Raw genomic sequence first — 288,358 nt, 5'->3', positions numbered from 1 at the left:
CGATTCCATTGATTTATTGACAATTTCCATATGTCAATCAGTGGTGAGCCATTTTAATCATATTTAAAAGGGGGCACATGCCCTTTACTCCTGTTTAGCCGGGGTAACAGTATGCAGAGTTTCAGGTCCAACAGAAACATGACACAGAAAAATGAGAAAAATCTAGGGGACCACACTGAAAATATGAATTTCCTAAAATGGGGATTTCTACTGGGGAAAATATAACATTGTTCCAGTGTTTTAAGCATCAGTATGATGGCTAACTTTCACTGGATAATTTGTATCTAGAAACACTAGCAATCACGGCCTATATAGGGGTTCCAATGTGAGGACACTCAATGAATGTTTATAGCAAATCAAGTCTGGAATTTAAAGACAATACAGTACACTATCATAGGTATCTTACCATGTATAAGTATGTTGAGCTGTCAATAATGAAGAATACTGCGTCTAATAATGTAAGGTTTGGTTAATAGTCCAGCTTAGCGACACTTAGAAAAATATACATAAGCAATGAACAATAAATAAACTGTATATGAAGAACAAAATCAACAAAATTGCTGAGCAAACAGGGATAGAACTATTTTCCGAATCTTTAAGTATTGTAAACCTATTTTGCATCATTAAGGTGGCACTGCTTCCCCTACTGTCTTTCCTGATCCTGTGAATGGGGAGACAGCCATTGGCACAGAAATAGTAGAAAAGCATGAGAAAGAAAAAGAACAAAAATGCTGACAGTCTATTTTTTGGTGAAGCTAATACCTTTGAAATGTTTGTTTATTTGAAAGTGCATTTATATTATTCCGTTTTCATGAAAATGAAATTAAGTCGGTATCTAGAAAGGCTAACTATGAAGGATGGAGCCAAGTGCTTTTTAGAAACATTTTAGGATTTGTTGTCTAAATTTGCAACAGATGATAACCGCATTACTAATCCAATATTGCAACAGTAAATATATTTGATCATGGAAACTGCAACACTAATCTTGTTTTCCACAAGAGCATAGTTAGAAATCCACAGGGGCTTTGTTAATCCGCTTCTTAAAGTAAATCGACAATTATAATGTGTGTGCATACTAAATGGCATATGGCTGCAGGCTTGATGGACCATTATTTTAGTTATTTATTTTAAAATAGCCTTTTACTCTCAGACATATTTTCTGTGGCATTCATTTACTTGTGCAGTGCAAGTCATCTGAACTTTAATTTATGGGTATTCTCTCATAATACATCTTCACATGCTGGTTTTTAAACCTATTCCAGCCTGTGCCAGATTGGGGGTGTGGCTTCTGCACTAATCTAGATGGTGGCAGACCTATGAAGCTCCATCTCTCACAGAGAATATTGAGCACAAACAAAGCTTTTCTGTTTAACTCTGGAGGCCTACTTTACCTCGGCTCTGCCTTGCAAGATACCTGACTCTCCCGGGGATCCTTTTTCTTGAATTTTGGCAGCTTACTTGTCAAAGAACCAATGTAGAGTCTCCTGGCTTCTTTGCGATCAGACGCCATTTTGTGAGGCGCTCTGCTCGCATTTCATACATAATGAACATCTCCCTTGAGGCCATGCTGGGTTCACTACAAACTATTGAGTCATTATATGATCTCGTTTCACCTGGCGATGTGCCTTTAGTCTTGTTTGCCTCTCTTTTGCAGTCTCTGAAACGTTCAAACCGGTGGACTGGTATTCTGTTCCGTGTGCAGCTGACATTTCATACCACTCCTCATTGGGGCTCAATATAAGGAAAAACATATTTGGCTCTGGATATTTCCTTTCGATGCTGTTTATCTCAGCTTTCGCTTTCTTCTGGTCAAGTGGCCTCCTTGTTTTTTATTATATCCTTATGATATGCTTATGTGCCACTTTGCCTATTGACATTCACATAGCTGACTTTGTGAATATCCTCTTTTGTTCTTCTGGTCTACCCTTGCTGAAATCCCTAGATATTTTCTCTACTGAAATATTTGTTGGTAATCCTGCTGAAGTTATGTAGAAAGACTGACATCCTTCACAAGCTAGTGTGTCATAGACCACTCTGTGTTAAGATGGCTAATGATTCTCTCATCTGAGCTAAAGTCTCTTCATCTGGTACGAAGCCAAAGACAGCTGAAAATGATCCTCTTGTTTTCTAGTAATCCAGTCTAGGACACACTTCTTGACGAGGTGTGGGATCTACAGTCCTATATGAGTGCTACCAATGAGAAGCTGCAGCAAGCTGAGGATAGATGGATTGCAATGGAATGCTAAATAGTGGACTTGGAACAATGTGTGAGTTCCTTATAGAACAAACTTAAGTATTGGCCCGCACACAACCTTAGTTAAACTCGGATATGTATGACTTTAATCCGCTTTCGGGGTGCTCCAGGGGTGACGTGTCGACCCTTTATGGTACGTCTAATATTCAATTTTCAATTGTATTTCCAATATCATTGGTTGCACCCCCCTGTATGCATTCTCTTTTGTATTCTTCTTATAGGATGTTAAATAATTCCAACACTTTTAATAACTGTTTCACTTGTTAGTTTAATGAAATCTTCATTGACATATAACTTTCTTCATTATAACTCCAATGTTTTGTTAATTCATGATTGTGAAACATTATTCATTTTCATAATGCCCCTTGATCCAATGCATTTCGAGCTGTAATCGCTCTTCATCAGGGAGCTGTTCTGTGAACAGAATTATTACATGTATATACAAATTGTTTTATAGTACATTGCTATTTTATTTACAAGCATTAAACACTCGCTTTGTCTATGAATTGCACCAAGTATTGAAAAAAGACTGTGGTTGCGTCTTTATAGTGTGAACCCTTGTTAATGGACCCATAGTTTGGTACTCAGATTTACTTTTTAAATAGTTACCCAGAATTTTACCAGCTTTATTTTGACCACCATGAAATTTAGATTTGCCCTTAAGCAAAATATGACAGGCATCAACAGTAGTGCTTTATTAAGGTTAGATTTAGTATTAATCAAATTGGGATTTTTGAGATAAGCATGTTCAAGTACTTTAATTTGTTTCAATAGAAGAGTGTACTGAGCAGTTAAACCTGTTTATGGGTAGAATAAGCTATAGTAAAAGCCCAGATGAAGCTTTGAATGCATTCCAATAATTGTAAATGGAATTATCATTAAGATTATTAAATGGAAAAATATGTTCTAAAAGCAGTGGCTTTAGTGATCATATGAGTATCTGATAGTAAAGAATTATTAATTCTCTAACTATTAGTTTTTGCCGTAATGTTGGAAATATCTAAAGAGGTCAGGATATAAACCAATTTTAAATAAAACCAAGGTTTTATTCCTTAATGCTCGCTCTCATCAACACATGTTTGCTACTACCAAATTTACATTGAGTCCCCCAGAAATTAAATATCTTGGTGTTAGGTTTTCCTCCCCTCTTTGAAAATCACTTCATCATAACTTTGCTGTGTTACAATCTAAAGTACATGCATTCATTTTGATTTGGTCTCCTTTACATCTTTCATGCTGGGAAGACTTGACAGGATTAAAGTGATGATTGAGCCCCATATACTATACACCAAATTTCATGCTAACCCTTAAAATACCTAAATATTATTTTAGACAAATTAACTCAATCTCTACAGAATTTCTATGAAATAATTCAAGTCCATGTATTGCTCCATCTAAGCCCAAATGCCTAAAATTCGAAGGGGGTGTTAGATTCCTGGATTTTAAATTGTATCACTCCTCTTTTTTCTGACAGTTTTCCACCATGAATTATGCCTTTTAATGATCAACCCATACAAATGTGGATGACATTTTGAATATCAATTATTACATTATTTTTCCTTTAAGAACACCACTCTTTTAGAATGTTTCCTGTCTTCCTCCATTTGTTATAATAACTTTCTTAAAATCCATAATAGATCTTTTTTTTTAAACAATGGTAGAAGCACAGTATTATGTTTGTACACCAATTTGTGAAGGAAAATACTATTGTATCCTTTCATTACTTACACAATATCATTTACCAGACTCCTTTTGAAAGAAATATCAATTAATCTCCTCTTCAATTCAATGTTTACTCTTCAAGTACCGCATATCACATACTCATTACTACCAGTACCGGTTTTACCTCTAAATAATATCTTACATGGTTATATCTGTAAAGTTGCCCTCATTTATAAAACCTTATTATCTCCATTCTCCACTAGTGTGAAAAGTCCTTTTGAATTACTATGGGATGATGATTTGTCTATATCATTTTCTTTCCTATTTTTGTATAAATTGTGGATTAAATTATTCACTACTTCTAAAGTTGCTCATATTACACAGTAACAATTTTTTATTCATCACAGATCCGTTGTTACATCTGAAAATGTTGCTAAATGTGACTCGTCTGTCTCACTTTCGTGCTGGTTCTGTTCTAAAAACACTTGTTCTCTAGGTCACATAATTTATGACTGATACCATGCTAAGGCTGTTTGAACTTTAGTTTGGTCTAATTATGAATACATTGTCCAATGTAACATTCCGTTAGCACTGCAAAATGTTTGTTTTTGGTTCATAACCTCCTTCTGTTGATCAATCGCCTATTGACCCTCAATTGTTAGATCTTTTCATTCACTTGCTTTTAATGTAATCTTCTCATGATGGAAATACTTTACTAAACTATCTGTAGTGACATGGTGGAATTTTGTCAGTGATAAACACAGAATACATATTATCTTTTCAGCCACTTTGTATAAAAATGTTAAATCTGGTTAATATTGGCTACCCTTTGCTACTTTTCTCTCCTTGCACTTTTCACATTCTTAATTACTTTTTAAATGAAAAATGCATAATCTTATGTATTTTTCTTCTGTTGACAATTCCTTTCATATGTATTCTTTTACATAGTTATTTTTGTATCATAATTACCTTGTGAACTTCCAATAAAAATTATTCAAGAAAACAAAGGGTTATCCTACTCTGCTACCAAGTGGAACACAAAGTAGGCTGGCTAGTTATGTTGTATTTTTTATTGAGATATCGTATGTGGTGTCTATTGTGGGAGTCAGTACCGAAGAAGCTCATAACAATACACGTTGTTACACAGTACAAAAAATCCAACCCCCAGAATATACACTAACTGGCCATACAAGATAGGGAGGGGATGGGGGCTAGAATAGCGGAGGAATGACTCTTGGAGAAGAAACAACAATAAGAAAGAGACACAGATGAAACTATGAGGTACTCAACATAGAATGCATTAAGACGTGAAACTCGAGAAGGTCATTAAATAGGTTTGCAAATGTTTGCAACAGGAAGTGAGGTAGCGTACCATCTGTTCCAGTGAGTGGTGACAATAACCATTCTCATTAGGGTTAAATTGTCTAACTTCTAAAGCCACTCAAGGTATGTCTAATCACACACCAAGAAGTACAAAAGATTGATAAAGGATCACAAAACACAAGGGAGATCGCAGTCTGCCTATCCACAACACCATCAAACAGCATTCCGACATGGGATTCGTCTGTGAAGCTTTTTTTGTGTTTAAAAAGCTTTATTAAATGACAATTATTACATAAAAGATAAGATATGTGTCGGACTTGGCCCTTTTGGCAGGTTCACCCCTAAACTTTTTGCTTTTAATTGTGACCTGATACTAGTTGTTTTTGACTTCTTCGCACTTTAACACTGTGTCCCAGTGTAAAGTGCGTGCGCAGTATGAGTGCGTGTGGTGAGATTGGCCTGCCCTCCCATAGGAATGCATGGGGAATAGGTTTGTCCATGGTAGTTCCTGATGCATGGGGAGTGCATGGACGAGTTTGGTATGTGTGAACTCGTGAGATTAAATGCTGGGCAATGGTGTGCACAGATTTAATGTGACTAGTGTAGAAGTTCCACTTTTAGAAGTTGGCATCTATGTGTAGTAAATGTGAACTGACTGTCTGGCTTGTGATTGGCTGGAGCTGGCTGGTGTCCCTGGCTCCAGGAGTCAGGATGGGTCTGCCGCTGTGGTGAATGGAGAGATCTGCATGTTAATGGGAGGGAGGAGTACACCTGGGACCTGAATAGGGCTGGACCTTCCCTCCACAATGCTGGCTCCACCCCCTGTGGTGCATCTGATGTCACTAGCCTGTCCTGTGAATGAGGAGAGGGGCTGAACACAACAAAGTTCTCAAGAACCAGTTGTAACTGGTTCTCGCCCTGTCCTGCAGCCTAAGACAAAGGAAAATGTGTATAAAAAGGGTCTGTGACCCCTTGTAAAGATGTTCTCTCTTTGGATACTATCTTGAGGGGGCCTGCTGCTGATGGGCACCAGGAGGTGCCGCCACTGGGGACTGCCTCCATCCTGGAGGGCCCTGTAAGCTGGCCCCAGGGCCCATCCTTTGCCCCCCTGCCTTCCCTCCAAGACTTTCCCTAGACCTGGTACTACAGTGCCTGGGGAGTGCCATATCTTTATTGCTGGAGAAGCGCTTGACTGTGGTGCTGGGGAGTGCTTTGGTTTCCTGAGCAGCGCTTCAGATTGTGGGCAGCAGCACAAAGCTGTGATCATCTGGGCCGAGGGAATCCCCGGCGTGTAGATTCCCCCAGCACCCTCCTAATTTGCGGCACGGTGCCACCCCACTTATTTTAAATAGTTGCGAGCAGGTACCCACCCTGCATTATGGCTGTAGGTTTATTTAACCAGCGTAGGTGCTGACTCCGCAACTTGACTTTGCCTTATCGCCATAGCGGGTGCCCACCACGCTTACTATATTCTTTAAAGAGGGAGCCTATCCCTTGAGTCACCGCCGCAGCCCGGTACAGCAAGAAATCACTGCCGCGATCCCGGAAGTCAGGCAGTGGAGTGCCTGATGTGGGGCGGGACTTCCGCTGTCTGGAGGGAAGCCCTGCACCCACGGAAGTCACCAGCCGAAGCAGGAAGTGGAGGGAGCCAACCCCGCGCTCCTGCACGCAGAGAAGGGTTTCTGCGGGTGAAGCAGGAGGACGGGAGCCCACCCCGCCTCCACAAGAAGTGGCCGGAGCCTCGCCAGCTCCCCAGTAAAGTCTCGGTCCCAGAAGAGGGACCGGGCAAAGAGGAGTCTCCCCTCGCGGAAGCGCTGGTAAGTGGAAGCCGGCTGGGGGGAGCGGAAACCCAGGCACCATGCCGGTGCCTTTGTCAGAGCAGCCCCGCTTAGCAGAGGGCTGCTCCAACGAGACCAGCCACATCAGAGGGGCCCCAGAAGGCAGAGGGCCGCTCCAACATGGGGAGCAATTGTTGTATTTGGAGCCCAGGAGGCTCCCAGGGGCATTGTTGTATTTAGAGGCCACAAGTACTTGGGGCATTTTGAGGATTTAGAGCCCACAAGGCTCCAACGATTGTGGGGGCAGTGTGGCAGTTAGAGCTCATGAGGCTTCCGCACACCCAGGGGCATTGTTGTGTTCAGAGCCCACTAGGTTCCAACTTATTGCGCATTTTGTGAATTAGAGCCTGCGAGGCTCCCACTTTGTTTTGGAGGCACTGTTGTTTCTTTAGGAGCCCCAGAGGAAAGCCAGGAGGTATGCTGGTGCCAGGCTTAATTTCCCCAGATGGCCAGCACTTAGTGGGCAGCTGCCACGTTTAGACCCTAAACCCTTGCGCACTCTTCTTTTGGCTGCCTGCGCAGCTTGCCCTGACTCTGCTGGACAAAGGGCATTTGAGCCCCATGAGAGGCCAGTTGGCTTAGGGACAGTGTTCCTGTGTTGTGCCCCCCGCCTGGGGCGCACTGTGTCAGTACCTACTGTGATTCTGCGCAAGGTGATTGGTGATTTAGGTCTATGTTGATAATTGCCTAATGTGATTTATGCGTAATGTGCAATGCCTTTATGCCTGTGATACCTCTAAATGTGTTATCATACTTAGGAGGTTGTTTTGCCTAGTATAGTATATGCTAGTGAGTTTATGTTTACCTGCGTGATCTATGCCTAAGGTGATTAGTATTGCGTAGAGTGTACCTACCTTTTACCAGTGGTTACTGGTTGTGTTCTACAATTTTTTTTTGTGCTACAATTATTCTATGTTCTAGAAGTGCTATTTTTACTAAGTGCTGATTCTGACAGTGGTCCACTTGGCCCTATCATGTGTATATAATCCCCTGTAAATACTGCCCAGTGCCAGTTGGCACAATGTAATTGTGTGATTATGATCGAATATTTTTATGGTAATACAAAGGCTATTTTTATATATAACCTTGTGTGGAGTTTCTTTTTGTGGTGTACCTAGTGTGTTGCTGCTGTGTGTGTGTGTGTTGCGCAAACGCTTTACACATTGCCTCCGGGATAAGCCTAACTGCTCGTGCCAAGCTACCAAGGGGGTGAGCAGGGGTGATCTTGGCCTTTTAACTCCCTTGCCGTGACTAGAGTGTTGGTTTCTGCCTGGCTTTGGAGCAAGCCTTAGCCAACCAGAAATCCCATTTCTAACAATATGAAAAACAATATAGCTGTAATATAACTGAAGTAGAAAAATAGGCAGTAATCAAAGTAGAAAGCTGTTTTCATTTGATCAATATCACAGGGAGAAAAAAAGGAGGGGGGAAGTAAAGGGAAAGAAAAAAGGGGAAGAATAGTACATCTCTTTAATTGAAAAGTGAGAAAAGCAGATTGTAGATTAATTACAAAAGAAGCAAACATTTAAAACAAAATATCAAAGATGTAAAACCAAAGTGAAAGGAACCAAGGGGAAAATGATATATAGGAGAAGGCAGAGAAAATAATAATTCATGGAGGTTGAAAATTCTCAGAACGATTACGTACTGTAGGCATTAACATATTATTTGAATAATTGGTTAATGAAGTCCAGAATAAATCTCTATTTACATATGGCTTAACAGAGGAAGCAAATGCAGTATCTGTCTATTATCATGACAAACATTATTCTACCAGGACTTCAATGAAAGATTAGATGAGCATTTCCAGTTAGTGTGATTTGCTGGAAAGCTAAAGCCAACATCTAGTCAAATAAACCCTTTTCATGTAAAGACAACCCCAAAGATTCAAATAAACTACCTGTGAAAAGAATAATATTTGATAAAGGAGTATGTAGGTTAAAAATTACTGAGCTGTGTTTCCAAACATTTTTTCCAAAAGGAAGAGACAGGACAAGAGAATAGTAGATGCATCAAATCAGCCATTGGGGAGAGACAGGCCCAACAATCCTTATCGCTAGTATGTGTGAACTTAGCTATAGATGAGGGTGTATAGTATAATCTATGGTAGAGGAAAAACAGGGAATGAGTAGTGGGAGCAGATCCAGAGCTCTTTAGAGACCTAGCCCATAGTTTGTTCCAAATGTCTATGCTCCAGTCACAATCCAAATGCGCCTCCCAGGCAATCTCTATCTTAGATTTAGCTTGTGTAACAGCAGTAGTAAGAAGATGTTTATAAATCAAGGAGGCCTTAGGAATCACAGTTAAGACTCTGAGAAGTGGATCTACTATGGAAGTAGATTCAATAGAGAGAAGGGAGTAGAACACATCAAGGATGATTTCCATAGGAGTTTAAAATTTGTGCCAGAATTAACATGGGGAATTGAAGGTGTACCGACATTGGGGAAAATAACATGGGGACAAACCATCAAACAGACGCCTAACCCAGATGATACATTTAAGTCTCCAGGCTTTCCAAAAAAGAGGTCTAATATTAATAGTAATAAGATGATTGTACCAAAGGGGGGACTGAAGAAAATCTTCCCTAGAAGAAATTTCCAATTGACAATGAGATTTTAATAAAGAACAACTATGTTTAAACAGTGGAAGAGATGTGGTATTGACCTTTGTTGTGAAGGTGAGAACTTCTTTGACAGAAAAAGGTGCAAGTAAGGAATGTTCAATTGTGACCCAGAGAGGAGTAAAAAGGGAGACTTCAGTAAGAAACCATTTAGAAGCTAGCTGCAGACAGAAGTCATTATGGTATGATTGAAAGTCTGGAAAATTCACTCCTCCCACAGCTTTAGGTTTACGAAGTTGTAAGAGAGAAATTCTAGGTTTCTTATTGTTCCACATACATTTTGAAAGAAGGGAATCAAGTTTTTTTTAAAGTAAATGTTTGGGATGTGAATAGGAATCATAGAAAGAATATATGGTAAAATAAGAGAAATCATAATTTTAATGCAATCAAGACGCCCCCACCAAGAAAGAAAAACAGTATTCCGAGAGGAGATAAGTTTAGAGAGACGATCAAACACTTTCTTCATATTGATTTTAACAGAGTCTAATATAAAGTTATTAAACCAAATACCTAAGTATTTAATTGTAGAACTGCTCCAACGGAACCCAATAGCATCACAATGTTGTTTAAAAGAGAATTTGGTAATGGGTAGGATTTCAGTTTTGTCGGAGTTCATTTTATATCCAGAAATGAGGGAGGAGTCTGAAATTTCTTGCATAAGAGGAGGGATAGAAATTTCAGAATGGGAAATAAAGAGTGAGATGCCATCTGCATAAATAGGTAATTTCAACTGTTGATCACTATAAACAAAACCAGAGATAGAAGTATTCTGATGGATATGAGACAGAAATGGTTCAAGAGCTAAAATAAAAAAAAAGGGTGAGACAAGGCAACCTTGATGCACATCACACTGTAAATTAAAGAATTGAGAGACAAGACCATTAACTACAACAGAAGCTTTAGGATCTGAGTATAGTACTGAAACCAGAGAGATTAAGTTAGGACCGAAACCATGCTATTGAAGAGCTTTAAATAAAAAGGGCCAGTTCACTCACATCAAAAGGCTTCTCTTCATCGATGGGGACTGCGGCTAGATGATATGGAAGAGATGAGGCCTTATTCACAATGAGATTTACAAAAGGGGGTGGTGATGAACAGAGTGTCTGAATTGAGCAGACCACTCTTACCCAGTCCAAAGATTAGGGCTTGATCCATCACCGTTATTTATCTCACTGCCCCATCCCAGCTCAGAACCTGGCTATATGCAAATCAGTCTGTCCCTGGCCCAGTGCTGTCCCCGGTAGCTTGTTTCCTTCCCAGTGTAAGAATTGGCTTTTGTAGTTTGGTTTGCCCTGTTCCCATCATGCACTGGGACAGGAACAGACTAATTTGCATACAGCCAGGTTCTGAAACTGGGATGGTGCAGTGAGCTAAAAAACGGTGTTGGATCTAGCCCTGATCTCTTGACTGGGTGAGAGTATTCTGTTTAATTCAGAGACTCTGTCCCTCACCACCCCTTGTTGTAAATATTTTTGTCCACCCTAAGCGTGGAAGGGTATGCTCAGATGTGAGTCCCTTGCTCATTGCACCATCAGGATTCAAGCAAGCCGGGCCGAAGAGGCTGAAATGCCAGAAACCGGTCCCCGGTAGCTTGTTTCCTTCCCAGTGTAAGAATTGGCTTTTGTAGTTTGGTTTGCCCTGTTCCCATCATGCACTGGGACAGGAACAGACTAATTTGCATACAGCCAGGTTCTGAAACTGGGATGGTGCAGTGAGCTAAAAAACAGTGTTGGATCTAGCCCTGATCTCTTGACTGGGTGAGAGTATTCTGTTTAATTCAGAGACTCTGTCCCTCACCACCCCTTGTTGTAAATATTTTTGTCCACCCCAAGCGTGGAAGGGTATGCTCAGATGTGAGTCCCTTGCTCATTGCACCATCAGGATTCAAGCAAGCCGGGCCGAAGAGGCTGAAATGCCAGAAACCGGTCCCCGGTAGCTTGTTTCCTTCCCAGTGTAAGAATTGGCTTTTGTAGTTTGGTTTGCCCTGTTCCCATCATGCACTGGGACAGGAACAGACTAATTTGCATACAGCCAGGTTCTGAAACTGGGATGGTGCAGTGAGCTAAAAAACGGTGTTGGATCTAGCCCTGATCTCTTGACTGGGTGAGAGTATTCTGTTTAATTCAGAGACTCTGTCCCTCACCACCCCTTGTTGTAAATATTTTTGTCCACCCTAAGCGTGGAAGGGTATGCTCAGATGTGAGTCCCTTGCTCATTGCACCATCAGGATTCAAGCAAGCCGGGCCGAAGAGGCTGAAATGCCAGAAACCGGTCCCCGGTAGCTTGTTTCCTTCCCAGTGTAAGAATTGGCTTTTGTAGTTTGGTTTGCCCTGTTCCCATCATGCACTGGGACAGGAACAGACTAATTTGCATACAGCCAGGTTCTGAAACTGGGATGGTGCAGTGAGCTAAAAAACGGTGTTGGATCTAGCCCTGATCTCTTGACTGGGTGAGAGTATTCTGTTTAATTCAGAGACTCTGTCCCTCACCACCCCTTGTTGTAAATATTTTTGTCCACCCTAAGCGTGGAAGGGTATGCTCAGATGTGAGTCCCTTGCTCATTGCACCATCAGGATTCAAGCAAGCCGGGCCGAAGAGGCTGAAATGCCAGAAACCGGTCCCCGGTAGCTTGTTTCCTTCCCAGTGTAAGAATTGGCTTTTGTAGTTTGGTTTGCCCTGTTCCCATCATGCACTGGGACAGGAACAGACTAATTTGCATACAGCCAGGTTCTGAAACTGGGATGATGCAGTGAGCTAAAAAACGGTGTTGGGTCTAGCCCTGATCTCTTGACTGGGTGAGAGTATTCTGTTTAATTCAGAGACTCTGTCCCTCACCACCCCTTGTTGTAAATATTTTTGTCCACCCTAAGCGTGGAAGGGTATGCTCAGATGTGAGTCCCTTGCTCATTGCACCATCAGGATTCAAGCAAGCCGGGCCGAAGAGGCTGAAATGCCAGAAACCGGTCCCCGGTAGCTTGTTTCCTTCCCAGTGTAAGAATTGGCTTTTGTAGTTTGGTTTGCCCTGTTCCCATCATGCACTGGGACAGGAACAGACTAATTTGCATACAGCCAGGTTCTGAAACTGGGATGGTGCAGTGAGCTAAAAAACGGTGTTGGATCTAGCCCTGATCTCTTGACTGGGTGAGAGTATTCTGTTTAATTCAGAGACTCTGTCCCTCACCACCCCTTGTTGTAAATATTTTTGTCCACCCTAAGCGTGGAAGGGTATGCTCAGATGTGAGTCCCTTGCTCATTGCACCATCAGGATTCAAGCAAGCCGGGCCGAAGAGGCTGAAATGCCAGAAACCGGTCCCCGGTAGCTTGTTTCCTTCCCAGTGTAAGAATTGGCTTTTGTAGTTTGGTTTGCCCTGTTCCCATCATGCACTGGGACAGGAACAGACTAATTTGCATACAGCCAGGTTCTGAAACTGGGATGGTGCAGTGAGCTAAAAAACGTTGTTGGATCTAGCCCTGATCTCTTGACTGGGTGAGAGTATTCTGTTTAATTCAGAGACTCTGTCCCTCACCACCCCTTGTTGTAAATATTTTTGTCCACCCTAAGCGTGGAAGGGTATGCTCAGATGTGAGTCCCTTGCTCATTGCACCATCAGGATTCAAGCAAGCCGGGCCGAAGAGGCTGAAATGCCAGAAACCGGTCCCCGGTAGCTTGTTTCCTTCCCAGTGTAAGAATTGGCTTTTGTAGTTTGGTTTGCCCTGTTCCCATCATGCACTGGGACAGGAACAGACTAATTTGCATACAGCCAGGTTCTGAAACTGGGATGGTGCAGTGAGCTAAAAAACGGTGTTGGATCTAGCCCTGATCTCTTGACTGGGTGAGAGTATTCTGTTTAATTCAGAGACTCTGTCCCTCACCACCCCTTGTTGTAAATATTTTTGTCCACCCTAAGCGTGGAAGGGTATGCTCAGATGTGAGTCCCTTGCTCATTGCACCATCAGGATTCAAGCAAGCCGGGCCGAAGAGGCTGAAATGCCAGAAACCGGTCCCCGGTAGCTTGTTTCCTTCCCAGTGTAAGAATTGGCTTTTGTAGTTTGGTTTGCCCTGTTCCCATCATGCACTGGGACAGGAACAGACTAATTTGCATACAGCCAGGTTCTGAAACTGGGATGGTGCAGTGAGCTAAAAAACGGTGTTGGATCTAGCCCTGATCTCTTGACTGGGTGAGAGTATTCTGTTTAATTCAGAGACTCTGTCCCTCACCACCCCTTGTTGTAAATATTTTTGTCCACCCTAAGCGTGGAAGGGTATGCTCAGATGTGAGTCCCTTGCTCATTGCACCATCAGGATTCAAGCAAGCCGGGCCGAAGAGGCTGAAATGCCAGAAACCGGTCCCCGGTAGCTTGTTTCCTTCCCAGTGTAAGAATTGGCTTTTGTAGTTTGGTTTGCCCTGTTCCCATCATGCACTGGGACAGGAACAGACTAATTTGCATACAGCCAGGTTCTGAAACTGGGATGGTGCAGTGAGCTAAAAAACGGTGTTGGATCTAGCCCTGATCTCTTGACTGGGTGAGAGTATTCTGTTTAATTCAGAGACTCTGTCCCTCACCACCCCTTGTTGTAAATATTTTTGTCCACCCTAAGCGTGGAAGGGTATGCTCAGATGTGAGTCCCTTGCTCATTGCACCATCAGGATTCAAGCAAGCCGGGCCGAAGAGGCTGAAATGCCAGAAACCGGTCCCCGGTAGCTTGTTTCCTTCCCAGTGTAAGAATTGGCTTTTGTAGTTTGGTTTGCCCTGTTCCCATCATGCACTGGGACAGGAACAGACTAATTTGCATACAGCCAGGTTCTGAAACTGGGATGGTGCAGTGAGCTAAAAAACGGTGTTGGATCTAGCCCTGATCTCTTGACTGGGTGAGAGTATTCTGTTTAATTCAGAGACTCTGTCCCTCACCACCCCTTGTTGTAAATATTTTTGTCCACCCTAAGCGTGGAAGGGTATGCTCAGATGTGAGTCCCTTGCTCATTGCACCATCAGGATTCAAGCAAGCCGGGCCGAAGAGGCTGAAATGCCAGAAACCGGTCCCCGGTAGCTTGTTTCCTTCCCAGTGTAAGAATTGGCTTTTGTAGTTTGGTTTGCCCTGTTCCCATCATGCACTGGGACAGGAACAGACTAATTTGCATACAGCCAGGTTCTGAAACTGGGATGGTGCAGTGAGCTAAAAAACGGTGTTGGATCTAGCCCTGATCTCTTGACTGGGTGAGAGTATTCTGTTTAATTCAGAGACTCTGTCCCTCACCACCCCTTGTTGTAAATATTTTTGTCCACCCTAAGCGTGGAAGGGTATGCTCAGATGTGAGTCCCTTGCTCATTGCACCATCAGGATTCAAGCAAGCCGGGCCGAAGAGGCTGAAATGCCAGAAACCGGTCCCCGGTAGCTTGTTTCCTTCCCAGTGTAAGAATTGGCTTTTGTAGTTTGGTTTGCCCTGTTCCCATCATGCACTGGGACAGGAACAGACTAATTTGCATACAGCCAGGTTCTGAAACTGGGATGGTGCAGTGAGCTAAAAAACGGTGTTGGATCTAGCCCTGATCTCTTGACTGGGTGAGAGTATTCTGTTTAATTCAGAGACTCTGTCCCTCACCACCCCTTGTTGTAAATACTTATTCACAATGAGAGCTGTCTTATTTTAACCTGCCTTTAACAAAACCAAACGGCTTTATGACAATTAGTTTCAGTAGAAGAGGTTCGAGCAAGCAATTTGGCAAAAATGTTGTAGTCCACATTTACTAAGGAAGTAGGATGATAGTTTTTACAATGTTTGAGGCCTTGACCATCTTTATGGATTAAGCAGATTGAGACTTCTTAACAGGTACCATGTGCCTTACTGGAAGTGTGAAAGTATTGAAATAGCTGTAAGAGTTTTGGAAAAAGATTTGAAAAATGTAAATAAAATTCTAACGTAAAACCATCTGGGCCTGGAATTTTATTTTGCTTAAGAAGACTTAAGGAATGAGAAATGTCCATGATAGATAGAATATTTTCTAAAGGAGCAAAGTCCAGGTTTACCTGAGATGGTGGTGGAACATGGTTAAGATATGTATCAACAGAAAAGGAAGAGAAGAGGTCTCTGGGGTATATAGATTTTTCGGCCTGGTCACCCCCACGCTCCTGTGCCTGTGCCTGCTCCCGCAGCCCCAGCCACCCGAGGGCCGCCGAGCCCACACCAGCCTCCCGCAGCCCCAGCCACCCGAGGGCCGCCGAGCCCACACCAGCCTCCTGCAGCCCCAGCCACCCGAGGGCCGCTGAGCCCACACCAGCCTCCCGCAGCCCCAGCCACCCGAGGGCCGCCGAGCCCACACCAGCCTCCCGCAGCCCCAGCCACCCGAGGGCCGCCGAGCCCACACCAGCCTCCCGCAGCCCCAGCCACCCGAGGGCCGCCAAGCCGGCTCCAGCTTTTCCCGCCGCCCCAGCCTGTGGCCCCGCCCCCGACAGCCGATTGGCTCGCGCTCCCGCCTCCCCGCAGACCCTCCCGACCGGCTCCCTTCTTAAGGGGAGCCAGACCAAGATCCAGGGAGTGACCACTGCGCCTTCGGCCTGGTCAACCCCACGCTCCTGTGCCTGTGCCTGCTCCCGCTCCTGCAGCCCCAGCCACCTGAGGGCCGCCAAGCCCACACCAGCCTCCCGCAGCCCCAGCCACCCGAGGGCCACCGAGCCCACACCAGCCTCCCGCAGCCCCAGCCACCCGAGGGCCGCCGAGCCCACACCAGCCTCCCGCAGCCCCAGCCACCCGAGGGCCACCGAGCCCACACCAGCCTCCCGCAGCCCCAGCCACCCGAGGGCCGCCGAGCCCACACCAGCCTCCCGCAGCCCCAGCCACCCGAGGGCCGCCAAGCCGGCTCCAGCTTTTCCCGCCGCCCCAGCCCGTGGCCCCGCCCCCCCGACAGCCGATTGGCTCGCGCTCCCGCCTCCCCGCAGACCCTCCCGACCGGCTCCCTTCTTATGACGTCCCCAGAGGGACCGCGCAGCGGACGTGCGCAGTGGGAGCACCGATTGAGCGCCAAAGGTGCGCCAAAGGTAAGCCCGTCTACGCCCGTCCGCGCCTGGACCGCGCCCAGCGGCAGGACCCCTGGCCCCCGCAGATCCCAGCCCACCCACCGGACGTACGACGCCGCCACCCTCAACGCACTCAACGCCGGCCGAAGCCCAGGATGCTACCGAGCCACCCCGAGACGCACCCACGGACCCTTCTGCTGCAACTCCTGCAAGTTCACCTGCATCCGGACCTGCACCACTCCAGCAGTGCCCAAGACCTCGACGAGCAACAGCAGCAGCCACCTGAGATGCATCCTGCTCAACACCCGCTCCGTCCACAGGCACGCCATCGAGATCTGGAACCTGCTCGACACCACAGCCCCAGACGTCGCCTTCTTCACGGAAACCTGGATGAACGCCTCCTCTGCGCCTGACATCGCCATCGCCATCCCAGACGGCTACAAGATCATCCGACGGGACCGCATCAACCACACCGGAGGAGGCATCGCCATCGTCCACAGGAACTCCATCCGCATCACGACCAACACCGACGACACCCTCACAACCGCCGAGCACCTGCACTTCCAAGTCCACATCAACCCGAAGACCACCCTCAGAGGCACCCTCATCTACAGACCCCCTGGACAACGCACACAGTTCAGCGAAGACATCGCCGACTTTATCAGCCCACACGCCCTCTGCTCCGCTGACTACATCCTCCTCGGGGACCTCAACTTCCACCTGGAGAACCACAACGACCGCAACACCACCACCCTGCTGGACAACCTCGCCAACCTGGGACTCAAGCAACTGGTGACAACCCCCACCCACTACGCCGGACACACACTCGACCCCGTCTTCGCATCCAGCAAGGACATCAGCTTCAGCCATGCCACCGGACTCCACTGGACGGCCCACAGCTGCGTCCACTTCAGCTTTGCAAGGACCACGATCCACCACCACCAGCAACAGGTTTCACGCAGGAACTGGAACAAGATCACAGCCGACCAGCTCGCGTCCTCCCTGAGCATGAACCCTCCCACCAGTACAACGAACCCTAGCCAGGCGGCCACCAACCTCACGAAGTGGATCAGCGACTGCGCAGACGAGCTCGCCCCCCTGAGGACCCCGCCTAGCAGACCCGGCAGCAAGAAAGCCCCATGGTTCACCGACGAACTCAAGAGCTCCAAGTAGAACTGCCGAGCCCTCGAGAGAACCTGGCGCAGAGACCCAACTCCGGACAACATGACAGCCCTCAAGCTCGCCACCCGAAAACACCACCAACTCATCCGCGCCACCAAGAAAACTGCATTCAAGGAACGAATGGACAACAACGCACACAACAGCAAAGAACTCTTCAACATCGTCAAAGAGCTCTCCAATCCCAACGCTGGAAACAACGACATCACCCCTTCGCAAGACCTCTGCAACTCCCTCGACTCCTTCTTCCACAACAAGATCGCGGACATAGACAACAACTTCAGCACCCAACCGACGAACACCACGACCGAACCACCGCCTCCCACCACCACCCTCCGCGCCTGGAGTCCGATCAGCACCGAAGACACCGTCCGCACGATGAACCTCCATCCACTCCGGATCTCCGACCGACCCCTGCCCTCACCACGTCTTCAACAAGGCCGACGCTGTCATCGCACCCCACCTGCGGGACATCATCAACACCTCCTTCGATACCGCTACCTTCCCGGAGAGCTGGAAGCACGCCAAACTCAGCGCTCTACTCAAGAAACCATCAGCTGACCTCACCGACCTCAAGAACTACTGCCCCATCTCGCTGCTCCCGTTTCCTGCAAAAGTCATCGAGAAGACCGTCAACAAGCAGCTGGCCGCCTTCCTCGAGACGAACGGATCCCTCGACCCCTCGCAGTCTGGGTTCCGGGCAAACCACAGCACCGAGACCGCCCTGATCGCAGTCACCGATGACATCCGAGCGCTGCTCGACAACGGAGAAACAGCGGCCCTCATCCTCCTAGACCTCTCCGCGGCCTTCGACACTGTCTGCCATCATACCCTAGTACAACGCCTCAGCAACGTCGGAGTCCAGGAGAAGGCACTGGAGTGGATCATCTCCTTCCTCGCCGGAAGGACACAGAGAGTCCGCCTCCCCCCGTTCAGATCTGAAGCCACCGAAGTCATCTGCGGCGTCCCTCAAGGCTCCTCGCTCAGCCCAACCCTCTTCAACATCTACATGAGCCCACTCGCAGACATCACACGCCAGCACAACCTCAACATCATCTCCTACACCGACGACACCCAGCTGATCCTCTCCCTTACCAACGACCCCGCCACCGCCAGAGCCAACCTTCACGAAGGGATGAAAGAGGTAGCCGAATGGATGAAGAACAGCCGCCTGAAACTGAACTCGGACAAGACGGAAGTCCTCATCCTGGGATCCTCACCCTCCGCCTGGGACGACTCCTGGTGGCCCCCCGCCCTAGGCAGCGCACCCAAACCAACAGACCACGCACGAAACCTGGGCTTCATCCTGGACTCCTCCCTCTCCATGACCAGACAAGTCAACGCCGTCTCCTCGTCGTGCTTCAACATCCTGCGCATGCTACGCAAGATCTTCTGGTGGATCCCCACCGAGACCAGGAAGACGGTCACCCAGGCCCTCGTCACCAGCCGTCTGGACTACGGCAACACCCTCTACGCCGGAACCACCGCCAAACTCCAGAAGAGACTCCAGCGGATCCAGAACGCCTCAGCACGACTCATCCTGGACATCCCCCGTCGCAGCCACATCTCCGGACACCTGAGAGATCTGCACTGGCTCCCGGTCAACAAAAGAATCACCTTCTGTCTCCTCACCCACGCACACAAAGCCCTACACAGCCAAGGCCCAGGATACCTCAACAGCCGCCTCAACTTCTACGCTCCCAAACGCCAGCTTCGCTCGACCAGCCACGCCCTCGCCGCCGTCCCCCGCATCCGTAGAACCACCACAGGGAGACGGTCCTTCTCCTACCTCGCCGCCAAGACTTGGAACTCCCTCCCCACCCACCTTCGCCTGACCCAGGACCACCTCGCCTTCAGGAAGCAACTCAAGACCTGGCTGTTCGAGCAGTAACAGACCCCCCCCAGCGCCTTGAGACCCTCTGGGTAAGTAGTGCGCTATATAAATTCGATGATTGATTGATTGATTGATTGATTAAAGTATTCCAAGAATTCATTTAGGATCTCTTGGTCATTAAGGAGGAGTTTCCCATCTGATGATAGAATAGAATCTATCAAAAGCATTCTTCTTGAGATTTAAGATAGTTGGCTAGGAGCATGCCAGCCTTATTCTGTCTGCCATAATTTCTAGCACTCGTACAGAGAAGAATGGAAAAAGCATTATTGCTCGGACAAGTTCCAGTAAAGCCAATTGTGATGAGTATGTATAAAATTGATGGTCTAAAAGTTTGATATTAGCTATCAAAACTTTCTGCTGCCTAAGAAATTGTTTCTTTTTCCGGGAAACAAAGTTTATAATGAAACCCCATGCTGTAGTTTTAAAAGAGTCCCAGAGTAGTGCAGAAGAGGAGATGTATTTAAAGCACAGAATTCCTCCTCAAATGAAATAAAGGAAGAGGAAAAAAGTGGTTCTTGCAAAAGAGAGTTATTGAATCACCATCTAGAAGAGCTAGGTTGTGAGCGGAGCATTTCAAAATCAGAAATAATTGGGGCATGTTCAGAGATGACAATAGGTTAAATAGAGGAGGAAACAAGGGGGCATATTACCAAGCAATAGCGATAATTATCGCTATTGCTTGGTTAGAGACAAAAATTTACCGCAGCGCTGCGGTGATTTTTACCGCAAATAAACCTTGGTATTACCAAGGTTTAACGCAAATGCGGTAAAAATCGCCGCAAAGCATGAATATCGCTGAAAAGTCAGCGATATTCATGCATTAGCGAGCTAATGCTCTTAGCCATGTTATCCACCTCCCATTGGATAACATGGCTAAGAACTGCTCAGGGCAGGTGTTAGCTTTTGGAGATATTCCCGCTTAGCGCGAATATCTCCAAAAGTTGGTAATAGGAGATAGCGATGTTAGCGACTGTTTTCAGTCTCTAACATCTTGGCACGCCCACTTTGCATCTCATTAGTGATAAATATCACTGACATGCAAAGTGGGGCTCAAGATGGTCCCTATCTCCTACTAGATGTCGCTAACTGGTGTTAGCGGCAGCTAGGTAATAGGGAGATAATTTTATCTCCGCTTTCTTGGCTTTTAAAGCCAAAAAAGCGGAGATAAACCCCCTTGATAATATGCCCCTAGGTTTTATGTTAAAGTAGGAGAAAGAAAGATGTAACCTAATCGGGAGAGAGTGCCATGCAGGGGGGAGAAAAAACAACATTCTGTTATCGGGATTGCAGAGACTCCAAGCATCCACAAGGTTTGTCTAAAAAATTGTACTTTGAAACTCTTTGTGAGATTTATGGGGGATGAAACAGGCCTGGAATTGTTGTCACCTCCTAAAATAAAAAAGTCATCTTTATGTTGAATGCATTTTTTTGTGATAGTATGCTAAAAGAGTCATCTGGTTGAGTTGGACCATAGATATTGAAAACTGTAAGAGAAATATTGTTAATGAGCAGCTTAACTAATATCCATCTACCATCTAAATCCATTTCTTTTGAAATAACAGAACAATTCAAATGTTTATTATAATCATTATTCAAAAGTTTCATATAGTGCTGGATAGACCCAGAGGTATCAGAGTGCTGTACATGTGGTTCCACAAAAATTACATTACAAGATTAAATCAGTTCCAATTTACATCAGTTGCTAGACAAACAATAACAAGAGCATAGGAGACGAGATAATTGAGGTGTAGAGGGGAAGGGGTACGGGTAAAGGGGTGGGAGGGAGAAGCGGCAGAGAGACGAAAGGAAAGTCTGTCCAAGGTCCGTCTGGGTAGGTGACGGTCGAGGGGAAGTCCCAAAACCCATCTCCTCTATGGCTATTGGGTAGCTCCACCGGGCATTGGCCAAATAGCTTGGTCTCAGTGGAAAAAGTATTTAAAGACACGTGGAGGGCAAAATAGATGGAGTGTAGAGGGGAGGGGGCATGGAAGTAGAGAAAGGGGGGATAGGGGAAGAGACAACAAGGAGAGACAAAATGAAGTCTGCCTTACGGCCGGCTGGGTAGGTGACGACCAAGGAGGGATTCCACTGCCCATCTCCCCTATAGCTAAACCAGGCAGCTCCATCGGGCATTCAACAAAATAGTTCAGTCTCAGTACATTGAGAGAGGAGAGAAGGAGAGACAAAAATAGGGGGAGGGTGCGGTAAGGGGTGACAGGAGACGAAAGGAAGTCTGGCTAAAGACACCTGGGTAAGTGACGTCCAAGGAGGGAATCCCTGACCTGTCTCCCCTACAGCTAAACCAGGTAGCTCCATCGGACTTCACACAGAATAGCTAGATCTCAGATGGCGAGGGAAAATTCTCAGGTAAACAGTGTAGGAGCTAAGGGCCAGGACAGGGGGAGGCAGAGGTCGTTAGCAGGAAAGTGGAGAGGAGTAGAGCGAGGAGATAAACATAGTGGGGACTAGGGCCAGGACAGGTGAAGGCAGAGGTCAGTAGCAGGAAAGCGGAGAGGAGTAGACTGAGGAGGGATAGGGGGAGGGTTGTCCAGTGAAAAGTTCCCATGGATCTGGTGGGCTATAGTTGCCAGCTTACCCAATGTGCGGGTACTCAGCAGATTCTCCAGTGCCGTCTCAGGTACAGTCAGGTTCTGCATGATTTTTGATTTCCCCATTGTGCATGCTGGAGTGGTTCTTTGCGTGCTCGGTGTTGCCAGTGTCCGGGACATGCATAGGTTATCCTTGATGAAGCTGAATGGGTGCCATTTTGTGGCTAGGGGGCCTACACAGGGGTCGCATAGATGGTGGTAAAGACGATTGTGGCGCTTCGGCGTACCAGCACTAGGATTAAGAGGGAGCAGCAATTTGTTATCCCCTCTAGAGCAGCACCCGGTAAGAGGTAGGCGTGGGGCCTCGAGTCCAAGTGAACAGACGGGGCACCAATTTTACATGGTGGCCACCATTTTTAAGTCAGGCAGGAGAGCAGTGAGCTGAAACGGCATGGATTGTTATCCAGGAGGTGTCAGCGTGTGCACCCCAGCGATTCACGATGAGCACCGGCGCCAAGCAGATTTAGAGCCAGGGTTCCCACACAGTAGCCTCAGTGGTCACTGGTGTAGCTCTCTGCTCAACCCCGGTCCCACTCCTCAGGGGGCCTCAATCTGCGTCTGCACCGGGCGCCATGTTTAAGTCAGGCAGCCTCGGCGTTGATGGCGCTTCGGCGGTTCGCTACACAGAAAAGGTCAGAGCCGTGGCGTTGCGCAGCCACCTCACTGCACTGCTCCCTCCTCTGCCAGGCTGTGTGTGGTCCAGTACTCCCTCCTGTCTCCGCTTTTCTTCGTTAGCCCGATGGGGAGTCCGGGGGAGCCCGCCTGTCAATCAGGGCCCCTGGGTGCGTTGCACCCACCCAGCGCCACCGTCGGGTGCGGAGCCGTTGCTGTCTTTCACTGTGTGGTGTCCCCGGCTCACAATTGATGCCTCGGGCCGTGGGAATGCAATAAATATTCTCCAACTGCCGGTCATTTATAGCAGATAAGCTCCAGCGTTGCCATTCAACAACAGCAACAAAGAAGAGGATCAAGACAACCAAGGCTAACACCAGAGTGAGTAATCGTTGCCGGGAAAACAGACTCGCCAAGGGTAAGGTGCACGACCATGACCCAGGAAACAAGCAAGAAAGTGTAATTCTTGCCATAAACCCTCTGCTCCTCTGCTCTTTTCAGTGAAAGCGTGCTACGTGTCACCTCCTTGTTCAGTCCCAATGAGGCGGCGTCATAGCGTTGCGCATTTCTTCCCTCAGTGAGCCCTACAGCCTGCTCAGAATACCTTAACTCCAAAAACCATGTCCCTCCCACCACCTCCCCAGAATAATTACCCCATTCTTCTTTGTGGTTGTAGAAGACACCAAGACTAAACCCACCCACTGCCTTTTAAGCTTCAAAGCTTCTGTCTCTGATAAATGAGTCTCTTGCAGTAGAACTATGTCCCGATCATATATGAGGCTAGATGAGATAATATTCTCTGGCTCTTTATAGGATTAACAAACCTTTTGCATTCCGTGAAACAACCTTGAATGGGAGATGATGAGTTAAATATAAGAAACATACAATCAACATCAAACTGGAGAAAGAATAGGAGATGTGAAAAAAGAGAATTATAGAGTAATATATCAAATGCGGTTTCAAAGAGAAAGAAAGTCGAAGAAGGGAAGAAAAGAAGGGGAAGGAATAAGTAAGATAGAAAGAGAAGACAGTACATGTCATACAAAAAATGACGACTGAAAAAAGGAAACAATGACTGACTGAGAATGGTGACATACCACAAAGATGGCTTACCTAAAAAGGGGAGACAAACCATTTTGGGGCATCAAAATGGAAGGCGAGTTTATGGAATTGAATAAGAAGGAGGTCCAAACGATCTGTGATAAGGATGAGAATAAAAGACACAAAATTTACAATTATAACAGATATAATCACAAAAAAACATAACCTTCAAAAGAAGTGATTAAAGAGGGTTAAAACGAGTTGCACTGCGTCATATAAAATCAGCGAAATTTCAAAAAAAATGTCACGGTATGGAGAAAGGACCAGATGTGTCCATGGTAGTCGAGGAATGTGAATCAAGAAATTTCCGGAGCTCTGCAGGGTCCTCAAAAGTGGAAGTGTTATTTTGAAAAGTTACTTTGAATGAACATGGTTGAAACAAACCATATCGAGCTCCAATGGAACGTAAAGCAGCTAAGTTCTAGAAATTCCTTACATTATTTAGCTGTTACTGTTGAGACGCCTTGGGATATGAACACTTTAACTCCACACCATATTAATTGCTTCTTAAGTTTGGCCGCATTCAGAACAAGTAAAAGGTCTGTGAATTGCAAAAAAAAAGGATCATGCCAAGAGGTCTTGAAGGAGCAGATGGGGAAGAAAGGCGAGGGCCCAACCTATGAGCACGTTGGATATTTAGAGACGATGAAGCAGGGAGGTCCAGAAGCTTCAGAAGAAAGGAGGTGAAAAAGGTAACTGGGTTATCTCCCTTGATACCCTCAGGAAGACCATACAGGCGTAGGGTATTGTGCCTATTTCTGTTGCCAAGCTCTTCAACAGATTTATTCAAGGAACCGCCTCCCTCTCCAAAGAATTTTTTTTGTAGAAGTATCTTGAAAATCACGCACATGCTTTCAACCGTGGAAAGTCTGGAATCTAACGTAGACCATTTAGTGTCCAAAACCTGGAGGCATGAATTGGTTTCTTCTATAAATGGGCGTAAAGCATGTATTTCATCAAGAACAGTGTCTAACGATATAGGGGAAGTAGGTTTCAGCTGAGGTGGAGAGTCTTGTTTGAGTCTTTTATTAATAAAAGAGGATGAATTCAGTTTTGAAGGCACAATGGATGAAGAGCTGCTCTAGAAGAATTAGAGTGAGCCATATTAGGGGGATTACGCAAGTCATCTATAGAGGATACCAAGGGAGCAGAGTGCGTTGCAGGCAAACCAGTATTAGACTTTGTGCTCGAATGTAATAGCTGTTTAGATCAGCCTATGAAATCCAGTAATACAGTAGAAGTAACATTGAACAGATGAATATATAATAAGTACTCCTTTTGATAAGAGAAATGACAAAGGAAAAATAAAATGACCTGTGGAGTGAAAAAATACTCTTTTGAAAGTAGATGGAGCAAGATTTCAAAGATTAAGAAATATAGGACCTATAAAAACATGCGCAAAGACAGTACCTTATAGTTGAAGCATAGCTGGCAGGAAAATCAAGTCAAGAGTGAAAAAAAAAGGGCGTCCGGAAGGCAGAAGAAGGTATTGCAGGTCCAAAAGACATCCACATGATCAGTGGATGTTCTGCAGCGAGAGCCTCCCTCTGAAAGACAGAAAGTGGCGCTGGAACTGATGGAAACCCCCGACAGTCTCCTGACGTAGCGAGGAGCTCCGGGCTCAGGCGGCCATCTGAGAAGGTGCTGCGCGCACATCCCCTGATGTCTGTGAAGCTTATACAAGCTTCGGTGGCAGTTCTGCTAAATAATATTTAAACTTTGATAAAAACGCCGCCTGTATGCTTCAGTGTGATCATAAAATGTCTGACCTTTCCAGAGCATTTGTGTTTTCTTTTCCTTTTATTTATCTAACACTTAAGAGGTGCTAGTAATTTATCTATTATGAATTTATTTTTTGGCAAATAAAAACATATATAGAATCAGTTACAATACAGTGACAACATGTCATTAAAATTATTGCAAAACTGGCAGATTGATAATAATTACACCTATTATCCACATTCATTAGGTTTTATATACATTGTTTTAGTCAGTGTAGGTGGGGTTTCGAAGAAAAATGTTGAGTTTCACTCAAATATACAGGGCTCAGCATAACATGCCGCTGAGATTTTACTTCGTCCGTCACACGGAATCTGCAGTAAGTGCAATGATATCAACCGGACACTTCAGATTCTTATGAAAGACTTAAACACATCCGCAAATACTTTGTCCTCTTTTCGTGGATGTGCTTTGTTAGCAATTCAGCAGGTAGACCATTCCCTTTGTGGATATTAGGTTTTTGAAGATAAGATTCCTTCTTTGCAAGTTATTTCAGATCAGTCTTTTTTACTTAGCTCACATAGCTTACATTTCAGAAAACGTTTGAACTTAACAAGATCATTTTTCATATCTGTCACATAAATGTTAGATTCTACAAAAAAGGACAATTGCAGAGGGAAAGAAATTGAATTATCATTGACTCTTGTTTCTTCTTCAGCTTTTGTAATGGAGTAGTAATTAATGTGCCTTTATTAAAATATTCTCAGGACAATCACTTCAGTTGTGTCAATTGAATACTTTTGTCATGAAACCAAGCTGGTGCATTATATGTTAAAGGTAGGATCAATTTATCCTTTGTTAGACCTGCCAACCGGTGCTAAAGTGCATGCGTTTCTCCACTAACTATGATGACATTGATGTATACCTGAATGGCATATTTGTTGTACTGGTAAACCCCTGGTAAATAGGTAGACCATTTACGTACGGCCTGTACTCCCAATACTACTAGTAGGCCTGGGGCACTCATTGTGCCACCCACAGAAGTAGCCTTTTAGACCTGTTTCAGGCCTGCACTGCAGTGCTTGTGTGTGCAATTTTCTGCCACTTCGACTTGGTATTTAATACTACTTAGCAAGCCTTAAACTCTCCATTTCATTACATGTAAGTCACCCCTAAGGTAGGCCCTAAGTAACGATAAGGGCAGGGTGCTCTATAAGTAGAAGATAGGATATGTACCTTTATGTTTTGCTTGTTCTGGTAGTGACAAACATCCTATTTCATTTTTCACTACTGTGAGGCCTACCTCTCTCATAGGACAGCACTGGGAATTCCTTTATATACATTTAAGCTGTAATTACTGATTAGAGTGGAATAGATTTTTGATATGTTTGAAATTGTAATGTAATCCTCCTTCCTGGTGAAGTTGGATTTAACATTATTGTTTTAGAAATGCCACTTTTAAAAAGTCAACCTTTCTCTATACTTACTGCTCTTTGTGTCTGACAGCCTCCAATATACATCTAGGCTGGGTGACAGCTACACTTTGTGAATTCCCTCTAGTCAGCCACACACATGACAGATGACTCATCTTCATTTTGATAGCCTTCCTGGGCAGGAAGAAGGAAATGTGGCTTGCACATCTGAATAGGCTGTGTTCTGTCCTCACACAAAGAAATTATTTACCCCTGGGGTTTGCCTGGCAGGCAGGACTGGGTTGAAAGGGAACCATGCAAACTTCAGAGAGCTACTTTGAAGTCACCATCTACATAAAAGGCACTTTTGAGTATAAGTAATAGGTCTTTAACCTATAAAATCAGACACTTCTGGATCTTGAACTGAACCTCTGTCAGAAGGACTGCTGAGCTGCTTAAGGGACTCATCTGGACTGCTTTTCTGGAAGAAAAGTTATTGCCCTGCTGCCTACTGCTCATTGTCTCTGCTGAAAGGAGAGCTGAACTCTGTCTAATCTCCAAGTGATATCCAAAGGCTTGCTAGCTTGCTCCTGTTATCTGAAGTCTCAAGGACAAAAAATACTTCCTTCTACACGGAAGTTGCTGCTGGACTCTGATTTCTACCCTTACTTACTAAGGTGCCCCCTCCAAGCCTCGGGCTTCCAAAGTTTATTCTGCACCGGCTTTCATCACCTCCAGCTCGTGGGTGCCTCAAATCAAGATTTTAAGCTCTTCAAAACTACAACCGGGCCTGTTCACACTGGAACAGCGCCACTCGTTTGAAGGATCAGTGTGAGCTGCTATTGCATAGTGCCCTCATACAACAAGCATCGCCAACCATGAGGCCCCATCTACAGTCAACGACACCTGGTCGACCATTCACAGGATCATTACTAACGACGCAGTACTTGTTTCTGGTGACTATCTTTCATGCGAACGGGGTACTTCACTCAGCTTGAGATGGTAAAACTTCAGCTGGACCTGTTGGGAACTACATTCGACCTGCACTCTATCGAGGTGAGCCTGAACTTTGGATTTACCCTGGTCTAGCGCAACCTAAAGTAACCTTTTACTAATATTGACTTCTAAGCCAGTTTTTTTGCTTAATCTTTAAAAATTCATATCTTGACTTCTACTGATTGCTTTTTTTGTCATTTTTGTCTCATTTTGGTCAGATAAATATTCTATGTTCCAATCCTGTGTGGAGTCTTTTTGTGGTGTATTCATTGTGCTATAGTGTGTATCTGTTGCTCAAATACTTAACAAATTGCTCTTTAGATAAGCCTTACTGCTCTGTGCCAAGTTATCAGAGGGTGAGCCTAGGTTTTCTTGCAGTGTGTGTCTACCTTACCCTGTCTAGAGTGTTGGTTCCTCCTTGGCCTGGGTGTATGCCTCAGCCAAATAGGCATCCCATTTCAAATAGCCTTCTATACTAAAAGTAGAAGAGAAGTGAATCAACTGCATTGCATAACATGACATACGATAACACATATATTTTGAAAGTTCATATTCAACCCTTGGAGCAATTTGGTCCTGAATAAAAGATGCACTGTTGCCATAAACAGTTGTATCATTTTATCCACCATAGAAGAATGAAATGTAGATTGGAGCTGCCAAGATTTGAACCCTTGGCCATGAGGAAAAACCCAGGTTTCGAAGTGGATGCAATTTGTTCACCGATGGTTCACCGATTCCAGCATATTAAATTGAAATAAAGCTGTCTCACATTTAAAAGCTTTGGACTTTTTAATCTGAAAATCTTCACAGCAAGAGAAGTTGAGGCTAACTACCGAGCCATTATAGTTATATTGGTGGAATCTCTGGAGTTTAATTTCATTGAGAGAACACCAGTTTTTCTCAAGGACTTTGCAAAAGAATAGGATCTGGGGTTTAGTCAAATTGACTGTTAGACCTGGCACCATTTACACGGTTCCCTTCCATTTTTTTGCTGTTGCCTCCTGTGTTTTCGCTATGTTTTACTGGTCTAGATGCTTTGGGCACTTTGCCACTGCTGTTCAGTGCCAAAGTGCAAGTGCGTCCTATTGTAAATTGTTGCATGGATTAGTGATTCCATGATTGGTTATTTGATTCACTTGTCAGTCCCTAGTACAGTGCACCATGTGTGCACAGGGCCTGTAAATCCAATGCTGCTGGTGGGCTTGCAGCACTGATTGTGCCAGCAACAGAAGCAGCTTGTAAAACGTGGCTCAGGCCTGTCATTGCAGAGCCTGTTTGCAGTCTGGGACTGCAATGTCGACTTGGCCAGTGCACACACTTGCAAGTCCCTAAACCTTCCCTTTTCTGCATGTTAGTCACCCCTAATGTAAGCCCAATGTACCCTAGTGGGCAGGGTGCATTGCATGTGAAAGGTAGGACATGCCCTGGTGTGTGTGGCAAGTCCTGATAGTGAATTACAGCCAATTATGTTTTTCACTTTTGCAAGGCTACCTGTTCCCATAGGCCAGAATGGGCAGTTTGATTATAGCATCTTATAATCCTAACTGACCCAGGCAACAAGGTAGAAACACGGGTTTAGTATTCCTGAACTCAGAATTGTAAAATGTATCTTTTAGTGTGGGTGATTTTTACATTCTGTGTTTTAAAATACCACTTTTAGAAAATAGGTATTTTCTTGCCTGAGCATCCAGTATGCCTCTGCTAGGTATGTGTCTTACATGTCTGGTTTGTGAGTGACAGGGGAGTCAGGGCTGGGCTGAGTAAGACCTGGGTTGAATAGAGAGTAGGGGGGTACATTCCCTTCCACTGGCCCTTGCCTAAATTGAATAGAGAGTAGGGGAGGAGATTTCCTTTCAGCTACCTGTGCCAGGTCTGCTTTCAACAATGCTGTCTCCAACTCCTTCCAGGAAACTGCACCAGGGAGAACAGAACTGGTTTTGACTAAGTACAGACACTCTCTGCCTTCAGAAAACAAAGGATTTAGTAGTATAAATAGTGGGGCCCAGACACCAGAATTTTAGATCACTTCCTTGGAATCAAGACAAAGCTTTGCCAAGGAGAGAAACAAAGAAAGCTTAAGGAGGAGACTGTCCCTGCGCTGGTTACTGTTTGGGGATGGTATTCAGTGGTTACTTTTTGACAAGGAAAGGAACTTTGTGTGCACTTTATCACCTTGAGGAACATCTCCAAGGGCTTGAGGCTGAGCTTGCCTCCTGTTCTGAAGTCCCAGGGACACAAAGACTTCACCACCAGCGCCCCTTAAGTTCCTTGCTGGGAGTTCTACCTGCAGAGAGGTGCCTGCTGCTGTTTTTAGGACCTCTAGAGACTGTGTGTAGCTGGGAGCTGTAAGTGCGACGCAACAAGGAAGAAGCGTGTACCCACCGCAGCTGTTGCCGTTGCATCGCCGAAGAAGTGTGCCACCACCGCAGCTGTTTGCCGTCACATCGCCGAGGAAGCGTGTCGTAGGGCCTGTCGCGGCTCAAGAAATCACCGATTTTGTCAAAAGGCCATTGGGCATGCACGCATCATATCCAAGTTGTCGCATCGCAATAAAGACGCCATCTTGATGCATCGGATTGTCACATCGCATCAAGGCACCATCTTTTTGCATCATAAACGGGACACAGTTAGAAACAGACACATCCCCTCCTCTCTGGTAAGAAACAGACGCATCATCTCCCCTGGAGCAAGGAACTGATGCATCGCCTCCCCTGCGCCTCTTTTGTTAATATTGCGTTACGCATCCAAGGTACTTTGAGAGTGAAGTGATGCATTTACCATCTACATTTAACTAAGCTATTTCTACCATTTGAAAGTCATATTTTTGAATACTGTATTGTGGATTTTTGTTGTTTGGTCTTCTGTTAAGTCTAGATAAAGATAACTTATTTTTCTAAATCGGTGTGGTATCCATTTGAAGTGTTTTCACTGTATTACTGTATGTGTTGACAAATGCTTTACACACTACCTCTGAGATAAGCCTGTCTGCTCATGTCAAGCTACCAAGGGGGCAAGCAGGGGTTATTTTAGGACTGTATCCCCCTTTTCCATACTAGAAGCAAGGGTCCCTATTAGACCAAAGGGGCAAGTGAAAGGAAATCTAGAGAACCCCATTTCTAACATTGACCAACGTAGTATTACGATCTGTGTGAGCCTACATCTATTTTATTAATGGCTCATTGCAAGCCAATCATTGCATTGTCTAGCAGGACACTGTTGTCGGCAAAGCTGATATAGGTGACTTTTCTGAGAGCAACATTTTGGAGGGAAAGATTAGATTGCTTCCAAGTTGTCATTCAGGTCACACAGAAAGATCTGATAGTAATATACAGACCTTTCATGACACAAGGATTTTGAGGTATTGCATCCAGACAGCAACTCCAGCAGTGATCCAACTAGAAAAATCTCTCATGCCAAGAGGGTCCCATCCTATATTCATTTAAGTGGACAGCAAACAATTGATATTCTGTGTCAAGGAAATCACGTAGTTTAATTACACCTTAAGATTGGACCAAACAGGGCAGCAAATAAATCATCCAGCTATCTAAAAACCTTCAAAGGTACAGATCTGAAGCCTCTTATCGCTGTAGGACATTTGGCAACCATGTAATGTGTGCCTGAAATTTTTTAAATGTAAAGGTGTGGGCTTTGCACAATATAGTGTATTCAGTCCCTCCAGATTCTAGACCGCGTCTCTATATGCTCCCCAAGGTGCATAAGAATCTACGAGATCCCCCATGCGTCCCATTGTGACCGGGTGTGGTACCATTTATGAACCACTCGGTCAGTATATTGTCAAATTTCTCCAGCCATTCGTCCAACAATGGCCCTCATACATAAAAGACACTAATGATGTTCTTATGAAATTGCAGGAAATCAAGATTACCAATCAGATGCCTTTGTGCACAATCGACGTTAAGTCGTTGTACACATCTATCTCCCACCAATCTGGTCTGGAAGCCGTGGAATGGGCTTTGTTACAACAACCATCAATAAAGGCTGATAAAGTTTTCATATTGGAATTACTACACTTCTCCTTATACCACAGTTACTTTCAATGGTCAACTAAGTTCTTTCTGCAACAGAATGGAACTTCCATGGGATTTGCCGGGGCCCCAGCCTACGCAAACACCTTCATGGCGAAATTCGAGGCAGACTTCGTTTACAGTAACAATCTATGGAAAGAACAAGCGGTTATATATCGCAGATTCCTAGATGATATTTTTGTATTATTGTCTGGATCAAAGGAAAGTCTAGAGACAGAAATCGGAAGACTGAATCAGTGTATAGACCAAATTGAATTTACTCATACCATCAGCGACAAAGAATTACCATTTTTGGATGTCATGATTAACATTCAAGAATTAAAAGTGAGAACGAAAGTCTTCAGAAAAGAGACAGATGTAAATAATTCCTTATCATTCAACAGCTTTCATTCTCAAAACCTGAAGTATAATTTACCTGTGTCGCAGTATATGAGAATTAAGAGAATCTGTTGTAAAAAAGAGGATCTAGAGGAAAATTTGATTTTGCAACACAAAAGATACAAGGAAAGAGGATATCCGGATGATGTGTTGGACAAAGCTAAGATGAGGATACTGACGTGTAGCAGAGAAAATCTTCTGAAGCAGAAACCTAAAAAATTGAGTGAAAGACACATTTTTGTCTCTAAATTTTCTACTTCATCACAAAATCTTAAAAACATCATCAATAGATATTGGGAACTACTGCAAAATGAAACAGATTTCAATGGTATTTTTTCCAGCAAGCCTATTTTTGTTTTCACAAGATCAAAAAATTTGAAAGAGCTATTGATGACACCCATAAGACAAGCAGAAGTGAGCCACAAAGGAATGAAAAAATGCCATAATTGTGTGCATTGTTCGAATGTAATAGAAGGCAGAATTCTGCATCATCCGCGAACAGGACGAGAAATGACTTTACACTATGATGGGTCTCTCGACTCCAAGATACAACTGCCCTCCTGCTCTGGAGCTGCCCCAGTTATAGGGCTGATGTTCTTTGATGTCCGGACCCTCGCACCTGGAGGTCGGGAGGTCCGGGATGAGGGAGTCCCGACACCCAGCAGGGGGGTGGAGCCAGCGCCCGGGGAGGCGATGGCCGAGCGGTACTTGGCGGGGGAGAGCCATCGACACCTCTTTCTCCCATTGACTTGCCAAGTAGCCCGCTCACCTCCTGGGTGGATGGTGGTGCCGGGATGTCTGAGGCCTGGCTAGGCCCAGGGTTGAGGTCGATCGGGGGCCAGGCGGCCTCGTGGTGGAGTGTCCAAGATGGCGCCCCGGATGGGCACGCGGGCCAGCAGTGGATCGGGCCCACGAGGTCGATATGTTCGAAGGCAGGGGTCCCTGAGGGGACGGAGGACGTGCAATGGTGGTGTGTGGTACTTGCGTGACCGGGCTCGGGCCTGGTCGGGCCGGGGGAGAGCGGCCCTTCATGTGGCCTGTCCAACATGCGTCCCCCCCAGCTGAAGGCGGGGAGAGTTACCCATCCTCTTGGGGACTCTCCTCGTCGAGGCGGAAAAACCGGGACAGGCCATCCGCGTTGGCGTGATCTGGCCCAGGCCGGTGTGTTCAACAGTGAAGTCCATCCCTTGTAGGGAGATGGACCAACGTAGTAACTTCGGGTTTTCCCCCCGCATCTGCATCAGCCACTGCAGGGGTCGGTGGTCGGTCTGCACCCGAAAGTGTGTGCCAAAGAGGTAGGGCCGGAGCTTCTTGAGGGCCCATACCACAGCGAAGGCCTCCCTCTCTATGGTGCTCCAGCGTTGTTCTCGTGGTAGGAGTCGTCTGCTGATGAAGGCCACTGGCTGATCAAGGCCTTCGGTGTTCACTTGAGACAGGACTGCCCCAATGCCATGGTCGGAGGCATCCGTCTGGACGACGAACTCCCTGCTGTAGTCGGGGGCCTGGAGCACAGGGGCGGAACACATGGCGGCTTTCAATTGTTCGAATGCTGTTTGACAATCTGCGGTCCAGTTGACTTTCTTGGGTTGATTTTTGGACGTGAGTTCTGTGAGGGGCCCCACTATAGTACCATAGTCTTTCACAAACCTTCGGTAATAGCCCGTGAGGCCCAGGAAGACTCGTACCTCGGTCTGGGTGATGGGGGGCTGCCAGGACTGGATGGCGGCAATTTTGAGCTGCAGGGGGGCCACCAGGCCGCTTCCCACCTGGTGTCCGAGGTAGGTTACAGACCCTTGACCAATTTGACATTTGCTGGCCTTGATCGTGAGGCCAGCCCGCTGAAGGGCTTGTAGCACTGCTCGGAGGTGGTGGAGGTGCTCGGGCCAATGGTGGCTGTATACAGCGATGTCGTCTAGGTAGGCGGCGCTGAACCCTTCGAGCCCCGCCAGGACCTGATTGACGAGCCGCTGAAATGTTGCGGGAGCATTCTTCATGCCGAAGGGCATGACCTTGAAATGGTAATGGCCATCGGGGGTGGAAAAGGCAGAACGTTCTTGGGCCCGGGGTGTGAGGCCGATTTGCCAGTAGCCCGCCGTCAGGTCGAAAATACTGAGGTAGCGGGCAGCTCCCATGCGGTCAATTAGTTCATCTGCCCGGGGGATGGGATGTGCGTCTGTTCGGGTGACCGCATTCAAGCCCCGGTAGTCAACGCAGAACCGGAGTTCCGGTGTGGTGCCTGGGGCGGCCGCTTTGGGGACCAGTACTACAGGGCTGGCCCAGGGGCTGTCTGAGGGCTCGATGACCCCGAGCGTGAGCATTTTTGCTACCTCTTCCTGGACGCAGGCCCGTACCCGATCTGGCACGCGGTAGGCCCGGTGGCGGATAGGGGGGCTGTCCCCCGTGTCCACATCGTGCACACACCAGGAAGTGACACCTGGGGTGAGGGAGAACAGGCTGGCGAACTGTGACAGGAGGACTCGACACTCCTGGCGTTGCTCTCGGGTGAGGGCCTCTGAGAGTCGGACCCCATCCACGGAGCCGTCTTTCTCCCGAGTCCGTAGGAGGTCAGGGAGGGGCTCGGAGTCTTCTTCAGCCCCATTGTCTGTGGCCATCAGGAGGCTGAGTTCTGAACGCACAAAGTGGGGCTTCAGTCTGTTAGCGTGGAGGACCCGGAGGGGGTTCCGGGAAGATTCCATGTCGATGAGATAGGTGGCAGGACCCTTGCGCTCGACTACTTTGAAGGGCCCCGTCCACTTGTCTTGCAGGGCGCAGGGTTCGGTGGGGGACATCACCCATACCTGTTGCCCAGGTTCAAATTCGATGGAGGAGGCATTCCGGTCATACCACTTTTTCATGTCCTCTTGACTGGCCTCTAGGTTGGCTTTTGCCAGCTCTCTGAACCGCCGGGTCTGGTTGCGGAGGGTTAGGAGGTACCGGAAGACATCTGGTGGGTTCTTGAGAGGGGGCATCTCCCAGCCTTCCTTGACTAGGCTGAGCGGCCCCCGTACTGGGTGTCCATACAGCAGTTCAAACGGGCTGAAGCCCAGGGACTTCTGGGGGACCTCTCGATATGCGAAGAGGAGGCACGGCAGCAGCACATCCCACTGGCGACGGAGGGGCTCTTCCAACCCCCCGATCATCCCTTTGAGCGTGCGGTTGAACCGCTCAACGAGTCCGTTTCCTTGAGGGTGATAGGGGGTCGTGAATCGGTAGGTAACTCCGCACTGTTGCCAGAGGGACTTCATATATTTAGAAATAAAGTTCGTGCCTCTGTCGCTGACGACTTCTCGGGGGAAGCCCACACGGGAGAAGATCCCCATTAGAGCCCGGCCGACTACCGGGGCTGTCACAGTTCGCAGGGGAACAGCCTCGGGGTAGCGGGTGGCGTGGTCCACTAGCACCAGGATGAATCGATGGCCTTGTTTTGTACGCGGGTCCAGGGGCCCCACGATGTCGATCCCGACCCTCTCGAACGGGGTGGTGACCACGGGAAAAGGTTGCAGGGGGGCTTTTAGTTTGCGGCCGCTCTTTCCACTGGCTTGGCACGTGGGGCAAGATCGGCAATGCTGGTGTACATCGTTCCTCATTTTGGGCCAGAAGAAGTGGGTCACCAGACGACTGTAGGTTTTATCTTGACCCAGGTGTCCCGCCAGGGGGACATCGTGGGCCAGGTTTAGCAGAAAGTCTCTAAAACGGAGGGGCACCACTAGTACTCGGCTGGCCCCCAGCTCCGCGATTCTTTGCTCACTGTACAGCAGATCATTGTCCCAGTAGATCCAGTGTGTTCCGGAGGTATCCCCTGCGCTTTGGGCGAGCGCTTGCTGGCGGAGTCCCTCGAGGGAGGGACAGGTCTTCTGTTCTTGGCGAAATTGTTCTTGCGTGGGCCCCCCCCTTGAGGCCACTGGTCGAGGTTAGCGAGGTCTGGAGGTTGAGCTGGTTCTGGGGGGACGTCACGGTCGGTGGTTTCGGCCGGGGCGACCGGAGGCGGCGGCGCCGGCCATTCGGGTTCCTCTGGGCGGGGGTTGGCACGGGCGGCCATGGACCGGGTGGTGACACACGCCCAGTCCGGGACGCCTAACATCCCCAGGTGTTCTCTTCGTTCTACGGCTGCCCACGGAGAGCTTTCAAGGTCATTCCCCAGGAGGCAGTCTACGGGGGCATCGTCTCGGACCGTTACCTTCAACATGCCGGTGACCCCTCCCCATTCGAAGGGGACGCAGGCCATCCGGCACAGACTTTCCGAGTTATCGGCGGAACGTACAGGGCAGAGAATGTTTGGTAGATACTGTTCTGGGGTCACCAGGTGACAGCGGACGGCTGTTACACTGGCCCCGGTGTCACGAAGGGCTTCGGCCCGGCGTCCATTGATGCTCACCCATTGGCTGTACTTCTGGGTGTTAGCGGGTAGGGGGACCCGCGGGACCATGTCTTTCCCCCCTAAGCAGGCTAGAGCCATGGCGGCTGGCTCCCATTCTTGATGTTCCTGTTCATATTCCTCTTGTTCCTCTGAGATCTGTTCCTCCCCCAGAGCAGCAGCGGCTACTTGGCGGGGTCTTGGGCTCTGGTACTGGGGGCAGTTTGGGTCGTTTGCATAGTGGCCGACTCGTTGGCATCGATGGCACGTAACATTGGCTCGGTATCCCGGTCGCGCCGGGGTGCTGCCCCGGTTGGCCGGGGGGGTGGTGTTGGTAGCGGGGGCGACCGGGGCGTTGTCTCTTCCTCGTCCTTGGCCCCCTCCTCCTCCTCGGGGACGGTGCTGACCATTGTTGTTCCGGTTCTGTTCGTAGGACCCATTCCGGCCCACTCTGGTGATTTCCCACCGGTCAGCTTCGGCTGCGAGCTGCCGGGGATCCGTTAACTTGCTGTCGAGGAGGTGCTGGCGGAGTTCAATGAAGCAATTGTTCGACAGGTGCTCCCATACCATAAGATTGAACAGTTGTTCGTAGGTTGTGACCTTGCTTCCTTTGATCCAGCCCTCGAAGGCTCGGCTAAAGTAGTTTACATAGTCCACCCAAGTTGTACCCGGGATGCGGGTGCAGTCTCGGAACCTCTGACGGTACATCTCGGGTGTGAGGCCATAGCGAGTGAGGAGTGCAGCTTTCATATGGTCATAGGAGGTCATCTGGTGGTCCGGGAGCTGTAGCAGGGCGTCGCGGCCCTCATTGAGGAATCTCCCCCATAGACCGGCTCCCCAATCGCTTCTATCGATCCGGTGTGCAGTCATAGCGATTTCATAGGCCTTAAACCATTGCTGGATGTCGTCCTCTCGGAAGTATTCTCGAACAACATCCTTGGGGATGTGTACCTTTTTCTCTGTTGCCCCTGGGGTGTGGGGTTGCTCGGACACCCCTACTTCTTTATTCTGCTTGCGTAAGTCGATCTCAGCTAGTTTTCGCTCGTGTTCATATGCCAGTTTCTTTTCCTCGAGCTCCCTTTGTCTCTGTTTCTCCTCTCTTTCTTCTCGGAGACGCAGGTGCTCTAAGTTGATTTTTTGTTCGGCCAACTTAAGTTCAATGTCCATTTTGAGCCGGGCCATTTCCAGCTCGTGTAGTCGGGTTTTTTCTCGTTCCTGGATCTCGTCTTGCGAGAGACCCGTTCTTCGCTCTTCAGGGGCCGTGGTGGTTTTTGCTGCGATGCTTTGATCGGGGGTTCCGGCAGCCCCGGTTTCTGCCCAAGATTCTAGGGCATGCTTAAAATCGTCTTTGGTACTTAGTCCGGTGGTAGCGATACCTAGTTCGATGCAGAATTGTTTTAGTTCACGATGGCTGTACTCGTCCAATTTCTCCATCTGGAATTTCTCGGTTGCTCCGCTTTCTTTAGTTGTCATCGTGATTTCGTCGTGGGGTGAGCTACTCTCTGTACGATTATGCGGTGATTCGGATCGCGCCGCTGGCCACCAATGTTAGACGGACCGGGAGGGTCGGCCGAGGATAAGGGGAGAGGTCTCCGGGGAGAGCCGTCTCCAGCGATCGTACAGACAAGTAACTTCCCCCCCACAGACGGACACCACACAAGGGTAAAGTTCAACGAGACTTTATAGGCAATTCTTTAAGTACGATGGAATGGTACAAGGAGGTCTGGACTCAGGGGTCCCCTCGATTCTGGTCTCTGGTTTGGGAAAAGGGTAGCGGGACAGTCTTGTTACCAAAAAGGTGGAAATAGCTCTCAATCCTCGAGCTCGGCGTTCTAGATGATCGGGCCGCGGCGGAGCCAGCAGGTCCCGAGATGGACGAAGGAAACGACGGTCCGCGGCGGAGCCAGCAGGTCCCGATGAGATGATGGTTGCAAACGGTCCGCGGCCACGCCAGCAGGTCCCGACGACGATGAAGGATCGGAAGGTTACGAAGGTTGCGGCAGCGCCAGCAGGCAAGACGAAGGTGCACAAGGCAGAGCTACGGCAGCGCCAGTAGTCCGTCAAGGATGAGTTCTTCTTTGCGTCTCTCGACTCCAAGATACAACTGCCCTCCTGCTCTGGAGCTGCCCCAGTTATAGGGCTGATGTTCTTTGATGTCCGGACCCTCGCACCTGGAGGTCGGGAGGTCCGGGATGAGGGAGTCCCGACACCCAGCAGGGGGGTGGAGCCAGCGCCCGGGGAGGCGATGGCCGAGCGGTACTTGGCGGGGGAGAGCCATCGACACCTCTTTCTCCCATTGACTTGCCAAGTAGCCCGCTCACCTCCTGGGTGGATGGTGGTGCCGGGATGTCTGAGGCCTGGCTAGGCCCAGGGTTGAGGTCGATCGGGGGCCAGGCGGCCTCGTGGTGGAGTGTCCAAGATGGCGCCCCGGATGGGCGCGCGGGCCAGCAGTGGATCGGGCCCACGAGGTCGATATGTTCGAAGGCAGGGGTCCCTGAGGGGACGGAGGACGTGCAATGGTGGTGTGTGGTACTTGCGTGACCGGGCTCGGGCCTGGTCGGGCCGGGGGAGAGCGGCCCTTCATGTGGCCTGTCCAACAATTGTGTGCATTGTTCGAATGTAATAGAAGGCAGAATGCTGCATCATCCGTGAACAGGACGAGAAATGACTTTACACTATGATGGTGATTGCAATTCAAAAAATCTCATCTATTACATAAAGTGTCCCTGTGGAAAAATATACGCAGGGAAAACTGAAAGGAAATTGAAAACTAGAATATCGGAACACAAAAGCACTATTAGGAACAAAAATGTCAAAAGTAATTTGGCAAAACATTGGATTGACAATAATCATAACATATCCCAGTTCAGGTTTTCCATACTGGAGACAGTGAAAACTTACGAGGGGGTTGATCTAACCAGATCTCTCCTCCAGAGAGAGATATATTGGATCAGAATTCTTGAAACTCAAGAGCCGATGGGTCTTAATGAAAAAATAGATCTGATATGCTTTTTATGAACTTTTCGCTCTGTATCTGCTGAAGAGGTTGATACCTGTACCTTGTAAATATGTTCCAGAATTGTTAGTACGATGTATATAGTATTTCAGTCACTTGAATTGAGTTTTTCATTTCCATTTTCATTCTCCACTTTCTGATTCTGTTTCTTTACTTTCACAATTTATTCGGACTTGTCACCCAGTTTTTGATCATCAGACATTAGACATCCCTTTCCCAAGATGGCGTCCGTGATCCGACCCGAGTTCCTACCCAGTCCGTTTTCAGTGTTAGTTCTTAGTTGTGTTTGTAGGAAGTGATACGTGGAACCAGTATTGTAATCTGGGAGTTGAACAGAGGATGCTTTTTGTTTTTTGACCTTGGAGTCGTAGCGTTGAACACGCTCTTCGTAGAGTTATGATTCTTTGTGATTTCATTACATCATGACGTTTGCGATTACCTTTGAGTATTGTCTAGTCCTTTGCCAGTTGCGGACTACTGTTGATAACGAGAGTAACCGCGGTAATTGTGAACAAGGCAAGCTGTCGTTCAGTGGAGCTTCTGTGCAACGCGAGGGCGAGTCGTAGAACTAGAGTGAGTTTACCACGGAGGTAAGGGTTGAGTGAACCTTAAGTACACGCAGTTTAAATTAATGGCAACATTGGACCCGTGAGTGTTCTTATCAACTGGTAGTAAGTTCGGTTTTGTAATCTGTTTGCAGAAGATTGAACAGCCAGGGTTGTCGAGAGTGGGGCGATATTCGTGAGAAGGTTTCCCTTTAAGAACAGTTTTCAGGAAGGTAAGACGGACGCTAAGGCTCAGATCGTTGACAAGAGGTAAAAGTGGTTTATGTCTTGATGACCCTGATTGATTGTTTTCATGTTTCAGGATCAGTGAAAGTTTTCGTTTTTAGATCAGTGAGTACAGTTTTTTTCAGTTTTTTTCTGTTTAACGCACAGTGGTGGGCAATAGGGTTCTTGCTTCTTTATAACTTTTTTTTTCCTGCACTATTCTGCCATGTAGCTTGTGAAGCTTTGAAATCCTATTCATTAAACAGTTGAATAATTGAATATTACATTCAGTCCACAGGCCCCTGATGAAGAGCTCGTTGAGCTTGAAATGCATTGGGCACAAAGAAGAGTCGTCTAGAATGATGTTTCAAATTCAGTTTTGATCATGTTAAAATTGCACCAGATATATTGTGATTCAATACAATAATGGTTTGAATTGTTTTTTGCTGATGTTAATTCTATACGAGAGTTAATATTGTGAAGTAAATTTGAATGGAATTAATCGAATTGAAGAATATTGATTATTATTTTTGTTATACAAGAAATATTTGGAAAATGTAGAGTGTTGTTCTTTAGATTGAACCACATTAGCAACAGTGCACAGAGGTTAAGTGTGTTCCACACTTAAGATAGGTATCCTACGTGCAGGCACGGAGAGGACAAACGTGCCACCTTGGTAGCACGCTTAGTCTAAAATTTAAAAATCAAAAACAAAATTATAGCAAATAATAGTTTATACAGTTACACAGTTCAAATAAAAGGTGTGCTTCTCCTACCCATTAACGAATCATGTAATGTGTGCCTGAAATTTTTTTAATGTAAAGGTGTGGGCTTTGCACAATATATTGTATTCAGTCCCTCCAGATTCTAGACATTCTTCTTTTCTATTTTGGACTGTTGGAAATTGGGTTATTAGTTGTGAGGCCAGCAGTAGCGGCTCCTGGAGGGAGTGGTGCTGGTCTTGTGGGGGGGGGGGGGGTGGCGTGCTGAAACGACATCAGCGTTTCAGCGCGTGCAATGTAATGCGTTTTATTTAATTGTTTAGTTACTTATCTCTGTGTGGCCTAGGCCGTAGTTTACTAGCCCCTACCCTGCCCCTCCCACGACCCGCTTCACCCCACACCAGTCCCTCCAGGAGCCGCTACAGGTGTCTAGCACACTTAATAATCCCTCAATGGTCCTAAGTGGTCCTAAGTGGGAACCAAATGTCCCATTGTAGCACTTGACTCTCAGAGGGTAGCGAGGCGGAGCAGTCTAAGGTCTACTCAAGGGAGGTGGTGTGGACAAGTAATCACCAATCAATGGCACACAATAGTAACACTCAATAAATGATTGTTCAGTCAGTAGTTTTTTTATACACACACACACCACTAAATACTACACAGTAATTTACAAATATGCAGTGGCAGATAGAACATAACATAGGACATTGTCTAATCTCTGGTTGAACCCCTAGAGGAGTCACTCAAACATACCAAGTGAGTTTCAACAGTCATTATTTAATCACAAGATATTACTTTGGCATGAATAATGGTCATAATTGTGGGCATGAAGTATCACTAAAAAATATGAATCATCATGAAAACCTAATAAACATTTGTCAGGAAATACTTTTGGGTGTATTTGTGCATTCTTTCATATATGTGACATTAACCTGTAATGGTCAGAATAGGCCTTAGTGACAACACTGTAAATAAGGCCTGGCAAAAAGGCATTGGGGTGAGACCTTACAATCAGACCCTAGAGAGTGTAACCTAATGAGCATCGCCATATACATTTCTAAACCTTCTTGGCATTTTACAATCCAGCATAAGGCCCCCTAGAGTGCAAACTACTCCTAGCTATAGAGCGAAAGCTCCAGCTGTGGGACAGCTTGAAAATGCACCAAACAGTGGGAAATTTGATGATTCTGGCGTCCCTCCAACCTAGAGTGAGGACACAGTAGATGGCCTGGGGAGAAAGAGCATGTTGTGCTGATCAATTCAGTGGTGGTTCCAGCATCCTATGGCGACTACGAGCTGAAATGGGGCAAACATTTATTTTAAGTGAAAGGTCAAGCAAAGTATTATGATATCATGGAGCAGTGAATATTATATGAAAAGGCTCTCCCACAGAGCTGGTTAGAGCCGCAGTGCGGTTTTCCCTCATTTTCCTTTAGATGCACCCTCACAAAGAATTTTTCCGTGCTTCAGTGGGGGTGCCTGTTCCCACAGGAACACCCGAGAGATTGCCACAGATGGAATGCAGCATGGGGAGCCCACCCCCTGCTCACCTCGCCAGCTCCCTGCCCCAGCTGCATGTCTGCGTGCAACCACGGGAGCTGCCAGTCCTTCTGTGTGTCTACCCACTCCAGTGAACAGACGTGTGTAATGGTGGCTGCCTCCCATTCCTCCAGATATGGGCATGGGGAGTGGGGAGTGTGGGGCATTGGGGGGTGAGGTAGCCCGTACCCATCTTCAAGGTCTGCTTCGGGATGCCCAAAGATGGGTCCTTCGCCCTTTACACAGAATCTGTAGGGTGCTGTTGCGCTTCCCTGTTTATGAAAAATTTGGGGGTTGAGGTCCCGGCCTCCTCCCACATAAATCCACCTTCGGATGGGGTTCCCCATGTGAGTTACGAACACAGGGAGGGGCCCCGTGCATGCCCTCTCCCCTGTGTGATGGAAAGAGCCTCCTTGTGCCATCCCCCAGGGACTGGTCCACCCCAGGGGAATTTATCGGCTGATACGGCGGAGCCCCACATGCTCAGTGCGACGAAAGGTCAAAGATTGCCAAAACATTAAAATCAGATAACTTTGGCCCGTTGGGCTGATTTGCACAATCCTGTGCAGCAACAATCCTCAACTCTAGAGCAATGCTGTCCGAATAAGAAGGTCTTCATGGTTCCATGCACATGTTTTTCTTTGAGGCTTTGTTGTGCACGTCCAGGGCTTTCCCCAACTGGTCTCCAGCGGGCGTGAGGGGGCCAGCCTCACTTGGGGTGACCTATTGGTCGTGGGGTCAACTGGAAGGAGTCCTCGGTCCTGAGTGGGGATAAGGGGTTGCTCCTGCCAGTTCCCCAGGGCTGTCCCAGGATCCAACAGCACAGCATAGAAAAATCAAATGCAAGAGAAGGTCTTTCCCTTGTGAAAGGGTTTTTAAAGGGGAGAGGAAGGTTCCAGAAGACAGGCACCCCTACCCAAACCGGGGTGGGGGGGCACATCACCTCTCCATCCCTTTCCTAACCCTCCTGCACATCAGGTTAGGCCAATCCAAAATGGCATCATCCAGAAGCAACTGGTCACATCATCTTCTGGGGTCTCAGCTCCAGTCCTCACTAACTTTCACAATAGAATTTTAGAGGGTTGCCTCCGGATGTCTGTGGCACTCTCTGCCATTCAGTGGGCTTGGCCAAGCCCATCCCTGGTGCAGAGTGACAGCTGAGTGATTGAGGTAGATGATCCTTTTCCATCCATTTCCTTCTAAGATGCTGGGAGAAGTACTGCTACTTGCTCCTTTGTGTGGAGGGGGCCTTTGTTCCTGCTACCGTAGAAAATTTCATTCATGGGGACACAGCAGAGTGGCACAAGGCCTCGGCTCTGATCTTTGAACTCAAAATGACCCACCAGATGTACATTTATCATTTTAGAAGTTACAAATTAGATTTTCTTGCACAGGTTATACTCCAATTCAAGATGGCAATGGCCTCTGTAGGACAAAGGGGAAGAGAAACTACACTCTAAGGCCATTCCCTCCCTATGTGTTACATGGAATGTCACTAAAGTTAAAACAGTAAAGCACACTGACTTTCCCTAATAGTGTACATTACCCTCATGAGGCCTATCTCAGGTGAATACCTAATCCTGCAGAGTCCCCATTGCGTGCAAGGCTACCTGTTGACTTTTCTGCGCTGTGAGCAACAGTGGTCTCCCATGTGCAGTCCACGCACAATTGTTCACATGTACCCTGCCCAGTGCTTCTTATTCTTGCTACGTCGCAGTGGCCGTATCTTGAAAAAGTGGACCCTGGTAGTAAACACTTGCATACCATTTACTGCATTATCATGGGTGAGACCCCAATAGTGAGGCTAACCCACTGTAAAAAAAAAAAAATGGGTGATCAGAAAAGCAAAAAATCCAGGGGCAAACCCAGTGCAACACGGACCAAACTAGTTTAGCCACTTCATGATGTGTCAGATAAATTTTTTGTGAGTGCTGATGGGAGACTTAATGGTAGTCAATATTGGATAACCTAATCCTCCCTAACTTGATGGGTGCATGTAGTTTGAAGAGTTTGAGGTGGTGCCTGCTCCCTGCCCAGGAAAATAAATATCATTTCACACACACAGAAGGAGATCGGAGGCAACGGAAGCAATATTTGCAATTGGTTTACCAACTGGTGCTTGCTCAGGGTAGCATCCCTACCCATCCTTCTCTTGCCACCTAAGTTTGGAACCATCTATATGCAAATTCCCTTTGATCCAGCTCCTCATGGGAACAGTCCACCACGACCAGCCAGACCAAATCCTCACTGAACCGGCAGAACCTAGGACCAGTTTTGCTTTGATAACGGCTCTTCAGTCAAGCTTAGCTTAGTGCCAGTGGCACAGTGAGCACAGGACCCATATGTGTGCATACTCTTGCCACTTAGGGCAGTACAGGCTCACTGTGCTACTAGATAGATAGAAATATTCATTAATAAAACAAAGGATGAAATATTATTACAGTTAGGTATGCTTACAATATCTTATTTTACATTAAAACATCTGAGAAATTCACTGAAGAAAAAGTAACCAAAGGTTAAAGTGATGTTATAGTTAGGTAAATATGTATTTTAACACACTACATATTAATTTTAAAAAACACAGTAATTCACCACTTATAGTTAGATGAAACATAGCTCACAGCCTCGCCATACACAGTCTTGTCATCAATGATGTAATTTCAGATGTTGCATTGGTGTTGTCAATGATGACTTAAAGCATGTCATGAGAGATGTTGTATGTGACACTATAAGCAAGACATGGCAAGGGTACAAGTTACTTATGTTAAGTTTGGTCAAAATCAGTGTTTTTTTAAATTGTAAATGAAACATTGCATGACCAATTTGGCGCTCACAGTGTGGGGTTGCACACAGGTACTGCCCACTGTGTCTTAGCCCCCACGGGCAACCACTAAACCATTGTGGGCCAACCCCCATGGTCTTGCAGTGTCCCAATGCCTCCCCTTACTTTGCAGCACTACCACAAAATTAAATGGCCCTGTGCTAAGTGTCATGTAGTTGTGCAGCATTGCTGCACATTGCAAATATATCCCTGTTAATTTGACACCAGGGAGATTCTGTCTAGGAATCCCATCTCCATGGTGAAGAGTTCAAGGTACTCTGCCCACTCATTCCTTATTTTATGTGTTTTGAATGATATTAGGATGAAATCTCAGAGTGATAAATTGGCAGCTGCAACTTTCTTCACATGTTGTGGCCAGCCATCGAGATCCCATGGTTTTAGCTTGCTGTACTCCACTGTAGTTCTGGGGTGGCAATCAGCCTCTAAATAAAAATAGATTTAAAGATGAATTTAAACTACTGAATGCATGCACATAAAATCATAAATAGCATGGTTTCTCAGTAAAGATCTAGCTTCCTGCTAAATTTGGTGTAATTCTATACAGCCAGTTTGGGGAATACATGTTTTAGGACCCCTCTTTTTCTGTGAACCACTTGACGAATAACCCTGAAACTGACCATGAAGAATCTGAGGTTGAAAAACCTGTTTTGTGGAAATTTTGTGAACATTTGTCAAACAGCACAAAAGTTATCATCAAACCAACATTTTTTTTTCCACACCCGGTGACCAAACCAATACAGTTGCGTTAAATGCAGGTCTTGTAATAAAAAAAAACTAACATTTAAAAACAAAAAAAGCACTGAAATTTAGAAATAGTCTTTCATTGGTCCGGAGTCCGGAGTTTGCAGCTGACCGTCCGTTTGGGAGAGCCGTTGATGAGATTGAGCAGCAGCGGCAGCTGACTGAGGCGGCGCGGCCTCGGAGCTCGGGGGAACAATTTCCTGAGAAACCGCGAGAGACCGAGCAGCAGCAGCTGCCTGAGGCTGCGAGGTGCGGCGGTGTAGAGGTGGCGGAGCCTCAGAAGGACTGGTCGGCAGCGTGGAGTGCGGGGAGGCGCTGCCTCACTGAAGGCTCGCTGAGAAAATACCTCGGACCCCGGAGAGGGCTTTATGTGGCACTATAGTGGTGTTGTGCTGGGGCTAGCGCAAGAGTGATAGCGCGGCCGGAGCCCTCCCGGAGCCTTTAGGAGCTGCCAGACAGAATCGAGCAGTGCAGCGGGAGAGAGCCGGTATGCACCTGAGCCATTTGATGCTAAGCGGGCTCGAGTTGACCTTGCCCCAGGAGGAAGGAAAGGGGAAAGCCGAGCCCGAACAGACAAAAGAGGCCCACTAAAGCTACTAAGAGCCAGAGTGGGACAGGTAGGAAGGACTACCAGTATACCTAGAAACCCCAGAATTCCAGGAATAAAGAAGGGTGGGGAGAAGGAGCTCTAAGTGCCAGCCTCTGCCCCCCCCCCGCAGTCCCAGACGTATAAAGAATAACCAGCTGGGAATAAGGGGGAAGTGGGGGGAGGAAGGTACCTGGCTTATGTCCCTCTAAAATCCAACAACTGTCACTACTTGGACTTCCGGCCAAGAGAGTGAGCGAGAGGTAGACAGTGCTGTGTTGCGCTGCTGAGAGCGTGCTGCCTGGAAAGGTTAGGTAAATAAGTATTTATTTAAGTAAGAAGCCAAAGACATTGCAGTATGGCACCAAAAAAGACTAAAAACCTAAAAGGTCAGAAAGAGCTGGATAACACCTTTAAGGAAACAGCGCCTGAAAATGAGCTCCAGGAAGGGAGTGTGGAATCACCCAGAAACGTGCCAAAAAGGTCTACCAAAAGAAATAAAGATACAAGCGAAGTCACACAAGGTGGATTAAAGGGAGGCGCACATGTTTCCAAATCAATTAAAGACTTTGTAGGGAAGCATTTTAAAAAATTACAAACTCCTGTGACAACCCCGGATTTGAACAAAGATCTAAATAAAGAACTAGTGTATGAGCAAACGGATCTGGAGGACTGTGTAAGCTGCCGGATGTACCCTTCAGTTACCTACTGAATCAAAGTCCTATCGAGGCCATCCCGGAAACTAGATTATCCTCTTCACCTCGGATTTTCTCACTGATAGATGGTATTGATCTGCCTTGTGAAGGGATGAACTTAACCAACTTCAGAAGAGAACAGAGGAGTGACTCTGATCAGATTAGAACATCAGCAACCGTAAAGAGCATAGAGCATCATGGAATACAAGGTGCAGGACTCACAGAAAATTCAGCCTGTAGTAACACTATGGGTATAGATATATCAGCGACCGCTTCAGCGTCAATGCTAGATATAATGTTAATGCTGCAAAAAACCTTGCAAAGGCTACTGGAAGTGGCAATGTTAAATAATAACATTTTAAAAACCCATGAAGTCCAAATTCAAAATATCGTAGGGGAATTGCAAGGAATTAGGGGGCAGATGCCAACAATACTGAGGCCGGTCCAGACTCAGGACCCCCCATTGCAGGCAGAGGAGAGGGACAGTGAGGAGTCGAATGATCACCAGGAGATTTATATATCGAGACGCCCTATGTTGGCAAATAGATGGAAGGACCTATATGGATTTAGGCGATGCAATATACAAAGAGCAAAAAGAAGAATAGTACCCTTAAAAAAGAAGTCAAGAACAGTGGAAAAAATGCTGGAGGGAATCCCAAACACTGTGAAGAAAGGGAGAGAAGAATCAGTAAGCCCCACAGAAGACAGAGTTATAGCAAGAAATATGTTATGTTATGTTATGTTATTTATTCTTTTGTATAGCGCAACGGTTACTCAAAAAGAGTGTCCCGGCGCTTTAGGTAAGGAGAACTGATTCGCAATAACATAACACAATAAAAAAGAGTACAGAACAAACAGGTAAAAAAAGGGACTACTGGGAGGTCTACTGGGTGAACAACCAGGTTTTAAGACCTCTCCTAAAGCCAAGAAGACTAGTAACCCCCCGAAGTGGGAGCGGAACCGAATTCCACATCTGTGGAGCCAGCAGGCTGAAGGAACGGCCGCCCAGGAGCGCTCTCTTAACTCGAGAGACAACCGCCAGGAGCAAAGATTCTGACCTCAGAGAGCGAGCCGGCTGGTAAAAGGCCAGTCTCTTTTGGAGATGCTTTGCTCCCACAGCGTGGAGAGCCTTGTAGGCCAAAGTCAAAGCCTTAAAGGCGATCCGTTTGCGGATGGGTAGCCAGTGCAGCATCAACGATAGACCCGAGACGCTGACACGTCTGTTTAGACCATAAATGGCCCTGGCCGCCGCATTCTGCGCAACTTGAAGCCGCTGCAACAGGTACTCTGGTAGGCCCAGGTAGAGAATGTTGGCATAATCCAACCTGGAGCCTATCAGAGCCTGCACAGTCAGCCTCCTGTGCTCCTCCGACAAAAGAGGCAAAAACCTCTGCAGCATCTTTAATAGACCAAAACAGGTGCTGGTAACCCCAAGGATCTGGGCTTTCATCGTCAGCCCCTTGTCCATCTTAACCCCCAAGTTTTTAGCCATAGGGGAAGAGCCGCACGGAGGGAACATATCGATGGGCCACCAGGCCTGTCAGCTAGGCTCCGTATCGCACCCGAAAAAGAGTACCTCGGACTTATCGGAATTGCACTTGAGGCTGTTCAGTTGGAACCATGTGAACACAGCCCCAAGGCAATTCCGGATACTCTCCCCGTCAAAGTCTGCCCCTCTCTCGCAAGAAAAGAGGAGCTGGGTGTCGTCGGCATACGACACGATCCGGGCACCAAACGACTCCACCACCGCCGCCAAAGGGGTCATAAAGATGTTAAAGAGGGTCGGGCTCAAAATAGAGCCCTGAGGGACCCCGACTCCCAAAGGCGGCCTCACGGCGGTGCCAGGCGATGTCCAGACCGTTTGCCGGCGGCCAGCTAGAAAGGACGAAAACCAGCTGAGCACCGTCCCCCAAAGGCCAATCTCATAGAGTCTTGCGAGAAGGCCATCATGGGGGACGGTGTCAAAAGCCGCCGACATGTCCAACAACACCAACATGACTTTGCCCCCGGTATCCAACACCCCTTTGATAGTTTCAGAAACCTCAAGGAGCGCGGTCTCGGTGCTACGATTTGAACGGAAACCAGACTGGGAGTCATGTAAGATCTCATGGGTCTCCAAAAAGTTGGAGAGCACCAACTGAACGTGTTTCTCCAAAATTTTAACGAGAGCCGGCAACAAAGAAATCGGCCTATAGTTGGCTGGGACCTTCGGGTCGAGACCCGGTTTTTTAAGCAGCGGGATGACCATTGCCTGCTTCCAGACTGGCGGAACCACTCCCTGCCTCAACGAGAGATTCAGAAGAGGGTTCGCCAGTGGATTGATCACTTCCGCCAACTTACCCAAAAGCTTGGCTGGGCAAGGGTCAAGTGGAGACCCAGATTTCAAATTGCCCATAAGCGCTAAGGAGGCTGGGGCTGGCAAAGATGGAAACTCAGCCAATATGACGCCCTGCGAGGCCGGAGGGAACATACCGGCCTCGGATGTAAACGGCCTAACAGGTGCTCCCGATGGAAAAGAGTCCTGTATGAGTTTTATCTTGCTTGTGAAAAAACAAGCAAGGTCCGCCGCCCAGGATTCTAAGGGCACCTCTTCCGATGTAATGGTCCGAGGAGAAATAAATTCTCTGACTATGGTAAAGATCTCCTTGCTGGAGTTAGAGGCCGCTTCAATTCTCCCCGCAAGATAGGCTTTTTTTTCAAGGCGGATATCCCGGTGGTAAGCCTTAACCACAGCCTTGTAGGCCAACCTGTCCATACTATCATAGTGTGCCCGCCAGGCCCTTTCTGCCACCTTACACTGCTGCCGCTTAGCCCACAGTGCAGTGGTAAACCAATAGGAGGACAATGAGGTTCCCAAAAAATAGTGTAAGGGTAGGGGAGGTAGCAATGGTAAGGAAGGAGCAAACAAAACTAGCGCCATCAAACAAAGGAGAAGTTAAGGCGATCAATTCATGGAGTTTGCCTCAGGGGCAAACGAACATGAATAAAGTAGTAGACAGGGGAGAGACCTCGGTTAAAAGAGGAAGGGAACGGTATGGGATGGAGGAGATGCAATCCGGCACCATTCCTGTAAAGGGTGTGGATAATCTATGGCTATATCTCGAACCCGCGGAGTTAGAGAAAGGGGGAAAAAAGGTAGGAAGGTTATACCCCTAAATCGCTCCCAACTAGTATACTCCTTTGCTAAATGTCCTAGTCTGAGGGGGCTGGGATCAAAGGATTTCAAACAAGTAGGCTTTAGTAATGATATTGACGGAAAAGAATTCACTAGGGTATTATTGTACTCAAGTTTGGTAAAAACAGCAATTGTGAGGGCAGAAAATGAGATAATAAAGGAAGGTATAAGGTTGATACCTGCCAGGGAAATAGAGAAGAGGAGTCAGCAGGACAGAACCTTTTTAGCTCAACACTCAGGCTTGGGAAGAAGACAGATAAGTCTGATTTTAGGCGAGGGAAGGGCAGGAGAAAACATGAGAATGGTAGTTGAGAACCATGGGACAGGAAACCCCTGGGGTGACTGGTCTCTTAATGGCAGCCGGCCAGGCGCCCAATTTGGGCAAAATTTCATAGATGACCGTCTCAGCGATGTCGATTAGGGAGGAGGGGTGTCGCATAGCATGAACCTGTTATCCTGGAATATAAATGGGCTAGGAGGGGAGTTAAAGGTAGAAAGTATAAAGACCCTAGCCCGAGATGCTGAAATAGTAGGTCTGCAGGAAACCTGGCTATGCGACAATACCCCCGTTTTTGAAGGTTTTGTACAACTACATAAGCCAGCAAGAAGGAAAAGATTTGGTCTTCCTGCTGGGGGCATTATGACGCTTGTCTCGACTAAGATAGCAAAAAGGGTCACGACTGTAAATGCGACTTGCAAATGGTTACTGGTTAGTGATGTATCCTTGCTGGGCTCGGAAGGGTTGTATGATCACATGATAATTGTAAATGTTTATATGCAATGGGAATCAAATGAAGACTATGAGAGTGAAATGCGATGTTTTGAACATGACTTGGATATATTGCGTGAAAAGTTTGGAAACTATGCAATAATCTTAATGGGGGATTTCAATCATAAATTGAACCCCTTGAGAAATGATCAATGGTTTAAAGATCTCTTGAGCTCAAATAACATACCCCCAGCATCGTTTCCAAATTGTATAATCTCCAAACAAGACATGAAGTTGGGCAAACTTTTGGGGCAAAAAAGGACTGTTTTGCTTAAACGGCAGATGGGAAACAGACTGTCCGGCAAAGCAGACCTTTAAGTTTGGTTCCCAACTTTGTCCGATCGATTACGTATTTATGCAAGCGTGGAATTTTGACCTTATCAAGGGGTTCCAGATAACCCCTTGTGACGGTAGTGACCACAATATTTTGCAATTTTCATTAGCATGGGGACCCCCAAGCTCTAGAGAACTGGTGCTCCCTCAACAAGTAGAGTACCCTAAACGGCTGACAACAAGATTAACCGAGCCGTATATGGAAAAGTTGGCCGGATTCCAACATAAAGTGGGTTTGGAAGACGCAAGGACTAAGAAAGTGCCGTGGTTCGAGAAAAAGATAAAAGAAATGGCGCAGTGCCTTAAGGTAGACCTAAAAAGCAGGAACTCATATAACACTACTAAACAATCAAAGCAAGGCAAACAGCCAAGTTGGTTCAATGAGGAGTGTCTTAACAAGAAAAGAGAAATAAGAAGAGAAGAAAGAACCCTGAGGAAAAAATATGATCCAATAAGGCATAAAAATCTAAGTGACATGAGGAAGAATTATAAAATGTTAGTTAGAAACCTGAAGAGGGTAGTCAAAGAGAAATGCTGGGCTAACTTGCTGGAAATTATTGAATCTAAAAACTTGCGTAAGTTTTGGAATCTGATAAAGGAAGCATCCGGACAGGCTAACGGGGCTATGCCCTGTGTAGTAGAGGAAACCGCTTGGGAAGAATATCTAGGTGAGTTATATGGAACATACGCTGAAGAAGAAGGTGGGGTTGTTGGTCCTTGGACGGAGGCGGTAGTAGATTTAAAACCTTTGTTTACAACAGAAAAGGTATATTCAATTATAAGAAGTTTAAACCTAACCTGTGCTGCAGGTCCTGATAACCTGCCAGCAATTATTATAAAATCCCAGTAAGATTGGTGGGCGCAATTTTTCTCCTACATATTTCTGGCTATATTGGAGTCAGGCATGATCCCCAAAAAGTGGAGGGGAGCAGTAATCAGACCGATCCACAAGAAGGGCGACAGAAAAGCGCCCAAAAATTATAGACTTATTAATTTGCTGGATGTCGGGGAAAAGGTATTCTCCAAAATAATTTTGGGCAGTTTGAATGACTGGGCGGAGCGGTGGTCAATCGTGCCAGTGGAGCAAGGAGGCTTCAAGAAGGGGCACTCCACGATCGATCACTGCTTCGCATTGTGGGCGGTTGCGAGGAAGTCTGTGGAAAAGCAGGGGAAGTTATGCTGCTTTTTCGTAGACTTCCGCGCAGCATTCGACTTAGTAGACAGGAATTGCCTGTGGGAGTCCCTAAGAAAACTTAATATCCCCGAGGGGCTCTTGAAAATTATCCAGGAGTTACATAAACATAACTGCCGCAAGTCATTAAAGATGTAGACGGAGCCTTGACTCCTAAAATATTGATTAAGAATGGCCTAAGACAGGGATGAGTGTTAGCCCCCTTATTATTTGCAATATACCTGGCTGATCTCCCATCTATTCTAGAAGTGAGTAGAAGTGCTAGCCCCAAAATGCATGGGAAACATCTATCCTGTCTGCTGTACGCGCATGATTTGGTAATCTTTGACCAAACAGAAATTGGATTGCAAAGGAAGCTAGCTGCCTTCAATAAATATTGCTTGGCTAAACGCCTGACGGTAAATATAGATAAAACTAAAATTCTATGTTTTGGGAACAAAACCCTGAATTTTAATTGGTATCTGGGAACTACTAAACTAGAAAGTGTGAACGAATACAGATACCTCGGTATTTGGTTTGAAAAGTCTTTAAAATGGGATATCCATTTAGTAGCCCAGACTGCCAAAGCCCATACATCAGGATGCGGGCTAAGGAAATTTAGCCAAGTTTACGGGGATATGTCACATAGATCATTACTGAAAGCCGATAAGGCAATGATACCCCCACAAGTGCAGTATGGAGCCGAAGTTCTGTATTTGAGCGGGAAGAATAATTGGGACATTGAGGAGGGGAAATGTGTAAAACCGTTGATGTCACTACCCGGCTCCTCCATGATTCAGGCAATCCGCTTGGAATTAGGCGTGACCTCATGGAACATACAGGTACAAGTGGCCCTTTTAAGATTTTGGAAAAGATTGGGATCAGAGGAAGTCACAAAAGTGTAACAATGGTGTAAAGAGGAGATCTTGCACAGTGAATTAAACTGGGCCAGCAGGATCAGAATGAAAGTGTGTGCACTGTGTAAAAACTTAAATGTAAAATTAGACCAGGCGACACTGTCGGTTGAAGCCTCAAATGCGGAGCTTAGAACAGCAGGAAGAGAAATATCCAGGCAAAATGATATGATAATTTTGAAAAAGAAAGTGTCAGTCCATTATACGATAAATAGCTGGGAGAATGATACATGGTATCCCTATTTGGATACACTACCTAATGCTGGATTAAGAGCTGAGATGCTCCGATGGAGAATAGGGATTAACTGTTGGGTTTCTCTGAGAAACAGAAAATAAGAATTGGTACAACCGGATGGTAAATGCCGCTGTGGATTAGGTACCAAGTGTGATAATCTACATATCTTACTAGACTGTCAAAAATGGGTGTCTCAGCGGAAACTGTTTTTGCGACCCTTGTTTTTAAAATATGGTATAACTGAGCACCTCTTAGCAATTAACCTACTTACCGACATGCCAAATCTTGATATAGCAATCGCCATGGCAAAATATGTGAAGGCGGTAAAAAGGACTCTGTTGGATCCAAATATAGTTGGATAGAAATTGGCATGAAGTAATAGTAGGTCACGCTCTAGAAAATTGTGTCTAGGGCGGAACGCTATCCCTAAGTTAAAGCTTCACTGTATTGCTGATTACAATATGGGGTGTAGTGCTGTATGAAAATTTGTCTCTTTTAAAGTATTTGCGGAATTTTTTATACATGTTTTTAAACTATTTATTGTAATATGTATTCTGTTTGGAGACCAATGGTCTAATAAACATACTTTTACTACTACACTGAAATGTACTAGTTATACGCAACTGACCTAAGTCATAGCAGTGCCAGTTATCCTTGGGAAATGTTTCCATTCTTGGCCTGACACCACTTCAATTCTTCCAGGTGTAGTTGGACAATATTTCAGATGATAAAAACTAGATGGAATATTCCAATGCCTTGCCTCGTGGGCTTGACATGTGTCTCGCTGAAAAGGCTAAAGTTGCTTCAAAATGTGGCAGCAAAGCTTCTCACAAAACATCCTGAAGAGGCCGCAATTCACAAAAGTTAATAAGACGTTAACGACCAGTTGCATAAAGAATGCACTGGATATGATGGCCATCACACATGTCATGGACTGGCTTTTCACCAACTAAGGACTGCATCGAGAAGCCTACATCAGTCTGTCTGGCTCAGTTCTTCAATACCAACAGACATACAGACGTCAGTGTACCTGAAACATCTTACATTACACTAAAGGCAGAATTCAGAAATGTCCTTGAATGCAAGCCCATGACCCTTTGACTGATGACTTTGTACAACCTACGGACTCTGGCTGCATGACTGGCGAATGACTATAACAACATTTACAAAGCCTGGCTAAACAGAAGGCTGGGGGATGATAAGCAGCTACTTGCCATTTAGAAAGTCCTCCAGGGAGCTCGTTATCACAAACCCAGCCAATGTATTGCGGCCAGACCAGCCGCCGATGTATACTCGAATTCCTTTTACATGCACAATTAGTGATTTTATACATACAAAATCATAACACGAATATGCGATTTAAAGGGTTTTATAGTATTGTTTCAGTACCTTCTTTCCTGATGTGATATTTGGAGTGAATTCCCTTGGGAATTGTTCATGCAGCGATCAACATATGGCCAGAAATGTTTGTAGATGTGATGCATCGAGCACCATTTCCTCTAATACCTCTGCGTTCTTTAAATATACCACCGCTGCAACAGACGGGGAATTAAAAAACATAGATGCCTTCAGAGGAGTGTGTTTCCAAGAGCAACAGAAGCAAAAATAGTTTTAACATAATCACGAGGAACACCCCATTGATTGATTTTCTCTTGAGAGGCCGTTTACAAGAAATCTCATTCCGGAAGCAGGCAGCCAGAGCAATCAGTTCTCCGCTTCCAGGTACCGGCTTTTATGATCAAAGAGGCCGGTTTTGACTAAGGCCACAGTGGCTGGATGCTAATTAAAAGAAATGAGGATAATTTAGACAATGAGTCCTCAGAGTTTAACTCCATCAATTACCAGATTTATTTGACACTTATTTTGTTGCAAAACAACGTAGAGACGGCGAATTAAGACTTGGAGAATGAACAGCTGTTGTTCTGCGTGGTTATTTACTGTATTTCGAACATGTTGCCGGGTTGAGGGAAAATCCCACTGTCCATGCTCGACGCCAGCCTTCTGTACACAAAATGTCACGCGGCTCGGTGGCGCGAGGGGGATGCCTGGCACCTCAGGATTTTGGCAGACGGCTTAATGCAAGCAGCGATGCTGTCAGCTCTCCATTTGTTTCTCAAAGGACAGTCACACTTACATGCGTTCTTGTCAAATTGTTGCATTTAATTCCGGCACCAGAATGTCAGAGCTGCCATTTAAAAAAACAACAACAAAAAAGCCCACAAGAGCTTTGCAGCATGAAGGTCCCTTTTAGAGACTGTCTTTGCCGTGTCATTTATCCGTCTAGGAACAGCAATTGTGTTTCTAGGCTGTCACACGTCTTGTCACACACTTCTGGTCAGCTGGCCCTCCCTGCTACAGAACTACTTTGCACATCAGACCGAGCATTCAGTAAACAGGAACGACAGAGAGCAACACGAACGAATTCCCGTTGAAACATGGGTGGCCATTTAAATTGAAAACACAGTGTGCCACTCTCGGCTTAGAATGCAAAAGCGTTGAGTGCTCGTGCACTGCTCATGACAGGGGATAATGCGTCCGACAACCACTATAAAAAGTGAACGAGTTGCGCTAACATGGATGCTTTCACAAGTTGACATTTAATTAGCTATCAAACTTCTCCCTATTTTGCATCTGGAGCAAGATTTGTTGACCTTCCGACAGCCTTAAAGTGAAGAATGATAGACGTGCCACAGCTAACTCGGATTTACATTGGTAAAAATTGTCATGCAGCAACATCAAAACTGTGCTCTGAAGTGCTGTGAATAAAATCATGATGGTCTGTAAGAGGGTGTCAGAAACACCATTTTAAAACACTTATCCTGTGTCAATCATTTGTGTCTTTCAGCATCTTGATGCAGACTAGACAGAACTCCATAATGGAAAGCAAAAAAAAAACACACATGATCTTTGAAAAGCTGCTCACTTAGCTCAATACTATATTAATTGTATAAACTAAAAAATTGCCGATACTGGAACCCCATGTATTGTGCAAAGATTTGTGGGGTTTGTGTGGAGCAGTAATCCCTGCAAGAATTGCAACCTCATTTTACTCGCAGTTCACAGCTGCATTCCAATCAATCCTTTCTGGTGCACTCGAAGTATTCCAAAAGAAAGACACGCAGAAGAACAGTGAGATCGTTGGGGTCTGCCCTGTGGAGTGGCCAGCAGGCTCAGACTGGCCTATTGGGAAGTCGATGATTTAGATGATAGCCGTGCACTGCTTAGTGGTAATCCTTAGGCTAAAGGCGTGGATCGTGCTCCTTCGTTTACTCCCTGCTTTGGAGTATGTGCTATGAACTGAGGAAAGCACTAGCACTGTACAGTGCTAGTGTCACAAAGGGCACTGATTTTAAGTGTGAGGGAAGTCGGACAGTGCCCAATGGGCAGGTCTGTCAGATCAGTGAATGGACATTTTTTAGCAGTTGTGAGTCAGTTGTATGGCCGGTTTATACTGTTGAGTTCCCTGATATTACCACTTTTGTTTTTTAGCTAGCTGCTTTACTAATGGGGGCCACTTTTATTTTGGTGTCTGGGCCTATTGTTGTCCCACTCTGGCCCTCGTAGTGAGACCTTTCACTGAAGTCTCAACAGAATGATCATCCGATCAGACAGGAATCAAATCCCTGCTTACAGTTGGCAGCAGTGCTCCATTATGTTTCCTAAATGAAGCACGCTGTCCCATCACTTGACAGAAGCCAACCATGCCCACTGAATTACATTTTCACTGGAAACTTGAAAAACAACTTCCCATTTATTGTCTAATAAAATTCATGCAATCATTTATTTCTGAGGTTTGTTTAGAGCTTCAATGTCACCTTGAGTCCACCTGAGAGCAATAGCCTACTATGCAACAATGCAACTGCAGAACCCATTGTGCCATCCAGTACAGTGGCAGTGTACACTCTGGAACCAGGCTGTGCAGTTTTAAACTGCTAATTCAATCTGTAAAAATAATCCCAATTTGGGCCTAGGCATTCCATTTAAATATTAATAGGTCACTCCAAAGTAGGCCTTAATTTCTCTAAGGCAGGGCATAAGGTATATAAAAGTAGAACATGTAAACAGTGAATGTTAAACATGTCTTTCCAGTGAAAAGGTCCCAAGAGCTATTTTCAATGTAGCAGGGTTGGCTGTTCCAAAGGAAAGCACTGGGATATAATATTACATTTAATAATGTTATATCCGGCTAGGAAATGGCTACAAATTTCCCTCTTGGACTTTTTAAAATATGTATTGGAAGTCCAATTCACTGATAAAGTTGGATCTTTGGTAAATATTTTGGAAAAGATACATTTAGAAAGTTAACTTTTCCCTGATTAAACCTTTGAATGCCAATTTGGACGAGCACCACCTGTCACTTGGCAACTGAATTACCCCCTTGATGAGATCTGAGCTTGCTCCCAGAGAAGGTACGAGATGCCTTGGGTGTGGGAGCAGCTTTGTTTTTTCCCTTGACAGGATTACCTGTGGTCTGGGCCCAGGAACTTGATTAATTAAAAAAATACCTACCCTGCCACAGGCAGATGTAGCCAATACCAGGGCCTGCAGCTTCCCTTTGTTCCCCCATTCAGACAGACATCATTCTCAGTGGGATGGGTGCTGCCCCCAAAATTTGTGTACGGTGACCACAAAGGAGGGATTGCTCATATCCATGGCCACACCTCTTGGGTGATCACAGAAGCTTTGCACTAGGAATGAAAGAGTCAGTCATCTTGTTTTTATGTAGCGAGGGGTGCTCAGGGAGTGTTTACAGTAGGGCATACTGGAAATGCTGCAAATGTGGGTGGGGTTAACACTGGCAACTTGTATCCCATTGCTTGGGAGTGGTCAAAAGTTTCTACCACCTACAGGTTAGTGCAAGGTATAAATGAAGCATCTTCTGTAATCTCTTCAGAACCCTTTCTGGAACTGTGGAAGATCAGAAGACCTGCTATCTGTGACCTGGGAGGAGCCAAGAAGACTGGACCTGCTCTCTCTCTTGTATCCATGACAAAGAAGTGGACTACAATGATCATAATACAACCTCCTATTTTAGCTAAAGGGATACAACAAGCTACAAGAGGCCTTTCCCGCAACTTTTCAGCTCACCATTTCCAATATGACCTACCCAAAACCTTGCTGCTAGCCTCTGCTGGATTGACTCTTGACTCCTAAGGGCTGTCCCCTGGTGTCTGGACCATTGTCTGTTGTCAAAGTGTACTCCTTCTAACATTTCCGAAATATGCAACTTAAAAACATTTCAAGATTTCTGGAGGACTGGATTTAAACTGGCAAGTTGACCCAACAAAGGTGCATAGCATCTCAACCAAATATTCAGGTTGCTCCAGCTTGGAGTTTTTCTGCAACAGAAAATCCAATTCAGTAGGACCTCGCAGAGAAGGTATCCAGCCTCATGGACAGCTCTTTGGCTACAGCCTGCAGTTTTGCACTGCTGGAATAATCCAACCTCCAAAAAAGTGACTAACAGCCTGATTCATCAAGCTGAATAGCGCTCGCAAAGGGCCAGATTCTGAGAATCTGGCCCTTTGCGAGTGCGATTTTTGCATTTGGGATTCATCATCCCAAATGCAAAAATCGGTAAAAGCGATTTCGCAATTTAGCGAGGAATTACATTTAAGGAATCTCTATTTGAGATTCCTTAAATGCAATTCATCATCCATTTTTAAATAGCGAATTCGCAATTTCGGCCCGCTATTTACCGCGAGGTCAAACCTCGTGGTAAATAGCGAAAACTTAGAAAAATGCTTTTAAAAGCATTTTTCTAAGTTGCATGTTGCACACACACATGTCCTTTGGACATGTGTGCGCAACACCTGTTAAAATTTGCATTTAAGGGGTGCTACAGGGTGTCCTTTGGACACCCCTGGCACCCTTAAAATCGCTATTTTATTTGCGATTAGCAAATTGCTAATCGCAAATAAGGAATACTCCCCATTCATTCCTATGGGCCTTTTGGCCCATAGGAATGAATGGGGAGTTATTCCTTATTTGCGATTAGCAATTTGCTAATCGCAAATAAGGAATGTGTAGGAATCGCATTTTATTTTGCGATTCCTACATGAATACCGTTTTGCGAGTCTCTAATAGCGATTCCTTATGAATCGCTATTAGAGACTCGCAAAACGGTTCTTTGATGAATCAGGGTGTAAGTCCGAACTTTCTTCGCTGGGCAAAGGAGCCAACCATATCTGGCAGTCGAGGGACCTTCCTTAGATATGAAAATTATATTTCTGCTGCTCAGAGCATTCACGCCAAAAGGGAACACCTTCACAAGACCTTGCCCACTGTCTCTGGCTATCTGGAACCCACTTCAGCTGCACGCTATTGCCTTGCCCTGCTGAGGATTTTTGATTTCCATTTCAGAGACTTAGGGCCTGATTATGATCGCTGTCGGACAAGCGTCCAACCACCATTGCCACAGGGAGTTAACAGTCCAACAATGAGTTGGCGGTCCCACCTGCCCCATCATGATAGTACTGCCATTCAGGTTGTCGGAGAGTACCTCTTTCATTTTTTTAACTGGTGCTGTGGCCCAGGAAAAGAGCCCCAGCACAAACTGCAGTAGTAAAAGGCACTTAGTTCACATCCATGCACCATGATGGTGCATGGATGACTAGGGGGGACCACAAGTGCCCCCCCTGGCCACTTATCCGTGGCCAAATGGGTAACGGGGGCCATGCTTTGGGTCCCCAAAGTCCCTTTCAGGCTACCTTTTCATGGCAGTCAGAAGCCATGAAAAGGCCATCGGAAAGGGACATCCTAATACCTACAGAGGTGACTGCACAAGCACCACCCTCATGATAGGAATAGGAGTCTGAACACTGCCCTGACAGGATCCTTGATCTGTCCCCCAGACCAGTGCGATCTGACTGCCTGCTTCGTAATGTGACAGTCAAATTGACAGCCTGTCGGTGGAGGTCCCACTGACATCATAATGAGGGCTTAGGTCTGAAGGTAAAACATCCTACCAGGTCAAACCTGGTTTTTGTTCAAGAAACAAAGCTTCAACTGTGGACTTTTGATTCTGCATCTCACGCAAGTTTCCTTAATACAAAAGTCCTGCCCACTGATAATCCAGCACCAGCCATTTTGTGGTGCCTCTGTGTTCCAGATCCTGAAAATGCAGCTACAAGTGGGTGTGCGCCAGGCAATGAAGTCCAAGACACTCTTTTTGTATCAAACGTCTTTATTTCAAATTATTATTTGCCATACATTAATAGCATATTTAGCTCAGGCAACACATTTTGTTCTCTCAAGGAGAACTTCATCAGGGCAGATAATGACATGTAAAAAGATACCAAATCAAAACACATAAAAAATCACAAGTAAAATACAGTACAAGAATGGCACAGGACTTGAACAGAGAACCACAATTTAACTATTAATGAAAAATCAAAAACAATCAGGGACACTTATAATAAGACATGTAACAGAACGAAAAAATATTATTCAGTAGACAACACAACAATTCAAAAGGCGAGAATAAATGTATAACATTTGTCAAATGTTAAAGGTAGATTAGAAACACTAACAAAGTCCAGAAGGACTGGCTTGTGTGATGAGTTTAAATATTGTGCAGAGAAATCAAAAGAAAAAACACCCTATTAAAAAAAAACTCACAATAACATACAAAATCTTAAAACGATTCATGCAAGAAAAATGCTCACCAACCTTGGGATGGCAAAGGCCATGAGAAAGACAAACACAGATTATAAAACCAGAGCGATAGAAAAAACAGTAATAGTAAAAAGCCTGCTCATGGCCCAGAGGATAGACAGGGGAAATGTGCCCATTGGGATTGCGACCTCACCTTAAGTAAAGTGAACAGTCAACACAATCATGTAGAAAGGTCCGATGTAAATGCTCCAGAATATTGCGCTGGATGCAAAAGGTAATTCCCAGGGCTAAGTCATGCCGGAAAGCAAAGATCTGTTGTGTATAAAAATCTAGGTCAATATCAATGGATATTGTAATTTCCTGCGGGACACGTTCTAGTGTTCCACAGGAAGATAGACTTCCAGCCACTCCCTTGGGGGCTAGACACACTGCACCAACCACACCTATCCATCACGGGTGTCACGAGTGACGTGTCCCCGCAAATAAAAGGGCCCGGATGCACATACTCGAGGCCAATTACTACACTAACTCTTGTGCAGTCCGTGTCTCTCATTAGCATGATGTGGGCCTGAGGCCCGACACCACAGATATCAGAATTACTAAAGAAAAAGTTGAACCATGACAATTCTGTCTCATGACATGTCATGGGAGATTAAAGTCATAGAGCTAACTAAAAAGTTAATAAAAAATAAGAAAAAGCATAAACACGAGTGCTAACCATACTCTAGTAACACTGGCAATCCAGAGGAAGAGCCAATTTGTAACGACTATCTCGATTTACAGAGACTTAACTCTCCAAGGTGCCCATATAGATGTAATATACAATTGCGTGCCTTTAACACGCAGTCACGTAAATATATTTAAAGTGTCCCATCAGGTTTCCATTCTCAATACCATTAGCCCACTAGTAGTTACGATAATAACTCTGTGGTTATCAGGGGTGATGTATATAAAAACGAATTCATAGATATTCTAATCGACTAGCCGAATCCAAATGTCTCATACGTGGTAAATCTATGTGCATAAAACAACACCAGGAGGCCTAGCACTGGCCCATAATTATGTAGAAAGACATGTCAATCCAATTTTCCCAAAATACAATGTCTATTGGCTTATTGACAAGCCAGTGTAACCACGGCTGGGGGGAACCCATATCAGAAGCACTTTGCGCACGTCTCTTCCTGAGGGGGAATCAGAGGTAATTACCTACGGCGAGTAACATAGCACAACATGGTGTTCCAAACCCCGATCCTAAGACACCATTCAGAGTACTCGGCTCGTGCCCCTCCAAGAATGAGGATAAGCAGTTAAATGCTAGTGAGCTTAAAAAAAGGATCAATATTAATGAACCCGCACCATACCAGAAGTCAGAGCACCCTGCTCAGGCCCCTCTGTGAAGGAGAAAATAGGGGCAGGTCCCTGTCGGTGAGTTAAAAGAGAGGGACAACCAGTATTCAAGACCCCTCTCGGGTAGTAAGCAACCATAATAAAGTAAAAAAACAGTAAATCTGGTTGCTGTATCTGACTCACACTCCATCGTGGTTGATCTTATTGTGCTAATTGATATGGCCAAGTGCAATCTGAAGATGCTGAATGCTTGAGGTACTATTTTTTTATATTTCAAATAAAAAAATTCAAAGCTCTGGTTTCCGTTATGGATATTTGTCATTGTGGTGTCATTCTATTTATTAAAATATTCTCTATTTTTCTAAATTGATTTGGGATTTTTCATGTTTTGGGTTTAGACCTTATTTCTATTTTGGTACTACATTCATTCTTTGAACATTGCCTCTAACTTAAGCCTGTCTGCTCTGTGCCATACCTACCAAGGGGTTGAGCTCAAGCTAATGTAATAGGTTTAGTGGTTTACCCTAACAAGAATCGTTGGTATTTCTTTAGGTGGGTACATACCACATTAAACAAATACTCCAAGTTCTTACAGTAAGTATGTAAAGTTAAGTAAGTTGAATTTATTTACATTTGTAACCCCAGATTTCTTTATCTTGAAGATATACATATTTTCGATGTACTTAGATGTTAAGTTTAAAATAGTAAATCCATTCTTTCCTATATTTGTATCTTCGGAATACTCTATCAGTCAATTTCTGGCATCATAACTATTGTGTTCATACATCTGAGTGATCACTACTAGTAATCCTGCAAGGTGTGGCATTACGGTGATTGTCTCGGATCACTGAAATAATATCGAGGGACAAAATATCGACTTGCCAAAATATCGTGGACAAAATATCGACAGTCAAAATATCGAGTTTGTATCTACAAACAGGTAAGTACAAAAATATCGAGTACAAAATATCGTTAACAATAATATAGATGTAAAAAATATCGACTTTATTAAAAACAGTGTTAAATTAAATTAATATTAAATTTTAATTACTAAAATATAATTAAAACTACTTAATTTAAATTATAACAATTAAATAATAAATGAAAATAATAAAAATAATTTTTTACAATCTTATTTGTTGACCCTGAACCCTAAAAATACCCCTTTACCCAAAAACCCAAAACTGACCCTGAACCCTAAAAATACCCCTTTACCCAAAAACCCAAAACTGACCCTGAACCCTAAAAATACCCCTTTACCCAAAAACTGAAAACTGACCCTGAACCCTAAAAATGCCCCTTTACCCAAAAACTGAAAACTGACCCTGAACCCTAAAAATACCCCTTTACCCAAGAACTGAAAACTGACCCTGAACCCTAAAAATAGCCCTTTACCCATGAACTGAAAACTGACCCTGAACCCTAAAAATACCCCTTTACCCATGAAATGAAAACTGACCCTGAACCCTAAAAATACCCCTTTACCCTAAAACTGAAAACTGACCCTGAACCCTAAAAATGCCCCTTTACCCAAAAACTGAAAACTGACCCTGAACCCCCAAAATACCCCTTTACCCTAAAACTGAAAACTGACCCTGAACCCTAAAAATGCTCCTTTACCCAAAATGTATCAATATTATTTAATTACCAATTAATTATTAATTAACAATAACAATAAAGTAAATATATTAGAACATTAGCTGTAATTATTTTAATAATTAATATTATTTTTTCCAAATTAATTACTTAAAAATAACACAAAATTATATATATTAAAAAATGTACTCTAATTAATGTAATTAACTAATTAAAATTAATTAATTAACAATTAATTACTAATACAAAATATGTTACAATTATATTAATTAATTAACTAATTAATATTAATTAATTATCAATTAATTATTAATTAAAAATATTAACAAACATATTAATTAATTAATTATTATTAAATTACTTCCCACCCTATTCCCCTATAAACCCACAACCCGCTACAGAATTACATTACGCAATTATTATAAAAACAAAATTCATTTAATAAAATATTTTATAACATTAATACACACTATTCACACATATTATTACATAAAAATACACTATAAAATATTATATATTAATAAAAATTCGATATTTTTGCTATCTATATTTTATACAGTCGATATTACTTCACTTACCTGAAAAACGATATTTTTGTAGTCGATATTATGTCCAGTCGATATTTTGTCCAGTCTATATTTAAAACTCGATATTATGTCCAGTCGATATTTTGGAGTCGATATTTTGTCTGTACACCGATTGTCTCTGATGTGGTCACTATTGCAATAATTGTCAAAGTCAAGCGCACTGGACTATTATTAATGAAGTAGCTCTCAATATGGAAAAGGTTGCAGACTCCAGATCATGTGAAGTTTGCAGTGTAGCACAAACACAGGGTGGTTCAACTGCCTCCCTATGTTTGTTTGAGGTGCTTATGAATGTGTTGCAAGGATCCTGCATTGCTCCAGGAACATATCTGTTGTCAAAGTCTGCACCGACACTCATGAAGGATTTCATGTAAGCTATCAAGGATTAGACACCAACTTTCCATGCCAGTAAAGTGTAGCCTTGGTTACACTGTGAATTCTCTATGTTCAAGAGCAGGGGCCCTCATTCCTCCATTTGGATGGGCTTGGAGTCTTACAGTGTGTTTTTGTGGATGTTCTATGCCCATTCACAAATCTTTCATTGGAAGGGTGCACTGTCCTTGGTCCTTGTTCTGCATGCAAGCTTTTTTAATGATAAGCAACAGAACGCTCTATGTGTTTTCCTTAAATACATCGACCCGTTTCTCTATGGTAATGTCAGCAGTCTACCATTGAAAATGGAGAAAAGATGGGCCCCTCAGTACAATAAGGATGCAGGACAGGGGCCCCGAGAACACTATATGATTAGCACACCAAGACTTTATTTTTTTATAAGCTAATACAAACTGCAGTATGAGCAGTCCAATAACTAAAGTAGGGCAGAAAATGCACAAAAAAACAAAATCAATACTTTATCCTACACATATTTCTATTAGCTCTGAAATAAATATAGATCTAATATTTAACAATCCGTCTTGAAGAAGCACAGAACAATTCCATCCAGATTGGATAGTTTAACAAAGTCATATAAAAACGTCATTTGCTAATTGATGAATATCAAGTCCTACCCACCTCTAAGATACAACCCAAAATTTTAATTAATGGCCCACAATCCTCCACCTGCACTCAAATTCAACCAATTCGAAAGAACTGAACACCATCAGGGTCTAGACAATAAAATAGACTCAAGCAGTGTTTTTTACTTTCCAGAAGTTTCCAATTTTTGGAAGAATACCTTTTTAACTTACCATTAATGAATAACATTTGTAATCATATCTTCACAGCACAATATATAGCCAATGTCTTCATGTGTCTAATATAAACATAATCTGATACTTTGAATTTGTCAGAAAGCCTTCTGGTGCCTACGTACGCTTTAGTACATCGCGGTCAGCTGACGGTTTACCTTCCTCTGGGCACTGATATCCACAATAGGCTTGAACTAAGGCTTTGGGCATCCAGGAGGGTGTGATAAACCTAAGTTGTAAAATATTGCTACCCTAAAATAGTTCCAATTCTCAACAAGCTATTGATCTTATTAGGTTCCCGTAGTGGATGCTCTTTACCTATGGAAAAGCGTGACTGAAGGGCATTATATATGTTTATAAGATATCCTTCACTAGACCAAACAATTCATAAGATCTGAGCTATATAGATAAACATGGAATCCACAGCAATAACAGGTATGCCCAAAGGGTTCTATCTTCAAGGCCTCGTTTTGCATCCCGCGCTAAACCATATCAACTTCAATGAAGGCATTTTTACACATACAAAGGTTATTGTATATTAGACAGAAGAAAGCATTGGCTACATAATAAGTTGTGGAGCTATGATTACTAAACATTATTAATCGATGGAAAGTTGAAAAGCTATGCTTCCTGAACATTGTAAAGTAATGGAGGATGGAAAACATTGCCTATTTCTTTTTTTAAGGTCTGGACCTCTATGATGTTGAGTTCTAATTAATTGGTGGCATTTGAGTGATTGTGGATGAATGTGGTTGAATGGTTGAGTTCTAGGGCTACATCTGAAGGGTGAGCAGTGGTTGGTATTTGCTATATTATGATATATTGGTGAACCATTTGTGTTTATTCAAAAATTATTTTTAGATATTGACTATATAAAAAATCTGGTTCAATAAAAATACATAGGATAGAGTATTCTTGGGTGTGCTTTAGTTATTGGACTGTCATTAATTTTTTTATTAGCACAAGAAATAAATAAGGGTTTGGTGGGTTACTCGAACAGCAGTCTATCTTTGCAAACACCCACTGACACTTACGGAAGGGAATGGACAACTAGCTACTATCCCATCTTCTACCAAACCAATGGAATCGAATCTATTCACACATTTCACTCAAGCGTATGTTTTTTCAAATCAAGCATGTGAGGTTTCTGTCCGTCAAGGTTTTTTCTTCTATGGCTACTGTTCTGTATATGGATTTAAGGCTTCTGCTGTGGTCTAATACCTGCTGGCCATGCACCAGTTCTGTGTGCATTGCTAAGGGATCCCAACTCTCACCTCTCAGTGCTGTAGGAATGTTCATAATTTTCATAATTTTTCCAAGGTAAAAGTTATACATCTATAACTCATAAGTTAACTGTGGAGATAATGTAGGTCCATGTCAGACAACTGTCAAGCTCCGTGGTTTACAGTAGAATAATTTAAATGCAAATCCATCCTGTGACAAGGGTGCTATGTTTCGCCAGAGTTTCTCGAGGCGTCTGCAGGAGTGCCTGACTTCTTGGAGGTCAGTGGTGAACCAGGTGTCCTTCCGGGGCATTGTTTGATGGGGTTGTGGAGGGGTGCAAGCTTGACTGCGCAGTTGGAGATCCAGCGATATGATACTTTGGCTGCAGAGTTGAAGTCGGTCATGGCGGAGGGGGGCCATGGAGGAGGGTGGTGTTGAGATGTTCCTCTGTGATCTTGCTCCAGTTCCTTCTTAGCAGGCACAGGGCGGATTTGGGTGCGGTGGTGGTGTTGAAGGTGAAGTGTACACAGTGGTGGTGTGTTGTGTTGTTGTATTCATATTGTAGTGTTCTTGGTTAGAGTGTTGGGTGTTCTTAGAATAGAGTGCATGCATGGGGTTCCAGGGAGGGACAGTTGATGAGGGAACGGCGACATGTTGTGATCGTCTATGCTGTGCTTAGCAGAGTTGCCAATAAAGTTCTTGAAGAAGGAATCCTGACTGAGACCCATCTTTACAATTTTGGCGACGAGGATTGGGCAACTCTGCGTGGACCCACTGAGCTTAAAACGAAGAAATAGAGTGAAGTGGCAGGAAGATACAGATGGACGAAGATAATTTGAATTGATGGTGATTTTGACGGAAACTGAGGTGAGCGGAATGATGAAATGAGAAGTAATGACTTTTAAATAAAAAAAGGAAGAAGAAGAAAGTATCGTATTACCGCGCGTGTCAGCTGAGGAGTGCGTGCAGCGAGTGAAGCTGTGAGAGGCGCGCGTCGGCTGAAGAGCGCATGCTGAGGATGAAGCTCTGAGAAGTGGCGGCAGTGCCTGGCAAAAAGAGGAGCAGCGTCTTGCTGATTGTGACTCGTGGAGTGAGGCGCGTGAAGAGCGACTCTGACACCGCGTACTGCAGCAGGGGAATACAGCGATTGTGACGCATACGGCAATTGTGACGCGTGAAGAAGAAGAAGTGAAAGAATACACGCTGATTGGCTAGCGTGTGACGTCATCACGTCGGCGGCCATTTTGACGAGTTGGGCAAACTCGTATTCGTTTTTAGGAAGGAAACAAATAAAAAGGAACAGAATTGTAGTTTAAATACTGATAAGTACATTTTGGAAGTGGAAGTGAAAAGGAAAGTTAATAAAAAGAAGGAGGAAAAAGGATAAAAAAGAATAGAAGTTTATTAAAAGCATTAAGAATATTATAATAAAGAGGTTCACTTTGACACCACCAATACCATTTAAGGAAGGAAACGAATATTAAGCATCAGGAAAACTGTTAAGAGTTGGAGGTTGTTTTAAAGAGTATATTGCAAGAAAGGGAAAAGTCTGCGTGGTGTGGCTGAAGTGGATCTTTGTCCCTCCTGCGAAGATGGGGTCATGGGTGTGTCCTGGTCTGTGGATGGGGGTGGTGACGAGCTGCTTCAGTCCAAGGTTGGCGAGGCTGTCAAGGAGGGTGGTGGAGTCTGGGTCGCTGCGGTTGTCGAGGTGAATGCAAGTGGCGACACTTGGGATCCTATTTTTTCAGGCCCTGAAAGAGATGTGCTACAGCATGTAGGAAGCCTCCAAGAGGTGCTAATGTGGTGGTGTGAGGCCAAAATATTAATTTAAAAAATATCAGAAGCAAAAATATTAAAACTAAATATTTGATACAAAAAATGCAATTATTCTTCAAGTAAAAATGCATTCACTATGGAATTTCCCATACATACTTTAAAACAGGTTCTTTATTGGATGTACCATCAAAAAACTTTTTGATAAAACATTCTTCGCCTAATACAATCATAGGTATTGTGATAAATCCATTTAAGGTAATATTTCAAACTTATACCAAAATTGAACTGTATATTGAGCCTTGTTTGCTGAGTATTTTTTGATGATCACATAAATCCTATATGTGAAATATTGAAATTTCATTTATGATTTTAATAGGACTCTTAGGTCTTAGGTTACGTAAGGGAATCTGTAAAGTAACTACAGCTTTAAAATGTTCCTGTTTATGCTTGCATATTCTAATGCATTTTCCAGATCATCAAATTCAATTGAAGCCCTTGTCGAAATTGACTATAACTTCTTTATAATAATCCTTTATTCATTATCTATTTCATCAAATATTCTTTGTATATTTCTTGCATCTATTTCTCTAATTTTTGGATAGTGTCTGCAGCAGGTCTATTTGTTAAAGACATAAAGACATAGCGGTTAAGACAATTAAATATTGTTGTATTCAGTGTTTCTTTGAACCTTTAAGAAAAGCATAACATATACATTTTCAAACAACATATTTATATATTGTCTTATTTTTTCCAACGAGAAGTCATTCACCCAGTCTTGGCATAACTCACCAATACTGGAAGTGTCAATATGTATTTTTCTATACCTCTTGTCCGGTTAATTAGCCAATGGACCTGTTACTACTTTAGCAAAGCAGCCATAACATTGGTTTGTTTATAAATCCCATGCACTAGATTTCCTTGGGTCAAAAGATAAGTTTTTTCAATGGTACCATATTTTGTCATTACCAGCATTTCATCCTCATTTAATGTTGTCTCCCATTTTCAGTTTTGAGAAGTGAGAATAATGTTATCTAGATATGAGAAATTCATTCACATTAGTGAAATCTGTACACGTTATTTATTGAATGTATTATTAAAAAATTTATAATGTTCCTGGAAAATTACATCCTTGTAGAAATGTATCTGACCATTGAATCTGCCAAGTTTCTGTTCCCCATATCAATTTTATTGGTAGTGGTGTATTGCAAGCAAAATACACCTTTTCACTCTAATTTAAATGTATTTGGAATGTTTCCTGTTTTGTGTTTTCACTTTATTAATGTTTGAGTGCTGTATAAATACTTTACACATTATTTCTGAGGTAAAGCCTGACTGCCTTTGTGCCAATCTACTAGTGGGTTAATCACATGCGTATTTATTGACTTTTGTGGTTCTCTCTGACAAGGATTGTGTTTATTAATTTGGGGGACTTCTAGCCCCTCTCAACTAATTTCTTACAAGTATGAACCACTTCTGCATTTGTGTCCCTGTAGCAGTGACCTATAGGCCAACTAGACGACCTGTGAAGAGACTAACCACTTCCTGAGTGCCAATGTAGAGCAAGAGTGTCTTAGTCTTCTTTACTGATATGTTAGATAAAAACAGTTTTCTTTTTTGAGTTTTTCTTTTAGGTCCTGAAATACTATGAGGAGGAGGTGGTGATATGCCATACTTCTGTGCACTAGACAGTGAGTGGAGGTTTTCTGATGCCCAATCCTGACATCTTTCTCATAAAACCCCAGCCTCTTTTTACAGCGCTCCTACCTTCCTTTACAGAAAATGTATCTAGATACCCATTTTCAAGACACACACATTATTCTTCCCACTGAATGTGTCTGGAATTACCTTGCACACACATCTCTATAGTAACCAGGAGCTAAATCCATTTAGCTAAATTTGCTTCCTGTTTTTCCTCTTGCTTCTGGTGACTCATATTTTCTCAGTGGTCACAATTAACACCACTGTATCCTTCCTACTCTCAGTTGCAGCTGCATTGTCCTCCAATAATCTCACATGTGGAACATTAGATTTTGTGAAACCAATGTTCGCTCACAGACGAGGGAAAAATTTCAAGGACATACTAGTCCACACTCGTCCCAAACCTGAACAACAACTACCACTCGCCCAACATGGAAAACAGGGCCACTACCCTTGCAGCAAATGTGGCAGCTGTCATCTTACTAAAAAAAGTAAACAACTGACATTCAGTAATCGCACGAAGGGGGACCAATGGAGACTAACGAACTGCAATAGTGAAAATGTAGTTGATATGATTACCTGTCCCTGCGGCCTAGAATACATAGGCATGACCACCAGGCCAGTTAAAGTGCAACTAAATGAACAAAAAAGCAACATTCGGTGCAAGAAAAGCACCACCAAAATGGCCACTCATTTTCTTGAAACACAACACTGCGTCAATGACATTGCTTGGACGGTAATAGAGCAACTGCCATCAGAGGTGGGATTATTTGAGAAAGAACAACGCTGGGTATTCCGGCTGGGTACCCACATCAAAGGCCTTAATGACGAAATTCCGTGGGGCCTATTTACCTAAACTAAAAGATATCCACAGTTTCCATGCAACCCTCTGGCTCTGAAAAACGACGATTATTAGCTGTCCCGGTCCTGACCACTGTGAGACCACCCCTGCATAAAGTGACACAAACTGAGCTGTGAACCCCGAACAGGGGAGATGGCCCAATAATAAATTGCTCACTATACCACTCTTCTATATATTTACTGACATGTATAAATTGTTTCTCATCTCAGCAGGCACTACTCCCAACCAATATATAACCGCCTGAAACGAGAGGGGATGAGCCACTGGATGTAGATTGCACATATTAAACCTTTCTAAATCCTCTGAATCTTCCGAGGCGTTATACACAGTTTTTCCATTCAGAAGATCAGTATTCCAAATCGCGCCGGCGCCCTCGAAGCTTACTAACGCTCACGCACAAAGAAACATCCACTCAGGACGCACGCGCTGAATTCGCTCCTGACGTCTCAGCCGCTACATGGCCAGGAACACCAGAATACCCAAGTAAGGAGATATCCGATTACCAAATTGCCAATTATGTGTTTAATTGGCGACCTCATGGAGTATAAATAACGAGACCTGACACTCATACCACGCACTCTCAACGGAGCCGCGTATGGGGCAGTCAGGAGGCATTTTCTATCAGACGTCGTGAGTATACTTACCAGCAATCTTGGACTTCTGATTCTACAACAATGTAAGTACTGGAGAAGCCACTGACTATGCATTATTCATAAGTAGCGAACCAGCACGAGGACCCCTACGTTTCCTAAGGCTCATGAGGCATTGGAACCAATACATAACAGTATGTTTCTTTCATTTCTCGGGTACCTCTCCCTGCATTAACTGAGAATTCTTGATCCCATGACAACACAAGATGGCGATTTGCTGAGCAACCAGCCTACCTTCTAATGGTGTGTTAGTTTTTAGAGTGTGTGCTTTATGTTAAGTGTCTGTATGTCTTGTCTGTATCTTTTTTACACCAGGCACGATTTCACACATAGTATGACAAATTTTGTCTAGCGATCTAAGTCACACTTTTTGATTTTACCCACCGGTCACTATGCCTCTGGATGCTAAGGAGTGGATCACCACAAAAAAAATGTGTCCCCTTCCTTTTCAGGTCAGCTAATAGCAACAAAAATCGAGAATTTGTAGGTACATTGCATAACCTGCACCATATCTCACTTTTTGTAAATTACACAATTTTTTAAGTAGAGAAACGTGAGTAAGGTGGGGATTTCTGTACCCCAGTCCTGAAGAAGGAGTTACAACTCCGAAACATGTTGACACACACACACACAGGAGGTGATGCATATTGTCCTGCATACTACACCTCCGCTTCTTTCACCCTTTTAACAGCGCCAGCCCATGGGCCCATTAAAGTTTTTTTTGCGTTCACCCCACGAGCCAGGCACTTTTTATCATCACTCGCAGATAACCTCACCACTCAAGCACATAAAACATAAACCCTCACACACACCACACATAGTTGTTTATAAGTGCTCCCGCGTAATCGTAGGTCGCAGCACGCCGCATCCCGTAGAGGGCTGCGAAGACCCCAATGATGAAGCATGACACCAAGGGGCCTTTTGGTGTGTGAGGGGTATTTTAAAAACTCTGGTGATCCCAACCATCGTCGGGAAACCTCCCCATTCTAAAAAGTGGATTCATCTTGTTTATACATACTTGACTAGGGAGAACGAATCCATTTTCAAACTCTCCCTCCCCCCTTTTTTATTTACTGTATTCAAAATATGTAATCTGTCAAACCTTCCTGCTTTTGACCAACCTCGCACAGATTATTTTCCTATCGGCAGCTCTAAGAATAGTAAACATTTCCAAAAGCTGCTCTACCTGACATCCGTCCCTTACCCTAACCCTGTTCTTTAGGTCGGATTCAACGGACCCCAGAGTTCATCGATCCCAGATTCCCCTGCCAACGCTGTTATTAGTTCATAAGCAATTTGTCTGACCTCGGCAAAACAGGGAATCCCAGACCACAGGAAGTGTTGCCATCCCTATGTTTCATTAAAGAAACTGCCTTATATGCAAATTCAATGAGATTACATAGCCATCTTCTGAGAGTAGCCTGCATTCAAACGTCCAGCTCTGGGAGCAAGATAACAGAGTATACTCACTAAGTCGTAAAAACAATGACTTGACGTCACGGTCCAAAAGGACCCTTGGGTTGCGTGTAACCCTAGAAGAGGAATCCAGCGCATTGCTAACCCAAAACATGCCCAGTCTTGACATGGCTCTATGAGGAGCAGTGTAAAACGTAAAACCCAATTCACTAGGCTGCCTAAAATGCAAAAAATGGGCCGAAGCATATGAGAATATTAATTGTAATACTGCCCCCACCCATTGGTGCTTCCCCCAGCGAACCAGGTAATCGAAAAGCTGATGTGAGGGCCTAAGCTGGGATTCCTAATCAATCTTAGGGCACATGATACGGTTAAAATCGCAACACACAATATAGGGTGGAGGCCAGAGATGCATCTCCGATAAAAGAATGTCGAAAACCTTCAGATCATTTGTGTTAGGCCCATAAAGAACTCAGATAGTAAAGTGATTCCTGTCCTGAATAGTTGCCACCAACATCGTCCACTGAATCTGTTATTTGTCAAAAAATCTCCCACCAACTATCCCATACCAGAAGTGCAACCCCTCTCTGGTAAGAAGTAAAACAAGAAAGAATAATGTCTTATATCCAAGATCATTTAATACTGGACCCTCAATCTAAGACAGATGAGTCTATTGGAGACAGGAATCGTGTGGCCTCGGATTATTCAGTTCCTCCCAAACAAGTTTCTGCTTTTGTAACAACTTCACCCCAATAATGTTCCATGATAAAATATGCAGCTTTTGTCCAGGCCTCCGCCTCTACTATCAGTTACCATAACCACACATTATCGATGGTCTACTTCTCCTCTCAACACAATAAGAAAGGCCAACTCCGAGAATCTTTTGTCAAATCAAGTGAAATATTTCACTTGCAGTGTAAGCAACCCTGCTCCAGGTTAATTTGTCACAAATAATAACCCAAATGCTCTAAAGAGTAGACACAATATCTGCCCTACACCCATCCCTGACTCCCATATGGGTGAGCCCACCCCCCATGTCAAGTCTCAAGCTCTAGGAGCCCAATCCCGACCTGATTGTGGTTCAGAACCAGCCCACCACCTAAATGAACCCAGGCCCAGCCCACCTTGACCAAGAGTACCATCAAGACAGCAACCAACCAAGTAAAAAGAAAAGAACAGAGAGAGCGCCCACCCCCCTCACAGCCACCCTAGAATCCAAAGCTAAGACAAAAGGCAAAAAGGAGGGTATGGTGCGAGCACCCCAACAGATAGAGCATACCATAAAAGGAAGGGGAAAAAATAAAAACCCTAATCATCAACCTAACTCACAACCCACCAACAAAACAGCAAACGCCTCAACCCTTCGGTCAATAAGCCCAAAAAATTCCCAGCCCTAAGACCCATAAGAAACTACTCCCAGTCATGTTGAAGGCCAAGTGCGTTAGCAAAAAAGGATAAGAAAGACAACAGACTAAGCGAAAAATATATGAGATTCAAAAGAAGAGAACGTGTTCACCCAAACCCCGGTTGCCACTTTGGTAACAGTTCCTGTATTTTATGACCATCATAACAATAAAAAGTCTGGCCTTTTTTCCAAATCTGTAGGGCTGTGGGCTTCATACGGGAAATAGTGGCCCCCAGCTTTTGAAGCACCGGAATGGACTAACGCAGCTGCCAACGCCTCATGACTGTTTGTTGACAAAAGTCTGAGAGAACAAAAAAAAAACAATGTCACATGCTTTGTCCGGCAGTTTAGGAGTCTCTGCCCGAAAGACCTCATAAATCAGCATGGCCTGAGGGTATCAGGAGGGTTTACTAGGATGATGGAAGGGGAAACAATGAGGCTGCTTTATCATGCAATATATATCCCAGTCACTCAAAGCTGGAAATGCTTCTTGAAACAAACCAACTACGGAGCCATGGGAGCCATCACCTTTTGCCCCAATGTGACCTGTTTTCCAAGTCTTCCACCCAGGAGGATAAGGTGGTTATCTGATGCTCATGCTGAGTCACCACAAGGCTGTTGGCTTCCACTACCTTTTGAAGGGCTTCCACAACCCCCAACTGTGACTGAATAATGTCCATATTTTTTTTATAGTTTGTATAGAACCACTTAAGTCTTAAGGTGGGCGATTGTCAATGCCATTGAGTCACTATGAAAATCAAATCAAATCAGGAATATTTATTTAGGGCACATATCACCCGGAAGTCTCATGGCGCTTGCGGAATTCTCAGGAGTTGGTTTGGATGAGAAGAGTCAATTAATTGTCAATCAACCATGTTTTTAGCTCCCTGCGAAAACGATTATGGTCAGAGATGATATATAAGTGTAGAGGCAGTTTATTCCAAAGAGCAGGAGGGAGAAAGGAAAAAGATCTTCCTCCTATTCTTATGGCACAAATTTTGAGGGGTGTTAGAAGAGATTTGTTGCAGGATCGCAGAGACCTGCAAGGCCAGTACCCACCGAGCTTCTATTTCCAGTAATCAGGACCACTGTCGTACATGTTCTTATGTGTTAGGCAGAGAATCTTGAAACAAGTCTGCTTCCTAACAGGAAGCCAGTGAGGGCGTCTCAAGTTGGGTCCCGAAGGTGCTCCAGACGGGATATTCAGCACTAGCCTGGCAGCAGTATTCTGCAGAACCTGGAGCCTAGTGAGAAGATCTTCATTTATTGAAGACAACAAAGCGTTTCCATAGTCCATGCCGTTGATAATCAGTCCCTGGATCAATGGCTTCCTGGCTTCCATTGGGAGCTATTTAAAAACTTTGCTCAAATTTTGCATTATGCCAAAACAGGAGCCAATTAGGTGATTGACCTGGTCTTTCATTGACAATTGCTTGTCCATTTGAATACCTAAGTTCTGAACTGACTGTCTTGGCACTGGGCAAGGGCCGAGGGTTTAAGGCCACCAGTCGGTAGACCAGTGTTCCTGTGCCTTGCCAAAGAGAACTATTTCAGTTTTTCCTCTGTTTAGTTGTAAGTGATTTGAGTTTATCCACCTATTGATATGAATCACAGAGTCTTTAAAATGTGATTTGGTGTCTGTTGGATCTGGGCCAAGAGTGATCAGAACCTGAGTATCTTCGGCATATGACACTAAATCAAAGCCATGGGATCTGTTCACCTTGGCCAGTGGGGTCACATATAGATTAAAGAGTGTCGGGCTCAAAATGGAGCCCTGCAGCACTCCCATCCTGACTGGCCTATTGCAGTGAACAATGTCACCAATCTGAACAGCGGTGACTCGATCCATTAGGTAGCTTCTGAGCCATTTTTGGGCCTTCAATTGGACACCAATCTCCCAGAGCCTTAGTTCCTAAATGCTGTGGGAGATGGTGTTGAAAGCAGCAAATAGGTCTAGCAGGACGAGAATAGATGATTGTCCTCTGTCCAATGCTAGCCTGATTTTGTCTGTGACCTCTACCAATGCTGTCTCAGTACTATGAGCGTCCCTGAAACCAGACTGTGATGGGCCCCGTAAGTTATGGCTCTCCAGATGAGTGATGAGCTGTCGGTTGTCCAATGATTCAAGTATCTTCCCAAAGTAGGGGAGCAGTGAGATTGAGCAATAGTTATTTGGAAATTTAGGGTCTGTGGTAGATTTTTTTTTAGATGTTGCTGACTCTAGCGGCCTGGCATATCTTTGGGGTGACAGATTGTGACATTGAGCTATTACATAGGTCGGTGAGATGATCAAGAAACACTGGTGCAATGGTTAAAAGGAAACACAGTGGTACAGGATCCACAGGTGATCCAGATTTGATTTATAGCATAACTCTGGCCACATCTTCCGAGTTGCACAAACAGAATTCTTTTAGAATGGGAGGAGAGCCCGTTAAAATGATGAAATGATTTCCCGGGATGTTTATGTCTTCTTGGGACAGATTGGAGCTATTAATTTCACTAATTTTGTCATCAAAACATTGGAAAGGGAATCCGCCCAGTTCTGTGAGATAGAGGCGGATGACTGGGCTGGAGGTGACGTAAATTCTTTTAAGATTTCATAAAGCTCCTTATTGGAATTTGCTGCCTTTTCAATCTGATTTAGGAGAAACAATTTTGTATCTAGTCTGATGTTCTCCAGATAGCTACAATGGATATTTCTATATTTTTCGCTGTAAGTCTGGCTTGGTGGGGTGTGATTTGGGTTGATGATTGGGGTTTCTATGTTTTTCCCTTCCTTTCATGGTATGCTCTATCTGTTGGGGTGTTCCTCTCTGTGCTGCAAAAGGACATGATCAATGACCCCTACCGTGGAGGAGTCCTGTGTCGAGGCAGCAGGTGGAGATCCAGAGGAGGGTGCTGGATCTTTAGATCCAGATGGTACAACCAGGGACAAAATCATTGTGGGTAGAATGGTCCATAGGTGTCAAGCCGGTTCCATCTGGCTCCCATAAGACCTCATCTTCCACCTCCAAAGTAGCAACTGGATTGATTAGACCTTGATTGAACACTGCAGTCATGAGACCCGCTGAATATTCCTCGGACAGGCCATCTCCCTTACTCCTGCTTAGGGGAATAGAAGTGAAAAGGGCAAAGTGCTCAGGGATAACCTTGGAAGGGCCATTACGAATATTAGAGGCCAGTACTGTATGGGTTCCATGCTCCAGATCTTCATCCAGGTTGATGTACAAGAGAGAGATGAAAATGAAATAAAATGTTTCATGACTGCACACCCCCATTGCAGCCACCTCCGTTCTGCCTGGGAAGAGAAACTGAGCAGCTGGAAAAGATTGTGATCTGACTGACAGTATCTGGGAGAACACCAAAGTCTCTACACAGCGAGTCTTCGGGACCCAGACCTCCCGAGGATCCTGATGAGGAGGTTAAATAAGAGGTTAAATAAGAATCAAAAGAGCCAACTTGTCATTGCCAGATGTATTTTCACTAGCACAGAGGAGAAAAGTTGTGACTGCTGATACGGGCACCAGCTCTCCATCCTGGCAGGGCTCACTAGTTGCAGTGGATAGGGATAGGTTCATTGTTTGAAATGCATCTATTGTACATTGGGTGCGAGGTACTGGACTGTCCCTCACTGATCCAACTGAACCTAATCCAGTAGTGTCTCACAGTGCTTTCTCAATTTGAGATGTCTCCACAACAGCCAACACATGGGAGCCTTCTACACTCTCCTGACCTCTAAGGGGAGAGGTGGGGGGACACTAGACCACCTTCTTCCTCTTGAGAGCACTGCAGGTATTCATATTGCCATCCCCCACCATACCAGGCAACAAATGCTTCTTCTCCAGCTTCGGGAGAAATGGGAGATGTGAGAGGCATCTGTCAAAAGTCGCCCACCCTTCCTCAGGGCGCCCTTTGCAATAAAACTGGCCCAAGTCCTCCTTGCCATACAGGCAGCACGCAAAGCTTTCCTCCTCTGAAACAGAAACTCCAACTTACTTGTCAACAGGCAGGGTGCAAACCTTTCAGCCCTCAACAATGTATCCAGCAAAGGGGTAGACAAATAGAGAAGCAGAGCATGGAAGGAGAAGGCTGCAAAAAAGTGGCAACTACCACCGATATTCTCCTTCCTCAGAGCTGCGAGCGGCCCCAGACCCTATTATCAGGCCAAACACCAGCACGCCTCACCAAAAGCAGAGGAATAAAAAACCCATGCTCCCTTGGATCAAGCTGCTGCCCGCATCCAACCAGCATCTGATCAGGTGCGGGTCCAGGTGCACCCATCTGGGTCTAAGCATGCCATAAAACGAGTCAAGGTTCATAGACACAAGACCCCAACGCCGGCTCAGCCACGAGCCACCATCTTACACAGTACTTGCATTTTCTGACCCGCTACTAAACACACCATTAAAGGACTCCCAGGCTCGAGGCTGCCGGGCCGCCTCACTGGCACAGCTGCGAGCTGTCATCTTCACAATGCTTGCATTATCTAATATATTTTGAGAATACTGAGAAAATGGGGCATATTTTTTCATTTTTGGTAAAAGATAGATCTAGCTCCAAAAACATTCAGCAAATTAAGGGTGAGAATGGCCTTTTAGTTACGGATCTCGTCCTAGTGTGTGACATTTTTCACCAGTTATATCAGAACATCTCTAGGGAGGATTGTCTCTCCTCCACGAAGGATATCTCTCTATTTACTCAGGGGTATTTGGACTGTAAGGAACTCCTTCCCAGCAGTCTAAGCTAAAGGTATCTATCACTCTTACTGAGATTCAAGGGGCCATTAGCTCCTTGGCTAGCAGGAAGGTGTCGGCTCCTGACCAGATACCATCTGATTTCTACATCACCTTTTCACAGATTGTGTCCCCAGTGTTAAGCGTTCTTTTTAATTTGTTTGGTTCTTTGAATAACATCCATGAGTCTTGGAGTAAGACAAATACTGTGGTCTTTCCAAAAAAGGGTAAGGATCCCACTTCTTGTGGGCCATACCATCCTATTTATTTTATTAACTCTGATTGTAAACCCTATATTCGGATTCGTGCTAATCAGCTCGAAATTGGTGGACCCAAACTAGCATGTTTTTTTTGGGCCATTGTACATGTTAACACAGCAATTTCGACTTTGCCTGTTCATCAGGTAAGTCTGTTGGTATGATTTGTTTGGACACTGAGAAGGCCTTTGATCGGGTCTCTCACCCCTTCCTCTTGATATAATGGAGTGTGCTGGTTTAGGTTCCATATATATTTCTAGGGTTTGGCGTTTTTACCTGGGTCTTAAGGCACGAATACACAGCATAGGCCTTTTATCAGACGCTATTGCTCTTCTCCACGTTACCAGGCATGGATGCCCTCTCTCTCCACAGTTGTTTCACTCTATAATGAATTGTTTATTCAATCTCCTAAACTGATTGAGGAGTTACAGCTTTTGAGGCTTCACCGAAATTAAGTTAAAATTCTGGAGTACGCAGATGACATCGCGTTTTTGACACCATCTCCGATTGGGGATTTAAAGGCAGTGGTGGTAGCAGCTCAATCATTTGGGGTGATTGCTTGCTTCAAGTTGAACTCTGAAAGGACTCTGATTTTATCTAATGTAGCTCCGCCTGTCCAGAATAAGAGGTGGGTACAGTCCCTGGTCTACCTCGGTGGTCATCTTAAAATGTAACATTCCTGACATTTTTTTAGCATAACTATGGGAATTTGTGGAATTGTCTGCATTTAGGGCTTATATGTTGGAGTAATTTTATAAAGATGACTATCCTTCCATGGTATCTTTGTTTTTCCATAGTATTCCAATCTTTCTTTCTACAGCCGTTTTTGTTGGCATGCAGACACTTAAGCAGAAATTTAAGTGAGCCTACCATAAACTTTGATGTTGCATTCAGTCTTTACAGCAGTCCAAGGAAGATGGGGGTATCACTTAAAATTCCCAAGAAATACTTTTGGGCATCATTTTTTACACTTCTCTGGTCAGTGCTGGGGCGGTTGCCCTGGCTGGCATGTTTTCACAGTTTCTCCCATTGGGTAAATTGATTGTCCCGGTTCCGGTATTGTCAACAAAATTTGCTTTAAGCATACTAGCTTTAAGATTCGAAAATTTTTTAATCAGTTCTGGTGCTCTTTTAGGAGATTATGTCTGGCTATTGCCCCATTTAATGTGCTTACCTATTTGGTTATGCCCATGCTTTTCCAAATGGCATGGTTTCTGGGAATATGGGGATGGGTTAATCTTCTGACCTTAGGACAACTTTTTGAGGGTGATGTGTTTTCCTTTAGCAGTTTACAGCAGCAGATTTACCTTCCATCTATGTTTTTCTTTAGATAGTTACAGTTGCGGCATTCTATTTTTAGCCTTAAGGTATAGGACCTGAGGTGCAGTAATAATTCTGGCTTGCATCTTGAAATGAAAAAAACTCCTTGCAAGAGAAATATGGGGTTTTTCTACAAATCAGTGTATATGGTATCACATAATCCAGCTGAGGATTGGTTCCAGCATAGGGCCAAAAATTGGAATTCTTGGCTCGGCTCAGAAGTTACCAGGGCCAATCTTTGAAATAGCAATGTAATATCCGATTTACTTTTGAATGCATCTTATATTAAGTTACATCACCCTAACTGTATTAATAACTGATACCATACTTCGCATCAGCTTTATATTATGAAGCTGTGGGCTGATGACCGATGTTTTCATTGTGGGTTGGCGAGTACTAATGCAGTCCATGACTTTGCATTCTGCCTGTGCTACAACTGTTTTGGCAATTTGTCTTTGGTAAATTGGGTGCTGTATCTAATGCAATGGTTTCTGCTGAAGCAAAGCTTATTTTGCTGGGGTATCGACCAGCTATTCCCATCCCCATTTAGCAGGAGTCTATTTCTTTTCCATCACGTTAGTTAGGCTAGGTTTAGCACGATTCTGGCTTGCCAGTGAGCCACCTGATCCATGGTTCTGGTGGCGGGAATTTTTTCACATGAGTAGGCTAAAGATGGTGCTAATTGACAATGACCTGTAGAGGAAATGGCTGGGTCAGATTTGAAATCCCGTTAAGGGCTGGTTGGCCGAGATGGCTGTCTCCCAAGGCTGTTCGCCTTTACTTGAGCTTTGGGTGTCATTTTGCTTGCCCAAGGTCCTCTTCTTTTCCTAGGTATTAAGGGCCAGATGTACAACCAGCAAAATAGTGCCTCGCAAATTGCAACTCATTTGCGCCTCACAAATTGTGAGGCGCTATTTGGCATGTACAACAACGTGTTTAACGCTGTTTGCGATTCCCAATGGGGTCCCAAATTGCAAGGCTCATGAATATTAATGAGCCTCTCGCAATTTACGAGCCCATTGGAAATCGCAGGCCCTCCCAGGTATAGTGGCCCTCTGGACTAGTAATTCAACAAAGTGATTCGTACATCTGGCCCCTCACATGTTTATTCTCATGTAGTTATTTTGTCGATCATTTCTTAATTAGCTTATACTAAATATGTTACGTACTTTATTCCAGTGCTTGAGAATTGGTTGCTCCTCCCTGTTTCAAATGAAAAGCAAATAAAAAAAAGAAGAAAAAAAAAGAACCCATGTCTATTAGTTTACAAGTTTGGGGGGGACTTAAATATTCGATAAAAGTACATTTTCAGAATGGCAAAGCAGTGTTTGCTGTTCTGAAAATGGACCTTGTTGTGTCCATGAAAATATTGCTATGAACTAGAGAACCAACGGTTAACTGGGCTCAAAACACACAGCAAAGGACAGCTCGTGCGCTGAGTTTCCTACAAAGTAATTCAAAGTTAATTCATACTTTACGTTGTTATTTGTGACATAAACCAACAAGTTTTGGTAAACACAAGTCATACAACTTTTAATCCATATTTGATGCTTACAAAGAGAGGAGCAAGATGATTGTTGAGTACTGCACAAAGTTTTGTAGATATAACCCAATGCATTTCGGTTGGTAACACCCTTCATCAGGGGTGAGTGAAAGAGGATGAACAGAACGAAGAGTTTCCAACAGTTGTTTGATATGAGGCTCATATATTCAAATGAGATCAAGTGGGGTGATGCTTATTGTGCAATAAAAAGAGAATTCAACTTCTGGCACATTTCTTGCACCAACTTCCTATTGCCTTACTGGAAAGCTAAATAAGTCAAATGGATATATCAAATTTCAGAGTGCAAGTTGCCGGGGATTAACTCTGGGACAGTGAATTTATTAGAAATGGGGCAGCGTGGTGCAGAGCGGGTAGGCCAAACTCCAAGGCATTGTGTAAAGTATCTGTGGAGCACATACTCACAGGCAACACACTAGGCACACTACAAAATAGACTCCACACCAGGTTGCATGAAAAAAACTTGTGTATTATAAAAACACATTAGAATGTCATCACAGTTGTGAACACAGTGCCAAGTGGCACCAGGTAGCAATATACAGGGGACTATTTACACGTCAGGGCCAATCGGGCCACTGCCAGCATCATCACACAGTACAACAAATAAAGATAAAGTCCTCGGCCATAACTGGGTAGCAGCCAGTACCTACTGGCAAATCCATGCGCTTGGCATTATCACAATAGCACTACAGCAGGCTTAACCCTTATAGAATTGGGCATAAACCACATACAAAAATCTAGCGTTAGACACTGAACCTGTGAAACATATGCTGCAGAACATTAGGCATAAAACATGTGAGCATTAGGCATATAAACCCATTTAGCATAGAGGCAAAACTTTCAATAGGCATGAATCACATTATGCATAACACCTTAGCGCAGGCATAACCTTAGCACTGCATAACATGACCAGGGGCGTAATCCTATTAGCATAAATCACCCTAGCATTTGGCAGAGGATGCAACATCAACCCCATACAGGCAATGCTTTTCAGGCAGGAATTCAATACATTCTCAGTGGTGGCACTTCAGCAGAATACATCTTCCACACAGTTGCTCCACATGCCTATTGTTGGACTTGGCCCTTCTGGCAGGTTCACCCCTAATCTTTTTGCTTTTAATATATGATCTGTGTTGATGATTTTGGGTCTCTGCGCACTTTTTCCCTGTGTCCCAGAGTAAAGTGCGTGCATGTAGTTAGGCTGGCCTGCTCTCCCATAGGGATGCATGGGGAATGTCTGTGTCCCTGGTAGTTCCTGATGCGTGGGGAGTGCATGCTCGAATTTGGAATGTGCGAGCTCGTGAGAATGAATGCTCCGCAATGATGTATGTGGCATGAGTGTGTCATGTGTAGAAATGCTACTTCTAGGACTTGGCATATTAATATACAATATGCCTGGCGTGTGATTGGCTGGAGCTGGCTGGTGAGCCTGGCTCCAGGAAGGCTGGATGGGTCTGCCCGGTGGTGAGTGTGAGATTAGCATGTTGATGGCTGGTGGAGGAGTGCACCTGGTGCCTGATGGGGCTGGACTTTCCCCACACAATGCTGGCTCCGCCCCCTGGGGTGCGACTGATGAACCTATCCCTGCCAATAAATGAAATGGGTGGTTGAGCTATCAAGGGTACTTCAAAACCAGCTGCGACTGGTTTCCCCCCACCCTGCACCTACAGACAAAGGAATTTACAGTATAAGAAGGGGCTGTGTCCCTATACAATTTGGTTCTGCTTTTGGATCCTAGCTGAGGGGGCTGCTGCTGTTGCTGGGGCCAGGAGGAGCGCCACTTGGATTGTCTCCCTGCCTGGAGACCCAGTGAGCTGGCTCTGGGCCCAGCCTTGCCACCCCCTGCCTGCCTCCAGACCTTGCTGGAGCTTTGCTTTCAACCCCTAGTGCTGTGGGCGCTTGATTCTGTCTGCTGGCACTTGGGAGTGCTTTCCTCTCTCTGCTAGCGCTGGGGAGCACTTTACTTTGCTCATAGTGCCTGGGAGCGCTTTATTCAGTCCCTAAGCGCTTGGGAGAGCTTTTTGTGCAGCCGGTGGCCACCCGGCATTTGCCCGCTTTAATTGCCGATTTTTGGCAGAGCGAGTGCTCACCTCGCTTTATATTTTAATTGGAAGCCGGTGCCCACCCGGCATTGCCCCGTTTTGTTTTGATTATTTGAAGCCGGAGCCCACCCGGCATTGCCCCGTGTATTACCGCCGCAGCACCGGGCCGAGAGGAGGCAGCCGCCGACGTCACGAAAAGGCCGCGCTGGGATTGGCCCAGCCGGCGGAGATTCCCTCGCGTCATTAGGCAGGAGCTCCGTGATTGCCCCCCCCCCCTCCCACCGGAGGGCTTCCCCAGGCGATCACCTGGAAGCCCCGGCCAAGGAGAAGCTGCCCGAAGCCCCGTGAAGAGAGAGGCCGCTGCTGCACGGAGGCCTGGTGAGTGGGGCCGAGGAAAACGAGTAAAGGGAGGAGGGCGTTGGGGCACATTGCTGGTGCCCGCCCCTCCCCTGCAGTGCACAGGCCTGAGAGAGGCCCAGTTGTGTTCGAGCCCCGAGAGGCTCAGCGCACATAGTTGTTTCGAGCCCAAGGAGGCTCTAGGGGCATTCATTTGTTTCTGAGTCCCCCGTGAGGGACTCCAATGACCGGCCCACTTGTGAGGGAGCCCAGAGAGGTTCCAGGGGCATTTCTATCAATTTAGAGCCACGAGGGCTCTGGGGGCATTTTCTCTAATTAGAGCCCGAGAGGCTCAGCAGTACCAGTTCATTGTTTCACGAGCCCTGAGAGGCTCACAGCGCCATTTGTACTTTACGAGCCCAGCGAGGCTCGAGTTGCCACATTACTCTGCAGAGCCCAGAGAGGCCCCAGAGGGACACAGTCTGGTGGTTATAGCCCGTGGCTCCCACGCTGTGTTGCCCTCACCTGTGTTCTTGAGCCCACGTGGCTCCAACGTTGCCCATCAGTATTTACAACTATCCAGCACTTAGTGTACAGTTGCTACGTTTAGGCTTGTGTTCTGGCTGCCTGCGCAGCCTTCCCTGACAATTTGGACTCAGGGCATTTCAGCCCTTGCGAGGCCAGTTGGCCTGAGGGACAATTCTAGTGTTGTGCTACATGCACCCTGCGCATTGTAATTTACTTGTTTATGTGATTCCTGCGCAAATGTTCTACCTGCACTTCTGAATGTGTTTTAATGCCTCATGTGCAATGTGTTTATGTTTTATCCCCTTTGCTAAAAGTGACCTGCTTAGATGATTGTTGATGTCCCATTACCTTTGCTAAAAGTGACCTGCTTAGGTATCTATGTTTTATCCCCTTTGCTAAAAGTGACCTGCTTAGAGGATTGTTTATGTTATTACCTTTGCTAAAAGTGACCTGCTTAGGTGTTTTATGTTTTATCCCCTTTGCTAAAAGTGACCTGCTTAGAGGATTGTTTATGTTTTATTACCTTTGCTAAATGTGACCTGCTTAGGTGATTGTTTAGGTTTCCTTCCCTTTGCTAAAAGTGACCTGCTTAGGTGATGGTTTTCCTTCTATAGGTCCTGATGATGAGGTCCTAGTTCCCTGCGTGATTTTCCTACAGTGTTTAGGGTTGCGTAGGAGGTATTTACCCTTTACCAGTAATTACTGGTGGTGTGCTACATTTACTATTTTGGTGCTACAGTCATTATGTGTTTATGTGCTAAGTGTTATACCTACAAGTATTATTTCTAACAAGTGCCTACCCCTGACAGTGGTCCATGTTGCCCTGTCCTGTACATAATCCCTTGTAAATTCTGCCCGTGCCTGTTGACACAGTGTAAAGTGTGTGTGTTATCTAATGTGTTTTTACTATAATAAAAAGGCTATTATTTATATAACCTTGTGTGGAGTTTACTTTGTCGTGGGCCTTGGGTGTTGTTGCTGGGTGCGCGCGCAAACGCTTTACACATCGCCTCCGAGATTAGCCTTGCTGCTCGCGTCACATTACCTAGAGGGTGAGCAGGGGTTATCTTGGTGTGTAACTCCCTTGCCCTGACCTTAGACATGGTGGTCTCTGACTGACTTTGGCGTGAGCCTTGGCAAGCCCGGGGTCCCGGGTCTAACACCTATCTATTCCCCCCAAAGTGTTCCGACCCCAGGAGCCCCTGGGGCTATCCCTACTGTAAACCGAGTGAGTCTTTGGGGTAAACATAAACCACAGTTCTCCCCCACTCACCAGTTCAGTCACTGTGGTTAAACCAGGCAGCACAGCGGCGTTGGGCCAGGTATGTGTAGGGTACTCCCTGGCAGACTTTCTCTGCACCGGACTCCAGGCACTCCCTTCCGCCCCCCAGTCAGCCTGTGTCCCAATTCACATGGGGCTGGTACCTGGGGAGGTGGCGGAAGTCGATATCCTGCTCAGGGCTTCCCCCAGCATAAGAACCAGTCCAAAGGGTTGATGGAGCTCATGCGCTCTCTGGGGGCTCCTCGCGAAGGCACCTGGGCTAGCCCTCGGGGGTTCTGGCAGCACTCCGCTCCGGATCCAATTGGTGCGTGACCTCCCGGAATGTGGCTGATGACATGGCAGGCTGGAGTCCTGGTTGCCAGGTGACGCTCCCTCTCTCTCTACAATCCCGGTGTGGCGCTCTCCGGCCGTCGCTGGGTGTTACCTCGAGCATGCTCTGCAACGGCTCCTCCGGGCCTCAGCAGCTCCACCGGCCTCAGAGGCTGCGGCTATGATGGGCAGCGCTACTTCGCCCAGCACTCTCTGCAGATCTTCAGGGCCGCCACAAAACCTGGATAGTGTTGGTGGGTTCACGGCCTCACAGCGCTTCTCCTCCCTCACCTCAGGGGTCGCGGCTGTGATCTTGGGTTGCGGGGTGGGCACCCGCTCTCTTCAGCACAGTGTGGGGTGGGCTCTCACTAGTCTGGTATAAGGACTGTGGGGTGGGCTCCCGCCGGTCTAGATAAGCACACGAGTGGCACATACGTGGAACGGGTACCCGGTGATTGCAGGAAATTGCAGTGATAGCGCGGGGTGGGCACCCGCTCTCATTTAAATCAGCAAAAGTGTGCAATCATGCAGGGTTGGCTCCCACTGAGCTTGTAACACAACCTCTCTCCCTGGGAGCATGCGCTATAGGACCCAAGCATCTTCTTCTCCTGGGCACGTGCTGGAGGTAGCGCTCACGAGGAGCTAGGCAGCAAGCAAAGCACAGCCAAGCAGGGATAAGGTTGTAGCGCTTCCCAGGCACTAGAAACTTCAACAACTTCAGGGACAATAGATAGCGCTCCTCTCTTCTGGTACCTCCAATATAGCACTCACAAGGTGCTAGGGTGCAGGCAGGCAAGTATAGGCCCTTGAAATATAGCGCTCATGGGGTGCTAAGGGCCAGGAGACAGTTAATGCAGGGTAAGATCAGCAGGCAGTAGGGCAGCTCACCAGACATGAAGCAGCAGTTCCTATGGCAGTCATCCTCCATTACGATGGCAATCCTGCTAGCGCAGCACTATCCACTCCAGCAGAGTCTCTCACCAGCCCTGTGGACAGTAGAGGGGTATAGATGGGCACAGGGGCCAGCACACAGGCTCTTGCGACGGTACCTCCTGGCAGGGTGTCACCTCGCAAGCAAAGTCCATGCGCAGTTTGAGCACATGGAGACACAGCCTCTCTATATATACCCCCCTCACCCCACCTACCTTAAAGGGCTAGAACTTTCTAGAAGGCTCCTGGCAGTTCCAGTCCCAACTGTCACTGTGGGGGAGGTCTAGGGCACCCTGTCACTACGAACACTAGACCGTCAACCCACCGAAGGCAGGCGGCACAAAGCACACAGCAATGGCATCTATTTTAAAAGTGACATTTCCCAAACAGTGAAAATAAGCCTCTGCACACCATTGCGCAGCATTCTATCACGCACATCCAGTAAAAAGGGTAGGGGGGGAAGACAAAAAAGTTTTGGATGACCCTGCAAACAGGGCCAAGTCCAACTGAATAGCAATATCATTCGGCGCAGCTATGAGTCCATAAAGCCAACAGGAAAACAATTGGGGGAAACACCACATACTATTCAGTTGCTAGCAGGATGCTCATCCCATGGTGTTCCACAGAGGTGTACAGTAATGTAACAATGCACAGGCATACCTCCAGAAAAACTACAAAATATGTAATCCCTTTCACCTTTGGTTTTTTCAGTAATAATATATTTTATATGTATATTTATTTAGTATTCTTCCTTTCAATTATTTTTGACAAAGACAAAAAATAATTTTCTTCTGGATCTAGGCCAAATTACAGCAACCATTATTTGCTGAAATGAGTGGTCTAAGTTCTTGCATTCTCCATGACATAATCAAGTTCTTAATATTTAAAAGAATAAGGCCTGAGTACGAGTACGGCAGTCCTGGGAAAAGCAGGCAGAAATTGTGGCAGTACCGATGCCGATTCCGACCTGCCCTTCCACCAAACATTGCAAGGTGGTGACCCCACCATGAGATGCTTGGCAGAAAGGCATGGAAACGGGACCCACAAATCTGCCCACGGGGGTGTATGCAGGAAGCACATGATGTGACCCCCTATCAGTGCATGGCTATGCGTGTACTGTGTGGAATGCATGACATGGAGCTTGCCACACCGTGCACAAATGTGCTGTAGGGGCTGTCACAAACGTATGCTGTTTAGGCTCCCCTGTAAGCCTAAAAAACTTGCCTAAAATACCTGCCACCATGACACAGCTGCGGCTCCACCCACCCGCCCTGATAGAACTCGGAATCCAGCGGGCAGGTTCACCATAGGCTTCGTGGTCTTCCTTGGACCGCCACAGTGGCGGTCCTACAGGAAGACCGCCAACTTGCAATGAAACCCTAAGTGCTGTCCCCAAAGTTTTGTTTCTGAAGCGTGCGGCCAATGCTTGGAATGGTCAGGACACTGAATACAAGCCTGTGGAGTACTGATAGCACCTCATGCCTTTCGAATCCACTATCGGAGACTCCGAACCACTTTATCTCATTCTTCAAGTTCTTTATCATTCCCATTTTCTCCCTTTTTCAATGTTCTTCCGTCCTTATCGCCCTTCTTTTTTGCCCCCTTTGGTGTTTTTTTCTCTCTCTTCCTCTGGATCAAAGTTTGTTGGGACAAATGAGGGGCAGTCTCCAAAAATGAGTGCTGGTGGGCCCTACCTGTAACCACGAGCTCAAATTAACCACTGGATATTAGTTTATTTGAGAAGCCTTTGTACAAAACTGAGGACAAATATGCTTACTCACCTATGACAACAAAGCATTTAAGCGTATGTTTTAAATAATCGCAATGTAAAAAAAAATAGAAAAAAAAAAGATGAAAACATCTGCTTCGTTCTCTTATTCTAGCCTGCACCACAAGTGTTTTTTTTAATCCGGCACAGGTTTCATTTTTGTGACACAATAAACGTCACTGTATATTCCACAATATTTTATCTTTCTTTCCCCATAACAACTGCATGAAAATTGGTGACTTTTTCTTAGGATTCTTAGAAGCCAGTGCCGCGTGACTAACATTCCCTTCCACCTATGGAGAAAGACCTGCTGGGCTTTCCTTCTGAATGAACATGTTATTCAGCCCTTCCTGGCGTGAGCCTGCTGGGAATGCTAATAGCGCTGCAGATTTTCAAATAGACCACACAGCCGCGAACACGTCAAAAACCGAGTGTCCTGTAATCCCGAGGAGATTACTGCACATTGTGTGCAAGTTCAGTTTTACCACGGACTCCAAAATTTCAATACAGTTCGCCAAATCCTGGGAGAATTGCCTTGTGCTGATTTGCACGTTCCTGGCATTCCAATTACGCACTTTAATAATTTCTGTGAAAGATGTAATCCCTTCTAGACAAGGTGCTAGACACATGCACTGCTTTAATTTGAAATGACAGTTCAAATTCATGGGGGACTCGTTCTTGCTTTTTTTTAAAAGCTAATATGTATATAGCGCTCATTGGAATAGACAGATGGGTACTTTAGCACATCCCTGTTTCATTTCTGCGCGTTGAGCCATCCTTCATCTCGAATTTGTCACCTGGCTCCATCTGTCAATAGTAACACCTGCACCGAGCATTGATCCGCTAACATATGCCAGCTGTAATTCTCTCCCTCAGGGTCTTCAATCCAATGCGGAGTGTGTCAAGATCTATAAACTTGCAGCTAATTACCAAGGATTGATGTCATGGATGCTAACCCCGTTTCACTTTCTGACCTGAAAAAATGACCAGGCGATCTGCTCAGTGTGATATAGTTCTATAAATTTAGAAAAAAAGTGTTGCAATAACACAGCTTAACAGCGATAGTTAGTCTATGGCTATTATGCTTTGATACTGCAATAACTTTTTTCTAAACTTACATTGTGTGTGTGAATTCAAAGCTATTGAAATGCCTTTACCTTGACAAATGTTACATGTTTGGCAAGATGGCTCAGTGAGAAAGACGTTCACTACTGAAATATGTGGTGATCATCAGCAGAACCTTCTCCTATTTCTATCCCTCCAATAATAATACCACCTGTTACTGATATCACTTTCAAGTGACTTAAGTGTGGTATAACTCCCAATTGCAAAAAACAGTTATCTTGATTTCTCTTGAAGTACAGTTTGTGTGGTTAAGATGAAATATGTGTATAGTTAATACCTTTACAGTTGGCGACGTTTGATGAATCTTCACAAAACATTCCCAAAAAGTGAATCCACCTCAGCACCTTTCTCGAAAGTTTGGAGTAATCGGTCAGGCAGGAGCTGAGAAAAAGGGGCGGTCTCCAAATGTCCATTCTTAATGCAATTTTTTTGCGGGAAATTTTAGGCACTGCTACAAGCAACATGTCTAGGCCAGCCAAAAAGCAAGAAGTTTGGTTCTCTGATCATCTAAGAACTCTCAAACAAGGGGCTAGGAAATTAGAAAAAAGATGGAGAACATCCCATCTCCTAGAGGATAAGAATAAATACTGGAGCGCACTATCCTCTTACCATAAAGCGATACGTTGTGCGCGGAAAGCACATATTGCTACCCAAATACAAGAGGCTGGAAACTCCCCTAGAGTTCTCTTCCAAATACTACAAACATTCGCTAAACCCACAGCGTGTGAAGCCCCTGACATGTCATCTCAACAGCTGTGTGATGAAATCTCCTGTTTCTTCACTAATAAAATCGATAACATTTATGATAAAATGCTATGTATGAATCAGGCTTCATTGACCAATATGGCACCTCCCCTTAATTTCACAGATTTTATATCGGACTCACACTCTCTGGACAGCTTTCCCCCTATTTTGTTTCAAGAAACATCCAACCTTATAAAACAGATTCAAAGTGGGAGTCCAGAGGATGTAATCCCTGCTAGATTAATGCCCACATTGGATGAACAACTAAGTCAGATGATTACGGAATTAGAAAACCTCTCACTCACCTCAGGCACTGTCCCCAAGGAATGGAAGCGAGCTCTTGTCAGACCTATAAGGAAAAACACCGCCTTACCATGGTCTGACTTGACAAATCTAAGACCTATCTCCCTGTTAACATTCTTTACAGTTGGGGACGTTTGATGAATCTTCACAAAACTTTCCCAAAAAGTGAATCCACCTCAGCACCTTTCTCGAAAGTTTGGAGTAATAGGTCAGGCAGGAGCTGAGAAAAAGGGGCAGTCTCCAAATGTCCATTCTTATTGCAATTTTTTTGCGGGAAATTTTAGGCACTGCTACAAGCAACATGACTGAACAGAATTTCACCAGATTTGGCATAAAGTTAGATCTATACTTAAAGTATGATTTTTGTGACCAGGTGTCAATCCTTTCATCAGTTTTTGGGAAATTAAGGTTAAAAATGAATAGATATCTGGATATCTGGACGATTGAATTTACGGGTGTCCCATGGGTATCCTGCAGACACACAACTTCAATTAATAGGCGATTTAATTAGCCAAAGTGGCTTTGATTCCAATCGGTCTCCTCACTCCCATTGGAGGGAGAGGCTTCAGTGAGTCCTGCAGAAAATTGCACTGATTGGCTGGCCATAACTAGGGGTGGAGCTAACTTTAGTAATTCAGCACAGTGTAATCATACAGAATTACCTAAAAATTCCACAAGATTATGCATAATCATGTAAAAAGAGCAATTGTGCATTTCGGGCTATTCCTTAATTAAAAACTACCTATTTGTGTCCAAAATGGGCATGATAATGTATTTTGCACTAAGAACTAGTTCAATTTGTGCTGTTGGGGTAGTTCTTCCCTCTACTTACTCCCAGCATCTAGTGCTATATTCTTAGCACAAAATGCACCCTTGCATCTAAAATAGGTGTGAGGATGCACTTTACATTAAGAAATGGTGCTAAATGCATGTCGACACAAATAGCGAGCACATGCAGCTGCTCGTGGTTGATAGATTTGCTCTTGGGGCTAGGATTGTTTACCCCCGAATTACTCTTAACTATGCGAGCAGGTTTAATGTTGTTATTGGTAATACTGCATCAAACAGTAGTGTGGAATTTCCAAAATACCCCTATTACACTAGCGTAATTAAAATTACACCAGCGGCCAGCCGTAACATGAAGTAAAGTGCTGTGGCTGTCATTACAGGATACAGGGACTCGGTCCTGTTAGACTAAAAATGAAAATAATGAGCTATAAGGGGCAGGGTAAGGATACTCCGATACCCTGGACCCTGTGTGTGGGGTGGTGTCTCTGACCCTTGCCCAACACCCCATGTAAAAATGGGAAAAAAATTCATTTGGGGTTGCCCCGGTCCTACAGGACTGCTGTGGCTTGGGGCCGTGCCATAGACTTCATCACTTCGCTGTCTTATGTAATATCACTAATGACATTCTGTTACATCATTGTTAACATCATTGATGACATTCTAAATTACATCATTGATGACGAAACTGCTGATGGGTTATAATTACTTCAATTAGTTTGGTGAATTTTTGTGTTTTTCCTAGTTAAAAATGTTGCATTTAAACTGACATTTTCACTTATAACCTCACTTTAACCTTTGATTATTTCAGTTAATTTCTATTTTTTAAGGTAAAGTAACATAATATTACCATACCAAACTATAACTTCCTTTAACCCTTCGGTCAAGATTTTAGATATAGAAAAATGTGGTATTTGTACTTATATTGAAACATTGTCCTTTGGCCGGATTGAATGCATGAAATTCTGCTAGCAAAATGCTGCTGTTTTTTTTTTTCTTTGGCTTTGGCAGGCTGTAGGACAGTATGACTTCCCGGTTGACTCCCAGGAGAGCTTAAATTTAACAAGAAAAGAGCCCAAGTGAGTGATGAAATGAAGCATCAGTAGTGCCATTTCAATTATAGCATTATTACCTGTCCCTTCTTCGTACTATAGTTCATACTTCTGCATGGATCACTGAAGTATGAAGTGGTTCTTTTGAAGGAAATGTATTTCTGGCTTTATGACTGAGTGGACAGTGTGATTTCGATTCTCGCTGACAGCACTGCAGTGGTGACAGAGGCTTGAATGACGAAAAAACATGTATCTAACTAAGACTAATGACCATGGCCTCCTTGGGGAAGGATATGTGTGATAATCCAATAATGTTGTTGCAGGCACAGCACTTGCAAGGCAGCGTATTTTCTCTTTCGAAAATCTATCATTTTTAGCACGGCTATTTAACTCCTATAAGTGAAAAGATGGTCGCTCTTTTAATTTGTATTATAGCAAAATCCTGTTATCCGCCAGGGTTCTATATGCCAAAAAGGAACTTTAGTATCACAATGTAGACCATTTTCAAATACAGTTTAGTGCTGATTTGAAAATCTTTGGCCGCTCCACATTTACGGTTCAGGTAAAATGTAGCATTTAGAATGTCACTTTTCTTTTTAATTAAATTGAATCACGCATATGAATGTTTTATATTTAGTTTTATATTTAGTTTAGTTTTATATATAGTTAGTTATGTTTTATATTTAGCTTTATATTTAGTTACATTGTTAGTAGTCACAATTGTTAATATGATAAGTCTCCTAAGAACTACAAAACATCTCATCATAACACTATCTTGATCTGAATGGCTGGGGCACAGGTCAATGTGGCGTTATATACTTTGCCACATTTGCATGTCGTTTTTGCTTTATGCCAGTTCAGCTCTTCTGTTTGTCTGTGTGAAGCTGGGGACTGCATACCTCTAATCTTTCTTTTTGTTATTACTATGAAGTTTATATTCACAATCGCGTGATGAGTACATACCTCAACTACATTCATTGCCATCCAATGTTTTATAAGAGGTGTAAGGGTTAGGAAAAACATAGGCAAGTTGATCAAAACAGTTGTAGAGAATTTGCTGGAAGTACTTTGGCGCAGGGCATTTTAAGACAGGTTTTTGATGAGGTGTGGTTAAAAGTAATAAATGCAGTATACATTCACAAAATGATCAGCAGTATCAACTGCCCCAAGAGAAATTCCACTATTCCATAAGAGCAGTTTCTGCTTGATCCTTTAACCCCTCCCATGCTTGTGACGGAACCGTTCCATCACGAGCCTCGGGTGGGCTGTGCTGATGATGGAACGGTTCCGTCACGGCTCTCTCGCGGCGCCTGATTGGCGCAAATTCCGTGCCTGCGCTAACGTTCTGTAGCGCGGGCGGGGCCGTGACAGAACCGTTCCATCACAAGCACAGCTCACCCGCGTGCCGTGTATGAGTGGTTCCGTCACGAGCACGGGACCGCCGCGCGGCCCCCCCCACCCCCTTAGCACTGCTGCGGAATAGCCGCCGCAGTGAAGGGGTTAAACATAAATTTGTTTTTGGTACGTTAGTGAGATGTTTTTTTTCTTAAGAAACGTAAACACAAGGAGATTGGAACTGCAATCAGAATATTGCCACATATCTCCGGACCCCTGGTATTTTAATTCCAAGCAAAATACAAACGTGTGTTTAGTCTATTCTACAGTGGATCGCTTCATTAAGCAATGAATTGCTAATATGCCTTAGACTAGTCTGTTGCTGCATGGGTACGTTATGTTTAAGTGCGATTCGACTTGGTGCTTGCTTTGCTTTGAGATGGAGTTGAATAAGAATGGTGTACGCCTGACAAGGGTCCAGCAATAAGTGGGATTAGAGATATGCTAGAGGCAGGGACATTTGTACTATCATTAATCTATCATTAATCTATTAATCAGGCTGTGAGATGTCCTCAATTTAAGATGCAAACAGCACCTAAACAGGAAGAGAGACTTACCTCGCTGGGTGCTGAGATTAAGAGGCCTATTTACAAGCCCCTATCACCACCACATCACTTTCAGTGTGGTTGTGATGGTAATAGGGGCTTTGCCTTATTTACAAGCCACTTAACATGGATTAACGCTTCCTTGTAAACAAGTTTTAGAAGGAGTGAGCGACCCGGAATACCCTTGAGGGCTTGGGTAATGAAGTTGAAAGGGTAAATTTGCCTTCAAGGGAATTTGTTCAAACTATATTTTGTTTAATTGAAATTATTTCCAAAAAGGATCAGTCACTTATCCTTAAAATGAATCCATCAACAATTTTATAATTCAAATTATAAAATTGTTGATGGATTCATTTTAAGGATAAGTGACTGATCCTTTTTGGAAATAATTTCAATTAAACAAAATATAGTTTGAACAAATTCCCTTGAAGGCAAATTTACCCTTCTCCTTGTAAACAAGGCATCGTTTTACGCTGTACTTAGCATAAATGGGTACATGGGCATTCTAAAGCAACACCCATTAATTGTGATGCTGCCTCCTATTCACAAGGGTGGCGCAAATAGAAGGCTGCAAAATAATGAGACCAGTGAAAACCCAGTCTTGAACTGACAAAACGAGGAGAAATTATTTCTTTCTCCTCATGTTTGCTGCTTCCATGTGTCCTGTGTTGTGCAGCACATACAGAAACAGCAAATTGCCTTTGATTGTTTATGTACAGGAGGTTGACCCTTACTGCTCATAAGCAATCCAAAAAAACATGTTTTGCAACACCAATGTGTGCTGCCTTAAGCAGCACACATAAAGGTTACAAAACATAATTTAAAAATTAAAAATTGTTTATGTGCAGGAAGGGAGACCTTCCTGCACATAAACAATCCTTCCCCTCAATGCAGGCACCCTTGCACTATGGTTCAAATGTGCCTGCGTTGGTGCTAGGCTGAAAAGTTGAGCACCAGCGCAGGGGGAGAGGCATGGCTGCACCATATTGTTGTAAATATGTTGTAGCCCTGCGTTTCAGAAGTGGTCGTGTGCAACTTTTGAGCCATTAAGGCTAACGTCCCACTCCGTTTCTTTGCTGTAAACATGCCCCTCAAAATTCTGAAGTTTAAGAAACCTCTACTCTCACCTGGGAGCAAAATTATGTCTGCTCTGTATTTCATTTGCCACTGTGACTTCCTTTGGTTCAGCTTATTTTTAAAATTTGCAATTACTAGAGTAATAGAAAGTAACACAGGGTTGGCAACAGGAGTATGCTTAATTTCAGAGTGGTGTACTTCCAATCAGGTAGTATCAAGAATGGCACTTTGGCAAATATTTGAGGTATTCTATGGTTAATGAGCCTGATTCACAGAATGAACTTATGAAAGGACGGATCTGCCACCGGGGTGGAAGAAAATGGCTAAATGATGCTCTGTTACAAACAGAAAGTGACGATTGCTCAAGGGGCTGCTCCCACCCCCACAAAACCTTCTTTGGTGTCTAGTGGTGCATTTTCCTTTCCCCAGCAATCACCCTAACCGAGCCACATGCACAAACATATTAGCAAACTTAGAGCAAATATACTCTACTCATTTCCCATAAATAAATCTTAGCCAGATTTGAATGTCTCAACAACGACTACAGAACACCACAAACCACACCTATATACTCTTGTACCCCAATTACCACACAATGGAATAATCACTCACATGCAATCAGCACTCTGTTCTATACCACTAAGAAATATGCCCATCCCCAACACACTCCAGCCTCTCACTACTCCACAACAACAAAACATAACACACCAGCACAAAAATATCTCACACACACAATTCCATAATACATTCCGTAACATTTTAGAAACATACACCCACACTCACCTTCATGACCACAATAAAATACACATGCTGAACCACCTTTTCTCCCAAGTTCTCTATTTACATCTACCACAAATACTGGTGGACTAGATGTTATATTCAAGCGAACAATAAATGTCACCAAAGCTCACATACAAGGTTGTGAGGCCACTCCTGTAACTTCTTCCTCCTCTACAGTCCACCACCTAGCAATGCAACAGTCCCAGACATGCTTCTAGACACAGCATCAAGCCATATAATACTAAACTCGGACACATGCATACTTGATGACCTAAACATTTGGTTTGACAAACCCAATATCCCCCATCCACTGAACCTATATCAGATTGTTTACAAATGCACACACATCACTGAAAACATCCTTGATGTCATTTTTGCCAATCAAGAGCTAGTTACCTGTTAAACGATTACTCCAATCACATGGTTTGACCACCATTTGGTAGCTTTCCAACATAAACACCACAAATCAATACACCTAAGACCACCTTACATGCACCCACCTATTGACCTTGGAAACAAACTCAATTTTGAATATTTAGAAACACAACTAACACCCAACACAGATCTAGACAAAATAAATTCCTTTCAAAAACGATGTCAGTGGTTATAGGAAGCTTTTGATATCCTAATACCACTAGGAACAACAAAATGGGACAAAAGAAAACAGCACTTTTCACCTGGCTCAAAACAAAAGTCAACAATCAAAAAGGTTAAAAAGATACTATGCAGACAGAATTCAAAATGCAAAATGTGCAAATAAAGAATTAAAAAAAAATTTCTCCAAATTTCATAAACCAAAATGCACAGAAGGATCTCATCCCATTACTCAAGAATTCACTGACAAACTGGCAAATCATTACACAACCAAAGTAGACACGTTGGACTCCAATTTAAAGCAGAGGAAAACCACCAGCACCAACCCCTTTCCAAAAATCCCCTCCAAGAGTAGGCTAGCCCAGCCTCTGCATTTCTGCAAAAAAATTACAAAGTGAATTTATGGATTGGGTCAAGGCAATCAGGCCAGCCGATTGCCCTTCTGACCCTTGACTACCCCTGCTGCCACACCAGTATGAAGAATCATCAAGAATTCTTTAACTACAGGAATCAAAAACATATATGTGTGCCCATTATTAAAGAAAACTAACCTGGACCTACATGACCCCACAACTACAGACCAATTACTAATGGACCTTTCCTGGCCAAAATTGATAGAGCAGCATTCTCCCAGATGTCACAATTCATTGATGATAACTCCATACTTTCAGACTTTGACACAGGATTTCATCCAGGAAGAGGCAGAGAATCTGCCCTCGTTGTCATCTGGGATGACCGTACAAACACAGGAGACTAGAATTGGGGTGCTTCACTTCTTCCCTTGAACCTCTCAGCTGGCTTTGACACAGTTGACCATGGCAATCAATACAAAGAATCTATGAGGCCGGCACAGAGGGGACTTCTCCCAACTAGATAACTTCCTACCTCCAAAGCAGGGGCCCCTCAAGGCTCTATCGTCTTACTCAAGCTTTTCAACAACTACATGAAGTCATTACTGGCAATGATCAATGAATTTCACCTCACATGCTATATCTATGTAGATCACACAAAATACTCCTTAAACTGGAAAGCCCCAGAGACATTGGAAACTCACAAATCTTCAGTTGCCTCAGAGCCATTGGTCAGTGTATGACATAGAACCATCGCAAATGCAAATTCAAGGCTTCCAAATTAGAAATTCTCACATGTGGCGATTGAAAAAAATATGACCCAATCTGTGTCTGGCCTGATGATCTGGGAACAACTCCAAAAGTATCTAAGGAAGTAAAAAACCTTGGAATTACCTGGGAATCCATGTTATCCATAAATGGACAAGTTGACCAATCAGCATCATCAAGTTTATTTACCATTAAAACTCTGCGACACAACTTCCCCCACCTGGGATTTCCGCACAAGGTCCAGTCTTCTATCCCTCTTGTACTGTCTAATATTAATTATATCAATGTCCTCTACTATGGTTCATCTTTATTAATTACGAAAATACTACAATGGATTCATAACTTTGCAGCCAGACTACTCACGCTAATATATCCCCTGCCTTGAGGGCTCCACATTGGTTACCAGTTGCCAGAAGAACCACCTTCAAGCTACTTTGTATCACCCACAAAATAATACCCGGAGCAGGATTGCTTTTCATCAGCAATAACATCAAGAAACCTCCGGTCAAGATTGGCACCTTGTCTCAAAACCTCACCATATAAGGAAAAAAACATAGATTGTACATCTTTCCCTGTTCAAGCAGCCACACTATGGAATTTATTGTCCCCAAACATAAGCTCCACGCAAAACTAACTTACCTTGAGAAAACTACTCAAGAGTTGGCTCTTTCCTGCATAATCACCTTACTCAAACTCAATATACAGCATATCTCTGTGTTTGTAAACATTTATATCTGGATTATTTGTATGTATCCAGGCATGTGCATTTCATTGTAGAATATTTATCAGTCACTGCATATTTTTGATGTACATTATTTCATTAGATGCTTGTATGTCCCTATTTTATTCACCTATCACAATGTGTAAATATTGTGTTAACTATTTATCTACAAGTCCTTCACTGTTTAAATATTCAAGAAAAGATAGAATACAACATTTAAAAACGGTATTCAAAAATTGGCCTCAAGTGCACCACCACTTGAAAGCCTGAGTTTGTACAACACTTATAGAAAATGTACATAAAGTATTTTATGCTTAACATGTTTAGAACTCACTGTATAGTTTTTATATGAAACATTTGATTAGATGCTTATGGGTCCCTGTTTTTATTCATCCATCACAATATAAATATTGACTAATGAAATATTGAGGATTGGATAAAATAAAAAAATAAATACATGAATAAATTACCTTCAGGTACAGCTACACTTGAAAGGCTGAGTTTGTACAATCCAACTTTAAATCACAATAATTATCTTCCTTGTGCATGTTTACCCTGTCTATTCAGTGATGTATCAATATATTTATTAGTTTACTCATAATGTAAAAGAAGAAACAAATATACTTGTATACCCATTCTATCCAGTTATGTATCTTTAAATGTATTACTTTACTCCTACTTTAGAAGAGAAACTTTAATCTCCCCAATCCACTATTGCCTCCCCTTCTACCTCTCTCAATATATCCTCTTCTCCACTCTCTGACTCATTCCACAACTCAAGTCTACTACTATGATCTCTAAAATAAACCTTTCTAGACTCTTCCCCATCCGTCCTTAGTTCACCAAAACCTTATTTTACTTCTTTGATGTCCCAAACAACTCTTTATAAATTAATTCTCTTTGTATCCCAAACCTCAATTTACTACAATGTTTTCCCTAATCCCTTTCTAGAGAGTCGTCCTTCCTTCATCTCTCCTTTAACTATTCCCAAGTCTCATCTTACTACTATGGTCGCCCGAAGAACAGCTTCTAGACTCTTCCCTCTTCTATCTCTCCATTATCCTATTCAATCCAACTAAAAGACTGACATGTCCGCCGCACAAATGAATACATATTTCCCTATACTAACCCATCACTAATCCATTTTGGGTTCTGGAGTAGCATGATATTCACCAAAAAGGGCTTTGATAACTTTCCAGGGGTAGTAAGTGCTATATGAATACATTTAAAATCAAAATTCCAGCTGTGTGAATAAGGTCCCTCCTGTGATCCCTCAACAGGAATGCACTTCAGATAGACACAGGGGGAGAAAAAACTAACAAACTAATTTCTTTCCTCCAGTGTCTCTCCTGCTGATAATTTTCCTCACCGTGTAATAGAACTTATAGCCCAATGCGCTGGAAGCAAGTGGCTTCTAGCACATCCTTGGCACCTGCAGATGTAATCAGATCACCTGTAGAGATTGGTTGGGGCGACAGAGGAAGTGCTGCCACTGCCCTCCCTGGTGGGGGCAAGTGAAATGGGGCCCATGGGGACAGTGCCAGTGCTTCCCCCCGGGTGTGTGCTAGGACGTGCTGGACACATCGTCAGCACCGACACAGAGGTGTCCAGCACATTCATGACATCCATTGGGTTAGTATTTTTATTGGTATTATTATTACAGTGTTTTACTGTTGCACACCTTTCATTACCCAGTAATGTAAATAACAGTGCTACTATTTTACTAATTATTCAATTACACAAGGAGGGAAGACTGAGTCTGACTTGCATGGATTCAAACGCATGCACTCGAAAGCACTGCATTTGTAGGCAGTGAGCATTCAGCTGGGGTGATTTAGCAGGCTAAAGCCTTCTATTTCCTGTTTTTTACTCTGTAAATTAATCATTTAAGAAGCATTTCTTCACTAAATCGAATATATTTTGTCTTCTATTTTATAAAGTGCATGTTCAGTTAGCCAATGCCGGAACCCATTGGCAGAAAGTTTTAAATTGGATGCATATGTGAAGATAAACAAAGAGAAACCTCATGTTTGCAATTAAAAAAATCCTGTACTGTTGTATTGTTTTTACGCCACTGTGGTGTGTCAGAAAGTGGGAATACATTTTCTCCCACATGTTTGCGCAGGTTAGGCATTATTCATAAACATTTAGGGGCATATCATCAAGGTCATGTGATAATTATCGCTCAGCGCTCTTAGCGCGAGGATAATTATTGCTGGCCAACTCTGAATTTTATGGCGGATATAGCCTGCTATCAGCAGAGCTTATCTCCAAAGCGATAAAATTCAGAGTGCAAGCTGCCAATTGTGCAATTAATGCTGGAAATACAGCAATAATCGCACAAGGTTTGGCGAAAGCTTGCTGATAGGGAAATGCATACTTAGCCATGATATCCACCTTACATAGGATATGTTACTAAGTCAGTTTTGAAGCAAGCCTAAGTAAAATAGTGATAACAGAGGTTATTGCTACTTTGCTTGTCGCTCTGTAGGTTAGCGTGCTCATTGATAATTGGAGAAATGTCGATTTGCGACATTTATCCAGTTATGTCAGGGTAGGAATGCCCATTTTGCATCTCATTAGAAATGCAAAGATGGGCTTTGGGGGAAAGGGCGATAATGCAAGGATTCACGGCTAGCGTGACCTTGCTGATTAGGCGATGAAATTATCGCTGCTTTCCGTCCGAAAATGGACGCTAAAGCGGCGATAATTTTATCTCCGGGGCTTGAAGATATGCCCTTTGGAAAGCATAATCCCACTCTGCATTCAATCAATCAATCAGTAACTTGTAAAGCGCACTACTTACCCGTGAGGGTCTCAAGGCGCATTTGGGGGGGGGGGTGGGGCTGCTACTGTGCAAAGAGCCAAGTCTTGAGGAGCTTCCTGAATGTGAGCAGGTCCTGGGTCCTTCGTAGCTGGGTGGGGAGAGTGTTCCACGTTTTGGCGGCGAGGAAGGAGAAGGATCTGCCACCGGAGGTGGTTCATTGGATGTGCGGGACAGCGGCGAGGGCGAGACTGGTGGAGCGGAGCGGCCGGGCGGGGGTGTAGAAGCTGAGTCTCCTGTTTAGGTAGGCTGGTCCGGTGTTGTGGAGTGCTTTGTGTGCGTGGGTGAGGAGCTTGAAAGTGATCCTTTTGTTGACAGGGAGCCAATGAATGTCTCTAAGGTGGGGGGTGATGTGGCTGTGTCGAGGGATGACGAGGATCAGGCGAACAGAGGTGTTCTGGATGCGTTGTAGTCGTTGTAGGTGTTTTGCCGAGATTCTTGCATAGAGTGCGTTGCCTTAGTCCAGTCTGCTGCTGACGAGGGCTTGGGTCACAGTTCTTCTGGTTTTGGTGGGGATCCATTTGTAGATTCTGCAAAGCATGCGGAGGGTGTTTTAGCAGGAGGAGGAGATGGCGTTGACCTGTCTTGACATGGAGAGGGAGGAGTCGAGGATGAATCCTAGGTTGCGTTCGTGGCAAGTGGGTGTTGGTGCTGATCCCAGTGTGGTCGGCCACCAGGAGTCGTCCCAGGCAGAGGGGCCGGGGCCGAGGATGAGGACTTCCGTCTTGTCCGAGTTCAGTTTTAGGTGGCTGTTCCTCATCCACTCGGCGACGGTCTTCATTACCTTGTGGAGGTTAGTTTTGGCGACATTAACTCAGATTTACTCCTGCCAAGACCAGAAATAAATCTTCATTCAGTGTTGAAATTGGGGAATCACCTCAAACACTAGCAAGGTTGAAATGAAGGGATTCTTTTCTCAGTAAAATATTTCAAGCTGAAGAAAAAGTATTGTGTCCAAAGAGCTTTGCTAACCATTTACACAGGCGTCAATGCGCAAGATATAAACTTACCCTTTTGAAGAATCTTATGCATATGCAAGTTCTCGGGACGAGAACTGGGTATTTTCATTAAAAAATTATGTACAACTACTGCAATAGTAAGTGTTAACCTACAGATACACTTTTTGAAGAATTATGCAGCGTCTCTTTCTAAATTGTTTTTTGGGCTGGTAAGCACGAAAGTAATCTGTCAAAATGATGTCAATTTATGTATTATACCGCTGATGACCAAATACACCAGAGAGCATTTCATCTGCATTAGTTTAAAATTACCAGAATGTGAATGTTTCCTTGACCCTGAAACAGTGCCCTAGTGCCAGAAAATGTAATGAAAGGTGTTAAGAGAAAAACAACGCCTTTTCTAATAAAAATGTTATTTTAAAGCACGCATAAGTGTGATTCAGTTAAATTTTTCACAAACCCAAACACGTTTCTTAGTCCTATTTAAATCAAGAAAACTCATTAAATATGCCATTAAATAATGTATTTACTTTAATAAAAGATGATCTGGATGAATAATGTCGCCAATAATTAAATCTGTTAAATATGTTCCTTATGAACAGAAGAAAAACCGTATTATGCCAAGTTTATAAACTAATAAATTGAAAGGATTCTATGTGCAGGAGCAAACGCATGAGCCAGTGGTTTCCGTTGCTCAGCACCAGCACGTAATCATCAACACCTGCGCTTTACATGAGCACCGGTAAAGGACACATTAATTTATGATAGGCATGGGGAGATTAAGTGATTTGCCCAGAATCACCGGGTGTTGAGCCAACGCTGAGGTTCCAACCTGGTTCCCCAGCTCAGAGTTCGGCAGCTCTGACCATTATTCCACATAAGCTCCCCACTTTCATGGCTAATAGATGGCTCTGCTCCTGATGAGAGCCCCGGCACTTATTTTTGTTCTACAAATGAACAACTGCTTGTTTTTCATTGGTAATCAATCTGTGGAGTCCGAAAGCGGCAACGTCTAGGCCAAAAACCACATACTCCTGCCTCAAAACATAAAACGAAGGCAGAGCCATCCACCTTATGGAGTAAGAAGGGCGAGGGAGAGCTACGGTAGAAAGGCTGCGAGTACAGTACATGAAAATTTGATAAGACAAGATAAAAATCATCAATTAACACAACACAAAACTGGTAGCTTTTTTAAAATTGTAAAATAGCAAAATGAATGTCAATCACCCTTGTGCAAGAAACCCTGCCCAGAGGTACGATGGTGTGAGCATGGGAAAGGAGAGGAAGATTCACAAAATGGGCCAACACTGAACTGCATCATCATGTAGTCCAGAATCATTGATCAATGATCAATGAAAGTCCCAGAGGTGACTTCACTTGTAGTCCCCTGGATCAGTATCAGTCTATAAAAGAGAAAAACTATATAGAAAACAGTTATAAATATTTGCATTTATATGGATTCATATGGTTTGAACAAGGATACTGAGGGTGTCAGATCATTGCTATGGGACAATACTCACATTTTATATCAACACAAGCAGCCAGAGAACAATCTGTCTATGAAGCGATTCCTTTTGATTTGAACTAACAGGTACAAGTAAAGGCATAACCTAAGAAACAATAGAGACTAAAATGTAGGCAATAGGAATACGTTGAAGGGGCAATCAATAATTCAACTGTATGTGTTGGATGGTCAGACCAGACACTGCTACATTTGTTGTCATACAGGCATTAGCACAGTACATAATAAAGTCACCTTTAAATGCCTATTATCTTTAATTTACACTTTAAACAATACATATGCCTGGTCTACTGCCTTTTTGTAACTATTCCTAATAAATGCATCAGGTTAATAAATGTGATAACTGGCTTGTCACCATAACCTACTCTGTCCTGCTATATTAAACAATGGATTCCCACAAGGCAATATTTTCATTCCAATCAAATTCTGTACTCAAGGGGACCAGTGGATGGATCGAACCAGAGCCCCTCTCTCAGCGGTGCTTCTGAGAGCTAGTTTTCTGTTGAGCACATACGGTATGGTGACTTCAACATTTCCAAAACAGGCCTAATAAACAAATTCACGCTCACGCATCAAGAAAGAGAAACTCTGGGGGCATATTATCAAGCAAGGGCAATACATTATCTCCGCTTTTATCGGCAGGAAACTGCCGCTAAAGCGGCGATAATGGGATTGATAATAGGTCCTTGTGAATTCCCATAGAAGCCCAGGTTCTGGTGTTAACCTGGGCTGCTATGGGAATTCACAAGGGCATATTATCAAGCCCATTATCGCCGCTTTAACTGCAGTTTCCTGCCCATAAAAGCGGTGATAATGTATCGCCCTTGCTTGATAATATGGCCCTGGGTTCTCTAAAAAAATCCCTCTACCATTGTCTCTAGATACTGAGGAAGCAGAAGTGCAAAAGGAAAGCGCTGTGCCTGGTGACTGCTAAGGAGGATTTGTTTAGCTGATAACTATTAGCAAAAGGTGCTCTGTTTAAAATGCTGACAATTGGAGTCAGTAGTCCTGCACCAAATCCAGCTTTGTTCATGCCCTTGCCATCAATATGATATACTTTTTAAGCAAACAAACAAGTGCCGTTCAAATGTATTTTCTCATTTATTCTACCACGAACTTAAAAGTATTGTGAAAATTAAATAGACATCTATGGCAGTTTTTTCCAAGGTGTACTGAATAATCTAATAAGTAAAGTATGCTATTGTGCATACCATTTCAAACTAGATAGTCTGATCTTTATGAAATTAGTTTGAGAAGTTCAAGGGAAGAGACATGTTGAGCTATTGTGCTTTCGACTTTTCTAAAATAATTTCTATCCTGTACTCATGAAAAATGTTCTGCCTGCAAAGCAATTTAACATTTCACAATTCATATCATAGAACATTCATTTGTCCTAAGCATTTGTCCTAGAAAAATGTGCAAATAAACACATGTGCTAAAATAATGTATATATTGCTACCTGTTATTTTTGTATGTGTTGTAGGGTTATGTAAATTTATCTTCTATTTCCTTCTTATAGGATATTGTGAGATTTCTCAGAATGTGTACAAGGGAACAGAAATGGTCAGTTAGAAGAGAGGTATTGTGGTCAGAGGTAGATCCTCAGAGGCAAAACCTAAGCGTAACCTCCCTGCTACAGAAGTGAAGAGAGAACTTTTATTAGAAAAATGTACCAGACGCATCAGATAGCCGGACTCTCAAAACACATTGCTGCAAAATATGATGCCAAAGAACCTATGTTACAGAGTCGATGGAGGTGAAGAGTCTGAAAAATAAACCTTTGTGTTATAATTTCAGTGGCAGATCAGAGGTGCGATAACTATAAAGTCTTACCAAGATGACCAGCACCCTATTCATTGAAAATGGGAGAGTCCATTGAAATATAATAGTGCTTGCAGTCACTTGCACTGAAAAGACTATTTTCTTGTTTGTTCTCATGAGAAGAAAAAGACATAGGTTTTTTTGCTTGTGCGCCTGCATTTTTAGACAGCTTGAAAGATTGATGCAAGAGCCTTTGGCTCATGCATTAAATGACCAACTGTCTGATTGACCATGGTAATGTAACCCTGTAGCACTTTATTCCAGTTCCATCATGCACTGTAGTTATTTGTTATACTCTGTTACACAATTTGCTTCCCTCCAGCACATGCACAGAAGAATTACACCAGACACTGCTAGAGGGGGTTCAGCATTTTTCCGACTAAGACAGGAGGACTTGAAACCCAACCTTGTTTGTGTTTTTGTCCAAAGTAAATAGTTGAGCGCTTTAGAAATGTTGTTAAATACAGTTTTTCAGGCACTGTGCGAAGCCTGGGAATACTTGCTTATTTATGGCATAGCCTGTGGTAGACAATTCTGATGGCATTCAAAAACAATATGAGCATCACAGAAAATACTGCATGAACACACACAGCACATCACATGAACATTTTATAAACATCATCAGTCAACAGAACACAAAACTGGTAGCATTTTAAAATTGTAAAAAGTGCAAAATGCATGTCAATCTCCCTCTGGCACAAACTTAACTATTGCATGTCTACAGATTGCTAGCCACAGTCAAGTAATGGCATGTCTACAGATTGCTAGCCACAGTCGAGTAATGGCATGTCTACAGATTGGTAGTCACCATCAAGTAATGGCATGTCTATATATTGCTAGCCACAGTTGAGTAATGGCATGTCTACAGATTGGTAGTCAACGTCAAGTAATGGAATGTCTACAGATTGCTAGCCACAGTCGTTTAATGGCATGTCTACAGATTGCTAGCCACAGTCAAGTAATGGTACTAGCAACAGTCAAGTAATGGGATGTCTACAGATTGCTAGCCACAGTCAAGTAATGGCATTTCTACAGACTGCTAGCCACATTCGAGTAATAGCATGTCTCCAGATTGCTAGCCACATTTGAAAAATAGCATTTCCACAGATTGCAAGCCACAGTCGAGTAATGGCAGGTCTACAGATTGCTAGACACAGCCAAGTAATGGTATGTCTACAGATTGCTAGCCACAGTCAAGTAATGGCATTTCTACAGACTGCTAGCCACATTCGAGTAATAGCATGTCTCCAGATTGCTAGCCACATTTGAAAAATAGCATTTCCACAGATTGCAAGCCACAGTCGAGTAATGGCAGATCTACAGATTGCTAGCCACAGTCAAGTAATGGTATGTCTACAGATTGCTAGCCACATTCGAGTAACAGCATGTCTCCAGATTGCTAGCCACATTTGAAAAATAGCATTTCTACAGATTGCAAGCCACAGTCGAGTAATGGCAGGTCTACAGATTGCTAGCCACACCCAAGTAATGGTATATCTACAGATTGCTAGCCACAGTCTAGTAATGGCAGGTCTACAGATTGCTAGCCACAGTCGAGTAATGGCAGGTCTACAGATTGCTAGCCACAGTCGAGTAAAGTTTACTCACAATATAATGCAGAACTCACGGGTGAGTAGCGCGCTTACAATTCCCTGATTGATTGATTAATTGATTGAACATAGTCATCATCTCTGTGCTGTTCTGTTTCAGTGATGTTCATTAGGGGCCAATAGAATGCATGTTGCCACAAATTAAAACATCCAAAAAATAAGGACAGCAGGCAATTTCAGTCTCGGTAACCACATGATCTCCTGGCATTTTGTCTTTGCAAATACATGCTGCCTGTTATGTAGCTCAGATCTGAATGGGAATAAAATAAACTGACCTCAGAATGAGTTTCTTGACAGCTTTACTTATGTATCAAATAAGTGAAGACAGACTTTTTTCCTTTTAACTTTAAGTTCGGAGTGAGATATCATTCACGATTCTCCCGGGATCCGTCAGAATCCTGGCCCAGAGGATGAGACTCTTCATCATATTCCTTCTAATTGCAGCACATCTCGCCGTGATGAGATCTATTGTTAGAAGCCGGCTCCGGCGCTGTGAATGATACAGTGATTAATAGAGATCTTCCTCTAATTCCTCTGGATGTAAAAGCTAAAGTTACGATTAAGCCAGGGACCCCAATTACTGAATGATTAATGAAATTCTAATTGTCACACTTTTGCCCTCATTCATCACCTGACTTGGAGTAAGCCATCACCGGCAGAGTACAACACGAAAGAACATATTTTACAATCCCTGTTCCGTAGATGGATGGATGGTGGAAGCTTAAATGGGTCAGGGAGAGAATCGGCGATGCGATGGACCCTGGTAGAATTCGGTTCTCATCAATTTAAGAGTGTCTGATGGAGTTGAAATGAAGGAGAAACCTGCAATTAGGGCGATGGCAACACCCTTCACACGGTCATCACTTCTACCGCACCTCAGATTTAAGTGCCTGCGTTTGAGAGAGCGTGGTAAATCTTTATTTTGAACTACATTAAGTTGAGGCATACTTCAAATAACCAGGGGTAAGAAAAAGTTTGCAGATTTCATCGTGTTCATTTAAAAAATAATTTCAATTTTTATTTATTGTCGTTGGTCATATATTCAGATGCCAAAATGCATGAAGTGTTTTAACATAATTTCCACAACTATCTATGTTGGTTTTTTAAGTATGCAGATGAAGGGCACCCAAATACCAAATATGGCGCGTAGCTAGGAAGATTGAGGGGTGGTGAGCTTTAGATTTCCCAAAAATCAAGCTGGCAAATAATGTTAAAATACATCATAGGACAAGCAGGGTGCCCAAAAGGGCTTAAGGGGCAGTGGAAAGTGAGAGGGATGGGAATGGAAGGGGTACTAAAAGAGAGAAAACACATTATTTCTTAAATAACGAACATTGTTTAAGTCTTTCCAAACGTAGAGAGGGAGAGAAAGTGTGTGTGTGTGTTTCTGCCTGTGTGTGTTCAATCAACTTTAATGGCTAAAGTTTTCACAGCTTCTGCTGTTTGAGAGGATTTGTCACTGAGATGGTGCATGTCAAAGCATTTTTCAGTGAGAATGCATGAATGAATTCCAATGAATCTGAGAACCAGGCATGGTTGATCTAAATATCTAAATATATCAAATCATCAAAGTTACATCTTCAGCCTGTGTCTTCATCTTAGTGTGCTTTTCTTTCAAATTAACTTCAATAATCTGTTCCTTTAATTCCATAGATTTTGCAGTTTCAAAGCTTAGTGGTGTAAAGAATGTGGTATTCATAGTAAATCCTTTGCAAAGCCGCCGGGCAAGATGGCCACCGGGTAGGAGCTCTGCCCAGGGTGGGGATCACCAATTTCACCAATTTTGGTATTATCCCTGTGATAGCCTGGCCATCCACCCTCCACTGTAACGCACCACAGAGCTACAGCCAATGATTCAAGATTGACTCAACTGCATTGGGGATATCCGTGAGGAAGTCTCCCCGTTTGACTAAATACCCTCCATCAGGATCGCTCTCTCGGACACTCCTCGGCTCCCCAGAGGGGAACTGGCCTGGCATCAGGGGACCGGTGATCGGATGCTCTGCCGATCGTGCTTTGGGACATGCTGGGAGTCTCATCCCTTCTGGCTCACCGTCTTCAAGTGGATTTAAAGAGCCCCAGCGAGGTTTGTGGCTTCTTCGCCCTGGATATTGCCCTGTTTCGTGGGGACTCTCGATTGCTGACTTCCGATCGTGCTGTGAGACCTGCAGGGAGTTTCATCTCTTCTGCCTCACCGTCTTTGGGCATATTCGGTGCTGGGGTACCACGCAGCTTAAAATCAGCTTCAGCCCACAACCAGCCTCATAATTCAGCAAGATGGCGGGGTAACTGTATCTTTGCCTCGGATCGGATCGGAGAGCGGGTGTGTCACGGTAGGGAATGGAGACCCCATTGGGCTGAGCCGAGGTCTGGGAGCATGGCAGGGGAGCAGTGCAAAATGGTGGCAGTCATTTCAAATAGAGGTGAGGGGCCATTAAGCAACGAACAACAACTCTGCTTGATCTTAGCAGTTCAGAGGAGGCCACCCCCTCACTTACATGTGTGAAGAACTGTTGACCTGAGCGTGGTTAGTCGCCTCGGCCTGATGGTACTGTGATTAAACTGTGGAGCACTGTGGCGGAGGCCCTCCATGAGGTTTGTCACCCTCCTAACGACCGGTGAGTGGGGGGGCTTTGAATCGATCCATGAGGATACAAATGTTGGTGGGGGGCACCCTGCCCTTGGAGAGGTAATGGCAAATGGTTACCGGATGTTTCTAACTCTGGATCTAACTCCAAGGTCAGAATCCCTTGCCTGACCCCTAGATGGTTTTCCCTACGACCGGACTCTGACCAGACATTGATCACATCCCCCATTGGTCTATATGGTAGCCCCAGATCCCTCTTTGGCTTGTTTTTTACTCCCTCCCCCCCACCTCCTCCTTCTACCTCTATCCTGGTAGACTATGTATCGATTCAAAACTGTTTTTCCCAAAAGTTGAGACTTGAGCAACATGGCTGATGCACGGTGAAGTTGCTAGACAACTAATGAGAAGATTGGCTCTGGTTTCCCCCTTTACCGTCATCTACCCAGCTGGACATTAGACACAGTTCTTTCTCAGCTCCCTACTATGGCTCCCTCCTCCCCTTCTTTCCTAACAAATTCTCTCAACCTGGTTGTTTGGTTACTGTACCTTACTACGCTATTGTAATTGATGTAATTTGTAACGCAATGTCCCTTGGTTATAGCGTTCTGATACCTCCGGGTCTAGCTAGCACTATATAATCCATTTGATGTACCTTTTAATGCAATAATCCTCTGGTTAAGATCTCTTTTACCTCCGGGTCTAGACAGCGCTATATAACCTTCGCAATTCAATAAAGTAAAACTGGTTTACCTGAACGCTGAGTACAAAGTGGAGCAACCTCTTATACGGCCTATCCATTTTGAAAAATGGCAATAACTCTAGTTACAATATTCTCTGTACAGCATAGATACACAGGAGGGGAATGGCTTTCATTTGCATTGTATTTATTTATCAAAAACAAGTTTTTCGTATATATTAGTTTTTTTATATATATTTTTACACTTTCTGTATAAAAAGATTTTTACCAAACACATTTACAAAATTATTTCATTAAGGAAAAAGACATTTCTTCACTTTCCTAAACATAAATTAATATGTAAATGACCCCCAAAGGGAAGAGAAAAAATTGTTAACCGTCTGTCATTCATCCATTCTCACCTTTCAAGCCTCTCATCCATACCAACCATCATACTACACAAACAAGTTCACAAGGAAACCACATCTTAAGTGAAAATCCTATTGCAATAATTCAATTTCCCTTATATCAGTGCATTCCAAAACACAAACATGTATCCGTCTCTTAGGTTTTGAATAATCGTTTTCTTGTCGTAATTCTTAGGTGGATTTCACAGATGTGTGTTTCTGGCCTACACACGTTTTGGTGAAAACAGGTTGTTATCACCTTCTTCAGGGCCAATAAAATACACGTTCCATCTTTAAAATTGTGTGGGGGTTCTATTGGTAATAATACAATATTGTGTGTAAATATCTACGCTGTACCATTTCAAAAAACATATTAAATATTTTTACATGTTGTCGTGCCCAAAGGAAAATGAAGTGTGACTACTCCAAACATACTGAGATGTCTAAAGGCCTACCAGATGGGGCCTTCTGCCCCATCTGAGGGGTGGATTGCGGAATTTATGAGATGGAGAGTAACCATAATGGTAACCGGGGATAGATTATTTTTAAGCTGAGTGGGGACCTGCTGGTTCTTGTTTCATGCCATACCCTCACCTCCAAACAATACACAGTCTTCCTTCCCCTTGGGAGATGATTTGAGGTCTTACCCAAATCTCTCCTCCAGAACGTACTTAGCACAGTAAAAGGGGATTTACATCCCCTCCTTGTGCCCCCTTGGCAATTTGGTATTAAACAATGGGCCACAGATGCTTATATGGCACCTTCAACAATAAAGAAAATGCAAACACGTGTATTGCTCTGGCACAATCACAAAGTGGCATTCTATAATTTGCAGGAAGGTGGGTCCCTTCAAATAAGAGAACACTTTGCCTATGTGGCCTGCTGTTTTACAGACATGGGAGTGGATGCAAAAAATGTGTCTACAGGAGAAGTAACTCTGCACCACTTGGGAGGTTGTATAATGACACAGGGATGCCCAAGGCATACCCCTTTTTAAAGCTGAGACAGTCCACTTGCTTTTTCAGCTTGCACCCCGTTGTTTCAATAATGACTTCTCCTCAGCTCAGGTGCAAACAGCCAGAGGGGGTGCCTTTGCTAAGGACAGCCTTTAATTTTTTCATTTGATCTGCAATGGGAGCATCTAATTAAGGGTATGCCACTGCTCAAAGAGTGACAGTACATCTGACATGTAATTTAAGTCCAGGAAATTTAAAAAAGGAATTAGTGGTGGCCAGCCATCCTTGCATTTGGCAATATCTCCACACTTGGAGTCCAAATAGTATTTCTCCCACTCACACACATGACAAGTGAGAAGAAATGTAGGTGCTGATTAAGAGTTTGGCGATGCTGTGGCGGCTTTGCGCCGGCACAGCAGTGCCAAAGCCGTGCATGTCCCGTCTGCCAGATTATGAGAACTCATGTCTGGCAGGCTTCTCGTTTGCTGTTCTCATGGCGGTACCCCGAAAATGGACGCCATAATGGGAACGCAAAAAAAAATTCCAGAACGGCATGGACTATGAAGTCCATGCAGTGCTGGAACTTGGGCTGCATGCAAACAGGGTGGCACATGTTGTGACCCCCTGACGACATCCCCATTTCGGCGGAGTTGTTTCACCACCGGCAGCCATTTCATGATGGGCTCACCATCATGAAAAGGCTGGTGGTGCGGAAACATGAAATATGATTGACGGTCCGCAGCATTCCTGCCTTGCATGTTGGATACGCCTGTCTGCTGCACCATCGCCTGGGAACAGCGGTTCCCTGGAGGCGCAGCAGTTCCCTGGCACATCAGGCACAGTAGTGGTGGTCCAAATGGCCGCCTCAGAATAGGGATGCAAGACTATCACCTCTGTGCCCCAGCAACTCTGGCAGTCTAAGACCAACATACTTGTAATTGGGGTTTTAGATCCATTTGGGCATATGTTTGACATATGGGCTGGCAGGGAGGGGGTTAGATTCTGCATTTCCTGGATGCCAAAAATACTATCTGATCGGTTATATATATATATGTCACTGACCATGCCATGAGTGATGTAATATGTGACGTCATCAGCAGTGCATTGCAGGCGCGCAAGTTATAGTGAGTCCAACTAACTATAAGGTGGGAATTTCAATAGTTTTATGTCAGTACAATTTCCAGCTAACTATAACTGGTGTCAAACCTATAGTTTTTTCAGTGAATTTAATAGGTTTTTTAAATGCTAATTCCTAACTATAACTGGTGTGAAACCTATGTTTTTTTCAGTGAATATATATATATATATATATATATATATCAGAACATTCTATATGGAATACCTTTGGCGCCGGTGGACGAATCTTCGCAAATTTCTCCAAGAAAATGGCCTGCTCCGCTCCGCTTCTTCACTGAAAGTTTGGGGGTGATTCGTCAAGCGGGGGCCGAGAAAAAAAGGGATCCCTAAATGTTTTTTCCCCATGCAATTATCCATAGGGACCTTTACCCAGGGCTGCAGCCCTAACGGCTGAACGGAATTACACCAAATTTGGCAGAGAGGTAGAGTTTCGGTTCGCAGATATTGCTTTTTGTTAAATGTTGTACATCCGTTCAGTAGTTCCTGAGAAAATAAAAAGTAGAATCATAGGGATATCTAGAGACGAAGTACAGCACGGGTACGGAAATCCGTACAATTACGAGCACGAGCTGCATGCTGATTGGATGCCAACTGTATGTCAACACTCCAAACCAGGAAGTGTTGGCAGTCATCTTATGCCTCGGTAGCACAGAGTCACAAGAAAACAGTAAAACAAAGTTGAAAAATAAGGAAAGGAGGTAGGGTAGAAATATGTTAACCCTCTAGGCCTGCTCAGGGTGGTCTCACATGGATGTTTAGGCACACATTTTATTATTATTTTTTAAATAAAAAACCTGTGTTGTACTCGTATTGTACTCGTACGCGGTGGAAAAGGAAAAAAAAATTAGAAGTTTGTTTTATTCCTAATTAGCTCCCAGAGGTGGCCAAATCCCGGGGGCTATTTTTTTCTATAATGGGGGGCTTAGTAGTGTCCAACAGGAAGAAAAGAATTTTTTTAAAAAGTAATGTCGAGGACGGTGATGCTCCTGCTTCCTACGTTTTATCAGGTCAATAGACTGCTTCCCATAACACAAAAGTTTATTGCAATAAATGTATAGAATTTTAACTTGAGCAAAATCAGGATGAATTTGTGTGCGTGGACTGTTTGCTGAAAATGCTGGTGTAGCAGTTGATGTGCGTGGTGCAGTAGCAGGTGGGTTGTCCTTCAACCTCTGTGTTGCAGCTCAAGCAAAGTTATTGGGGTGTAAGTTCTTTACTTGTCGCTCCATATTTGCTGGGCTAACGGAGTATTTTTTAGATGGATCCCCCCTTGAAAGAGTTTGGAACATTTTACAAGTTACTTTTGGAGCATTAACATTTTTTTTGCCCTTCTGGAAAAGTAAAAAACTGCCAACTTAGATCTTCTTTCCTCTTCTTTGGAGTTTCTTTAGGAATGAAATATTCTTCTAAAGAATGGCTGGAAGATGAGTCCATTGCTGTTAATATGGTAAGCTTCTTTCTATTTGACAAGATTCTCAGAAGAGATGTTTCTTTTTAGAAAGTCAAAGTAGAATTTTTAAATGGGACGGAAGTTTCAACAGTTGTAATAGGAAGTGTTATGAACCAATGAAATTTCTTCTTTTAAAGTCACATGACTTTGCGTATTGTTACACTGGTATTACAGTGTTCTTAGGATGTGAGTATGCATGACTTTTCACAGTGATTGGTGTAATTGCTTTTAAAAGTAATGTAGGATTATTGGAACTTTAAAGAAAATTTTTCATAATTATCCTAGATAATGTGTTCTGTTAGTATGTTCAATAAATACATAAATATATGTTTTTAAGCAATTAAAAACATTTGCGTCTTTGCGTACGGGGCGCCGTACATGACGTCACACGGAAGCTTTCATGCGACGTGTAACGTGAAAGCGTATTCGTAGCGTATGCTGAGAATGATTAGCAGTACAAACTATGGTGCGATCACTCTCTCACTGTCAAATCATAGCACAGGGCGCGCTATGAGAATGGTTAGAAGTGGTCACTCATTGGAAGTATGATTCAGCTTTGTGGCTTATCCAGAGTATCATAACATTACGTTTTAGCCTGTTTAAGCTTGAGGTTTGCATTTAATACTCTGCTATAGGCAGATATGGATGTTTAGGCAGCGCTTATCTCCATTAAGCTTGGTTATTATCATTTAAATATAGGTGTCTGAGGGAGGGAAAAGAAGTCTATGTGAATGGCGAGGATTGCACAATAGCACCACATTACTCCTTAATTTGTAGACACATAAAATTGCATGGCTCTTGTAATGAAGATGCGCCTAATTTGGTGTGAGTTTTGAAAGGCACTGCGACACCTGCTACCATACCATTGTTCAGTTTACTGGAAACGTGAGTTATTTAATTTGAAATTATGCTGATTGTTTCGCAATGTTACCAGACATAGGTAACATGATTACGGTAACTGAACGTATGGTTTGCTAAAAAAAGTTGTGTTTACTCCTCTGCATGGGAAGCTGGATGTTTCCATCTGGCCGTCGATTCTGACCTTGAAAGAAGAGTCAACCAAGTGAGCCGTATAAGAGCGATATTGTCTCAAAAAGTGGTCGCTCTTACATCTGCTAGAGAAACATTTGTCCTTCATGTAGTAAACAGAAGTGTATGATTTATTAAATACAGACGTGCCTTTGTATTTTGGGGAGTTAATTCAGAGTATCTTTAATGCGTCCTTGACTGTGGGGTTATCTTACTTTTTTAAAGTTAGAAGCTGTGGTCTTGTGAGTTCTTTTCAAACTATATTTGGTGTCTTTTCTGCATTTTTCATTCGATTTTTTCCAGCATCTTTGGTGGATTCCTCTTAATAGTCGCATTAGTTGCCAGTGTGCTTCTATTAATTTGTTTGCTTAAATATGGATGCACATCCTCCAGCACACAACAATATTTCTCGGCTGATGCTGCTCTGCAACCGAATGCTTAGTTATTACGGAGCGCTGCCTCTGGCTACATTGAGTGCAACTTATGAATAATTGTTTCGATTCTCCTTTTTCACATGCGATCAACCTGTCTTTCATTGCCTGAGCTGCAATTTTGACTGGGTCCTGGATTTGTGTCTCTGCAGTACTGTGTCTCTCAACAGGGATTATGACCAGCTGATGAGCCCCTTAGTGGTTCATGACTTGCTCTTGCTCTGTTCTGGTGGCGGGATTATGGCCTTAGCAGCGATACATGGAATAATAGGACTCTGGAATGTTTTTGCAGCGGCGCATGACTTCTTGGCACGCAGTTACATTGAAGATGACCCAAGATTTCCTCTGATGGTGATAGAGGCTCCGGTCGTTGAGGAACATGTATGGTCATTCCCACTATTGAATTGGATGGCTGAAATGTTTTCAGATGTGAACAATGACTTCCTCTTGAAGGCTGTTGCTACATACTGTGTTTATACACAGTTGGATTAAGACTCTTTGATTTTTCTAACTATTCTTTATTATTTAGTTACTATTTTCTATCAAACAGCGAATAATTTTTTATGCAAATTTGAACTTGACTCTGCTTTTCAGGCTTGGACTCTGTGTTGCTAGTTCGCCCATGTTTATATCACGTGGTTCTACCGAAGGAGGGTGTCGTGGTCTGAGCCTTGCACTCACACCGTGTTAAGTTAGCATGGGTTCATTAGAAGCTTAACGGCATTTTTGCTTTCATGCTCTGCTTTGCACACAACACGCAATTTTGATATTGTTTAGAGAAGGCTGAGTATTTTGTTTCACATGAGAATAATTTGTTATGCTACGTTTCTAGACTGCCTCACTAGTTTAGTGTGTATAGTGAGAGCATGGAACATCAAGGTTATCTTGGATACTGTGCCTGTTATTAGGAATGATCCTCGCACGTTCGACCTATAACACATTTGCAGGTATGGCCACGTCTGATACTGGCGCATTTAATAATGTATTGTGGAGGCATAATTAGACACAGTTGGAGAACAGTGGTATCCTGACAGTTTGTGCAAAACTCAATGTGATCCACTACTTCTGAGCACCAGAGGTATGGGAGCGTCCTTGTAATCCTTTGAGACCTTCTGTAGTTATAAACTAACCTGGTAGGTAGGGAGGGTGAAATGTAAGTATATTTTAAACCTGTTTCCCATTAGCAATATAAGATGATTTCTCACTTTGTATTGTATGGAATAGTAACAATACTGACAACTTTGTTTCTGATAATACGTTTGGTTGTATTATCTAAGGTACTGTGCATGAGATTACGGTGTTAGAAATAAACATTTCAAACGTGCAAGTGTCTTTATTTACTCCTTGTTTTGGACTGGCGTAAGACTATAACGAAAGAGTGCTCTTTTTATCTATCTTACTTGAGGTAATCTAAGGCGCATGTTCTGGGTTGACTAGTCATTGGTGTTTTTGCTATAGGACGAAGAACCAATGATTCACTGACTGCTAGTCTGGTAGGGGGTTTGGGTACTAAGGTGGGTTTTGGTACACCGTAATTCATTGAGGTCCTAAGTCTTTATGCACAGTTCTGTGTAGGAGCCTAATTCCTGCAACATTAGTTACAACAAAAAAGCTTGATAAAGGGCCTTGAGTTTGAATCAGAATATGAAATTGAAGAATAATTGATAGCGGGGGACTTGTTACAATAAAAATGTTTGATAAAGGACTGCACTTTGAATAGGTATATGAAATAGAAGAATAGTTGATAATCACAGCTAATGTATGCAGCAAGTCGTTGTATGTATGTGTGGATGATGTGTTGATTGAGTGGAAGATGAAAAAGGTGAAAAATAAGAAATGTTGGAGACACTCAAACTACCCACTGCCTTCTCAGTGAAGAAAATCTTTGGATTTCCAGCTCATTACACAGATAGGGTGTTGGATTCCGCAGTGGGAGCAAGAGAAACGAGTAGCACACCTAAGGAAGCAAGCTAGTGCATAAAGTACACATAGTGTGCGGTAGTAAGGACGGAAGAAAGGACGGAAGTGTGGAAATCATCCACTGCTATTGATGGGTACTAGTTACGAAGAAGGCTGAATAAAGGGCCTTGACTTTGAATTTGAATTAAAGAAGAATAATTGATAAGCCCAGCCAAGAAAGGCAGTAAGTAGGTGTGTGTATTTGTGGATGATGTGTTGATTGAGCGGAAAATGACTAAGGTGAAAAATAAGAGAGGCTGCAGAGATGTAAACTTTCCATTTCTTTGTAAGGGAAGTGGGTGTTTAGTTATCCAGTGCATATATTACCTACTGGCGATAGCCAGTAGGTATATATAGTTAGGATTATTTCTCTATGGAACTTTTGAAAATTCTATGTCTAATAACTTTGGCGTTTGTGGACGGAATCGGCTGAAATTTTCAGGAAAATGACACATTTTGTTTCTGAGCAGCCCCTGAAAATTTGGGGGGGGTTCGTCAAGGGGGGCCGAGAAAAAAGGGGGGTCCCAAAACGCGTTTTTCCCAAGTTAATTTCCATAGGGCGTTTGGCCTCACTTTTAGCTCGAACGGCTGAATGGATTTGCACGAAACTTGGCAAAATTGTAGGGACTGTTAGCCCGATGTGCCTTTGCTGGGTCTCAATATATGTGCTCCAGTGGATTTTGAGAAATTAACGTTTAAAAAAATTTATATATCTGTGACAGCGTCCCAGATAGCGCTCCAGATCGCGTACTTTTCACGTCATGGAGCTTTGCGAAGCGATGCTGATTGGCTCTCCGGTGTCTTTCAACATTCTAAACAGTCCGGAGCAGCCGCCATCTTGTCTCTCGGTGGGATCGAGAGACAAGAAGAGGTGAAAAACGAAGGGGGAATTTAATGAAAGGGGGCAAGGTAGACCCCTCTTGACCCCCTAGGAATGATGTTGGGGTTATTAAAGGGTCCCGTGGGGAAAATTAAAAAAAATTGATTTTTCACGGTAGAAGCGCTTCTCGGTTCGCAAATTAATGGCTGAATGGATTTGCACGAAACTTGGCAAAATTATAGGGACTGTTAGCCCGATGTGCCTTTGCTGGGTCTCAATATATGTGCTCCAGTGGATTTTGAGAAATTAACGTTTAAAAAACAGGTATATCTGTGACAGCATCCCAGAGAGCGCTCCAGATCGCGTACTTTTCGCGTAACGGAGCTTTGCGTAGCGAAGCTGATTGGCTCTTCGGTGTCTGTCAACATTCTAAACAGTCCGGTGCGGCCGCCATCTTGTCTGTCGGTAGGATCGAGAGACAAGAGGAGGAGAAAAACGAAGGGGGAATTTAATGAAAGGGGGCTACGTAGACCTCTCTTGACCCCCTAGGAATGATGTTGGGGTTATTAAAGGGTCCCGTGGGGCAAATAATAAAAATTTGATTTTTCGCGGTAGAAGCGCTTCTCGGTTCGCAAACTGGTAGCGAAACGTGAATTCGCCATTTTGTGTTTCGATTTCATTAAATTACTACGTATAAGGGGTACGGGAGACGTATCCTGACCCCTTTTGTTTTCTGAGGGTGGCTGAGGAGGCTCATATATGTTGATACATGTCTTCAAGCGGCTGTGCGTGAGCGTTTTTTTTTGTTGTTGCGTGACGTCTGTTAACGTTCGATTCGATGGAAATCAGGAGGTGTTGACCGCCATTTTGTCACTGCGAGTAAATATTTTGTTTTAAATAATTGTTATAAATTAATCCTTATTGATAAACATTGTCTGTGCCACACTTTTGTTGAGCACGGCAGCCATTTTAGATGCCTTGACCAGACCCACTCTCTGCACGCCGCCGATCCTCAGCATGGCTCCTCACCCTCGCAAGCATCTCCCCCACGCACTGGTCACCCCCGCTCTCTCTCTCATGCATGGGCCAGAAACCTCCTCCCATGTGCGCTGCTCTTCCCTGAGAATCACACCCTGTGCCCGCCCGACACCACCCTTTCACCCTATTCACTACCGCACCCTCTGACACTCTTCTTCCTCTGTGTCCGATTGTTCAGGCCGGTCCCAGGCTATCACCTAGCCCTGCAGATGTAGTTTATGGCCCCAGCTGTAGAGAATCACCCCTCTTCAAAGGAGTTACAGTAGATCTGTCACACCACACGCGTTCCTACTATCTGATAACCATCCTGTATTGTGCTTGGGGAGGGGATTCTCACTGTGAGGGTGTGTGGGACCGAGCCTGAAGCGGAAGATTCCACGGATGCCTCTTTGTACACCAAAGTTTTTACAATTATGTGTCACATTATAAATATATAGTACTCCAACAAAGTAGGATTATAACACTTTAATAACTTTTAAATATATAGAAGGCAACAAAAATAGTAAATACATTTAAACATTTTTTTGAAAAAAGAAGCAACAATGGTCAGTAGCTGTGTTTTGTGCGAATAGTCCCAAGGCAGCACAACGTGCTGAGTTCTGGAGGGCACCCAGGTGATGTTACCTGGGTGCCGCACTGGTTTTTGGTATCCTAGAATGCAGCTCCAAAAAACGGCGTGGGGCGTCCCGGGGGGTGCGCGGGGAGGCCTCGTCAGTAGCGGTCTGTTGTGCGAATAGTCCCAAGGCAGCAGAACGCGCTGAGATGTGGATGGCACCCAGGTGATGTCCAGTAAGTTGTCGCACTGGTTTTGGCATCCTACAATGCTGCTCCGAAAAACGGCGTGGGGCGCCCCGGGGGTTGGGGGGGGAGGCGGCGTGAACGGGTCTCCCCAGGTGGAGGCTCGTCGGCTGTACTGGGGCGCCCCTTTACCGTTTCAGTTGCCATTCTGCCCGCTTTTGCTACACAGTGCCTCATCCGCCATTCAGCTGTTTATAGCCCGCTCTTGCGGCTACAGCGTCTCGCTCACCATGTAGTTGAGTTGTGCCCACTTTTGCGGTGCAGCGATAGGCGGCTGCCACAGGACTCTTAAAATGGCGGACGGCTCTTCGGATTTGGGCCTGGTCCACTAACATCAGTGATGTCACTGAGCATGTCATGAATGATGTAATATGTGACATCATCAGCAGTGGATTGCAGGTGCGCGATATATAGTTAGCGCATCTAACTATATATGCGAATTTCAATGGTTTTATGCGAGTAAAATAAGGTTTTGAAAATGCTAATCCCTAACTATATATGGGCTAAAACCTATGGTTTTTTCATTGAATATATATATATATATATATATATATATATATATATATATATATATATATATATTACCTACTGGCGGTCGCCAGTAGGTAGTTATAGTTAGGATTTTTTTCAATGTTAAATCTCAAAATTCTATTTGGAATAACTTTGGCGCCAGTTGACGAATCTGCCTCAAAATTTCCTCAAAATGGCCTCGCGGCGTTCCGGTCCTTCCCTGAAAGTTTGGGGGGGATTCGTCAAGTGGGGGCCGAGATAAAAGGGGGGTCCCAAAACGCGTTTTCCCCATGTTAATTTCCATAGGGCGGTCGATTTCACTTTTAGCCCGAACGGCTGAATGGATTTCCACCAAACTTGGCAAAATTGTAGGGACTGGTAGCCCGATGTGCCTTTGCTATGTCTCAAGATATGTGCTCCAGTGGATTTTGAGTAATTAAGGTTCAAAAAAATATATATATCTATAGCCGCGCTCCGGTACGCGCACCGGTACGCGCACCGGGCGCTTACCGCGACTTGCGCGCAGAAAGCTGATTGGCTCTGGGGTGTCTGTAAACATTCTAAACAGTCCGGAGCGGCCGCCATCTTGTGTCTCGGTAGGATCGAGACACGAGAGGTGGCCAAAACAAAGAGGGAAATGACCATAAGGGGGCAGAGTAGACCCCCCTTGACCCCCTAGGTTTGATGTGGGGGCCATAAAAGGGCCCCGCGGAGCAAAAAAAAAATAAAAAAAAAATTTGATTTTCGCGGGGTGAGCGCCCGGTACGTGCACCGGTACGCGCACCGGTAAGCTTACCGGGGAGCGTACCATGGGGAAAAAGAATGACAGTTTTAAAAGTAGCTGTTTAAAAAGAAAATGTTTTGTTGTTTTTTTTATACATACACATACATATATATAAATGCATATGCATATATATATATATGCATATATGTGTATATGTGTGCGTGTAGAGAGAGGTAGAGAGGTAGAGGTGTAGAGGTAGAGAGGTAGAGAGGTAGCGGTAGAGAGGTAGAGATTAGTAGAGAGAGAAGAAGAGAGAGGTAGAGAGGTAGAGAGTAGAGAGTGAGTAATAGAGAGTAGAGAGTGAGTAGTAGAGAGTAGTAGAGAGCAGTAGAGAGAGTAGCAGAGAGTGAGTAGTAGAGAGTAGTAGAGTGAATAGTAGAGTGAGTAGTAGAGAGTAGTAAAAGTAATTTACAATCGTTCGGAATATCGGTGTTTGGGCAGATATGATCCAGGGACCCCCAGTATGCAAGGGGAATTAGTCCCCCCTCTACAAACGCGCCAGTGGCCTGCATTGCAGAGAGGTGTAACAAGGGTGTGGCCTCATTACACTTCTCTGCAATGCAGCTCCCTCATGCATACTGGAGGCTCCTGGTGGACCAGTTGACCCCAGGGACCCCCAGTATGCAAGGGGAATTAGTTCCCCCTCTGCAAACGCGGCAGTGGGCTGCGTTGCAGAGAGGTGTAACAAGGGGCATAGTCTCATTACACCTCTGCAATGCAGCCCCTGGCGCATACTGGAGGTTCCAGGTGGGCTAATTGGCCCCCAGGGGCCCCCAGTATGCAAGGGGAATTAGTTCCCCCTCTTCAAACATGCACGGGGGCTGCGTTGCAGAGAGGTGTAAAAAGGGTTGTGGCTTCATTACACCTCTCTGCAATGCAGTCCCCTGGCGCATACTGGAGATTCCTGGTGGGCTTTCAGGTCTTATATAGTTAGGAATTAGCATTAAAAAAACCTTTGAAATTCACTGAAAAAACCATAGGTTTCACACCAGTTATAGTTAGGAATTAGCATTTAAAAAACCTTTGAAATTCACTGAAAAAACCATAGGTTTCACACCAGTTATAGTTAGGAATTAGCATTTAAAAAACCTATTAAATTCACTGACAAAACCATAGATTTCACACCATTTATAGTTAGCTGGAAATTTTACTGACATAAAACCATTGAAATTCCCACGTTATAGTTAGTTGGACTCACTATAACTTGCGCGCCTGTAATGCACTGCTGATGACGTCACATATTACATCACTCATGACATGGTCAGTGACATCACTCATGACATCACTGATGACACCATCCTTGTGACAGAGTGACAGACCTAATTTCAGTGTAATGTAACGCTTGAAACACATATTCAAAAATAGAAACAAACATTTTCAAAAAAATGGAGATACCCAAACCAGTAACAACAACCAATTCAGTAATTCCACCATCTATATACACATCCACTCATTCACCAACAGTTCTATATAGTCACTCATATATATACTCACTCATCATATGTAGTGATACACCTATACATCCTGTTACACATCAGCAGTCATCCAAAAGTTACTCACACACATACTCACACATGCAAATAAACTATTGAACATCCATTTATTTGCATATACATTTATACACACACTACCACCTTACTTCTAATGAAACTTACCCATACTTACTCTCTTAAACAATCACTTATAGAAACACATACTTATTTAAACAGGAACTTCTACAATCTCTCACTATATATACTATACTCACTTATATACATCAATACTCACATATACTAGATTAAAACATATGTCGTTACTAATGAAGACACTAGTGAGACAGTCATTCACTCACTAACACACACATATACACACTCATCCACCCATACAGTCCTGCACATATGCTGTCTTCAAAACACATACAAACAGTGAGTCAGTCACCAACCCCTGCAGCCACTTATACACAAAGAGAAACACTGATACAAACATTTAAATATTTAAACAATACTCGCTAATATATGTATTCACTAAGATACACGTAATAAGCCAGTTACCCAACCAATTTTTTTTTTAAAAAACATCCATTTACACACTTATTTAAACATTTATTCTTACATCGACCTTTACAAATACATATATAAAACAAATTTATTTTTCAGAAAGACACACATTCACTGGATGGTGTCATCAGTGATGTCATGAGTGATGTCACTGACCATGTCATGAGTGATGTAATATGTGACGTCATCAGCAGTGCATTACAGGCGCACAAGTTATAGTGAGTCCAACTAACTATAACGTGGGAATTTCAATGGTTTTATGTCAGTAAAATTTCCAGCTAACTATAAATGGTGTGAAATCTATGGTTTTGTCAGTGAATTTAATAGGTTTTTTAAATGCTAATTCCTAACTATAACTGGTGTGAAACCTATGGTTTTTTCAGTGAATATATATATATATATATATATATATATATATATATATATATATATATATATATATATATATATATATATGTATTACCTACTGGCGGTCGCCAGTAGGTATATATAGTTAGGATTTTTTTGAATAGGGATTTCTGAAAATTCTATGTTGAATAACTTTGGCGTTGATGGACGGAATCGGCTGAAATTTTCAGGAAAATGGCACATTTTGTTTCTGAGCGTCCCCTGAAAGTTTGGGGGGGGGTTTCGTCAAGCGGGGGCCAAGAAAAAAGGGGGGTCCCAAAACGTGTTTTTAACATTGAGTTTTCCATAGGGCGGTTGGACTCACTTTTAGCTCGAACGGTTGAATGGATTTCCACAAAACTTAGCAAAATTGTAGGGACTGGTAGCCCGATGTGCCTTTGCTATGTCTCAAGATATATGCTCCAGTGGTTTTTACGAAAATTAACTTTGAAAAATATATGTTGGGCTACATTGGGCTATATATATGTTAGAGCCCAAATGTAGCCCAAAGTAGCCCAATGTAGCCCAATGTAGCCCAAAGATGGCCACCAGAGACAAAAAAAACAAATGTAGCCCAAATATCAGCCAGATGTAGCCCAACTATAGCCCAGTGACAGAATGTTCCAGAGTGTTCTAAAGAACAACTAGAGCGCTAACAGTCTTACTTATGACAAAAGTATGGCACACCTGAAGTCATCTTCATTGGAATAAAGTGTGTAACATCATACATAACAAAATCAGAAAAGACGGAATTGAATGAAATGTCGGAAGAGATTTCCCATGAGAAGAGTCTAAATAAGAAGTTATATACTTACAGTTTGAAGATGTCATCTCATCGAGAAATTGGAGCGTATGAATGCTCAGATCGGTCATCATCTGCAAGTCTTTCTTATAAATCTAGAAAAATCATTTGGGTTAGTCTAGGTCTTGTTGCAACACGAAACCGAGTTCTTAAATCTGTACAAGAAATTTAATATTTAGCTGAAAAAGAGCCAGAAAGTACAGATATTGTGAAAACAAATATGTTGGATACATATTATCCAAATAGAAGTCATCATCTTGAGAACATTTGTCTCTATGAAGTGCTGCAAAACTACATTTTTAAATGGAATATTACCAAAAACATTAATAATGGTATATATGCTGTTATTTGTTCTGAAGGATGTCTGGTGAAACAAAGAAAAGATCAAAGTAGTGGGGGGTGGGTTGCACTCCACAGTTCCTTCCAATTTCTCTTTTTAAGTTTTTTATGACCTGAATCCAAGCGTGCTCAATGGTACCGTACCCAGCTCCAATGGCACGTGGTAAATATTAGACAACAGTGGGACACAACAGGAAGTGACCCTGACCATGGCACAGTTGCTGCTATCTGCGTTTTGCTGTATGTATATTACTTTGTAATCCATTTGTCGTTTTTCATCCTTGTTAAAAAATGTTCTCACTTTTGTACTCATCTTTTAAACCACATGCAAGTACAAAGCCAATTTCCAAAGTTTCTCATATTCGAGATGGGCCATCCGTACCTCTTCATTCAGTATTTCCTATAATACTTTTTCAGAACAGAAAGGAGGATGTTTGTTTAAGAGCAGTTATCCCTGACGAAGGGCCCCCAGAGGCCCGAAATGCATTGGGTTATGCTAATAAACTGCTTTTGGAAGAAATGAGCACTTTTGCGTATTCTTGAATGAAGAGGCACGGATGGCCCATCTCGAATATGAGAATCTTTGGAAATTGGCTTTGTACTTGCATGTGGTTTAAAAGATGAGTACAAAAGTGAGAAAATGTTTAAACAAGGATGAAAAACGACAAATGGATTACAAAGTAATATACATACAGCAAAACGCAGATAGCAGCAACTGTGCCATGGTCAGGGTCACTTTCTGTTGTGTCCCACTGTTGTCTGAAACAAAGAAAAGGACATTTGATTAATCACCGTGAACTGAATTACGAAACACCTGACAAAAGGGAATTTTACCATTTAGCTCTTTTGCAAAGGAAGAAAATGAGTGGTTTCATTTTGCCATAGAAATGTTATATATTACCTACTGGCGGTCGCCAGAAGGTATATATAGTTAGGATTTTTTTGAATAGGGATTTCTGAAAATTCTATGTTGAATAACTTTGGCGTTGATGGACGGAATTGGCTGAAATTTTCAGGAAAATGGCACATTTCGTTTCTGAGCGTCCCCTGAAAGTCTGGGGGTGTTTCGTCAAGCAGGGGCCGAGAAAAAAGGGGGGTCCCAAAACGTGTTTTTAACATTGAGTTTTCCATAGGGCGGTTGGACTAACTTTTAGCTCGAACGGCTGAATGGATTTCTTTGAAACTTGGCAAAATTGTAGAGACTGTTTGCCCGATGTGCCTTTGCTAGGTCTAAAGATATGTGCTCCAGTGGATTTTGAGAAATTAACGTTCCAAAAAATATATATATCTGTGACAGCGTCCCGGTTAGCGCCCCGGTTTGCATACCAGACGCGTAACGGAACTTCGCGAGGAGAAGCGGATTGGCTCTCCGGTGACTCTCAACATTCTAAACAGTCCGGAGCGGCCGCCATCTTGTCTCTCGATAGGATCGAGAGACAAGAGTTGGAAATAAACGAAGGGGGAAATGAATGAAAGGGGCAAGGTAGACCCCTCCTGACCCCCTAGGATTGATGTGGGGGCTATTAAAGGGCCCCGCGGGGCAAAAAAATAAAATACATTTTTTTTAAATTTTTCGCGGTGGAAGCGCTACCCAGTACGCGAACCGGGTAGCTCACAGATAGCGTAAGGAGAGTCCGCCATCTTGTGCTTCGGACGAATTTAGTCACAAGATGGAGGATAAACAATGTTGGGAATGGGTATAAGGGGGCACCGGAGACAAATCCGGACCCCCTAGGTTTTCTGAGGGTGGCTGAGGAGGCCCATATATGTAAACTCTCATTTGTGATGTCACTGACCATGTCATGAATGATGTAATATGTGACATGATCAGCAGTGGATTGCAGGTGCGCGATATATAGTTAGTGCAACTAACTATATATGTGAATTTCAATGGTTTTGTGTGAGTAAAATAAGGTTTTGTAAATGTTAATTCCTTACTATATATGGTCGATAACCCATGTTTTTTTCAGTGAATTTTCAAGGTTTTGTAAATGCTAATTCCTAACTATATATGGTCTATAACCTATGGTTTTTTCAGTGAATATATATATATATATATATATATATATATATATATATATATATATATATATATATATATATATATATATATATATATATATATATATATATATATATATATATATATATATATATATATATATATAGGTTTTAGCCTCGTAATAGTTAGGAATTAGCATTTAAAAATCCTTAGAAATTCACTGAAAAAAACATAATTTTCACACTTGTTATAGTTAGCTGGGCATTTCACTCATACAAAACCTTTGAAATTCCCCTGTTATACTTAGTTCAGCTAACTATAACTCATGCGCCCGCAATGCACTGCTGATGACGTCACATATTACATCACTCATGACATGGTCAATGACATCACTCATTACATCACTGATGACATCTCAAATTACATCACTTATGATACATACAGTGATGTAACTGAGCATGTCATGAGTGATGTAATATGTGATGTCATCAGCAGTGCATTGCGGGTGCACGAGTTATAGTTAGCTGAACTACCTATAACTGGGGAATTTCAAAAGTTTTGTATGAGTGAAATATCCAGCTAACTATAACATAGGTGAAATCTATGTTTTTTTCCGTGAATTTCTAAGGTTTTTTAAATGCTAATTCCTAACTATAACAAGCCTGAAACCTATATTTTTTTGAATGAATTTCAAAAGGTTTTGTAAATGATAATTTTAAAATGTATTAATTATTATATTTATTTCTTTTTATAGTAATTTCCTACATTTTTATTATAAATACTAATATTTATTTTATTTTTAAAGTTACATTTCATATTTTTAATGTAAAATAACAACAAAAGTAAATTTAAAAAGAATGCACTGCTAGTGAAACTGCCTGGGTGAATTTGTAAGTGTTTGTTAGGGGCAGATTTACAACCCCCTTGTGCCTCTTTTACACCCTGTTGCATCACTTTTCTGATGAAGCAGTGTTGCAAAAGATGGGCCATGGTATGTGGTATTTAGAATGTGAAGTCTCTGGGAGGTGCGTCACATTGTAAATCCCTGTATCAGAAGGAGACATTCCTACATAGAAGGGGGCGTTGCGGCGGAGGAACACCACCTAAAAGTGGTTGACTGAAATCTACAAGATTTCACTTTGTCACTTTTGGGCTGATGCTGTTTCAAAACCCTGCACTAGCTTGAAGCAGGTGCAAGGATTGACATAGCATTCTCAGCATAGGGCCCCCGGAGCATTGCTGGAGATGCATTCCACTTGCAGCATAACTCAAACAATGGACCACCTTTACAGCACAGATACATCACATATATGTGCCATTTTTGTCCCATGGTACACCGCATTATAAATACGGCACATCCATGGTGGTGGTATCACTGAGCACAATAACTAACATATTCCTGGGGATATGCCATTTATTATATATGTGCCCATTAGTGTTTTAATGTAGTGAATGGATTACTACATACCGATAAATGACTCACTACAAAACTAAAACAACAGTGATAGAGTGTTTGGAGGAAGTCTAAGGATACAGACTGGGAAATTGAAGGCATAAAACACAAGTTTGTAGGTGCATACAAGACTGCATGTATACTCCATACAAATTTTAAGCAATTCATACCCTCTGACCCACTTTGCATATTTTACATCAATACAAACATTTAAAGAATATATAACTGAATGTATAAGTGCTTCACTTTTAGTACAATAAATACATTAGTAGATAGTGCTCAAACCTTTATTATTTTTAAACAATACATTTATTTTTGTAACATGTCATAATTGAACAGACATTCCAACACATGTTCATCAGATATGTCATTCAGATCAGTTCCCTCGTTAGCAGTTTCTGAATTATTTTATTCTAAAATTTCAACATAATTTAATACTTTCAGAAAATCTCCATCAAAGCTTTTGTCTTCAAAATCACACCTCATTTCTCCAGCACTAATTTCCTCTTCTTCACTCTCATTGCCTGTGACAGATACGATTAATTATTCAATTATACTCAAGATAATATCCAAAATCTCCACAGTATGAGCCTGTTCTCTTTCCATAATTTTTCTTTTATAATCTTGCTCCTTCTATAAAAATATAAACAGTTAATTTTATCACTTTTCAAAGATATAATACAAAACTACAGTTTTCACCTATTTTGACCTACAAAAAAATACTATTATCTAATAACATTCCATTACTAGAGTTGTACTCCTTTGCAAAGCTATATAAATATAATTACTTATAAGAATATCCTGTTCTTAGCCTTTCTTAAATTTCAGAAACCAGTCACTCCTTCTGACTATAGGAAAAGACTCAGGCTAATATACTAAAATACACTACTAAAAATGTATAATATATATCTATTCACCTTACCCATTCCAAAATAATAAATCTGTTTTAGTAAAATGCAAAAGATACTTTTCATTGTCCATAATAACACTGTGTATCTGTGTATATTTAGACATCATTATCTCACTACTTTTTTAATACTTCATGTCTTTACTCTATCTCTATTCCTCATCTATAACTTAGTCTAACTCTGCTAATTACCTACCTCTTCAACTTTCGAACTAGCCTCTCCTCTAGTATTTATCTGCAACCTTGTAGCTTGCGGTTCTTTATTTTTCTCACTGCTTATAACCTATAATTACGTAACATTAATTAACCTAGGCCTCTCAGTTTATTATCTAATTTGTATAATATTAATTTCCTAGTGTTCTTCTACTAACCTTTCTTTATGCTGTTGCTTCTTATCTATTCTGTCAATCCTTGAATATCTTCTGTTTTTCACTAACATTCCTTCTTAATTCATCAGTGTTTCTAGTATTCCTTACTGAATATGTTCTTTTCCCTTAAGACCTTGCTTATCACGACTTTTATCGTTTCTTGTTTTACGTTACAGAAAATACATTGAGTAAATATATTCAATATTCTCTATAATGTCAGGTAAGTTTAGTCACTCAGTAACTTGTCATACGATTTATTTTCCAGAATATACCTTTGTCAACTATAAGGTATCAGTTAGGTTTCGTGTATGGTTTCTTATTCTCTCTATGCTCTTCAGATGCTGAACACGACTGAGTCCGTCTGCCCTGAAGGAGCCACAACAGGAAAATCAACCGCTGTGTAATGTGTGGGCTTCTTCCAACTCGTAAGCTGAATTCTAGTTGCGGGCACGATAACTAATGTAAGTTTAACCGGGAAACTTCTTTAACTCTCTCAGAAATATTTGTGCTTCTCTTCAGGAATATCTATTGAGCAATTGAAAACAGGTCTGAACTCAGGAACGTCGTAGGTGAAGTGCGCACTCGTTAGGGAGTGCACCCTTCACCAAGGATTCGGCACAGGTGTGTGCTAAATGCCTAGACCGCCACCGCGTCTTTCCTCGAGGCGGCTATCTTAGAATTCCTCTGTTCCACTGATTGATGAGGGGTTGTGACAGTTACACCTAGTATATAATTTTTTGAAATATCCTTAAAAGATGCAAACCATCTTTACACACTTATCTTCTCGTCCATGTTTTGTTACTTGAGCTCGTTTGAAGCACATTCCATCGACCATTTTTAGCGGTTACTTGTACTTACCTTAAGCATATTAAATAATAAAAAAATTATATATTATAAAATTACCATCTGTGGAAGACACAAAAAATACAATTTATCTTTTACAACAAAAATAATTTGTAAAGTATTACATTTGCCTTTTTTGCTGTTCTCAGAAAATATTGAATTTCACTAGAAACAGTGAGTGCAATAGTACTCCTCATATAACAGCAGGCAAAAAAAAAGACAATCAATAAGATTATCTTTAAAAAAACATTCAACATTCTCAATAACAATCTAAAAAATAGAAATAAAACATATCTTAAACGTTTTTCTCTAAGAGCAATTTCTTATGTAAATATGACACATCTCAAACAATCAGTACATAACAAAACATTATGATTAATTTTCATACACTGTAAATAATATTACTTACAAATATATGCTGACAAAATATATAACAACAAGTCCTTTGTGGTTTCACACACTATTCCACACGGCCAAATAGTATACGTCAAATTCTTAGTTTGCTAATTCTTCAATATTAATCCTGAGCATTTGCTTTCCAGCCTTCTGGTCCAAAACCACCGACACCATTTGCTTCATCTCCCAGTGCTCATCCCTCAGCCCAACACTATTCAACATCTACATGACCACCCTCACACAAGTGATCCACCATCACAACCTTAACATCATCTCCCACATCGACGACACCAAGCTCATCCTCTTCCTTACAAAGAATCCACATACCACCAAAGGAAACCTCCACAATACAATTAAGGACATCACCAACTACATAAAGAGCAGCTCTCTAAACATGAAAACGCACAAAACGAAAGTACTCATCCTGAGGCCGTCCCCTCAGCCTCGGAAGACTCCTGCTAGCTCACTACACTGTGGACACTACCAACACCTACCAACCATATCCACAACCTATGATTCATCCTAAACTCCTCCCTCTCCATGTGTAGGCAAGTCTACACCGTCTGCTCCTACTGCCATAACACCCTCCACATGCTCACAACATTTACAAGTGGATCCTTATAAGAAGAAGAATAGTAACACAGTCCCTCATCAGCAGCAGACTACACTGTGGCGAAAACACCCTGCACATGAATTCCAGCCAAACATCTACAACAACTACAACAAATTCAAAAGACCACCACCTGACTGATTATCAATGTTCCCTGCTGCAGCCATATCAGTCACCACCTAATACACGTACACTGCCTCAATATCAACAAGAGGGTCACCTTAAACCTCCCCACCCTCACTTACAAAATACTCTACAACACCAGACTAATGTACTTTAACAGGAGTAATCCTAAAAAGGCCAAATTTTTAACTTAACATTTGGCTTTAAAAATATTAGCTAAGAATTTGGTAACTCTTTAGGCAAACGGTGCTTAAAAACTAATTGACCAAAACATTACAATGTATCCAACCTTTCAGACATTTTAAATAAACAGTGTAATGTCCAGATGTTGTAGAAGGTCCATCGTGAAAAATAATTGTAAAGCTACAAAGTTCTTCCTGATATTGAAACTTGCCCAGCTACAAAATTGTTAATTAAAGTTTCCACTTTTCTTCCATCAGCTCTACAACGTTGCAGCATTAAAATTAAATACTGTCCATATCTTTGTATAAACAATGTTGATGACATTTCTGATTTACATTGGCTACACTCCATGTTTTGAGTTGCTCTTCTAATTAGATTGTTAAAAGATACTGATTCACAGTCAGGTAAAGTCATATCTATGAATCTTTCAGTGTCTATGTTAGTGCTACATGTAAACAAACAATTTTAACAATCATGTTGCCATTTATAAGAAAGGCTAAAAAGGTTTTTAAAATCTATCCCTTCATCTTCCAGTACACCAAGCATAAACATTACAAATTCCTGACAATCTTGCTGAATATTCTGCATAAATCTTACTAGAACCAGAACATATGTCCAAAACATTTCAAATATCAGAAACACTTGTATTTTACTTTTATCACTACTACATTTCTCATAAACAGAATACAACAATGAACAGAATCTTTCGTCCCGATTCTCAACAATTTGCTGTTGCAAACTTTCAAGAACAAAAACAACATTAACAACTACATTAGCATAGCAGTTGACTCCACAACTATTTTCAAACCGATAACCAACATTCTCCTCAACACTGTCCTTTTTCTTTTTGCTTGCAGGCGCAACTTCATCTTGTTTTTTTCTTCCTCTACAGTTTCACTACAGATATTCTCAAATCTCCTTTTTCTACCTACCACACGCTTTTCAAATACTGGATATTGACCTAAATTGGGTGCATATTCTCTTTTTAACCTATTATACTCTTTCACACAATTTGCATCTGCACTAACCTTTGTCTCATCAAAATCAATCAAGTACAATCCAAATAAAGTTCTGACTCAAGACAAAGCAACATATGCCATCCCCTCTTTAAACACGGTACTTCCAATATTCACTAAAGCGCTATCCACACTTAAACCTTGAGATTTATGAATGGTCACCGCATATGCCAAATAAACAGGAAACTGTTTTCTGTGTACATACAAATCTTTACAAGCATGAACAACGACTAAATTGTTGTACTTCAGCAATTTCATCAAATTTGATTTTCAAAAATTCAATCCCATCTCTATTTACATAATTAACAAAATCAACAATTTTACCCATTGCTCCATTTACTAAACCTTTTTCCACATTTAATTACGTCATAAAATTACCCTACAGGTTACACATGCATACAAATTCTTTTCTAAACCTGCAGTTTTACTTATCGATTTCTCTAAAGAATCCAATTTCCTCTTCAACTTTTCATTCAAAATAAAAGTGATTCCTTCATGTTCTATTTTATCAATAGCTTCCAATTTTATAACTTCTTCATTTTCCAACTTTAACATTTCTTCATTGAATATAGAACATTCATGTAGTGTTGGCATTAAGCAGATTACAGATTTGTTTTCTGCAATTCTCATATATATTTTCTCAGGAACAATATTTTCATTTGGAAACAAATTAGAAAGTAATCATCTCTGTAAAGCTTGTTTGCCATGTTCAGTCACTTTTCCAATTCTTATATCTTGAAGAATAGTTGATTAATCAGCATCCTTTGCCTGTCACATATTTGTAGTAAGTTCCTTATACTCAAAATATGACCAAATGTTTACATTTCGAATGCTCCCCAAAGACTTTCTAGTCGCTTCATGCGACAGTGTTTTAAACACTGGTTGTCCTCTTACAGGAGAAAGTTGTAGACGATCTCCAAAAACTATGACGTGTTTTCCTCAGAATTATATGTCATACTCTGTTTTAAAATTTGCTGCATTCTTAAATGCACAAAAGCAAGCATTAAGTTTGATACCATGCCTATCTCATCAATAATGAGAAATTCCATTTTCCTCAAGACTCTTGACACTTCAAAAGAAGCTTCTCCAGATAGCTTATGGTACTCTAATTTATTTTCATGCTCTACTGGTAGCTTCCTTTAATATTGTAGGCTGCTAATCCAGTTGGAGCAGTGACAACACAAGACAAATGCGACTCAGTTATTTTCTGTAGAAAAGTTGTGATTATTTTAATAAAAAATCTTTTGCCTGTTCCAGCTTGTCCACTCACGTACATTCGGATAGGTTCAAATGATGAGCAAGAGCACGTTTCTTCCCATGAAGTAATTCATGGTCAATCTGTTCTCTCACTTGCTCATATATTTCTTTCTGCTCCAGATTTAGTTGTTCTTTTAAGTTTCCTATGTTTGTTACATCTTCTTGACCTTGATACATTGCTGTTTCCACCTCTTCCATATCAGTTGCTGCCTCATTTTGAACAATTGGTTCTCCTAGTGGGTCCTGACTCAATGGAGAAGAACTTTGACTGTCTTGAGAACTGTCTCTAGCAATTTCAGATGCAATTCTAGCTTCTTGCTCAATTTCGTCATTCAACATTTTACTATAATTAGCAAAAACAGGACATTCTACAGTATCTTTACTTGCATTGAAGGAATCTCCATAGCTCTCAAAATGTCCAAGTAATTCCAATTCTGAACGCCATAGCTTGAAAAGTTGCAAAAGAGCTAAAGTGTAAAATTCCCTTTTGTCAGGTGTTTCGTAATTCAGTTTATGGTGATTAATCAAATGTCCTTTTCTTTGTTTCACCAGACATCCTTCAGAACAAATAACAGCATATATACCATTATTAATGTTTTTGGTAATATTCCATTTAAAGATGTAGTTTTGCAGCACTTCATAGAGACAAATGTTCTCAAGATGATGACTTCTATTTGGATAATATGTATCCAACATATTTGTTTTCACAATATCTGTACTTTCTGGCTCTTTTTCAGCTAAATATTAAATTTCTTGTACAGATTTAAGAACTCGGTTTTGTATTGCAGCAAGACCTAGACTAACCCAAATGATTTTTCTAGATTTATAATAAAGACTTGCAGATGATGACCGATCTGAGCATTCATACGCTCCAATTTCTCGATGAGATGACATCTTCAAACTGTAAGTATATAACTTCTTATTTAGACTCTTCTCGTGGGAAATCTCTTCCCACATTTCATTCAATTCCGTCTTTTCTGATTTTGTTATGTATGATGTTACATATCGAGCAACAGCAATGGAATTGTCCGCAACATATTGAATATCCATATTAGCATTCCACATGGACAACATGACTGGGTTATAGTCATTTATATATTTTGACTCTTCATTTCTTCTTAAGTTGTAGGTATTTTTTGGACACTTTCATCGTATGTCGCAAAGATGACATAAAACTGTTCACTCTTCCTTTTCATATTACAGGTCGTGGAAATGCAAAACGGCATTTGGTGTAGAATTTGTCCTTAGATTTGTACTTTTGACAACAGTATTTCCCACAACAATGGCTTTGGAATCGTAAGACTTGTTGTCTTAAGTCCTTATCTTGTGTACTTTTGGGTATATCACGTGTAGCATATTCTTCATTAAAAGACAAAACAGTATCATCTGAGTCTGTTCCAAATTTGGGAGCATCTTTGATCCATATTTGCATGTGTATTTGAGGACCACCTCTTTCTTGATACTCCTTTCTTCAAAAGAAGTCCAGAACCTCTCCAAGTGGAGGATTTTTTTTATTAGTGATAAAAGACATCATAGCTTCAAATCTATGATTGAATTACCTACATACATTAACTGGATCCAAAGAGCACAATTCTCCAGGTGTCTTGTATTCAATATTTAGTATATTTGGATTTGCCTCTCGAAGAAATTGAATTAAATCATCCCAAGCATATTCAGCACAGCTTAGAGTAAGGAACCATGTAGGAGTTCCTAAGTTCCTTAGCATACATTTCAGTTCTTCATGACAACGGTACCAGTACTAATTAGTACCACGCTGACAAGCCATGAGATTAATTAGCTGAGATTCCACAACATTTTCTTTCTGCAGTACTTTATCCATAAATTCCTTTGCCGAAACATTTTGCAGATGTACACCTGTTTTTAATATATGGTTTACTGCATAAGAAAGTCCAGACAAATCACTCTCAAACAAAAGATGAAACAAATACGGAATACATTGTCAAAATCTTGGATCTTCTCCATATAATCTAGACGTCCGGTATTCAGATGCAGGAATCTGCACAGGTCGGTCATCATATCGTCCTCCTTTTCCTGTGGGAAACAATTGAGGGAAACAATGAGCTTCCAAGCTTTTTTCCCATACACTAGGCTTCCTTTTGATTCTTTCATTTGAAATAACTCTATAGTATTCCCATCACTTCTTTAGAATGCAGTCGATTTACTTTGTAATGTTCGTAGATTTGTTCAGTTCTGGACACATCCACTTTTTCAATTGCAAGTCACCATCTTTGTCTACAGTTATTTCTTCTTCTCTCACATACACATTTCTGTAATATGGATTATTGTTTACCAGGTACAACTTTGCCTTTTTCACTTTCCTAACATACACTAATTCTTGCCAGATTTTCTTACTCTTAGTAGGAACGCCATTAACAAGAATAACTAAAGTTTCATCCTCTACATTTTCTACACCAATTGTTTCAATATTGTTCTTTAAATCTAGAGGCAAATATACTACTCTTCCCTTTAATCCTCTCTGTATATCAAAAGGAGGCAATTTTCCTGTCTTAGGCTCCATACGAACAGTAGCCTGAAATGGATGCACACATTGAATAAGGATAGACTCATAGGTATTTAAATCCATCAGTTCAGAAGGAATATTTACCAACTCAAGATTATTATGCAGAGTTCTAGCAGGCATTTTGTTCTCGTCTAATTTGTTATAACAATATTTACAAACACGCTGATCAGAACCCAAATTAAAACAATTTTTTACCAACAAATAAGTTGCTAAATCCTTCCACTCATTATTAATTTCCTTTTCACTTTTTAAATACAGATCAACAGTCCTGGTCTGATTTTTATAATGAGTTCGTCGACAACAGACACAACAATAATTTGGCCTTTCACCTGAAATCACATTAAACTTTGTAATTTTTTGCTCAAACGTTTCTGTACTACAATAATGTACATTCTCTTCTACATTTCCTTCTATTCATATCTCAATTTCTGTACTGTCTTCCTCAGGACCAAAATAATTAACCTCAATTTTATCACAAACCTTCTATACTTTTGATACAGATCCATGCAAAAGAGCACTGTTCAACTTCTTTAACAGTAGAGCTGGACGTTTTGCATAAAACAATCTTCTGACTAATTTCCTAATTTCAGAATGATGTACTGCTAACATCCTGAAATGGTGAAAAACACTTCGACATACTTTTTTAGAAACAAAAGCGTGAGAATGACCTTGCAAACCAGTATTTTCTCTCACTCTGCAAGGGTCTAGTCCTTGCAACATCATAAGATTTTATTTAACTCTTTTCTTAGTATAGCTACATAAGAAATTGCGTAAAAATCAATAGATTCTTCCCGTGCACTGCAAATACTACTACAATTCCAATTGTACACTGGAGCTTTAAGATGTCTCCCTAAAACTTCATCAGCTAACACCTCTTCTGCGTTTCTAGGAACAATTTTCTCTTTCTCAATAGGACAACCATGTCTGACCTCATTAGCACGACCACTAGTGTCAACTGCATGCAACAAATCATTACTCTGAAAATAACTTTCTTCATTAAAAAAAGGCTCAGAACTTGAACTATGTTTCAATTCACCCCCAAAAAAATTCACAAAAATTACTTCTGTTAACTACTCTTCTCCACCTACTTTTGGCCTTCATTAAATGGATTGACTTATCTAGTGATCGAATTCTATTGATTACTAAAATAAACAATTTTATTTTCAATTCCAAAGCTTTCTCAACTACTTTTTTAATAACTTTCTTCTACTTATAAAATGCTGTTTTTTACACCCCTTATTTTCTTTAAGTAAATTTGAAACAACTCTATTATAAAACATTTTTTTCCTAATTTCCATAAATTGATTTTTCCTCCTTTTACTATACACTATTTTTTCTGTCGTTGACTTTCCATGATTCTTATCTTTATTCTTCTTTTTCTTTTTCGTTGCAGACACACTAATACAATTTTTCCCTTTGTCCACTCTACTCTTAGTCTTTAATATTGTCCTCAGAAAAGTTTTCCTTCTCTTACCAGGACTTTTTTCTTTTTCTTAACACACAGTTCTTCATGTAAATCTTATGGATGACTTCTCTTCAAATAAACACCTTTCTTTTGTTGTTTTCTCTTCTGAGTTCGGGTGGGCATTACATCGTTTAATATGTATATAGCATTACAAAAATAAATATATGAAATATTCTATAATATTACTTATACGATCAGAGGCAGAATTATGACGAGAAACGTGAGACAATGAAAATAAAAGTTCTTACATCAAGAGAGGAGAAACTATGAAACAAGGACAAATATAACCAAAAAGGGGAGTATAAACAGACACTGTAATATAAACGGATGAAGGAAGTATGAATAAACTGAAAAGTATCAATAGGTAAAGGAGAGTATGATGAGAAACATGGAAATATGAGGAGAGAAGAAAGAGTATAAGAAGAAAAAGAGAGTAACAGGACAGAGGGGGCACTGTAAAAAGAGAGAGAAAGACTCTAAGAAAAAAGAAGGAATATGTGAGAAGACACGCATCTATAAGAACAAAAAATGAATAATAGCAAAGGAGAGTGTGTTTAAGGACACATGGAACAGTACCAGAAGAGAGCACGAAGAATGTGAGGAAAAGTGGAACATAAAGGAAAAAGGGGTGTACAAGAACAAAATATACAGATTGAGGAGAAAAGAAGGAGTAGAAGCAAATGGAGGATTTTAAACAGTAAAAATGTATGACAAAACATGCAGAAGTATGACAAGAGAAACAAATATAAAGAGACAGTTCACTTTGAAAAGGCGGAGAATATGAAGAAACTGTTGCAGAGTGTATGCAGATAGTCAAGGAGGAATAAGAGAATAGAGCAAACAATATGAACAGATTTAAGAAGTATAAACAGAAACGACAGAAAATGAAAACAAAAAAGAAATATGAAGAAAAAGAGGAAAATATCAACACAGAGAGAAGGAGTATAGGACAAAAGAAAGTATAAGAAAAACTCAGTAGTATGAAGAGACATGCAGAAGTAAGAGAACAAAGAGCAGAATATGAAAATAGGGAGGAGTATAAGAACAGGGGGAAAAATAATGAGAGGAATATGACAATAATAAAAGATGGCAATATTAGTAAAAAGTGCAAAGTATAAGAAAAGAGAGGAGAAATGTGACTACAGAGAGAAGAGTATTAGAATAAAAACAAAATTATGACAAAAGAATATGGAGTGCCTGCAAAGAACAGCAAGACTAAGAAGAAACTTAGAATATAAGAACAGAAGAGTATATATGAAGAAAGAGGAAAGAATGTAAAAAGACTCAGAGACAAAAATGTGGAGTAAACACAATAATAAAGGTAGACTGACCGTATAAGGACAGAGGGAGTACTATGAGAACACAGTAAGAACTATGACAACAGTGGTGAATATAAAGACAAAAGAGAATATAAAGAATAGGATGAATATGCAAAAAGAGGAGCAAGTACGAGAAAAAAAACTAGGAAAAGAAAGCGGAGTATAAGAAAAAGAAGATAGTATAAGCAGAGAGGAAGGACTAAGACAAGACAGGAGGGATTATGTCAAGAGAGAGTATAAAATATACAAAATAGTGCAAATATAGGGGCTGCTGTTAAAATTATCCCCATTTCATTGGCCGGACACTACCGATAAAATGAACGACAATGGGCTTGATAATACACCCTTGTTAATTCCCATTGCAACCCATGTTCTGGTGTTAACATGGGCTTCTATACGAAATAACAAAGGCATATTATCAAGCCCATTATCGCCGTTTTATCAGCACTTTCTGGACGATAAAACAGCGATAATTTTAACACCACTTCTTCATAATATGCCCCCTAATTCCTTAATGTACACACATGCACAGTGTGATATTAGACAAAAAAAATTTGACCATGGATTTTACCATTTACTACTGAAAAACGTTTAAGTGACTATACATATTCTTGTATATAGTTACTAGATTTCAGTGAACAACAGTGACTCATTTTCCAAATAAATAAGCAATTTACTACATTATTTCTGTCACTATTACATCAAACAAAACTAACAGAATAAAACAACGAAGACGCACAAGGGGCTTGAAAATCGACCCAGTCTGTATACAGAGGGAAACAAACAAAAAAGAGGACATAGCAAGGAGTATCAAGAAAAAAATTTAATATGAATAGAATAGGTACAAAGCGGCCTATTATCAACAAAAGGTGATACATTATTGCCGCTTTTATCGGCAGAAAACACCTGATAAAATGGCGATAATGCGCTTGATAATATGCCCTTGAGAATTCCCATAGAAACACATGTTCACACCAGAACATGTGCTTCTATGGGAATTCTCAAGGGCATATTATCAAGCCCATTATCACTGTTTTATCGCTAGTTTTCTGCCGATAAAAGCGGCAATAATGTATCACCTTTTGTTGATAATATGCCCCAAAACGAGGAGACAGAAGGAATAAGAGAAGAAATAGGAAAATAAAAAGACAAAAAAGGGCAATATCACCACAGAGGACAATATAAGAAAAAGACAGTACTACCAAGAGAGAGAAAGGAGTACGAGAAGACAGAGGGAAGTATAAAAAAAGAGGCTAGAAATTATGGAAAAAGTGAGAAATATAGGCCTATATTATGAACAAAGGACGACACATTGTCGCCGCTTTTATCGTCAGGAAACTGTCAGTAAAGTGGCGATAATGGGCTGGATAATATGGCCTTGTGAATTTCCATACAAGCCCAGGTTAACACCATAACCTGGTCTTCTATGGCAATTCACAACAACATATTATCAAGCCCATTATCGCCGCTTTACCGCAAATTTCCTGCCAATAAAAACAGCGATAATTTATAGCCCTTTCTTGATAACATACCACATAATTCCTTAAACTACACAAACGCACAATGTTATATTAGGCAATAAAACATAACAGCATGCATTATAGCAAAACACATTTACTACAATAAAACGTTTAACAAGGCACAAATATCGGGGCATATTATTAAGACAGGCGATACAATTATTGCCGCTTAATCGGCAGAAAACTGCAGATAAATCAGCGATAATGGGCTTGATAATAAGCTGTATGCAATTCCAATCGAAACCCATGTTAGATGTCCCTCACATGTAACATAGACTTTGATTGGAATTTCATACAGCATATTATCAAGCCCATTATCGCTGCTTTATCAGCAGTTTTCTGCCGATTAAGCGTCAATAATTATATCACCAGTCTTGATAATATGCCCCATAATTCCTTAATGTACAAACATGCACCACATACATTCCCATACAATTTATCAACTCACCTTTCAAATTAATTTCTACATTAAGAATGCCACTCACGCAGTAAGATATTCTTTTACAGAATCTCTGTAGTTCACTGTTTCCACCAGAACTATGATATGGAACATTTTCCCTCTCACTTTACACAAACATACAGATAAACTACCAATTAAAATCCTCCACACATTAATTCAAAACGAAACACACATTTCCATTGCTTTAACATTTCAAACCTATCCAACTGACATAACTTTCCACTCTACCCCCAACAGATGTTGCAAAAGTCACCTGTCAACAGAGGTCAAAAGTTCACCACTGTATAAAACACTGCTCCTCAACAATTTTAGACTATGCATAATCACTTACTTATAAGTACCAATAAAAAGAAAAGGTCTCATTTCAAGCAACCAACATATAAACTTGATACATATCTGTAAATTATATATTTTTTATAGATTTTTTCTTGCATACGTACGCTTATGTAGCGACTTTCAAAATTCGCACAGTACGTGTACCCTAAATATACCCCATCAAAAATTTGCATCTATCACTATTTTTTTCAATCCCCGGGAACCCATCCCCCAGGGCTCAAATATAACGTTCAGAACCCTGGGGGAAGCCCCAAAACCCCCACGGACCCAGACGGCTCCCTGGGTCCTTCGAGAGCCGGCATTGCATTTTGTCAGAGAGACCAGTTTACATGCTGATCTCTCAGACCAAAAGCAATCTGCTTTCCTACTTCAAAGAGAACTCTCGCCCTACCATAGCAAACAGCAATGTCCCAAGGATAGCCACCCCGTAACACTACAGGAGCCGGCCCTTGGAGGTGTTGGTCCCCAGGGCCATCAAATGCTCAACAAACGCCATCAAACATTTTGACCTTCGGATCATTATCAACCCCCCTACGCAATCCTAGGACAACAGGAAGTCCAATAGCAAATAGCAAACTTTTCCTGTCAGTCTACACACTCAATCTACACACATATACAAATAAATAAAAAAATACATTTATTCCCACATTACATCAAAACGAAACACACTTTTATATTGCTTGAACTTTTGCACCCTTTCCAACTGACAAAACTTTGAACCCTTCCCCATTCCACAATCTGCCAGGTACCATAGAAACACTTCACGGAACACCTAACTCAGCACACAGGTGAAAAGTTCATCATACATTGTTGCAAATTAAAGCAGCAAGTGTGCTTGACTCCAAAATATATCAATCAATCAATCAATCAATCATGGCATTTGTATAGCGCGCTACTCACCCAGGAGGGTCTCAAGGCGCTGGGGGAGAGGGGTCCGCTACTGCTGGAAAAACCAGGTCTTGAGTAGCTTCCTGAAGGTGAGATGGTCCTGGGTTAGCCAAAGGTGGATGGGGAGGGAGTTCATGTCTTGGCTGCCAGGTATGAGAAGGATCTTCCTCCGGTGGTGGCTCTGCGGATGCGTGGAACGGCGGCGAGGGCAAAGCTGGTCGACCTTAGCTGGCGGGTGGGCATGTAGAAGGTCAGGCGGTTGATGAGGTACTTGTGTACTACCAGCTTATCTTATGTAAAGTTCTTTTCTATCACTTTTTCTTAACCAATAAAAATCTGCCTTTTAAAACACAGAAAAATTCATCCTAGCTTAGTGCAGAATGTTCTCGAACAATTAATCAATCCTTTTCTTTTTTTTAAAACTGCATGCTGTCCACCATTTTAGAATAAATCTCACTTTTCAAACTGCCACTTCATTTACAGAGACCTTCGGAGTGCATAGAGATCTCTCTTCAAGATGCTTACAGTATGGACTGTGGGACACAGCTATATTTTCTGGAGTCAAAGGTACGCAGAACGTAAAGGAATTCACAAAGACCTATGTTTACCAAATGTTGACATTAAATGGATTGGACAGAGAGGGTTAGAGTGGCACCAATTGATGCCATTGATGAAATCCGTTTTGCATCTCCAACACCCTGACCTCATAATTGTGCACTGTGGTGGCAATGACCTAGGCACTTTGACTGGGGTAGGTCTGGAAATGCTTATGAAGGACACCTTTGCACAATTGATGACACTGTTCCCCAAAACTGCCTTTGTATATTCTAATATATGCCAAAGGCAGAAATGGAAGCGGTCCAACCACTATTGTCCACAGATTGAAAAAGCTAGGAATCCTGTGAATAAATCTGTTACTGCCTTTCTACAGGACTAAAGAATGGGGGTCCATCTACCACAACAATCTACGTTTCAATATCCCTGACATCTATAGGAGAGACGGTGTACATTTTACAGATGAGGGAAATAGAGTCTTCCTCTTGAACTTTAGACTCTGCATTGGTACTTACTTATAGGTAATACCTATAAACATAAGGGCTCTTTTTAGAGCCATCCAACATCTAAACACATACACTTCATAAATATCTTACAAATATTCTTCTTTTTCTTCCTTCGGTATACTTATGGGACGATCTTAGCACGCTATGTCGTCCATACGTGCTTGTTACGCGTATGATAAATCTAACATAAAAAAAATAGCCTTTATCACAAATTTTTCATAATCCCCGAAGAAACCCCGGACCTAGAACTTTGTGGACCGTGGGAAGAGCCCCAAAGCCTCAACGGTCCCAGCCGGCTCCGCACTTCCTTCAGGAGCCGGCATTGTTTTTCGTCACAGAGAGCAGCTTACATGCTTCCATTCTACTTTCAAACATGATTTCAACAATCATACATTTTATAAAATAATATAGTACTGCACCCTAAAGGACAAAAGGCAGCACATTTATAATAGAATAGAAAATAGAACAAAAAATACTTCTACACTTAACTAACTCATAAGCACACTTCGCAGTTTAATTTAAAAACACCCTACCACAAGTAGTTTTTGAAACGCATTGCAAAATAAAATGCATTGCAAAATAGGCCACATACAAAGTTACTGTATCAGAACGTCACATAGAAAAAAGAAAGCCACTCTTACGCTACCAGGAAAACAGAACAACACTATGAGGCCCAAATTTCCATTGTAGTGATTTCTTAGTTACAGGTCTAGTTGTCAGATCGACACACACACTCCCTCATGGCTGGTATATACCCACACCACACCCATTCAGCGTATTCGTCCCTACACACGTGACCCTATGTATAAAAAAGACGGAGCACACGTGTTGTACACCATTTTAGAGTTGTTCCCAAAGCACCGAACAAGTGGCCACTACTACACGTGTGGCCTCTTTGCTCTCTGAGTTAGTGGTGCCCGAAGCACTGCGCGGGTGAAGAACCTGCGATTATGATGATGGGAGCACGAGTATGTCGTTACCCATACAGATATCAAGACTCAGCACCATATATGAGACTTCTTTGTTGGAGATATGGACTACATTATAAAGATGGTCTCTTTTCCACGAAAAGGTGAGCAGTGAGGCTTGAGTACGTCTCGGACGGAGGCAAAGGGTTGTAGCTGACTACATACAAAAACACGACTTAGTGTTTTAGACAAACATACTCCTCCATAATCTATTAATTTACATGTTTATATTTTTTTCCCAATAGCACTAACATTTTTATAATCGCTGAAATGTCCGGAATATATTCACAATACAGTTTGTAGAAATGTGACAATCAACCTCTCAGAGCCGGACTGGCTAACCCCCATTTTCACACTCTGCAGAGCTGAGGACTGATGTCACTGCGGTAGGGGCTAATTTCGTAGATGGAGACCTGCGTCTGCTTCGAAAATAAACAATGCAAAACAAATTTTGTTTTGCATACGCAGGTCCCCATCAACGAAATCAGGGGTATATTATCAAGAAACGGTGTTAAAATTATCGCTGTTTTATCAATCAATCAATCAATCAATCAATCAATCAATCAATCAATCATAACACTTGTATAGCGCACTACTCACCCGGAAGGGTCTCAAGGCGCTTGGGGGAGGGGGTCTGCTACTGCTCGAACAGCCAGGTCTTGAGTTGTCTCCTGAAGGCGAGATGGTCCTGGGTCAGCCGAAGGTGGATGGGGAGGGAGTTCCATGTCTTCGCCGCCAGGTAGTAGAAGGATCTGCCTCCGGCGGTTGCTCTTCGGATGCGTGGTACGGTGGCGAGGGCGAGGCCAGTGGACCGTAGCTGGCGGGTGGGCGTGTAGAAGGTCAGGCGGTTGTTGAGGTACTTGGGGCCCAGGTCTTGGAGAGACTTGTGTGCGTGGGTGAGGAGCCTGAACGTGATCCTCTTGTTGACGGGTAGCCAGTGCAGGTCCCTCAGGTGGCCGGAGATGTGGCTGCGTCGGGGGATGTCCAGGATGAGTCGGGCAGAGGCGTTCTGGATGCGTTGGAGTCTTTTCTGTAGCTTGGCTGTGGTTCCGGCATAGAGGGTGTTTCCGTAGTCCAATCGGCTGGTGACGAGGGCCTGGGTGACCGTCTTCCTGGTTTCGGTTGGGATCCATCGGAAGATCTTGCGAAGCATTCATAGGGTGTGAAAGCATGATGAGGAGACGGCGTTGACTTGTCTGGTCATCGAGACGGAGAGTCCAGGATGAAGACCAGGTTGCGTGCGTGGTCTGTTGGCTTGGGAGCGGTGCCCAGGGCTGGGGGCCACCAGGAGTCGTCCCAGGCGGAGGGCGATGGTCCCGGGATGAAGACTTCCGTCTTGTCTGAGTTCAGTTTCAGGCAGCTGTCCTTCATCCACTCGGTGACGTCTTTCATCCCTTCATGTAGGCTGGTTCTGACGGTGTCAGGGTCTCTGGTGAGGGAGAGGATCAGCTGGGTTTCGTCGGCGTAGGAGATGATGTTGAGGTTGTGTTGGCGTGCGATGGCAGCAAGAGGTCTCATGTAGACGTGAAGAGGGTGGGGCTGAGTGATGAACCTTGCGGAATGCCGCAGATGACTTCGTGGCCTTGGATCAAAACTGGGGGAGGCGGACTCTCTGTGTTCTTCTGGCGAGGAACGAGACGATCCACTCCAGTGCCTTCTCTTGGATGCCGATGTTGCTGAGGCACTGAATTAGTGTGCGGTCGCAGACAGTGTTGAACGCTGCGGAGAGGTCCAGGAGGATGAGGGCCGCTGTTTCTCCGTTGTCGAGCAGGGCTCGGATGTCTTCGGTGGCTGCGATGAGGGCAGTCTCGGTGCTGTGGTTGGCTCTGAAACCAGACTGCGAGGGGTCGAGGGATCCGTTCGTCTCGAGAAAGGCGGCAAGCTGTCTGTTGACGATCTTCTCGATGACTTCGGCAGGAAAAGGAAGGAGCGAGATAGGGCGGAAGTTTTTGAGGTCGGTGGGGTCCGCTGTAGGTTTCTTCAGTAGGGCGCTGAGCTCAGCGTGCTTCTAGCTCTCCGGGAAGGTGGTGGTGTCGAAGGAGGTGTTGATGATGTCTCAGAGTTGGGGTGCGATGGTGGAGTCGGCCTTGTTGAAGACGTGGTGGGGGCAGGGGTCAGTCGGAGATCCGGAGTGGATGGTGTTCATCGTGCGGGCTTTGTCTTCGGTGGTCACCGTGGTCCAGGTGCGGAGGGTGGCGGTGGGGGGTGATGGTTCAGCGGTTGAGTGCGTGGATGGTGCGCCAAAACTGTTGTGGATGTCGGCAATCTTGCGGTGGAAGAACGAGGTGAGAGATTCACAGAGATCTTGTGAGGGAGTGATGTCGTTTTTGCCGGTGCTGGGGTTGGAGAACTCCTTGACGATGGTGAAGAGTTCCTTGTTGTCGGCAGGAAGCTGTCGATAAAACGGCTATAATGGACTTCATAATACGCCCTTGTTAATTCCCATAGAAGCCCATGTTAACACCAGAACATGGGCTTCTATGGGAATTCACAAGGGCCTATTATCAAGCCCATTATGGCTGTTTTATCTGCAGTTTCCTGCCGATAAAACGGCGATAATTTTAACACTGGTCCTTGATATTATGCCCCCAAGTCCTCAGCCTGCAAAATGTCAAAATGCCCAGTAGCCAGTCCGGTGTTCTAACTATATGCTCACCCGGTTGTTTTGTACACCACCTACGACAGAGGGGTGCCGATACATGCAGGTTCTCCCTGTCTATTCCTGCTCCCCTGGCTGGCTGTACACACCCTGCACGTAGTCAATCAAAAATACGGTCCTTCGACGATCAAAATATCCTTAATAATGATGGTATATTCAGCGTTAAGTCGGTGCCCTAGAGAGACCCGCTCAAAATATAGAAAGAAAACAACTTTTCAATTCAGTTTTATGTACGCGGGGCCGCCATTTTGACCGGTAGCACGGATACTATCGTGGCATAGCATCGGAACCTACAAAAAATATTGTGTAATTGTAATCAACATAAAAAGGTTCCAGGGCGAAACAATTTATAATCTGTATTGCGAAATAGCTTTCGGTCCCATCTCCAGCTCTCTATTAATGTAAAGTATTTGAACTTAAATCGCATCCGACCACAGTCTTAATGAACTCCACTTGTATACTTTAACTCTGAGTGGTGAGCTTAAAACTACATGCATCTAAAACATGGACCATAGAGTGGCTGCACAGAATCATCCGTGTAAATTCGGTCGGGCAGTGTACAGACAGATGGGATGAGGCTATCGATAGAACACCTGACCTGCAACGTCTATAAAAGCGCAATATTATCTAACTCCAAATTAATATTGTAATAATTACCAATCATAACATCTTTCTTTTATTATCTTTTAGATGTCCAGCTTCACAATGGATTATGTAACACTGACGACGACAATAGCACAAGGTGAGCAAAGAAGCTTGTTTCTGAAACAATGACAACTTATCTGTCAAAACAGAGAATCTGTAGTATACAGCAAGTGCAAAAAAACATTGCACTAACAGGGCTTCAGCTACGATGACATAGCTTTGTGGACCCAAACACAGTCGCACCCGAGTACGTCACGTCTTTCAAACACATTTTGCTTATTAATGAGGCTTTGATATCCCCCCCGCTTACAGCCCCTGCAGCTCCACTCTCCCTTGAACTTGAGCCCCCATCCCAAATTTTTTCTAGCCCCTCCACCCCCGATATTTTTCACTGTGGTTGCGCCTCTGGCTTCACGTACCCCTCCCGTATCGTGTGTGTCTCTCCCACATTTTAATATTCTTTTTTCCCTTTCTGTTTCTTACTCTCTCACATCGTTTTTATTTTTTTCTTAACCCTTTCGACTTTGCTATCTCCACTCTGCTCAATCCAACATTATCTATATTGAAATGATTAACTCTCTTGATTACAGTGAAGGCTTCTTCCACACGAGGAGCACCGTCTTTCAATCACTCTCTGTGACATCATTTCTATTTCTCTTTTAAACCTCTAGCAAAATGCTGCCTCCTTCAACATGTAGAAGAAAATTTAAGTTCAGTTATGAATTCCATTAGCTGCAGTGTAAGGACAGAGGCTAAATATACAAAACCTTCATTGCAATGCATTAGAAATAAGTCGGCATATTTACAATCCCGTTGTGCCACGTTTCCGTCAGTAACGCAATAGGCACTTCCATATAGACACCACTTGAACGCGGCACTATAACAAGTGAAATGTACCAGGCACACTGCACTCATAAAACCGTAGTGTTACCTTTATTTGTCAAAGGAGAGAGTATATAGTGTACAGCAGCTTCTCTGTCTACAATGTATAATTGCCTCCGAGCAGTGACAACAGATAGGTTACAACAGTCTGACAAACAGATCTACAAGCTTATTACGCCACTTTTCTGTCACTTTTAACATGGGGAAAGTGACGCAAGGAGCTTGTAAATCTACCTCTGACTTTAAAGAAAAAAATCTCAACTCCAGACTCTGCAAGACAGTTTTAATGTTGTTTTCTCTCTCTTTCTCTCTCACTCTGTGACATCATTTCTCTTTCTCTTTTAAATTTATAAGACACTGCTGTCTGCTTGGATGTGTAGAAGATCAGCCCAACTAAAGTTGTGAATTCCACTGGCCAAAGTGTTTGTCCACAGTGTTTATACAACGGTAAGCACAGAGGCCTTGATATACAAAGCCTTCATTGCAATGATTTAGAAATAAGACAGACTATTTACAATCCGATTCTACAACTTCTGTGTCACTAACGTAGTAGGCACTTCCATATAGACACCACTTGAATGCGGCACTATAACGGAACTGAAATATACCAGGCACACTGCACACGTAAAATCGTAATGTTACCTTGACTTGTAATGCTTCAGCTCATCTACATAATTCTAAACTCTAATTTTCTATTTTCTTTTGCAGATTACCAATCATACGTCTTATGGAGTCAACTTCCCAATTTGTTTATGCTATTGTTTTTTTAAAGTTATTTTTCTAGTTGTTTATTATATAGTTATTATTAAGTTTCATTTACAGTTATTCTTTTAATAAAATTTCTTTGTGTGGGGGGTGGCGATCCACAATAAAAATATTTATAATCTTGAAGTACTATAGTAAGATGTTAAAGACTAGCATTGAAAACTACTGAGATATATTCTCTGGATACACTACAACATGGTAAAGAAATCAAACTAATACCAAACAATGTGTAGCACATTTACAAACATCTTGCAACATTTCCCCATGGAATGCCTACCCCCCTACAAAATTAAGTGTGTGGGCCTCAATGATGCCCCTAAACCACGGAAACAATAACCCCACAAAGACTTCTATATTGTATGAGAGGGACTGCGTGGCCCTCCGTCTGGTGCCCTGGAGTCCACCACGCCCAGACCCGGTTTCTGCAGTGTCCTGGGGGGAAACAGTCATTACAACGCCTGATCGTCACCAAGAAGTCATTACCACGCATATGGCTTTACCACACATGCTTTTCCAACTACTATTACATTTACCACGCATGATAAAAGCATAATCTTAATAATCTCTTTGTGTTGACGAACACGCGTTGTAATGGCTGTGGCTTACGTCCTTAAAATTAGTTTCTAGGTATACGTGTTACCAAGTCTGATAAGATCAGAGGCCAAGGACAAACACCGTGGTGTCTGTGGCAAGAAATCTCATTGATCACAGACAACATATGCGAAGGGTAAAGTGAAAGTCACAGGTATAATAAAAATAACGGAGGAAAACTACTAAAATGGCGGTTGGACGGAGTATGTAATAAACATTTGGCGGCTCGCCACTACATTCCAAACAAATACAGATAGAATATGTTATTAATATATTACAAAACTATAGCAGCGGATGAGACACATGACCCGGAAAAAGAAAGCAGCAAATTTAATACCTGAAATGAGAAGAGGTTTGCTTGGCGAACTTGAAGAAAAAGAAAAAAAAACGTGCGCTTGGAAACAAGGCTGCGCATGCGTAGAGAGTATGTCCTTTAAATTAGTTTCTAGCTATATGTGTTACCAAGTCTGATTAGATCGGATGCCAAGGACAAACACTGTGGTGTCTGTGGCAGGAAATGTCATTGAATACACAGAAAATATGCGGAGGGGAAAATGAAAGTAACATGTATAATAAAAATAAGAAAGGAAAACAACTAAAATGGCGGTTGGACGGACTATGTAATCAACGTTTGGCGCCTCAACACTACATTTCAAATAGACATAGATAGAATATGTTTATTAATATATTACAAAAGTATACCAGCGGATGACAAACATGACCCGTGAAAAAAAACTGAAAATGTAATACCTGAAATGAGGAGAGGTTTGCTTGGCGAACTTTGAGAAAGCCCTCTTGCAAACAAGGCTGCACATACGTACAGAGTACAACTGGTGCACAAAAAAAACCGGAAAGTTTTACATACTATCATAGAAATATAGCTCTAAAAATTGCCACCGACACCTAATGAATAAAACGGACTTCAACTTTTTTTCCCTTTTTCAAAGCATACCAGTACCATACGCATACGCCGCGATTGTACATTTTTTTACAAACGAATTTGACTCTAAAAATCCATGTACAACCCCCTGAGCAAGCCTACAGGGTCAGAATGTTTCCACCCTTCCCCATTTCCTTATTCCTCAACTTTGTTTTACTGTTTTCTTGTGACTCGGTTCTAGCGACGAACAAGATGGCTGCCAACACTTCCTGGTTTGGAGTGTTGACAGACAGTTGACAGCCAATCAGCATGCAGCTCGTGCTCATAATTGTACGAATTTCCGTACGCGTGCAGAACTCCGTCTCTAGATATCGCTATGATTTTACTTTTGATTTTCTCAGAAACTACTGAACGCATTCACACCACTTAACAAAAGCACAATTTGCGATCCAAACTCTACCTCTCTGCCAAATTTGGTGTAATTCCGTTCAGCCATTCGGGCTGTAGCCCTGGCTAAAGGTCCCTATGGAAAATTGCATGGGGAAAACACATTTTGGGACACCCCTTTTTTCTCTGCCCCTGCTTCACAAATCACTCCCAAACTTTCAGGGAAGGAGCGGAACCAGGCATCGGTTACATGATTACGGTAACTGAGCGTGTGGTTTGCTAAAAAAAAAGTTGTATTTACTCCTCTGCATGGCAAGCTGGATGTTTCCACCTGGCCGTCGATTCCAACCTTGAAAGAAGAGTCAACCAAGTGAGCCGTATAAGAGCACTATTGTCTCAAAAAGAGGTCACTCTTACATCTACTAGAGAAACATTTGTCCTTCATGTAATAAACACCCGCACAGAAGTGTATGATTTATTAAATACAGACGTGCCTTTGTATTTTGGGGAGTTAATTCAGAGTATCTTTAATGCGTCCTTAACTACGGGGTTACCTTACTTTTTTAAAGTTAAAAGCAGTGGTCTTGTGAGTTCTTTTCAAACTATATTTGGTGTATTTTCGGCATTTTATTATTCGATTTTTTCCAGCATCTTTGGTGGATTCCTCTTAATAGTCGCATTAGTTGCTTCTAATAATTTGTTTACTTAAATATGGATGCACATCCTCCAGCACACGACAATATTTCTCAGCTGTTGCTGCTCCACAACTGAATGCTTAGTTGTTATGGAGCGCTGCCTCTGGCTACATTGGGTGGAGCGTATGGATTATCTTTTTGATTCTCCTTTTTCACATGCGTTCAATCTGTCTTCCATTGCCTGAGCTGCGATTTTGATTGTGCCTTTTATTTGTGTCTCAGCAGTACGGTGTCTCCCAACGCGGATTAGGACCAGCTGATGAGCCCCTTCTTGGTTCATGACTTGCTTTTCTCTGGCGGCGGGATTAATTTATGGCCTTAGCAGCGATACATGGGATAATGGGACATTGGAATGTTTTAGCAGCGGCGCATGCCTTCTTGGCACGCAGTTACATTGAAGTTGACCCAAATTTTCCTCCAACGGTGATAGCGGCTCCGGTCGTTGAGGAACATGTATGTTCATTTTCACTATTGAATTGGATGGCTGAAATGTTTTCAGATGAGAACAATGACTTCCTCTTGGAGGCTTTTGCTGTGTACTGTGCTTATACGGTGTTGGATTAGGACTCTTTGATTTTTCTACCTATTCTTTGGTATTTAGTCACTGTTTTCTATCAAACAGCGGATAATTTTTTATGCAAATTTGAACCTGACTCTGCTTTTCAGGCTTGGACTCTGCGTTCCTAGTTCGCCCACGTATATCACGTGGTTCTATCGAGGGAGGGTGTCGTGGGCTGAGCCTTGCACTCACACCGTGTTAAGTTAGTATGGGTTCATTAGAAGCTTAAACGCTATTTTTGCTTTCCTGCTCTGCTTTACACACGACACACAATTTTGATATAGTTTTGAGAAGGCAGAGTATTTTGTTTCACATGAGAATAATTTGGTATGCTACATTTCTATACTGCCTCGCTAGTTTAGTGTGTATAGTGAGAGCATGGAACATCAAGGTTATCTTGGATACTGATCCTCGCACGTTCGTCCTATAACACATATGCAGGTGTGGTCACGTCTAATACTGGCGCGTTTAATAATGTATTGTGGAGGCATAATTAGACACAGTTGGAGAACATTGGTATCCTGACAGTTTGTGCAGAACTCAATGTGATCCACTACTGCTGAGTACCAGAGGTATGGGACCATCCATGTAATCCTATGAGATCTTCTGTAGTTATAAACTAACCTGGTAGGTAGGGAGGGTGAAATGTAGGTATATTTTAAACCTGTTTCCCGTTAGCAACATAAGATGCTTTCTCACTTTGTATTTTATGGAATAGTAACAATGCTGACAACTTTATTTCTGATAACATGTTTGGTTGTATTATCTAAGGTACTGTGCATGAGATTACGGCGTTAGAAATAAACACTTCAAACTTGCACGTGTCTTTATTTACTCATTGTTTTTGGACTGTTGTAAGACTATAACGAATGAGTGCTCTTTTTATCTATCTTACTTGAGGTAATCTAAGTCGCATGTTCTGGGTTGACTAGTTATTGGTGTTTTTGCTATAGGACGAAGAACCAATGAGTCACTGATTGCTAGTCTGCTAGTCTGGTAAGGGGTTTGGGTACTAAGGTGGGTTTTGGTACACCGTAATTCATTGAGGTCCTAAGTCTTTATGCACAGTTCTGTGTAGGAGCAGAATTCCTGCAACAGTAGTTACAACAAAAGGCTCGATAAAGGGGCTTGAGTTTGAATCAGAATATGAAATTGAAGAATAATTGATAACCCCAGCCAAGAAAGGGAGCAAGTGTGCAAATTTACAATGTCTTCGGCTGGGGGACTTGTTACAATAAAAATGTTCGATAAAGGCCTACACTTTGAATAGTATATGAAATAGAAGAATAGTTGATAATCACAGCTAATGTATGCAGCAAGTAGTTGTGTGTATGTGTGGATGATGTGTTGATTGAGTAGAAGATGAAAAAGGTGTAAAATAAGAAAGGCTGGAGACACGCAAACTACCCACTGCCTTGTTAGTGAAGAGAATCTTTGGATTTCCAGCTCATTACACAGATAGGGTGTTGGATTCTGCAGTGGGAACAAGAGAAACAAATAGCACATTAAAGGAAGCAAGCTAGTGCATAAAGTACACATAGTGTGCGGTATTAAGGACGGAAAAAAGGACGGAATTGTGGAAATTACCCACTGCTTTTGATGGGTACTAGTTACGAAGAAGGCTGAATAAAGGGCCTTGACTTTGAATTTGAATTAAAGAAGAATAATTGATAAGCCCAGCCAAGAAAGGCATTAAGTAGGTGTGGGTATTTGTGGATGATGTGTTGATTGAGCGGAAAATGAATAAGGTGAAAAATAAGAGAGGCTGCAGAGATATAAACTTTCCATTTCTTTGTAAGGGAAGTGGGTGTTTTGTTTTCCAGTGCATATATATATATATTCACTGAAAAACCATAGGTTTTAGCCCCGTTATAGTTAGGAATTAGCATTTAAAAAAACCTTAGAAAGTCACTGAAAAAAACAAAAGTTTCACACATGTTATAATTAGGAATTAGCATTAAAAAAAACCTTAGGAATTCACTGAAAAAAACACAGGTTTCACACATGTTATAGTTAGCTGGGCATTTCACTCATACAAAACCTTTGAAATTGCCCCGTTATTGTTAGTTCAGCTAACTATAAGTCGCACGCCCGCACTGCACTGCTGATGACTTCACATATTACATCACTCATGACATGGTCAGTGACATCACTCATGACATCACTGATGACATCTCAAATGATATCACTGATGACATCATCTGGTAAATGTGTGTCTTTCTGAAAAATACATATTTTTCATATATGTATATCTAAAGGTTGATGGAAGAATTAATGGGTAAATAAGTGTCTAAATGTTTTTTTATATAAAATTGGATTGTATAACTGACTTCTTAGGTATGGTCTTCTCAGGGGGTGCTACAAGGACCCCCAAGGCCAAAAAAACCCTTTTTTTTGTAAAGAAATAGCGGGATGCGCGTAGGACACGAGTATCCCGCGAATTAAAAAAAAACGGAAGCTCGCTTTTGGTTGTAATTAGCTCCCGGGGGGGCCAAGTCCCGGGGGCAAAGTGTTTATTGTAGTGGGGGGCCAGAGGGGCCCCCCAGCCTCAGGGACCGCCACCTCCCTGGGGCACTACATTTTTAAATTGGGGGTCCGAAACGGACCCCCCATCGCCGGTGATCACCACGTACCCAGGTTTTATTTTTTTACGGTCAAATTAGTATGCGTGTACCGAGCGCAGCACTCAACGCGACCTCTGGTCTGCGCACGTAGGGTACGCGTATCCTACCACGTATGCTGCGTGATTTCTGAGGCGTCGGGTACTCGTATCCAAGCAAGAATTTTTTTTACATTTTTCACATATCTATCAAGCTTATGTGTTTAGATGTTGGTTGGTTCTAAAAAGAGCCTTTGTGTTTATTGGTACCTATAAGTAAGTACCTATGCAGAGGCTAAAGATGTTGAGGAGGAGTGTTTTACAGAGTGCTGAACTTTTGACTTCTGTGGTCAGTTGAGTTTTGCATGATCTGTTACTATGGTATCAGCAGAAAGCAAATTCGGGGTAGAGCTCAAAGTTATGTCAGTTGGAAAGGGTTCAAATGTCCAACCAAGAGAAATGTGTGTTTGCTTTTGAATTTATGTGGGAAGCAATTTTATTTGTTATTTACATGTATATATGTGTAGATTGAGAGGGAAAGTTTGCCATTTTTTCGTTTTGCTAAGAACAGTGAATTACAGACATTCTGTATAAGAAAATCTGGTGTGTGACTGACATTCTTCCTAATCTACAAATCAATTTGAAAGGTGAGTTGTTAACTTGTAAGAGGATGTATGTGGTGCATTTTGTTTTTAATAAGAGTAATGTGTTTATCCTGCTAAAGTGCATGGAGTAGTTTAGTTTTGAAGAATCACATTCTGAGTTTGTCTGCATTTGGATAACCATTGTGATAAAAGCATTTGGTAAGTTAATGTGTTTGGTGAATCAAGTTTGTACAGTAAAGTGCAGTACTAAAAAATGTAGAATGTTTGCCATCACTTTCGAGTTTTAGAGTAGTTAATAGCGTTGCTTGTTTAGAATTAGACTTTTTTTTTCAAATGTACAATTATCTAGTCAGTATACATACACTACTGCAAACTCTCTGGGGCAGATTTACAAGCCCCTTGCGCCTCTTTGTGCTGCCATTGCGTCACCTTTTTGACGCAATGTTGGCGCAAATAATGCAGCAAATTGCTTATGTATTTGTAAAATGAGTCAGGGTTGTGCACTGAAATGTATTACTTATATACATGGAATGTGTGCAGTCAAAGTCAAAGTCAAAAGCCAGCTTTATTTGATTACTTAAAATCATAAAAGCAACAAGACAATATAGTTTATAAAATGTAAAACATTTTTTACATATCATATAATTAATATGGTTAAAAACACCCTCCCAAGTGCTTTAGGGATAGCTTCCTGGTTTTCGTACGCATAGCTGCGACCAGAAAGCCAGCAACCCCGAAGATTATCCTGGTGCTACCTAGTAACTGTAAATAAAGTAGTGTTGGGCGTACTTGCATAAAACCTGCTTCCCTTAAAATAGGGACCAAGTACAGTTTTCTGCTCTTCTTAAAATGTTCACAAAACATTACAAAATGCATAAGGGACTGCTCTGAGAAGTTATCGCAGCTACATGGAATTGACTCATCTGGGACCCCCCATACAGGGAAGACTCCCAAAGAGTACTGTATAATGTTGAACCTAAATCTAATAAGTAGATGTCGATGGTATGGGCGGCTTGCAATTATTAGATAAGGTTCAATCGAGGGCATTGTCAGAAGGAGAAAATTGGCTCTAGCTCTAGGTTTGGTCAATTCTTCACTCTCCCGCTTTAGCGATGCCCTCCTCAGGAAGTTATCCTTAATCCATTTCACGTCCCCCTTACAGATTGTGTTTGGGTGGCTGAAAGGTTAGGCCTGCCAAGACTTCCCAGAGCGCCCTTTATGTAAGCCAACCACGGGATCTTTGAGACATTATCCAGAGCCATACAGTCCCTAAGGATGGTGTGGTTAAGTATAATATCGTTATTCAGCCAGGTTTTGGCCCAACACACCAATGGTGCCAAGAGAAGCTGGTCAGTGATAAAACCTAAACCTAACTCAGAGTGTAAAGAAAAAACTGGTGTGGATTGTGGAACATTTAATAGGGATCTGAGAAACTGGTTTTCCACGATCTGCAAGTCACCAGTTGAGTAGTAACCCCACAGCGGTGCGCCGTAGGTGGCTATGGATAGGCATTTCATTTTGTAGACTTTCAATAATGCCTCCATTGGTCGTGAGCCTAGTCGCTTTGCGAAACTTAGCAAAGCTGAGGTTGAACGGGTTACAGCTAGCGACGTTGCGCGCACCTGTGGTTTCCATGAGCCTTTCTCCTCAAAGATCACACCCAGATAGGTAAAGACTTGTACCCTTGAAACCCCCTCTCAGTCACTTTACCGTTTCTAGACTAGTAAACGTGTTTTGGTAAAATGCAAGGTCTAATATTTTTTGTCTAGAATCACACTGTGAGTCTGTGTGCATTTAGGAATCATTCTGAGAGAATCATTTTTGTATGTTATGTGTTTGCAGACACGTAACTGCTTTAAAACCTATCCTTTTTTCAAGTTTTGATAGAATTAGAAACCAGTTATTGCTTTTGTATTTGCAAAATGACTCACTTTTGTACACTAAAATGCAGTATTTACATTTCTGGAATGTTTGCAGTCATATTATCTCTTCAAGAGTAATAGAGTAATTAATAGTGTTGCCTGTCTAGAATCAGACTTGTGTTTCAAATTTACAATTTCCCAGTCAGTATACATACACTGCTGCGTACACTCTGGGGCAGATTTACAAGCCCCTTGCACCTCTTTGTTGTTCTATTGCGTCATTTTTTGATGTAATGTTGATGCCAATAATGTAGCAAATTGCTTATGTATTTGCAAAATGAGTCAAGATTGTATAGTAAAATGCAGCAGTCTTATATATATAGAATGTGTTTAGTCACCTTACCGTTTCTAGACCAGTAAATGTGTTTTTGTAAAATGCAAGGTTTCATATTTTTTGTCTAGAATCACATTGTGAGTCTGTGTGCATTTAGGAATCATTCTGAGAGAAACATTTTTGCACTATGCAAGTAGTAGTATAACCAAAGTCACACTTGTGTTTCAGGCCTACAATTCCCCAGTCAGTATCTATGCACTCCATTTATAAGAAATACTGTTATTAGTCTAGAATCACACTGTGAGTCAGTTTCCATTTGAGTAAATTGAGAGAGAGTGATTTGGTTGGTTGATGAGTTTGCAGATATAGAAGTACATGCACTGTTGCAGTGAGCCAGTCTTTTGGGCATGCAGTGCTTCAAACTCTTATGCACTATGCAAGTAGTAGTGTAACCATCTTCACATTTGTGTTTCAGGCCTACATTTCCCCAGTCAGTATCTATACACACCATTTATAAGAAATACTGTAATTTGTCTAGAATCACACTGTGAGTCAGTGTCCATTGGGGAAAATTGAGAGAGAATTATTTGGTTGGTTGATGTGTTTGCAGACATATAAGTACATGTACTGTTGCCGTGAGCCAGGCTTTAGGGCATGCAGTGCTTGAAACTCCTATGCAGTATGCAAGTAGTAGTGTAACCACCTTCACACTTGTGTTTCAGGCCTACAATTCCCCAGTCAGCATCCATACACACAAGCAAACACAGTGTGACTGATCTTGCAATCCCATAGTGACTTTTTCAGTACCATATAGTTATGCATTCACTAAACTAAAACTCAAGCAATTATGAATTTACCCAGTGTCTCTCATTATAGTTCTGTAAACATTCAGTCACTGTGCATGTGCTCATTCAGTGAGCCAGGCTTTAGGTCACGGAGTGCATTAAACTCCTATGCACTATGCATGCAGTGGTGTAACTACCTTCACACTTATGTTTCAGGCTTACAATTTCCCATTCAGTATCCATATACTCCAGCAAACACGCTGTGGCTGCTCTTGCAATCCATAGTGACCCTTTCAGCTCCAGGTACTAATCCATTCACTAAAGTAAAACTCAACCAATTATGAATTCACCCACTTTCTCTCCTTATAGTACTGTTATCATTCAGTCAGTATGCATGTACTCATGGAGTAAGCCAGGCTTTAGGGCATGTAGTGCTTCAAAGTCCTATGCACTGTGCAAGTAGTGGTCTAACCACGTTCACACTTGTGTTTCAGACCTACAATTCCCCAGTCAGTATCCATACACTCCAGCAAACACTGACTACTCTTGCAATCTTATAATGACCCTTTCAGCTCCATGCACTAATCCATTCACTAAAGTGAAACTCAACCAATTATGAATTCACTGCGCTCAAACGCAAGCATTATAAGTTCAGTGAGGCACTCTTTTTGCAGAACTGTAATCATTAACTCAGGACCCAAGTACTCATGCAGCGCAGTAGTACTTAGGACACGGACTGCTTCAAAAGCCCTATGCACTACGCATGCAGTCTTCTATCCACCTTCTATCCAACTGCACACTTGTCTTTCACATTATCAATTCCCCAGTCTGTCTCCTTACACTTCCACCAAACATTCTGTCACTGCCCTTGCACTGTTGTAGTGATCCATTCAGCAGTATATAAGAATCCATTCACTGCGCCAGAACTGAAGCACTTAAAAATTCAATCAAGCATTCTCCTTGCAGAACTGTAATTATTCAGTTAGTACTTAAGTACTGATGCAGCGAAGTAGGCCTTAGGACATGGACTATTTCAAACCTCTATGCAGTATGCATGCAGTATTCTAGACACCTGCTCACTTGTCTTTCACATCTTCAATTCCCTAGTCTGTATCCTTACACTTCCACCAAACACTCTGTCAATGCTGTTGCACTGTTGTAGTGACCCATTCAACAGTATGTACTAATCCATTCACTATGCTAAAACTGAAGCACTTATAAATTCAGTCTGGCACTCTGCCCTTGCACTGTTGTAGTGATCCATTCAGCAGTATGTACTAATCTAAACACTACGTTAAAACTCAAGCACTTATAAATTCAGTCAGGCACTCTCCTTGAAGAACTGTAATCATTCAGTCAGTTCCCAAGTACTGTTGCAGTGAAGTAGGTCTTAGGACGTGGACTGCTACAAAGGCCTATGCACTATGCATGCAATCTTTTATCCACCTGTACATTTGTCTTTAACATCTTCAATTCCCCAGTCTGTATCCTTACACTTGCACCAATCACTCTGTCAATGCTGTTGCACTGTTGTAGTGACCCATTCAACAGTATGTACTAATCCATTCACTATGCTAAAACTGAAGCACTTATAAATTCAGTCTGGCACTCTCCTTGCAGAACTGTAATCATTCAGTCAGTACCCAAGTACTCATGCAGCAAAGTAGGCCTTAGGATATGGACTGCTTCAAATCGCTATGCACTATGCATGCAGTCTTGTATCCACCTGCACACTTGTCTTTCACACCTGCAATTCCCCGGTCTGTATCCTTACACTTTCACCAAGCACTCTGTCACTGCTGTTGCACTGTTGTAGTGACCCATCAATCAGTATGTACTAATCCATTCACTGTGTTAAAACACAAACACTTATAAATTCACCCAGGCAGTTTCACCAGCAGTGCAGAGGGAAGCATAGACTTGTAACTTATTTATGTACATATGTTACATTCCTGTGCTTCGGAAGTACTACAGTACACTGCAAGTAAACACCTTATAGAGTTATGCTGTAGCAGCTCCTTATAGTTCTGCACTTTCACATTCACCATAAACTATCAATGTATTCTTTCATTCAATTATGCACTACGCATTCAATCAATTCTTTATACACACTATCATACTAATATAGCTCTTTTTTTGACCAGTGAAGTTAGTTCTAAAAATAACTTTTTTGTGTGTTTTTTGTTGTTTTGTATTTTTGGGGATTTTTCTGAACATTTTTTTGTTGTTTTTTTAAGAGGAAAAAAAGGGAACTGCACAAACAAAATACTCTGGAACAAATAAACAAAAAAAATTAAGAGTGGGAGCAACGGTTCTCTTGTTTGTGCCTGTAAGTTAAATCTATGCATTGTTCTCCATAGCAAAGAGTCTCTTTGCAACATTTGCATAAAATAACTAAATCTGCAAAATCTGGGCGGATGTCCAGATGAGGACTTGATGCTCCTGCAGATGTGCTGGGTACAGCTGGAGGAGTCTCATCACGAAGTCTGTTGCATACAGTATGAGCATAGTTGCTGGGATGTTGAGTTTTAACGTGCTTAACCATACTGGCAGTCCCAAAAGAGTAGTGCTTGTTAGGATTGCCTCTGGACAGCACTGTCGAACACACCTTGCAAATTACCTTTGCCACGTTGACTTTTTTCACTCCATCAAGACAGGAAAAAAACTTCTAAATTAGTGCCTCTTTCTTTTGGGTACTGGATCTTCTGCAAGAAATTCTTCATCAGAAGAGTGTTCTGAGAGATCTTCATATGGCTGTGCAGCCATATTGAAGATCTGTTGAAAAAACAGGTGCTTCACAAAAAGATGTTTCTTCACTGAATGTCAAAGAAGAATGATTAAAATGGGTGGGGTCATCCAACCGTTAGAAAAGGAAGTATTATGTACCAATCAAATCGCTTTTTTTGAAGTCACATGGGGTACGGGTAGGTGGCTCTTATGATGCACGTAATTGCTTTTAAAAGTAATATACGCGTATTAAAACTAAATAAATACTATTTTCATGATTACCTCGGATAATGTCTTGCCTTAATATTTACATTAAATACATAGATTTATCTTTTTAAACATTAAAAAAATTTCACGGGGTACGCGTACCATGTGCCGTACAAACGTATAAAACATCACGCGGAAGCGCCAATGCGACGCGTAACGTCAAAACGTATTTGTGGCATATGTTCCGGTACGTGTATAGTACAATTAGAGATGCGCAGGACACCACGCACTCAGTGCTTATCCTACGCGTACCCAAATATTAATTCTAAAATGGCGGCTATGTTTCACGGAGTGTACGAGGAAGGTACGCGTACCCTACGTTTACCACAAAAAAATACAAAAAAAATATATAGAAATTAATTTAAATATATTGGAAAAAATATAAAATAAAATAAAAAATAATTTTTTTATTTTTTATCATTTTACATTAAAAATATGTAATGTCATTTAAAAAATAAAATAGCTAAAATAATTATTATAAAAAATGCAGTAAATCAATATAAAAAATACATATAACAATACATTCAAAAATTGGCATTTACAAAACCTATGAAATTCACTGAAAAAAACATAGGTTTTAGGCACGTTATAGTTAGGAATTAGCATTTAAAAAGCCTTTGAAATTCACTGAAAAAAACATATGTTATAGTTAGCTGGACATTTCACTCATACAAAACCATTGAAATTCCCTGTTATAGTTAGTTCACCTAACTATATATTGCGCGCCCACAATCCACTGCTGATGAAGTCATATATTGCATCACTCATGACATGGTCTGTGACATCACTCATGACATCACTGATGACATCTTAAATGATATCACTGATGACATCACTGATGACATCATCCTTGTGAAAGAGTGGCAGACCTCCTCTCACCCTAATATAACCTTTGATACACACATTGAAAAATAGAAACTACAAATTTCAAAACAATATATACTAGTTTAAAACATATGTACTTACTCATAAAGGCACTATTGAGACAGTCATTCACTCACTAACACACCCATACACACACTCATCCACCCATACAGTTCTGCACACATGCTGTCTTTAAAACACATACAGACAGTGAGTCACTCATACATGCATCTGTGCCCTAAATAATATCCCCCATCAAACCATACAAACACTAATACTGATACTCAAAAAAACAACTAATAACCGATATACACACTCATGTAGCTACTCACCAACCCACAAAACCACTTATACATAAAGTGAGATACTGATACAGATATTTAAATATTTAAACGTTACTCGCTAATACATGTATTCACTAAGATACACTTAATAAGTCAGTTATACAATCAATTTTTCAAACAAAATACATTTAGACACTTATTTAGCCATTTTTTCTTCCATCGACCTTTAGATATACATATAAAAAATATTTATTTTTCAGAAATACACACATTCACTGGATGATGTCATCAGTGATGTAATCTGAGATGTCATCAGTGATGTCACTGACCACTTCATGAGTGATGTAATATGTGACGTCATCAGCAGTGGATTGCGGGTGCGCGAGTTATAGTTGGATGAACTAACTATAACGGGGGAATTTCAATGGTTATGTATGAGTGAAATGTCCAGCTAACAATAGCATGTGTGAAACCTATGTTTTTTGAGTGAATATATATATATATCTCTTCAAAAGCAACTTGGCAACATCCCCCCCAGAGTTTCCACAGCACAGAGGGAGTCCACAACGCTTTTTCCTTTTCCAGGTAATTTATTTAATTTACACCTTGTGCAAAACAAACAGGACGGTCTACACGTTTCGGCTGTTGCTTTCAACCGGACCATAGAGTCCCACCGTCTAAACAGTCTATTTAAAAGTGACGAAGTGCATAGATCCCTCATTTGTGTTGCTTAAAAAAGTAGACTAGACCATTTAATCCACAGCAATGTTTTTGGCTAAAAGTGGCCGCCTTTTTTCCTCTTTGGGTTACGTTTTTAAAGTGCATTTTTTCATTTTCACATATTTCCATTTTGAACATTGGTTAAAAACATTTTCCCACTTTAAAATACGTTTTTCATTTTTTTGTGTGTTATTTCTGAATTTATAAACAGTGAAGAACTAGAATTTGACTTTTTCGAAAGCCAATAAAGTGTTTGTAAAATCCACTGTTCTGGGATAGACTGCAAAAGTGCAAAAGAGAAAGAAGAATGAATAAGAGAAAGGGGTAGCGGAAAAAGATGTTAAAGAAGAAAATGGGAAGAGCAATTTAGAGAGTCTGGATACATTTAGAACAGGATGAATCAACATTTTAACTGCAAAGTACATTGTATCCATAATCATCACATGCCCAAGCTCTATATAGACTGGAAGGTTTGCTCCTCAACCATATTCTACCAGCACAACTGTCATTATCTTACAGCATATATTTTCTCTTATGTGGTTTTCTCTAAGCAGAAATCCCCAATATGTCTCAACTTCAAGAACATTTCAACAAAGTTTTTCTTTTGGATATTCTACTAGCGATTAAGAATGACATGTTCATACTGCAAAATGCTAAAGAAAATGTACACAAAAATATGCTCTTATGTCCCTCCACTTATTGTAGGTCCTATTTCACATTCCATCAACTTTTCTGCCGTTTTAAAGTGACATGTGCGTAGTGCAGATACATTGTATTATGCCAAGTCTAATGTTGAAGTCCATTTGTAAAGCTTCATACTGCATCTCCATCCCTCTTTTGGAGTCAGATTATTTAAAGTGGCTAGTGCGTTGTGCAAGTACATTCTGAAATTTAAAATTTTAAAAAAATCTATCTCCAGTTGTTTATAATTGTAGTGGGTGGATTTGTTCTTTTTCTTTTCAGTCTATGAACTCAATATTGTGTTGACAGATGCATAATACAGAGACATCTTGCAAGTTTAGACCACTGCTCCAGTTGTTCTTAAGTCCCGTGAAGGATAAGTGACTAGTGCATGGCGCAATCTATGTGCAAAATTCACAATCTTTTAAAAGAGGAGAAACATGTCAATCACTAGTTGATGTTAAGGTGCCTTTCAAGGTTGGGGATTAGAAATTAGATTTCATGGGGCATCTTACAGGACAACTGTCCCGATGTTTTCAATGATATTTTTTATATAGCGTCCTGCTGTTTTCATCTTTTTGAACTACATGTCCATAGTTAGCTCTTCCACAGTTGACATCATCTTTTTCTCTTTTATTTCTCAATTCTATTCTTTACTCTCCTGATGGACTTGTATGGTTCATATGTCCCCCCCAGCACTTTCATCCCTGATTCTGAGGTATACAGATTAGAATGTTTTTTTATTTTCCTTTAGGTAACTTGCACTATATGTTAGTACCATGTGTTTTTACAAATGAACATACAGCTTAGCATCCATATTATGGCCAAAAGGTTTCTCTGTCCCCAGTGCCAAGATACATTTCGACTCTGATCTTCATATATATATATATTCACTGAAAAAACCATAGGTTATAGACCATATATTGTTAGGAATTTGCATTTACAAAACCATGAAAATTCACTGAAAAAAACATTGGTTATAGACCATATATAGTTAGGGATTAGCATTTACAAAACCTTAATTTACTCGCACAAAACCATAGAAATTCGCATATATAGTTAGTTGCAATAACTATATATCGCGCACCCGCAATCCACTGCTGATGATGTCACATATTACATCATTCATGACATGGTCAGTGACATCACTGATGACATCACTGATGACATCTCAAATGACATCACTGATGACATCTCAAATGACATCACTGATGAAATCACTGATAACATCTCATTTGACATTACTGATCACATCACTGATGATATCATTCATGTGATAATACGATGAACCTCTTCAGACTCTAATATAACCTTAGATACAATCAGTGTAAACAGACACTCACAGACTGTCACTCATCCATGGAGTTACTCACACACCTAGTCAGTCATGCAAAGAATCAATCACACCTCCATTTCCTCAACTATACAGTTATACACACCTTACCTAATCAAACATATACTAAGACATATTTACTCTCTTATACAATCACTGATACAAGTTCACAATGATCCATACAGCCACTCACACATTCACTGGCTCTTATGCACAGTTATTTATATATGTCAACTCTTACATGGACTGTGTTTTACATATGTACTTACTATGACATGTAGCACTGAGAAATCCAATCACTCACCAATACACTCATGCAGACAGTCAACCGCCCATACAGCTGTTTCCACATGCACTTTTGAACCCATACATCTAGTGAATCAACTGCTCACACATCTATGCACAGAGTCACATACCTCCCAGCCACCCCCACACACACACTCACTCTCCTATACAAATATTTGGGCAACCAATCAATAACCCATATAGTTACTCATATAGCTACTGATCAACACATGCAGCAGTTTACAGAACTACAGAAATAATGATGCACAAATTAAGACAGTTTAGTTACTAACCCATGCACTCCGTGAGACACATTTAATCATTTTCTCATACAGTCAGTCATGCACCTACTAAATCCTTCATCCAAACACTTATACATCCACTCATTGTTCAATATGTAAGACATATTTTAACTTTACAGAAACATACAATCACTGGATGTTGTCATCAGTGATGTCATCAGTGATGTCATTTGAGATGTCATCAGTGATGTCATTTGAGATGTCATCAGTGATGTCATCAGTGATGTCACTGACCATGTCATGAATGATGTAATATGTGACATCATCAGCAGTGGATTGCGGGTGCGCGATATATAGTTATTGCAACTAACTATATATGCGAATTTCTATGGTTTTGTGTGAGTAAATTAAGGTTTTGTAAATGCTAATCCCTAACTATATATGGTCCATAACCAATGTTTTTTTCAGTGAATTTTCATGGTTTTGTAAATGCAAATTCCTAACAATATATGGTCTATAACCTATGGTTTTTTCAGTGAATTTCATTGGTTTTTTAAAAGCTAATATCTATAGCTGTAAAATATTTTCTTTATTACGTGACGTACCACGTAGCCACGTGAGACGCCTCATGACGCGTCGCATAACCGTGACGTATCGTCTCTGCAGCGCAAACAAAACCCGTAACGTAAGCGCGCCGGAGCATGCTTACAGATATATATATATATTTTTTAACCTTAATTAGACAAAATCCACACGTGCACATATCTTGAGGCCTTGCAAAGGCACATCAAACAAACCGTCCCTACAATTTTGCCAAGTTTGGTGGAAATCTATTCCTTTAAATTTTATTTTACTGTTTCTCTTGGTTTTCCCCTTGTTACGCTTACCGGAACGCTACCCGGTACGCAAACCGGCCGCTCCAAAAACACAAGATGTCGGACTCCCGTTACGCTGCCGGTTAGCTGCCCGGTTGGCGTACCGGGAAGCGCCTCTACCGCGAAAAATCGCAATTTTCTTTTTTTTCCTTTTGCCCCGCGGGACACTTTAATATCCCCCTCATCAATCCTAGGGGGTCAGGAGGGGTCTACCTTGGCCCCTTTCCTTCATTTCCCCCTTCGTTTTTCACCACCTCTTGTCTCTCGATCCTACCGAGAGACAAGATGGCGGCCGCTCCGGACTGTTTACAATGTTGACACCCATTCAGCTTCTCCTCAGACTCCCGTTACACTGCCGGTTAGCTGCCCGGTTCACGTACCGATTTGCGCCTCTACGACAAAAAATTGCAATTTTTTTTTTTTTTTGGGCCCCGCGGGGCACTTTAATATCCCCCTCATCAATCCTAGGGGGTCAGAAGAGGTCTACCTTGCCCCCTTTCCTTCATTTCCCCCTTCGTTTTGGCCTCCTCTTGTCTCTCGATCCTACCGAGAGACAAGATGGCGGCCGCTCGGGACTGTTTAGAATGTTGACAGACACCGGACAGCCAATCAGCTTCGCTTTGCAAAGCTCCGTTACGCGAATAGTACGCGAACTAGTCCGCTATCCAGGACGCTGTCACAGATATATCTGTTTTTTAAAACGTTAATTTCTCAAAATCCACTTGAGCACATATATTGAGACCTAGCAAAGGCACATCGGGCTAACAGTCCCTACAATTTTGCCAAGTTTCGTGTAAATCCATTCAGCCGTTCGAGCTAAAAGTGAGGCCAAACGCCCTATGGAAAAATGAATGGGAAAAACGCGTTTTGGGACCCCCTTTTTTCTCGGCCCCCCTTGACAAAACCCCCCCAAATTTTTAGGGGCTGATCAGAAACAAAATGTGCCATTTTCCTGAACATTTCAGCCGATTCCGTCCACAAACGCCAAAGTTATTAGACATAGAATTTTCAAAAGTTCCATAGAGAAAAAATCCTAACTATATATACCTACTGGCGACCGCCAGTAGGTAATATATGTATATATATATATATATATATATATATATATATATATATGAATGAAAAAACACAGTCCCAAGCTACAACTCGTAGAAGACACAGGTACAGACCACAACGTACTGCTGTTTCAATTTTCAATGCATATTTATTCCTTGAGCCTCGGCATGACACGTTTCGGTCCCGTTACCATGACCTTGATCACATCGATACATATATTTATTCCAAGGTTTATTGAATAATGAGTGGATGTATAAGTGTCCGAACGGATGATTTAGTAAGTCCGTGACTGACTGTATAAGTGAGTGATTAAACATGTCTTACTGAATGCATGGGTTAGTGACTAAACTGTGTGAATGTCTGTATCAGTCTCTCAGTTCATGTGTAAGCGCCTGCATGGGTTGGTGAGTAGCTACATGAGTGTCTATATGGGTTATTGATTGGTTGCCTGAGTATCTGTATGGGTGCCTGAGTGTCTGTGTTGGTGGGGGAGTGTGTGACATAGATGTATGAGTCGGTGATTCACTGGGTGTGTGGGTTTGAGACTGCATGTGTGAAGGGCTGTATGGGTGGGTGAGTGTGTGTATGGGTGTGTTGGTGAGTGAATGAATGTCTCAGTGGTACATGTGTCAGTAACTACATATGTGAAAGGCAGTATATGTGAGGGTTGGAGTATATAAATGACTATATGTGAGAGTGAATGATTGTGAGAGTGGCTGTATGGATGAGTATGCTTGTATCAGTGATTGTATAAGAGAGTAAGTATGTGTTAGTATCTGTATGAATAAGTGAGGTGGTGTGTGTATAACTGTATAGGTGAGTAAATGGCAGTGGGATTGATTCTTTTCATGACTCACTAGGTGTGTTTATAAATCCATGCATGAGTGGTGGTGTGTGTGTCTATATAGGTTTATGAGTGCAAATGTTAGTGTTGTATTGATGAGGGACTGCATGTATGAGTGACTGTATGTGTGGATGAGTGGAAATGTGTGTAGACCTAGCAGGCAGTGAGTGGGTATGTAGAAACTGTCTATGGTTTTGAAAATGGTAGTCTGTATTTTAGAGTGGGTGTATTAAAGGTGATCTTAGGGTGTGAGAAGGTGCATCAGATTATCACGTGGATGATGTCATCATTGATGTCATCGGTGATGTCACTGACCATGTCATAAATGACGTAAAATGTGATGTCATCAGCATTGCATTGCGGGGGCGCGAGTTATAGTTAACTCAGCTAACTATAACAGTCGAATTGCTCTGGTTTTGTATGAGTGAAATGTTCAACTGACTATAATGTCCCTGAAACCTGTTTTATTCAGTGAATTTTTATGTTTTTAATGCTAATTTCTAACTATAATGTCCCTGAAACCTATGGTTTTTTCAGTGGATTTCAAAGGTTTTTTAAATGATAATTTCTAACTGTAACGTCCCTGAAAAATATGTTTTTTTCCATGAATTACAACTGTTTTCTAAATGATGATTTCTAACTCTAACAACCTTGAAACCTTTGGGTTTTTTCAGTAAATTTCTAAGGTTTTTTAAATGATAATTTCTAACTATGCCATAAGGGGTAGGAATGTGAAGAAAATGAAGAGCGCACACAGAAAGAAGCAAAAGAAATGCAGAAAGAGGCAGCAAAAGTCTAGAAAGATGAGGAAAGTGCTGAAAGAAGCAAAAGATATGCAGAAAGAACCAACAGAGGTGCAGACAAAGGCCTTGTTGCAAAGTCATCCTGTGACCTAAACTTTTTACTGACTTGTACTGGTGGTCGCTGACTCTGACTAACCAGGCCTGGAGCCAGTGCTATGCTGAAAGACACTTAAAATACAGTGAAAACATCTAGATACACTAGAGTACACTAGGGGTTGGAGTATCCCTGTGAATGGCATGACCTCCCCTGTAAGGCCCTAGTACATAATAGAGCATAATAGAGCAGGGGGATTAAAACTATCTCTTAGTCAGAGGTGCAGAAAGAAACAAGAGAGGTGTATAACCAGGCAGGAAAGGTGTGAAAACAAGAAACAGGGGTGCATAAAGAGGCAATTGAGGTGCAGAAAGAAGAAGAAGCAGGGGAGAAAGAACCAACCGAGGTACAAAAAGAAGCAAGAAGGGTGCAGAAAAACATAGGAGCGGTGCACAAAGAGGCTAGAGAGGTACAGAAAGAGGCAGGGAAGGTGCAGAAAGAAGGAAGAGAAGTGCAGAAAGAGGCAACAGAAATGCTGAAAGAAGCAACAGAGGTGTAGAAAGAAGCAAGAGTAGTGCAGAAAAAAGCAAGTGAGGTACAGAAAGGAGCAAGAGCAGTGCAGAAAGAACGAACAGAGGTGCTGAGAGAGGCAACAGAGGTGCACAAGGAGGCACGAGGGATGCAGAAAGAAGGAAGAGGAGTGCAGAAAGAAGCATGGAAAGTGCAGAATGAAGCAACAGGGGTGCAGAAAGAGGCAAGAGAAGTGCAGAAAAAGGCAAGAGAGTTGCAGAAACATTAAAAAGCGGTACAGAAAGAGGGAACAGAGGTGTAGACAGAGGCAAGAGCACTGCAGAAACAGGTAAAAGGGGTGCAGAAAGAGGCATGATGGGTGCGGAAATTTGATAGAGGTGCAGAAAGAACAAGAGCAGTGCAAAAGAACTGACAGAGGTGCATAAAGAGGCAAGTGAGGTATAGAAGTATTTATTTTTGTATTTTATAAAGCGCACAGCTACCCCAACGGGGTGTCCCGGCGCTATTGAACAGACAGCCGAAGGTCCAGAGCTGCACTTACTAGCAAAAAAGCCAGGTTTTGAGGGATCCACTGAATTCAAGTTCCGACTGGCTTCATCAGAGGTGAAGCGGGAGTTTGTTCCATTAACGGGTGGCACACACTTTGAAGGTTTTACCTCCAGACCGGGCTTTTATAAATCTAGGGGTGACTAGTAACAGTTTGTTGTTAGAGCGCAGGGCTCCGGAGTGGCTATAGGGATGAAGTCTCTATATGAGATAGGCTGATCCTAAGCTTTGGTGGTCCGAAAGGCCAGGGTCATGGCTTTGAACTCGATTTTTTTAGCGATGGGGAGCCAGTGCAGTTTCCGCCAGTAGGGGGAGATGTTTTGTCTAAGTGAAATGCCACCGACTAGTCGGGCAGCGGCATTTTGAACCGTCTATAGTCTATGGCACAGTCCTGCTGTCAGACCCAGATAGAGTCCATTAGCATAGTCTAGATGCAAAGTTATGAGCACATGGACTATGGTTTTATGAGTATTACAGGGCAGGTAGTTGATAAACTTTTTTATTGTTTTAATTTTGCCAACACAAGCGGCAGAGACTGTTTGTACTTAATTGTCAAAGGACAAGCGGTTGTCCCACCTGACACCCAGGTTTCTAGCCGAGTCTTTAGGAAGGGGGGCAGAACTCATATCTTCCGGCCACCAGAAGTTGTAGGCTAGGGGATAAGGTTGATTAAAATACAGGACCTCGGTTTTATACGCATTAAGTCTAAGAAAATTGAGGTCCATCCATTTTGCAATATTCCTGAGGCATGTTTTTAGGGGGTCAAAAGTGGTGGCCGAGGATTCATCATAGGAAAATAGGAGCTGTAAATCGTCAGCATATGATGTTATTTTAATTCCCGACTGTGAAATCAGTTTCGCAAGAGGGGTAAAGTAGACATTAAAAAGAAGTGGGCTCAACGAGGATCCTTGAGGGATGCCCCATTTGAGGGGCCTGACCGAAGAGGGGTAAGGAGGAGTGTGGACCTGTTGTTTATGGTCTGAAAGAAATGAGGCAATCCAGTTAAGAACTGTGCCCTGGATTCCAATGGATTTCAGTCATTTCAGGAGGATCGGGTGGGAGACGGTGTCAAAGGCTGTTGACAAATCCAGCAGCACTAACACCACCCTAGATCCCCCGTCAAGTGTCCAGCGCACGGAATCAGCCATTTCAATCAGGGCCGACTCCGTGCTGTAGCCAGATCGAAATCCATACTGAGAGTCATGGAGAAGGCCCTTGGACTCAATAAAACTGGCAAATTGTTGGTGGGCCAACTTTTCCAGGATCTTGGCAGGGGCGGAGAAAAGGGAGATTGGCCTATAGTTTCCCGGATCTCTGGATCCGCATTAGCTTTTTTCAGAATAGGGATTAGAAATGCGTGTTTCCATGCCTCTGGATAAGTACCCGATCTCAGGGAGGCGTTCCAGATGGAATTGAGATGAGGATTGAGGAGTCGTGCTGGGGCTTTGTATTGTTTCGCTTGCCAGGGGTCACTGGGAGAACCGGACTTTCAGAAGGGAGGCTTTTTTCTGAGGTTTCAGAGAATTCAGTGAATGCTGGTGCAGAGGTTTGATTAGCTAGCGGTTCTTCCCAAATATCAGGACTATCTGATTTAGGAAAGGAAGCATAGATGAGGGCAATTTTCTCTTCGAAGAACTCAGACAGTTGGTTACAGAGTGACTGAGATACAGGCTGGCGACGAGTCAAACAAAGCCTGTGGATCAGTGAATGATTTAACAATTTTGAAAATCTCTCTGGAGGAATTACTAGCCTTATCAATTCTATCTGATAAAAAGCCTCTTTTGTGTTTTATGATAAGTTTACGATATTCTTTAAGAGCCGTCCGGTACTCGATTTTACTTTCTGCCGAGAAGGTCAGTCTCCAGCAGCTTTCCAGTGTCTTACAGGCGGGACTTTTTTTGTCTCAGTTCCTCCTAAAACCAGGGGGCTGAAGGAGAAGATCTGAATGTTTTAATAGGTCTTAGAGGGGCTAATGAGTCGATAGCTTTGCCCACCCACTCATTGAGGTTAGAGATACTTGAATCAAGGTCAGGAACTAAGGCTGGATTGGAGTCTTTTAAGTAATCGGATAGTGATTCAGGGGAGATATTACTCAAGTTCCTTCCGAACTCTTTAGGTGTTAAGAAGGGTCTATCATGATGGGTCAAGTGAACCAAAAAAGGAACAAGGAAGTGATCAGACCAAATTACTGGTATGGGATCCATGACTGATATGTTGGGGAGATTAGAACATATCAGATCTAACGTGTGACCAGCTTTGTGTGTGGGGAGAGCTACTAATTGAATAAGATTGCAACCTGCCAATGTGGAAATGAAATTCGAGCTAAGAGAGCAAGTTACATCATCCACATGTAAAATTGCCATAGCGCATACAGGCTTGAATGATATAATCGGTTAGGGCTGATAAATGAGTGGGGCTAGACTTAGGGGGTCGGTAAATCAGAAGGCCAGAACAGGAGATAGACGCCGAAAGTTTGATACAAAAGGGGAGACCCTCAATGGAGTCAATTTGTTCATAGTGGGGCGAAGTAATCGTCCATTTAGTTTTATAGATAATGGCCACCCCTCCCACTTGTTTGCCATTTTGTCTATTGGCACATAATATACTATAGCCTTCCAGAATGGCCAGAGTCAGTGCAGGGTAGGTCTCCTCGCTAAGCCAAGTTTCTGTCAGGAATAGGAAACCAATCATTATCCTTGAGGGACTGAAGGATGTCTAATGAATGTTTGACCAATGATCTGCAGTTTATTAATCCGGCTTTAAGGGATATTGTCACAGCAGGACCCATGGACCGAGGTGGGGTGTGCGATAAGGGGTTACTACCCCAGCCGGGATTTTTTTCCACGAAAAACCACAATACTTGCATACGGAGTTCGAACTCAAGACTTCAGATGGAAGTGGCAGGGTGTGGGGGCACCGAGTAGGTCTAAAGGCGAATATCTCGGTCGGGCTATATGTTATCCTATGAGTGGTGTCAAATTGGGCAGCATCTCTGGCCCCGGGCGCGAACGGGCTCAGACGGGCTTACCTTTGGCGTGCCAGCCACGCGCGTCGGCGCCACAATGATGCTAAATAGGAAAACCGGCTTCGCAACACTAGAGCTCCACCCTGCCACAATGGCCGCTCAAGTATGGCAAACCGGAAGTGAGTAAGAGCAGGGCAAATGCCTAGAAGGTGCTCCCTCAACACAAACAGCACATGGTAGCTGCGGTGGACCGGGGAGACAACCCTCGAATTGTGCAAGCAGGTGAGGCAAATGAGTGCAGCAACAGAATCACATCAGTGACATTAAAAACGGATTTAATATTTAAAAAAACAATCTATCCACAGAGCGCCAGCGTAGCGAAAAGCTTCAGAGCCACAGGCTGGGTCTCCGCTGCGCATCTGCGTCACAATGATGCTAAATAGGAAAAACGGCTTCGCAGTGCAGAAAGAACTAACAGAGGTACAGAAAGAGGCAAACGAAGTGCAGAAAGAAGGAATAGAGGTGCAGAAAGAGGCAAACGGGTACAGAAAGATGTAAGGGGTAAAGAAAGAAGCAAATGAGGTGCTGAAAGAGGCAACAGACGTGTAGAAAGAGGGTAGAGAGGTGCCAAAAGTACAAGAGATTTGTAGAATGAGACAGGAGATGTGCAGAAAAAGTAAGAAATGTGCTGAAAGAAGCAACCTAAATGCAAAAACAGGCAAGAGAGTTGCAAAGGGAAGGAAGAGTGGCTTGTACACCATTAGTACCAATTTAACACCCACATTTAGTAATAAGTAACAGGTGACCATGCTAGGTTTACAAAGGGCCTTCCACCACGCTGTGACACTTCTCACTGCATTTGTTTTTTTTTTTTTATTTGAGCTATTTGAGCTAGAAACAAGGCTTTTTTTGTTCAAATCTGCAGATTAGGGTGCAGATGAAGAAGTATGTGGCTAATGCAGAAAATGTATAACTGTGCGAAGGTCGGTGCAGCCAAACAGTCACATAATTCCAGTGGACCTGCTCATACCTCATGACTAGGTCCACAAGTGCTCCTCAGTGAGTCCTTCTTTTTTTGTCTCACTGAGTTCATAGTTGAGCTTCTATGGAAACGAGGAAGACTAAACCTGTGGTTACCACTCCACAACACAGACTACCATACCACATAATTACTCTCCTTAACACATAATCCCACTCTACATAATTCTTATACACTAAATACCACATACTTTCTATCTGCATAATTTAACGGCACAACATACCACATAATTTCATTACACACAACGTACATCCACTTCACTTAAAAAAAATCAGTAAAAAACTTTTGCATTTACAGCTCCAATAGCTCTAATTCTTGCAAATGTCAAACCTATTCCATTACAAACACTTCTTTAAATAGTAGTTGCATTTGTAGAGTGGTGGAGAAAGGGTGCTGGGCCTCCGACCAGCGCTCAGGAATTCTACTGCGTAGGACTTAGAGGAGGTACCAGGAAGGCTTCATGGCCGGCAAAGTCCCTCAGGAGTAAATTGGACTTCATCCCCCATCCTGTCAGGAGGCACGTTTGCAGAGTGGTGGAGAAAGGGGGACATGGCCTCCGAAGACGTCTTGCCAATCCCACTGTGTGGGACTTACAGAAGGTAACAAGATCGCTAGTTGGCCACCAAGGACATCCTTGGGGGCCAACTACCCCTCCTATTAGCTCCAGTAAGTCCCTCACAGCAGGATTACAAAGTTCTCTTAGCAGGCCAGGCCCCCTTTACCCACCAGTCTACAAACCTGGTCCCTGGCACTCTCTTAGATGGGGATTGAAGTCCCCTTAGCTGCTGGAGGTCCTTTTGGGGCCAACTGGACTACGTCTTACCTCCACTAAGCCCCCCACAGTTGGATTGCTAAGAGGTGGACAAAGGCCTCACACCCTTTCCCCACTACTCTGCAAACGCGCCTCTTGGCACGTTCTAAATTGGGATATTAAGTCCCCTTATTCCTGAGGGTCCCTGGGGGCCAACTAGCCCACCAGCTACTTCCAGTAAGCGCCACACACCTGGATTAATGAGGGTGGTCTAAGGCCACGCCCCGTGTTTACACCACTCGGCAAACGCGGCACCCGGCTCACTGCTGCTCAAGGGATGCAGTCCACTTGTGTCCTGTGGCCCCACCAGCATTGTGCCAAAAGTCGTGTTTGCAGACTGGTGTAAAAAGGGGTGTGGCCTCGGACCAACTCTGCAATCCAGCTGTGTGGTGCTTACTTGCGGTACCTGGTGGGCTAGTTGCCCCCCAGGGACCCTCAGTTATCAAGGGGATTTAGGGGCATATTACCAAGGGCCTTATCGCCGCTTTAGCGGGAATTTTTCCCGGTAGAGCGGCGATAATTGTATCGCCCGATTACCTAGCTGTCGCTAACACCAGTTAGCGACATCTAGTAGGAAAGAGCGGGCATTTAGGTGCCTACTTTGCATGTCAGCGATAATTATCGCTAATGACATGCAAAGTGGGCGTGCCAAGATGGTAGCGACTGGAAAGAGTCGCTAACATCTCTATCTCCTATTACCAACTTTTGGAAATAATCGCGCTAAGCGCAATTATCTCCAAAAGCTAACGCCTTCCCAGAGCTGTTCTTAGCCATGTTACCCAATGGGAGGTGGATAACATGGCTAAGAGCATTTGCTCGGTAAAGCATGAATATCGCTGACTTTACAGCAATATTTATGCATTTCGGACGATTATTATCGCTTAGGAGATAAACCTTGATAATAGCAACGCTCCTAAGCGATAAAAATCGGTGGAACTCGGCGATATTAATATTGCCGCTAAACCAACATAGCGATAATCATCGCTAGTTGTTGGTAATATGCCCTTTAATTTTCCAAATTAGAATACGCCAGGGGGCGCATTTGCAGAGTGCTGCAGGGAGGGGGCAGGCCACTGGTGAAATGCCAGCTTTTTTTGGGAATATTTTTTTTAGAAGAGGAGCTGTGTGGCCCTCCTTCTTTTAATACTTTTGGGGTCCCCCAGGGCCAGACCCTTTTAAAAAAAAAACAGGAAGGGCCCGGGCGGCCCCCTCCCAAGGCCAATTTTGACCCTACGGACCCCATCCCCCGGGGCATGGCCTCCTTTTTAAAATGTATTTATTGGGAAAGGGGCCACGTTGCCCTCTTCCCTAGGCCACTATTGGCCCTGGGGACCCCAACTGAGGCCGGCCTGTTGCGTTGGGGGACGTGGGGTGAGCCCCAATGCCCCCACGGTGCTGCCAGTTCTCTGCCTCCTTCCGGAGCTGGCATTACTTTTGCACAAGGGGAGCTGCTGACATGTATCTCCCCTTGGGCAAAAGCAATCCTGCTTTGGTTTTTGGAAAAGAGAATTTCCAAAAATCAAAGCAGAGTTTGCTATGACACAGCAAACAGCAATGTCCCGGGGGTGGGCACCCCGGGACATTGCAGGAGCCGGCCCTGGGGATTGGTGGTCCCCAGGGCCATCAAGGGCTACTGGTGGGGGGGAAACACAGCCCCACTCCCAAGTGTTTAAAGCCCTGGGGAGGTGGTGACCCCCCGGGGGTCCACAAAGGACCCCATATTTGAATATTTAGAGCCCTGGGGAGGTGGTTGTCCCTGGGCAGTGTGGGGGCACAAACCCCCACACTTTTTAAATTCAATTTAAGCCACAGGGAGGTGGTGGTCCCCGTGGCTTGGTGGGGCAGCAAGGCCCCCGACCCATAATAATGAATTCCCCAGGAGATCGTGGCCCCCGGGGCAGCATGGGGGGCAGGAGCCCCCAAACATTTTTATTAACAAAGCACCGGGGAGGTGGAGGTCTCCTGGTCTGCGAGGTGCCCCGCAGGCCCCTGCTAAATATTTGGACATGGCCCCCGGGCATTTTTAACACCACTTTTAACATGATAGGAGGCAACTTACAAATGTAATCACTGACAAGCATTTCTAACACGCACAAACCGCTCAATACAGCGTTATTGAATCCCCCAAGATGGCCGCCCTCCGTCACGTTCTAGTGGTACTACTAGTACGTGATGACAAAGCACACTTATACTCAATGCTGAGAAGGCAGTTCCACGGGAGCCAGAGCAGGGGTAGGATGACCGATAGTTGCGCGCCACCCTAATGGGAGTACTGATCAAACTCCGACCACAGTAACTTTGTAGTTGAATAATTGAACGAGAGGCCGGTAAGACTTTGTGTATCTGCGCTTACGGTTAGACGCTTGCGTCTGCCCTCCTGTCGTTTTATCTTTTAGAATCAGCAAAGTTAAGAACTTGTGAAATTATCACAATATCCCATATGGTCACATTACCTAACATGTGTATCCTTCCACACGCTTTTCGTCCAGTCTGGGTGTGCACCATCCAAGCCACCTGCAAAACACTACTATGTGAGGTGCTCTGATCACAATTGTTTTTAACAAACCAACGGTTTATTTTACTCACCATTAGCCTTCTTAGGCAGCAATAACTTACAGCGTGAAATCACTGCACTATCGGTGTTGCTATCCAGACCCAGTTCTGGAAGTACGGTAACTGTAATAGATTTTATTTCACCTTATCTTTTTCAGGTCTTAATGAGTCCAGGCCCTTAGTCCTAGAACACCGAAAGCAATGCTGATGACTATACAGTACTCAAATTCGGCTTTGCGGTAGTGTTAGAGTTAGGATAACTATACTACTTTTTAGGCACCGGTCCTGAAGAATTGCTGATTGACCCATTAGTGGCAGAAGGCAAGAAACATGTCGACCATTTATACTAACTAGACCCTGTAGGATCATTGGCTCCAGACAGGGCTCACACAGTTTTAATTGGGTTAGTACACCCCCAGAATAAAATGTGTTCCATACAGGGGAGTACTAAACCTATTTTAAACCACGATTAACACTCACTTCACTACCCTGACCACATACCCTCACACTCCCAACGGCTGCCTCTTAAAAGATCTCCGACAAAGAGCCCCTTCGCGGGAGCCCATCGGGCATTGCCGCACCAGCTCGAAGAGGAGCAGAGCCCAATGATGAAGCATGACATTCGTTGGGGAGTTTGAGACCTGTACACTACCCCTACCCCATCAAGGACTGCACATCCATTTCACTTACTTACTTTTTGAGGAGCATTGTGCAGGACATACTTAAAAGCTCCTGGTCCCCCCTTTTGAATAAAGGTCCCAGTGGGAACCCCTGAGAAGGCCTAAGGGGTCTGGTTGTTTACCATGCCCCCTTTTCATGATTTCACCTCTTTTTTACTGATTTCTTGTGACTCTGTCACCGAGTCACAAGATGGCTGCCAACAAATTCTGGTTTGGAGTATTGGCATCCAATCAGAAGTCAGCTCATGCTCGGTAGAAGTTGCGACTCCTCCTTGGTGCTCAGATATCGATAATATTTTTTTTATTTCTCAGGAACTACTGAACAGATTTACACCTTTTGAAAAAAGGTCGCTTTCTGGACCAAGACATACCTTTTTTGTCAAATTTGGTGTAATTCCGTTAAGCAGTTTGGGCTGTAACCTCTTTCAAATTCCTACAGAATGAACATGGAGAAACACATTTTGGGACCCCATTTTTTTCTCTGCCCCCGCTTGACGAATCACCCCAAAACTTTTAAGACAGGAGCTGACCGGAGCAGGCCTTAGTTTTGAAAATTTTGCAAACATTTGTCAACCGGCGCTAAAGATATTGGCAAATCAAAAATGCATCTTACTATGGATAATAGGTCCTAACTATAACTACCTACTGGAGAACACCAGTAGGTAATGTACATATATATCTTACATATATATATGTGAAAGACATATATAATATATATATCCCACAGCAGAGCAATGCGAAGCAAAGCAATCACCTTACCCCAGCCTCCAATTACAGTGTTCCACAGAGGGAGTGCAAATCCCCAAATAAAAATCAAAGCTGAATTCTTTCACACAAAACAGTATGCCGTGGACATCGATTGTTGTAAAAGTGGTCTTTAATCCGAAAGACTTGACAAAACTCTACGCGTTTCGGGGTACACCCCTTGGACGTTAACAAGGGGTTTACCCCAAAACGCAGCACTATGCCAGGAGGTGCGTATGCAGAGTGGTGAAAGTGGACATAGCCTCTGAAGTCCTCTCAGCAATCGTGCTCTGTGGGACTTACTGGAGGTAACAGCAGGCCTTGTTCGCCCCCAAGGACCCTCAGCATTCAAGGGGACCTAATCCCTAAACCAGCAGTGCCTCAGGAGGTGCATTTTCAGAGTGGTGGAGAAAGGGGGTGGGGCCTCCGGTGACTTGCCTGTTCCTAATTTTTTTTCTTTACATTTTCATTTATTACAGGCTGAAAGGTTATATGGCCCGCATTTCCTTGGCCGATTTTCGTCACTCGCAGTTTGTTCTTCATTTAAATGCCCTCAGTTGCTGCTGGTCCCTCTTCGCTGTGGGTTTTGTCAGCTGTCTGTCACATCAGCTTCCACCCACATCCCCCGCACCTCCATCACCTGCTCCCCCGCAGGATGCTCAGGCTATCCGAAATTTCGCTTTTCCGGTATCTACTAGAGATTCACCATGGGAGGGGTGGGGGGGGTGCGGGAGGTTTCGGGGGGGGGGTTACTTCTAGGAGTGAAGCCACCCGCCTTTCCCCACGAGGGCAACGTGCAGGACACATGGGGGCCGACATTCCAGGCGGTAGGGCGAGATCTGCTAAACAGAGAATTCCCCCCAGCTCTTGAAACATTAGAAAGACAAATATCCGATACCGAATCATGTACTTCTCAGCCACTAGAGCATGTACCATCTCACCTGCTGCAGCATTCACATTGTTGTAACGTTTATCTGCTGATGCCTGCAAAATCCTAACCAATCAGCCATACATAATGACATTGCAGACAGCTGTTCTGTCAACACAGACCTAAAAGGGGCTTCCGTTCAAGAACTTACCAACCATCCAAATTTTGCTAGCCGTTTTTTAAAAATCGCCGCATCTTTAATTAACTGCTGATTTTGCGATTTTTTAGCAAATCGTGAAATCCTGGAGGGTCTGATTCTGGCTGTAAAACATTGATCTATTGCATTGCAGTTCACAGTTTGGAAGGGATTCCCCTAAAAATGCCCTTCCAAATTGTGGCTCATATGTATTTTCTAAACCCATGTTACATGTAATCAGTTACCAAATCAAAAATCTGTTAGTACAATACAGAATTTCATTGTGCAGGTTTCCTGTGATTTTGTGAATTCACATATGCTGCAACCACAAAATCTTTTTGTACATCTGGCTCTTAATTCCTAACAGTAAATATTTTTAGATAGCACTTGATAACGATGAACTTCATTTTTACTTTAGGTTCCAATTCTCAACACATTTGTAGAATTTAAATCAAATTCAATTAATATTAACAATATTATCCAAAATAAGAGATTGAAAATCAAACGTGCTCCTTCTCAAAGAATTTTAATTTGCCACTTACTTCAAATGTCTTGCTCGTGAGCTGTTAAAACTTATATTGTGTGTACTCTGCTTTATTTAGGTTCATTTGTATATAAGATGGAGTACTTTTATAATCGTGAATAAAAATACATTCACAAATAGTGCTAAACTGCTTCGTCTTGCACATTAAAAGATAATATGCAGATTTCTAAGTGATAAATATGATATAATTGGTAAGCATGGCAACAAAAATGAAATGTTCATCATTAAACGATCTGGGGTAGCTCAAAAATGTCACTTTAATTGGAATTAAGCCTATTGCAAGCATATTACCACAAGTAGGTCATTAAAAGAAACCTCACTCTTGGTAAAATAGTTTTACAGCATTGGCTATGTAGAGTTTATTTTGCAAATACGAGCTTCTTTTTTATAAGGTGATTAAGGAGTTCGTGCCCTTTTAAAACGTAATCAAAATATATTAGGGGGCAGATTTATGAGGCTGTTGCGCTGCAATTGCGTCACTTTATTTGACGCAACTGCGGCGCAAACAATGCGCCCTATTTACAACGTGACGCATCTAGGAGATGCGTCACATTGTAAAGCACTGCGCCATAAGGAGGCGTTCCTGCGCAGGGGGGGGGGGGCGTTCCTGCGCAGGAATGCCTCCTGAAAGTGGCTGAGTGAAATCTATGAGACGCAACTCCAGCAATGCGCCACATTTCCGGCACAGATGCGTCACGCATCTGTGCCGTTTTTGCACCATGGTGCGCCGCATTATAAATGCGGCGCACCATGGGTGGCGGAGCTGTGGCGCACTGTGGCGCATGTTAACTGGCGCATCCCTGGGGATGCGCCAGTTAACATAAATCCGCCCCTTGAACTGGATATGAACTCATCCATGTACGGGTCTAACTTGCATGTCCAATAGGAAGCATTGCAGGACCGGATGTACGAAAATACAATTCTGCATTTCCTAAATAGCAACTCCTTAGAAATCACTATTTAAGAAATGCAAAATTATGTGTATGAAATATACAAATTCCTAATAGCGATTCCTACTGAGTAGGAATTGCTATTAGGAAATTGCAAATAGTAAATTTAAGGGCACGTGCATCAAGTAATTTTGTGATTTCAAACAGTGCAATTCGCCAAAATCTGCAGTTTGCGATAACAAAATGGCCTTTTACTATACATGAAAGTTTTTGATTCGCAATTTAGGTAATCCTAATATCTTACGATTACCTAAATCACAAATGCAAATAGGGAATCACAATTTGTGATTCCCTAATTCATATGCAAGACGCCTTTCCTAAATGCGAAGTGTGCATTTAGGAAACGCTAATTAACATCAATTTGAAGTTGATGTTAACCATGCTCGTACTTTGAAAAATGCACAAAACTGTATTTTTCAAAGTGCTATGTAGCACACACCTGCCCATAGGGCAGGTGTGTGCCTACAGGTGCACATTTGTTTGTTAGGAGGCACCTCAGGGTGTCCCTAGGCCCAGAGCACCCTTGCCTCTACATTACCTAATTTGCAATTACCAATTAGGTAATCACTATTTAGGCAATGCATGACCATTCCCACCTATGGGCCTTGAGGCCCGTACGAAAGGATTGAGTCTCAATAGCAATTAGGGATTCCCTAATTGTGATTGCGATTCTTAAGGAATTGCAATTAGAGAATCGCTATTTGCACCCTTTATTGATGCATTGCATGTTGCAATTACCAAAAAGCAAGTTCTTAAAAATTGCTATTTGGTAATTGCAAAAATGAAGTTAAATGCATGTGCCTCTTAATGCCATTCGTTCCAATGGGCTGGTTTAGCATTTCCAAAATAGCGATTCCCATTAGGAAATCGCTACTTTGGAAATGCTAAACCAAAGATGGCTATGGGAATAAGCCCCCCCCCCACCTTCCCGCCACCGCAATACAAAAATCTTCTTTTCTGAAGCTCTATTTATTCTTGTAACTTGGATAAAGGGTTAGGTGATCTTCCTTAATCGATGTAAAACAAATATCTATCTATCTAATATAGTGCACCCCCATAGTTCTTGTTGTTTTTGTTTTGCCTCCCTGAGAATTTAGTATGGAGTCTCACTCTTGGTAGGAATGATTACTCTTCCTAAAGACGTGACCCTTTTATCTCTATACATCTATACTTAATTAAAAAAATTATCAATCTGGGCTAATGTACATTATAAGTGTCCTCTCTTCACAACATTAACAATTGTCTGTGTATTTGATTCCTCTTCCTAGACAAAATGTTTATGACTGGGAGATGCTAAAATGGTAACTTGCGCTTATCAGCGATCGAGTTTGAATGTATTCAAATGAACCAAATACATGTGTGGTCTGGTCCCTTGCTGATCGAAGGATGCAGCCTGCTATAAAGCACCTGTGGTGTGAAGGAGATAAAACAGATGGGAAAGGGCCTATTTTGTATTGAAATTTTGCGCTTATTAACATTTTTAATATACTGTTATTCTTTCACAGCATCATGTGTGGAAAACCTTTTTGCGTTTAACTAATAATCAAATATGGTTTTGATTCCTTTATTTTAACAACCCTGCTATTGCTTGTTCCAACGCACCTGGGTGTTTCTAGGATGTTCACACTCCCATGTGAAAGTAAACACAGAAATAAGGTTTGAAAGTACATTTCTACTCCAGTTCTGTCATGTGAAGGAGGCCAAGACCAGGGTTTGGATGCCCATGCGCCTCTTCAATCTTCAGCATGTTGGTGCTTTATGGTTCTCAAAAAACATGATATGAGTTTTGTATATCAGTACCAAGGTCACAACTTTTTTAGAGTCGAGGATTTTAATTGTTATTTACTTGTGCAGGAATGTAAACAGGTGTTTCGGAAAACTCAAGAATGATTTTCAGTCGGAGGTTCTTTTTGTGGCAAATCGAAGTCTGAGCATGTGAACTTGAATTTTATAGTACAAGTGTTATTGTGTAATAGTTGTTACTACATGTGTGCATCAACCTGGCAAAATACCAAAGCATGACTCTGCATTTGCACACATAATTCATATAATACCAGTATCTGGTTTAGGTCTAGATCTAGTGTACTCCTTGATGAAAGGAGGTGCAAAACACAATTATCATTAGGTCAATTAATCAACCAATCAGGATTTGTAGACCACAGCAAAATCACATGTGAGGATTTCGAAGCACTAGGCGCTAATGCTGATTGTTTTCCGATTGGTTGAACAATATGGTCTTGAGGTACTTCCAGAACTGCTGGAGTGACAGTGACTCTCTTAGGTGTCGGGGGAGGTTGTTCCAGGCCTTAGCTGCGTAGTTGGAGAAGGAGCAGCCTCCTCTGTTCATCCAGTGGACGTGTTGAGTGAGAGTGGGATTTGGAGTGGGGTTTCTTGGTAGGTTGGTGGAAACTCATTTGATTGAGGTATGCCGGTCCCTTGCTGTGTGGTGTGGGTGAGCAGCTTGAACTGGCATCTCTTCAAGACTGGTAGCCAGTGAAGTTTCCTGAAATGGGGGTGATGTGCCTCTATCTGGAAAGGTTGAGAATGAGTCTGGCTGCTGTGTTCTGAATAGTCTGGAGTTTTATCATGAGTTGGGCAGTGACTCCTATGTAGAGGGATATGCTATAGTCTAGTCTGCTGGTGATGAGAGCTTGAGTGAGTATTCGCCTGGTGTTGCGTGGGAGCCATTAACCACATGACTGCTAAGGCAATTCCCCTCCTGTGCTGCAGATCCTTGAAATACATTATTTCATGACAAGCTCAGCTCGTCATGAGCACACGACCAGTCATGAGCAGCGAAGGGGTTAAAAACCTTCTTGAGTATGCAGAGGAGATGGTGCTGACCTGCTTCTTCATGGATAGCTGGCTGTCAAGGATGATGCTGAGGTTGCGGGCATGTTCAGTGGGTTAGGTCCCAGCTCAAGTGGTCACCATTCGTTGTTTCAGAGAGTATCCTTGCTTTTCCCGAAAATAAGTACTTCTGTCTTGTCAGTCTTGAGTTTGAGACGGTTGTTATTCATCCAGGAGGCTATGTCTTCATACATTTTTGGAACTTGCCATTGGTGGACGTTGGGTCTTTGTCAGGGAGAGGATGAGTTGGTTGTCATTGGTGTAGGAAAATGATGTTGAGTCTGTGGCTCTTGATGATTTTGGCCACTGGTGTCCTGTATAAGTTAAAGAGTGTTGAGCTGAGGGATGAGCCTTGAGGTACACTACAGCTGATGTTCTTAGGGAATGAGTAGTAGGGAGAGAGGATGACCTACTGCGTTCTTTCTGTGAGGTAGGATGCAAACCACTTGAAGGCTGCTCTCTAGATCCCATTCTGGTAGAGTCTGTTGATCAGTGCGTGGTGGGATACAGTGTTCAAAGATGCTGAGACATCAAGGAGGATGAGGACTGCTATTTCTTGGTGGTCTAGCATCATTCAGATGTTGTCTGTGGCTGGAACTAGGGCTGTATCAGTGATGTGGTTTTCTCTAAAGCTGGGTTGGGAAGGGTCTAGAAGGTTGTGGTTCTCCAGATGTCTGGTGAGCTGGATGTTGATGGCTTTCTTGATGACTTTGCTGGAAAAGGGAGGAGGGAGATGAGTCAGTACTTTTTGGGTTCTCCTGCGTCAGTCTGTGGTGGTTAAGGTCCTGCCTCTGGGCATGGTCCAGGCACATGCACGGCGAGCCCTCCACGTTTGTCCTCTGTGTGAATTTACTGCTGTCTCCATTCTGGAGACAAATGGGGGGTGGGAAGAAGAGGAGGTTGACCTTCATGGGGGGGGGGGGTACTTGGAATGGTAGAGAGAGGAGCAGGAGGCGAGAGTGAGAGGAACTACTGGTTTGTAGGTCAGTATAAGGGGGCACCAGTGGTTTTGCAGGGAAGGTGGCAGGACAGAGGGTAAGCTGGAAAGGCCACCCTGAGGTAGAGCAGGCAGACAAATGAGGGCACACGTACTGGGATAAGGTTGCCAGGGTCTGGGGTGAGCACTGCCAGGGAGCTACCTTCTGTGCACATACCAGTGCCAGACATGCAGAGGGGCATATGCCGGGTGCAGAAGAGCAGAATGTGAGGTGACCTACCTGGAATCTATGGTGAAAGAGGGGTGCCCAGCTCCTTCCGGACTCAGACTGGCATGGACAGGCCAACCCTTGGCCTGGGCTTCACCTGGGCACTGACTGCAAGTGTCCGCAATGCAGGAGTCAGCTCTCCAAATTATGGAAGGCAGTCGCAGGAAAACCAGGCAGCAAGTCTTCTCCTAGTGGTATAGGCTGCTGGGAGATGTAGTCTGCGGGAGGGATTTGTTGAATTCCTTGTAACAACAATCAAAGACATCCTAATGCTAGATATAATATTAGAGATAAGTACACAAGCCAAACTCTTTCTATCTATCTATCTATCTATCTATCTATCTATCTATCTATCTATCTATCTATCTATCTATCTATCTATCTATCTATCTATCTATCTATCTATCTATCTATCTATCTGTCTGTCTGTCTGTCTGTCTGTCTGTCTGTCTGTCTGTCTGTCTGTCTGTCTGTCTGTCTGTCTGTCTGTCAGTCTGTCTGTCTATCTTTCATCATATTAAATCTATGTATCCTCCTATCTATCCTAGCTATCTGTCCTATCCATTATATCCTTTGTATTCTATCCTATCAGTTCGGTCCTGTCTATCTTATCCTAGTTATTCAAACTATCTATTTTCAAAGGATGTAAATCCCTCTCAAGTAAATAGTCTTTATTCTCCGACCTGCAGGGAACCAAGTACTCAATCGTAGCATTAGATTCTCTCGGGATAGTGAGGCTGAGTAGTTTAGGGCCCTCTCAGGGGAGGAGGAATGGGTTAGCAGTCCAGTCTGTAAGCACACAACAAAACCCCAACAAATCATTCTCCAGTCAGTGATGTTACTTATAAAAAGGAAAATGTCTTTATTATGCACACACTACTCAATAATACACATATAGGCAGGTGGTGGTTACTACAGATCACAACCTGGCAACACACTAAAACCATTATATCCCCCCACATATACGCCTAAATACAATATAAGAGGATGCATTTATAATACATCAGGACTATTGGCATCATCATGGTGTCACAGCATTTCTAAAAGAATAACCTCAAAGCAAAGCAGCTAAAATTCTATGTTGGTACCCGCTTATCAGTACATTTATTAAGCCAGGCATTGCTCAAGTTTAACCTTGTGGTTGTCAATAAAGCATTTCAAAATGTTTTTTGTGACCTTCAGTAAAACATGCAATGATTGTCTGTTAACTTTTTATAACCTCAATTAAGACACATTTGCTCCTTTGTTAACTAGAAAATGTTTTAGAATGTTAACACGCTGTCTTTCTTCTGCTTTTAACATTCTGCAAGGGCATACTTATGACCAACCAACAAGAGTCCCTGTGCCACACATCCTTATTTTAAAATAACAAGATCTACAAGTGCTTGAAGACCAATGGAACTTCTATCAGGCGTCATCCATACAACCCCCTAGAAGACTTATGGCAACATCTCAGAGTACTCTTCTGTGGGGTTGCTAGATGTCCAGTGGCCTTTCAATACTCACTAAAATGATCAGTGTGACCCCTACCCTGTCTGTGGTTCCACAGAGACAGAAAATGTCACTAGGATTATGAGTCCTAGCGGGTGAAAATTTTGTTTGTTGTTTTGCGGAGCATTTTCCAATATTTATGTTTTTGAATGCCCTCGTGATCATGTCTACTTTCCTTTGAGGTCTTGCTGCCTTTGCCTCTACCATACCCCAGGCAGAGCCAGTTTTCTTTCATGTTTTCTATGGCCTCATAGTGCCTTTTTAATGATCTTTGTGTTTTGATACTCCTGGTCAACACTAATTACCACGAAGGGAATCTTAGGCATAATGGCCTCTGATTTTTGTAATTTTATACAATAATGGGGTAAATCTAAAAAGTCACTGGGACCTGGGTGAAATGCGATACAATAAGAGGGGGAAACACAACAATTGTATCAATATAAATATCACCTGATGTTACAGACAATACTTAAGCATATTCAGAGTATTTTAATCATACTGAGCATATTATGGATCATGTTCAAATATAGTACATTAGTCAAAACAATTGAGTGTGTAGGTGCCCCAGAGAATTGGGAGAAGAGGGCGGAAGGTGTTTAGTGCATCAAGGTGCAAAAGTGAAAATGAGTGATGGAAGGAGGGCTGTGGGTAGTGCATGCATTCAAAAACATAAAAAAAGGCCTGTCCAGCCTTAACCAAGCCTCAATTATTTAGAAAAACTGAATGGCAAATGAGGAGGACATGGTGAAATCATCACTGTTGTCCACATTCAGTACAAAACACTAAAGATTGTCGATGTTTCGACCCAAGATTGATGTAGGAAAATTCTTCTCCTTACAGGCAGGTCTTCATCAGGACCAAAGGAGCACCCTAAATCCACCTAGAACTGTGGTGGAGAGAACAGGCCCGGAGGCTCCAGTCTCAGAGAGGGACAAATTCTTGGAGGTGAAGAGTCGATCTGCCAGAGGACGGACATCCACAGAAAGTTAAAGCACATTTAAGAAGAAGGATGGAACTTAATGTTTTATTCACACCGTCTTAACACTTATAAACTTTGGATTTAGCCAAGTTATATCGTCTCTTCATCTTAAACAATTAAGGGCCCGCCCAATTTTTCTTTACCCTTGCTTGATACATCAGGTCAAAATATTTCAGGAAGGATCTGATATGGATGAAAATGTTATTTGGATGTTTCAAGAAGATTCATCAAATGGTGCCAAAGCTGTTTGTGAAACTGTATGAAACTGGGTCACTGGTTGGCAGGAAGCACAATTTCCAAGTCAGAGTAAGACACATACACACAATAAATTAACCTGTGCTCACCCTCTGAAAGGGCACAGATCAGGCAGGCTTATCTTAAGAGTTAATGTATAAAGTATTTGTGCAACACTTCAACAGTAACACAGTGAAAACACCACAAAAAGACTCCACACCAGTTTAGAAAAATAGATTATGTTTTTATAAATGAAACAATAGCAAAAGAAAAAAGTGAGAGTCAATAGTAAAAGTAAAAAACAGTGCTAGGAAGCAATAAGCATCTACGATGTTCTCTGGTAGCGCTGGACCTGGACAAAGTCAAGAGTTCATGCCGACCATGATGGAGCACAGGCTGGATACAGGAGAAATGCAAGTCTCACTGAATGAACGTGCCTTGATCCTTGTTGCAACAGTAAGAGGCTGGTTGCAGCTGATTGATGCATAGGTGGTGATGCCGCAGTCAAGTTGATGCATCGATTTTCTGCATGCAACAATAGGGATGCACTTGTTCCAAAAACAGAGCACCGGTTCCAAGACACATTGGTTCTGAGTGCATTGCGCCGGGTTTCTCCACGCAGTTAAAGGGATGTGCCCATCATCTCTACGGAAGCTGCACTGATGCAGTAGTCCTGATTCGTCAGTCACAATGGCGATAAACTGGTTCCAAGTGTGGTGCTATGGTTCTCTTCCCACAACAGCGTAAATGTGTTGATTCTGCCTGACCCAGCAGAGGATGTGTTGTTTCCACTGGAGCAAGCTCCTGGATCCACTTCCAATGGACTGGAAACAGGAGCTGGTGTAAGGCTTTGGAATCCCTGAGTTTTAAAACAGGAGACAAGCCAGCATGACATGGGAGATCACTCTGCATTTAAGCAAGAGTCCAGTTCTTCCTCAACAGGGCAAAGGGTAGCAGGCAGCAGGGCAGCAGAGGTGAAAAACAGCTGGTCCAGAGCAGCAATCCAGCAGAGTGGCAGTCCTTTTAACTGCACAGCAGTCCTTCCTCCTGGCAGGTCCATTAGTCTCTGACTTGGTGGGGTCAGAGACCCACTAATTATACTCAGCTGAGCCTTTAAAGTGGAGGTAACTTCAAAGAGGAGTTTTGAAGTGTACTGAGGTCCTCCCTCCCAACTCTGGCTCTAGACTCACTAAATGGGAGTATGCCACCCTTTGTGTGGGGGCAGGACAATGCCTATTCAGGTGTGCCAGTTCCTCCTTTCCATCCTGCCCAGGATAACCCATCAGGATGTGAAGGAACTTTCAGTCACCTCTAACCTTCCTTTGTGTGTGAGTGTCTAGAGGGAATGCACAAAGTCCTGTAGTCACCCACTCCAGACGTGCATTGGAGACAGGCTGCAGGCACACAGAGCTAAGAGCCGAGAAATGCAATTTTTGTAAGAGTGGCATTCCTAAAATAGTAATGCTAAATTCATCTTTGCCAGCAAAGAGGATTTATTATTACCATTCCAATTATATGAAACATGGCAGAGCTAATCCTCCTCAATCAAGAATTACAGCTTACAAGAAGGGGGCAGGCACGAGCCCATGACAGGCCTGCTGAGCCCAAGATGGCGGACGCTGTGCCCCAATGAATAGAACGCTCACGCAGCAGATCCGGGGGGCAACAGATGAAAGAGTGGTCACAAGTATGAGTCCCCCAAGACCTCTGAGGAAGCACTGTGGAGACCAAATGTGAGGAAATTACAGGTCCATAACCAATGCCTGACCCCAAAATTGCCACCTCCGGGAAAGTCTGAAATGTATAGCTGACACTCTCTCATGACAGTGAAGCCCGAATGTGCACAGCAATGTAAAATGTAAAATTGATACTTGTACAGCCCGCAAGGGTCTCAAGGCGCTTGTACGAATACCACTGTGGAACCCATCCTGGCTTTCCCTGTGAGGCGTCCACTCCTGGGCACCCCCAAGGTGGAGGCCAGGCATCCTTAGCGTTGTGGGAGCCGTTGTGGAGATTAAGCAAGCTATTGCCCAGAGTTGCAGAGTGGGACTCCATGATTGGAATAGACACCAAGGCGAGAATTATCAGGTCCGTGGAATTTTGAGCCCACGACCCACTGAGGAATTGAACCCTGGTCCCAGGCTAGACCACTGCATCAGGGTCTGCCGCTCTAATCATTGACTATAAACCAAAACATAACACCAGTATTGCCAACTTGATTATACTTGGACCACGGGTGATCACTCGAATCACTGACTGAAACAGTGACTCTCGGAGAACAGTTTTGTCCGAAATAAATCAAAAATGTTTTTATTTTTTATATATCACATATACCATATCAATGGGCAATTTTTGTTTTTTAGATATACATTTGGATAACTCCACAGTAATATGTCAAAACAACAAATGAGAAAACGAATACAAAAAGACACTTTTTAACAGATTGACACCTTGCATTCAACATTCATACGGGACAACAAACATATAAATAGACATATATACACAATTGAACAGTTGTATTTACTGGATATATTTTGAAAAACAACGCATTGGAACAAACAACTAAACCATTGTCATATGTTTGGGAATAGATCAACAATTCCTAATGCTGGATAGAGAAGGTCTACGCGTTTCGATGACCCCTTGTTGTGGGGAAATCTCGTCAGGACCAAAAAAGCCTGTGAATGGAGAAACAAGATTGGGTCAGCTAAGGGGACCGGACTCTACCTCTCAACGTATCAGAAAGAATAAGTGAAACTAATCCTACCTTAGAGTTGCTGGGGGCTCATTTGAGATTTAAACTGTAACAAAAACGGAACCTGTGTTAACCCATGGTTAAAGACGCAGAGAAACCGCAATCGCATTTACATAACTATCTCATTCACTCGTGAGTACTTACATAGTGTGGCGCGGTGTGCGCTCTCAAAAGGTTTTGTTCTCATCCATACGTGGAAGTGGAGATCTAAAAAATGGAAGGACTGGTAAGAGATCTAATGGTTTGACTGGTGGTAGCAGCTGTCGGTGAACCGGGGACTGCTTACATCAGGTTGAAGCGTGGAGACGGGGCTGTTTCCCGGATCCGCACGGTGAACCGCCTTGTAGGATTAGTTCCTGAAATGAAAGGGAATGCTACTGTCAGTATTGTTCGTGGAGACTACGTGGGCGGGATAACTGATCAATCACGGCTTCGTCAAGTTGTTCGGATCTACCTGAAGGTTTTTTGTATGATGAATATATCTGGGGGTCCACGTTCATCGGTCTCTGTCAAGTAAATGCAGGTACCGGCATCATCCAGTTCGGTGCTTCTTGTCTCGTGTGTCCTTGTATTTAACTCACTTCCTGGTCATAGGATTTGTGGGGATTGTAGTTTTTTGATTCGTCGTCATGGAGACGTTGTTTCTATCAAATGACCTTAGGTGTTCTCATGTATCCTGGTATTGTGGGAATTGTAGTCATTGGTATTCGTCGTCATGGAGACGTTGTGTCTGTCATGTGACCTTGTGTAGTCGGGCTCACAGTCCGCGCAGGAGACGGTAACTCGAATCTTTCATTGTATGAATTTATAGACGGTAAATCTCAGAGAGTTCGTTAAGGCCATTGGTAGCTGTATTGAACTTGACAATAAGCATGGCTTCATGACGAGATAGTTTTGCCTCAATATCTCCTCCTCTGGGATCCTTTTCAATTTTTGCGATGACTGTCCATTTCAAGTCGTCTAGTGTATGCTCGTGACTGATCCAATGATTGACCAGGGGAGCAGTAACGACTTTCTTTTTTATGCGGGATTTGTGTTGCGTGATGCGGCATCTAATTTCTTGGCTTGTTTTTCCAATATATAACATGTCACAGGGACATTTTATGCCGTAGATGACGTATTTAGATTTGCAGTTCGTGAACTTTTCGTGTTTCCAAAAAAGTTGTTTATGTTGAAACAAGCATCCTTCTTCTGTGCTTGCGCAACAAATGCAGGATCCGCATTTGTGGTGACCCTGTATGGGTGGCAGGCCTAGCATGGTGTTAATTGTGGGCGGGTTCTGCTTCACTGCAGCTCGTACAAGGTGGTTGGCCACACTCTGATCTTTTTTAAAAGCAAATAGTGGCTTCTCTTTTAGTGTCTCAGCAACATTTTCTACTATATGCCAATTCTGTAGAATGGTTTTCTTGAGTTGGTTGGAATTGGGGCAAAATGTTGAGACACATACTATCCTTTCAAGAGGTGGTTTTGTCCTTTTTACTAGGAGTGTTTCTCGAGGGATCCACCATACTCTCTTCATAGTTCTTTTAAGAAGTTTAACGGGATATCCTCTTGCTACTAGATTGTCAGTGAGGTTGGAAGCGTGAAACATGTATTCGTCTTTGAGGTGGCAATTTCTTTTTATCCGCAAGTACTGCCCGAAAGGAAGGTTTTCTTTAAGGTTTCGCGGATGATTGCTTGTAAAGTGTAAAGCCTTGTTTCTGTCTGTCTCTTTCTTAAATAATGTCGTCGCCAAGCCTTCGTCTGTTGGATATACTTCAACATCTAGAAATGACATTTTAGTTTTGGAAAAGTTCATGCTGAACTTGATCTCTTCTGTGCGAGTGTTAAGCCACTCGTGAAATTCTTTTAGTTTTTCTTCTGATCCTCTCCAGGTTAAGAAGACGTCATCTATGTAACGGCTCCAACTTGTGATGTTTTCTAAGTATGGATTTCGTTGGTAAACAAATTTCTCCTCATAGAGTGACATAAATAATACAGCCAATTCTGGGGCGAACGGACACCCCATGGCTACGCCGCTTATCTGGTAGAAAAAATCTCCGTTAAAATTGAAGTAATTTTTCTTCAGAGCCAATGTGGCTAGTTGCATGATGAATTCCGTTGGTACTCTATTCGGTTTTGGTCGTTGGTCAAGATAGTACTGAATCGCATCTAGGCCGTCGCTCTGGGGAATCTGGGTGTACAATGAACTCACGTCCATTGTCACCAGGAGATCCTCGTTCTGCTCAAAAGGTGTCCGTTCGCCCCAGAATTGGCTGTATTATTTATGTCACTCTATGAGGAGAAATTGGTTTACCAACGAAATCCATACTTAGAAAACATCACAAGTTGGAGCCGTTACATAGATGACGTCTTCTTAACCTGGAGAGGATCAGAAGAAAAACTAAAAGAATTTCACGAGTGGCTTAACACTCGCACAGAAGAGATCAAGTTCAGCATGAACTTTTCCAAAACTAAAATGTCATTTCTAGATGTTGAAGTATATCCAACAGACGAAGGCTTGGCGACGACATTATTTAAGAAAGAGACAGACAGAAACAAGGCTTTACACTTTACAAGCAATCATCCGCGAAACCTTAAAGAAAACCTTCCTTTCGGGCAGTACTTGCGGATAAAAAGAAATTGCCACCTCAAAGACGAATACATGTTTCACGCTTCCAACCTCACTGACAATCTAGTAGCAAGAGGATATCCCGTTAAACTTCTTAAAAGAACTATGAAGAGAGTATGGTGGACCCCTCGAGAAACACTCCTAGTAAAAAGGACAAAACCACCTCTTGAAAGGATAGTATGTGTCTCAACATTTTGCCCCAATTCCAACCAACTCAAGAAAACCATTCTACAGAATTGGCATATAGTAGAAAATGTTGCTGAGACACTAAAAGAGAAGCCACTATTTGCTTTTAAAAAAGATCAGAGTGTGGCCAACCACCTTGTACGAGCTGCAGTGAAGCAGAACCCGCCCACAATTAACACCATGCTAGGCCTGCCACCCATACAGGGTCACCACAAATGCGGATCCTGCATTTGTTGCGCAAGCACAGAAGAAGGATGCTTGTTTCAACATAAACAACTTTTTTGGAAACACGAAAAGTTCACGAACTGCAAATCTAAATACGTCATCTACGGCATAAAATGTCCCTGTGACATGTTATATATTGGAAAAACAAGCCAAGAAATTAGATGCCGCATCACGCAACACAAATCCCGCATAAAAAAGAAAGTCGTTACTGCTCCCCTGGTCAATCATTGGATCAGTCACGAGCATACACTAGACGACTTGAAATGGACAGTCATCGCAAAAATTGAAAAGGATCCCAGAGGAGGAGATATTGAGGCAAAACTATCTCGTCATGAAGCCATGCTTATTGTCAAGTTCAATACAGCTACCAATGGCCTTAACGAACTCTCTGAGATTTACCGTCTATAAATTCATACAATGAAAGATTCGAGTTACCGTCTCCTGCGCGGACTGTGAGCCCGACTACACAAGGTCACATGACAGACACAACGTCTCCATGACGACGAATACCAATGACTACAATTCCCACAATACCAGGATACATGAGAACACCTAAGGTCATTTGATAGAAACAACGTCTCCATGACGACGAATCAAAAAACTACAATCCCCACAAATCCTATGACCAGGAAGTGAGTTAAATACAAGGACACACGAGACAAGAAGCACCGAACTGGATGATGCCGGTACCTGCATTTACTTGACAGAGACCGATGAACGTGGACCCCCAGATATATTCATCATACAAAAAACCTTCAGGTAGATCCGAACAACTTGACGAAGCCGTGATTGATCAGTTATCCCGCCCACGTAGTCTCCACGAACAATACTGACAGTAGCATTCCCTTTCATTTCAGGAACTAATCCTACAAGGCGGTTCACCGTGCGGATCCGGGAAACAGCCCCGTCTCCACGCTTCAACCTGATGTAAGCAGTCCCCGGTTCACCGACAGCTGCTACCACCAGTCAAACCATTAGATCTCTTACCAGTCCTTCCATTTTTTAGATCTCCACTTCCACGTATGGATGAGAACAAAACCTTTTGAGAGCGCACACCGCGCCACACTATGTAAGTACTCACGAGTGAATGAGATAGTTATGTAAATGCGATTGCGGTTTCTCTGCGTCTTTAACCATGGGTTAACACAGGTTCCGTTTTTGTTACAGTTTAAATCTCAAATGAGCCCCCAGCAACTCTAAGGTAGGATTAGTTTCACTTATTCTTTCTGATACGTTGAGAGGTAGAGTCCGGTCCCCTTAGCTGACCCAATCTTGTTTCTCCATTCACAGGCTTTTTTGGTCCTGACGAGATTTCCCCACAACAAGGGGTCATCGAAACGCGTAGACCTTCTCTATCCAGCATTAGGAATTGTTGATCTATTCCCAAACATATGACAATGGTTTAGTTGTTTGTTCCAATGCGTTGTTTTTCAAAATATATCCAGTAAATACAACTGTTCAATTGTGTATATATGTCTATTTATATGTTTGTTGTCCCGTATGAATGTTGAATGCAAGGTGTCAATCTGTTAAAAAGTGTCTTTTTGTATTCGTTTTCTCATTTGTTGTTTTGACATATTACTGTAGAGTTATCCAAATGTATATCTAAAAAACAAAAATTGCCCATTGATATGGTATATGTGATATATAAAAAACAAAAACATTTTTGATTTATTTCGGACAAAACTGTTCTCCGAGAGTCACTGTTTCAGTCAGTGATTCGAGTGATCACCCGTGGTCCAAGTATAATCAAGTTGGCAATACTGGTGTTATGTTTTGGTTTATAGTGTATTGATAGTGAGGCTTGTCCTTATTGCCAGTGAGCCCAGACCCTGTTTTGGTTTTGGCTCTAATCATTGAGCCACACTAATCATTGAGCCACACTTCTCCACTGCAATGAACCCGGAGAGGAAGCGCCATTAGTCACAGATACTTTAGTCATAGATACTTGGCCTGGATGCCCCAGCAATCAATGGTGCCAGAGAGCTCCGCACATCTGCATTGCACAACTAACACCCCCCTCCCATAGCAAAAGACAAAACTGGGAACCAGCTGATTTTAACCCCAAGGTCAGAATTCCGTGCCTGAGCTCACGATGGCTGCCACAGTGGTCCCAACCCTGACCACGACAGTGGACATCAACCCGATCTCAAACACATCCCCCTTCTGGCCTACCCATCAGGTTATTGAATCTGTGAACTTACCTCTGACCGTGGAGACCTTGGTTTTTGGCCAATGCCCGGTGGAGCTACTTGATATCTAAAGAGGAGATGGGCGGTGGACTACCCCCTCGGCCGTCACCTACCCAGCTGGACTTTGGGCAGACCTTACTGCGACTCTCCATTGTATTCCCCCTCCTACCCCTTTACTCCAATCCCTTTACGCTCCATGTATCCCTCCTCTTTACTCTTTAATTGTTTTCCCATTGAGACTTAGCTGTTTGGCTGATGCCCGGTGAAGCTACCTGATACCTATAGAGGATATGGGTTGTGGACTTCCCTCTCAGCCATCACGTACCCAGCCGGACTTTGAGCAGACTCTCCTTCATCTCTCCATCCTATCTACCTCCTACCCCTTTACCCTTTTAAACTCCATTTATTTCGTCCTCTACACTCTTGAAATGTTTTCCTAGTAACTGATATAACTTGTAACTGATGTAACTTTGTAATTTGTGGAACCTTATGTAAAGTGCTCTGATACCTCTGGGACTAGCCAGCGCTATTTATAACTAAATTCATAATTAAATAAAAAAGGAAATCCCAATGTTAACCTATGAGAGGGATGGGCCTCACAGTAGTGAAAAATACATTTGGGTGGTTTTCACTACCAGGACATGCAAACTATAAAGTAAATATCCTATTTTTTAATTACATAGCACCCTGCTCTATGGGCTACCTAGGGCCTTCCTTAGTGGTTAAGTATATGTAATATAAGGGGAGTTTAAGGCTTGGCACGGGTTTTAAAAGCCAAGTCAAAATGGCAGTGTAAACTGGTACACACCTGCAGTGGCAGGCATGCAACATGTTTTAAATTGCTACTTTTGTGGGTGGCACAATTAGTGCTGCAGATCCCCTAGTAGCATTTAATTTACAGGCCCTGGGCACATGTAGTGCACTCTACTAAAGATTTATAGTAAAGTTATTATGGCAATTGTGGATAAGTCAATCACACCATATTTAGGGGAGAAACACATGCCCTTTAGCACTGGTTGTCAGTGGTGAGGTGATCTGAGTCCTAAGGGGAACAAAAAGAATACAGCAAATTTGGAGGCAAGCAGGCAAAAGGTTTGGGGGTAGCCCACCCTGTGGCTGTTAGGTCTAACATAAAAAAACTCTCTTCTAATGTAAATGCTGACCTTAAGTATAACTACACTTTGGTGACCACCACTGCGAGGTGTATGGTGATTAGCTGTTACACCTATCTAATGCATCACTGTATCACAGTCGAAGCACAACTCGTTTTTACTATTCTTCACCACACGCATATCAAAATGATGCTGGTACTCAGGAGATACAATGTGAAGACCTGAGTGAGTCATGATGCCCCTCCCTTACTTCAACAATGATAATAAATAGCTGATTATACTTTGTGCTTTTGTATACATGGTATATTCACCCTTTACAATTCATTATTTCAGTCCTACAAAGACTAACTATGGCAGTATTCAGAGTGTATTCATGAAACAATGATGTCAGTACTCCAGAGATGCAATGCAAAGTCTTTGACTGCCTAAGAGTTCTATCTCCGAATGAACTCTGGAGTGTGTTCTTAGTCAGCACACCTGGGCAGTTATATTAATAAAGACTTCTAATATGTACTTAAAGGCCCCACATTGTTTCTTTTAATGACTATACCAAGGGTTAAAGAGACATTTTAGTTGGATGAAAATGTCAGCTAAGACATACTGTTTTAAATAAACAAAAAACACCAGTATAACTCATGCCTCCACCATGCATAGTGTTGTTGTCAATGATGTCATTTCAGATGTTGCAGTGATGCTGTCAATGATGTTATACATCATGCCTTGTATTAAACCCCGCTTCCTAGCTACCAGGGCCGCCAGGGGTTACTGCGCTCCAATCGTATTAACTGGAGTGTTCCCCCCTGGTGTCCAGGGGCCTCTGAACTAGGGGACCCAAACCTGGATAACCCATTACTCTTCTACAGCACTTGACTTTTTCAGGGTAGCGAGACAGAGCAGTCTAAGGCTTACTAAAGGAGTTGAGGTGGGGTTAGACATTCAGAATATAGTGCACACCGTACTACCAGCTGATTAAAAAAAAGTCCAGTCAGTGATTTAATATTTATAAAAGAACAGTACTTGAATACACACAAAAGAATTATACGACACATAAAACTAGGATAGAAAGTGAAAAACAGATGTCTGTACAACCCTCTGGGCCAGAGTTCTCCCCCCAAACAGTATTATAGGGCCTAGAAGCCAAGCACTATAAAAACATAGTTAACACGAAGACACACAATTAGCATTGCATCTTACATATCACGTTGCACAAGGTTGTTCTCATTTGCAAGAGCATTGATACCAATCTTTGGATTGAAAGGATATGGTTTCAGCATATGATGTAAAGTCAAAAATTCTTGATCAGCCCCATAACCCCCACCAAAAGCAACAGTGCCCTCCCATCCTTAGCGAAGACACAGCTCTAGAGACGTCAGGGTTCTGATCACAGGTGCCTGATATCTTACCACAGTTTACTGGAGTCCAATACTTTAGTAGCCACTGGCTAGCTGTAGGAGGGTAGTGCTGTACAGAGTGCCAGTTCACCCTGATACCCCAGATTTAAAAAAAAAATTACAGTGGGGGGTCTGTTTCACTCGCCTCTATTCCCCGGCTATTGCTTGTACAGCTCCCAGAGCACAGGGGAGGCGCCTAAGCAAAGCGATCTCACCTTCCAGGACTGGGATCAAGCTTCGCCTTTTCTGTCCCCCTTGATGTGCTGCAAGCTTACTTTTCTCTTTGTGCAGCTGTCTGCAATTTCCTTGTTCACAGCACCCATTTAACAAGTCTCATTGAAACAGCTGGTCTTCTCCCATGCCGTTGATGCCCTGGCTCCTCATCGAACTCTTGGCAGCAGAATCCATAAATCATAGTGAAAACTTCCTCAAGTTCCAGATGCAGTGAGCAAGTGTCTTATCTTGCCTTGCCTTCACACTGTGGGTTGTGGTTGGCTTTCTTTGGATGGACCTGTTGTGAGCCGCCTCTTCAGTCACAGACCAGTTTTGAACAACAGCTGACTACAAAGGCCAGGCTTCTATCACCTCAGATTGATAGGCTGATCCAATCAGAGGATCTGCTACATTTGAATACTGATTATACCTCCAATCACAAGCCATTCACGGAGTGTTCAATGCATGACAAAAGCATGCACAGGATGCCTTTCCCTTGTACCAACCTCTTCTATTCCCTAAAGAAGAATCAGAATATACTCCAGACCAGGAGGCACTGAACAGGGAGGGTTCTCTAAGCAAAGTTAGTGAATCTAAACCCAGATAAGAGCTGAGTGTCTACCCCAGCCCCCCACCAGGCCTCTCCAAGGAAATGGGGAAGGGCACTGGGTGAGCTGGGATGTCCAGCAAAACAGCTTACATTACACACAATGGATCAACTCACCTTCCCTCCCCAGTACACGACATGCCTCTCAAATGCACATCTGGTATACAAAGGCAACAGAACCCCGGGCAAGCAATAGACTGCACAGACTTGATCAGGGGAGTGGCTAGTTGCTCACCCCTCCTGACTATAGATTTCTTGATGCCACCACTGTCAGTCTACCATAGCCTGGGTAGCGAGGGCAGTAGCCACTCTGAAAAATAGGGGGGCACTAGGCATGCCCCCTTGACCTACGAGCCAAGATCTAGGGTCTCAATCCATGTTAACAGGGAGACCCTTAGTGGAACTATATGATTGTCATGCTCACTGAGGGATGGATCAAGAAACCATACAGTAGCATTTAAGTGACTTGCCTGGAGATCAGCAGAAGGCAAGGGAAGCACTCTTTCCAGAGAAATGCAGAAGACTTCCTACCCATGCCATGCATTGGCAAACTAAGAGTTCCATCCCTGTGCGTAGTGTACGCCCTGTACCCGTCCCCCAATGATGGCATCTACATCATAGAACCATAGAACAATATAAAGGGTGTCATTTTAAGTAAGGCAGACCTACTGGCGATGTCAAAAGTTCAGAAGACCAAATTATGAAAATCAAAAAGCCTATTGGCTTTTTCAAGTGGTTAGCAAATCAACATATTTAAAGCAGATATATTGGATTTTTCAAAGATTCACCAATAACTATAATCAAGTGTATACTTTGAAAATACACAGTTTGCAATGTTTAATAATAGTGATTTCCACAAAATAGTTTCAATAAAGTTTTTTTAAAAATACGTTAAAGTTGTCTTTAAGGGCCATATGTATGAAGCAGTTTTGCGATTGCATACACTGTGATTCGCAAAAAAACAGCGTATGCGATCGCAAAACACAGCTTTGCTATGTAAGAGACACATTCTGTGTGCAAAATTGCTAATAGCAAGTCAGCGATTAGCAAAATTGTGATTCATACAACTTAGCTAATATTCTGCGAATTCGCAAAATGTGGTCCAACAATAGCGAATATCGCAAATGTTAAGCTCGTAATTTGTTAATTCGCAAAACGGGATGCATGAAAAAATCGAAAAATGCGATTTGACGAAATTCTCAATTTAGAGAATCGCAATTTCCACAGGAATGTGTGGTCAATATGTATTTGTGGTTGGCACCCTATTAAAGAGACACGCATGGTCCAACCATAAATGCCTCTGTCTTACAACCTCCTCAATCCTTAAAAAGGCCCCAGGAACCCCATCCCCTGGGTTTGTGTATAAAATGTAGGGGAGAGAGAATGCAGCCGTCTTTGCCTTGCCTCTAGGAGACCTCAAGGATCCCATCCCCAGTGGCCTGATACAGTTGCAGTGTCCTGAGGGCCCCAAGACACTGGTGTTTTCTGCCTGGGAAGGGGTGGGCAAGAAATAGAAACTTCATTCCCTGACCCACTCTCCCTAGCAGAGAACACAGCTTTTCTTCCACCCGGGCGGGAGCAGTGAAAGATGCTGCAGTTTCTCATGTGGGAGCAAAGTAAGAACTACTTGACTTCAGCACCTCAATGGGTGCTGGGTGAGTAGCTGATTGGAGCAATGGGGCATTGTAAATCCCACCCAAAGCATGAGACAATTGTTGCAGTAATGGGTGCCTTGAGTGGGTTCCAAGGTACTCATTTTAAAAATAACATTGCCAGCTCCCGGCGGCACCCGGTATGAGTGCTGGCTGAGAAGCCATCAGGGGCCACAGGAGCATTGGGCTATCCCCACAACCCCAAACAAATAAACAAAATTATAAAATGAAAGTGTGGATGTCCTGGGTGGACACTGTAGTACCCCAAGCATTTTAGAAAAAAAAAATAGTAACTGAGCACCAGGAGTTGCTAATTTATTTTTGATTGCTACATCAAGGAGTGGCTCATAATGCCCTGCGAGGGCTTTTTGATCATATTTTTATGATCTTGGTAGTGCCTCTAGAAGGCACATAGACAGCACCCATCTTTTTTTAATAATGTTCTGAAGGGCTGCGAAAAGCACAGTGGGCAACATTAAAAAGAATACATTTTCCTGAGTCATTAAAACCATGACCCCAGGAGAGTTTGGCAATTTTTAAAAGCACTCTGAGCTGAGCTGTAAGCTCTTCTGCTGTATTACAGGCCCCCATGTGATTATGTTTATAGCTGTACATAATGGCCTGAAATTCTTTTTCAAATGGCTCAAAAACATGTTGGGACAGAAAGGACCCTTTCATGTTGATGGCCTGCACTCTGTAATGATGTCTGGATCACTGATGTTAATTTGTTTTGTCATCGATGAACATGGACCGTGCATGTGCACAAAGACCTAGGCGTGTCTCACGTATTGTGTTTTTTTTTACTGGGAGGGGCTCCTAAAGAGATACTTCACAGTAGTGAAACGCTACTACATTTGCTAGGAGTTAAACATGAACGTGGTGGTGGCAGCATACCATATAGTGATCAGTAGAAATGAACATGCCCTTCTCAACTGTGTCATTGGAGTGGGGCCTACAGACTCATTCATTTAAAGTTACGCTCCTGCATGCCTCACTGACCATTGTCCTACATTGGTTTGGTTTAGAGTACTGCAGCGTGCATGTGTTATACATGTGCTGAGTGTATGTGTGCCTGTGAATAGTACTGTAGTGAAGTTCTGCGCAGTACATGCATGTTATATGCATTTGCTAGGTATATGTGTACCTGTGAATGGTACAATACATGGAAGACGTTGGGTTACATTTTGGGAGTCCCAAAGCTGGCTGGGGGAACATGACGAGGGAGGGGAATTCCTGCCGACAGATCTGTGGATGGGACACACTGGAGGAAAGGAGAGCGAGAGAGACTGATAAGAGAATCATAAAGTGTGCAAATATGACTGTGGCTAACATCCAGGTGTGAACCTATGGTCACCCCCCATGGCCTGTGTTGTGGTGCTATCAGATTTTAAGCTGTTCCTGTTGTGACAGAATGCTCTCTGCAGAAACATCAGGGCAGAGCTGAAGGTAAATTTAGCAGATCCCCAACATGAACTTAAAAGACATAGGTGTATATTTATGAGTCCCCATCCCATCCGCAATGTCACGATTAGTGACGTTGTTGTGGCGATAGGGGCTTTGCCCTATTTACAAGGCAGTGTTAAGCCATTTAACATGGCTGAACACTGCCTTGTTAATAAATCATCCTTTCATGCTGTACTTAGCGCAAAAGGGGAAGGCAATGGATGTTGTGGTGGGCATTCTACTGCAACACCCATTGAATTTGACGCTGCCTCCTGTTTACAATGGAGACATAAATAGTAGACAGTGCCAAAATTAAGACCAGGTAAACCCTGGTCTTAAACAGGTAAAACGAGGATAAATGCTTTATCTCTCCTCGTTTTTGCTGTTTCCATGTGTGCTTCATTGTGCAGCACACATAGAAACAGCAAATTACAATTGATTGTTTATGTGCAAGAAGGTGACCCTTCCTGTACATAAACACTCCCCCCCAAAATTACCTTTTTCAATGTCTATGTGTGCTGCATTAAGCAGCACACATAAAGTTACAATGAGTAATTTAAAGATTGTTTATGTGCATGGAGAACTTCCTGCACACAAACAATCTTCCCATCATTGCAGACACCCTTGAACTAAGTGCATGGGTTGCCTGCATTGGCACTATGCTGCTAAGTTTAGTGCCAGTGCAGGGGGAAATGCAGGGCTGCAATGTATTGTCATAAATATGGTGCCGCCCTATATTTCTGAAGTGGCGAAGTGTGGCGTTAAGCCAGAAATGCTAACGCCACACTCAGTCACTTTGTTGTAAATATGCTCTTTAACCTCTAAAATGCATTTGGTTTCTGGAAACGAACTATAAGAAGAGGAGTGTGAGGCCCCCAAAATTATCAACTCTCAAGCAGCCAGTTGGGCTGCATGAGGAGGAGATGCTCCATAATACTTCTTCCTGCGAATAGAACTGGGGGGTAAGGCCTGCTAGTTCAGCAGATGTTTAGGTGGACATCACCAGGGACTTTAAGACCACCTGAGTCTGAAGCAGGAGTGCCTGCCTGTTTGCCAAATCTAGTGTTCCTTGGTGAGGAAGAGGAGAGCCCTAGAGGGAGTGAGGGTAGTCGGGGTCTTGTCTATGGGATCCCTGTAGCGAGGTGTAAGGTGGTCACTGCTGCACCAATCAAGTCATCGCCCATGTGATGGAAAATCTTGGTGAGGGCCTGTATGCCAAAGGAATGCCACCATGAAGTGACCCATGACCATTTGTGGACCAATTGGAGCATCGTTCATGTTCAGGAGACTGTCATCGTGGAGAGGAGGCTGCCATAGCGACCAGAAAAGGTCCAAGCACCGACTAAGGACCAGCACAAGTAATGTCTCAATCTCCTCATATTTTAGGAGGATCTCAAGAAATGTTCCAGCATCAGAGGAATCTTTGAAGACCCTCTGCCTTGTCAGGAACTCGAGTATACCCAACCGCTGTCTCTCCTGGGCTTTGTGAGGAATATATCAGAGATAGCCGCTACAGCTTCTGTGGCTGCAAAGAGGGCATGCTCAGAGACTTTGGTCTCTAAAATCCTGTTGGTGCAGGTAAGACTGATTTATGGCCAAAACAGCCACAGGGGAACGTGCCTTCTATCTAATGGTGTTGGACTGGAAAGGGTGGGAGCACACAGATGACCTCCCAGCACAGTACGCCCCTTAGCATTCTGAACTACATGCTTGCTTGATATTTTGCTGGAGTGTTCCACCAAAGTTGGTGCAGATTAGTGCTGTCATCTCTAGACACACGTGTTTCTGGATTTTATCCGTCATCAGTAGAGATCAAAAAACGATTTTCTTCTGGGGTTGCTGAGCAGGCTGCCAAAATGTCACTGTGAGGCAGTGTGCTCCGAACCCCCATTCAGTTTAAAAGGCTACCTTGAGCCAGCAAGCTGACGAGCTTTGGAGATGCACCTGTGTGCCTGTGGATGGTACTGTTACCTGGGAGAAACTTGGCAGCATTTCCAGCAATCCCAGATGATTTTTCTTAGCTCTCTAATACTGCTGCTCTCTACTTATGAGGGTCTCAACCCAGAAATACGTGTCTAGACATATAAAGTAATGTCTGCACCAACTTTGGTGAAAAACTCAAGCTAATTTTGAAGTAAGTTTGAACTGTGTACTGCATTTACCAGGATGCAATGGGGTGAACTGTGCTGGGAGTGTGAGGCAGTGTGCTCCCAACCCCCATTCTTTATAAGGCTGATGGCGCTGGAACACCTTTGTATTTCATGAAGAGTTGAAGTCTGACTCCTGAGACTTGGACTAGTAGGGGGGTTTAACCTTAATATTCACTATAGTGAACAGGGAACAGCCACTACCTCTAGCGAGATGGGGGTGGAACATAAGGGCCCTGATCTAGGGGAAATAGCAAATTCACTTTATGCATATATGTAAATAATCCTTTCTTCCATAACAGTAAGTATTTAACTATACAATTGTTTATTGCTCCTGAACATATTTTGAAAAGCCATGGACTGCTTGACCCGTGCTACAACTAAGAGTAAAGTGCTGAATGGGTACGTGGCTTAGTTGTTCAGGATCCATAGTAGGTCAGGCCCGAGACCTCAGGGACCACTGCCTGCTCTTAAAAAACATGTTTTTGCTACATTCACATAGGGGACGGACTACCGTGAGGACCCCTTCCCATTTGTGAATGGGTTACACCTAACTTAAAATTAGCGGTAAAATTCTAATGTTTTCTGACTGCATTCTGGTCATAAAACATTCATACATACTCTTGCTATTCTGTATTAGGGAGGGGCTCACTTAACACCTTCCTAATACTGAATCACAAAACCCAAATTGCAATTTAGTAACAAGTTACCAAATCACAATTTGGCTTTGTACATCCCAAAATGCTTTTTTTCTCTCTCAAATGGCCTGATTCTGCTAATCGGGCCATTTGCGACAGGAAAATGTCTTTGTACATGTGCTCCTTAGATTGGTAGACATGGAATAATAAATAGACAGACAGGGTTGCCAAGATAGAGCAACAGACAGGTCAGCTAATTGGAATAAATGGCACAGCTTCAATTAGCAATATAATAGCTAAATGTCTATATAAACACAACATACAAGAACCCTGAAAGCTACCTAAAAAGCAGGTAGGACATACACACCAAACTGGTTTACAAGTATTAATGCAGTCCAAAATTAAAAACAGATACCAGCATGACATCCAGGAGTACACACTTACACTCCATTATGTGCATTCTAAAAAGAGGTATGCCGTGAAACAGCAGCAGTCAGATAAACAAAGGTCACACCAAAAGGAATTTACAACCACCTGTGCAGGAGACAAGAACTGATAAAGCTGGTATGTGCAATATTCTCACAGTTGGTAGAAAGCAGGCCTCAGACACAAAGTCAACACTAAAGCGATAATAAAGTTAAGCTATAACACTGGCACTGAATGGTACTACTTTGTGTACTGGTGTGCTCCCTATTCAAGGACTAAAAGCAGTTGCTCAGTGAAGTTAGCCAATGGTTGAAGTACGCTGACTCACTGTCCCATGCTGTATGATGTGATGGGTGTATGCAAAATGTGAATGACACAACAGGCCAATGGGTGATGAGAGCTGACTGAAAACTCCGACTAAGTAAATATACTACCCTGTAAAATCAAAAGGCCTTGGCTAATGCCAGACCTAAAAAGTTGCTCATCACTTAAATTTAGTTGCCATTGTCTTGTCATGTTTTGTGCATTTACAATTCCCAATAAAAGTGGTGATTATTTAAAAGCAACACTCCAGGTGGTTAGTTGCAAATGTTATTGGCCTGTTTTCTGTCGCTTGAAAATGCAATTGTACCGATTGCAGATGATGAGTTTTACAAGTATATATATGGATCAATCGTGTAACTTATCTCAACGCTGTAGGAGATGAGGTTTATTTGACACTTAAATATTGACAGCCTTTTTAATATACAGTGTTTCTCCTACATTAGAAAATAAAACATTTTAATATAACAGAACACGTGTTTGAAATGTATTCTGAAGAATAAATGAATGTTTTAATTATCGAGCATGCTTAAAACAAGCCTCCATAAGCTATAATTGCGAGTCTACCGTATGCTTTTTTATTTTCATAATGAATTATAGATTTGATTGAGCATGGGGTGTTTGATGTGAAATGCCAGCAATTGTTGAACTTGGCATTTGGTATTGTTGCTTGTCATTTCTTCTTTCCTACTTAGTACGCCATCTGTTTCACGGTGAATAGGCCAAAAGAAAAGCAAATTTGCTTTGCATCAGAGGGGCAAGGAGATAAGCAATGCCGGTTGCAGGAGCGCTTCTGATATATGTTTCTGTCATTAATGACAACTAATAGCAACGAACGTTGTAATTGTTTAAACCTGTGATTAATTTGTACTTATGTCTCTTTTACTGTATTCAAATGGGGATACACAAACTACAGCTTTCCACAAATGCATTGAAATACTACAAGTGTACTTCTAAAAATAACTGAAAACTCCATTTGCACACGCCACTTACACTCTCAAGCAGTAGCACTTTACAAAAGTATGAAGGGTGGAAGCCTTACATCACTTTTATTTTTTAACTGGTCTCGTAACTCTAGGGGGAGGAGTTTAAGGGGCTTATTTACAAGCCCCTATCGCCAACACAGCATCACCTTTAGTAGCACTGTGATGGCGATAGGAAACTCGCCTTGTTTACAAGGCAGGGTTAAGCCACTTAACGTGGCATAATGCTGCCTTGCAGATAAGGCACCCTTTCAAGCTGTGTTTAGTGTGAAAGGGGAGGGCAATGGGTGTTGTGGTGCGCTTTCCACGCAACACCCATTGATTATGACAAGGCCTCCTATTTACAAGGTCAAAGTAAATAGGAGCATTCACCAAAATTAAGACCAGGGAAAACCTGGTCTTAAACAGGCGAAACGAGGAGAAATGCTTTATTCTCTTAGTTTTTGCTGTTTCCATGTTTGCTGCCTTGTGCAGCACACATAGAAACAGCAAATTGCCTATGATTGTTTATGTGCAGAACTTGCCTATGATTGTTTATGTGCAGAAAAGACGACCTTCCTGCACATAAACAATCATTTAAAAGAAATGCTGTTGTGCATTAAGCAGCACACACAGAAGTTTCAAAAGCACATTTAAAACAGTTTTATGTGCAGGAAGGGGGACCTTCCTGCACATAATCAATCTTGCCTCCAACAAAAGCACCCTGGCACTAAGGTGCAAGGCTGCCTGCGTTGGCGCTAGGCAGCTAAGTTAGCGCCAGCGCAGAGGAAAACGCAGAACTGCACCATATTCTAGTAAATATGGTGCAACCCTGCGTTTCTAAAGTGACGAAGAGTGTCATTATCCTTCTTCGCTTAATAACACGCTTCACCACTTTATTGTAAATATGCCCAAAAGTGTGCAGGAGAGAGTATAACGAAATAGGATAAAAGATGGAATGTGGAAGAAATAACATTCTATATTAATATATGAATAATATTCAATGATAAGTGAGAGAATTGATACATTTGCCTATTTTATTAAATTAAAAAGTGTATATAAGAAGTTTAAAATGCCTGCATTTTGTGAAATTGGTACAGTTTCTTCAAAATTTTAACATGTTGGAGTGGAGACTTGGGCTCTGATTCGAAGTGTGTTGATAGATAGCCCCTAATACTCAGGGATTTGTAGTTTATTGTCTGCCATAAAAAGCATCTGTTGCAAGATTTTGGGGAATAACATGCAGATTTTGAATTTTACCACACCTAAGTCTGTATGTTAGGATAAACACTGTATTGCTCAACAGCTAAATTCTGTCTTGTTTTGACCTTCTGAAATGTAATTAAGTATCTAGTAAAGGCCAGCCTTCATGAAATTTACACCCCTATGCAAACAATAACCAACTCAGAATTAAAGCTTTCATCAAATTAATCTGAAAAACTGACAGACTGAAGTAGAATAGAGAATGCATTTGTTCACATAAGTGCCAGTGGTGCCCGAAGATTAATCAGTGAGCTGAGCTCTTGCTCAGAAACATATGGGTCACCTGTTCCTGTTCCCAAACATTAATAAAAGACTAAGATTTCAGTGGTATAACAATAGCACCTATTTTTGAGGGACTACACGCTAAATAGTTCCCCAAAGGCAAGTTGTATAGTGTTAATATTAACAATGATAATATGTGGGGGTGTATATATTTAAACATATACATATATGTATTTACATACATACACACAAACACACAAACACACAAACACGCAGATAGATAGATAGATAGATAGATAGATAGATAGATAGATAGATAGATAGATAGATAGATAGATAGATAGATGGATGGATGGATGGATGGATGGATGGATGGATGGATGGATGGATGGATGGATGGATGGATGGATGGATGGATGGATGGATGGATGGATGGAAGGATGGATGGATGGATGGATAGATAGATAGATAGATAGATAGATAGATAGATAGATAGATAGATAGATAGATAGATAGATAGATAGATAGATAGATAGATAGATAGATAAGCCTCTTACATGCAGGAGCGAATTTGCCATATATGTACTTAGATGCAGTTGTTCTAAGCTCTACATAGGCAGTACCATCTTGCATGTAAATCAGTGCATATTACAATACATTAGAGCCATTAGGAACAAAGTCCAGAGGTATCCAGTATCAAGACACTTTGAAGGGATGCATGACAGCCACATTAAGAATTTGGAGTATTTCGTACTGGATCAGGTGCCTGTCAAGATTAAGAGGTGGCAATAGAGACAGATATCTAAGACAGTTGAAATCTAGATACATTATACGTTTCAATTTGAAGATTACAAATGGTCTTAACACTGAAGAAGACATGCATGTCCATCTATGAATCTCTAAAGATAGGCAAATCTCTGTTAGAAATATAATGCAGTAAGAAGCCCCTTTTCTTTTTTAAGTTTAAAGTTTATTGAAGAAAAATGGTAGCATATAAAGTAATAAAACATCAAATAAGAGAAATCACAATGTAGGAATACTATAAATATGAACAAAAGAAAATGTATCAATGATAGAAGAAGAGGGAAAGAGAGAAGGAGAGGAAGAGGAGGGAAAAAATAAAAAAGTTTAATACAATATTATTTCAAAAACAGTGAGAGTAAAAGTACTATCTGAAACTTAATCTCTATTTCATGAACCAGAAGATTAGTAAGCATACTGTAATCATAAACTTTTAAAATACAAAACTGAAAATAAAAAGGATTAACCCTTTTGATGCTCATGACGGAATGGTTCCGTCATGAGCATCGGTTGAGCTGTGCTCATGACGGAACTGTTCCGTCATGACCACGCCTGTTTCTGTTAGGGCTCAGCACCCGGCGGTAAATCGTACCGCACGCAAGGTGTTAATATCAAATTATACATCTGGAACTAAGTTAAAAAGACAGCAAACGGTTTTTTGACTTCATCCGGAGTATTGAATATAATAGCAGACGTTGAAGCTATATCAGTTAGATAAGTGGATAGAGGTAACCATAAAAGGTCTCTTTTAATGGATAGAGATATAGGAGTAACATTGCTTGTGTCCAGTCTATGACGAAAACAAACAGCATCCACCAGACTCAGAAAGTAACTTTGTAAGCTTGTTTCCAATTGGAAGTTAGTAAATGTACGGCTTTTGCTAAGAGTAAGTCAATTAATGAGGGGTTAGGGGTCGGATGTGATAAGGAGCCTAAAAAGATATTAGAGAGAGAAAAAGAGATTTGGGTATGAACATTTTAATTAATTTGGGACCAAACTAGAAACGAAAAACGGGAGAGGGAGGGGCATTCAAAAAGCATGTGTTTTAAATCAGCTGAAGCAGCTGTGCATGACAAACAGGATAATGAGAAATCCATGGAGAAAGAGGCTAACTTCGTTGGGGTGAAGAGAAGGCGTTTGTATATAAAATAAAGAGTTTGCAATGTGTTAGCTGCTCTTGATATCTTATGAATTTTTAACCATAATTTATCCCAAAATGTAATAGACCAACATTCTGCAAGATCCTTTTCCCAAGCCAATTCAGCCTTCCCCTTGGCCCTATCAGAGGAAAAAAACAAATTCCTATATAGAGAAGAAGCTGATTTATTAATGGATAGTAAAGGAAAAAGATTGGAACATCTAGTAGGAATTTTAGGGCTAGGTGGTAAGGAAGAAAGGTATTGTAAGAGAGGAGGCAGGAGTGAGTCATATTGAGGATTACAAGAAGAGGGTAACGAAAATTTCAATTGAAGATCTGAGAAGGATAAAGGAGTGTTATTAAAAACTAATTGTGAGATCCAAATTAAACGTTTGAGTCTCCAAGATTTACAAAAATGGAATGGCCTTTGATACATAATAAGTGATTATGCCAGATAGGTTGTTGGTCTAACGAGGAAGATGAAGTATATGAGGACGGAAGAAGTGGTACTAATATTTTACGTGTATGGGAGATAACTTGAGAACGAAAAGAAGAAATGTTATTAGAAAAAGTAAAAGATTCATTAAAATGAAAAGAAGCTATAAAATGTTTTTCAATATTCAACCAAAGAGAGAGTATGAACACATTGATCAGGAGAAAGCCATCAAGAAGATTGTCTTAGAGAGAAAGCATGATGATACGATTTAAAATCTGGAAATTTGAGACCACCAGAGTTTTTGTCAGCTTTGAGAGCATTGAGAGCTATTTGAGGCGATTTATTTTTCCAAAGGAATTTGTTTAATAGAGAATCAATTTTTTTAAAGTAAAAGCCAGGGATATGTACAGGTATTATAGACACAAGGTAGAGAATAGAGTCCAGGTCCAGGGGAGGAAAAGCGGGTGCCATTATTCAATTGATACAGATAAAGTTTTAGAAAGATTATCAAACTTTTCTATTAGGGTATCTGGAATAGTAGGAGAAAACCCTAAACCTAAGTACTTTATTTGAGATGTTTTCCAAGCGAAGCCAGTAGAGATAAAATTGTGTTTCAGACAAAGAATATTCAATGGAAGAACCCCACACTTGTCCGAGTTAAGGCGAAAACCAGATAATTGAGAAAAAGTATCAACTTGGTAAAGAAAAGCTGGAAGAGAAGTGGAAGGATTCGAACAGTATAGAAGGATATCATCAGCATAAACAAACATTTTAACCTGGGTATTGTTAAAATTAAAACCAGTAATTCAATCATCTAACCTAATTTTCGTTAAGAAAGGTTCTAATGCAATTATAAATAAAAGAGGAGATAAAGGGCAGCCTTTCCTCTGGAAAGAAGAAAATACTCAGAGATTTTCCCTTTAACAAAAATAGAGACTTTAGGGCCAGAATATAGTAAAGAAATAAGAGAAATCAGTTAAGTAGGGAACCCAATCCAATTAAGCGCTTGAAACATAAAATCCCAAACGATCCTATCAAATGTTTTTTTAGCATCTAAGGCTATTGCAGCGATGGGATATACGAGAGAAGAGGCCTTACTTAAAATGTTAAAGAAAACTCTGGAGTTATCTGAAGACAAACGACCTTTGACAAAACCTGATTGTTCTGGGCCAATAAGGTTAGGCAAAATGGGATCTATATGGAGAGCGAGGATCTTTGCAAAAATCTTATAGTCTAAATTAACTAGGGAGATCGGACGATAATTTTTACAAAAAGAGGGATCTTTGTTCTCTTTGGGAATTAATCTAATCACAGCTTCCTGAAAAGAACCTGAAGAGGAACATTCCCTAACAAAAAACTTATAAAGTAATAAGAGATGAGGAAGTATTAAGGAAGCAAAATGAGCATAGAATTCAATAGTAAATCCGTAAGGACCATGAGCTTTTCCCCTTTTCTGTACTGATACAGCACTTTGTCTGATTCTAATGAGGTAAAATCAGTATCATATGGGGAGGAGAATTTATCGATTGGAAGAAAGAGGAAAGTGCATCTAGAGTTGGTTGTTGCTCCGGCGTATATAAGTTTTTGTAAAATGATACAAATTCACTCAGAATGTCATTATCTTTAAATAGTGATTCGCCTAAATTGTTACGTATGGATTCTATTTTAGTCCGCTCGCGACAAATCTTTAAAGTAATTTGCCCAATTTATTCTGACCACCATAATAACGGGCGCTCCTTTTTAAGAGATATGAGGATGCGGCCACCGTAGATAATTTATTAAAAGAGATTTTTACCGCAATAAGATTTTTTAACGAGGATTCAGTATTAGAGCGATAATAGGAATATTCAAGCTGCTTAAGCTTGGCTAATAACTGAGTATTTTTGGCTTCAAAAAACTTTTTTTTCTGAGAAACAAAATTTATAATAAATCCTCTAGCTGCAGCCTTAAAAGAATCCCAAATCATTACTTGGGAAGAGTCTGGCGTAGAATTCAGAAGCAAAAGAGGTGAATTTTCTTGTGAAATTAGGATCTGATAATAATGCATTATTAAAACGCCATCTACTAGCATGAGAGGAAAAAGGTACCAAATCAAAATCTAAAAAAGCTGGAGCATGGTCTGATATTATGATAGAACCAATCTCGGCGTGAGAGACAAGTTGAGACAAGGGTTTACTGAAGAAGAGATAATCTATTCTGGATTGTGAGTTGTGAGGGGGAGAATAGAAAGAATATTCCTGTAAATCTGGATTACAGAGCCTCCAGATGTCCTTTAAAGCTTTACAACATATGGCAGAGGTGAATTGTGAGTGCATCTTGGTATTGGAGAATTTCACAGAGGAATGTCTATATAATATAGGGCAAAACACACAAGATGATGGACAAAATGTTGCACATTGGCAAAACATTTACCCCCAGTAACGGATCTGGGTTTAATCTATTGTTATTTTGCTCACCACGCCACCCCAGTTCAGACATGGCCATATGCAAATCAGTCTTGACCCCAGGCCTCATTGGAACAGTCCAGCCCAAACTGTCAAGCCATGTCTTCCCTGGACCAGAATCAAGCTTCCTAGGACCTGTTTATGGCTATCAGCCATCATCAGTCACGATAGCTTGACTCCAGTGGCGTAGAGAGCACGGGACTCACATCTGGGCATACCCTTCCCACATAGGGTGAACAGCAAAACACACAAGATGAAGGACGGAATGTTGCACATTGGCAAAACATTCACCCCCCCCAGTCACAGATCTGGGTTTAATCCATCGTTATTTTGCTCACCACACCATCTCAGTTCAGACATGGCTATATGCAAATCAGCCTTGACCCTGTCCCACGTCTGGGCATACCCTTCCCACATAGGGCGAACAGCAAAACACATAAGATGAAGGACAGAATGTTGCACATTGGCAAAACATTCACCACCACAGTCACAGATCTGGGTTTAATCCATCGTTATTTTGATCACCACGCCATCCCACTTCAGACATGGCTATATGCAAATCAGCCTTCACCCTGTGCCTCATAGTTGGTGGTTCAGCCATTTTACCCCCTGTGGCTTTCTTCCCCCTAGTTACCCACATTGGGAGACGAAGACACTTCATGTGATTGACTAAGAGAAGGTGATTGACTAAGAGAAGTTATATAACAGGCTAATTCTAGGTCATTATTCTGCAAATTTTGAGGTATCTTGGCACATAGCAGGGAGCTCCCCCAGGGAGGGAAGGGTTCCATTGAGAGCCTTCGCTCGGTAGCCTGAATCTCATGCATTCAAACAGATTCTGCACGATTTAAAAAAGCATCAAGAGTACCCACCACCCTATGCCCGACCTTCCTTTTGCTCATATTTAGAGGGGCCTCAGAGCCAACAGTTAACTACAACCAATCGAGTTTACAAGAGAGAGAAACCCTAAAAGTAAAATAAATGCTTACAGTTCAGGAAAAAAGTGTCAATAACTTGGCCCGGCCATGCCTCTTCTGGCCTCTGATGGCCGCAGACGGCCCCGCCTCTGTCCTGGGCTTCTCCCGGCGCACGCCCGTGCGCGTTCGGAGCAGCAGGTACCGCAAGAAGCTAAGTAGCGTGGGCTCAGTGGGCGGGCCTCCAGCACAGATGGCGGCAATCCTGGGGCTCCTGGGATACGGAGTCCTTCGGGAGCCCTCACTTCACCCGCAAAACTGTCCAGCAAAATCTATCAAGGGCTCTGTCTGTGAAGCGGCACCCGCGCAGCGGGTGCCGCGAGAAGCTAAGTATGGTGGGCTCAGTGGGCGGACCTCCGGCACAGGTGGCGGCGAACCTGGGGGTCCTAGGATATGGAGTCCTTCGGGAGCCCTCTCTCCACCCGCAACAATGTCCAGCAAAATCCGTAAAGGGCTCTTTCAGCAAAATGGTTTCACAAGCTACTTGTGCTGAGAGATGTGAAAAAGGTCTCCATAAAGGCAGAAATGGCGAGTTTCTCAAAGATTTGTATGAAATGGAGAAGCTGACGCTGATGGGAGCATTGCTGTAGCAGTCCTCTTTTTATGCTCTTTTTTTAGTGAAGGGCAAAGGGTTAAACAAAAGTGAAAGTAATCGCGGGACACACGGGGAGCTGTAGTGATCACAAATGGCGGCTGCAACTGAAAAGCGAGCTGCGGCTGCTAAAACTTGCTAAATACCCATTTATTAGCTCACCCTGTGCCTCTACTCAGCTGGCCTTTCATGGAGGATGAGTTCCGCCTCATGTAGGAGCGATTCGGTACCCGTAAAAACACAGTGAGCGCCCGGAGAGGTCCCGTTGCTTCATGTACTCTTGGAGCTCCTCAGGCAGGCAGCCATTCCCTACGGCGCCTAAACAACACCCCAAGAGGCCACTTTTCTAACAATTTTATTTCTAAATCAATTTCTCTCAGACCCTTTCTGTAATTTATATGCATTTTCACATTTCTGATGTTTTTTGCTCAGCATTTATTGCACAGCACTTCACCAGTAATTGTACTTTATTTATTCTAGCAGAATTTTGCACAGTTTGAAGAAAGAATGATGACAATGGTACTATGTTTCTTGATCTATTCAGGGGTTGAACATTTATTGGAAGAAAAAGGGCACGCCACTTTCCCTTTATCCAAAATGTGTCAATAATTGGTGTAGTGGGGGAGCAAATTCAAATCTATATTGAGCTGATGCAATAGCAGGCTGTTGTATTATACACAGACCCATATTCCTTAATTGACCCCATGTATGTCTATACTCATAAGTGTTTATATACATGAAATGCCATTAATGTCAATGTTGCAGTGTATGCTAGAGTAATTGAAGGTTTTAGGTAAAGGCACATGTTACTTTATTCCTCGTAGTTTAAATATACAATATTGGAAAATGCGAGGCAGCAATGAAGTGGGTTCATTTGCATGTATAAAATGAACCCAGACCGTGGCTGTTGTTGAAACGAGTTACCTGTTCTTCTGTGAGCCACAATAAAGCCATCCTAAGAGTGAACCTGAGCGTTCTGAAACTAGTTTTGTACTTAGAAGCAGGCCTGTTGATGATATATATATATATATTAATTACTGGTGACAGTTAGGACCTATTTTCCATAGGAAATCCGCAACATTCTATTTGGAATTTCTTTGGTGCCGGTCGACGAATCTTCGCGAAATTATTAAAACTTATGGCCAGCTCTGGTCCGCTCCTATCCTGAAAGTCTCTGGGTGATTCGTCAAGCGGGGCTGAGAAAAAACGGTGGTCTCAAAAACATGTTTTCCCCATGCAACTTTCCATAGGAACCTTTAATCGCAGCTACAGCCTGAACTGCTGAACGGAATTACACCAAATTTGGCAAAGAGGTAGTCCTTGGTTCACACTCATGCCTTTTTGTTAAATGGTGTAAATCCGTTCAGTAGTTTTCTAGATATTGAAGGAAAAAAATACATATATATAGCTGGGCGGAGCCTAACAACACATCTCATCGTGAGATCTGATTGGCTGTCAGCACTTCATCCAAGAAGTGTTGGCCGCCATCTTGGGACTAATATACATGATAGCACCTCATTAAAAAGCATTGCAGTTAATAGAAGGTTTTAAGTCTTTAGTTACATTATACATTATTTGTTGGTGGTACCATACTCATTTTAGGAATTGTGGTGTGTTCTAAGGTGATTTTACCATGTGAAAAAGCCTTCTGCTGGGATATCATGAAACATGTTTGAGAGAAAACTATTTTCTCATGCTTTTCCCACAGAGGTTTGGAAGTTGATCTATAAGCTAAACTGAGAGCATATTTTCTGTAAATTCACATTATCTTTCTCAGTCATGTGAGAATGAAGTCTGAGATTCTCAGTAAAACATGTACACCCAACAAGGGCAGAGACTGTCAGTTGATTACTTTGTGTTCTACTGCAGCTTCCTGGAGTGTTCTAAAGAACAACTAGAGTGCTAACACCCTTACTTATCACAAAAGTATAGCACACCTGAAGCCATCTTGATTGGAATAAAGTGGTAACTCTTAAAACATTTAATTTAAAACAGAACAAAATGAGCGGGTTCATTTTGCCAAAGAAAGTATGGTTAGTGCTGCAGAAAGTAAAATTAGGGCACATTTTGAGTGACTTCTCAAATCCTCTTCTATTTCATTAAAACAAATTCTGAAATGCAGACTGAAACATGTACATTCAACACCAGCAGCAGACTTCGCTGGTGGGAAGTAGCTTTACTACAGTGATCTAATGTGCAACCTGAGTGCTAACATTCAGAATTTATGGCAAATGTGTGACACATCTGAATGCCTTCTTGATGGAACCAAAGTAAAACACTGAAAGTATTTCCTACTGAGGAGACTGTAGTAAATGAGGAAATTAGGGAACTTCATAACAAACAAGTCTCCCAAGATGGCCGCCAGAGACAAAAGAGCCCAAATATAGAATAAATATCACCCAGATGTAGCCCAAGTATAGCCCAATGACAGAATGTCCCAGAGTGTTTTAAAGAACAACTACAGCGCTAACAGTCTTATTTATTACAAAAGTATGGAACACCTGAAGGGCACATTTTGACTTCTCAAATCCTCTTCTATTTCATTAAAAAATTCTAACATGCAGACTGAAACACACCAGCAGCAGACTTCCTGGTGAGCAGTAGCTTTCCTACAGTGATCTAATGAACAACTAGAGTGATAACATTGAGAATTTATGGCAAATGTGTGACACAATTAGAATAGAGAACTGCTAAATCTCCTGAGGCGGAAGCCGGGAGACGACCTAATTTTTTAAAATTGAAACTTTCTGTGTCACTCTGTAAATAACTTGTATTTTAATCAGCACACTCACCCGGCTGGCACCCCTGCAGCGGGCTTGAGACACGCCAGAACAGCGACCCCTTCGCTGCACCGATTCAGGAAAACAAACATTTGGACGCCATTCACGGCGAGGAACTGAGGCCACGCCCACTCTCAGGCCACGCCCACCCGCCACAGTACAAAAGCGCGGTCAACAGCGCCGAGTAACTAGAACTGCTAAATCTCCTGAGGCGGAAGCCGGGAGATGACCTAATTTTTTAAAATTGAAACTTTCTGTGTCACTCTGTAAATAACTTGTATTTTAATCAGCACACTCACCCGGCTGGCACCCCTGCAGCGGGCTTGAGACACGCCAGAACAGCGACCCCTTCGCTGCACCGATTCAGGAAAACAAACATTTGGACGCCATTCACGGCGAGGAACTGAGGCCACGCCCACTCTCAGGCCACGCCCACCCGCCACAGTACAAAAGCGCGGTCAACAGCGCCGAGTAACTAGAACTGCTAAATCTCCTGAGGCGGAAGCCGGGAGACGACCTAATTTTTTAAAATTGAAACTTTCTGTGTCACTCTGTAAATAACTTGTATTTTAATCAGCACACTCACCCGGCTGGCACCCCTGCAGCGGGCTTGAGACACGCCAGAACAGCGACCCCTTCGCTGCACCGATTCAGGAAAACAAACATTTGGACGCCATTCACGGCGAGGAACTGAGGCCACGCCCACTCTCAGGCCACGCCCACCCGCCCCCTTTCCACCCATAAAGATGTGCAATCACCGGACGCGCAGCGGACGGGCGCAGCGGGCGCGCCGTCAGCGCTCCGAAGGCGCGCCAAAGGCAAGCCCGTCTGGGCCCGTCCGGGCCCAGCCGGCCTTAGGCCCAGTCACCCTGCCCGCGGCAGCCCCTAACAACCTGATCTACTCTCGGGCTGACTTGCTCGCCCTGAAACCCAATAAACATCCCTCCTGCTCGCGCATCTTGACTGGAGACACTCAATTCTCCGGCTGTGACCGATGCAACCCCGGCAATCAAACCATGGCATCAAAGGGTTTGCACCTAGGCCTACTTAATTGCAGGTCACTTGTGAAACACGCACAAGAAGTGAACCTCCTAATCACTAATAATGCCCTAGACATTCTGTTCTTAACAGAAACCTGGCTTACCTCCAGTAGTGGCCCAGACATCGTCCTAGCACTCCCCCCCGGGTACGTTATGTGCTCACAGAACAGACCAGAGGGTAGGGGAGGTGGACTCGCAATAATCCTCAAAGACACCTTCACCTGCAGAACGTCGGATGGCAACATCAAGGGTTATGAAAGCTGCCACTATACCATCATAATCTCCCCTGTCACCTCGTTATCAGGAACGCTGATATATCGTCCACCAGGCAATTTAGGAGACTTTCCGACCAAAATTACTGACCAGACCTCCACCAAATGCACGTCCACTACGAATTACCTATTATTAGGAGACCTGAATGTACATTTCCTGGATCCAGACGACAAACTGGCCAATGAACTACTCCAGGATCTCACCTCAATGGGCCTTGACCTTAAAAACCCACAGGCCACCCACGAAAAAGGGCACCTGCTTGACCCCATTCTTTCCAACATCCCCAACCTGAGATCCCTAGACCATATCCCCCTTCCCTGGACGGACCACTTCTTGGTCCCCCTAGTATGGGACATTACTACTGTGCTCCCTCTACCCCCAAAAATCAGAACGTACTCCAGACGATGGCAGAAACTGGAACCAGACATCTGGGCAGCCAAACTCCGAGAAAACGTTCCCCATCCCCCCAATAACACCTTAGTAGGGGACAAAAAATTCAGTTCCTGGATTACCCAATCGCTTGACGCCATCCTGCCCAAAATCCACTCTCTCAGACACATCAAGAGAGTTAATCCCTCACCCTGGTATACCCCGGAACTCAATCTGCTACGTAAGGCCTGCAAAAAAAACGAACGTATCTGGAGGAAGGAAAAAACCGAGGAACGGAAAGAAGCATTCCGCACCGCGGTAAAAACCTACAAAAAAGAGCTCCGTTGCATCAAAACTAGTTTCTACGAGGACAGAATTAAAAACGCTGCCTGCTCGGCCCATGAAACCTACTCAGTTCTAAAAGAACTACTCCACCCCCCTGACCCCCCACTCAAACCCCTCGATCCCAAAGCAGCTGAAACTAAATGTAAAAAATTAGCCACCTTCTTCGACGAGAAGATTCAAAACATTCTTCTAACCATACCCCCTCCCGAACAGGACCGCACACAGCCGGATCCTACCATCACCACCACCAATCCTCCTCCACCGCCAGCCCCCCAACCCTCCCTGGACACTTTTGGACCCGTAACAACGGAAGAAGTAGGAGCTACGCTGGCCGCAATCAAAAGTGGTTCCCCCCTTGATCCTGCCCCCCTCCGTTTCTTAAAAAAAGTGTCAAGTACCATCATCCCCCCCCTCACGGCTCTGATCAATTCCTCTCTCTCAGAGGGTATTGTCCCCCCCAGCTGGAAAGCGGCGGCAGTCAAGGGTCTACTGAAAAAACCCTCTTTAGACCCACAGGATTTCGCCAACTACAGGCCCATATCCCTTCTCCCTGGAAACAGCAAGATCGCGGAGAAGCTGGTAAATAAGCAATTATCGCTTTACCTAGAAAGCAACAACCTCTTAGCGGCCTCCCAGACAGGATTTCGTCCAGGTCAGGGCACGGACATCGCCCTCCTGACAGCAGTGGAGAAGGCCAGAAGCATTTTGGACATGGGAGGATCAGTGGCAGTGATCCTCCTAGATCTCAGTGCGGCCTTCGACACTGTAGACCATCCCACCTTAATCCACCGACTGGGAGAGATCGGATTAAAGGGTATGGCCTTGAAATGGCTAGAATCCTTCTTGACTGGACGCTCCTTCCAGGTGCGGGAAAACGACAGCTGCTCCCCCACCATCCCCCTCCGGTGTGGAGTGCCACAGGGCTCATCTTTGAGCCCTACACTTTTCAACGTGTACATGGCCCCACTGGAGAAGAGGGTCAGCTCGTACGGCGTGTCAGTCATCAACTACGCCGACGACACTCAGCTGGTCGTTACCCTCTCTCATCCTCATCACGCCCCATCCGACCTCCACAGCTGTCTTTCCGAAGTCCATCAATGGATGAACCCCTCCTCATTAAAATTGAACGGGTCCAAGACTGAGATCCTCCTGATGGGCCACGATGGGCCCTCTCTACCATCTCACCTTTGGCCCAAGTGCCTAGGGGACCCCCCCGCACCCAAGGATGAGGTCAAGAGCCTTGGTGTGTGGATTGAGAAGGACATGAGTTTTAAAACCCAGGCAAAAAGAACTGCAGGCACATGCTTCGGGCTACTTAGAGCCTGCAGGAAGATCTTTCCCCTGCTCCCAGATACCGCAAGGAGGCTCCTTATTCAGGGTCTAATCCTGGCAAGATTAGACTACTGTAACGCTTTATACTTGGGTGCCCCTGAAGCCATCTTGAACTCACTGCAAAAAGTCCAAAACGCCGCAGCCCGCCTACTCACGGGCACACCTGGAAGATCCTCCGCCAGGCCGGCTCTCAACTCTCTCCACTGGCTCCCAGTCAGAGAAAGGGTTGTTTTCAAAGCCCTCTGCCTGGCACATAAAACCCTCAACAACAACGGTCCCCCTCTTCTGAAAGAACTTTTAATCCCATACAAAGCAGAGAGAAATCTCCGGTCCAATACAGAGAATCTCATTGCAGTCCCTAGAGTGAGAAAAGCCAAGACCGGTGGCCGTCGCTTTTCGGTTCACACGGCTAAACGATGGAACCACTTACCCCGGAAACTCAGGACAGAACCGAACTATCTCCAGTTCAGGAAAACCTTAAAGACCCTACTTTTCCCCCAAATATAATCTCACTAGCTGGCTAAAACCCCTGGAGAAGCAGATCAGCGCTGGGATGCTCTTCGGAGTTACTACGCGCTTTACAAAAACCATTAAAAAAAAAAAAAAAAAAACATCTGAATGCCCTCTTGATGGAACCAAAGTAAACAATCATTGATAATGAAATAGGTCTCACCCTCGTTTAAGTTAAAGAAATTCTGTCTGTAATTAGGTGGATTTTAGCTTTGCTTTTATTAGTGTTTTTCAAACTGTAACTAACATACATATGTATGCAAATATATTTTTGTATATGTATGCATGCATTTATATGTGTATTTATATAGATATGCAGATTATATATATGTTTAAATATGTATGTATATACACGTACATTACCTTCTGGCGGTCGCCAGTAGGTAGTTATAGTTAGGATTGTTTTCCATAGGAAATCCGCAACATTCTATTGGGAATAACTTTGGCGCCGGTTGAGGAATCTGCCTGTAATTTTCCTTAATTTTGCCTCGCTGCGCTCCGCTCCTTCCCTGAAAGTTTGGGGGGGATTTGTCAAGCGGGGGCCGAGATAAAAGGGGGGTCCCAAAATGTGTTTTCCCCATGTTAATTTCCATAGGGCGGTTGGACTCACTTTTAGCCCGAACGGCTAAATAGATTTCCACAAAACTTGGCAAAATTGTAGGGACTGGTAGCCCAATGTGCCTTTGCTATGTCTCAAGATATGTGCTCCAGTGGATTTTGAGTAATTTAGGTTCAAAAAAATATATATATCTGGGCGGAGCCTAACCACACATCTGATCTGATTGGCTGTCAGCACTTCATCCAAGAAGTGTTGGCAGCCATCTTGGGACCAATATACATGATAGCACCTCATTAAAAAGCATTGTAGTTAATAGAGGGTTTTAGGACTTTAGTTACGTTATAAATCATTTGTTGATGGTACCATACTCATTTTAGGAATTGTGGTGTGTTCTAAGGTGATTTTACCATGTGAAAAAGCCTTCTGCTGTGATATCATGAATCATGTTTGAAAGAAAACTAATATCTCATGATTTTCCCACAGTGGTTTGGAAGGGGATCTATAAGCTAAACTGAAAGCATATTTTCTGTAAATTCACATTATCTTTCTCAGTCATGTGAGAATGAAGTCTGACATTATCTGTAAAACATGTACATCCAACAAGGACAGAGACTGTCAGTTGATTCCTTTGTGTTCTACTGCAGCCTCCTAGAGTGTTCTAAAGAACAACTAGAGCGCTAACAGTCCTACTTATTACAAAGGTATAGCACACCTGAAGCCATTGTGATGGGAATAAAGTGGTAACTCTTAAAACGTTTAATTTAAAAAGGAACAAAATGAGGGGGTATATTATGCCATAGAAAGTATTATTAGTGCTGCAGAAAGAAAAATTAGGGCACATTTTGAGTGACTTCTCAAATCCTCTTCTATTTCATTAAATAATTCTGACATGCAGTGTCCCAAGATGGCCATCAGAGACAAAAGAGCCCAAATGTAGCCCAAATATCACCCAGATGTTGCCCAAGTATAGCCCAATGACAGAATGTCCCAGAGTGTTATAAAAAACAACTAGAGCGCTAACAGTCCTACTTATTACAAAGGTATGGCACACCTGAAGTCATCTTGATTGGAATAAAGTGGTAAATCTTAAAACATTTAGGGGCAGATTTATGAAGGGCTTGCGCCACGTTTACGCCGCCGTTGCGTGACGCAACGGCACGGAAACGTGGCGCATCCCTGCGCCCTATTTACAACGTGACGCATCTAGGAGATGCGTCACGTTGTACAGCACTGCGCCATGAGGAGGCGTTCCTGCGCAGGGGGGGCGTTCCTGCGCAGGAACGCCTCCTGAAAGTGGCTGAGTGAAATCTATGAGATTTCACTCAGTCACTTTCAGGGCAATGCTGCGTCAAAACCCTGCGCCTGCTTGAAGCAGGCGTAAGGCTTGAGGCAGCATTGAAAGAATAGCCCCCCCCCAGAGCATTGCTGGAGCTGCGTCGCGCTTGCGACGCAACTCCAGCAATGCGCCACATTTCCGGCACAGATGCGTCACGCATCTGTGCCGTTTTTGCCCCATGGTGCGCCGCATCATAAATGCGGCGCACCATGGGTGGCGTAGCTGTGGCGCACTGTGGCGCATGTTAACTGGCACATCCCTCGGGATGCGCCAGTTAACATAAATCTGCCCCTTAATTTAAAATGGAACAAAATGAGGGGGTATATTTTGCCATAGAAAGTATGATTAGTGCTTCAGAAAGAAAAATTAGGGATCATTTTGAGTGACTTCTCAAATCCTCTTCTATTTCATTAAAAAAATTCTGACATGCAGACTGAAACATGCCCTTTGAATACCAGCAGCAGACTTCCCTGGTAAGCAGTAGCTTTACTACAGTGTTCTAATGAGCAACTAGAGTGCTAACATTCAGAATTTATGGCAAATGTGTGACACATCTGAATGCCTTCTTGATGGAACAAAAGGAAACAAGCATTGAAAATGCAATAGATCTCGCCCTCGTTTAAGTTAAAGCCATTCTGTTTGTAATGAGGTGGCTTTTTAACTTTGCTTTTATTAGTGTTTTTTAAACTTTCATGTAAATAACATGCATCTGTATGCATATATGTATATGTATGCATGCATTTATATTTGTATTTATATAGATATACAGATTATATATGTTTATATATGTATGTATATATATATATATATATACATACACATACATATATATAAATGCATAAGCATATATATGCATATATATATATGTGTATATGTGTGCGTGTAGAGAGAGGTAGAGAGGTAGAGGTGTAGAGGTAGAGAGGTAGAGGTAGAGAGGTAGCGGTAGAGAGGTAGAGACTAGTGGAGAGAGAAGTAGAGAGAGGTAGAGAGGTAGAGAGTAGAGAGTGAGTAATAGAGAGTAGAGAGTGAGTAGTAGAGAGTAGTAGAGAGCAGTAGAGAGAGTAGCAGAGAGTGAGTAGTTGAGAGTAGTAGAGTGAATAGTAGAGTGAGTAGTAGAGAGTAGTAGAGAGTGAGTAATAGAGAGTGAGTAGTAGAGAGTAGTAGAGAGTGAGTAGTAGAGAGTAGTAGAGTGAGTAGTAGAGAGTGAGTAGTAGAGAGTAGTAGAGAGTGAGTAGCAGAGAGAGAGAATAGTAGAGAGTAGTAGAAAGTGAGTAGTAGAGTGAGTAGTAGAGACTAGTGGAGAGAGAGAGTAGTAGAGAGTGAGTAGTAGAGAGTAGTAGAGAGTGAGTAGTAGAGTGAGTAGTAGAGAGAGAGTAGTAGAGAGTGAGTAGTAGAGAGTAGTAGAGAGTGAGAAGTAGAGAGTGAGTAGTAAAGAGTGAGTAGTAGAGAGAGAGTAGTAGAGAGTGAGTAGTAGAGAGTAGTAGATAGTGAGTAGTAGGGAGTGAGTAGTAGAGAGAGAGTAGTAGAGAGTAGTAGAGTAGTAGAGAATGAGTAGTAGAGAGTGAGTATTTGAGAGTAGTGGAGTAGGAGAGAGTAAGTAGTAGAGAGTAGTGGAGAATATTCCAAAGTTTGGCACAGCACCACTTGCACAATAAGTCCAATCAAATCATATCACTTAGAGTCCTTATTGAAGCGCTGAATCTTGGTGTATATTCAAATGCTTTTATTTTCCTTAAGTTTATGTACCACAGCCAGCCGAAACGTTTCGTTCTGTACAACAGAACTTCTTCAGGGCGTTCTTATTTCCTTCAAGTTATGTTGGTATCCTGTTGTCATATAACTAGATATTTCTTCCAAATGTTAGACGAGCAGTATGTACATTCTTATTCAAAGTGACTAGGTATCAATTTTACACACACAATTCGGGCAGACTTGAGTAATTTATAGCATCCTCAAAGTCAGTCTTTCAAAAATTCCAAAGTATAGGACTTGATAATCCAAATTCGAATGTTTCTCAATAAAAGTCATTTTCAATCGTTCGGAATATCGGTGTTTGGGCAGATATGACCCAGGGACCCCCAGTATGCAAGGGGAATTAGTCCCCCCTCTGCAAACGCGCCAGTGGCCTGCTTTGCAGAGAGGTGAAAAAAGGGGCATAGCCTCATTACACCTTTGTGCAATGCAGCCCCCTATGCATACTGGAGGTTCCAGGTCGGGTAGTTGGCCCCCATGGGCCCCTTGTATGCAAGGGGAATTAGTTCCCCCTCTTCAAACATGCTCGGGGGCTACATTGCAGAGAGGTGTAAAAAAGGGTGTGGCCTCATTACACCTCTCTGCAATGCAGCCCCCTGGCGCATACTGGAGGCTCCTGATGGGCTGGTTGGCCCCCAGGGGCCCCCAGTATGCAAGGGGAATTAGTTCCCCCTCTTCAAACATGCACGGGGCTGCATTGCAGGGAGGTGTAAAAAGGGGCGTGGTTAATCAGTTTAATACTTTGCTCTCCATAGCAAATTGTCCTTCCACAAAATTTGCTAACAATTTTAAAATCTCCAAACTGGGTTTGGATGTTTGGGACCATCTCACTTGTCTCTGGACCCGATGGAGTGGGTTGCTTACTTTGGGAGGTGCTGGGTGAAGATTGGGGAGGGTTTTTGGTCAGTTCTATGACCTCTGCCACAGTATAGTTGTTTGGGTGCCGGCGTTGCATGTGGCAAATCATGGTGCTGTTGCCAAAAGAATACTTTTTGGCAGGGTTCCCCCAGGAAAGTACAGTGCCACAGATCAGACAAGTAACCTTTGGCGCATTAACTTTCTTGAGGCCCCTTGGGATTTTAAAAAACTCCCAGACAATGTGCTCCTTTGGCTTATAGGTGGTAGTATCTTCAGGCAGGTAACGCCTCTCCTCCTCCTCCTCCTCCTCCTCCTCCTCCTCTTCTTCTTCTCCACCGCTGTGGTGTTGTGGTGGTCCTTGTGGTGGTGGTGGTGGTGGTTGAGATGCTCCTGCTGCTGCTGCTACTGTAGCCATTTCTCAGTACAAATAGGTACAAATACGTCTGCAAACAGGTCTTCCTCAGTCAAAGTAAAAAGTGAGAATGAGGAAAAAAGGTGGGAGCTTTCATCATTTGGAAAACAAAACTGTCCTGAACCAATGAAAAGTGTTATTTTCAGGTCACATGACACTGGCTTTATCATTTGGAAACCAAAACTGTTCTAAACTAATGAAAAGTGTTATTTTCAGGTCACATGACCCGACGCGCTTACGCTACCCGCCCCGGGGCGCGTCCGGGGGCGCTTACGTAGCACGATCGTATGCGCTCGAGTGCTTCCGGGTGCGCTTACGCCGTGCGTATCACGCAGACGCGGCTACGCGATACGTCACGATGATGTTTTCGTTCGCGGCAATAGCGCTAATGGGACGCTCACTGGTATGCGCACCGGGGCGTGCCGCATGACTGCGCTTACCGGTGCGCTCACCGGTACACGCACCTGGAGCGCTCCAGGGCAAAAAAAAAAACAAAAAAAAACCATGAATATACAAAAAAATAGTATTACATAAATGTACAATATAGGATTCATTATAGAAAATATTACATTTCATAGCTATAGAAATTTGCTATTAAAAAAACCTTTGAAATTCACTGAAAAAAACATAGGTTTGAGGCCCTATATATAGTTAGGAATTAGCATTTAAAAAACCTATGAAATTCACTGAAGAAACCATAGGTTTCACACCAGTTATAGTTAGGAATTAGCATTTGAAAAACCTTTGAAATTCACTGAAAAAAACCATAGGTTTCACACCAGTTATAGTTAGGAATTAGCATTTAAAAAACCTATTAAAATTCACTGAAAAAACCATAGGTTTGACACCAGTTATAGTTAGCTGGAAATTTTACTGACATAAAACCATTGAAATTCCCACGTTATAGTTAGTTGGACTCACTATAACTTGCGCGCCTGCAATGCACTGCTGATGACGTCACATATTACATCACTCATGACATGGTCAGTGACATCACTCATGACATCACTGATGACACCATCCTTGTGACAGATTGACAGACCTCCTTTCAGTGTAATGTAACCCTTGAAACACATATTCAAAAATAGAAACTAACATTTTCAAAAAAATGGAGATACCCATACCAGTTACAACAACCAATTCAGTAATTCCACCATCTACATACACATCCACTCATTCACCAACAGTTCTATATAGTCACTCATACATATCAGTCAGTCAATTCCTTTATTCTCGATAAATTAATATCATATAAAGACAAAATAGCACAGTCATATATACAAACAATTACGGCGAAATTGAATTAAAAATGTACAGTCAGTTACAGTTACAATAAAACTCATTAAGATTAAGAATTTCATAGAAATAGAGCAATGTTTAACTTAAAACTCATTTCATGACATATAAGATAAAATAAAGTATACATATCAAGACAACTATTTGTCACATATATTTAAGAGTGGTGGAAGTCTGACATTTCTCCTCCTTATTTGATTTGCTGCAATTAAAAAACAGGCAACATGAAACATTATTTTTGGTGAACCAAGTTGTTTTAGGTACACTAATGCCGGTCTAACTTGTAAAAATCCTGCCTCTCGGAGGATTGGCAACAAATATTTCCTCCTACACTCAATAAAATGTTCACAGAACATCAGGAAATGTAGGGTATTTTGAGGTGAGAAATTGTCGCAAGAGCAAGGGGCTGCTTGTTCAGGGGAGCACCATTTATGATATACACCCAACGTATAATGAATAAGGTTGAGCCGGAATCTGGTCAAAAGAAACCGATGATAAGGTTTATTTACTGTGACCAGATACGGTTCCGGCCCTGTGCAGGTGACCAGTGCATAATTTTCTCTTACCCTGATTTTTCCCATCTCTATCCCTTCCCGCTCTAAGGAGAAAAGATCCAAAAGGGCTTTCTTCGTTAAGCTAATATCTTTTTTAGTTATAGTTTCTGGGGATGTAAATAAGCCAATGCGCCCTATTCTCTGGAATCCAGTTCTTATATATGCCAACCAGGGGATTTTATGTGCGTTATCCAGTGTCTGACAGTCCTTGATTATTGAGTGATTTAGAGGGATCTCATCATTCACCCATATTTTTAGCCAGTAAATCAAGGGAGCGATTTTGATCCGATCAGAAATATACCCAAGTCCCAGTTCTGTGTGGGTTGAGAAAGTAGGGGTGGATTGGGGAACTGAGAGTATACTTCGTAGAAACTGGTTCTCCACTAATTGGAGTTTCTCTTCTCTAGTATAACCCCAAATTTCGCACCCATACGTTGCAACCGACAGGCATTTAGATTCATATACTTTTAAGATTGCCTTTATCGGTTTAGCTCCCAATTTTTTACTAAACCCCATAAGCCCTGAGACTGTTCTTGTGAATGCCACCGAGCGGCTGTGATTTTGTGCCCGCCAGGTGCCATTCTGATCAAAGACCACCCCCAGGTAGGGAAATGTAGGGACCCTAGAAACCATTTCGCCATTACAAAAGAAGGTTTTTGCTTTGTTTTTTGGTTTACTTCTTCCTATAATGAGGACCTTGGATTTCTTGGCATTTACTTTTAAATCCAGGTTCTGCATGAAGGAGCCAAAGCTATTTAACAGTTTTTGTAGACCTACCCCGGTTTGTGATATAAGGACCGCGTCGTCCGCGTATAGTAGAACAGGTAAAACCATTTCCCCCACACGCGGACTATCTGCGAGAACCTCCCCTAGAGTTTGTTCTAAGTCGTTTATATAAAGTGTAAACAGCAAGGGTGCCATAATGCACCCCTGCCTGACGCCCCTGTCTGACCTGAATTGCTTAGTGCATCTGCCATCTGAGTTTACTCTGATTTTGGCCGTGAGGTCTGTATGCAGTTCTGCTATGAAGTGCACTAGCGATGCATCTACCCCCAATTCGAGCAGAATATTCCAGAGTTTGGATCTATTTACATAGTCAAATGCAGAGGAGAGGTCCATGAACCCCATGTACATGGACCCCTCCCTTGCCACAGTATACTTGTTGATTAAAAGATGTAAATTCAAACATTGATCTATAGTACTATGTTTAGCTTTAAAACCTTACTGAGTTTTTGACAGGACACCTCTATCAGCTAGACTATCATTTAATCTATGCAATAAGACCCGACCCAAGATTTTTTACAGAGGAGTCGATCAATGAGATCGGCCTGTAACATGTAGGGTCCTGTCTAGACCCCTTCTTAAAAATTGGCACGATAATTGATGTGGTCCATTTAGAGGGGATACTGTCCTGTCCTATAGAATTAAAAACGTTTGTTAGGACTTTAGCCCATAATTTGGGGGCGGCTCTGAACAGGTCCGCAGGGACCCCATCCAAGCCGGGGGCCTTATTTTTAGTCATTTCCCCAATGGACCTTTCAATTTCTTCAGTCTCAAACCTCAAGCGCTGTACAGGATAATTAGGGGCGTAATTCCTGGTATTATCTCCACTCTGAGGGACACTATATATTTGCTCAAAGTGGGCGATCCAGGCCTCATCAGGGATGTTACAGTCTAACACAGTGTTAACATTGTTTTCAAATAGTGGCTGATTTATAATTTCCCAAAATCTGGAGCTATTTTTCAAGACTTCAGGTGACAGCAAATCAGTCCACGCCTCATCCCGTAGTTCCCTTTTTCTGTTAAGTACAGCTTGTTTGTATTCAGCTCTATTTTGGGCTACCAGTCTCTTATCCCGTGGAGTTGTCTTCAGGGATTTCAGGAGTGCGGCATGAGCAGAAGAACACTTTTTGTCAAACCATCTGTGCTCCCTATGAGGTTTGCGTTTATCCCTAACTGTCAACTTTTGGTTTATATGTGCACAAATAACATCAAAAGCATGTATTATGGTTGGTCCAAGTCCTGAATCATCTAAACATATATTTATCTCGGCCCCTGCGTACGTTAACATTTCTGTTGTTGCCTCAGGGACAACTTTTCCCCATTTTAATTTCTTACCTTGGTCCGTTGATGTGACCTCTCTTGTTGACCTTTTGGGGTCAGATCTTAAAGTCAATGCACCCACCGCTGCTAGTTCGATTATCACAGGATTATGGTCGCTGAAGGTAGAGACCTCTATAAAGTACCTAAAAACCAAACCTAACATAAAGGAAGTTAAAAAAATATAATCAATGACTGTGCCCGTGTCTCCATTCCTCCCTTTAAAAGTGGGGATCCTTTGTCCTACCTCGCTACACCCTGATTCATAAAGGTTCTGGTTTGCTAGAAAATGTTCTAGATCCTCCCCTTGTTTTGTGTGTTTGAAGTGAGGGTTTGCTGAAAGCTGTGGTCCTTCATACAAATCACTCCCACATTTATTTTTGCATGGATGTATGTTCAGATCCCCCATTAGAATCACTTCATACATATACTCACTCATCATATGTAGTGATACACCTATACATCCTGTTACACACCGACAGTCATCCAAAAGTTACTCACACACATACTCACACATGAAAATAAACTATTGAACATCCATTTATTTGCATATACAACTATACACACACTACCACCTTACTTCTAAGGAAACTTACACATACTTACTCTCTTAAACAATCACTTATAGAAACACATACTTATTTAAACAGGAACTCTTACAATCTCTCACTGTCACATATACTCACTTATATACATCAATACTCATATATACTAGATTAAAACATATGTTGTTACTGATAAAGACACTAGTGAGACAGTCATTCACTCACTAGCACACACATATACACACTCATCCACAAATACAGTCCAGCACATACGCTGTCTTCAAAACACATACAGTGAGTCAGTCATTAATGCATCTATGTGCTAAGTAATACCCCCACCAAACCATACAGACACTCATACTGATACTAAAAAAACATCTAATAACCCATATACACACACATGTAGCTACTCACCAACCCATGCAGCCACTTATACACAAAGTGAAACACTGATAGATATATTTAAATATTTAAACATTACTCGCTAATATATGTATTCACTAAGATACACTTAATAAGCCAGTTAACCAATCAATTTTTTTTTAAAAAAACATCCTTTTAGACACTTATTTAAACATTTATTCTTCCATCGACCTTTACACATACATATATAAAACATATTTATTTTTCAGAAAGACACACATTCACTGGATGGTGTCATCAGTGATGTCATGAGTGATGTCACTGACCATGTCATGAGTGATGTAATATGTGACGTCATCAGCAGTGCATTGCAGGCGCGCAAGTTATAGTGAGTCCAACTAACTATAACGTGGGAATTTCAATGGTTTTATGTCAGTAACATTTCCAGCTAACTATAACTGGTATGAAACCTATGGTTTTTTCAGTGAATATATATATATATATATATATATATATATATATATATATATATATATATATATATATATATATATATATATATATCAAATCAACAAGGGTGTCCCCTCGAAAGACGCCACCACACTGGTAGGTATACTTCAGCGTTTTATTGTTTGCAGATTAGCAGCAAAAGTCAAAGGACAAATCTTCCAAATTCTGTAGCCTTACGCGTTTCGTGCTTCAATTGCACTTTTTCAAAGGCTGTAATGGAGATTCTACGCCGAGCAAGTGAACACCTGATGTCTTTAACCTCCCAAGTGGGCGTAGGCACCCTCTTGCGCTACCTGCTGGTATCTGTGGTGCTCGAAATTACACTACAGTGAGCTGCTCAGCGTGAAACCAATGTCCCAAATAATAACACCTCAGTGAGTGGGCATGAAAAGTCACTTTATCCTTCGTTGCACAGTGACCCCACAAACACGCACCCTCATGGTGTGGCGCTCAGTTCAGTAAAACTGTGCAAAAATACAAAAAAATCAAAAAATGTTTACAAAAGCAGTGCTTGTAAGACTGTCTGAAGCTTATTTCCACCTACTGCAGCTTCACTATTCTCAAAGTAAGTGAGGGTCGTTTGTGGACCTGACTGCATTTGAAAACAATGTTATATGGTACCTCCCTAAACCGCTTGACGGAGGCCCCCGAGGGGCGGTGTGATGGCACGGACTCGGAGAAGACGCTTGGCTCCGACCCCCTCCCCAAATCTTATAGCACTGGTGTAGCCTGAGATCGCCCCCGACATAGGCGGCCGGCTCCCGGGGTCCGGCGGAACTTTTTGCCTTTTGATGACTCTTCTATTCTGGACCTTGTCCCACAATCCGTTTGACCTGAAGACACGCTGTAGTGGGGCGCCCCTTTACCGTTTTAGTTGCCATTCCGCCCGCTTTTGCTACACTGTGCCTCTTCCGCCATTCAGCTGTTTACCGCCCGCTCTTGCGACTACAGCGTCTCGCTCACCATGTAGTTAAGTTGCTCCCGCTCTTGCGGTGCAGCGATAGGCGACTGCCACAGGACTCTCAAAATGGCGGCCGGCTCTTCGGTTTTGGGCCTGGTCCACTAAAATGGCCCTGGGACACCTTGGAACTCGGACGCTTCCCTGATAGGGCTTGGGTCCCATTCTCGAAAGCGTCCCCTCAGCCGTGAAGATTCTACAAAAGTCTTGGGGGCCCCCGACTCCCGCAGGCTTCTGGTGGGGAGCGGCTGCCATGTCTGCTCGTGGAATGGCCACGACGGAGCTACGAGATGGTAGTGCTCTCATGCTGACGCCAGCTTTAGTCTGAAACATCCAGAAACACTGTAGACTACCAATTCGATCAGTTCCGGTAGCGCCCCAACATGACCCGGTAGAGAAGAACTTGCCCTCCCCTCTTTGACTGATGGTTCTTGTTGCCTGTCCCCTCTGTTGTCATTTAACAGAACTTTTTGGACTGCTGAAAGGGGTTGTGTTCCGAACGCTGGTTGGTGGAGACATTTTGACTATATTCTTGACCTACGTTGTCGCGTAATGCGTTATATGACACGCCGCGTTAGCGCACCCGGAAGTGATCCGGGGCGCGGCGCGCAGCGCGTAACGTAAGCAGAACAGGTCATGTGACTTGTTCATAAAACTTTTCATTGGTTCATTTTACTTTTGTTATTTTAATGATGAAAAGCTTGGTCATATGACCTAAAAATTACGCTTTTTATTGGTTTCGAACATTATTTTTTTTTAAACATATATGTTATAATATTCCAGGCTAATGTACTTTCCCGGAAAATTTACAACTGTCCTGCAAGTAAAATATATTCCTTTTTCGAGAAAAAGGGCGTTTCTTCGTTCCATGACGGAGCCGTTGAGTAAAAGAGACTCGGCCTGCTGTCTTAGTCGCTGATACGCCTGATTATCAGATTCTTATCGATCACTTTATGTTGCAGGAGGGGAAAACACAACTGCCCTTGACCATTTATCTTTACTGCGTTCCTATATATTATACCTTTTATCCGTCATGTAATTGGACTGCTTTATTTCACTTGCCTTTTACTGATTCAAAAACAGTGACTAAAAGTAAAAACTTTACCAATGTAAATACTACTACCATGTTTTGTTTTAAAAACCTTTATTGTGAAAATGTCAATATACAAATACGGGCCTATAACCACGTGGGCCGGCCACGGAGCAAACTGAAATCGTATATGATGAGGAGACATTTACATTATAGAGGAACGTAACGAGCGAGCCATTAGGTTGCAAGAACTAAGATGTCTAACAGTTGCGGAATCGGTGGACGTACATTTTGTAATTAAAATACGACAGGGCCACTTACAAAAAAGTTATCTAGATATACATTTGCGTGCAAGTACCATGGGTGACGTTAATTCGAACTTTCAATAGTACAGTAATCAATAACACATCAGAACTTAATATCAATAGGGATGTCGAAATATTCAAACAATTCTCGTCCCCGCCCGCCATGAGCATCAAAACTGCATTCATATCTCGTGATATCAAGGTTGTTCAATCAGTACACAACAAGGAGTTACGAGTCCCATTTATACCGGCGCCATTTTGGGCGAGGCCGGGCAGGTCCAAGATATAGTCAAAATGTCTCCACCAACCATCGGCCAGACCAGAACCCCTTTCGGCCCTTTATGCTACAAGATGGTGTCTTCCATTCAGAAAATATTGTTGGCAGCATTTTGAAAGGAAAGATAAACAGCCGTTTTCCTAGTGAGTCTCACATTGTTACATTTAGGAAGAATGTTGAAGAGTAATATGTGGAAAATCTGAAGCCATTTTTCTACAAACTCTCAATCAGCCTTGGATGGAAAAAAAAATCCTGAAGAATGTACAAACTGAAAACCAATTTTTGTCTGTATAGCATCAACAGCAACGCTTGAGTCAGCTTTGTGTCAAGCCGCCATTTTCATTCAATCAATAGCGTCCCCCTGCACACATTCAGGGACCTGGTCGTGTCTTCAGGTGAAACGGATTGTGGGACAAGAAGCAGAAAGGAAAAGGAAAAAAGTTCCGCCGGACCTCGGGAGCCGGCCGCCTATGTCATGGGCGATCTTTGGCCACACCAGGGCAATAGTGAAGCTGCAGCAGGTGCAAAAGAGCTTCAGACAGTCTTACAAGCACTGGTTTTCTAAACATTTTTTTATTTTTTTTTATTTTTGCACAGTTTTATATTTTTATTTTGTTTTTGATGGAGGGGAAACAACAAAAAACAGGCATTGAAAAAGGCTCAACAGTGCAGGGCGCCTTGTGCTGGTTCCGACCTATTCACACATCGGTCCACTACTGACAACCCCGCACTGACTTTCGGCGCAGCATTGTAGGATGGCCACACCAGTGCGGCAACTTGCTGGACACCACCTCGGTGCCATCCGGATCTCGGCGCGTTCGAGTCACTGTATCGCAAAAGTGACCGGAACTCAGCTGGACACGCCGTCTTTCGGCACAGCATTGTAGGATAGCCACACCAGTGCAGCAACTTGCTGGACACTAACTCGGTGCCATCCGGATCTCGGCGCGTTGTGCTGCCTTCGGCCTATTCGCACACCGGTCCGCTACTGACGCCGCCTCACGTGCCAACGGATTTTCTACGCTTTTTGTAGCCCTATGCCGCATAACAGGTCATGTGACTTGTTTATAAAACTTTTCATTGGTTCATTTTACTTTTGGTTTCCTAAAGATGGAAGGCTTGGTCATATGACCTAAAAATAACACTTTTCATTGGTTTAGAACATTTTTTTTCCCAAACGATGAAAGCCCCACCTTGTTTCTGGATGATTCAGACTGAAGCTGGCGTCAGCATGAGAGCACCACCATCTCGTGGCTCCGTCGTGGTCATTCCACGAGCAATCATGGCAGCCGCTCCCCACCGGAAGCCTGCAGGAGTCGAGGGCCCCCAAGACTTTTGTAGAATCTTCACGGCTGAGGGGACGCTTTCGAGAATGGAGCCCAAGCCCTAGCAGGCAAGCGTCCGAGTTCCAAGGTGTCCCAGGGCCATTTTAGTGGACCAGGCCCAAAACCGAAGAGCCGGCCGCCATTTTAAGAGTCCTGTGGCAGCCGCCTATCGCTGCACTGCAAGAGTGGGCGGAAGTCAACTACATGGTGAGCGAGACGCTGTAGCCGCAAGAGCGGGCGCAACTCAGCTGGATGGCCGCCACCTGGGGAGGCCCGTTCACGCCGCCTCCCCCACGCCCCCCCCCGGGCCGCCCCACGCCAATTTTCGGAGCAGCATTGTAGGATACCAAAATCAGTGCGGCAGTTTACTGGACATCACCTGGGTGCCATCCACATCTCAGCGCGTTCTGCTGCCTTGGGACTATTCGCACAACAGACCGCTACTGACGAGGCCACCACCCGGGACGCCCCACGCTGTTTTTCTGAGCTGCATTGTAGGAAACCAAAAACCAGTGCGGCACCCAGGTAACATCACCTGGGTGCCGTCCAGAACTCAGCACGTTGTGCTGCCTTGGGACTATTCGCACAAAAAACAGCTTCTGACCATTGTTGCTTTTTTTGGTCAAAAATGTTTAAATGTTTGTTACAGTTTTTGTTCTGTTCGTTATATTTAAAAGTTAATAAAGTTTTATAATACTACTATGTTGGAGTGCTATATATTTTTAAAAAATCGGGTGTATGGGGCCTTGAATCGGGTTATTGTCATGTGTGGTCTTTGCAAGTGTACTGCTACAGGATCGGACATTTCAAACTCAAATGCACGTTCTTTTTCTTACCATTCCGAAGCATGGAGCGCAATAGCAGGCAGAGAAAGGGTGATGCAAGTGTTGAACACTGCCTGGCCTGGCAAGTTGCTGGCAGTGCCCCCCCCCCCCGCCCGCTCCTGAAAGAGGACACACACACACCGCCGCCCCGAGTACTTCACAGATCTTTAAAACACCATGCGCTTGTTCATGAGGCTTAAATGGTTTATCACCCCTTCTAGAACCCCTGCATCGACCCTCTGACGTTTCCTGGAAGAATTACCACGTAACACAATACCAAGCCCTGTCACCTGAAACCCCCGAGGAATCGTGGGGCATATTATCAAGGGGGTTTATCTCCGCTTTTTTGGCTTTTAAAAGCCAAGAAAGCGGAGATAAAATTATCTCCCTATTACCAAGCTGTCGCTAACACCAGTTAGTGACAGCTAAAAGTAGATAGCGACCATCTTGGGCCCCGCTTTGCATGTCAGTGATATTTATCACTAATGACATGCAAAGTGGGCGTGCCAAGATGTTAGCGACTGGAAACAGTCCCTAACATCGCTATCTCCTATTACCAACTTTTGGAGATATTCGCGCTAAGCGCGAATATCTCAAAAAGCTAACACCTGCCCTGAGCAGTTCTTAGCCATGTTATCCAATGGGAGGTGGATAACATGGCTAAGAGCATTTGCTCGATAATGCATGAATATCGCTGACTTTTCAGCGATATTCATGCATTGCGGCCGTTTTTTATCGCATTTGCGATAAACCTTGCTAATAGCAAGGTTTATCTGCGATAAAAATCGCCGATGTGCGGCGATAATTTTTGTCTCTAAACAAGTTAGAGACAAAAATGATCGCTAGTTGTTGGTAATATGCCCCCGGGTTTTTGCTTGCAGAAATCGGGAGGCGGGAGACTAGCACTGAAATCAGTAGTCTCACGCCTGAATCGGGAGGGTTGGCATGTCTGGATTCTCTACAGCTGGGGCCATTAACTACATCCGCAGGGCTAGGTGATAGCCTGGGACCGGCCTGGCATCTAAAATGGCTGCCGTGCACGACAAAATTGTGGCATTGGAAAAAAGGCAAGATGGCGCAGACAATGTTTATCAATAAGGATTCATTTATAACAAAATATTTTATCGCACTGACAAATTGGCGGTCAACACTTCCTGATTTCCATCGAATCGAACGTTAACAGACGTCACGCAGCAAAAAAAAAAAAAGCTCACGCACAGCCGCTGGAAGACATGTATCAACATATATGAGCCTCCTCAGCCACCCTCAGAAAACATAAGGGATTAGGATACGTCTCCCGCACCCCCATATACCTAGTAATTTAATTAAAACGAAGCACAAAATGGCGAATTCCCGTTTCGCTACCAGTTTGCAGCCCAGTTTGCGGCCCGTGAAGCGCTTCTACCGTGAAAAATAATTTTTTTTTTATTTTCCCCACGGGACCCTTTAATAACCCCAACATCATTCCTAGGGGGTCAAGAGGGGTCTACCTAGCCCCCTTTCATTAAATTCCCCCTTCGTTTTTCAACTCTTCTTCTCTCTCGATCCTACCGAGAGATAAGATGGCGGCCGCTCCGGACTGTTTAGAATGTTGACAGACACCGGAGAGCCAATCAGCTTCGCATCGCAAAGTTCAGTTTCGCGAAAAGTAAGCGGACCGGAGCGCAGCCCGGAGCGCTGTTACAGATATATATCTTGTTTTGAACGTTAATTTCTCAAAATCCACTGGAGTACATATATTGAGACCTAGCAAAGGCACATCGGGCTAACAGTCCCTACAATTTTGCCAAGTTTCGTGCAAATCCATTCAGCCGTTCGAGCTAAAAGTGAGGCCAAAGGCCCTATGGAAATTAACATGGGAAAAATGCGTTTTGGGACCCCCCTTTTCTCTCGGCCCCCCCTTGACGAAACCCCCCCAAATTTTCAGGGGCTGCTCAGAAACATAATGTGCCATTTTCCTGAAAATTTCAGCCGATTCCGTCCACAAACGCCAAAGTTATTAGACATGGAATTTTCAAAAATCCCGTAGACAAAAAATCCTAACTATATATACCTACTGGCGAGACGCCAGTAGGTAATATATAGATATATATATATATATATATATATATATATATATATATATATATATATATATATATATATATATATATATATATATATATATATATATATATATATATATTCACTGAAAAAACCATAGGTTTCACACCAGTTATAGTTAGCTGGAAATTTTACTGATATAAAACCATTGAAATTCCCACGTTATAGTTAGATGGACTCACTATAACTTGCGCGTGCAATGCACTGCTGATGACATCACATATTACATCACTCATGACATGGTCAGTGACATCACTCATGACATCACTGATGACACCATCCAGTGAATGTGTGTCTTTCTGAAAAATAAATATATTTTATATATGTATATGTAAAAGTTGATGGAAGAATAAATGTTTAAATAAGTGTCTAAATGGATGGTTTTTAAAAATTGATTGGTTAACTGGCTTAATAAGACATCATCAGCAGTGCATTGCACGCGCAAGTTATAGTGAGTCCATCTAACTATAACGTGGGAATTTCAATGGTTTTATATCAGTAAAATTTCCAGCTAACTATAACTGGTGTGAAACCTATGGTTTTTTCAGTGAATTTAATAGGTTTTTTAAATGCTAATTCCTAACTATAACTGGTGTGAAACCTATGGTTTTTTCAGTGAATTTCATAGGTTTTTTAAATGCTAATTCCTTTGTATATCGAGTTTCTAACCTTTTTTTTTTTTTACAATTTGCTGTTTTTTTTAAAGTATTCATTTTTTTTAATATAATTTGTTTCTTTTGCGCTCTGGGTGCGCGCTCCGGGAAGCTTTCAGCTAAGCTCTCCGGTAAGCTTTTCCGTGAGCTCATCTGAAAGCGCACCCAGAGCGCAACTGTCGTTCGTGAAAAAAAATATGAATGAAAAGTTAATAATAATGCAAAACATTTCGTACCATACAAATAAAATTAGTTTTTTTTAATAAGGAAAATGATTATGCATTTCTGTAAAAGTTTGATGACGTCACTTCGGCGCGCAACGTAAGTGCCCTCGGAAGCGCCTACGTTCGCGGCGCATAAACGCACGCAAAAGCGCCTACGATCGCGCCACGTTTGCGCCCCGGAAGCGCCTACGATCGCACTGCGTAAACGCACCGGAAGTGCTCCGGAGCGAGCAGCGTAAACGCGTCGGGTCATGTGACCCTAAAATAACACTTTTCATTGGTTGCTAACAGTTTTTTTTTACAATGAATGAAATCCCCACCCATTTCCTTCACTTCTTCTTTCACTTTTGTGACTGAAAGACCTGCCTTTTTTGCTGTTGCATATTTCTTGGATAATCATGGCTGCCAGACCATCCAGCAGTGAAGATGACTCCAATGATTTCATTGATGAAGAGCCTCCTCAGCCGAAGGTCAAAGAGCATTTCATCTGGAAATTTTTTAAGTTTCCAGCAGACCAGAAAAAGGTGAATGCACCAAAAGTAGAGTGCAGGATCTGCAAACAGGTCCTGTCATGGGGTAACCCCCAAAAAAAGTATTCTTTTGGCAACTTCACCATGATTCGCCATGTGGAGAGGAGGCACCCCCAGAATTTTGCCCGGGAAAGTGTCAGGGCTCTGGCACAAGAGGTTCCCAGAGATGGGGCCTCTACATCAACAGGAGGAGCAACTTCTTCTGGGAGAGAGCAATCGCAGGAGCAGGTGGCAAACATACAACCTGCATTTAACCATGGGGTCGTCAAATGCAGATACTGCAATCAACTCCTCACCTATGGGGAGCAAAGTGTCCTGCTCAATGGTTCCATTCCCTGTTTTTGTTCCTGTTCAGTTAAAAGAAGAAAACCAAAAGTTCTTTTCAGAACTACCTCCAATTCTCATCAAAGAGCTATATTCTTAAAAAAATGAAGAGTAAGTGAAATATAGTGCATTGATAATTGAAAGGAGAATGAGTAAGAAAGAACAGAAAGGTATGAGAGGTGAAAGGAAGTGAAGTAGGAGGAATGAAAGAAGGTGAGTGTTAGAAAAGAAAGTTATGACACAGTGAATAAACTGGAGACCTCATTTCTGAAAAGTGACGCATTGCTACGTGAAAACAGCGATGCGTCACTTTTCTGGACGCACCCCTTATGACATTCCAGATATGTCATATTTAATATATGACTAATCAATTCGCAAGGAGTTACAGATATGTCAGTATTTCTGACGTATCTGTAAACACAAAAGTAACGCATTGCTGGAGTGCGTCACAAAAGTGACGCAACTCCAGTAATGTGTCCTTTCACATGGAAAAAGCACCATGTGAAAGGTTTGCTGTGAAGCAGGCGCAAGATTTTGGCGCAACAGCATCCTAAAAGTGACGCACTGCGTCATTATTACCAAGCTTTTTGCAGGGGAACACCCCCTCTGCATGCATTATACCTGACACTATTTTTAAAAAGTGACGCATCTAGGTACATGGGTCACTTTTTAAAACTCTGCGCCACATTATATCTGCATCAGGTATAATGTATGCAGAGGGGGCAATCCCTCGCAAAAAGCTTGGTAATAACGACGTACTGAAATCTATGAGATTTCTCTGCGTCACTTTTAGGATGCTGTTGCGTCAAAATCTTGCGCCTGCCTCGCGTCACTTTCATGTTTACAGATATGTGAGAAATACTGACGTATCTGTAACTCCTTGCAACATGATTCGTCATACATTAAATATGACACATCTGGAATGTCATAAGGAGTGCGCACAGAAAAGTGACGCATCACACCAGCAGTGTAATAAAATGTGCCTCGTTGCACTATATTTAAAGGATGCAACAGCATCCTAAAAGTGACGCAGTGAAATCTCAAACATTTCACTGCGTCGCTATTACAAAGCTTTTTGCGGGGGAACACCCCTCTGCATGCATTATACCTCACGCAGATATAATGTGGCGCTTGATTTTAAAAAGTGACCCATCTACCTAGATACGTCACTTTTTAAATATAACGCAACGAGGCACATTTTTTTACACCACTGGTGCGATGCGTCACTTTTCTGTGCGCACTCCTTATGACATTCCAAGTAACGCATTGCTGGAGTGCGTCACAAAAGTGACGCAACTCCAGTAATGTGTCCTTTCACATGGAAAAAGCACCATGTGAAAGGGCTTGCGTCAGTCTAACACCTGCTGTAAAGCAGGCACAAGATTTTGACGCAACAGCATCCTAAAAGTGACGCAGTGAAATCTCAAAGATTTCACTGCGTCGCTATTACAAAGCTTTTTGCGGGAGAACACCCCCTCTGCATGCATTATACCTGACGCTATTTTTAAAAAGTGACGCATCTAGGTACATGGGTCACTTTTTAAAACTCTGCCCCACATTATATCTGCATCAGGTATAATGTATGCAAAGGGGGCATTCCCCCGCAAAAAGCTTGGTAATAACGACGTACTGAAATCTATAAGATTTCTCTACGTCACTTTTAGGATGCTGTTGCATCAAAATCTTGCACCTGCCTCGCATCACTTTTATGTTTACAGATATGTCAGAAATACTGATGTATCTGTAACTCCTTGCAACATGATTCGTCATACATTAAATATGACACATCTGGAATGTCATAAGGAGTGCGCACAGAAAAGTGACGCATCACAACAGCAGTGTAAAAAAATGTGCCTCGTTGCACTATATTTAAAAAGTGACGCATCTAGATAGATGCGTCACTTTTTAAATATTGCATAACAATGCGCATTTTTTTACACCGCTGGTGCGTCACAAAAATTGACGCACAGGAGGCGCAAAACTAGCAGCGCAAGGCCTTCATAAATATGGTCCTGGATTTTCCCCGTGCTTCACCGGTGCGCGTACCATGCGCTTCCCCCGCGCAAAACGAAAATAAAAAAAATAATTTAATGCCCTGCAGGACCCTATTTTAGCCCCTACATCAAACCTAGGGGGTCAGAGGGGGTCTACTCTTCCCCCTTATGGTCATTTGCCCCTTTTTTTTTCAAACCCCTTGTGTCTCGATTTTACCGAGACACAAGATGGCGGCCGCTCCAGACTGTTTAGAATGTTTACAGACACCCAAGAGCCAATCAGCTTCCTGCGCGCAAGTCGCGTGTCGCGCCTGGAGCGCACTCCGGTGCGCGCACCGGAGAGCGCATATAGATATATATATTTTTTTGAACCTAAATTACTCAAAATCCACTGCAGCACATATCTTGAGACATAGCAAAGGCACATCGGGCTACCAGTCCCTTCAATTTTGCCAAGTTTGCTGGAAATCCATTCAGCCGTTTGGGCTAAAAGTGAAATCGACCGCCCTATGGAAATTTACATGGGGAAAACGCGTTTTGGGACCCCCCTTTTATCTCGGCCCCTGCTTGACGTATCCCCCCCAAACTTTCAAGGAAGGACCCGAGCTCGACGAGGCCATTTTCAGGAAATTTTCAGGCAGATTCGTCAACCGGTGCCAAAGTTATTCCAAATAGAATTTTGAGATTTAACATTGAAAAAAATCCTAACTATAACTACCTACTGGCGACCGCCAGTAGGTAATATATATATATATATATATATATATATATATATATATATATATATATATATATATATATATATATATATATATATATATATATATATATATATATATATATTTAGATATTTCCCCAACACTCCTTTTCCAAGCAGTAATTTCCTCACACTTGCAGTATAAATGACGCTTACTCCAGACTCGCTTTTGACTATTGATTTATTCTCAGCATTTTCAGCATACCAGCTGAGAATGATACATTGAGACAGTTTTCTGTAAAGTGACAAGAAAAATGTTCACTTCATCCCCACCTGGAGGGCTAGATTGACATAAATATTACGTAAATATGGGACATATATCAAATAATTTCCATGGACTGAAATTGTCCAAAAAAATTAACTATAATTTTGATGAAGTAATAATCATAATGATGAAAAGCACTAAAAGAATGGTGACGATTTAAAATTAATTTGAAAATGACAATTTGAATGTTTTTATATATAAAAAGCCGAAAACTACCATTACTAGAATGCCAAGTGGCAGAGTAGAGTAAATGATGTCATCCAAGTTAGATACAAAATCCTATTGTCGCTAATGGCGTTTGTTTTGATCCCCGTGATCAAGAGGCTTATTGTCTCGAAACGTGTAGGGGTAGCTGGTATGCTGAAAATGCTGAGAATAAATCGGTAGTCAAAAGCGAGTCTGGAGTAAGCATCATTTATACTGCAAGTGCCAGGAAATTACTGCTTGGAAAAGTAGTGTTGGGAAATATTATCGGTGAGGCTCTGCTGTTTTCCTGTCGCACCACCGAAGAGCGCCCAGAGGCCGGAATGAGGGGCCGTGTTTTGGATATATTTATATATATATATATATATATATATATATATATATATATATATATATATATATATATATATATATATATATATGTGTGTGTGTGTGTGTGTGTGTGTGTGTGTGTGTGTGTGTGTGTATATATTTTTATACCCAACTGCCCGGAAGTGCACAGGAGCATTCTAACTCGGCGGGTCTTGGATCGGGGTAGGCCGCCTGTACAAATCTGTTCATCAATTCTTCAATCTTAGAAGAATATCCAAGGCACCCAAGGTTTGCTAGATTCAATTTAATTTGCATTTCACCTTGCGGCTTGTTCACAGTATCCTGAACATGCCGCAAGGAGAATCGCGTTGGTGTACAAGATAACCTCGCCATTAAATTGAATGCAGCAAACCTTGGGTGTCTTAGACATTACTTTAAGGTTGAAGAATTGATGAACTGATATATATATATATATACACACACACACACACAAAGGTTACATGGACGTAATAGTTAGGCTCAAAGTTCACTTGTTCAAAACCAGTGAAATTTAGCAGCTATAGTTACCTAAGTTAGGCTCCAATACACTGCTTATGACCTCTATTTCATATCACTCATGACATGGTCAGTGACATCACTGATGACATCTCAAATGACCTCACCGATGATCTCATAAAAAGCAGTGCATTTGCAATGGTGAAAGTCATAGTATCCTCAGGTTACTGCTAAATTTCACTTGTTTTGTATGAGTGAAATCTGAGACTAACTATAACTTCACTAAATCATTTGGTTCTTTCAGTAAATTTCTATGTGTTTTTTAATCTATTTCTGAACTATATGTAACCTTTGATTTTTTTCTGTGAATTTCTAAGGTTTTTTGTAATGTTATTTGCCAACTAAAAATGTCCCTGTTACCTTTGGTTCTTTAAGTGAATGTCCATGGTTTTTAAAATTATATTTCCGAACTGAAAGCAGTAACCTCTGAGAGTGAGTGTTTGAGTGAGCGCATGAGTGTTTCAATGGGTGTGTGAGTAGGTGTGTGAGTGCCTGAGTGAGTCTGGGAGTGGCTGCATAAGTGTCTCACTGGGTGTGTGAGTATCTGATTGTGTCTCAGTGGGTGTCTGATTGGGTGCATGAGTGTCTGAGTGAGTGTATGATTGTGTCTCTGAGTGGATGTGAGGGTCTCTGAGTGGGTTTGTAAGTTGGCACATGAGTCTCTGAGTAGGTCTATGAGTGCGTGCGAGAGTATGATAGTTTCTGTAAGTAGGTGCATGAGTGTCTGAATAGATCTGTGACTATGTGAATTAGTGTCTGAATGGGTCTGTGATTGGCTGTGAGAGTGTTTGACTGGTTCGATGCGTAGATGCATGAGTGCTTGAGTGGGTTTGTGATACTGTCTGAGCGCATCTGTGAGCGGGTGGATGAGTGTCTGAGTGGGTTTGTGAATGGGTGTGTGAGTCTCTGAGTGGGTATGTAAGTTGGCACATGAGTGTCTGAGTAGGTCTGTGAGTGGGTGTGAGAGTATGAGTGGTTCCATAAGTAGATGCATGAGTATCTGAATGGGTCTGAGATTGGCTGTGAGAGTGTTTGAGTGGTTCCTTGTTTAGGTGCATGAGTGGGTTTTTGAGTAGGTGTGAGAGTGTCTGGGTACATCTGTGAGTAGATAAATGAGTGTCTGAGTGGGTCTATGAGTGTATGTGAGAGTATCTGAGTAGGTCTGTGACTGGGTATATGAGTGGGTCTGTAAGGGGGTATGTGAGTGTCTGAGTGGATATGTGAGTAGGTGTATCAGTATCTGAGTGGGTCTGTCAGTGGGTGTGTGAGTGACCTAAGTGCGTGAGTGGGTATCTAAGTGCCTGTGTAGGTATGTTAGTAGCTGTGTCAGTGACTGGGCTACAATAGAACCGCCCATGCCCCTTTATCCAAAAATAGTTCATAGTTTTGCACAAAATATCTACCCAAGTGAAGTACTATCTACTGGTTAACTACTAAGTACTACCTCCTTGGGTAACTGTCCAGTAAGTATTCTACACTGGAGCTGCATAATGGAGCATGAGGAAATGTCACCAGTGACTGTGTGTGGTTTGGCAATGTAATTTTTCCTTGTGAGTTATTATCAAGAAATTTTTGATAACATTAACCTTCTTATAGAGAGGACAACAAGTGTACAAAGAGGTAAATCTTCACCAAACAAGGGCCCTACCTCTTAACTATATGAAGTAAGTGTGTCTTTGTTTGGTGGAGATGCCCTCATATTCCCCAGCATCAAATTGGTGGGAAAAGCACTGGGGGGCCTTTCATTAAACTTCCGATTATCCTGGCAAAATGTGGGAAGACCATTGCATATTTCTAAGGTGGACAGGGTGAGGCCAAATGAGCTTCAGGTATTTTTTTTGCATTTGTATACTCGTAGTCATTTAATGGGAGAGCTATGGAATTTGATCTCATCAAGTAAGGACAAGAAAGAACCCACTCATCATTGTCACTACCTATTGCGCTCCAATAGATCATCGATGTATTCAACTCCATGTAGCATTTCAGATTGTCTTTCAATGTGGAATTACTGACAAACACTTGCTTTGCCTTTGTCAAGCTGAGAAGGTGAGAATAATTTGGCCTCTGCAAAAGTGGAGTTTCAATTGGGGCACCTGCTATGTTTATATATATGTACATTTTTCCTGTTGAGGTTTAATTTCAGTGAAAATTAAGCCAGTCCTCATGCCCGCTCCCCTGTAATAGTTCTCCTTTCCAGCTTTCGCACAGCCCACTAACCTATGCTGCCTGGCTACCTGTGTACCTCTGTTTGTCCCTCCACTGCTCGTTCCTTGCTCTATTTTGACTTTTCTGCTCATTTTCCTGCCCTCTGTTTCACCTTTTCTGCTTATTTTTCTGTCCTTTGTATCGCCTTCAATGCTTATTTTTCTGTCCTCCAGTTTGCCCTCTTCTGCTCTATCGCGCCTTTTCTGCTACATTTATGCCCTCTGTTTTGCCTTGTCCACTAATTTTTCTGCCCCCTGTTTTGCTTTTTCTGCAATTTGTTGGGGACCGTGGGGGGAGTCTTCATGCCCCTGTGATCCAGGCTGGCTCCTCACCTCCTGTGCGAGCCGGCATAGCTTCTGCTGGCAAGGAGCACTGAAACATGCAGCTCACTTTGTTTGGGTGCAATCTCTCATCTGTTTCCCTCCACGCATGGCAGCAGGCAGGGAAACAGATTAAATCTCCGTTACCAGCGAGCAGGAGCAGTTTGACAGCTCCCACTTACTGGAAGCAGAGGTAGTGTTTCCTCTTGTATGTCAGGAGCTGGCACAGCTCCCACCAATCAAAAGCAAACTACTAGCTTCCAAGGGTGGGCATCCAGGGAGATAGCAGGAGCCAGCTCTGGGGGGTGGTCCTGAGGGTCCTTAATGGATCCAGAAGGGAGGCTTCCTTTTTTAGTATGCATGAGCCGGCCAGGGGAGGTGTTGGTTTCCGGAGCCATAAATGGCCCGGAAGGGAGACCTCACAGCCTCCCTCTTAGTTTTAAATATGTATTTAGCCCTCCCTTGGGAGATGGAGGTCCCCAGGGTCGGGGGTCTACAATGCCCTCTCAGTCATTTATTTGACACCAGGGAGGTGGTGGTCCTCTGGGCATATTAAATCCCCAGGGGGGTGGGGGATTGTGCAGCCCCCTCCACTATTATTTAAAAGTCCAGTGGAGGTAGTGATCCCAAGGGCTCATTGAGCCCAATGTAGGAGGTCTGTGTGGCTCCCCTCCCATATTTAAAAAAAGCCCCAGGGAGCTGCTGGTCCCAATGGCTAAATAGAGCCCCATGTACCCCTTGCTTTTTTTTCAGAACACACCCTCATAACTCCTGGACCTGGCCCACCCTAGGACTAAAGTAGAAACAAGCACAGGAGATCACACTTGTTGTTTTTTTTTGTTTGCTGAAAATGTGTGAATCCATTACCATTTTCACTGCAAAACTTTTAAGAAAAAGGCTTTGTGGCCCTGGTTGGTGCCAGGGGTACTTCAGCACCAGGCCTTGGGGTCAGGGTATTTCTAACCTGTCCCTTCTCTTTCTTAATGTTTTTATTTGGGACTCAGCTAAGTCCAAATCTCAAGATGATTGCCAACACGTCCTGGTTGAAGTGTTGGCAGCCAAGCAGATCTCTGCACTTGATCAGCAATATTTGTGGAGGCTTCGCGCCTCTAGATATGCAATTTTGGATTTTCTTTATTATCTTGCAAACCACATAATGGATTTATGCTAAATAACGAAAGGTGTGCTGTTTTGACCAAGAGCTACCCTTCTGCCAAGTTTGGTGTAATTCCTTCTAGAGCTTTGGGCTGTAGTCATGTTCAAAATCACTATGTGAATGAACATAGGAAACACACTTTTTGTGATCCACCCTTTTTCTTGACCTCTGCTTGATGGATCACCCCAAAACTTTCCATGCACAGCTGAAATCACTGGCACACATTTTGTAGAAAATTATGTGAATGATTCGTCAAATTTCATCTAGTATAACATAAAGTCCATTGTGCAACTTACTTTATGCCAAAGTATAACTATATAACACACCCTACAGTCCATTAAATGAATCATTAATCTTGTATAAGATACATGAAAATATTGATTACGTTAATAGGCTGCTATCCTGCAAGATCAGAACTTTAAAAATAAATTGCCTTTAAAATTTTGCATACTGAAAATGTTTTAAAATGTTCTTAGTGTTACAGAAATGTGCTGCTGAATCCTTAAAGGTCCTTTGATTGTTAAATAACACAGTCTGTATTTTGTAACATTTGTGTTCAGTGCTCACTGATGAGCAGCAACATGAAAGACGAATAAATGATTCTTGGTAATGGGAAGACACCCTGCAACATAGGAGGCTTTCGAAACGGAGGACTATGTCAATCTGTGTTCTTTAATTTGATACAGCAAACATCTCCTTTGCATGAGTAATAACCTCACAGAGCTGTTGATATTTTCTTGCAGATAAAATTGCTGGAGCAGAGAACTGTAGGAATACAGGGATAAGGGTGCTAGCGTATTTTTAGTGAGCTCCGCCACGTCTTCTGCCTTTCTTAGTAATAGAACCTGAGAGCTGAATGTGAAATTGAGGGACAATCTTGTTGAAGTGTTATACCATATGTCAGCAATTTCTAAAGATTGAATTGTTTCATTTAAATAGCTCACCCAGGGATTAACAGGGACACTTTTGTCCGCAACCAGAAAGGAACCAATATTTACAGGCCAGATCTTGCTTCAAAAATCTCAACTCGAGGCACATCGGAGCCCTAGGGAGCCAGTACATTTTCTTGAATACTTTACATTAAATATGATCTAAGGTCAAGAATAGCCTGCCTGGAAACCCATGATGACTGTAGATTAGGGCTAGCAGTAGTTTGGCTTTGGTCACAAAATTGGGGAAGCTGATGGACTGTGCCATTTTTTCAATGCTTTCTTTACTAACTTTCCAAATGCTATGACCTTAGATTTTTAATTATTAAGAGATTACTTATTTTCCAAGTTGAAATTGTGAAGCTTGTCAAGATCATTTTGAAATTTGCTTGGGGAGTGTAGATCTAATAAAATAATATTGTTGCATATTGGAAAAGTTGAATATGCAACTGTGGATTTTGTGTGGAAATGCACTGGCAGAGCACAGAGTGAAACCAATGCCTGCTGTGTACAGATTAAAAAGAACTGGAGTCAAAACACAACCTTGTTTCAGGCCTCAGTTTGTAGAAATGTTTGTCAACACCCCGCCTGTTGCCAATTTTTATATGCACCCTGGTGATGGAATATGGTGAAATTAGAGCTGGCAATAAGGGCGTCGGGATATGCCAAACGCACAGTTTGATCCAGAGTATATGTCCATCAACTTTTTTAATAATCCTCTATGAAGCAGACAAATAAAGGTAGGCTCTTATGGGCAATGGCATTCTGTGCCAAAAATAAAACAATAAGAAAGTTGTCTACAGTGCTACTTTTGCTCCTGAATTCCGACTGATAAAAAGGGAATATTTGTTTTTTCCTCTATACAAGCCTCCAACTCTAGCAATGCAAAATTCTCGCATATCCTTTTCCTTCCACATCTAGCAAGTAGATGAGTTGAGTGATCTCCCCCTGAACTGTTTTCTAACTGGTATCCTACAAAATAATTAACACTTTCTATTTTTTTTTATACCTTCAACTTTTTCTTCAGTTGCTTTCCATTTTTGAAACTCAGTTATATCTTTGACACATTTCCATTTTGGGCACACTATAAATTTCTCATATATGGGATATTTACCTTAATCAGGAGGATAACATCTTCTTAAAAGATTGTACTCTATTACACAATTTTCATCAGCACTAAACTTTTTCTCATCAAAATCTTTCAAATACAAACCAGACAATGTTCTCACTTGAGACAATCAAATGCATGTCATTCCCTCTTTAAATACCGTACTTCCAATATTTACAATACCTTTGTCTATACTTAAACCTTGAGATTTATGAATAGTTACTGCATATGCTAAAGACAGAGGAAAGTGTTGTCTGCAAACATACAAATGTTTTACAAGCAAAACACATACAACACAATGCCACATCTGTCTTACCTTTTTAATCTGATCAAATGTTATGATCAAAAATACTATTCCATCTCTATTCTGAAAATTTACAAAATCAACAACTTTTCCCATTGCTCCATTTACTAAAACTTCTTCTACATTTAAGTTACGCCGCAAAATTACCTGACGGTTTTTACATACATGTAAAGTCTTTTCTGAGCCTGTCGTTTTAGATACAGACTTTTCCAAAGAATGCAAGTAAGCCTGTAGTTTCTCTGTAAAAAGAATAGTAACTCTGTGGTGTTCGATTTTATCAATAGCTTCAAATTCCACAATTTGTTGTTTTTCCAGTTTCAGAAGATGTTGATTAAATGTAGAACACTCTTGCAATGCAGGCATTAGGCAAACTATAGACGTGTGCTCTGCAAGCATATTGTACATTACTTCAGCTGCTGTGTTTCCAGTTGTAAACAAGTTCCTTAGTAGCTGACTTTCTAAAGCTTGTTTACCATGTTTCGTCAATATACCAATTCTTATGTCTTGAAGAATATTTCCATAATCTTCATCACTTGTTTGTCGCATATTCCTAACACGTTCTTTATATCCAAAATGTAACCAAATGTTCACATTGAAATACTCCCCAAAGCTATCCTTGTGTTTTCATGGACAACTGTTTTAAAAACCAGTTGTCCTTTTACAGGAGTAAGTTATAGTAGGTTTCCAAATTAAATGATTTCCTCCAAACAGAACATCCTATTTTTTTTATATATGTTGCATTCCTAAATGTACAAAGGCAAGCCTTAGGCTTCAGACCAGGCTCACTTCATCCATGATTAAAAGGTTCATTTTCTTCAGTACTCTTGAGACTTCATAACAAGCTTCTCCAGATAGCTTCTGAAATTCCAATATATTATCATGTTCAAAGTTAGCATAAGTAATCAATGTAAAGTAATCCATTTAATGTTGTGTGCTGCTAATCCAGTTGGAGCTGTTATAACACAAGATAAATGTGATTCTGTAGTTTTGTGAAGATAACTGATGAAAACTTTAATTAAGAAACCTTTTACTGTTCCAGCTTGATGACTGGTGTACAATAGAATAGGTTTCAATGATGAGCATTGGCATTCTTTTTTTGTGTAGAGTAAACCATGTTGTACCTGTTGTTTGACTTGCAGATATATTTCTTTTTGTTCAATATTTAGTTGTTCTTCTAACTTTTCCAACTGAATAATGTCCTGTTGTGCTTGTTGCATTGCTGTTTCTACATCATTCATGGCTATTGCTGCTTCATTTTCAATAATTGTTTGTCCCAGTGAAGCTTGACTCAGTGGACCAGAACTTTGACTGCCTTGTAACCTTTCTCTAGCTATTTCAGCTGCAATAGTACTTTCTTGTTCAAACTCATCATTTAACATTTGTAGATAAGTTGGGAGAATTGTGCACTGACTGCTATCTTTAGTTGCATTAAAAGAATCTTCATAGCAGTCAATTCAATTAAATTCAATTCATAAAGCTTTATTTGGAGCATAAAAAACATGTCCATAAAAGCACATACAATTACAAATACAAAACATTTCATCAATTTAAAAAAGAAACACATGATACATTTATTATCCAGAAGGGGTTGGAATAAATAATTAAAATGATTAAAAACACATACTTTTCCTGGCACCAATTGCATTAAGCAGGAAAGTAGCCGTAAAGAAGCAAATGTCCGGATGGTGCAGATTAAAAAGCAGTTTCATAGAGTCAGTAATTGTTCTTACTCCAAATCTTTTCAACATGGGCTTTAAGAAGATTTTCCGTAACTCACTATACAATTGGCATGATAAAAGAAAGTGCGTGGTGCTCTGCTCCGCATTATTATCACAGGCACAGGGTCCAGTAGGGCGCATTTTTACATTAGGGCACGCGACCAGATGGTGTACTGTTTCCATCCTCATTCTGGTCAGTACAAACTGGTGCGAAGCTCTGGTCACCTGTGTCAAGTATGGATGAAATCTGATAAAATCATTCATGCTATTGTACAGCATACAGGTAGAAAGTTTTGATTCCTCCAAAGCACGTCTCTCTGCACAATAATTCAGAAAAGTGATTTTCAAATTAGACTTGGAGATGCCAGAGGCACAATATCGATCATTGGTCACATTAAACCCAAAAACCTTTTGAAAACATTCGATAATATATTTGATCCAAGGGATCTTTAAGTGCTGGTCCAAAGTGAGGCAATCCTCGATAATGGCTCTAATCAAAGAGGTGCCATCATTCAGCCATACCGAGCGCCACAATAATAAGGGTCTTAACATAATCATATCATTCAGGAATTGAGTCCCTGTTTCCTTATGAACCAAGTTGTTGGAGGTAGATTTGGGTAAGCACAGGAGCCTTTTCAGAAAATTATTCTCCTCTACCTGTAGACTCCCGGCTGGTGACACACCCCAAACTCCAGCCCCGTAAAGGGCCGCAGAAAGACATCTAGATTGAACATTTTTTAACATATCCTTAATGCGTCTATTCCCCAGCTTCTTGGCAAATACAAAAACCCCATTAGCACTCCTAATCATCTTTGTTTTAACAGCTTTATGTTCGGTATCCCAGCTGCCATTTTTAGAAAAAGTGATCCCCAGATAACAAAAGTTATCAACTTTTTGTACCGGTTCACCTTCTATGGAATAATGGGAATTAACTTTCGTTTTAGCTCGTCCGGGCCCACACTCCATCACATAAGTTTTCGACCTATTAATCACCAGTTTCCTACTCTTGATGAACTGCACAAACCTGTCTATCAAGCGTTGGAGTCCCAAATGGGTCCCAGACAGCAGCACGGCGTCGTCCGCATAGAGTAACACAGGGATGTTAAGGTTGTTAACTCTAGGGACGTCTGCCGTAACTGTCTGCAGAACAGAATCCACCTCATTTATGAAGAGTGTAAAGAGCAGGGGTGCTAAAACACACCCCTGCCTTATTCCCCTCCCGATCCTGAACTTGCTCGTACACTCCCCATTAGGTCCAAAGTTTTTCGTACAGGCGGGCCAAAAAGTAAACTATACCTTCGGGAGCTCCCATTTCAATCAGTTTAGCCCATAGTATAGCGTGGTCTACCATATCGAAAGCGCTGCTTAGGTCAGCAAAACATATATAAATTGACCCTTTTTTGGCCTGGGTATATTTTCCTACCAAAAGTTCTAAATTCAAGCACTGCTCAATGGTGCCACGACCTTTTCTGAACCCAAACTGACTGTTGGTTAAGATCTCATTGGTCTCTGCCCATTCCTCTAATCTGACTAAAAGGACCCGACTCATAACTTTTACAGATGAGTCCAGTAAGGATATTGGCCGATAATTTTTAGCATCGCCCGGTCGCCTTTCTTAAAGATGGGGACGATTATTGATTTTGCCCATGTAGACGGTATTTTGCAGCTAACTGCTGCATTAGAGATCTTGACCAGCAATGGGCCTCAAATCTCCGGGGCAGTCTTATACACATCTATGGGTACCCCATCAGGTCCCTGGGCCTTCCCTCCCTTACTGGCTCTTATACTATCCATGACCTCAGCTGTAGCAATATTTAAGGCAACGATGGGCCAGCCTTCTTCAGAGGAGGCCGGTCTATTACCAGAGTCAAAAATAATGGAAAAATGTTGAATCCATGATTCCATGCTCACATTGGATGTAAGCTCTGGCACCTTCTCGTCCTTAAGGAATGGACTGTTCACGGTGGTCCAAAACAGTGTGCAGTTCTTCAATTCTGCTGCTTGGCTAAGGTTATCCCACGCTTCCTGCTGGAGTTCAGCCTTTCTGCGTTTCAGGTTAAACTTATAATCCTGCCTAAGTTGAATCACCAGACTCTTATCTCTAGGTTTAGCTGCTAAGGCCTCTTTGAGGTCTCTCCGGGCGGTAGAACAAGCATGGTCAAACCACCCCCTTTTTTGTGTACTCTTGTGCCCTACTTCTCTAGTGAACTTCTTATTGATGGTTGCGTTAATTCTACCAAAGTGATCAATACTGACAGCCACAGTTTCATCCTGTTAGAGGATCGCCGTAATTTCTGTCAAACAGCTATTGATGATGGAATCAGATGTTATTTCGGCTTTATCTCCTTTCCACCTCAACCTGAAACCATTTGGTCTATGGGGTTCGATATTGACAATAGTACCCAGATCGGGAGTCGAGACAGGTTTCCAGATCATGGCTTCAATAGTTAAGCAGTTATGGTCACTTAGCATAACATCAACCACCTTGGGCTCTGAGCACAGAGGGATTAGGTTAGAGGACATGCACATAAAATAAATGACAGTATTAGCCCCCCTCCCTTTGAAAGTCGGTAAACTTTCTCCCAGGTCATTCTGTGCATTTTCCATGATTTCCATGTCATAATCTATCAGAAAGTTATTCAGGGTTTCTCCATACAAATAATGGGGAAAATGAACATCAGCATCCCCTGAACGATTATAGACACCACATAACTTCTGAGATGATAAGGGACAAACTGAAATATTAAAATCCCCCACAAAAATAAATTCATAAACACCATTAAAATTATTCACAAAATTACTCAGTGCATTTTCTAAATCATTAATTACTGTGTGCCTAGTACCATCAAATATATTATTGTAGAAATTAATCAGAAGTATATTTCTACCCGCTTCTTGTGCTAGCCATAAAATTTGGGAGTGAGCCCCCACTACTACAGGCTTTTTCACAGAAATTGGTAACTTGACTGAAATCAAAACCAGCAGCCCTCCTTTTGCTCTGCCATAAGGCGATGCCAAGGCGGGAAGTTCATAGGATACAAAGCCATCACTGCCCTTAAAATTTTTGCACCAGGTTTCCTGTAGGCAAATGATATCAAATAAACTAATAAATTCCTTCCATCCTAACATGTCCTCCTTGGCCATTAGGCCTGCGATATTCCAGCTGGCGATATAACAAGTTACCCTTTTCCTATCATGGCTGACAATAGGCGGTCCATCACTAGATACGGACATGTTGTCATCTGAGTTAAAAAGCTCTATATTGTACATAAAATTCTCATCTTCTCCTCCAACAGGCATACAATCTACAGTCACATTATTATCCAGTTCAATTTCGGGCGTAGTTAACACTCCAATATTATTACTGTTTACATCTCTCCCAAATACCGGGCCAATCTGATGTCAATCATTTTGGTCCAGAAAACTCAATGACTGATACCTATTCTGAAATGGGACTTGGTAGACCATCCCATTAACAGGTGAAAAAATACTATCGCAAGTGGATACTAGGTTGGGAGTGTGTGTTATAAATCTGTTCCCGCCGGGGGCAGGGTTCAGCATGTGCATCGGCGGGATAGGTCTACCATCCGGAAAACCAGGGCAAAAGGTGGGTAACACCGGTCTATTAGCAATAGATGCAAAATTGAAGTTGTTCTTTGCCCCCTCCCTGCAATTAGCAGAAGGTAACCTGTTAAGATGGTTATAAAAATAGCCCAATGGTCTTGCGACAACATTCGTCTCAGACTGCATAAGTGCAGCCGCTCTGAGCAAGACTGTCGCAACATGTTGCGGATGTTTAAAATGTATAATCACGCAGTCACCCCCACAGGTCTTCCTAGTATTACCAATCCAATTGACTCTTCTGATAGAAATAATTTGATCAGAGTAGCCAACTGGGTAACAACAGTGGCGGTTTAACCATGAAGTTGTTTTGTTTTTTAGGGAATCCGCCGACTCCTGGGTATATGGGGCCTGAGTTAGAGTCGGACGTTAGTTAAGACCACAACATAGGGTACACATTCTGGGGGAAGGTCTACTGGGTGCCTACATATCCTTACAGGTACCCCATCAGTCCCCCCTGTGGCAGCAGGCGTTGCTGACACAACTGGCACCGAAACAGTCTTTCCTCTGTTTGGAGCTGGTAATGATCTTACATCAGGATGTGAACCACCCGCCACTACGCTTGTTGACCCAGCTGCCAGTACCTGTAAAGGTCGGCCCATATACTGTGCTAATGGGCGTGCCAATACAGGTAACTCTTTAGGTAGTTGTTTCCCAGTAATAGCAGTAGGGGGGGGCACTATTTGTATGTCGTGGTTGTACCCTATCCTGTGTAACTGCTGTGTCTGGGCACTTAGTATCTTTAATATTTGATATGGATTTATTCAAATTAACTGCATGCTGATCCACCACAGGCCTTAGTCTCAATACTTCTGCCCACAAATCATCAATTTTAGCTAACAAAGGCTCTACAACCATTTTCAATTTATCATCAATAGTACTCACTAACAAGTCAATTTGGTTGGTATTAATGGAAACACAACTGTCTTTAGATAATGCCCCAATTTCCTCAGTGTTCTCCTTGTGTATGGTGTCTTTTTTATTTTTTCTTGCAGAATGGTTTCCCCGTTTAAGAGCTGTTTTCCTACATGCTCTCATAAATTTTGTAGCCCTAGTGGACTGCTGAGGGGTACCTTCAAGAGTCTCAGATGGATTAGATATATCTTCCACCACAGTCAAGTTATCAGGGGCCTCAGTGGATTCAACATTGATACCGATGTTATCAGTCTCAACTGCTATAACAGTGTCGTTGGTGGTATTTATATCAGCATTATTGGGATCCGTAGACGAAACCAAAGGGAGTTCTGGTAAATTACTTTTACCTAGCGATTTCCTTCTATCGCTATTAATTCTAGTAACTACTTTCAATAGATAGTTGTCTGGTAGGGTAGATTGGATAGACATATTGGGGGTTGTTCAAAAGTCACGGACGGTTATGAGGTCACAAACAAAGTTTTATACACAGTTTGCCACTAGCCCGTACTCACAAGTGTAGCCAAGGGGGGTGGCCCGTCCCATCCCTGGTCGTCCCCGGACGGCCACAGACGGCCCCGCCCTTGTCCCGGGCTTCTCCCGGCGCTGCCCGCGCGCGTCCCGCGGTGTGGGAGGCGTTCCGAGTTCTTAAAGCGCCTCCGGGCGCGTGGAGAGCGTCAGGGTTAAACGTCACCCCCGGGGCTTGTGGGAAGTGTAGTTCGCCTGGTTGAACTACACTGCTACGAGTCCTGGCAAGTCCTGCCGTTCCCCTCATGGCGCTGGCGGTGAAGAGCTGATGCCGTTGCCCTCACGGCGTGCAGTGAGCTTGTGCCACAAATTGCCCCCAGGAGCGTTCGGCGCTCTGAGTTCTTAAAGCGCCTCCGGGCGCGTGGAGAGCGTCAGGGTTAAACGTCACCCCCAGGGCTTGTGGGAAGTGTAGTTCGCCGGGTTGAACTACACTGCGACGAGTCCTGGCAAGTCCTGCCGTTCACCTTCACGGCGCTGGCGGTAAAGAGCTGATGCCTTTGCCCTCATGGCGTGCAGTGAGCCTGTGCCACAAATTGACCCCAGGAGCGTTCAGCGCTCCGAGATCTTAAAGCGCCTCCGGGCGCGTGGAGAGCGTCAGGGTTAAACGTCACCCCCGGGGCTTGTGGGAAGTGTAGTTCGCCTGGTTGAACTACACTGCGACAAGTCCTGGCAAGTCCTGCCGTTCCCCTCACGGCGCTGGCGGTGAAGAGCTGATGCCGTTGCCCTCATGGCGTGCAGTGAGCCTGTGCTACAAATTGCCCCCAGGAGCGTTCTGCGCTCCGAGTTCTTAAAGCGCCTCCGGGTGCGTGGAGAGCGTCAGGGTTAAACGTCACCCCTGGGGCTTGTGGGAAGTGTAGTTCGCCTGGTTGAACTACACTGCGACGAGTCCTGGCAAGTCCTGCCGTTCCCCTCACGGCGCTGGCGGTGAAGAGCTGATGCCGTTGCCCTCACGGCGTGCAGTGAGCCTGTGCCACAAATTGCCCCCATAGCAGTCAAAATCTCCAAGTAATTCTGTTTCACTACACCAAGGCTTGAACAGTTGCAGAAGTGCTAAATCAAAAAATTCTCTCTCATCTGGACTTTCGCAGCTAAGTTTTCTGAGGTTAATTACATTTCCTTTGGCATGTTTTACTAAACGTCCATCACATCCAATTACTGCACATTTCTCTTCTTTTATATTTATTTATATTTTCTGTAACTTTTCTTTTAAAGCTGTAATGTTGAAGTATTTCATACAGACATAGTTTTTTGAGATGCAGACTCCATTTGGGAAAGTGTGTTTCCAACATATTAGTTTTAACAATATCTGTACTTTCTGGTTCATTCTGTACGAAGTATTCAATTTCTTAAAAAGATTTCAATACTCTATTTCGTGTGGAGGCAAGACCTACACTTAACAAAATAATTCCTCTTAATTTTGAATATAAACTGGCAGAGCTCAAGCGATCCGAACTTTCATAAGATCCAATGTCTCGATGGGAAAGCATTTTCAAGCTAAAACTGTACAATTTCTTGCACAGACTCTTCTCTGCTGAAATTTCTTCCCGGATGTCTTTAATCTATGTCTTTTCAGATTTGGTTATATATGATGTAACATAACGAGCAACAGCAATTGCATTATCTACAACATATTGATATCCATGTTTGCATTCCAAATTTTCAAAATACATAGCTTGTAGCCATTAATGAACTTTGAAGCGTTGGTCCTTTTTATTCTTGCGAGATTTCTGAGTTATTGTATGCCTTATTGTTGACAAAAAACTATTTACTCTTCTTTTAGAAATTGCTGGACGTGGAAATCCAAAACGGCATTTTGTATAAAATTTCCCTTTACATTTATACTTGTATTTTTGTCCGCAGTATATCCCACATCGATTACTTTGAAATCGTAAAACTTGTTGTCTCAAGCTCTTTTCTCCTCCATCTCTTGGAATGTCACATGTAACATATTAGTCGATGAAAGACAAAACAGATTCATCAGTATCAGTATCAGTTCCAAATTTTGGTGCATTCTTTATCCATAATAACAAGTGTCTATGAGGAGCACCTCTGGCTTGGTATTCTTTTTGCCAAAAGAAATCAGTAACTTCTCCAAGAGGAGGAAGGATTTTATTACAGATAAATGACATCATACTTTGAAACCTATGGTAAAGTACCTGAAGATATTTACAGGATCCAAGGTATTAGGGGCCATATTATCAAGCAAGTGCGATACATTATCGCCGCTTTTATCAGCAGGAAACTGCAGCTAAAGCGGCGATAATGGTCTTGATAATATGCCCTTGTGAATTCCCATAGAAGCCCAGGATCTGGTGTTAACCTGGGCTTCTATGGGAATTCACAAGGGCATATTATCAAGCCCATCATCGCAGCTTTAGCCGCAGTTTCCTGCCAATAAAAGTGGCAATAATGTATCGCCCTTGCTTGATAATATGGCCAAGAGTTCTCCAGGTGTCTTTAATTCAATGATTTTAACATTTGAGTTTGTTTCATGTAGAAATTCAATTAAATCTTCCCGCGCATACTCAGCACAGCTAAGTGTTTTAAACCATGTAGGTGTACCTAGGTTTCTTAACATATATTTAAGTTCACCATGATGACGAAACCAATATTCATTGGTAATAATATGACACGCCATCAAATTATTTAACCGAGATTCAAAATTGTAATCTTTATTGAACTTTGTCAATTAATTCTTTGGCGGAAACATGTTGAATATAATATATGGTTCACTGCATATGAAAGTGAAGACAAATCTCTTTCAAACAGAAGATGAACTATATATGGAATGCACTGTTGAAATCTTGAATCCTCAGAGTACATTCTTGTTGAGCGATATTCTGAAGCTGGAATCCATACAGCTGGAATCTGTACCACCTTCTCCAGTGCAGAATATCTGTGGAAAATAATGAGCTTCTAAACTTTTTTCCCATACACTTATAGGAGATCACTTTGCTTCCTTCATTTAAAATAATTCAAAACGGTTTCCTGTCATTTCTTTTGAATGTAGAGGATGTATTGTATGATGTTCATAATTGTCTTCACTCCTGCACTTGTCCACTTTTTCAATTTGGCTACTTGACAGTAGTTATTAATCTTCTAAGCATATTACTTCTTCAGCAACATTTAAATTCTTAAAAAAAATATTATTCTGTATCAGGTACAATGTAGGCTTATGAAGTTTAGTAGCATCTACAAACTCTTGCCAGATTTTTTGACTCTTTGTGGTTAGACAATTTACTAGAAAAACTGCTGGCTCATTTTTCCTCCGTGCCTAATGGCTCATTTTTCCTCCCTGTCTACAGCAACAGTTTCAATGTTTTGTTTTAAAAAAATCTAAAGGTAAGTACACAACTCTTCCTGTTAGACATCTTTGTAAATCTGTTTGTGACCGCTTAACTGTTATAGGCTCCATACAAACTGCAGCCTGAAATGTTTGCACAGTATTTACAAATAACTTGATCAGTAGCCTACTCAAACTGACCTTCTACCAACGAATAAGCACCAAATTGCTGACTCTTATCGTTGTTTTCCTTTTTCCTTTTTAAATATAAATCAACATACCTAGTTTGACTTTTATAGTGAGTACGTCGACTGCAAATACCAACATAGGGGGTCATTACGATAGAGGTAAAACCACCGCCGGTAACCTGCCGGTATCAATTTCACCGCCATCGTAAGGCACATCTCCACCCACCAAATTACTATAGTGGGTGGTGTGCTGGCAGACGCAAAGTCTGTCCGCCATGTGTCAGCCACAAGCAATCATTACAATTGCCTGGCGGACCCACCCTGCACCAACAAAATGGTGGTGGTGCCAAGCAGGCACCGTCCGCCATATTGGGATGCTGCCTCCCCACCAGCCGGTGTATGGCGGTGAAACCGCCATTCACATGTTGGCAGGGATTGCATTTGGGGGCCTGTAGCAGGCCCCCTTGTGTTGCGGGAGGTAGGTATGCACTGGGGGATACCTATGGTACCCCTACATTTCACTGGACCAGAATGCAGGCACCAAGTGTTACCTACCACGTAGTACAGAGACATGCAAAGGCTGTATTTCAGAAATTACTGTGGGTGCTGCAGCCAGCACCACCCTCCGCTATGTCAGAGATACACAATGCGACCGCCACGGTGGTGGTCGCATCGGAATCTCAATGGCGGGACCGCTGCGTAACAGGCGGATGGTCCCAAGCCCGGCACGGTGGCGGACTGACGGAAGTCCGTGCACCATCGTCATGACCCCCATAGTTTGGTCTTTATTTATTTAATGCATTTCTAAAGCGCACTGTCACCTCACAGGCATCCTGGTGCTAACAATTACAGAGTCACCCCAGTATTGAGCCACACTGCCGACGGCCACCTAAAGCTTCGGGAACAGCCACGTTTTTAGTCTTCTCCTAAAAGGGAGGAGATCACTGACTTGTCTCAGATCCAGGGGAAAAGCGTTCCAAAGCTTCGCAGCTGAGAGCCCAAAGGATTTACCACCTGCTCTCACCTTCCTAAATCTAGGAATCTTTACTAGCTTTGCCCCTAAAGAGTGCAAAGTTCTAGTAGGAACATACCATTCAAATTTTCTTTGGAAGGAGACAGGACCCAGTCCATGCAAGGCTTTAAACACTAGACAGAGAGACTTGAACTGGACTCTCTGTCTCAGTGGGAGACAATGAAGCGCGGCCAGGGCAAGGAGGATTAGGACCTTCTAGATCAGCCAAGCACTAATTTGGCTGCTATAGACTGAATCCTCTGCAACCTGTCAGAGAGAAAGTTCGGAGACTCCAATAACAGGGCGATGCAGTAATCTAGTCTGCTAAGAATCATACTACGCGCGATTAGCGTGCCCGCAGAGAGAGGCAGCAGAGGGAAAATCTTCTGCAAAGATCTGACAATGGCTAAACAGCAACCCGCTGTTTTCGTCACCTGCACTTCCATAGATAGTTTGTTATCAAATGTTACGCCCAATTTGCGAATGGTCTTTACCGACTGAATGACCGTCAAGGTGTCCGTGGGCAAAAAGTTACACGGCGACTCGGAGGGAACCCTTCCTGTAGCACAGTAAAGCACCTCAGTCTTGTCGGCATTGAACTGCAGCAAGTTCTTCTGCAACCAGCCGGTTGTGTCCCGCAGACAACTGTGAAACACCTATAATGAAGTAAACTGATCTCCCGCAAGAGAGAGCATCAGCTGCGTCTCATTAGCATAATTTACGATATTAATATTATATTATCTGATGACCGCAATTAGAGGCTTCACATAACTATTGAATAGAATGGGGCTGATGGCCGAGCCCTGCGGGACACCATGTGCAATTTTAGAAAAAGCAGATTGAAAGGGAGAGAGGGACACTGCCTGCTGTCTGTCCAAAAGGAAAGAATGAAACCACCTTAGAGCACAGCCCGTCACCCCCACTTCTCTCAACCTTCGCAGCAGGATTCCGTGGTTGACCGTGTCGAAGGCGGCAGACAGATTGAGCAGAATAAGTACTGCTGCTTGACCCCTGCCTGCCCGCCTCCGAAGTTCATCCATCATGGTCACCAAAGCCGTCTCGGTGCCATGGGACGGCCGAAATCCAAACTGGGTCTCATCCAATAGGTTTTGGTGTTCCAGATGTTTGGAAAGAGTGCTACTCACCACTCATTCTATAGTTTTTGCAGGATAAAGGCAGGAGGGAGATGGGCCTATCATTTTTAGGACACTCCGGGTCCAGGGAGGGCTTCTTTAGCAGGGGTGTCACCACTGCTTGTTTCCACTAAGATGGCACCACTCTGTCAGTAAGCGACTGATTACAAATCTGACGGAGCGTAGGGAACAACTCTGCCTTGAATTCTTTCCGGATTTAATAAGGCATCGGATCTAAGGGGGACCCAGAGGGAATACCGCACGCCAATCCTCAAAAGCCCTCCTCCGTGAGGGGTAGAAACTCAGATAGGGGATAGACAAGTCCACCCTCTACAAAAGCACCCCCGCGTCCCCACCTATTGCCATCATATCCTCGATGTCCGATGATGGGACCTCCACTTGGGGATAAACCCCACCCAGATCATCCATGATGTTTTTGACTTTCTTATGAAAGTCTCAGGTTCTCGCAAGGGTTCTTGGGAGGGGGAATCACGTTCTTAGAGCACTCAGGATTGGTCAGACTACTCAAGATATTAAAAATGCTTCTAGAGCTATTAGGAGCATTGACGATCAAGGTAGAAAAATATTCTGCTGTGGCCTTGTCAATAGCCTTCTTATAGTCCACATCAGGTCTTTCTAGGTGAGCTTCTCCTCATCCCAATAGCCATGTCTCCATCTCCTCTCTGCATGTTTGCATTCAGATTTCAAATTCTTTGGACTTTCATTGGACAAGATGATTGTAGCGCAAAAGGCAGAGTACTTCTCTTCCACTTGCACATCTGGGGAAAACAGTCTTCTACCAAAAACATTGGGTCCTGGCCTCTCTTACGCTAGAGAGCCTTCTAGTCTCTGCTCATGTAGACACACGAGAGGTAGACTGCCCTAGAGGTTAGCATTATACAGTTCACATAAAACTTAATCAGAAAATGGTCAGTCCAGATCACAGGCACGATTTCCCCAATGAGCACATAATCATTTGTTGAAAAAAGTAAGTCCAAAAGATGCCCCCCACTGTGAGTGACTTTGGAAACCCTCTGGAAAAAACCCAGGTCCTCGCAAGATTGAAGGATGTTAGCACAGCCCACATCAAGTGGGCTATTTGGCCAGAGGTTAAAAATAAAATCCCCCAAAATCACAAAACTGCGGTGAGTAGCGGCCATATTAGTAAAGGTCCCCAGCAGTGATTGCTGCTGCTGCACACTAAGGGTCCCTGGGGGTCTATAGCAGAAAATCCCCATTAGAGCCTGGCCCGAAACATGCTTAATAGCAAAGCCTAGCAGTTCAAACCCTGGAACCACATCAATGTATATATCGGCCAGATTCAGAGTATCTCGGTATATCACCCCAACCTCCCACTCCTCCCCCCACATCTCGGTGGATCTTATAACCAGATGGGCATGCTGGTCCAGGGTCAACCTCACAGTCTGGCTGAGTCCACGTCTCTGTCATGAGCAACACATCAAGTTCATGAGCTTCCAGCAACAGCTGTATTTCCAGCGTATGCTTAGGCAGCGACCTAACATTTAGAAGCCCACACACTAAGAAGCCCGGAGCAAACAAATCTGACAGAGGAGAGGCAGACTCAGCAAAGTAAAGGGCCCCCTTACCATTACCCACCATGCCAATAAGCCGAAGTTCCGCGCTGGAGTAGCTGAGCACACTATCAGGGCTCAAGTCGTCAGAAAAACGGGCAGCATGGCTGGCGCTGAGCGTGTCCTTAGCGCGGACGGGCACAGACGGGCTTGCCTTTGGTGCACCCCCTGCGCACGTCCGCTGCACGCTCGCCTCAGCATCAATTTACGGCAGAGCAGGTCCCCGTAGACTAGACAGCTAACTTCCAAGATGGCAGGTCCGCTCGCACAGATGGACCCTGCCAATCGAGGAGAGCAGGACTTGACTTGTACCGTAAGTGCCCAAGCTCACCCTCCCACAACCCAAGTAATAGAGATCCCGACTAAAAACTTTAAAAAGCAAGGAAAAGGCACCGCCGAGCAACCCTTAGCAGCACGTCAATACCGGCCTCAGAGGGAACTCAGAAGTTGGTCAAACGCTGCACACTCGCCCCAGCATCAATTTATGGCAGAGCAGGTTCCCGTAGACTAGACCGCTAACTTCCAAGATGGCGGGTCAGCTCACACGGACGGACCCTGCCAATCGAGGAGAGCAGGACTTGACTTGTACCGTACGTGCCCAAGCGCACCCTCCCACAACCCAAGTAATAGAGATCCCGACTAAAAACTTTAAAAAGCAAGGAAAATGCACCACCGAGCAACCCTCAGCAGAACATCAATACCAGCCTCTAAGGGAACTCAGAAGTTGGTTTTTCAGATGAAACTGTCTTAAACTTTGTAATTTCTTCTGCAAACTCATCAATACTAATGGCTTTCCCGTGTTCTTCAACAACTACACTTATCAAACTCTAACTTTCTCTACACTCCTCTTGTGAACCAAAAAAAAAAACTGTGTATGATCACAAGATTTTTGTACTTCTGATACTAAACCATACAAAAGAGATGTGTTCACTTTACTTAACCAGAATGCAGGAGAATTTACATAGTAGAGTCTCTTTAGTAACTTCCGTATTTCAGAGTGTTGTACTGCTAACATTCTTAAATGATGAAAAAGTACGTTGGCACACTTTTCTTGAAAGACAAGCCAGAGAATGACTCTGCAAGTTACTATATTTTCTTATTTTGCATGGATCTAGTCCTTGTACATCTTAACCTTCTGTTTAATACATTTTTTGCATATTCTAATAAAAAATGCATTATATGTCAATAGATTCCTGTTGAATATTGCAAATACTGCTACAATCCCAGATATATGCAGGAGCTTGTTTATCCCTCTCTTGAACTTATTCAGCTATTACTACCTAATAACTATTTTTATCTTTTGGAATGGTACAACCATCTTTCATCTCATAGCATCGACCACTAGTATCAACTGCATGTACTAATGTGTGCTTCCATTCAGCAGTAAAAGTTTTTCAAAAGCTACTTCTATGAAAAAGAATTTTTATTTTGCTTTTCTCTTTCATAAACACCATTGTTTTATCCAATGTTCTCATTCTCTTCAATATTAATATAAATAATGTTGTTTCAGTTCAAACGCAGTATCTACTATACTTTCAATGTGTTGCTTCCTCTTATATGCTGCTGATCTTATTTTATACGTATTACAATCTTTGTATACATTTAGAATTACTCTACTTCTAAACATTCTTACACATATCTTTTTAAATAGTTTTTGCCTTCTTATAATATGTTTTGTTTTTCCAAAAACAAATGTCTTTTTACCATTACAAATTTATTTTTCCTTTTTGTTTGATTTTAAAATTTTATTTTTCCTTTCATTATTATTTTCTTTCTTTAATCTCTCTGCAACTGTTTGAGAAACTGTTTAGGATTCTTACCAGAAGAGATTTTATCCTGAGTAACATTTTGCTCTTTTTCTAATGCACTCTATTTACTTTTCTTTAAGTGGTACTATTTTCTTTGTTCTCTTCTCTGTTCATGTTTTTTTGCCATCTTCAATTTGTGATCCAAATAAAATACATTTTAAAAAACAAAGAACAGTTACAATAGTTATTTACATCAATTAACAATTTTAAATTAATCACATATCAATATTCATATTAACCACTAAGCAATTACTTACAATTACATTGCTATTCTCTTCATAACAAATACAAAAAGAAAAGTGCTGAAACAAGCAAGAAAACTGTAGAAAGAGGAAGAAAGGTGCTGAAAAAGAAAAAAGGTGCGGAAAGAAAAAGAAAGGTTCAGAAAGAGCCAAGAGAAATGCACAAAGAAGCAATACAGCTACAGAAAAATGTGAGAAGTGCAGAAAGAGGCAACAGATGTGCAGAAAGAGGCAATAGGGGTGCACAAAGAAGCAACAGAGGTGCACAAACATGCAAGAGAAGTGCACAAAGAGGCAATAGAGATACCGAAAGAGGGAAAAGAGGTGCAAAAGAGATAAGATGTGTGCTGAAAAAGGCAAGAGAGGTGGAGAAAGAAGCAAGAGAGGTGTAGAAAGAAACAAGAGGTACAGAAAAAACGCAAGACAAGTATATAAAGAAGCAACTGATGTGCAAAAACAAACAAGAGAAATGCAGAAAGATGCAAGAGAACTGCATAAAGAGGAAGAAATGTGAAGAAAGAGGCAAGAGATGTACAGAAAGATGGCAGGAGAGGTGCAGAAAGAGGCAACAGAAGTGCAATAAGTGGGAAGAAGGGAGAAGACAGAGGCAAGAGGAGTGCAGAAAGAAGAAACGGAGGTGCACAAAAAGGCAAGAGAGGTACAGAAAGAGGGAAAGACATACAGAAAAAGGCAAGAGAGTTTGAGAAAGGGACAAGAGACGTGCATAAAGAAGCAAGAGAGGTACAGAAATTGGCAAGAGAGGTACAGAAACAGGTGAGCGAGGTGCAGAAAGAGAGAAGAGGGGTTCAGACAGAGGCAAGAGAAGTGCAGAAACAGGCAACAGAGGCACAGAAACAGGGAAGAAGGGTACAACAAGAGGCAAGAGGAGTGCACAAAAATGCAACAGAGGTGCAAAAAAGGCAAGATGTGTGAAAAAAGGGACAAAAGACGTACAATAATAAGCAAGAGAGGTACATGAAAAAGCAAGAGAGGCACAGGAATGGAGGGGTAGAAAGAAGAGAAGTACAGAAAGAAGCGTGTGAGCTCCATAAAACAAGCAAGTGAGGTATTGAAAGAACTAAAAAAGGTGCAGAAACAGTTAAAATAGGTAGCGAAAAAAGCAGGAAAAGTACAGAAAGTAGCAGGAAAAGTACAGAAAAAGGCAAGAGAGGTGCAGAAAGAGGCAAGAGAGGTGTAGAAAGAGGCAAGACATGTACATACAAAAGCAGGAGAAGTGTAGAAAGAGACATGAAAAGTGCAGGAAGAGGCAAAATAAAATGTAGAATGTTGCAAGAGAGGTGTAGAAAGAGGCAGCGGGGTCCAGAAACAGCCAATAGAGGTGTACAAACAGGCAACAGAATAGCAGAAACAGGCAAGAAGCATGCAGAGAGAGGCAAAAAGAGTGTAGAAAGAAGCAACAGAGATGTAGAAAAAGACAAGAGAAGTGCAGAAAGAGGAACAGAGCTGCAGAAAAAGGGAAGGGCAGTTCAGAAAAAGACAAGAGAAACAAAAAGAAGCAAGAGAGGTGCAGAAATTGGCATGAGAGTTATAGAAATATGTGAGTAAGTTTCAGAATGTGGCAACAGAGGTACAGAAAGAGGGAAGAAGGCTAGAAAAAGCAGCACGAGTGTAAAAAAAAGCAACAGGGTAAAAAAGGGCAAGAGAGGTGTAAAAAAGGGACAAGAGACGTGCATAAAGAAGCAAGGGACATACAGAAATTGGCTTGATAGGTACATAAAGAGGTAAGGGAGGTACAGCTTTCCAGAAACTCATAATGCCTCTGCCAACATGTCCTAAACCTCACTTTTCTCTGGCAGCATCACTATTCAACAACTGCTCAGAATGTTGGGCCTTCCCAAATTTAAATCAGCAATCCTTTCCATGTCAGTGTAATAATTCTAACCATATTTCAGAACATATGCATGTGTATGTCTGTCTCTGATTAACATGTGTGAGAACACATATACAAGTAGCAAAATACCTCAGTCACAAGACCACTCACACTGTTCAACTTCACAGACTGCTTTTCCCATCTGAAACAGTCACCACAATTAATAAGGCATAATTCAAGTGTATCTTTCCAGAGACACATACAAAGTACTGTAATCACTAATCCCTCTGCCAACATGTCTTAAACCTCACTTTACTTTTGCAGCTTCAGTTTTCAGCGACTCCTAAGAATGTTGGGCTTACCAAAATTCAAAACAGCAATTCTTCACATGTCACTGTTGTAAGTCTCACCATATTTCTGAATGTATTCATGAGTAAGTCTGTGTCTTTTGCTAGTGATATGATATGTAAAAAGAAGCATAAAAGTACTTGAATATCTGTATATTAGACCACATACTCTCTAAATGTATTTAGAAGAAAGTGTATGCATTCCTTTCTGATCAATCAATCAATCAATCAATCAATCAATCAGAGTACTTGTAAAGCACGCTAATTACCTGTGAGGGTCCCAAGGCGCTGAGGTGAGAGGGGGTGCTGCTACTGCTCAAAGAGCCAGGTCTTGAGGAGTTTTCTGAAGGCGAGTAGGTCTTGGGGCTGCCGTATGTGGGTAGGGAGGGTGTTCCAGGTCTTGGCAGCGAGGTAGGAGAAGGATCTGCCACCGGAGGTCGTTCGTTGGATGCCGGGGACAGCGGCGAGGGCGAGGCTGGTGGAGCGGAGCTGGCGGGTGGGGGTGTGGAAACTGAGTCTGCTGTTCAGGGAGGCTGGTCCGGCATTGTGGAGTGCTTTGTGTGCGTGGGTGAGAAGCTTGGAGGTGATCCTCTTGTTGACGGGGAGCCAGTGTAGGTCTCTCAGGTGAGGGGTGATGTGGCTGCGGTGGGGGACGTTGAAGATCAGTCGGACGGAGGAGTTTTGGATGCGTTGTAGTCGTCGTAGGTTTTTGGCTGGGATTCCTGTGTAGAGTGCGTTGCCATAGTCCAGTCTGCTGCTGACGAGGGCCTGTGTCCCCGTTCTTCTTGTTTCAGTCGGGATCCACTTGTAGATCCTGCAGAGCATGCGGAGGGTGTTGTAGCTGTAGGAGAGGGAGGAGTTGAGGATGAATCCTAGATTGCATGCATGGTCTGTGGGTGTTGGTGCTGTTCCCAGTGTGGTCGGCCACCAGGAGTCGTCCCAGGCTGAGGGGGTGGGTCCGAGGAAGAGGACCTCTGTCTTGTCCGAGTTCAGCTTCAGATGGCTGCTCCTCATCCAGTCGGCGACTGAATACAGGGAACATAGGTATAGAGTTACATAGACTGTGATATAGTTTAGTACGTTTAGTACATGTGTCAATATAAATTAAACACCAGTTTTCGGTACTACGTTCATTATATACTCAGGAAGCATATATATTACTATGTACAACCTATTTCAATCTTCATTTCAGTACAATAAAACAAATGACAATACACTTTTGTACATTTGGTAGCATATTTCAAACATCACACTCCCCTAATCCTTTACAAACTTTAAAAATAATGCTTTTCAAAGTTAAAAATATCACGACAAAGACTGAAACACTACTACACAATACATAACACACCTTATAAATGTGTAACTCATCTCTCAAATAGTATTGTATAATATATATGAACTATAAGAAACTCATAAAAGACTTTCTTTTTCACACAATATATGTAAAACACCACTCTCAACAAGGTAAAACGAGTAATGGCAAACTTCTATTTCTGCACACAAATAAATGTAAGTAACAAATCAAAATGCTTCCTTATTATTTCAAATTATGCAACCCATTTCTATTGGTTACCCATATTAACCCTTTATTAGTCTCTTCTAAAAGTGCCCAATGTTGTTCTGTAATTTATAGAAGTTGCGCCTCCATCGAGGTGCAGCAGTGTATCGTCACCATGGAGCCGCAAACCTTTACAGGAGTTCAAAAACCTGTGTCCAAAAATACTAGTATTATTTTTTAACAACACACTACTTGTAAACATAGTACTGATTTGGAGAAACTTACCTGGCATATCACTTATATATAAGTTAGCATTTCATATTTTAAAACCACAGTTAAGTTTAAACCCTTCCCCCATTCTGTTTATTCCTAGTTTACATAGCAACACTTTTTGCAATATTCAACAGTACCAGAAGGACTCAAGTTCACCATATTTTCAAGTTCAGCACAGTAACGTAAAAATGCAAATAGCAGGTGTGGTTGACATTTGCAAAATATTACCTTATCTTATCTAATGTACCTTTCAAACATTTTTCAATACCCAATCAGAAACATGTTTCTTCAGGAAATTAACATTCTTCCTATTTTTAAGTACATAATGATTCTGACCAACCAATCAGTTATCTGCTTTTTCTAAAACAGCACCATCTCCACCATTTTAGATACCTCTCTTTTTACCAACTGACTCAGCTACAGACATCTTTTGATTCCTTCCACACACCCCTTCAAAATGCTTACAGTATGGATTGGAAGCAACAGCTAGGTTTTCTAGGGCAAAAAGTATGCTAAACACAGAGGTATTGACAAAGACCTAGGTTTGCAAAATGTGGATATTAAATGGTTTGCACAGAGAGGATTAAAGTGCCACCAATTGATGCCTCTGGTTAAAACCTTTTTGCATCTCAAACCCCCTCATCACATGATTGCGCACTGTGGTGGCACTGACCTAAGGACATTGACTGGGTAGTGCTGGAAATCCTAATTAAGGATACCTTTGCACAACTGATGTTGCTTTTCCCTGAAACTGTCTTTTTATACTCTAATATATGTCAAAGACAGAAATGGAAGAGGTCAAATCAATTCTGTCGACAGATTGAGAAGGCTCGGATGAATGTCAAGGAAGCTGTTTCTGCTTACCTCAGTGACCATAGGATTGGCTCATCTAAAACAACATTCTACGTTTTGATAAGCATGACATCTACAGAAGTGAAAGAGGTTGCTTCACAGGTGAAGGAAACAGAGCGTTTCTCAACAACCTTAAGCTGTGCATCTACACTTACATGTAGCTCCAACAAATTCATAATGAAAACAACATCTCTTGTTAGAGAAACCCCATAACCCAACAGTGAAACCTATTTTGGGCATATTATCAAGAACGACGTTAAATATTATAGCTGGTTTAGCAACAGAAAACTGCCACTAAAGCGGCGATAATAGGCTTGATAATATGCCCTTGAGAATTCCATTAAAAGTCCATGTTCTGGTGTGAACATGGGATTCAATTGGAATTCTCCAGGGCATATTATCAAGCCCATTATCGTCGCTTTAGCTGCAGTTTTCTGCCGCTATACCGGCGATAATTTTAACGCCGTCCTTTATAATATGCCCCTTATTTTTTAACATACATACTCTATTTAAATATATTCCAGATTCACAAACCTGTCGTGAATTCGCAAAACAAAAGCACAAATTCATTGTACTATAACACAATAAACTTCAAGTTTAACTTTTAATTTTTTTTCCATATATAATTTCTAACTCTATCAAATTTAATGTGATTATTAACTTCAATCTAACTAGCTCTGTGAAAAAAAGTTCACAAATGCAACACTACCTTCTGAATTATATACTATTTAATTCTTTATTTAAAGTGAATCCGAGAATCCACTGTGCCGTTACACTGGGGGCCTTGCTGAGAGCCGCAATAGGGTGTGACTGCAATCACAAGAGGAAAAAAAATAGTTTTTTCACCCCAGTTCTATTGCCCCATATCGTCCCAGGGGACCCCATCTCCTGGGGCCAACGCATTATTTTAAATGTTTTCAAAAAAGGCAGATAGGGCCTCTTGGGCCTCCTCACGGGCCATTTCTGGCCCCAGGGACCACATCCCCCAGCGTTAGCCCTCTTTGCTGGTGACTGACGGCTGCGGAGGGAGCCCTAATGCCCCAGCGGTCTGTGCCGGCTCCCCACCTCCTGCGAGAGCCGGCAGTGCTTTTGGACAAAGGGAGCTGCTTACCTGCAGCTCTCTTTGCCAAAAAAGCAATTCTGCTTCGCTCCAGCTTCCCTGATCTTGCTTCCATGAAGCAAAGCAGAAGTTTGCTATGGGATATCATAGCAAACTACAATGTCCTGTGGTGGGCACCCCAGGACATTGTTGTAGCTGGCCCTGGTGGGGCGGAGGTCCCCAGGGCCTTGGACGGCTGCTGGAGGAGGGCCACACAGCCCCCCTCCCATCATATTGAGAGCCCCGAGGAGGTGGTGGTCCCCAGGTCTGGGAGGTCCACAACGGACCCCTAAATGTAACCACAGGGAGGTGCTGGTCCTCAAGCCCCCACATAACATTTCTAGAGAGAGCCCCGGGGATGTGGCAGTCCCCAGGGCTACGTGGGGGTGGCAGGCACCTCCCCATGCTTTTTTCTGTTACAAAAAACCCCTGTGGAGGTGGAGGTGCCCGGGGTTGAGACGGCTGGGTGCCCCCGGCCTACAATGAATATCACCCCCGGGGAGGTGGTTGTTCCTACGGCTGTGGGGACACGCTTGTGTCCACACCTAATCAAACAAAGCACAGGAGCTTTCAGTGGGTTTCACACACCCTGTACGAATATCGCTGAAAATAAAAACCTTGCGGTCTCTGTGAGAACCCCTGAGCAGGCCTAGGGGGTTAGTGTGTTTTTACCCTGTCCCCATTTCTTAGTTTAAAATCTTCGTAAAGCCTTTTCAAAGATGGCTGCCATCAGGAGGGTTTGCGGTTCCTTTGCACCATATATGGATATCAGAAAATATATATTTTTTTTTAAATTACTGAATTGATTTACCTCAATTAACAAGAAGAATGCACTCTGAGCCAGGTGCTACCTTTCTGCCAAATTTGTTGTATTTCCGTTCATCAGTTTGGGCTGTAGCTGCGTCAACAGTTTTCAATGGAAATTAACATGGAGAAAACATGTTTTGGGACCCCCTTTTTTCTTGGCCTCTGCTTGACGAATTACCCAGAAACTTTCAACACAGCTGCAGCTGACCTGGGTGCCCCATTAGGTTTGAAAATTTTGCGAAGATTCATCAAACAATGCCACAAATATTTGCAAAAGAAAAAACACCGTTTTAAAAGAAACAAGGTCCCAACTATAACTACCCTCGGCGACCGCCAGTAGGTAATGTATGTATATATATTCCCTGAAAAAACCATAGGTTTCAGGCCTTATATAGTTAGGAATTAGCATTTAAAAAACCTTTGAAATTCACTCCAAAAACTATAAGTTTTAGGGGTGTTATAGTTAGCTGGACATTTCACTCATACAAAACCATTGAAATTGCTCCTATATAGTTAGTTTTGCTAACTATATTTCGCGCACCCACAATCCACTGCTGATGATGTCACATATTAGATCATTCATGACATGGTCAGTGGCATCACTGATGACATCTTAAATGACATCACTGATGACATCACTGATGGCCCACCTGGAACCTCCAGTATAAGCCAGTGGGCTGCATTGCATAGAGGTGTAATGAGGCCACACCCTTTTTTACACCTCTCTGCAACGCAGCCCCCAGGCGTGTTTGCAGAGGGGGAACGAATTCCCCTTGCATACTGGGGGTACCAGGGGGGCAGCTAGCCCACCAGGAGCCTCCAGTATGCACCAGGGGGCTGCTTTGCTTTGTCCCGGAGGGCGGCGGACCCTGGGGCAGTGTGGGGGGATTGGGCACCCCCACACTTCTTTATCACTGTGCCTCCGCGATTTGGTCCCCCTAGGGGGTAATTTTTAAATAAACATACCGGGTTTTTTAAAAAAAACATTTTTGGCCTCGGGGGTCCTTGTGGGACCCACTGAGCAGGCCTAGGGGGTCAGGGTGCTTCTACCCAGCCTCGTTTTTTTCTACACGTTTGTTTTTCTGCTTTCTTGTGCCTCGGTCTACCTAGCACAAGATGGATGCCAACACTTCCTGGTTAGTAGTGTTGACAGCCAATGAGCATGCTGCTTCTCGGGAAGGCATGCTGATTGGCTGCCACTGTCTGTCAACACTCCAAACCAGGAAGTGTTGGCAGCCATCTTGTGCCTCTGTAGAACCAAGGCACAAGAAAGCAGTGAAACAAAAGTGGAAAACACGCAAAGGGGACAGGGTAGAAGACCCTGACCCCCTAGGCCTGCTCAGGGGGTCCCGCAAGGACCCCCAGGCGAACAACAAATTGTTATATATTTTTTTTAAATCGCGGGGTGCGCGTACGGTGCGTGCACGGTACGCATACGGTACACGTACGGTGCGCGCCTATAGATATATACATTTTTTCAAACTTATATAAAGTTGAACTGAGTCACAAGAAAAAAGGTAAAACAACATAAAAAAACAAGAAAAGGCATCAGGATAGAAACACCCTGAGCCCTAAGCCTGCAAAGGAGGACCAACGGGGAAAGTGGGATTCGCACTGGATCCGGGACATTGCAGTTTGCTATGGGATAGCGGGAGCACTGTCCCCGCCATCCCATAGCAAGCAGTGTGCTTGCTTTGAACAAGCGAGAGCACTTTGCTCTCATTTGTTCAAAGCGAGTACACTTTGCTTTTTACTCCCAGGGAGCTGCATGTCAGCAGCTCCCTGGGGGTAAAAACCCATGCCTGCTCCCACAGGAAGTGGAAGCTGACTGGGACCGTGGGGGCCACCCTGTGGCCATGCACGGTGGATGAGGTCTCTGGGGCAAAAAAATGGCCCCCCTCCATTTAGAATAAAAATAACAATTGGCCGGCCCCGGGGAAGGGGTCTCTCGGGCCGGAATCGACCTGGGGGGGGGGCAGCGCAGCCCCCCTCCTTTAAAAGAACGACAAAATACATAATTAAATGGCCTTGCCCCTGGGGATGGGGTCACCGTGGCCAAATATGGCCCAGGAAGGGGGGCCACACAGCTCCCCCTCCTCTTTTGTATGTACATAAAAAAAGGCCTATCCACCGGTGTATGAGGTGGCTGCGGCCAAACTCGGGCTCAGGATGGGGGCTACGTGGCCCCTCTCCTTTTTCATTTAAAAAACTGCCTTAAGCCCTGGAGGATGGAGTCCCCAAGGCCCAAAAGGGATAAAGAGAAGGGGACAACAAAGCCTCCTTCCTAAAAAAAAGAAAGAAAAATGAAGCCGGCAACTCACCGAGGCCCCCGCACTACTCTGCAAACACACATCTTGGCAAACTCTTGGTTGGGGGATGAAGTCCCCTTCGCTGCGGAGGGTTCTTGGAGGCCAACTATCCCACCTGTTGCCTCCTTTAAGCCCCACACAGTGGGATTGCTGAGAGGTGATCGAGGCCAGGCCCCTTTTCCAACCACTCTGCTAACACACCTTTCAGCGCACTGCTGATGGTGCAATGAGGTCCCTTTGCATCCTGAGGGCCTCAGGACAAAAGTGGACTTCATCCACCAAGCTGCAGTGCGCCAGGAGGCACGTTTGCAGAGTGGTGGAGAAAGGGGGCTAGCAATTCATGGAAGATTCAGTGGGACTGAATAGTGATTTTAGAACACCAAAATGAGATCCAGCTAGCTAGCTGTGTATACATTTGATCCCATGACTATACTGAATCCTTAGGGTAGAGTATTTTGCAAATACCAAACTGAGAAATATCAAGTTACATATATCTGGATGTGAAAGGGCTGGACCACATTGATGTACTAGCATTAATGTACCAATGAGATAGATATCAATACATTTTAGTGGAATGAAAAATGGAATATGCAGTTAAACCCTTAAGAGTTGCCTATGCTTTCAAGGAGTTCCCAGGTACCTTCTCGATGTACCAGATTAACTGGGATAGTTTTACAGGTTTGGTTAATGGAAATATCATCATGTTACTTACTTACTTACTCATCATGTGATAAATTATATTTTTTAAATTGTGCTACTATTAGCTACAAAAGCCTCCTTTAAGAAGAAGTTTGGCTGAGAGCATATGTCCTAATAAGACCTCCACCTATTCAAAGCTAAGAGGTTGCAACACCTGTACTAGTATTGATAATTTCATCAGTGAACCAAGAAGAGAACTCTCAGTGATTTGTTATGGAAAAATCATATGATAAATTGATGTGCCCTCCCTAAGCAAATAACATGTTGGGCTCCATTGCCTGGGACATGATGTCCATAGCAGTGTAACCGCTGAAAGGAAACAAAATATCTCTTCTCTGAACGCCTGAAACCTTTTAAGGGTAGGTTGTGAAAACTTTATATGTGAACATTTTAGAGGAGTGAATTGTGCAAAACACTAAAGGAGGTACTAGAGATGTTTTGAAAAGGCCCCTAATTTATAAGTTCTGAAGACACCTTTCCAGCCATGTACTTTCTGGTAACCTCCCCTCAAACTCTATTTTGTCATTGTTATATGTTAAGATTATGTCCTCTGTGCATTTATGATGTTGTAAAGAGCATTGATGCTGACAGATGCAGCTTTAAATGTAAGATAAAATCACATAAATAATGTAATAAATCATTGGGAGCTGGAGTCTAGGTTGTTTTAATCTGAGCCAATTAGACTAACACCCCAGAAAATTATGATTTTTCAAACACAATGACTACATTGGAAATAAGTGTCCATGCGTCATATAGTTATCTGGCAGCCCTACTCTTAACACAAATAAGCAAATGTATGATTCTTTACAATAAAAACAAAAGTGGGGCATGAATTGCATAATCTTGTTTGTGAGTGCAGTTGAAAGCATTAATTAATTGGCAATCCTGATTGAACTGACTTGATTAATGTAGCATGTTTTTTGGATGTGTGTCCCAATTTATGGACTCCATTCAGGCAGATTTAAGATGTATCTGAAAATGTTGACTGATTTCTTTAAAATGTGGGGCTGGTTTCCAAAGGCATGTAATAGTACAGCAACCCCATGTAGTACTCTCTCATGTAGTTTAATATACCCATGTGAACTTGGCCAAAATATCTCAAATTTATGAAAATGGGAATATTTACTTCATATTCATATAAATTAGGTACAACTGGAAAAATACTTTGTCTTCTTTTCACTTTTACTGATAGACAGTTGAATATTTCCGAGCTGTAAGAAATTGGGTCATTAGGAGTGAATGATGAGAGTCCCGAACAAGTAGTAATATTGCAATTGTCTTTTTACTGGGATCCATGTACCCCACTGTAGCACTTGATTTTCTCTTGGAACCAAAGTAGAGTAGGACCAAGACCTATTGAAGAGAGGGTCTAGCAATCCCAATTCTTTGGCACACAACAACACTATCACTAAATTATTGGTGAGTCTCTGGTTTTTCTTTGAAAAATAAAAACTACTTTTATTACACACACTACTAAATAATTGTATTAAGCTACCAATATTTACATCAAGCACATGTAAAAACCTTTGACACCCCATATCATATTTCACCGCTTTTGGGTCTCGAATCTCATAATCACAATAATCCCCATTTCTACCAGAAGCCACATCAGAGTATTAAGTGGTGTCATTTTGGATAAGTAAGGCTTAATGTATTCGTGGGGGTGTCAACAAATTAATACATTTACCTCATATTATACTTTGAAAATATAAACCATTGAAATTAATAAAACACCATCCATATGCAAAAGCATTCATTAAAATATATGAAACAGTACCTTGGTTATCAGAAATAGCATCAATAAAGCATTTTGTTTTCAAAACACCCATTAATTATGTTGGAGTCTTTCTTTACTATCTATGGCTACATCATCCACCCATGGGCTAAACTACAAGGCGTCACTGTACTCTAGAGCTCTGGGAGTGCTTAGATGAACAGTATGGTGAACCACTCACAGTGTCAAAGATGTAATCCTCTGGAAATGGTGGGTTTCTTTTTTTATTATCATTCCAAGGTGAATCTTCCACCACCCACAACCCCCATAACACATTGGGGCAATGTTGATCATGCCCTTCCCTCTCCTTGAGACACTATATAAGCCAATGTTCTACTTTCAGCCCCCTTACGGAGCAGTAAGGGAAACACTGTTCCAGGGAAATGCATTTTTAATGAGCAGGTTGCCTGGTCTGTGTTGTGGTCTCACACTGCCTGCCCTTCTCTTATTTTCCTGTTTCATTGGGTGCCTGAGTCCCACCCTGGGCACCCACAGCCTTTATTCTCCTCTTGTGGCAGCACAGGGCCTCACTCCTGCTCTGCCTACCTGACTCTCCAAGCTCCCTTCTGCCCATGCTACTGCTCCCCCAGGTGTGGATAGCACTTTTCCCTCCCTTCCCTCACCCACATGGACCATGGGTGGAGTGCTTCTGGCTCTGCCATCCAGCCCCCCAGATATAGGTACATAGGACGAGGAAGTGCAGTTCATTCCTCCCAGGGCTGGGACCTCCCCTGAAGCAGAATAATGAGTGTGCTAGTGCTTCAGCAGTCCATATTCTTTGTCATGGGATTTGTGAATGAAGTCATTGGACCCAGCAGTACTGCGCAGGCCCCCAGGAAGATGGGGGATCCTGGGCTCAGTATGGATTTGCAGTGGGGAGGGTTCCCACACAAATTTGCTTCTGATAGAATAATTATTTCAGTGCTGATCTCTTGGCACAGGCCCCTCCTGACAGTATTTTAAATGTAAATGAATAGGCATTTTAATAGGACAACTGCTACTCCAAGGAGTGTCCTGGCATTAGTACAGAAGTGGACCAATCGAGGGAAACATGGGATCAATATCAGTTGTTGGAAAAGAGCAATGTTTTCGGAACATAGGGGTTGCTTTAATGCGTCCTAATTCCATGAGGAATTTGATCCATAAAGACGAACCGAGGAAGGAAAAGTATCTGCTCCTGGTCCTTACTTTGTGGATCCAGGAGATTTTGGCAAAACAGAGATTTGCTGAGTGCAGACTTCGGAGGGGAGTGTAAAACACGATTCTCGCTCTTAAGTACCGTGGGCGTGACACATGTAATGCTTTATGCATGAAGAGTAGGATCTTAAAGGTGATCATCTTCCCAACAGGAAGCCAATGCAGGTCTCTAAGAAGTAGAGACACATGAGTTCTCAGAGAAATGCAGAATTTTGTCAGAAGGGCTGCGTCCTGTACCATCGACAGCCTATTAATCAGATGACCAGGCAAGCTTAAAAACAGTTAATTGCCATAGTTCAGTCTTGATGTAATCAGAGCTTGGACCACCTGTTGTCTATCCGGCAAAGACAGGATGTGAAGGAAATTCAGCATACGTGATAAGATAAAACAGGGTCCTACCACTGCATTTACTTGTAAGCAAAATGAGAGTTGTCCATTAAACTTGCTACCTACATTTATGACCGATTTGGTGTGTGACCAAAACGTCTGCCATGATTAGTCTGCTCTCATTCCAAAGAAGAGGAGCTCACTTTTCCCAGCATTACATTTCAGTTGATGGAAGGAGAGCAATTGGTAAACCTTTGTCAGACAATTTCTGATCATCTCTCCCAGAAAGGGTTCATTTTTTCCCCCATGAAAAGAGCAGTTGGGTGTTGTTAGCATAAAAAACAACTTTTTGGCACCCAAAGCCTCTGCCAAGCCAGCCAGGGTTGCCAGATACACATTAAACAGTGTGGGGCTTAAGGCAAAGCCCTGCAGTATTCCCACCTTAAGCTCTCGGGTCCAGCTGAGAAAAGAGAACTCCATACCCCTTGCACTTTATCTTCAAGGAAAGAGGCCAACCATTCCCAGGCCTGTCCTAAAATCCCAACAGACTGGAGATGTGCCAAAAGGTACACAGTCAAAATATCGAGTTTTAAATTTCGACCTACCAAAATATTGTGTTTGAAATTTCGAAGGTGCAGAATATTGATGTCAAGAATATTGTTGGACAGAATATCGACCCTAAGGTAAGTAATATCGAAAATCTTTATATCAATGTAAGTAATATCGAAGTTAGTAATATCGATAGCATATATATCGATATAACTAATTTCGATGACACTAATATCGATATTTGTATTGTTTTTTTGTTTTTTATTATGTATGTCTTATATGTTTTGGTTAAGTATTTAAAATAAATTATATTATATGTGTAATAATTTTATATAATAATAAATGTATTTATAAGTAATTATATGTTTTAGTACCGGAGCGGGTTGTGGGTTTATAGGGGAAAAGGATGGGAAGTAATTTAATTGTAATTAAAAAAATATTGTTTTATGTATAATTTATTTTGTAATTAATTATTAATTGGCAATTAATTATTTTAATTGATAAAATAATTATATAATTAGTAATTAATGTTAATTTTAATTAAATGTTATGTTTTAGTACCGGAACGGTTTGTGGGTTTATAGAGGAATAGGGTGGGAAGTAATTTAATTGTAATTAATAAAATATTTTTTATGTATAATTTATTTTGTAATTAATTCTTAATTGGCAATTAATTATTATTATTTTTTTAATTTTTATTGAACCTTTATTAGTCTTGCAATCAAATACAGGTACGGGCCTACAACCTTCTCGGCCGGCCGCGAAACAGGGTAAAAGTATAGCAATCAATACGGAGAATCAGAACAGTTCAAAAGCCGGAACGATATGTATGGTAGGAGACAACACGTGAGCATACGGTCAGGCCCGAAGTCAGGATTACAGAGGTTCATTTTTAATATAGCGAACTGAAAAAGTGCCATACAATCACACATGGTCCTACAACACAGCGCGCAAATCAGGATATTCACAATTAATATAAATACAGACGAAGTAGTGGGGTTAAGGCTCACAAATCAGGAGAGACGTTGGCACAAATCCGATGGAAAACAAACCCCGACCCCACCCCTCAAAGCAATACACGTTACAGGAACCACAAATGAAGACGACACTATAGTAAAAGACAAAAAGACGAAAGGGCCATGGAAACAAAGAACGGACAAACCCCGCCCCCCTACCCCCACCCTGCACACCCGTGGAAGGCCAAGGCCTACCCCCCCAACCGCGTGCCTGTCGCCCTAATGGAACCCGAAATTTAGAAAAGGACAAGAGAAAGACAAGAAGCATAGATGGAGGAGGGCCCTCAAAGTCGCCGCCCGGCCCCGCCCATCACCCCTGCACGTGGGGAAAGTCCAAAAGCAAAATGTAGTACTACGGAGAGTGTCAAATACCAAGTACATCAATAATACAATCCCAATGCAAACACACCCAAAGCACCGTCAGTTAACGTGAGGGCCACCGAAACCTAAAATGCATCACCCCTGGCCTCGTCTAGCAACGGAACCACCCAGTGATCCCTTGTCAATCAATATACAATACTTTTTGGAGGATCTAGAGGATCCGAGTGAATCAGGCCCGAGTAATACCAAAAAAAGGTTCAGCAGCTCGAGTCCATCCAGACGTGTGGAGCTGAAGTCCAAGGGCGGCAATACCAAGCCCGCGGGTGCCACAAAGTCCAAGCACAGTAATACCATCCATAAAGAGGAAATCTCACGGTCCGGCAAATGCCGCGGTGTTGTTGGGGCGGCCCGAAAAGAAGGGCAGCAGCGCGTCCCTAAGCGCAAGTTAGGCATGTGTCCCAAAGAGGCACTCATGTGTACATCCACACTATCCAGGGAGGACGAAGCAACCAGGTCTCTCGGCAGTTCCCAAAACCCAGGCGGGCCAGGAGTCCTCCCCAAGGAAATAGACACGGGCACAGCGGCACTCCATTGAAATCGGGCTAGGCCCTTACAGGGCGGTGAAACAGCAATGGTGGCCATTCTTCGATCCAGGTCACAGGCATTGCAAATCAGGGACTCGCATAGATCCGTTAAAGCGGCCAAGACATCTTTGGGTGTGGGCTCCATTGTGCGCCGCCAGCATCCCAGCTCCGTGCCTACGGCAGCCGTCCGATCGGGACTTGGTCCGTGATGGGGGGCGTCAGCCGCAATCTTTGTCAGTTCGGCCCCGTCCCTCTGCACCTCACTGTCGGGACCGGCCCCAGCACAGGGCGCCACTAAATGTACGCCTGGAACACAAAGTTTTGAGGCGGGTCCCCCAGGGAGAGTCACCAAAAGGCTAAACAAAAGACCCTACCACTCCCTGGGGGCTGCCCGCCTGTCTCGGGGGCGATCCTTGGTTATGTCCGGGTGCGGAGTCCGAAGAGGGGGGCCAGGAGCCACACACCCCCCTCGACTCCAGTATGCCTCTCAGGTCCCCAGGGCTCTTCGACAAGGGACCGGGCTGATGCTGCCTTCAGCGGCACTCCAAGACAACGGCACCCTCCGACCGACTCCTCACCACCAGAGGCGGCCGCTGTAGTTGCCGTATTGGCCGGCTGCCCATTGCAATCGACACCCCGGCTTCGTCACCGCACGGGCCTTTGAGCAATGGGTGGGGAATTCTCCGGATTCACAGCACGCAGGAGTCTCAGGAGCAGGTGGTAAGTGAACACTCTCCTTCTATTATCCAAATACACCTTTGTAGTTCAGAACGAACAGCAGGATGGGCGTGCAGGGAGAGAGGGCTCACGGAGCCGAGCGGCTATGCGGCCATTTCGGATGCTGGCTTGGCTCCTCCCCCGGAAATTAATTATTTTAATTGATAAATTAATTAAATGTTATGTTTTAGTACCGGAGCGGGTTGTGGGTTTATAGGGGAATAGGGTGGGAAGTAATTTAATTGTAATTAATAAAATATTTATTTATGTATAATTTATTATGTTATTAATTATTAATTGGCAAATAATTATTTTAATTAATAAATTAATTATTTAATTGGTAAATAATGTTAATTTTAATTAAATGTTATGTTTTAGTACCGGAGTGGGTTGTGGGTTTATAGGGAAATAGGGTGTGAAGTAATTCAATTGTAATTAATAAAATATGTTTTTTATGTATAATTTATTATGTAATTAACTATTAATTGGCAAATAATTATTTTAATTGATAAATTAATTATTTAATTGGTAATTAATGTTAATTTTAATGAAATATTATGTTTTAGTACCTGAGCGTGTTGTGAGTTTATAGGGGTATTGGGTGGAAAGTAATTTTATTGTAAATATTTATTTATTTATACATTTTTAGTGATGGATAGTTAATGTATTAAATAATTATTAATTGGTAATTAATCATTTTAATAGATAAATATTTATTAAATTGTCAATTAATATTTGTAATTTGTAAATAATGTTTAATAACTAGAAAAATCCATTAATTCATTGTTAAACATTTTTTTAAGATATTAATTTGTATAATGTATTTTAATTTTTAATATTGATTTAAATTTAAATAATATTTTATTGTTATGATAAATAATGTATTCTTTAATATTTATTATTTGGTGAGTAATATTTAATAATTATTATTTATTGGTGTTTGTTGTTAATTTATTGTAAAATAATTATTCAAATGTAATTGGTTTTATTAATTAATAATTGTTTTTTATTGATGTTGATGTATTTGAAAAATTAATTATACATTATTTCAAATATAAACATTATTTAGAAGTATGTTAAAATAAAAATCTATGTTATTAAACGCTTTCCCTACTGTTGCACCCTTTGGAGTTGGAATAGTAATTTTCCCCCCTACGCTATCCAAAGCTTTCCCTACTGTTGCACCCTTTGGAGTTTGAATAGTCATTTTTCAACCCTACGCTATCCAAAGCTTTCCCTACTGTTGCACTCTCTGGAGTGGGAATAGTAATTTTACCCCCTGCACTATCTAACGCATTCCCTACTGTTGCACTCATTGGAGTGGGAATAGTCATTTTTACCTCCCGCTATCCAATGTTTTCCCTACTGTTGCACCCACTGGAGTGGGAATAGTAATTTTTACCCGTACGCTATCCAACGCTTTCCCTACTGTTGCACTCACTGGAGTGGGAATAGTAATTTTTACCCACCCGCTATCCAACACTTTCCCTACTGTTGCACTCTCTGGAGTGGGAATAGTAATTTTACTCCCTACA

Source organism: Lissotriton vulgaris, chromosome 4_1 (genome assembly GCF_964263255.1).
Source record: "Lissotriton vulgaris chromosome 4_1, aLisVul1.2, whole genome shotgun sequence".
Taxonomy (NCBI): domain Eukaryota; kingdom Metazoa; phylum Chordata; class Amphibia; order Caudata; family Salamandridae; genus Lissotriton; species Lissotriton vulgaris.
Note: the sequence above shows the minus strand (reverse complement) of the source record.